At 39.2% G+C, this 260163-nt stretch overlaps 5 protein-coding genes and 4 long non-coding RNA genes across 21 annotated transcripts; 3 read left to right on the forward strand and 6 right to left on the reverse strand.

Moving 5' to 3' along the window:
- The first annotated feature begins 16828 nt into the window (after window positions 1–16828).
- On the forward strand, window positions 16829–37982 carry N6AMT1 (N-6 adenine-specific DNA methyltransferase 1). 4 transcript variants are annotated; one of them, XR_009262284.1, is made up of 9 exons: window positions 16829–17005; window positions 18881–18967; window positions 20698–20788; window positions 21144–21242; window positions 24771–24854; window positions 27510–27651; window positions 28699–28819; window positions 36210–36293; window positions 37965–37982. XR_009262284.1 is itself a non-coding variant. In XM_058731813.1 (8 exons), exons 1-7 carry the CDS (start codon window positions 16872–16874, stop codon window positions 28815–28817), a joined length of 756 nt encoding a protein of 251 aa, XP_058587796.1. In that variant the 5' UTR covers window positions 16829–16871; the 3' UTR covers window positions 28818–28819; window positions 36210–36654. The 4 variants fall into 4 exon arrangements, 3 of the variants coding, with proteins under 3 accessions (XP_058587796.1, XP_058587795.1, XP_058587798.1); XM_058731813.1 differs by lacking the exon at window positions 37965–37982 and having other exon boundaries at window positions 36210–36654; XM_058731812.1 differs by lacking the exons at window positions 36210–36293; window positions 37965–37982 and having other exon boundaries at window positions 28699–28907.
- On the reverse strand, window positions 25067–31953 carry LOC131512748 (uncharacterized). The gene is made up of 6 exons (XR_009262285.1): window positions 31849–31953; window positions 30394–30511; window positions 28333–28503; window positions 26425–26503; window positions 25780–26019; window positions 25067–25501 (listed from the first exon to the last, which is right to left on the reverse strand). It is a non-coding gene; the product is annotated as an uncharacterized LOC131512748 (long non-coding RNA).
- An 18669-nt stretch (window positions 37983–56651) lies between the features above and the next one.
- On the reverse strand, window positions 56652–65637 carry LOC131512753 (uncharacterized). The gene is made up of 3 exons (XR_009262287.1): window positions 63635–65637; window positions 57113–63429; window positions 56652–56860 (listed from the first exon to the last, which is right to left on the reverse strand). It is a non-coding gene; the product is annotated as an uncharacterized LOC131512753 (long non-coding RNA).
- Window positions 65638–68228: 2591 nt separating this feature from the next.
- Window positions 68229–130562, reverse strand: LTN1 (listerin E3 ubiquitin protein ligase 1). Of its 2 annotated transcripts, XM_058731816.1 has the most exons (30): window positions 130404–130562; window positions 125143–125346; window positions 124543–124641; window positions 123571–123801; window positions 121149–121201; window positions 120259–120439; window positions 112508–112681; window positions 111752–111942; window positions 110871–111006; window positions 109003–109812; window positions 106954–106995; window positions 104253–104442; window positions 103524–103763; window positions 102561–102714; window positions 101637–101781; window positions 100957–101143; window positions 99310–99469; window positions 98339–98443; window positions 95092–95234; window positions 82791–82926; window positions 82443–82587; window positions 81310–81523; window positions 80214–80451; window positions 79804–79878; window positions 77295–77481; window positions 74021–74192; window positions 72726–72946; window positions 70911–71105; window positions 70054–70221; window positions 68229–69564 (listed from the first exon to the last, which is right to left on the reverse strand). In XM_058731816.1, the coding sequence occupies exons 1-30, from the start codon at window positions 130443–130445 to the stop codon at window positions 69502–69504; spliced, it is 5301 nt and encodes a 1766-aa protein (XP_058587799.1). In that variant the 5' UTR covers window positions 130446–130562; the 3' UTR covers window positions 68229–69501. The 2 variants fall into 2 exon arrangements, with proteins under 2 accessions (XP_058587799.1, XP_058587800.1); XM_058731817.1 differs by lacking the exons at window positions 68229–69564; window positions 70054–70221; window positions 72726–72946 and having other exon boundaries at window positions 70995–71105.
- An 11912-nt stretch (window positions 130563–142474) lies between these two features.
- RWDD2B (RWD domain containing 2B) lies at window positions 142475–144608 on the reverse strand. The gene is made up of 4 exons (XM_058731829.1): window positions 144040–144608; window positions 143890–143957; window positions 143403–143765; window positions 142475–142796 (listed from the first exon to the last, which is right to left on the reverse strand). The coding sequence occupies exons 1-4, from the start codon at window positions 144244–144246 to the stop codon at window positions 142562–142564; spliced, it is 873 nt and encodes a 290-aa protein (XP_058587812.1). The 5' UTR covers window positions 144247–144608; the 3' UTR covers window positions 142475–142561.
- Window positions 144609–146235: 1627 nt separating this feature from the next.
- Window positions 146236–157872, reverse strand: LOC131512754 (uncharacterized). The gene is made up of 2 exons (XR_009262288.1): window positions 157757–157872; window positions 146236–150361 (listed from the first exon to the last, which is right to left on the reverse strand). It is a non-coding gene; the product is annotated as an uncharacterized LOC131512754 (long non-coding RNA).
- LOC131512755 (uncharacterized) lies at window positions 148896–154421 on the forward strand. Its single transcript, XR_009262289.1, has 2 exons — window positions 148896–149008; window positions 154169–154421. It is a non-coding gene; the product is annotated as an uncharacterized LOC131512755 (long non-coding RNA).
- USP16 (ubiquitin specific peptidase 16) lies at window positions 157756–185436 on the forward strand. 8 transcript variants are annotated; one of them, XM_058731819.1, is made up of 19 exons: window positions 157777–157889; window positions 158796–158860; window positions 161107–161208; window positions 163621–163799; window positions 166775–166878; window positions 167710–167813; window positions 168734–168918; window positions 169708–169803; window positions 171044–171174; window positions 171509–171596; window positions 172670–172748; window positions 174524–174615; window positions 174962–175018; window positions 175927–176103; window positions 177717–178380; window positions 179488–179582; window positions 180713–180799; window positions 184750–184906; window positions 184994–185436. In XM_058731819.1, exons 3-19 carry the CDS (start codon window positions 161148–161150, stop codon window positions 185116–185118), a joined length of 2481 nt encoding a protein of 826 aa, XP_058587802.1. In that variant the 5' UTR covers window positions 157777–157889; window positions 158796–158860; window positions 161107–161147; the 3' UTR covers window positions 185119–185436. The 8 variants fall into 8 exon arrangements, with proteins under 8 accessions (XP_058587801.1, XP_058587805.1, XP_058587808.1 ...); XM_058731820.1 differs by lacking the exon at window positions 157777–157889 and adding an exon at window positions 158163–158281; XM_058731818.1 differs by lacking the exon at window positions 158796–158860 and having other exon boundaries at window positions 157756–157889.
- A 1301-nt stretch (window positions 185437–186737) lies between these two features.
- Window positions 186738–202030, reverse strand: CCT8 (chaperonin containing TCP1 subunit 8). Of its 2 annotated transcripts, XM_058731827.1 has the most exons (16): window positions 201877–202030; window positions 198920–199010; window positions 197760–197839; window positions 195537–195686; window positions 194900–195080; window positions 194725–194786; window positions 193706–193843; window positions 192168–192346; window positions 191400–191466; window positions 191234–191321; window positions 191037–191152; window positions 190597–190668; window positions 190354–190518; window positions 189933–190052; window positions 187280–187384; window positions 186738–186959 (listed from the first exon to the last, which is right to left on the reverse strand). In XM_058731827.1, exons 1-15 carry the CDS (start codon window positions 201934–201936, stop codon window positions 187292–187294), a joined length of 1662 nt encoding a protein of 553 aa, XP_058587810.1. In that variant the 5' UTR covers window positions 201937–202030; the 3' UTR covers window positions 186738–186959; window positions 187280–187291. The 2 variants fall into 2 exon arrangements, with proteins under 2 accessions (XP_058587810.1, XP_058587811.1); XM_058731828.1 differs by lacking the exon at window positions 187280–187384.
- Between the last annotated feature and the right edge of the window lie 58133 nt (window positions 202031–260163).

Consider the following 260163-nt stretch of genomic DNA (forward strand, 5'->3'; position numbering starts at 1 on the left):
CATAACAACTGGCAAGAGGTCCTGCCTAAGGGCATTTATATCTAGTCGGTATCTTATCTAAGAAATCAGAAAAATTATTTCTTTCAAGTCTGCAAACTAAGTTATTTTAATGAATGGGCTGTTTTAATATCCTTGGCAAGCCAGGAAATTTACACTCCACTCCCAACGAGGGAAAAAACAAGGACATTTGCCGATGGAAGTCCCCTTGGATATAAGCCTCTGATAGCTGACTTCCATCCAATGCCAGTAGTCTTTGGAAAAGCTTTTCCTATTCCCTGATAACTTTCCTGTACATGTATCACAATGACGTATATACACAGGGATATTATCAGGAAGTAGGGAAAGGTTTTCCAAGGCTACCGCTTCATAATAGGCCACTTGAGATGGTCGATACCTACACCACATGGGAGATACTGGGTGAGGCAGCCCTTACACAATAAGGCAGTGAAATGGGGATGAGGGAGGTTGATCCAAGAAATTACAGAGAAATCCTCCCACTGAGAATGACTTATAACATTTACTCACTTACTGAAATTTTAAAGTTGGAATAATTTCCTTAATATATCGATTTGCTCATGCTGAAGGTCAAAGCATGATCCTCATATCCTACATGATATTTGGCATTCTGAATATGGCACGAAGGACCCAGGAGGCAAAATCTGTCTTTGTCTTTTACCAAATGTTCATCATTTTGCTTTTGCACTTATATAACTGTATATATGTATGTGTTAGGAACATATATATTATATATATATACATATACATAAGTAAGTGCACATATATATACGCATACCCATATATTGTACATATACATGATATATATGCATTGATATATATGTATATTTAATTCTAAAACATACACATATTCTATATATACAAGCATATATATTCCATATATATATGTATATATATATATATTCCATATATATGTATATATATATATTCCATATATATATGTATACATATATATATATATTCCATATATATGTATATATACATATATATTTATTTATTTATTTATTTATTTATTCCTAATACACATATATAGTTTTTTCCTCTCTGAACTCTAAGGTAATCATCACCCCAAATATAACTGCTTACAGATTCTGTCTAGTTTCCTAAGATTTCTTGATCTTACAAACATTAATCTGTTCCAGGAAATTACACTGGCTAGATGCCTTCATGAAACATTAACTGGATTTCAAAAGAAATTGTATTTCTTCAGGAAGAGAAAGATGTGATGTCCATGAAGACAGAAATACTCATACTATCTGCAGGTAAAAATGCATATGTATCCCAAATGTTGAAGCTGTTATACTGGCTTTCTCCATATTCCTAAACTATATAGAAATCAACTAATGGTCTAGGCATCTCTAACCTAATCACTCATTTGACAGCCTGTTCTGTTTTCATCCAGGCACGTCTGTGTTCCTGAGCCCAGAGCATTTAGCTTTTTCTGAATGGCTTCAATTGGATTATTTTATCCAGGCAACCTGCCTCTTCTTTTTAATTCTAAACCTTCGCTGTGAGTATTCCTATATCAGAGGAAAAACATGTTTCAGCTGTTACAAGAAACATCACCTAAAATTGAGGCTTTCCTAGTAACAATGTCTTCAATTTAACACACACCTTTCCTTTCTTGGAAAAACAACAACAAAAAAACATGTGCAAAGATCACTTTCATCCACCACAGAAAATAATGTCTTTCCTCATGCAAAAATGCTACCTTTGAACTGCTAATAGTATTTCCCACATCCCTCAGGTTCTCCGTCTAGATTTTCTTTAAAGTCTGACTTAACTCACCACAATTTAACTTGAGATTGTGGAGATCAGATTCTAGGAGGATGGGACTATTAAAAATGTAGATAATTAGTTTTAAAATGTGTAAAATGTATGAAAATAAATCCATTAACTCAGCTGCATTGTTATACTCATTACTCAATAATATACATTTTTTTTAATTTTTTAATGTTTATTTATTTTTTAGAGAGAGGGAGGGAGAGGCAGACAGAGAGACAGAGCATGAGCAGGGGGAGGGGCAGAGAGAGAGGGAGACACAGAATCCAAAGCAGGCTCCAGGCTCTGAGCTGTCAGCCAAGAGCCTGACTCGAGGTTCTAACCCATGAACCTCAAGATCATGACCTGAGCTGAAGTCAGATGCTTAACCAACTGAGCCACCCAGGTGCCCCATTATTCAATAATATATTAATCAACATGGTAAATAATCTATATTATGTTAATTACATCACTACATAGAATTATCTGCTTAATTTTTTTTTTTTAGACAGAGACAGCATGATGAAGGGAAAGGGAGAGAGAGAGACAGAGAGAGAGACAGAGACAGAGAGAGAGAGAGAGAGAGGGAGGGAGAATCTTTTTTTTTTTTTTAATTTTTTTTTTTAATGTTTTTTATTTATTTTTGGGACAGACAGAGACAGAGCATGAACGGGGGAGGGGCAGAGAGAGAGGGAGACACAGAATCGGAAACAGGCTCCAGGCTCCGAGCCATCAGCCCAGAGCCTGACGCGGGGCTCGAACTCACGGACCGCGGGGAGGGAGAATCTTAAGCAGACTCTATGCTCAGCGTGGAACCCAATGCAGGGCTCCATCCCATGACCCTGGGATCATGACCTAAGCCAAAATCAAGAGTCAGACACTCAATGAACTGAGCCACCCAGGCGCCCCTAGAATTACCTGTTTAGAGCAGCACTGTCCAATAGAAACATAATGTAACCCACAGGTGTAATTTAAATGTTTTCATTTCACATTCAAAAAGTAAAAAGAAATTGAAATTTAATTTAGTATTGTATTTTATTTAACCCAATTTATCCAAAATAGTATCATTTCAATGATAATGTGGTCAATATTAAAAAATTATTAGTGAGCTATTTTACATTCCTCTTCATAAAATCCATGGTGTATTTTAGGCGTGCAGCACAAATCTCCTTTCACACTGGCCACATTTCCAGCACTCAGTAGCCCCAGGTGGGTGAACAGTGTGAATCTGAAGCGTGTTGAGCAGTAATGGACAGGTACTGTGTGCTCACTACCAGCTCTCCCAGCTTTCGATGTTCGAGTACATGTCAGAAGGGTAAATTAGCCAGTCTCATGTCCACCATGCCTGTTTCTTTAGAGACTTTAAAACTAGTGTCTAACGTTTAAATTGCTTTTAATTGGTGTTAGCTGTACCATGTGAAGAAAATGAAATCAGTGGTGATTGATGCACTATTTCCCTATCGCTGCTGTCACAAATTACAAACTTAGTGGCTTGAAACAAAACAGGAGTGCCTGACTGGCTTAGTCCACACAGCATGTGACTCTTGATCTCAGGGCTGTGAGTTCAAGCCCAATGTTGGGTGTTGAGATTACTTGCAAACAAAAACCCCACACATTTATTTTCTTCTAATTCAGGAAGTCAGAAGTCTAAAATGAGTTGGCAGGGCTGTGTTCCTTCTGGAGGCCCCAGGGAAGAATCCATTTCTTTGCCTTTTCCAGCTTCTAAAGGCACCTACAGGGGCGCCTGGGTGGCGCAGTCGGTTAAGCGTCCGGCTTCAGCCAGGTCACGATCTCGCGGTCCCTGAGTTCGAGCCCTGCGTCAGGCTCTGGGCTGATGGCTCGGAGCCTGGAGCCTGTTTCCGATTCTGTGTCTCCCTCTCTCTCTGCCCCTCCCCCGTTCATGCTCTGTCTCTCTCTGTCCCAAAAATAAATAAAAAACGTTGAAAAAAAAAATTTAAAGGCACCTACATTCTTTAACTTGTCCTCTTCCTCCAGCTTCAAAACCAGCAGCCTAGCATTTTCAAATCTCAACATCTTTGGGAGCCTGGGTGGCTCTGTTAAGCATCTGACTTTGGCTCAGGTCATGATCTCACAGTTTGTGACTTTTGAGCCCCGCATCATATCGACTCACTACCGTCAGCAGGGTCAGTTCCCAGCTCACACGTGTGTGCCTCTGTCTCTCAAAAATGGACATTTTTGGGGGCGCCTGCGTGGCTCAGACGGTTGAGCGACCGACTTCGGCTCAGGTCACTATCTCGCGGTCTGTGGGTTCAAGCCCCGCCTCAGGCTCTGTGCTGACAGCTGGGAGCCCGGAGCCTGCTTCCGATTCTGTGTCTCCCTCTCTCTCTGCCCCTCCCCCACTCATGCTCTGTCTCTGTCTCAGAAATAAACATTAAAAAGATATTTAAAAAATAAAATAAAATAAAAAAATAAACATTTTTTGTCTCAGTATCTTTGTTTCTCTCCCCCCTTCTCTCTTTTTCTCTCTCTCCCTCTCAGTCTGACTTCTGTTTTCACCACATCTTCTACTCTGACTCTGCTTCTTCTCTCTTAGGAGACTTATGATGATATTGAACCCACCTGGAGAATCCAGCATAATCTTCCCCTATCAAAATTATTAATTTAATCACATATGCAAAGTCCCTTTTGCCAGATAAGGGAACATAGTCACCCATTCTGGGGATTAGGATGTGGATATCTTTGGGGACCTTTATTCTATCTATCACAATGGAATATGTCCTACTCAGGTCTATAGGCAGAATTCTGTCACATTTAGTAACATTTAGTTATAACACAGATCTGCATGTGACCAAAAAAAAAAAAAAAAAGAGCTATGTCCTAGATGAATCCCTGCTTATTTGAAGCAATATTCCATAAAAATAAAAATGCAGTATGACAAATATTAAACATATGCATTTGTTTTTATTCAGTAGGATTTGGCATTTTTTAGAAGCAATTTAAGCTGGAAGTTTGTACCTTTGGCCAGCCTCACCCAATTCAAAAGGTGCAAAAATGTCGAAGGATACAAACTTTTATTTGTAAGATAAATATGTGCTGGGAATGTAACATACAACATAATGATTATAGTTAATAATACTGACGTGCATATTTAGAAGTTGCTACAAGGGTAGATTTTAAAAGTTCTTATCACAAGAAAAAAAAATTGTGACTATGTGAGGTGATGGACATTCACTAACAACGTTGTGATGATCACTGAAGGGTTATATGGCAATTAAATCTCAAAAAGGGGAGGGGGGAGAAGCAAAGTAAATATATGCTCTGATGACTTAGGGAAAGTCAAGATAATAGGTACCTGAGTCAAGGCTGGAGAGAAAGGGTCTCCAGGTGTGTATTACCTACTTTTAAGCTGTGTTTCCAAATTTGCCAGGGCAAATCTTCACTCTCACTCCCAAGTAATCAGTGTCACATCTAGTATGAGTGAGCCATAAAGGTATACTTTCCCACAAAAATGTAATAAAGATTTTGATAGGACTCCTATTCTTTGCTAAATTTATGCCATAAAGTAGATCAACAAATATTTATGTCAAATCAACAAATATTTAATCAGAATATTATCAGGAAGGCATGGTATCCAGTTCAGAATATTCCATAACTTAACCTATAAATTCAACTTTCTTCAAATTTTTTTAAGGTTTATTTATTTTTGAGAGGGAGAGAGAGAGTGTGAGTGGAGGAGGGGCAGAGAGAGGAGACACAATCTGAGGCAGGCTCCAGGCTCTGAGATATCAAGACATAGCCTGAAGCAGGCTGTGCTGACAGTGGTGAGCCTAATGCAGGGCTCAAACTCATGAACCGGGAGACTGTGGCTGAAGTCGGTCACTTCACCAACTGAGAGAGAGCATGAGCCGCCGGGTTGGGGGAGCAGAGGGAGAAAGGGAGAGAGAATCCCAAGCAGGCTCCGTGCTGTCAGGGGCTGAATGTCATGAACTGTGAGATCATGACCTGAGCTGAAATCAAGAGTCGGAAACTCAACCGACTGAGCCCCCAGGCACCCCATAAATAACGTCTACTTTTTAAATTTCCTTTCATTATCAAAAATCAGTACAGGCAGAAAGGTAATTGACTTACAAACTCTTTATTGATCCCACCAGAATGCTGTCCTTCTAATGCCATCTCTTCAACTGAATCTTCTTCTGTGGTTCTATTGATACACTAGAAGAGAATACTGAACCAATAGCTAAACTTTTAAAATATTGTGTTCCTGAACTGCGTAGACCACCATCTGAATTCCCCACTGCACCTTTCCCGTGTACTCAGGCTTCAAATTTCCTGTCTTTGGAGGATGGATTAGTCAGCCGCTTCCATAACAAAACATAGTAGACTGGGTGGCTTAAACAGCAGACATTTGTTTCTCACAGTTCTGGAGTCTGGAAACCCAAGATCAGGGGACCGGCATGGTTGAGTTCTGTTGAGAGCTTCCCTCTTGGCTTGCAGACGGCTGACCTCTCACTGTGTGCTCACATGGCAGAGAGAGAGAGAAGCAGCAGGCTCTCTGAAGTCGCCTCTTACAAGACACTAATCCCATCATGAAGGCATGCCATCTTGAGACATAATATACACCTACTTATCTCCCAAAAGCCACACCTCCAAACGCCATCACATTGGGGTTTAGGTTTTCAACAAATGAAGGGGGAAGCAGGGAAGTTGCACAGTTCAGTCCACAGGAGAAGAGACGCAAGATCCAGGCAAAGAAGACCTGAAGAATGATGGCAGGTGCTCCGGCAGACCTGATTCAAGTCCGCCCTTTAGTTATTCTCCAGCTCTCCTGGGGATTCCCCCAGACTGGGAACCAAGAGTGAACATGATTACTGCTGAAAGCTCATTACTCGGGATGACTAAACGAGCCTCAATGTGTAACTCCAAAGGACGTTTCCACCCAAAAGTGTAGCTCTGCACTTGAACAGTTACATCCTGGGGGTGCCTGGGTGGCTCAGTCGGTTAAGCATCCGACTTCCGGTCACGATCTCATAGTTCGCGAGTTCAAGCCCCACCTCAGGCAGTCAGTGCAGAGCCCTCTTTGGATCCTCTGTCCCCTTTTCTTTCTGCCCCTCCTCCACTTGTGCTCACTCTCCCTCTCAAAAATAAACATTTAAAAAAAAAAAAACTGTTACATCCTGAAATGATGTCTATATGGAGGTTGAGTTTTCTTGAAATGACATCTCTAAGGAGAAACCAAATGCCTAGGTAGCACTATGACTTTCCTACCTAATCTTACTCTTTAAAATATTTTCTCTTTCCTTAACATAGAAATGGATAGGGTACGGTTTCCCAAACCAGGAGAAAGATTTAATTTATGATTCCTAAACTAAAACACCACTGTGCTGTAAAGAGAAGTGAAGGATGAGTGTCCATGAAAATCATTTCCGTGAAAACTCAGTTTCAAAAGGACACTGAATTTCATTCATGATTTATCTTTAAGAGAAAGGAAAATATAATTATTAACCATAGAGATTAACTGGAATGGTTGTCTATTCTGTGCTTTATTCTGTATAAACACAATGTAATTATGACTTCTGTTGTAAATTTCAGTAAAGCATGATTTAATACTATAGCAAGGGTGCCATTAAAATGTGAATATTAACTTTCCAATAATTTCTAGAAATTGAAATGGAATCTGTTTGGCAATAACATGACATTTTGACACCAATGAAAATATTTTATGTAGTTATGTAAGCAATAAAAATAAATGTTTTATAAAAATTTATCCAGAAGGACTTATAACTAGGAAAAACAATCATAATTAACAAGATTTCATAAAGTACTCAGCAGCCAAAGATAACTTTTAGACCAGCTGAAGGTGATGAGGTCATTGCTGGTCCTAAGTTCATAAGATCTGACCACCTGTAGAGATTTTTTTAAAAGCACTTAAAAGAATTAATTTTCCAACTATGGACAGGCTGAGAGAGTCTCTCTCTTTTATGCGACCTTCTATTGTGCCAAAGTAATGGAATTGAATGCACCCTTCAGCTCTTCGAACAGCTGTTCCTATGGTGTAGGAGTAAATGTGTAAACCCTACCAGGACCAGCTGGAAAAAAGACATGAATCCACTATTTCTGAATGTATTATGGAGCCTAGATTTTGTTTCCAGGACAAGATGTGTCCAAAGCAACCAAAGTTAAGAAGAGGGTTGTGAAATTACCCAGTGGATGAGTAACCCTCTTGACAATTCGACTGGCTGTAAATACAGCTTTACTGTACTGGCCAATGCTGTATTAAAGGGATTCTTTTCCACACTTTTAACTGAGGTCATTATAGCATGAAAATATTAATAGCAACATCAGAAGACAAAAAGCATTGTTGTCAAGTATAGATATGTTTTTTCTCAATGTGAACATCACTGATCTCTAAATTTCTTTTTTTTTTTTTTATTTTTTTTTTATTTTTTTTTTTATTTTTTTTTTTTAAATTTTTTTTTTTAACGTTTATTTATTTTTGAGACAGAGAGAGACAGAGCATGAACGGGGGAGGGGCAGAGAGAGAGGGAGACACAGAATCGGAAGTAGGCTCCAGGCTCTGAGCCATCAGCCCAGAGCCTGACGCGGGGCTTGAACTCACGGACCGCGAGATCGTGACCTGAGCCGAAGTCAGACGCTTAACCAACTGAGCCACCCAGGCGGGACAGAGAGAGACAGAGCATGAACGGGGGAGGGGCAGAGAGAGAGGGAGACACAGAATCAGAAACAGGCTCCAGGCTCCGAGCCATCGGCCCAGAGCCTGACGCGGGGCTCGAACTCACGGACCGCGAGATCGTGACCTGGCTGAAGTCGGCCGCTTAACCGACTGCGCCACCCAGGCGCCCCACTGATCTCTAAATTTCTAAAGCCTACTGAGGATTTTTTTAAGTAAAATAGTAACTATTATGATAATAGTGATAGTAAGAGGCATTTTATCAACTAACATGCTTATCTTTTAACTCTACCTTTAAGTATAATTTTAATAAAAATACTTAAAATTACCCTGTAAGTCTAACCATATAACAAAAACAAACAACAATATGTGTTATATATGCTAAAGATTTTATTTTGGGGGCACCTGGGTGCCTCAGTCGGTTAAGCGTCCACCTCTTGATTTCAGTTCAGGTCATGGTCTCATAGTTTGTGAATTCGAGCCCCACATCGGGCTCTGCACTGACAGCATGGAGCCTTCTTGGGATTCTCTCTCTCCCTCTTTCTCTGCCCCTGCCCTGCTCTCTCTCTCTCTCAAAATAAATAAACTTAAAAAAAATTTTTTTAAGATTTTTTTAAAAAGAAACCTCTACACCCAACAAGGGGCTCAAATTCATAACCCCAAGATCAATAGTTGTGGAAAATCAAAAAGCTATGTCCTGGGTTAGGAGATTATAGGGAACACATTGCAAAGCAGAATACTGCTTTCTGGCCTTGCTGAAAACAGTGGGTCATGTTTCTCTTATCTAGTTAATATATATCTAGGGGTTAGGTACTGCTTGTGCTCATAAATTCCTTAGACCACGTTATCGCATGGAATATTTTATCCTGTCTTAACTTGTTTTTCTGCACGTTTTCAATACTCTTTCTGGCACATAGCCCACTGACCTACTGCACATTGTTTCCCTGATGTATGCTTAATAAATAAGGGAGCTTGAGAGCAGCTGGGGGAGACCTCCCTTAGCCTCCCTCTCACCTCGCTTAACTTGCATGGAGTCTTGAGTAATCTCTTCTGCCGTCTGCTGGACAAAGCCAAAAGCCAAACCCACAAATGGATGCATGCTGTACCGACTGAGCCAGTCAGGTGCCCCTAAAAAATATATTTTTAATTTGTCCTAATGTTTCCTTTAAATATACTTTATATTTTAAAGCAGTTTTAGATTTACAGCAAAATTGACTGTAAAATAAAGAGTTCTCATATACCTCCTACACACACACACACACACACACGAGAAACATTTATTACCATCAGTGAACCTACACTGATACATTGTTATCACCTGAAGTCCATCGGTTACACTAAGGCTCACACTTGGTGTACATTCTAAAGGTTTTATCAAATGTATGTATGTATCACCATTATAGTATCATACAGGATAATTTCACAGCCTTAAAAATCTTCTGTGCCTCACCTTCATCCCTTTCTCCTCATTAACCCGTAGCAACTACTGATCTTTTTACTGTCTCTATAGTTTTGCCTTTTCTGGAATGTCATACAATTAGAATCATACCATATATATAACCTTTTCAGATTGGCTTCTTGTACTTATTAATACACATGTAAGTTTTCTCCATATCTTTTCTTGGCTTGATAGTTCACTTCTTTTTAGGGCTAAAAAATAGTCTATTGTCTGGATGTATCACTGTTTTACGCATCCATTTATCTACTGAAAGACCAAATAATCTTAGTTGCTTCCAAGTTCGGGCATTATGAACAAAGCTGCTATAAACACCGGTGTGCAGGTTGTTGTGTAGACAGAAGTTTTCCACTCAGTTGGGTAAATAAATACCAAGGAGTGTAATTACTGGAATGTATGGTAAGAGTATGTTTAATTTTGTAAGAAACCACCAAACTGTCTTCCAAAGTGACTGCCATTTTGCATTTCCACCAGCAGTCTATGAGAGTTCCTACTGCTCCCATGGTTGTTTTAACTTGAGATTCCCTAATAACATATAATGTTGAACATAGCTTCATGTGCTTATTTGGAATCTGTATAATTTCTTTGGTGAGGTGTCTGTTCAGATCTTTTGCCCTTTTTCTTAATATGATTTTTTTCTTATTGTTGAGTTTTCAGATTCTCTGTATATATTGGGTAAGAATCCTTTATCAGTTGGGTCTTTTGCAAATATTTTCTCCCAATTTGTCTCCTGGTGTGTTTTTGGTTTTTTTGTTTGTTTGCTTTTTTGTTTTTAGAGAGAGAGCACAAGTGGGAGAGAGGTGCAGAGGGAAAGAGAGAGAGTATCTTAAGTAGGTTTCACACTCAGCATGGAGCCCAAAGCGGGGCTTGATCTCACAACCTTGGGATCATGACCTGAACCAAAATCAAGAGTCAGATGCTCAACGAACTGAGCTACCCAGGCACTCCTATGTTAATAGTGTTTTGTAAGTGTAATGATCAACCTTGAAGGATTGATGCTTTATGGAAATTTTTTAAAAAATTTAGAATTCTTTGGTTGTAAAAATTTAGAATAATTTTTAAAGATGTACTTAATATTAGCTATTTTAGGCTTATGAATTATTTCACTAACTACTAGACTATGGTAGAATTAACTAACACCCCCTACAAAGTCCCCTTATATCAAGAGGAGACTTATAATCAAATTAAGATTTGGGCCACTCTTGGATTCATGGAGAGTTCCAGCTGCAACTTGTGGTTTCTACTAAAACACAAGCCATGGGATGCTTGGGTTGCTCAGTCGGTTGAGTATCTGACTCTTGATTTCAACTCAGGTCATGATCCCAGGGTTGTGGGATCAAGCCCCACATTGGGCTCTGCATTGAGCATGGAGCATGCTTAAGATTCTCTCTCTCTCTCTCTCTCTCTCTCTCTCTGCCCCTCTCCCCCATTCACACACTCTCTCTCTCTCTCAAATTTTTAAAAATGCAAGCCAGGCTTAGGTGTGATAAGAACCTGCTAAATAACTGTTGCCAAAAAAAAGGGAGAAGGGGAAGGGGAAGGGGAAGGGGACGGGGAAGAAGAGGAAGAAGAGGAGGAAGAGGAAGAAGAGGAAGAGGAAGAAGAAGAAGAAGGAGGAGGAGGAGGAGGAGGAGGAGGAGGAGGAGGAGGAGGAGGAAGATATTACCTTTTATACTGCAAGAGGCTTGGACCAAAATCTTTTTAAGAGTAAACATCTCTTGTTACAATATGCTATTAAACTCTGTTGTCTCGGAGTAAAGTGAATTCTCACTAGGAAGATGAAATCAAAATGCCTAAACATGTGATCCTAATACCATACCGCCAAAACCACTAGCAATACCCCTAAAATCTAAAACATCTTTGAAATAAGAAAGCTGTACTGTAATATACCAGAAAATGCCATGAATCCTCATGTATCAGTGAGGGTTTTATTGCATACAAAATCCACTCCAGTTTGGTTAAGCTAAAAGGAATTTATTACAGGATATCTAATGGGTATCATAGTCATGGGAGGTCTGAAGAAGATCAGCTCTCGGCTGAGCTTCAGGGAATACCTCTTAAAGCCACGTTATAGAACTGAGCTTGTGGCCCTGCCAGAAGCAACTGGCTGCTGCAGCTGTTGGCTCCAGACCCAGGCCACCTATGACACCATCCACGGCATCAAAATAAAGAAGCTATGCCCTGCCTCTCACCTATGAAGCTAGAGCTTTGAGAGCCCTGCCACAGTCATTGCAGGAAAATCAAGCTCCTCTACAACCTGTCTTGCCAGTTGAAATAACAGAGGCAACAGAAGTCCACCTCTACCTCAGCGTGTTGCCTGTGTGCCTTCTAAAACTCATGCAATGCTTAAAACCCAGTTGGTTAAGTGTCCGGCTCTTGACTTTGGCCCAGGTCATGATCTCACAGTTCATAGGTTCGAGCCCCGTGTTGGACTTTCTGATGTCCAAAGAGCCTGCTTCAGTTCTTCTGTCTCCCTCTCTCTCTGCCCCTCACCCACTAGTGCATGCATGCATTCTCTCTCTCTCTCTCAAAATAAATAAATAAAATCTAAAACTCCTATGTTGTAAATGATTAGTGGGACTTAAATCACATCCAAAACTAGAGCTTCAAGGAAATCTAAAAAATGTAGTTCTGAAGATTCCGGCCTCAGTATTTCAGGAAGGCATACTAAAAGAAAGATGGAAAGGATATTCAGTGAGGTGATACAGTGTCCCATCTATCTTGAAAAGAGAGTACAAGGCATGTGATTGTCAAAGGAAAGCTGGGAGGGATTCCAGAAGAACTCCACGTGTAGAGGCTGTGGACGCAAGTTATTGGAAGGAATGCTGGAGTAACTACCAGGGTGGCTGATTTCATCAACCCACAACCAGAGCAGGGACTGGAGCACTAGGTGTGAATGTTGGGCTGGGCCAAGCTCCGGAGGAGGGGAGAGCTCCAGTTTCCAAAGAGAAGCCACCGTATAGCACTATCTGGCAGCTAAATGCGCCCTCTTCTACAATCCCTGTGGCTGGCTGTGGTGCACATACCACCTTCACGCGTAGGCTAACCCAATCTCAACTACAAAGATGGGCATGCAACCAGAAAGTAAACATCTAAAGTAAGCAAATACCATGAAAGAGTAACATGCAAGCTAAGGAACAAAGGAAAGGTCACCAGATTAGAATTTATACAGCAAACACCTGGAAACTTTGAAAAGAGTATAACTGAAAACCTCAGAGGGAGGAGAACCGATGCTGCATTCATAAAACAAAAGATTAATTGTAAGAAATTAGAGGGGCGCCTGGGTGGCTCAGCCGGTTGAGCATCCGACTCTTGATCTTAGCTCAGGTCTTGATCTCAGGGTCATGAGTTCAAGCCCTGTGTTGGGCTCTGCACAGGATGTGAAGCCTACTTAAAACAAAACAAAACAAAACCCATATTAGAAAAAAAAATGCTTACCAAATAAAAATCTCAATAGATAAGCCAAAAAGCAGAATATATTCAACTGAAGAGAGGATATGCTAGTTGGAAGCCTGAATTTCTCTCAAAATGGCAGAATGGTATAATGGGTACTATGGTGCACTACCCAGATTCCCCCTGGGGGCCAAGGCACCAGTGCTGCCACCTGTTGGCTGCTGGCAGCTCACAGGCAAGTCTCTCTCCAGGAATTGCCCTTGGGAAAGAGAGCTACTTTGCCCAGGGTTATGTCCTTAAGAATTTTGAGTCATTCCCAAAGTCCAGTAAAAAAGTGTTTATTTTTTAATAAAAAAAAAAAAGTGTTTTTCTTTTTAAAAAAGTGTTTATTTATTTTGAGAGAGAGAGAGCACTCACGAACTGGGCAGGGGCAGAAAGAGAGGGAGAGGGAGAATCCCAAGCAGGCTCCAAGCTGTCAGCTCAGAGCCCAATGTGGGGCTCAAATCCATGAACTGTGAGATCATGACCTGAGCTGAAGTCGGACACTCAACAGACTGAGCACCCAGGTGCCCCTCAACATCTTTAAATGTATCAGGATGGGGTAGAGGGCAGACAGGGGGTAAACAATTAGAAAAACCTATGCAAATGACAGCATAGCTACTACTAGGTGTTGTGGGTTAAGTCACATTCCTCAAAAAGATATGCTGAAATCCTAAACTCTCCCCCACCCTGCCCCTATATACATATATGTGTCTTATTTGCAAGTAGCGTCTTTGCAGACGTAATCAAGTTAAAATGAGGCGGGTCCTAAATCCAATGACTGGTGTCTCTTATAAAGAAAGAAGCTTGGAGACAGACAGACATACAATAAAAAAGTCTACTTGAAGACCAGGGCAAAAATGCCTCAAGCCACGAAATGCCAAGGATTACTGCCAACCACCCGAAGATAGAAGAGGCAAGGAAGGATTCTTCCCTAGAGGCTTCATAGGGAGTACGGCCCTCCCACCACCATGATTTCAGACTTCTGTCCTCCAGAAGTGAGAGAATAAATTTCTGTTGTTTTAAGCCATCCAGTTTGTGGTCATTTGTTATGGCAGACCACGGAGATTCATATACCAGATGATTATTAGCCTTAAGGAAAGCAAAAAGTTGCGCAAGGACAAAAGTAACTGGTGTCATACAGATATCAGTTCCAGGGAGCATTTCTGTTCCAGGGAGCATTTCTACAGACAGAATAATGTAAAAATAAACAAACAAATAAATAAATCATGATATACACTTATTGGGCAGATAGGGAGAGGGGACCTGGCTGGCAATTACATTTGTTTACTAGAGGCAGGAGAATCAAATGCTTGCCTTCTATCACGCAAACTTTACCTTCTATCATGGGAACTCAACAGATAATGCAAAAATTGAGAAATGAAGTAATATCATTATAAGCTTGGTATGCAGAGACGTGGATAAATAGCCAAAGAAAGAGCTAAAAGTTGAAAATGGTCACCACTGGAGCAAGACATGTGAGAAACTGGATACTGGTGTACGAGGGTGGACTGGTTTTTGTAAGAAGTCATGTAGAATTATTTGGCCTATTAAATTATGCATGTGTCAACTTTGATGAAAATAAAAACAAAATTAAGAAGGAAAAATAAGCAAAAATGAACAGACAATTCACAAAGAAACTCAAATGAACAGCATATAGAACACATGCCTAAACTTAATTAGCAATTAGACCATTTCCATTTAAAATAAATAAATAAGTCTAATAATATTAAATCAAATACTAAATCTGCCACCAACTAAGCACAATTAGTTTGGAGAGAAATCTGGAAACTTGAAAATGTTTAGTAAAATTGACAATGTGTATACAACACGATTGATCGACTCTGGCTTCAATCCTAGGAAACTATCGTACAGGCCCAGAAAAAAACCATGTTTGACAAAGTTAATTACGGTGTTGTTTATAATAGTGAAAATCTGGGAAGGATTAAATGTTTACCAATAGATATTTATCCATTCCAGATAGGATATTTATATTTTCATGTAATACTCTCTCTGGCAATTAAAAGGAATAAACTAACTTTATATATATGAAAACATAGAGTGAAAATTTTGAGTGAAAAAAAATGTGAAGAACCATATGTCCAACCCATTACCAGTGAAACAAATCTGGTAACACACAAACCATATGCTGCTCATGATTATCTGAATGTAAAAGCATAAGAACATTGACTAGAGACATACTTGCTAAATTCATGAGAGCAGTTAAGTTGGAGGAAGGGTTACAAAATGGAACTGAAGGCGAACATCCACTTCAGCTGTAATATTTTAGTTCTTATATTTAAAAACTCTTTTGGGGCACCTAGGTGGCTCAGTCAGTTAAGCGTCGGACTTCGGCTCAGGTCATGAGCTCACAGTTCCTGAGTTCGAGTGCCACCCAGGCTCCCTAGTCAGCGTGGAGCCCAATTGGGATTCTGTCTTCTTCTCTCTGCCCATCTCCGTATCACACTCTCTCTCTCAAAAATAAATAAACATTAAAAAAACCAAAAACAAAAACAGTAACACTCTTAAAAACTCTTTTAAGGATGGGAAATCGGCTCTGCAGATTTTGATTTGCCAGTCTCCATAACCGTGTGAGCTAATTCCCTATAATAAATATTATATTTAACATACATATTAAATAATAACATATAGTATGATATAATATGTACTTAAAAAGGTAAAATAAAAACTTTTAAGGAAACATGAAAAAGTACTATTAATTGTAAATTCCAGGTGGTAGGTACTTAGGGTTTTAAAAATGTAAACTATATTTTTCTGTATATTTATTACTCAAATTTTAAAAACTAGATGTAAAAATGTTTCATTGGGAAATTTCAAAAATTGACTCAAAAAGAATGTAAATGCCTGAATAGCCTAATAACCTATAGAAGATGATCCAAAACATCAGAGAACCACCCACTAATAAAAACACTAAGCCCAGCCAATTTTATGGATGAGTTCTACCAAATGTTCCAGAAACAATGTCCTAACTCATCCCATGAGGATAGCATAATCAAAACAGAGCTAGATTATAAGCATTCCAAATTCAGCAGGGTATTAAAAGAAAAATTATCTTGCCTCAGTGAGGTTTATAAAAAGAGTGCATGTATGATTTAACATCAGGAAGGTCATTTTTATAATATACAACAGTAAAAAAATTAAATGAGAAAAAAACCTTAAGTGTTCAGTTAATGTAACAAAGGTAAAATTTAGTAACCATTATGTCTTTTTTTAATTCTTTGCAAACAAGGAACAGAAGAAAACTTCTAAATGTAGAAAAAAGAAAAAAAACACCCCCCTTAGTCAAAAACAATCGAGGATGCCCTGCATCAACTGCTAATCCATAAAATGAAACAAATTTAAATACTCGAAATAAGAAAGCAAATATCAGCAGGTGCAGATTATATAACTGTTCACTTACAAATTCCAAAAGCATTTACAGAGACTGCTAGAAAGAAGCCCCGATTTGCCTCTCCGCCTCCAAAGCCCCTCCCCCCACTGCCGAGTTTGCGCACGCGCAATTTTGGCGCATGCGCGTGGGACGGAGAGAGAAGCGAGATGGCGGCGCCGGGTCTCCCGACGCCGCTGCACGGACATGTGGGCCGGGGCGCCTTCATCAATGTGTACGAGCCGGCGGAGGATACGTTCCTGCTGCTGGACGCGCTCGAGGCGGCAGCGGCCGAGCTCGTGGGGTGCGAGGAGGGCGAGGCTCCCAGCGGGAGAGGGTTCGGGCGTCCTAGAGAGGCGGTAGCGAAGGAGGGCCAAGGAAAGGACCGACGCTGTCTGCCGGGAGAGGAGGCAGTGTCAGCCCACTTGGCGAACACTGAGACCAGAACGCCGTTATTAAGGATTTGCCTGTAGATACATGTAATGAGCGTGCCAGGGATCTACTTTTGCCATTTGTTTTGGTCTCAGGAGCTCCATAGCTCCCTACCACGCTAGGATGGATCTTTTCCTTCCAGCTGTTAGTATGCAGAACACAAAGCCCTGGAGCGCAGCGATACTATAACACGTCCAAAAACCAACATTGCTTATTAATATTACATTTTTTAGTAAATGTTAAAAGCCGTGTGGCACTTAATTTACTCAATACACAGAAGCACCCTCGAGCAATGGAAGAGCACAAAAATGAAATGAAGTGAGATACTGGCTTGGGGAAGTATTTTTAAACCCATTGAAGAGCATGCTCTGTAGCAGTTGCCTGTTAGACTTGTGTGGCTACCGAACACCTGAAATGTGGCGAGTGCGACTGCAGAACTTAATTTTTCATTTAATTGTTAGAAATGTAAACAGCTACATAGCTAGCAGCCTATAGAATTTTTCCTAGCACTTTATAAATGTTAAAATTGACTTGTTGAAGTGCCCCCATAAATTTTAAGTAACATTAAAAAATGAATACCTATATTGTAATTTTTTAAATGAAAGGTATTTGAATAATTAGATTTATGTAAAGATCAAGACTTGAAATTGGTTTTCTCAAGATGAAACAGCTGTTAGGCTTTAAAGATTTATATTGTGTTTATTTATCTGTCTTAAATCTGGTCAGATATAAAATGTCCCAACTCTTATTAAACTAGCTTTTCATTGTAAACGATGGAACTTTTGGATTTACTGGAATATAGAACGGAAAAGTACTGTTTTTATAACTTGTCTTTTAGTCTCAAGATATCCCAGAAAGATTTACAAGCACAAATTGCATTGCAAAGTATGCTGTGAAAGAAGTTGATTTTGTTATAAAGTGGGATTACTTCTGGTCTTGGAATTCTAATTGTTTATGAAACCATGATAGTTATTTTCAAATAAAAGCCGCCTGGTAAGATTCAACAGACCTTCCCACAGAATAATAAAGGTTTGTCAGATGATGTGGACGGTTCCAAAAGTTAGAAGCAGCTAGCATTTTTTGTTGGATACTTGAGGAGTTAGATGCTAGAAAGGCTCCCTAAGTCTAATCAAACCCATTTCTGTGATGGAGATAATTGGTGCTTTTGATGCATATATAAGATCATAGGCAGGGAAATAAATTCAATTGAAGGATAAAATATAACAGTTTATTCAAAAGCATTTTAAAGATTATTGTTAGCATTCTAAAACCAGATACTCTGGTATTTTCCCTAGGATATGCTGATCAATTTATGAATGTTAGGTACTTTTAAATGATAGAGAAAACCTCTTTCATAAATAAATATTGTAATAACACTGACCCTGTCATTTTAGGAAATACTAAACCAGAAGCTCCTTGTGGGAAGGGCTGATGTCTTTCATGTTAATATTTTCAATACTCAGTTTTATTCCACAGTTTTTATGTAATGTTTTGTAGAAATTAATTGAAAGCCATCTATGTTATGAACTCAAATTACACACCCCAATTTTGAGTTAAATAGTACTAAATATGCAGAAAGCAGTTGTCAGAAATTAGCATGTTTATAATTTTTTTTTATATTTCCATATATTTGCAGACAACTGATGATGCTGGAGAAATATACATTAAAAGTAGGATGAGAGTAATTTTCTGTAATGTGTATTTTAATCTTACTACACTAATACTTATTTTATTTTGCTTTTTTTAGAGTGGAAATATGCCTTGAAGTAGGGTCAGGGTCTGGAGTGGTATCTGCATTCCTAGCCTCTATGATAGGTCCTCAGGCCTTGTACATGTAAGTGTAAGTATATCAAATTTATCCACATCCTCCGCTAAGAAATTCACTAGGGGTGTGACTACTTGAACGGAATCATTTTTGTAAATAAATAATATATATCTGAAAGGGTCTATTTAAGTGTAGTAAGGACTCATTGTAAATTATTCTTCCCTAAAAACTGTAACTGCATGTTCAAAACTGTTCCATCATGCTACATAATTATAGAAGCAACAAAACAATTTTAGGTCATTTCTAAATTTGAATTTTTTTTTAGGTAAACAATCTGATTACCAGAAAAAAATGAAAGCTACTTAAATTTTTAAAGAAAATTTGAGAGTATGGAAACTATAAAGAAGAAAATAAAAATTACTTCAAAATTTTATCATGGTCCAAATGTGTTTCCTTCTTTTTTTCCTCATTTTCTATGTTTTTCATTTAATATTGTATCATGAATGTTTTTCAAAAATTCCTTTTAAATTTCATTTTGTGGGGGGTACCTGGGTGACTCAGTTAATTGAACATCCATCTCTTGATTTCAGCTCAGGTCCTGATCTCACGGTCATGGGATCGAGCCCCAAGTCAGGTTAAGCATGGAGCCTGCTTGGGATCCCCTCTCTCCCTCTCTCTCTGCCCCTGTGCTGCCTTCTCTCTCTCTCTCTCTCTCTCTCTCTCTCTCTCTCTCACTCTCACTCTCACTCTCACTCTCTCTCAAAATAAATAGATAAACTTTTTTTTTTAATCTTAAGAAATATTTCGTTTTTGGTGGCTGCATAGTATTCATTGGATTCGTAATTTATTTATTTTTACATCATCAATCTCAATGTTTAATTTTATTTTTTTTATTTTTTTTTTAACGTTTATTTATTTTTGAGACAGAGAGAGACAGAGCATGAACGGGGGAGGGGCAGAGAGAGAGAGGGAAACACAGAACCGGAAGCAGGCTCCAGGATCTGAGCCATCAGCCCAGAGCCTGACGCGGGCTCGAACTCAACGGACGGTGAGATCGTGACCCGAGCTGAAGTCGGACGCTTAACCGACTGAGCCACCCAGGCGCCCCTCGATGTTTTATTTATTAAAGTTTATTTACTTATTTTGAGAGAGAGAAAGAGCAGGGGAGGGGCAGAGAGAGAGAGAATCTCAAGTAGGATCCACACTACCAGTGCAGAGCCTGACACAGGGCTTGAACTCACGAACTATGAGATCATGACCTGAACCAGTATCAAGAATCAGACACTTGGGGCGCCTGGGTGGCTCAGTCGGTTGAGCGTCCAACTTCGGCTCAGGTCATGATCTCACGGTTCGTGGGTTCGAGCCCTGCGTCGGGCTCTGTGCTGACAGCTCAGAGCCTGGAGCCTGCTTCAGATTCTGTGTCTCCCTCTCTCTGTGCCCCATCCCCGCTCATGCTCTGTCTCTCTCTCCCTCAAGAATAAATAAAACATTAAAAAAAAAAAAAAAAGAATCAGACACTTAACCAACTGAGCCACACAGACGCTCCTGGATTCATAACTTAATAAATTCCTTCAGATGTGTATGCATGTATATTTTTCTACTCTTGCACATTTATGTCAATATAACAATCTTTTTCATTAATATGACAAGTCTTTGTTCTTTTCATTCACCATTATTAAATCATTTTCCTTTTTTTCTAAATTTGCTTTATGTAAAAGCAGTGGAACATTTTTAAACTTTTCAGTAATAGATGTACCTCCGGGATGTAAGATACAGTTTTCTTTCTTTTCTGTTTATAGGTGCACTGATATCAACCCTGAGGCAGCAGCTTGTACTCTGGAGACAGCACACTGTAACAAAGTCCACATTCAGCCAGTGATTACAGACTTGGTGAGCTGTTAATCCTTGTCTAATAATAGTTCATTTCCTTTTCAGATAATGTTAAGATGATTTAGGTCAAAGAAGCTTGAGTCATAATTAACTTCTAATCCACTAAATAGTATACCCCATCATTTTCAAAGTAAATTCTTGATTGATGCAGTCCATCTTGTCCACAGTTCAAAGGGAATTTCTACTGGTTTGTATGGATCAGTCATCTTTTGGATAGAAGTGACAGAGAATCCAGTACAAACTTAAGTAAAAAGAGTGGGTGGCTTCAGGCACAGCTGGCTCCAGGAACTCAAATGATAAGACAGGCATCTTTTTCTTAGCTCTGACCTTCTCTCTCTATTGGTTCTATTTCTAGGTAGTCTTTAATTTCATGGTAACAGGATACTTGCATGTCTGTATCTTATTCCTCAGCAAACAGCTTCTTCACCACCACCCACCCCCAACCCCCCTCATGGTAAGAAGCTCTTTCTATTCAGTTAGTCTGACAAAAGCCCCAGAATGATTATTGCTTGGATCAACTTGGGTCATATGCCATCTCTCAATCTCTCACTATGGCCAAGGAGGATTGAAATATGTAGACGACTGGTTTAGGCCCAGTGATTTGCATGGGATCACTGAGGTGGTTTTGCCCTTTAAAATTTTAACTTGTTTCTTTAATGTGTCCATAATTAGTATTAAATATGTTTTTGATATAATAATAAAACTTTAGAGATACAAGAAATTCAGAATATCTTTTTTTTTAAACAGAGGTAGAAACTGAGGTGAGATTCATTTTTTAAAGTCACATAACTAATAAAGTGATAAATCCAGAATTTTAAAAAAAGTGTTTTTTTTTTATTTTTTATTTATTTATTTAAAAAAAAATTTTTTTAATGTTTTATTTATTTTTGAGACAGAGACAGAGCATGAATGGGGGAGGGTCAGAGAGAGAGGGAGACACAGAATCTGAAGCAGGCTCCAGGCTCTGAGCTGTCAGCACAGAGCCCGACACGGGGCTTGAACTCACGGACTGTGAGATCATGACCTGAGCCAAAGTCGGACGCTTAACCGACTGAGCCACCCAGGCGCCCCAAAAGTGTTTTTTTTTAAGCTTTATTTATTTTTGAGAGAGAGAGACAGAGCATGAGTCGGGGAAGAGCAGAGAGAGAGGGAGACACAGAATCCGAAGCAGGCTCCAGGCTCTGGGCCGTCAGCACGGAGACTGATGTCGGGCTCAAACTCACAGACCGCGAGATCATGACCTGAGCTGAAGTTGGACGCTCAACCGACCGAGCCACCCAGGCACCCCGCTAAATCCAGAATTTAAATCCAGATCTTGGGAATCTAAATGTAAGTGTCTCACAACTTTCAGGACATGGCTCGTGGTAGCCCATGCCGGAGTCAGCTCTTCATGCTGACGTGTGGCAAAGAAAGAAGAGGTGAGCATGAACATAGGTATTATGATCAATATACAAAACTCTACGTCTGTTTATATTCAGAACACTAGGCATAGATTATCACAATAAAATCATTGTTTTGGGTAACTAAGCTTACCTGTTTACAAAGTAGTACTTTTGCTTTGTTTCTATTTTTAGTTTTAGAAGAAAGACTTTTTCAAATACATCGTATGCCTTTCCTTACATTCCTAAAACAAACTAAACATAACGACCTTTTACTGACTCAGGGCCGTTAATATGCACATCATTTATCATCCCGTGCTGTGATAAAGAGGCTTATTCAGGTGTTTCTGCCTTCACGCTGAGGGGCTATAGCCTGCAGAGATTTGAGTTCTTATTTCCTCTCCTCCTCATCTTCTCCTTTTACCTGCTTTATGCTGTCTTATTTTACTGCTACCTGTTAGTGGCATTTCCTCTCTCTCTTCATGTGCTCTGTGCTAGAATACCAAACAAGTGATTTAGTTAGACTTGTATTTAAACTAAGAGTTCAGGGGCTCTGAACAAGTACCTGTCATGAATAAATAGCACATGTTTTGCTATACGGATTTAAAACTTCTTGTCAGAGGCCTCTTTGCTTACTTCCCAGTTCTTGGATCTGTTCTAATGCTCTGAGACCACACAAAAGCTGAATATGAGTGGGTGAGGGATGCCTGTGATTAGACTTTATATCAGTAATTTTCTCATTTAAATCCATTTTCTTTTAAACTACATTATTTTCCATGTTGTTTCCTTTATTTAAATCCATCAGTTTTTTCCTTCATTTAAAATCCAGTACTGCAATGATTATTAGTATATAGTACCTCAGGGCCATTGTAAACAATTGCAAAGCAAATTCTTTTCTAGTTTCCTTACTGAACATTTCTGGAAAATTACCTTCCGGACTTCTTTTTACAATGTGAGAAGCTTAATTTCTTTATGGAATTGAAAATAAAGCTCTCGGCTGTTTCAGCTGTATTTCCTCACTCTCCAGTGTTGCTCCTAAAGGGAACAGCAGATTAACCTTAGTCGTCTTCTACCTGCAGACAAGGATGCATCTTCATTACTTGCCTCAAAAACGGCACTTTTCTCTTTTGAAAAGAATGGAGAAAAAAAAGTTACCTTACAACATCTCCTCAAAGACACTGTTCCAGTGTTCTCTTTGAACTACATAGTTAACAGGCTTAAAAATGATAAAAGTAGTATTTCTTTTAGAAACAGGGTAAAATGGAAGCTCTAAGGCAGTGTTTCATAATGTATGTAAATAATAGGCCAGTGATGTACCCAACATTAGAAGGTATGGCTGAGTTTTAAATAACTTTGAATCATATAATGTCAAAGCTGTTTCCTCTTCAATTCTCTTTCAGCCATTGTGATTACATCCAGGAGAAGGTCTCAGTTTGTTGTTGTTATTTAACACCTTTTAAACACTTACAGATGTCTCTCTAATAGAGACAGATGGCTTGGGTCACTCTCAGCCTGGCAACAGTAATGATTAACTATAACTTTTTTTTTAACTCTTATCTCATTTATCCTTGTAGTCATTTCTATTTCCAGAAAGTAATAGTGATTTCCCTTTACAGCAAATTTATTTAACAACAAAAAAAAGCCCATTTAAAGAAAAATAGTAAAAAATGGTAAGTGCGTGTGCATAAATGGGGAAATTGCAAGAATGTTAATAAGAGAGCTAACACTTTGGACACTGCCGTGAAGTACCTCAGCTATTCCATCTCAAGAAACAACCTCAGAAGTCATGGGTGAGAGTCTGTACAAAGTGATAATTGAAGTAAATGGCTTTAGAGGTGAGAACCCACCCAGATACCGTGTTTTCACTTTACTGTGCCTGTGAAGGTGCAGGGTGACATGACCAGACACGATTTTTTTAAATACTTACTTAATTCAATCATCAGAGGAGTCAAAGGAAGAAGACTTTAAATCACATCTTACCCTGAAAAATACCCTAAAAAGACATTTTTATTAAAAAAAAAAAAAAGACATTTTTATTGTGGTTTCACAGAAAATTGGAGCCCAGTTTAAAGATTTACAAAATGCCAAACAATTAATGTTTTCAGTGTCTCTTCCACTCTTTTCAGTCCTTTTTTTGGTCTCTAATTGTTCCAGCCAATACATTTATGAGTCATTAAAGAAGTAGAAAGTAAATATACATATATATATATATAAAATACATTACACCTCGATGATAGAAAATGTTTAAGTTACAGCTATAGCCTTAAAGTGTGTGCATATCTATGTAGAACATAGGAGTGCTCGCTTTCTTATTTAATCTTCTAAAAGTGAACCCAGTGTGTAAGCATTAGCTGTTGAAAAACAGAGGCTTTCTTGAACATTTTCTGTTCATTCTGATAGTTTAATTTCATATTTTTAGGTAAATGCATATAATCTTTATATGCATGAATGAAAATGTAAAAATATTTATCTCTATCTCTGTCTACATTTTTGGCCCCCTCACACATTTTTCTCTACATGGGAGGAGAGTATTTTTAAAGATATATTTATTTATCTGTTTTAATTCCGAGTCCAGCTTAAAATTCTGACTATTGAACATTTAGGTCAAAGGCTTGCTACCAAGATTGAAGGAAAAAGTTGATCTTCTGGTGTTTAATCCCCCCTATGTAGTGACTCCACCTGAAGAGGTAAGACATGGAACAAATAATTATTAATGTTTTCAGCTATTTTCTTTATAAAATCAAATGAACTTCATTATGACATTAGTCAACTGCTGATTAACACAGACTGCTCTGATATTACTCACAATTGTCAATAATTGAGTATGTCGGGAGACGTAGGAAAGGAATCTAAAACTAATGAAGTCTCAGTTTTCCTCCTTTCACGGGTGGTGGGGGAGGATTCTTATTTCAGGTAGGGAAAAGAAATCATCTTGGAGCAGATGATTTGGAAAATCTTCAATAATGAAGAGGTAAATCAACCATTTCCCAATTTAAAGAGAGAATGGTCAAGGCAGACAAAGTTTAGTAATGGACCAAGGCTAGCTTAACTAAATCATGGTCTACAAATTTCTGGCAAGACTGTGAATGCAGAGGAGATTCTGGAAACATGGGGATGCAAACAGGCTTCCTTTCTTCCACATTCCCATGACTGAGCTACGTACTTGCTTCTCCTGAGCCTTACAGCTGCTGGGACATACAGATAATTGAGTGTAGACAGCACCTTGGGCTATTTTGCAGTCCCAACAGAGAGAGCTAGCGTCATCATTCCCATGAGCTGAGCTATTAGCTGGGGAGCAGAATCACAGTGCAGCACAATGAAGATCTCCTGGAGCCTAAAAACATATTTTACAAAATAAAACCTTAGGAAAGGAATTAAAAGAGAATATGGTCTCCGTGAAGACCTGAATTAGTGTTCTGGAAACCAGATGAAAGATTTCAGTGCATAGAGCATGAAGATAAAAAGAAGGAAATCATTAAAGTAAAAGATAAGAGACTTAGAGGTTAGATCCAGGAGATGTAAAAATAATAGTTAAGTTTGTGTCTATAAAAAATTTTGGCTGTGCTTAATAGTATACCTAGAGACACGAGGTTAGGAACCTCTGGCTTGTACCTGTGAGCTCTGAAGGAACAGGAGCAGGTCTGGCAAGGCTCAGGTAGCAGGCAAACAGCAGACCACCAAACATGACTCCTCCTTGTAAAGGTGGAAACCCTCCCTTTGTGGCCTTAAGAATGTGCCTGGTGCCAGGAGACCTTCCTGTAGGAGCATTTCTAATGCAAGCAGATACACCTGGCTGAGCATCCCTGGGGAGGCGTATGAACAAGGTCTAGCACAGAGAGATCCTGGTCCATTCTGGAAGAGAATGACAGGAGACAGGCGTGGCACAACCTGTCATTCACCATGCACTCTGTCCACAGACCACTTTACCTGATAAAACGTCCAGGGAATGGGTTCCACCAAAATAAAGGGGTAAACCAAGGAAGAGGAACACATGAGCCCCAGAAAAAGAGGTGATTCTAGGAATGCCAGGAAGGGGACATCTCCAGGAGGAAGGAACTGATAAGTTTCCCAATATGATTAACTTTGTGGAAATTGTATTGAGAAGTGTATGGTAGATATGGGAATAATTTAAATTAGATACCAAAAAAAGTAAGTAAATGAACACTTTGGCTGCCCATCAATAGCTACATTAAGATATGCTAACTTTTCCATTATAAAATCGTAGACAGCCATTAAAAGAGTAAATTAGAACCATACCTGATCACATGAAGAGCTCTCCATAAAGTGTTGATGATTGACAAAAGCAAGATATGGTGCAAGAATGTAGAACATAATCCTGTCTTTGTAAAACATGGACAAAAAGGAAAAACGTGTGTATATAAGATGAGGGAGGAACAGACCAGCAAAACAGTAAAAGGGGAAAGTGCAGTTCTTTCTAAGGCAGGTATATGAACATATTTCCCTTATTTACAAGATAATATATGTATATAGTTAAAGGCATAAAGAAATTTATTTTAATGGAGAAACATGCCATTTTATATGAATAAAAGCAACAGGCATGATTTATAAAATTAATTTAAACTATAGATATGGAAAGAAAATAATTGTTAGGGTTAAAATATTTTTTGAATTCTTTAGTTTTGAAACAATATACAATAAGAATCTAAAGATTTTTAATACTGTATGAACTCTCACGGGTTTTGCTTTTACAATAGAATTAGATTGTTACAGGAAGAAAATGCTTTGGTGAGCCTTTATATATTAAATGGATTCCTTAAAAAAGGTCTATACGATTCATACTTTAATCTAGAAAAGAGCCAGATGCAATGGGGCATTTTGAAACTAACTTCCTGCAAAGTAGATATTTTATAATATAGGATCTCTCTTTTAGTTTCTTCCTGATTGTTCTATATTAAGTATAAGAATTACCTATGTCTATCAACATAAGCATTGCAGAAATAGTAACAGCTATTACTAAGCACTTGATATGTACAGGGCCCTGTTTTCAAACTTTAAATATATTTCTTCAGTTATTCCTAAAAATGGAAAAAAATAATTGTTATAATTTTACTGTTGAAACTATTGTTTTCCTGGTTTTATAGATAAGGGAGGAAACTCATAAAAATTACAAATTTACATAAGATCACATGGCTAGGAAATGGTGGGGCTCAGATTCAACTTTACTGCCTCCTGGACAGCAGTAAAATACAAAGTGTATACAGTACTTGTTTGGTAAATGTTACTTGTCAAAAAGATTCTGTTTGTGATTCTAAATGTAACTGTTTGTGATTCTAAATGATTCTAAATGAATAGATACAAAAGTCTTTTTTAAATGGTCACAGGTGGGAAGTCACGGAGTAGAGGCTGCTTGGGCCGGTGGCAGAAATGGTCGAGAAGTCATGGACAGGTTCTTCCCACTGGCTGCAGATCTTCTGTCACCAAGAGGATTATTCTATTTAGTTACCATTAAAGAAAATAATCCAGGTAATACAGACCAGTTTATCTTTTAACCACTGACTGTGCTGAAATCATAATTTAATCATGCTAAAGAGTATAATTTATAAAGTAACCTGAAATATTGTCAATATAGTCACTGACAACAGCTCATACAAACATAACATTCATCTTGAAAGAAGAGATTTTTAAGACATAGTTTTTCTTGGTTTTAGAAAGTACTGTTGTTGTTGTTGTTTTTTAAGGGGGGGGGGCGCATTTTTCCCTCAATTAATAAATTAATATTCAGACACAAAATCTGTAATTTCTTCTTTTAACACCTCATCCTGAATATTTTGAATTTTGTCTCCCCCTTGTAATCTTCATGCCCTTGACAAGTTGTGCTACGTAATGTTCAGTTCAGGTGAAGTTCCATCATGAAAGCTCATGGTATGGATGTTGAAATCTTGGTTAGATTACTGTGTAACTAAACTGACCTGAGTCCTTCTCTTTCTGTACACAAGTTTGATTTTTATCTTTACCTTATGTTCTCAGCCCCTTAAATCACATCATGATGACTAAGTTTTGTTTCAGGTTGTTTGTAGCTCCATTTTCTTAACTCAGTCTTTAGTATTATTTATTTACAAAAGGGAAGATGTTGCTTTTTTCAATGTGCCCAAAAGAGATAAGCTACTTCCTTCCACTGTGTACTGTCACTATACATTTGCCCACCTTCACTGACTTTTTTCATCCCAGAGGAAGCGTGTGAGGCCAAGATTGGAGCCAAGCAGCTGAACAAATCAGTTGCTGTAATGACAAGTGTAGTTCATGTTTCTGTTGAGTTCGGAGTAGCTTCCATGGCAGGGCAGGGCCTTTCAGTCTGATTGAGACTCTCAGCGACACCTTGAAAATACAGAGTGCTCCCATCTGACTCAAGTCCATTTTAATAGAAATTTACTTGGAATACATTGTTTTCGCAGATGAGGAGAACTTGCAAATCGTCTGTCTCTGTCATCTTATTAAACCGTTTAGTGATCATACTGTCTTCACCAGATGGTTTTAATTGGATTTTACCTTTCGTTTTAATTTTCATTTTAGGAGAAATTTTGAAAACAATGACAACAAAGGGTCTACGAGGGACTGTGGCACTTTCCAGGCAAGCAGGCCGAGAAGCCCTCTCAGTCCTGAAGTTCACCAAGTGCCGTGTATTGTGCTGAATGTGCGTACATTGATAATGTAGGTGATGTTGAATGTATGTATGAATATATGGAGAGAGAGAAGCGGAATATATTCAGCATGTTGTGAAACTGAAGTCATTTCTTGGTTAACAAGTATAGAATTGTCAGGTTATATAGAAGAAGGTAGAAGGATATAGCATTCCCTTTTACCCAGGAATCAAGTATATGGAAATTTTTGCATAAGTGCAAGTAAATCCGTATCCGAGATATATTATGTGTATTTTACATATAAAACCTGAACGTGAGTCACCTATCCAGCCACTAAACATGAGTTAGGTTTGTGTACACTGAACCTGAAGGGGTTCATAATGTACCATCAAGTGAAAAAGAGCAAATTACAAAACAGTATTATCCTGTATGTATAATTTTAAAAAACCAACAGAGAGGGCATGTCTATATGTCTATATAAGTAAGTCTCATGGGGAGCCTGGGTGGCTCAGCTGGTTGAGAGTCTGGTTCTTGATTTTGGCTCAGGTCATGATCCCAGCGTGGTGGGGTTGAGCCCCATGCTGAGTTCTGTGCTGAGCCTGGAGCCTGCTTGAGATTCTTTTGCCTTCCTCTACCCTTCCCCCCTGCTCACATGCTCTTTAAAAAAAAAAAAGTCTCAGAAGGGAAATGGCAGGAAGGAACAGAGGGACTTTCACTCTTTTATGGGTTATTTGCACAACCCCAGTTACTTGTATAATTTTAAGAAGGTTTTCATTATTAAAATTTTTTTTAATTTACTTTCACTTGCTCATTGTCTCCATTCTATTTCTATTATTTAGAATGCCTCCAGCCTCCATGTTTCTCACTGGTCAGATTTTTCCTACCTTTTATGCTTTTGTCATATACTTCTATCTTCTTCTTGCATATATCTTGCAAACTGCTATACATTTTTTCTTAGATCAAGGAGAGTTGTATATAAACAAACTCACAACTCTTAGGTTAATCACACTTTTAAAAGCTGACAAAGGGGTGCCTGGGTGGCTCAGCCGGATAAGCACCCGACTTCGGCTCAGGTCATGATCTCACGGCCCGTGTGTCCGAGCCCCACGTTGGGCTCTGTGCTGACAGCTCAGAGCCTGGAGCCTGCTTCAGATTCTGTGTGTGTCTCTCTCTCTCTCTCTCTCTCTCTCTCTGTCTGCCCCTCCCCTGCTCAGGCTCTGCCTCTCAAAAATAAATAAAAACATGAAAACAAAATTTAAAAACTGACATGCATCTTTTAGGAAATGCCAAATTACCTTTACTAAGTTTAGGAACCTCTTCTTCCATAACTTCTATACCATTTAAAATAATATCAAAGAACAGGACTATAGGATCTGAGTGAACAGAATCTAGAATTAATTTTTAATTCGGCTACGTTTAGTGTCACTTGGAGAAGCTTTTTAAGATTATAAATTCCTGAACCCCACCACAGACCCGTGGAACCCTCTGCTGAGCAGACCCAAAACCTGTACCGTTTAAAATGTGCTTCCCCCTGTTACTTAAGGTAGCCCACCAAATTTTAGAACTACTGTTTTAAATAGCATTCTTATTTAATCCTTAGGACAATCCACAGAAGGAGTGAAATTACCTTTGATGTTCAGAAAGATTAACTTGTTCAAAGGAGCTCAGTAGTGAAGGGTCAGGCCAGTATGGCAGCACTTAGACATAGGTCGGATTCCCAGATGCTTTCTTTCCATTTGCTTGTGCTGAAAGCAGCAAAGATGCCAAAATTAGTATTTACTTAAATCTAATATCTGAAAATCTATTCTCCTTCCCGGAAATAGTGCCATCTGAAATCTTACAGCCAATCTCTTGTATCCCAGGGAAAAAAAAAAAGGTTATGAAAAGCTTAGAACTTTGTTGTGAGCTTGGGGAGTGGGGTCTTGAATATTTTCAGATAATGTTTGAAACACTTTAAAATTAGCATAGAGGACTTCTGTCAGCTTAAATTAGAAACATAGAAATAACTTCAAAAACTCAAAACCTCACTTGTATAGTTGTTATGGGGTAAATTGTGTCTCCCCAAAATTCATATGTTGACATTCTAGGCCCCAGTACTTCAGAATGTGACTGTGTTTGGAGACAGGGCCTTAAAGAGGTGATTATGGTTAAATGAGGCTGTTAAGATGGGCCCTGATCCAGTCTGGCTGGGGTTCCTACAAGAAGAGGAAATCCGGACATGGGGACACCAGGGCGGGGGGTGGGGGCCGGTAGGGACATGGAGACACCGGGGCGGGCAGTGGTTGGTGCTTGGACACAGAACAAAACCCTACAAGATGCAGTGAGAAGGTAGCTGTCTGCAAGCCGAGGAGAAAGACTGCGGAAGAAACCCAACCTGCCGGTGCTTTGCTCTGGGACTTCCAGGCTCCAGAACTGTGAGAAAATACATTTCTCCTAGGGTCATGGTGACTAGGAGACTAATACAATAATTAAAGACAGAGAAATACCTGCATTTCTACAAACAAGAGAAAACAATACTAGTGTGAAAAGTGGATGCTACGTCCTGGTGGTCAGTAAGAACCATGGCCCTGAGCCTTCAGGAGGAGAGTTGCAAATCCAGCTCTTTTTGTGTCAAAAAGAGCTGTTAAATACAGGAAAAAAGAAGACCTGTAAAACTGCATCATTTGGCCCAAGGGAAGCAACAAAAAAAACTTAGTACCTTGAATGAAAAGAAAAACAGTAATAATCTATGAGAAATCAGACCCTGGGTCTGTGCTACCCTCTGCTGTAGGATTTAATTCGTATCTATATGAGGCAGCAACATTAACGTGAAAAAACTAACATTAAAATGATCTAAACTGTTGATCATGGAGAAGCTACAATCAATGAGAACAGAAGGAAAAATTAACAGAATTGGACACCTAAGGAATATAAACAGTGGAATTGTTACGTTCAGATTGTGGAATGTTTGACGTGTTTAAAGAGTTAACATAATCAAAGAAAAGCTCACAAGAAGATACTGTTTGGAAAGAACAAATTGAAGTCAACTTTTAAAAATGAGAAATAGAGACATGGAAGTGCATTAGTGTTAATTTATACTCACCAAAAATACACAGTGTATTTTAAAACTGTTAATATTCCATTCCAAAATTTAGTTGTAGTTCTTTTTTTTTTTTCTTTTTCCCTCATACTTTCCCTCATTGCTTTTTCTGGGGAGAAAAAGGAATACAAATTGAGACAGGACTGAAAAAAGAGAAAAATTAGGACAGGACTGAAATGACTCAGGAACAGATGAAGAGAAACATAGCCATGTTAGGAACCCTTATGAATAAATGTAAATCATCCTATGTGTAGTTGATTCATACATGCACTAAAATTACTTTACATATAAAATAACACAATACATACCAATGTCTATATCCATCTGTTTTCATTTTTCTTTTTATGTAAACTTTGTATTGAGGTGGAACATACCTTATAGACTGTATAGTCTAGTTTGATGGATTTTTATAAAGTCAACATCCATTTATACTACACCCAAATCAAGAAACAGAACATTACCAGCATTCCAGAAGCTACACCAGATTTCATTCCCAGTCATGAATGGGAGATTTCCCCAAGGGAAACCATTATCTGGCTTTTTGTGTTAGTTTATTTCTGCATAGCTGATGACTGTAACTTTACTGGTGTTGGTGTTAAACAACACAAATGTATTGTCTCCCAGTATCTTTGGGTCAGGGCCATGGGTATAGTGAGCTGGATTCACTGCTTAGAATCTCTCCAGGCTGTAGTAAAGGTGTTGGTCCTGGCTATGATCTCATCCAGGGCTCAAGGTCCTCTTTCAGGTGGTTATAGGACTAAAGCTGCTGTTTTCTGGCTGTCAGCTAGGGACAATTCTCACCTACAGGCTTCTCTCAGATCTTTGTACCATAATCACCTCCACAGTTCACAAAATGGCTACTTGCTTCTTTATGGCCAGCAGCAGAATTTCTCTACCTTCAAAACTACATGAGGGCCTAGAGGCCCTTTTAAAGGGCTCACCTGGATAGGACAAGTTCACCCAATATAATCTTCCTTTTATTTTTTAAAAAAATTTTTATGTTTATTTAATTTTGAGAAAGAGCATGGGGGGCAGTGGGTGGGTGCAGAGAGGGAGGCACAGAATCCAAAACAGGCTCCAGGCTCTGAGCTATCAGCACAGAGCCCGATGCGGAGCTCAAACTCATGAACTGTGAGATCACGATCTGAGCCGGAGTCGGACATTCAACTGACTGAGCCACCCAGGCACCCCCCTTTTATTTTTTTTATTTTTATTTTTAAGAGAGCAAGAGACAGAGCATGAGTGGAGGAAGGGCAGGGAGATAGGGAGACAGAGAATCTGAAGCAGGCTCCAGGCTCTGAGCTGTCAGCACAGAGCCGCACGCGGGGCTTAAACCCACGAACTGCAAGATCATGACCTGAGCTGAAGTCATATGCTTAACCGACTGAGCCACCCAGGCACTCCAATGTTCCTTTTAATTAATTAATTCAGACTCCACTGTTGAGGGACCTTAATTACAACTGCAAAAATTTTTTGCCATTGCCATTTAATGTAACGTAATGACGGGGGAGAAATCAAGTCGTATCCACAAGTCCTACCCACAGTCAGAGCGTGGGGATAACACAGTGCGTGTACAGCAGTCGGAGTGAACCTTGCAGGCCATCTTAGAATTCTGTTACGTTCCTTATACTATAGATTAGGTCTTCCTCCTTTGAACCTATGTCCATGAGTCATGAATTCTTTCACTCAATAGTGTTTTTATGAGATTCTTCTGTGCAGTTGTCTATGGCAACGATTTGTTCATTTTCATTTTTTGTATATTCATCCTTATTATTTCTATCATATGACTATATCAAAATTTATCTATTCTACTGTTGAACATTTGGATTCCTTCTACTTTTTTTCTGTTGTGACCACATTTGTATCTTCCAGTGCACATGCGTTTGCATTTTCTGATAAATATATACCAACAAGTTTATCTTATCTTAAATAAGAACAGTTTTTCCAGAAGCTATTTTCTAAAAATGAGAAGCAGAATTCCTAAAATCAAAACCCACCATGGACAGGATAAATAGCTAAAAATAGAATTAGTGAACTGGAGAAAAATTCATATAGTGCCACCCACAGACACCAAAGGAAAACATGAAGGAGCAATAATGATTATGAAGGATAGAATGAAAAGGTCTGGCAAAACAAGAGTCCCGAAAAGTATGTAAGAAAGGCAATATTTGGAAAGATCATGGGTAATATTTTTCCAGAATTGACTTTTAAAAAAGAAGATAGATTCTAGAAGCACAAACAAAAAGAAAATATGCTTGACATATAGCAGTGACATTTCAAAACATCAAAGGCAAAGAGCTCTTAAAAGGTAATCAAGGAGGGATGGATGCCTGGATAGCTCAGTTGGTAAAGTGTCCGATTTCGGCTTAGGTCATAATCTCGTGGTTCATGAGTTCAAGCCCTGTGTTGGGCTCTGTGCTGACAGCTCAGAGCCTGGAGACTGCTTCAGATTCTGTGTCTCCGTCTCTCCCTGCCCCTCCCCTGCTTGCATGCTGTTTCTCTCTCCCTGTTTCTCTCTCTCTCTCTCTCTCTCAAAAATAAAAAATTAACATTAAAAAAAAAAAAGGCTTTAATCAAAGGGAAGGTATAACTCACTCTCCAGCAGGGGCTGGCAAACGTTTTCATCACTAAGATATTAGAACACAGCCATGCCAGTTCACTTATGTGTTGGGTGGGGCTGCTTTGGCCTCTAGTGACAGAATTGAGTAGTTAACAGCTTAGACCCCAGAAACCATATGGCCCACAAACCACAAAGTATTACTATTTGTCCCTTTAATATGTTTGCCAACATTGCTACAAAGAAACTATAAAGTAACAACAGATCTCTTGAACAGCCTCACAACAAATGAAAGCCGGAGGCTAGTGGGATAACATCCTCAAAGTGTTGGGACTAACAGTCTATTTTATTCCAACAAAACTTGCATAAATGAAGGCTTAGTTTTGTTGTTGCTGTTTTTTTGTTTTGTTTTTTGAGAGAGTACACACAAGCGGGGGAGAGAGACTGAAGGAGAGAGAGAATCTCAAGCAGGCTGGTGCTGTCATCACAAAACCCAATGGGGGGTTGTGGGGGGGGGGGGGAGGGCTGGATCCCACGACTCTGGGGTCATGACCTGAACCAGAACTAAGAGTCAGACATTTAACTGACTGAGCCACCCAAGTGCCCCACAAATGAATGGTTTTTAAAAGTAATATTTAAAGATAAAAATGAGAGTTTACCAACAAGAGATCTATAATAAAGAAACTTTTAAAAGACGTATTTCAGGAGAAAGGAAAAACATCCCAAAAGTCTCAAATGGAAGAATTACTGATGACAAATAAAATGGAAAATATGTATATAAATGCAAACAAACATTATATAAAATACTATTAAGAATTATAGTGTGGTTTCTGTGGTTTGAGAATAATAACTAAAATACTGAAAACAGTTGCATATAAATTAACTAGGGCATTTGTTAAGGGTGAAAGTATTCTAAGTCCTCTTTGTATTATTGTTCAGGAGGTAAAGATATGACTTAATTTTGATATGCATGTGTGGTAGGCTCAATAATAGCCCCCAAGATATCCATGTTCTAATCCCTAGAGCCCTGTGAATGTTACCTTATATGGCAAAAGGAACTTCACAGATATGATTAAGGATTTTGAGATGGGGAGATTACCCTAGATTATCCAGATGGGCCCTGAGTAGAATCACAAGTGTCTTATAAAAGACAAGAAGAGGGAGATTTTAAATCAAAAGAGGAGAGGGTATTATGATCATGCTGCTGACTTTGAAGAAGGAGCAAGGGACCACAAGCCAAGGAATGCAAGGAATGAGCTCTAGAAGCTAAAAAAGGCAAGGAAATGATTCTCCCCTAGAGCCTCCCAAGGGAGTCAGGCCCTGCTGACACTTTGGTCTTGGACCGGAGAAACCCATTTCAGACTTCTGGCCTCCAGAACTGTGAGAGAGTAAATATCTGTTGTTCTAAATCACTGAAGTTGTGGTAATTTGTTCCAGTAACCCTAGGAAACCAATACTGTATGGTCAGAGTTCAAGGGCAACTATGAAAATAGTAGAAACAGGAGAGGTAAGCAGCAAATTAGAAAGCAAAAAGCCTAATAAAAAAAAAATAAGAAAAGGGGGCAAATCCAAAGGTAAAGTGATAGGGGGTGCCTGGCTGGCTCAGGCAGTACAGCATGCAACTCTTGATCTCAGGGTTGTGAGTTCGAGCCCCATCTTGGGTGCAGAGATTACTTGAAAATAAAATCTTTAAAGAAAAAAAAAAAAGATAAAGTGATATAATTTAGAATACCTCCATTACCCAAATAATGGAAGTAAGCTATGTAAATAGATATTATGATTGATTTTTTTTTAATTTCAATTATAGTGATAATAAAAGACTTGAAGTGTAAGTACATTTTAAGACTGGAAATAGAGGGATGGAGGAAGATACATCAGACAAACCCACAAGGTGAGATAGCTACATTAATAGTTGACTGTACTGGGTTGAATAGTTCTCACCACCCCCCACCCCCGCCCCGCTCCCAATTCATGTCCAACCAGAACCTATCAGTGCGGTCTTATTTGGAAAGAGGGTCTCTGCAGATGTAATCCAGTTAAGAGGACATTAAGGTAAGGAGGGGGCAACGTGGTAGAGAAGTAGGAATCCATGCTTCCTATGTTCTCAAACAAAGAAGTGTAGAAGCCAAAGGACTCTGAACACCAGAGTCTGGGAGGAAAAGAGACTGAATCTACTAGGAAGAAAATGGGAAAGCTGGAAAAAAGATAGGTGGGTAACTGCAAACTGGGGGAGATAAAAAAGGCTGCATGGGCACGGAGTGGAGGGACCCCCTTTGCAGAGAGACAAAGGGAAGAAGAGAAACAGTGGCTGGGAAAGTGCAGGACCCTATCTGGCCAGGAGAGAGGCCTCGGACTGAGGCTGAGAGGGATCCCATCTCTAACTGGGGGGCTTTCTTCGGACTGGGGCCGGCTCCCTGTTCGCGCCCCTGGGGAGGAGGGGAGCTGGGCCTGGGTGCGGTGGTAGGTCAGGGGCTCAGTCCGCAGCTGGAGAAAGCGGCTCCCTCCCTGGAGGGCTGCGCCATAGCACAGAACTGCCTGCGTCTGCCACCCTGGGGGCTCGCGGGGGTAGCGGCTCTCAGTCCGCAGTAGGAGAAGTCAGTTGGTCCTCCCAGAAGTGTGGCGGCACAGACAAAGCCAGCCGGGGCCACACATCGCCGCACTGAGAGGCGCTTTCCCAGCGCCAGAGCGCACGGAGCGGGACTTTGAATCCTAGCCAAGTGCGCGGTCAGGGGAGTTGGCCAAGCGAGAAGGACCTCCCCTTCTGCGCCTGCCGCACAGTGCGGGTGACTCAAACAGAGTCCACTGGGTGGGCTCCACGGAGAAGAGACTGGGGACCACCATTCCATTCCCCACCCCCACCCCCACCCCCCACCACGACCAAGGCGGGGCCTCAGGGATCACTCCCGGGTCCACAGTAGAGGTGGGTTCAGAATACGCCAAACCACGCCCCCTTGCACTGGGTAACTGCTTACCCACCTGAGGGGCACCGACCCTGCGGACAGCTCCTCCCGACCAGCCACGCAGCATTGCCTGGATTAACTCTAAGTCAATTCTGGATATACAGATATATTCTCCCCCCCACACCCGCCCATTTCGCCTCCTTATCTCTTCCCTCCCCTAGGCTGGTTACTCAGGTTATTGGTCTGTCTAAACAGACAAATTTAATCCGTTGTCTTGACACATGTTCTACACCTCCTTCTTTACCGCCTTTCTCTCTGGAATAATCAAGCCGTAGAGTTTCTCTGTCTGGGTAACCGTATCTTCGTTTCGTTTTCCCCGCCTCCTTCTTTATTTTCCTTTCTCTCTCTCTGGATTAAGCCTTTTAGTCTCTCTGCCTAGTCAATGTTTATTTTTTCTTTTCTCCCCCGCTCCTGTCATTTCTCTCTTTGTATGTTCTCTTCCATCAGCACCGCCTCCACCCTCTTCTTTACTTGTAGTCGGTGTTTGGGGTTTTTTTGGTTTTTAGTCTTTAGGTTTTTGTTTTTGTTTATTTGTTTGTGTTATTTGTTTGTGTGTTTGCATGTTTTTGGTCTCCTGTTTGTCTATCTGTTTTCCTTTACAGGGATACTCCAAGGAACAAATCAAAGCACACCTGGTGGAGGGTCCAAAATATCACTACGAGTAGGGTAATAAGATAACCAAAGTCACAACAACAGAGAGCAAGTAACAATCCCCGAGAAAACACCTCCTGAAGGGCCAGGCCCAGGACAGTGTATGACCTTCCTTTAATATAGCAGTGCTCACAGGTGTAGAGCACACAACAAGCTTTTAAAACGTGTAAGGGACAGAAAACTAGCCAAAATGACAAAATGGAAGAATTCTCCTCAAAGGAAATTCCAGGAAGTAGCGACAGCTAATAAATTGATCAAAACCGATTTAAGCAATATAACAGAACAAGAATTTAGAGTAATAGTCATAAAATTAATTGCTGGGCTTGAAAAAAGCATAGAGGGCTGCCGAGAATTTATTGCTACAGAGATCAAGGGACTAAAAAATAGTCATGATGAATTAAAAATGCTATCAATGAGGTACAAAATAAAATGGAGGCAGCCACAGGATGGATTGAAGAGGCAGAGGGGAGAATAGGTGAATTAGAAGATAAAATTTTGGAAAAAGAGGAAGCTGAGAAAAAGATTAAAAAAAATCCAGGAGTATGAGGGGAGAATTAGAGAACTAAGTGATGCAATCAAATGGAACAATATCCATATCATAGGAATTCCAGAAGAAGAAGAAGAGAGAGAGAAAGGGGTTGAACGTGTACTTGAACAAATCATAGCTGAGAACTTCCCCGATCTGGGGAAGGAAACAGGCATTGAAATCCAAGAGGCACAGAGAACTCCCTTCAGATGTAACTTGAATCGATCTTCTGCACAACATATCATAGTGAAACTGGCAAAATACAAGGATAAAGATAGAATTCTGAAAGCAGCTAGGAATAAATGGGCCTTAACATACAAAGGTAGACACATGAGGGTAGTAGCAGACCTATCTGCTGAAACTTGGCAGGCCAGAAAGGAATGGCAGGAAGTCTTCAATGTGATGAACAGAAAAAATATGCAGCCAAGAATCCTTTATCCAGCAAGTCTGTCATTCAAAATAGAAGGAGAGATAAAGGTCTTCCCAAACAAACAAAAACTGAAGGAATTCACCACCACTAAACCAGCCCTACAAGAGATCCTAAGGGGGATTCTGTGAGTGAAATGTTGCAAGGACCACAAAGTACCAGAGACATCACTAAAAGCATGAAACCTACAGACATCACAATGACTCTAAACCCATATCTTTCAATAATAACGTTGAATGTAAATGGCCTAAACGCTCCAACCAAAAGACATAGGGTATCCAAATGGATAAAAATAATAATAATAATAATAATAATAATAATAATAAAACCCATCTATTTGCTGTCTACAAAAGACTCATTTTAGACCTGAGGACACCTTCAGATTGAAAGTGAGGGGATCGGGGCGCCTGGGTGGCGCAGTCGGTTAAGCGTCCGACTTCAGCCAGGTCACGATCTCGCGGTCCGTGAGTTCGAGCCCCGCGTCAGGCTCTGGGCTGATGGCTCGGAGCCTGGAGCCTGTTTCTGATTCTGTGTCTCCCTCTCTCTCTGCCCCTCCCCCGTTCATGCTCTGTCTCTCTCTGTCCCAAAAATAAATAAAAAATGTTGAAAAAAAAAAAAAAAAAGAAAGTGAGGGGATGGAGAACTATCCATCATGCTACTGGAAGTCAAAAGAAAGCTGGAAAAACCATACTTATATCAGACAAATTAGACTTTAAATTAAAGGTTGTAACAAGAGATGAAGAAGGGCATTATATAATAATTACAGGGTCTATCCATCAGGAAGAGCTAACAATTATAAATGTCTATGCACTGAATTCAGAAGCCCCCAAATATATAAAACAATCACAAACATAAGCAACCTTATTGATAAGAATGTGGTAATTGCAGGAGACTTTAATACTCCACTTATAACAATGGATAGAACATCTAGACAGAGAATCAATAAAGAAACAAAGGCCCTGAGTGATATATTGGATCAGATGGACTTGACAGATATATTTAGAACTCTGCATCCCAAAGCGACAGACTATACTTTCTTCTCAAGTGCATATGGAACATTGTCCAAGACAGATCACATACTGGGTCACAAAACAGCCCTTCATAAGTATAAAAGAATTGAGATCATACCATGCACACTTTCAGACCACAATGCTATGAAACTTGAAATCAACCACAGGAAAAAGTCTGGAAAACCTCCAAAAGCATGCAGGTTAAAGAACATCCTACTAAAGAATGAATGGGTCAACCAGGCAATTAGAGAAGAAATTTAAAAATATATGCAAACAAATGAAAATGAAAACACAACAATCCAAACGCTTTGGGATGCAGCGAAGGCATTCCTGAAGGGAAAATACATTGCAATCCCGGCCTATCTCAAAAAACATGAAAAATCCCAAATACAAAATCTAATAGCACACCTAAAGGAAATAGAAGCAGAACAGCAAAGACACCCCAAACCCGGCAGAAGAAGAGAAATAATAAAGATCAGAGCAGGAATAAACAATATAGAATCTGGAAAAACTGTAGAGCAGATCAATGAAACCAAGAGTTGGTTTGTTGAAAAAATAAAATTGATAAACCTCTAGACAGGCTTCTCAAAAAGAAAAGGGAGAGGACCCAAATAGATAAAATCATGAATGAAAATGGAATTAATACAACCAATCCCTCAGAAATACAAGAAATTATCAGGAAATACTATGAAAAATTATATGTCACAAACTGGACTACCTGGAAGAAATGGACAAATTCCTAAGCACCCACTCACTTCTAAAACTCAAACAGGAAGAAATAGAAAATTTGAACAGACCCATAACCAGTGAAGAAATTGAATCAGTTATCAAAAATCTCCCAACAAATAAGAGTCCAAGACCAGATGGCTTCCCTGGGGAATTCTACCAGACATTTAAAGCAGAGATAATACCTATCCTTCTAAAGATGTTCCAAAAAAATAGAAAGGGAAGGAAAACTTCCAGACTCATTCTATGAAGCCAGCATTACTTTGATTCCCAAACCAGACAGAGACCCAAAAAGAACTACAGGCCAATATCCCTGATGAATATGGATGCAAAAATTCTCAACAAGATACTACCAAATTGAATTCAACAGCATATAAAAAGAATTATTCACCATGATCAAGTGTGATTTATTCCTAGGCTGCAGGACTGGTTCAGTGTTCGCAAATCAATCAGTGTGATACATCACATTAATAAAATAAAAGATAAGAACCATATGATCCTGTCAATCGATGCAGAAAAAGCATTTGACAAAATAAAGCATCCTTTCTTAATAAAATCCCTCAAGAAAGTCGGGATAGAAGGAACATACTTAAACATCATAAAAGCCATTTATGAAAAGCCCACAGCTAATATCATCCTTAATGGGGAAAGCCTGAGAGCTTTATCCCTGCAATCAGGAACACAACAGGGATGTCCACTCTCACTGCTGTTGTTTAACATAGTGTTGGAAGTTCTAGCACGAGCAATCAGACAACAAAAGGAAATCAAAGGCATCAAAATTGGCAAAGATGAAGTCAAGCTTTCACTTTTTGCAGATGACATGGAAAACCCGATAGACTCCACCAAAAGTCTGCTAGAACTGATGCATGAATTCAGCAAAGTCTCAGGATACAAAATTAATGTACAGAAATCAGTTGCATTCTTATACACTAATAATGAAGCAACAGAAAGACAAAGAAACTGATCCCATTCACAATTGCACCAAGAATCATAAAATACCTAGGAATAAACCTAACCAAAGATTTAAAAGATCTGTATGCTGAAAACTATAGAAAGCTTATGAAGGAAATTGAAGAAGATACAAAGAAATGGAAAAACATTCCATGCTCATGGATTGGAAGAATAAATATTGTTAAAATGTCAATACTACCCAAAGCAATATACACATTCAATGCAATCCCAATCAAAATTGCACCAGCATTCTTCTCAAAGCTAGAACAAGCAATCCTAAGATTTGTATGGAACCACAAAAGATCCCGAATAGCCAAAGTAATATTGAAGAAGAAAACCCAAGCGGGAGGCATCACAATCCCAGAGTTTAGCCTCTACCACAAAGCTGTAATCATCACAACAGTCTGGTACTGGCACAAAAACAGACACATAGACCATTGGAATAGAATATAGAGTCCAGAATTTGACCCACAAATTTATAGCCAACTAATCTTTGACAAAGCAGGAAAGAATATCCAATGGAAAAAAGACAGTCTCTTTAACAAATGGTGCTGGAAGAACTGGACAGCAACATGCAGAAGAATGAAACTAGACTACTTTCTGATACCATTCCCAAAGATAAACTCAAAATGGATGAAGACCTGAATGTGAGACAGGAAACCATCAAAATCCTAGAGGAAAAACAGGCAAAAACCTCTTTGACCTCTGACACAGCAACTTCTTACTTGACATGTCTCCAGAGGCAAAGGAAACAACAGCAAAAATGAACTATTGGGACCTCATGAAGATAAAAAGCTTCTGCACTGCAAAGGAAACAATCAACAAAACTAAAAGGCAACCAACAGAATGGGAAAAGATATTTGCAAATGACATATCGGACAAAGGGCTAGTATCCAAAATCTATAAAGAGCTCACCAAACTCCACACCTGAAAAAACAAATAATCCAGTGAAGAAATGGGCAGAAAACATGAATAGACACTTCTCTAAAGAAGACATCCAGATGGCCAACAGGCACATGAAAAGATGCTCAACATTGCTCCTCATCAGGGAAATACAAATCAAAACCACACTCAGATATCACCTCACACCAGTCAGAGTGGCCAAAATGAACAAATCAGGAGACTATAGATGCTGAAGAGGATGTGGAGAAATGGGAACCCTCTTGCACTGTTGGTGGGAATGCAAACTGGTGCAGCCGCTCTGGAAAACAGTGTGGAGGTTCCTCAAAAAATTAAAAATAGTTCTACGCTATGACCCAGCAATAGCACTGCTAGGAATTTACCCAAGGGATACAGGAGTTCTGATGCATAGGGACACTTGTACCCCAATGTTTATAGCAGCACTTTCAACAATACCCAAATTATGGAAAGAGCCTAAATGTCCATCAACTAATGAATGGATAAAGAAGATGTGGTTTATATATACAATGGAATACTACTTGGCAATGAGAAAGAATGAAATCTGGCCATTTGTAGCAACTTGGATGGAAGTGGAGAGTGTTATGCTAAGTGAAATAAATCAGGCAGAGAAAGACAGATACCATATGTTTTCACTCATATTTGGATCCTGAGACACTCAACAGAAGACCAAGGGGGAGGAGAAGGGGGAAAAAAAAGTTACAGAGAGGGAAGGAGGCAAACCGTAAGAGACTCTCAAATACTGAGAATAAACTGAGGGTTGATGGGGGGTGGAGGGGACGGGAAAGTGGGTGATGGGCACTGAGGAGGGCACCTGTTGGGATGAGCACTGGGTGTTGTTATGGAAACCAATTTGACAATAAATTTCATTAATTAATTAATTAATTAATTAAGAGTTAAGAGGACATCATACTGGGTTAGATTGGGCCCTAAGTCCAATATGACTGGTGTGCTTGTAAGAAGAGGGAAATTTGGATGTAGAGACACAGCTATGGAAAATGCCATGTGAAGATGAGGCGGAAATTAGTAGTGATGTGTCCTCAAACCCAGCAGTGCTAAGGATTGCCAGCAACCACCAGAAGCTACAAGCAAGAAAGGATTCTTCCTGGGGCACCTGGATGGCTGAGTTGGTTGAGTGGCCAATTCTTGTTTTGGCTCAGGTCATGATCTCATGGTTCGTGAGATTGAGCCCTGAGTTGGGCTCTGCGCTGACAGCGTGGAACCTGCTTGGGATTCTCTCTCTCTCCCTCTGTGTCCCTGCCCCTCCCCCACTCATGTTCTCTCTCTTTCTCTCTCTCTCTCTCTCTCTCAATAAATAAACATTAAAAAAAAATAAAAATGAATGGATTCTTCCCTAGAGGCTTCACAGAGAGCATGGCCCTGCTGACACCTTCACTTGGATCTCTAGCCCAACAGGAGTCTGAGAGGATACGTTCCTGTTCCTCCAGGGCACCTGCTTTGTGGTGCTTTGTTACAGCTGCTCTGGAGCCTGCTTCCGATTCTGTGTCTCCCTCTGTCTCTGCCCCTCCCCCTCTTGCACTCTGTCCCTCTCTCAAAAATGAATAGACATTTTAAAATGTTTAAGTAAATGATATAAAACTTCATACATTTGCAAAATTTAAAATCTTCTGAATAATAGATAGGTCAAACAATAATGGCACTTTTTAAATTACTGAATAAGAAAATTTCAGTATCAGAATTTAGGGAATGCAGTGGAAGTAAAATTGAGAAGGAAATTTACAGCCTTAAGTGCTTAAGAAAATTTATTTTAATGTTCATTTATTTTTGCGAGAAAGTGCAAGGGGGAGAGTGACAGACACAGAATCCAAGGCAGGCTCCAGTCTCCCCGCTGTCAGCACAGAGCCTGACGCAGGCTTGAACCTACAAACTGTGAGATCATGACCTGAGCTGAGGTCAGATGCTCAACCAACTGAGCCACCAAGGCTCCCCATTACGTGCTTATTTAAAAGAAAAGAAAGAGGAGGGAGGGGAGGGAAGGGAAGAAAAGAGGAGGGGAGGGGAGGAAAGGGAAGAAAAGGAAAGGGGAGGGAAGGGAAGGGAAGGAAAGGAAAGGAAAAGAAAAAAGAGACCGAGAGAGAAAGAAAGAAAGAGAAAGAAACACTCGGAATTAATATACTAAGTATCCAGTTTGATAAGTTAGAATAAGTTCAGGTAGAAAATGGGAACTATAATAAAGATAAGTACAAAAATCAATTTTAATAGACAATAAATGTCAAAAGGTGAAATTTGAACAGATGAAAATCTGTTTATATTGATACAAAGAAAAGGCACAAATGAGAAGATGATATTATGAACACTTTGATGCCAGTAAGTTTTTCTTTTATTATTTGTTTTTTGAGAGACATAGTGTGAGGCAGGGGAGGGGCAGAGAGAGAGGGAGACACAGAATCTGAAGCAGGCTCCAGGCTCTGAGCGGTCAGCACAGGGCCTGACGCCAGGCTCAAACTTGTGAACTGTGAGATCATGACCTGAGCCGAAGTCGGATGCTCAACCTGAGCCACCCAGGTGCCCTGATGCCAATAATTTTTAAATGGAGATGAAATGGACAACATCCTAGAGCAATGGTTCTCAAACTTCAGCGCTCACCTGGAATCACCTGGAAGCCTTGTTAAACCACAAGATTCCTGTTAAAACACCGTTGGACTTTCTTATTCACCACGATTTGAGATTTGTCTCCTAACAAGTTCCCAGGTGTGGTAGATTTAAATAATTGTCCCCAAAGATATCAGGCTATAATCCCTGGAACCTGTAAATTAGTACCTAGATGGAAGGGTGAATGTTACTTTATAAGGCTAAAGATGTATTTAAAGGATCTTGAGATGGGGAGACTCCTGGATTATCCGTGTGGGCCCTAAATGCAGTCCCAAGTATCCATACAAGAGGAAAAGGAAGATACAACCAGAGAGGAGAAGGTTCTGTGACCATGGAGGCAGAGATCAGAGTGCCTGGAATGCCAGCAGCAACCTTGTCTGGAAGAGGTGAGAACAGATCCTCCCCTAAGGCCTCTGGAGGAAGCATGGCCATGTTGTCACCTTGATTTTGGCTCAGAATCGAAACTGATTTCAGACTCCGAGACTCCAGAACTATGAGGGAATATAAATTGTGGGAAGCCACCACATTTATCATAATTTGTTACAGCAGCCACAAGAAACTGACATACCAAATGACATTGATGCTACTGGTCTTGGAGGAAAACTAATGAGAACTAAGAAGCCTGAATAATTACATGCTTATTATGAACACCCCCTGAAAAAAGTTTAAAAGTTCAGGCACAGATGGTTTTACAGGTGAGTTTTTCAAAATTTCCAAAGAAAAGATTATTTCCGTTTTATACAATTTCTTCTAGAGAATCGAGAAAGAGCGCCTGTAGTAGCAAGGGTAAGCTAACGCTGTAGCAATCTCCAAATCTGTATGGCTTAATGAAATAAAAGTGATTGCTTGCTCAGATCACGGTCCAGAAAGGTTGGGGGGAGGGGGACAGCAGAGCTCTGTTGCAGGCAATTATGCAGGAGCCCAGAATTGCTACTCCTGTGACACCGCCGTCTCCAACGTGAACTTCCAAGGATAGGGGATGACCTGTGGGAGGTTTTTATGGGCTGGTTTTCTAAGTGACTTCCCTCACTTCATCCTTAATGACATGGCCAGAACGCTAACATGACCCCAGCCTAATTGCCAAGGTCCGCAAAATTAATTTAGCCATCTCAAGAAGGAGAGGAGATGGAGGGCTGTGGTAGAGCAGTAGCTAGCAGCTGTGGCTCTGGGGAGAAGTCTCCTGCTTTGTTCTCTGTGACTCAGTCCTGCCATGTCTGTGCTTCCCCTTGGCCACATTTGACATAGGTGTTACCTGGTGCCACTGTCACATACAGCACATAACCTCTAAGTCACCATGAAGAAGGAAAAGAGAATGGAGGATGACCCATGGGAGATTTTTATGGGCATAGCGTACATCCTTTCTGTTCACACTCCGATAGTTAGAACATCTTAGGGGCCAAGAAATTTTTGCCATCGGCTCCCTACCCACCCAGGGCTGTTCTAAGGCACATTCAAGAGTTCAAGAGTCACAGGGGTTTTGTTTTGTTTTTGCGGAGGTGGAGGGAGGGAGAGGAAGGGGGAGGTGACACTGGGTTTCTTTGACAATAGATTTCCTCAAACAATAGGTTTCTGATCCATTTGCTGACAGTCCCTTGATGCCAAACACCACATCCAACTTATTTGTTCCTAGGCATAGTTCTCAAGCCTGCTTTGTAACTTAACTTTACACCTGTGCCTTTCTCTCAATTAAGTGGTGGAAACTGGATGGGAAGATAGCACTCTTGATCCAGTCTTAATAAGACTGTGTTATTACTTACTATTTGAGATCTAGAGGCTTTTCAATCATTCAGTACCTTGCATTTTTAGACTCCCTGTGACTTTCCATTATTTCCTGTAAACCAGTATGTTTTTTCCTATAACACTGCCAAATGTAGTCAACGATCAACATACACTACGGTCACAGTTTACCAACCTCTTCTCCTAAAGCTCAGCTGATACTTAAATGTTGTCAATCACAGTTTTATCCATTATTTTGCCAAAGTACAACATAGGTTACCATCTATTCGGTTTCTGTTATTGTTTCTTCACCTTTCCCTAACCCCTAAATGACTAACCCAATATGACATCTCTTAGGATTTTATCAAAATGGCAGTCTACTTCAATGTACCAAGTTCTTTATTAGTGACACACAATACAAGTTTTTTATTGCTTGTTCATTTTATAGTGTAACATGTTTGTCTAGGGGGTGGAGAGTGCTCTGTTCCACTCAGAGACTCAGGGTTCTATTTTGTACCACTATCACATTCAGCTTTTAAGTAAACATGGTTAGGGAAAGAAAAGAATGGTAGATTATGCATGGGAGATTCTTATGAACCAGAACTGGAAACAGCTTAACTCACTTCACATTCCATTGGCCAGTTTTCAGTCAGATTGTTACCAATAGCGTATGCCCAAGAAGAAGAGATGATTCTTTCCCAACTAATTGTATGAGGCAAGTATAACCTTAATAACAAAACCAGATAAGGATCGTATAAAAAAAAAATAAAACTTCAACAAAGTCTAGCAGTATATATAAAACAGATGATACACCATGACCAAGTTGAGTTTATCCCAGGAGTGTAAGCATGGTTTAATTAAAAAATCTATAAATTCCATTTATCATTCTAATAGATTAAAGGCCCCAAATCCCCCACCACATTATCACCTCAACAGATGTGGAAAAAAATTTTCTTTTAATTTAATACTCTTAGAAAACTAGGATGAGTAAGAACTTCCTTAACCTGATTTGACCTTTATACCAAAAATTACGACAAATATTCTTGAGGAGAAACTCTGGAAATATCCCCTTTAAAAATCAAGAACAAGACAAAGATGCCACCTATCACCACTCCTATTCAACACTGCCGCTGGAAGTTCCAGCCAGCAAAATAAGAAAAATAAATGAAAAAGGATAGGAAACGAACAAAATTGAGATTATTTGCAGGTGATATGATCAGTTACCAAGCAAACCCCAAAAAAGCTACAGAGAAAATTTTAGCAATAATAAAGAGCTTAGTGGGGTGGCTCAGTTGGTTGAGCACCCAACTTTGGCTCAGGTCTTGATCTCACAGTTTGTGAGTTTGAGCCTCGCATCGAGCTCTGCGCTGACAGCTCAGAGCCTGGAGCCTGCTTCAGATTCCGTGTCTCTCTCTCTCTTTGTCCCTCTCCCACTAATGCTCTGTTTCTCTCTCTCTCTCTCTCAAAAATAAACATTAAAAAAAATAAAGAGCTTAGGAAAGTGGTTGCCTATAAGATCAATACTCAAAACTTATTTGTATTTCTATGCACTAGTTCACCAAAAGAAGAAAACTTGTTTTAATAAAACCATTTACAATGAAAAAATAGTCACTGTGAAGTGAATCTAACGTACACACAAGACTAGCATGCATACATTTTAAAAATTTGATTAAAAGACATTTTAAGGACTTAGAGGGGTTACTCAAGAATGTTCAAGAATAGGAAGACTCGAGGGATGACTGGGTGGCTCAGGTGGTTAAGTATCCAACGCTTGGATTTCAGGTCAGGTTAGGATCTTGTGGTTCATGTGTTCAAGCCCCACATTGGACTCTGCACTGACAGTGCAGACCCTGCTTGGGATTCTCTCCCTCCCTCTCTCTGCCCCTCCATTGCTCATGCTCTCTATCTCTAAAAATAAATAAAACTTAAAAAATTTTTAATAAAAAAATGCTTAAATGACAATAGAGAAAAATTACCATAATATTACCATATTATTAGGAAAATGCAAATCACGACTCAAATGGGATCTCATTTTAGAAAACTAAGAAGTCTGACAATCCCAAGTATCAGTGAAGATATGTGACAAGGGAACACTTACTGCTGTTAGAATGTAAACTGGCTCAACTTTTCTGCAAAGCAATTTGGCATTATCAAGTAGGGTGAAAGATAATAATACTGTATTATCTAGAAACTCCACTTCTAGATATTGATACTAGAACACCAACGGGCATATACAAAAATATTTTACAGCAACAACAAAATACAAAAACATTATCCATAATAGGAAAAGCCGGAAGCAACCTTGACCAAATTAACTGGTCCAAAAAATGGATAAATTAATAGTGGAATATATCAGTGAAAATGAGTGAATTATTCATCAACATAAATAAATTGCACAAAATATTAAACAGAAAACTCAGGTTGCAACATATATCAAAAGATATTTAATAGTAAAAAAATTCATTTATGTATTGCTTAGAGATATATACATACATATGGTAGGCAGAATGGTGTCCATGCCTCCTACTCCCTGGAACCCATGGATATTCCATTACATGGGGACTTTACAGATGTAAAGATATGGACCTTAACATAGGGAGGCTATCTTAGGTCACCTGGGTGGACAGACTCTAATCACATGAGCCTTTGAAAGCAGAGAACTTGCTCCAGCCTCAGCCTGAGAGATGCAGATTGAATTAGATGCGCACATGAGGTATGAGGCTTCAAACGTTGTTAATTTTTTCTTTAAGCTGACTGGTGACTACATTAATGTTTATGTTTTCATTATAGTTATTTATTCCTGCATAACAAAGTGCCACCACCACCACCAAATAGCAGCATAAAACAACGAATATTTATTTTGTAGGGTCAGAAATTTGAGAGCAATTTAGCTGGGTGGTTGAGGCTCAGGGTCTCTGAGGTTATAATAAAGTGTTCAGCTAAGGCTGCAGTTATGTGAAGACTCAAATGGGCATCAATGATCCACTTCCTAAATCATTCATATGGTTGTTAGCACAATTCAGTTCCTTGGCTTTGGACCTCTCCAAAGGCTGCTCACAGCATGGATTCTCCCAGAGCAAAGAATCTGAGAGTGAGAGACCAAGATGGAAGCTGAGATCTTCCATAACTTTATCTCAGAAGTAACATAACATCACCTCTCCTGCATTCTGTTGATCATGTGAAGCCCTCCAAAGACCCCATTACAATATCAGCTCAGCATCTGGAACCTCATTATCTTGTTTCTAACCTATAGCACCTAATGGCCCTATTCTATTTTTTTTTTTTTAAGTTTATTTATTTTGAGAGAGACAGTGTGACTGGGGGAGGGGCAGAGAAGAGGGAGAGAGAGAGAATCCCAAGCAGGCTCCATGCTGCCAGTGCAGAGCCCCATGCAGGGTTCAAACCCGTGAAGCCATGAGATCATGACTTGAGCCGAAACCAAGAGTCAGACGCTTAACCAACCTAGCCACCCAGGTGCCCTGGCCCTATTCTATTTAAGGTATGTGTAAGTCATCATAAGTATGCTCAAGCAGAGGACCCAAGACGAGGTGACTGGCACATTTAATACAGCGCCAGTGTAGAGTGGGGCTAAAAACTCAGGACTAGGAGTGGAGGAGACCCCTCAGGTGTGGTTCCTCAACTATACCAAGGGCAACAACTCTTCCTCTGTAGATCAGTACAACTAAAGAGACCAATTGTCTGCCTCCCCCACACCCAGCGTTCGATGCTGGACCGAGCATGTAAGTGCTGTGAGTATTACTGGTCAAAAGGAGAGAAAATGGGAGACACAATGGTGTCACTGGTCCAGAGCAGTTCTGAAATTCAGCTGGGCAAATGTTTGAACATCCTCAATTTGGATTCAGTGCTACTGTGGCCCAGATATGACTCTCCATGGCTCCTGGTCCACCCGTCTAAGCACTTGGTTTGTCCTCTGATTTCTTTTCTTTGTCATTAACGGTAGCATGTGACTGCATCTGAGTAGTTTTCTCAGGCTGGTTCCTGCTTTAGGGATGTTTAGAGGTCCAAAACCTCTTTTCATTGTTGGTATGTTCTTCCGTCCTTTTCAAGCCAAACTATTTCCACTGATATAGTCCTCCTTAAAATTTTAAGGTCTTCCAACAATCTTTTGGGGGTTAGCTCCATTAGTATATAACACACACAGAAATCTTTTCAAGATAACTCCACTAAGAACCTTGGCTTCTGCTGCGATGTCTTAAAGTTAATGCCCTCAAGCTTCCTAGAGGCCCTATTATCTGCATCTATGAGGCACATCTGTAAAATCTTTAGAGGGCCTTCATTCTGACTGAACATGCTCTGAGGCAGCATCTTTGATCTTTCTGAGGTCTTAGGAAAGAATATTATAGTCATACCTTTAGCTTCAGGCCATGGTTTCCCGAGCATGACCTGAATTTGATTTTTCCTTGAGATGGCGAAGTAGAAACAACTTGAGTTTTACCACTGTCCTCAGACATCTTTACACTCCAACCAGATTGGCCTAGCTCACTGGTGTAGGCAGTGGAATTGGCCAGAAAGCCTCACACTTCAAGTAAAGAGTGGGAAAGGAGTGAGATATAGATGACCCCTCTCCGTGGTCACTGGGGAGGCTTGCTTGTTTCTAAACCTACAGCACTCAGCTGCTGTGGGTAACCACAGGGGTGCTTTCACAAACAAGCTCTAATAAGGCTCTGGGAGTGAACGCCCACATGAAGGCCCATCGACTCCAGTAAGCCAGTACTAGTGAAGGTTCTGAAGGACACTGTACCGTCGAGAAATGTAAAAGATCTAAACTTTTGCCATACTTGCAAGGTGACTAGCCTGACTCAGTTTCCCTGCTGGCAGAAGAAAGTATCTGGGTCAGAGACAAAGAACTTCATTGCTCAGCACAGCAATTAGTGTGCGCATCAGCGTATCTTCATCAGTTTCTCCTTGCCCCTGAATCCTATGGGAGCAACATGGATGGACCCAGACAAAAACCTGCACACACAGTGGGGTGCATTCTAGGAGAGAAACCCTGAGTTTGGGAAATCCTAGTTTTTCATTATGGGCATTAAGCATGCCTTCCCTTTGCTGTGGAGAGGCACCATGTTTCTTTAGAGCTCTTTGCTCCAGAAGTGTCTTCTCTTTGCTTTGGAGAGACTATTCCAATCTGCCAAGGATGTTCACTACACACATATTCTCGAAAATATAATCTAGAGCAAAGGTAGTTTGTGCCTTGCGTGCAAGACATGAAGAAATCCAAGAGTCCAATGAAAAATTCTCTTCCAGGGGCACCTGGGTGGCTCAGTTAAGCATCCGACTTCAGCTCAGGTCATCATCTTGTAGTTCATGAGTTCAAGCCCCGTGTTGGGCTTTGTGCTGATAGCTCAGAGCCTGAAGCCTGCTTCGGATTGTGTCTCCCTCTCTCTCTCTGCCTCTCCCCTGCTCACGGTCTCTGTCTCTCAAAAATAAACATTAAAAAAAAAAATTAAAAAAAAAAAAAAGAATTATCTTCCAACATGCCTCTTCAGCCAAGAGGGGGTTAAGAGACCAGGGACTAGAGCAGTAGCTGTATGTGACTCATGAGACATAGCAGTATCACAGTTTTGTGGCAAGAGACCTGGACACAGGGTCTTCTGGCACAGAAGCTATTTCCCATGCATGACCCTGCCACAATAGGGTAATGGTAGGCGTTCTGTTAGAAGGATGGGTTCAGTCCTATTTTTCCAGATGAAGGACACCACAACTAGGTCTACACCAAAGCAGGTAGTTCAAATGGGTGAAGAACAGGGAAATCAAACTGTTTACCATTGCCAGAATTCAGGACACACTAGTGAGACTCCCGCAGCTTGGTGGCCCTACTGGAGCCTTCATTTGTAGCTTCAGGGTGCGATTCATGTTTCCTTGATCTAGTTTAAGGGTTGGCACATCACAGCTCACAAGCCACATCTGGCCCACCACGTGTTTTTGTAAATAAAGTTTTATTGGCCCACATGTTCATTCACTTACCTTTGTGATACACTTGCAGAGTTGAATAGTTTCTTGTAAAGCCTAAAATATTTACTATCTGGCCTTTTACAGGAAGTTTGCCAACCCCTGTACTTGGTACTCAAGAAGGAAATAGAGCAATGCTTCTCACCCCTTGCTGCACACTATGATCTCCTGAATATATTTCAAAATGTACTGATGCCAGGAGTGCCATCACAGACCACTGAATCGGTATCCTGGGGAACTGACAATTAGTATCTTTCCAAAACTCTCCATATGACTCTAATAGGCAGCCAGGATTGATAACCACAGGATTAAAGGCTCTGGGAAGGGATGCCCATATCCTTCACAGGTGCAGCGATGGCTGTAGAAGTCTGGGCAACTCCACTGTCTCAGAGTAAAATAAAAGGGGACACTTTACACTGTCGAGGACTAGGCTAGCCCTAAACTGGCCCCAAGGATACATATATTGGGTCCAAGAAGAGAGCCTGAACCAACGGCCATGAAATCCCTTGCTCTGTAACTGAGCATCTCACCACAGTAACTGCCATAGGAATCAGAGAATTGATAGTTGGTGGCAGTCTATACTCTCAGGAGGGAGGCATAGCCTGTGTTGATGGGCTAAGTCAGTCCTTGAGTGCCTGGTGGACCTATTCTATTTAAGGTGCAAGTAGTCATTAGTGAAGTATGCCACAGCTAGGAGTGCTGGTAATAAAGAATCCGAAAGTGAGGACGTAGACTTTTGACAGCTGATCATAAAAGGCATTACAGCTTCTGCCTTACTGTCTTGGATCACTTTCTCTAGAGTAATCCAGAGCGTGAGGACGCTCAAATGGCCCATGGAGATGTCCATGTGGTGAGGGAGCAGCGTCCTGCCCACAGCCATGTCAGTGAATCATTTGGAAGAGGACCCTCCACCCCCAATCATGCCTTCATATGATGACTGCAGGTACAGCCACAAGCTGACCTCAGTTTCATGAGTCCAATTCAGAACTATCCAGATAAGCCATCCTCAAATTCCTGACCTACATAAACTGTTAGACAATACATAGGTGTCACATGTGTGTTGTTTTTAACTGCTTCTGTTTGGGGGCGCCTGGGTGGCTCAGTCGGTTAAGCGTCTGACTTCAGCTCAGGTCATGATCTTGTGGTTCATGAGTTTGAGCCCCTCGTCAGGCTCTGTGCTGACAGCTCAGAGCCTGGAGCCTGATTCCGATTCTGTTTCCCTCTCTGCCCCTCCACCCCCACCTCAGAAATAAATAGGGGCGCCTGGGTGGCTCAGTCGGTTGAGCGTCTGACTTTAGCTCAGGTCATTAACTCACAGTTCGTGAGTTTGATCCCCACATCAGGCTCGGTGCTGAAAGTGTGGAACCTGTACCCTGCTTTGCATTCTGTCTCCCTCTCTCTCTGCCCCTACCCCCTCATGCTAGCTCGCTCTCTCTCAAAAATAAACATTAAAAACATATTTTTAGAGAAATAAATAAAACATTTTTAAAAACCGCTATGTTTTGGGGTATAGTAATAGATAATAAAACCATCAAAACAAACAGGTATCTATTCAGTGTTGAGCTTTTTAACTTAATTTGTAACTTGCACAATATTGTCAGATGTTGAATCTTCAACAGAATGAATTTCCAGAAAGTTTTAGTTCCTTGAACTGAATTTTTAAAATTTTGAACCAATTTTGGCATTGATTTAACTGATCTCTTTTGACGTATCTGATGACATTAATAGAAAACTGGCACCCTTTAACTCCAAAGATCTGCTAACGAAACACATCCACAATTATAGCTTTGCTTTTCATATGTGAAATCAGAAAAACTAGAACAGAAAATGAAATTATTTTAGAATAATCACTTGAATTGCTCAAATGAAAAGTCATGCTTCCCAAAGTTATGTATAAATGTATTTTCTGCAGTACCATGCGATAAAACCATGGTCTTTGAGCAGTCATCTTAAAATAATCATAGTTTTGAAGTAGATGGTGCTATTTAGTGGATTCGCTAAGTGCTGCTGTCTCCCTGGCTCCTATGGTGTATGGTAAATGCCATTTTCTTTCATCAGTTTTCTGACCGAGTGTAAGTAAAATGCAACCAAAATGTAGAGGACTTGTTAGAAAAGGTTTGATGCTTTTCGGGGACATTCACAGTGAATTACAACAGAAGCTCAAAGTCTCAAAAGTATCTAAAGCCTAATTTATGACAGCAGCAAAGAGAAAAGGAACGCACTGCTCTGCTGAAGTACATTGTTTAATATCAGCTGGAGCGTTTATATCATTTAGTTAGTATAAAGAGTGTGTGTGTGTGTGTGTGTGTGTGTGTATAAATTAACTACAGGCTATTTGACCGCACAGCACAGTCTGGATGTAATCCTAAATTCTATAGTCACCTCAACCAATCTTAAATTCACTTCTGCTTCATAGCTTTCTTCAAAAGAACACCGTTTTTGGCATAACCCTGCTCCATCAAAATCTGTATGTGCGTTCTCTTCACCGTGGGGCTTTTCGTTATGTCCACAAATTCTGTGCCACTCCTCCCTTCAAAAGGTGGAGGCTACTTCTGCCCCCCTTGAGCGTGAGCTGGACTTAGTGATTCATGCCTTAGGAGGACAGTATGCCAGAGGAAAACAGTACCACAGTGAAGTAGAAATCATAACCACAATGAAATCCATGTAGAAATTTATTTCAAAAAGTGAAAATAAAATAGCCAAAATGCTTCCTATATTTTTGAAACAAAGAATTAAAAATCCTCACTTTTAGATAACTGGGCCAAATTAACAATCATATTGAAAATTGTAAGGTGAAAAAGCACCACATATCACCACTTGTGGAATATAGTTCAAGAAGTATATAGAAACACATCCCCCAGATGCATCTATTAGAAAAAAAAAATTAGAAAAAAAAAATAAAGTAATAAGTAAACATTCAACTCAACAGGTTACAAAGAGTATAAGGATAAACTATCAGAAAGTATAAAGAAATAACAGAATTAATAAAACATAAGAGAATCTGAGCAGTTAAAACAAAAACGTGTTCTCTGGGAAGATTAACTAGATAGAACTCTAATAAAGTAGACCAAGAGAAAGGAAATGAGGCACAAATAAATATTAGGGATGAAAAAATCATATTTGCAAATAGAGTATAAATATTAAAAACCTTAAGAAAATACCATGAATAACTTTATAGCAACAAATTTGAAAACAGATGGATAACTTCCTAAAAAAATAAAACTTGTGAAAAACTACAACAAACACTTTAAAGAGTCTCTGACATTTAAAGCCATTGAATTAGTTGAGTACCTGCCCATTCTCCTTTCACTCCATAAAAGCACCAGATATTTTATAGGTGAGTTTTACCAAACATTCAAGAACCCTAATGTTTTAGGGTTTTTTTTTTTTAAATTTTTTTTTTTTTTTTATAATGTTTTTTATTTATTTTTGGGACAGACAGAGACAGAGCATGAACGGGGGAGGGGCAGAGAGAGAGGGAGACAGAATCGGAAACAGGCTCCAGGCTCCGAGCCATCAGCCCAGAGCCTGACGCGGGGCTCGAACTCACAGACCGCGAGATCGTGACCTGGCTGAAGTCGGCCGCTTAACCGACTGCGCCACCCAGGCGCCCCTTTTTTTTTTATTAAATTTTTTTTTTTTAATGTTTTTTATTTATTTTTGGGACAGACAGAGACAAGGGTTTTTATGATTCTAGTATATCATTGATAGCAAAAACAAACAGAAACAATGTAAGAAAATTATAGGTTAATCTCACTTATGAATATAAATACAGTACAAGAAAGATCATAGGTTGATTTTATTTGTGAACCAAGATGCAAAATTTGAAAAAATATTTTTAAAGCTCACAAATATATTATTAGTAATAATAGCATTGATCAAGACCAAGTAGGCTTTATCCCAAGAACACAAGAATTGTTCAACATTAGAAAATCTATTTATGTAATCCACCTCAAGGACAGAGGAAGGCAAAAACAAAAAACAAAAAACCTTGCATTTATTTATTTTTTATTTTTTAAAAATTTTTTTTTCAACGTTTATTTATTTATTTTTGGGACAGAGAGAGACAGAGCATGAACGGGGGAGGGGCAGAGAGAGAGGGAGACACAGAATCGGAAACAGGCTCCAGGCTCCGAGCCATCAGCCCAGAGCCTGACGCGGGGCCCGAACTCACGGACCATGAGATCGTGACCTGGCTGAAGTCGGACGCTTAACCGACTGCGCCACCCAGGCGCCCCAAACCTTGCATTTAAACAGATGTAGAAAAAGCATTTGATAAAACTCATCATCCATTCAGGACTTCAAAATATAAGCAAAGAACAGAAAGAAACCTCCCAACACACAGTACGTACCCCAAATCTATACATGTATATCGTGGTTAGTACTTGAAATATTCCGTCACAAAGCTAATCAAGAAACAAGGAAGACTGCTCACTGAGAGGTCCTGCCAGCACAGTGAGACAAGATGTGAAATTCTAGAGGCACTGTCCTCAGAACTACTGGCAAGTTGGCTATGACAAAGCTCCACATGAGGCGTGAGGAGGTGTTAAATTAAGGAAAGCGCTTTCCAAAAATTTAATTAATTATAATCTTGTGACAATTAACCACAAAACCATGGCTAGTAAGACATGTCAAGATGTATATTCTTCTGTTGATAGAAAATATAACCTTTTCAGTTCTGTCATTAGGGAAGAATTTAGCTCTGACAACAAAGAGTTCTGTTTGATTTCTCTCTTTTCCAGCATTGGTTAGAATCCTAGCGACAGAGCCTCTGGAAGATCTGGCCCAAGTAGTAAAGCGATTTATTCAACATTTCCTAGCACCCTAACTTGACTGGCTCACCTAGAAGACAGACAGTGTGACATGCTATTCGTGACAGATCCTCTAGCACCAAATCTCAAGTTAAAAATATTTTTCAATCTCTATAAAACTATCGACACAGATCTGTCGAGTCTGGTATGGGAACCTGCCAGCCCACCTTACACTTGTCATCTGCCAGAACAGTGTCATCAAATTTTATTGCTTGCAGACCTCTAAACAAATTTTGGGAAAGTATGTACCGCTTCACATAGTCTTAAATTGGTAACTAACATGTACCATCATGAGTTTAAATAAGATAGCTGCCCTAACAATTTGATCAGCACAATAGCAATCTGATTCCACACCCCAGCCTCCCACTATCATCTCTAAAATAATACGAGAACAAACTCTTGAACAGTCAGACGTTTAATTAACATCGTTCATTGGGTCAGAATTTTTATTCCACTTTCCTCACAGAATTATGGCATACTTCAGTGCTTAAAATATTTTTATTTATCCCTCTATAATACTATACTGTAACAACATATGAATGTAAATTGAAATTCAAAAAATTCACTGTGACCGGACTAAAGGTATTAAAAATAACTTTTTTGTAAGTTATTAACTAACTACTAGAGCACAGATGATAAAAACATGAAGAGAACAAAGACTAAAACGACAAAACAGGGAAAGATCTAAGACACAAATGTTACACATGTTTCACGGTGAAAAGTCCTCACTCGGTAGGGCAGGAGAGAGAGAACGGAGCAAAAGTGCCACTTGGAGACTTCATGCATATTCATCTCTTATCCTTCGCGCTGACTGTAAAGTGCTCAAAACTAGCCACAGCGTCACTGGCCAACCCGGACCGTGGAGTGGAACCACAATTTGAGAACGGTGAAGCAACAACTAAGAAACCTAGGCCCAACATGATTATAGAGCTTTTTATAACAGCCCTGACCTGCTAACTTCTGGACTTCATTTACAAGGAGAGAAATTTCTTGTTTAAAGCACATTTACTTCGGATTTTTTGTCATTCAGAGACAAACCTCATTGAGTTCTCAAGTACTTCTCCCCAAATGAAACAGCATCAACATCCCTCTAAAAAGCAGATCTTGGGGCGCCTGGGTGGCTCAGTCGGTTAAGCGTCTGACTTCAGCTCAGGTCTTGATCTCGCGGTTCGTGAGTTCGAGCCCCGCGTCGGGCTCTGTGCTGACAGCTCAGAGCCTGGAGCCTGCTTCAGATTCTGTGTCTCCCTCTCTCTCTCTCTGCCTCTCCCCTGCTCATGCTCTGTCTCTCTCTGTCTCTCTCTGTCTCTCTCTCTCTCTCTCTCAAAAATAAACATTAAAAAAAAATTTTTTTTTTAAATAAAAAGGAGATCTTGCTCTAGTATCCAGTCCTGTGTGTGGATGTAAGGTCTTATGACTCAACAACAACAACAAAACATTTTTAAAACGAGCAAACGATTTGTATAGATATTTCTCCAAAGAACATACACAATGGTCAATGAACATACAAAAAGATGCTCAACACCAACGGTCATCAGAGAAATTCAAATCAAAACCACAATGAGACACCACTTCACATCCACTAGGATGGCTATGACTGGGGAAAAAAGCAAACCAGCATGTGTTGGTGAGGATGGAAGATTTTGGAACCTTCATACACTGCTGAGAATATAAAATGTGGCAGCTGGTGTGGAGAACAGTTTGGTGTTTCCTCAAAAAGTGAAACACAGAACTACCAGCGATTCTACTCCTAGGTACATACCCCAAAGAATTGAAAACATGTTCTCATAAAAATACTTGTACATGAATGTTCATAGATGCACTATTCACATCAGCAAAAAGGTAGAAACCTACTCTCATTGCCCATTAAGAGAAGAATGGAGGGGTCCCTGGGTGGCTCAGTCGGTTGGGTGTCCAACTTCAGCTCAGGTCGTGATCTCGCGGTTTGTGAGTTCGAGCCCCGCGTCGGGCTCTGTGCTGACAGCTCAGAGCCTGGAGCCTGCTTCGCATTCTGTGTCTCCCTCTCTCTCTGCCCCTCCCCTGCTCATGCTCTGTCTCTGTCTGTCTGTCAATAATAAATAAAGGTTAAAAAAATATTTTGTTTAAAAGAGAAGAATGGATAAACAAATTGTGGCATACATATGCTATGGAATCCTATTCAGCCATAAAAAAGGAATGAAGTACCGATTTGTGCGACAATGTGGAAGAGCTTTGAAAACATGCCAAGTGAAAGAAAGTAGACACAAGGTCACATGTTGTACAATTCCATTTATATGAAATATCTGGAATAGGTAAATCCGTAGAGACAGAACGTACATTGGTGGTTAGGGTAGGGTGGGGAGTAACTGCTAATGTATTAAATGTTACTAAACCGGCCATTTAAAAATGGTTAATTACATGCATCTGAATTTCACTTCATTTTTTAAAAAGTAAGGCTAGCAAAAACGTCTATAGAACTGACAAATCTATTAGGAATAAAAGAGCCTACTAAAAGTGAATAAAAGACTGTTCTACAGCCAGTAACAAGTAAATCGGAGCCAGTTTTAAACCTGTTTGAATCATGTATAACTTGCCTCAGTTTAATCTTAATTGATCACTGACAACTTGTATCAGAAGCCATTCAGTGACAGTCTCATACTTTGAAGGTCAACCAATCAACAATAAACTTACCAGTAATCTGCTGAAAGCCACCTGACCGGCATGTCTTGCCAGAATAACTATGTTTGTGAGGCTGACATCAATTTTCTCCACCTCTGTAACCAACACAACAATCCCTGACTCAAAAGCCTCATATGAAATTAGCAGTTGGTTACTCAAAATGAAAGGTCTAACCAGCATCACTCTCCCTTTCCCAGTTCTTGCTTTAGTTATCAGGTGGTAATCTTGATCTCTTCTTTGGACAATTCTCGCAAAATTACTTATAATACCTCACTTGACAGTATTCCAATGGATTCTTGGACCAACAGGAAAGATCAGTGGCTTCTTGAGCCCCACACTCCCAATAGTTCTCAATTCTGTTGCCAGATGAGTTTCTCAAAAACAATCTGAACTTTGGGCAGTTTCATTGAGTTCTTATTGCTGAATTTATTTCATCTAAGACTTCTACTAAACAAATAGATCTTCATATGATAAGGTACTTATTATACTTTGTTTTGTCCACATGATAATCAGACCTTCTGATTTAGAAGTGAACCATTTGGTAAAGATTTTTCCCATTAACCTACCTATGCTCCCACCGCTTGTTTTCATCATTTTTGTTCACCTATTCATACAAATTTACACAAAATTTTGTATTATGTGTTGTTTTGCCCCTTATTGTCTTGTGTGTGTTGAATGTATAAGGAAGTGCTTCATAGGGAACAGATGGAGGCATAGGCTAAGACTCCAAATCAATATAAATTGGCCCTAAAGACTAATGGTCCATTAGACTGATGACAATTGGCTGCTAAAATGATTGGTCAAATTTTGCCTTGGGTCATCTGTGAAATCTTCATGAGTATTCCTCAAGGCCGGGCAATTTGTAAAACAAGTTCACTTTGTTTAGTCTGTATCTCAGGATCATCAGTGTTTGGGGTCACTGATCACCAGCTCCTCCCTATTCTCCACTTAGCTGGGCAACCCCATCTACCATTAACAAACACCCTTTGATAAATGCACTGTCTTTTTCTTGTCATTGATTTGTCTACGGCAAAGGCACAACCTCCTCCTGACAGTCTTCACACTACAATTCTAACTCTTGTGCTTAACTTGGCAAAAGTTTGCTACAAAATGACTCGCATTACTTATAGCCATTATAAGGAACTTCTCATCAAAATTAATATATTCAAAGGAGCTCTAGAAAAATCGGAAGGGGGGGGAAGACTAAAATATGCAACAGTCAACTTTTGATTGATATGTGGAGGCCTCAAAAGGAAACAGTGACTCACTGCCATTCAAACGTTCTGAGACCGCCCTCCTGGCACCTTTTTTCTACCCAGTTTTATCTTTACCATCCATTCAAACTTTCTATCCCTCTGCACCTTCTTTTACCTCCAAAAGAAGTGCTCTTTTGCTCAAGGTTCTTTTTAGGGAAGATCAATTACATCATATCATAGCCCTTCAAAACTACTGGGACAGAATGCAGATCTAAAGAAACTAATATTTGATCCTTAGCCTGGAATCAAGTAGAGAGCTATAAGAAATAAAGGATTTTCTTAACCTTAAGAAGACAAATCTGCTGTAGAGTTCAAAATTTTATAGATATTGATTGTCCTGGAGTCTGTACCAACCAGTTCACTTAATTATTGGATACTCGGATGGGAACAAAATAGCTAAAAGCAGCAAAACCAGGGTGCCTGGGTGGCTCAATCAGTTAAGTATCTGACTTTGGCTCAGGTCATGACTCACGGTTTGTGCATCTGAGCCCTGCACTCGGTTCTCTGCTGTCGGCATAGAGCCTGCTTCAATCCTCTGTCCTCAACCCCCTCCTCCTCCACTTGTATGCGTGCACGCTCTCAAAAATAAACATTAAAAAGAAGGCAGCAAAACCAACAACAAAAATACCAAAACTAGGAGATGGTTTAAATAACCCAGTTCTTCATAATTCAAGGTCTGACCTTGAAAGGGAAAGCAAATAGGAAATGTAGTACATAAGGCCATTCCAAGAGCCTTTCCTTTATGGATGGATTGGACAAAATTCAAAATTATAAACAAACGATGAATTAAATAGCAGATTCCGGAAACTGACCCAGGAAAAATTTCAACCAATATTCTGGGGTATCCTCAAGAACTAATTTGTAAAGGCAGATGGGCTTGTCCTTTTTTTTAATTTCAAAAATGGATTTAAAAATGCCAATTTCAAAGATGTCACTTAACATTTCAAAAAGCTAGAATCAAAACAAATTTCTGGCCCTCAAGATGTTCTGTGTTCTATAAGAATTAGAAAGCTATGATTAAGGATACCATAAGCAGAAGGGCCATGGGAAAAATTAATGTCCTATGGCAGCTAAAAACAGGGCAACTATCCAAAATCTCTCTGGTAATGCCACTCCAGTAGACATTAGCACTTGAAACTTTCCCAACCTTCTTCTAAACTAGGAAGACAGGTCTACAAATAAAGGTGGGCGACAAAATGCAGATATGGGTCACTTTATCCACTAATAATTCCACAGAACACCAGATCCCTCAAGAGTACTACAACCACCCAAAGTGTGGAAATGTCTAAATCTATAATGGTTAATCTGGGACCAATATCAGGATACAGTACTTTCCTCATGACACCACCATGTAATAGGTAAGGTTCTATTTAATGAATGGAACTGCCAGGTAAAATTTGCAGCAGGATTATTTTTTCTATATGATCAAATTATGGCTGATTTGGACATATAACCATACCGTGTACGTGTGATTCAAAAAATAACCAAATGATAAGCTATGATCCCAGAATTCTTACAGGCTAAAGACTTTCAAGACATAGGTGAAGGCGAGCCTGGGTGCTCAGTTGGTTAAGTGTCTGACTTTGGCTCAGGGCATGATCTCACGGTTCATGGGTCCGAGCTCCACGTTGGACTCTGTGCTGACAGCTCAGAGACTGGAGCCTGCTTCGAATTCTGTGTCTCCCCCTCTCTCTGCCCCTTCCCCACTCACACTCTGTCTCTCTCAAAAATAAACACACAAAAAAAAGACATAGGTGAAGTATTTGGAGAAGTCCAGATTGATTCATCTTAGATTATCATAAACCTTTCTTTTTTGTATGTACATGTAAAGCCAGGCCTGCACTACAAATGTCCTATGCAACAGCCACTAGCCACACATGGTTACTAGACTTGAAATACATCAAGTGTGACTGAGGAACTAATTTAAAATTTATTTAAATTTAATTTTAAATTTCAATAAATTTAAACTCCAAAATGGAAAGTGATCCAGTTACTGGAAAACTTTTAAGTAGATTTGGAAAAACTAAGGTATGTGAATTTACTTTAACTGTAAATTTTCTGAAATCTAAATACAGATCAATTATTTCTGATGAAAATTTCACATCTGAATTGAAATGTACTGTAAATTTAAAATACACACCGGATCTCAAAAATTTAATAACTAATTCTTATATGGATCACATGTTGAAATAGTATTGTGGATGCTGAGTTAAAATGTGCTATTAAAAATTAATTTCACCTATTTCTTCTTACATTTTTTTAATGTAGCTACTAGCTAACTTTATTTTAATTTTTAAGATTATTTTTATTTATTTTTGAGAGACAGAGAGACAGAGCGCAAGTGGGGAAGGGGGAGAGAGGAAGGGAGACGCAGAATCCGAAGCAGGCTCCAGGCAATGAGCTGTCAAGTTCACAGCCAGACGTGGGCTTGAACTTGTGAACCGCGAGATCATGACCCGAGCCAAAGTTGGATGCTCAACCGACTGAGCCACCCAGGTACGCTGCTACTAGCAAAATTCAAAATAACATATATAAAGGGGAGCCCGGGTGACTCAGTCAGTTAAGCATCCGACTTCAGCTCAGGTCATGATCTCACAGTTCAAGAGTTCAAGTCCCACACTGGTCTCTCTGCTGTCCCAACGAGCCCGCTTTGGATCCTCTGTCCCCACCCCCCCCACCGCTGCCCTTCCCACACTTGCACACATGCCTTTCTCGCTCTCAAAAATAAACATTTAAATAACAAATATATAAAATAACAAATATGGCTCCCATTATATTTCTATTCGATAGTGCTTGATCAGTCCATGCTCTAAGACAATCAACTAGGGGTCATTTTGCCAGCCAGGGCACATCTGGCAATGTCTGGACATTTCTGGTTGCTATAGCTGAGATGCTGAAGTGGCATCTAGTAGACAGAGGCCAAGAATGCTGCTTAACATCCTACAATGCACAGGGAAGTCCCCCAAAGAATTATGCACCTCAAAATGCCCAAAGTACTGAGGTTGAGAAACTAATTGTTTGTTCTTCAGCAGCATGGCATACATAAAAACAAACAAATACCATTGTCTCTTAGTAGCTTATCCTTGGATCCAATAGCTTATTTTCTTACATCAGAGAAACTGCAGCCTAGACTAAGTTGTTGAAGACATCTTCACATTTGTACTAAGTTCACCTTTAAGTCTGATTATCAACCATAGCTCATATCACAATTTGCTGAAAGCCTACCCCTTAAGATCAAGAATCAGACAAGGGTATCTGCTCTCAACACTTCAACACTGGAAGGTTCTAGCCAAGGCAATTAGGCAAGAAAAAGAAAGAAAAGGCATCCAGATTGGAAAAGAAGTAAAACTATCTCTATTTGCCAGTGACATGATCTTACATATAAAATTCACACATACACATACACACAAACCTATTAGAGAAAATAAGTTTAGCAAGGATGGATGGTAGAAGATCAATATTGAAATTAAATCTGATGGTACCACATAAAGTATATTATCACTTTCTCTTTCTCATTTTACCATCTACTGGTTCGGCTTTCTCAAATCCAGAAATGAAAAGAGAACCCATGATCCTGGTTCTGCAGTTCCAGAAGGGTCAATGCCCAGAAAAGACATTCTGAATACTGCACTAGTAAATTCTTACAAATACTGCTTGTTAATGGGTTTTGTTTTAAAGAATGAAAAGGAAGACTACCACCTGGATATACGATACACCACGGTCTTTTAGAATACTGTAACTTACCAGAAGCCAAAGAGGCTCAAGTGAACAAACCTGTGGTCTTTTATAAGGTCTCTTTTTGTAAGTCTTTTATAGGACACATCACACTGTTAAAAATAAAAGAGGAAATCAATAGCCAGTATATATTTGAAATAACATATCAATTTAGAATGCCACAGATACAGAGGTTTCTTAATTTCCCCGGATACCCCTAATAAAATCTGGATACGAATTATACACATTATTTGATGCTTCGGTGCCCCTCACAGAAGTTGCTATCCTTAAAAAAGAAATCCACAGTAAACAACAACAACAACAACAACAACAACAACAACAACAACAAACATTATCAAAGCTATTGAATTAGCAGCCCTCCATGCTAAACACCCAAACTCTTTTTGAGCCCAAAGTCTTTTTGCAAGGAACTTTTATAAAACAAAAAGACAAATTCATGGAGAGGTTCAAGCATTCTGTCACAAACACACAAAATTTTTGCTTCAAATTTTGAAACAAACAAACTGAGAATAATTGAGTTGGAAGACCTTAAGGATAAGATCTGGCAAAGCCAGAAGGGCCACCTGGTTACACAGATAAAACTTAAGATGGGCACTTGTCAAATTCTTCCATAAATCAACTTATTACAGTGAGGACAAACTAGCCACAATAATAAGCAAGAGAAAGGGAGTACTTGGACTGCAGAGAATACGGCTTTCCAAGGAAAGTCTTGAAAGAACAAGAATAGAGGACTTCTTACCTACTCTTCAAGATTAATTATAAAGCTATTTTTTCAAGAATAAAGAATCTGTGTAGAATTAACACAGATAAGTAGGCCAATGGAACAGAATACAGAACCCAGAAACCAATTCACACATGAAAGAGGATTTGGTAATATAAGAGAGGAGGCACTACAAAGTTAATGGGGAACAGGCATGCTATTTGATAAAGGATGCCACGAGAACTGGTTATCAATATGGGATAGGATTTGTGCCTTATAACAATCGCAAAATTTAATTTCAGGTGAATCAGGCATATTTTGAAATTTATATCTTTTGAAACAAAATAGAATTTTCTTTTAACTCAGGAGAGGAATAAATTTTTAAAACGTAACACAAAAAAGGCTCAATCATAAAGGAAAAGGATGATAAATCTGACTAAATTTAACTGCAAAATTCTATATAATTAACGACAGACCACATTAAAATGAAGCCACATACTAAAAGCAGCCATGTAATAGAGAAAAACAGGTATACAGACAATAAATTCACAAAATAATGACCAGTAAATATATGAAATGAAGCTAAGGTTCCTGGTAGCCAGGGAAACAGAAATTAAAACAAAAAGCTACTATCTCACAGCTCTGACTAGAAAATTTTAAAAATCTGGTAAGACTAAGTAGTGGTGCTAAGACAAGAAAACCAGAATTCTCTTAAACTGTCACTGGGAGTGCAAACTTGCGTACCACTTTGGAGAACAATCTGAGAATATCTAAAGTCAAAGAGTATACATATCTACTACCTAAAAATACATTTGAGGGACGTATGTCTGGAATACCTAGCACATCCACATGAGCAAATGTTATCAAGAATGTACACATGCAGCACGGTTCTAAAAAGCAAAAAGTTGTAATTAAAATGACCATCATTGGGGGAACTGGCAGGTAAACTAATATACTAGACAACAGTTGAGTGAAAAAGCTTACAAAAGATTACATACAACAGGCTCTCGCAAAAAAAAAAAAAAAATTAATAAAACTGCTATATAATTACTTATGGATGCAAACACATGGTAAAGTATAAAATCTTAAAACAGGAAAGGTCACGCCAACTTCAGAACAGATTAGCTCTGGGGAGGGAAAGAGGAGATGGCATCGGGGAGGAGTACAAAAGAGGAATATTTTATTTCTTTAAAAATCAGAAGCAAATATGGCAAAATAGTTTGTGAAGAGTACAAGGGCATTTATATTATTACTCTGTATATTTGAAATATTTTATCATTAAAAAGAATCTTAATGGGCACATATGGTATAACAATAAAATAATAACATTAATCATTCACACCACAAAAACTTATCAAGTAATAACATTAATTCTTTAAGCCACAGAAACTTATGTACATACATTAGAGCATGTGATAAGAGTTAAAAATAAATTCTAAAATTTGCAATTTACATTAGGGTTTTAAATTAATAATTTTGCTAATGGGCTTTGAATCTCATGCAATTTTTTAACGTCCTTATACTAGAATGTTAAGGGATGCTCTGCAGAGTTGTTAAAGCTATATAAACAAAACTTTAATCAATCATATTTTGTATTTCAGTCTTATTTTTGAAAGCCTTTTCTGTAGTATATAAACAGTAACAAGCTTTACATATATTTACAAGTCTCAAAGACTAAGATTCCTAAGTATGAAGAGTAGGTATTCCACTTTATTATAGTGTTTCACCAAGAGCCTGATGCCCTAAATACAAATGTGGAAAAACAATGCTCCATTATTCCCTTTTGTGTTCTTCTTGAGGTTTGGATCAGAAGCCAAGAAGTACCAATACTGGAAAAGTTATAAACAAGGTCTTATTATAAAACCATTTTTAAAGGAAAAGTGTGTAACTTTCACAGAGGAGTAACACAATCCTTTGGGATTACTATGTCAGAGAGAGACGTAAAAGAATATTTTAAGAAAGGGGTTAAGTAGAGGTAGTAGAATTTTGCTATCTGTTCTTCACTTACTGACTCCTTGAGTCTCAAGGCTGTAAGATAATAAACACTACAGAGAAAAATCCAAGAGACAGATAAAACTGGGTAGGATACTGCATCTACAAATTCAACTCAAGAGGGTCCATAACTCACCCATAATACTTCACTCTCGACTATAATACTCTGACCACATTCATTCTAGTTCAATAATAACCATTTTACCCAGTTGATGGTAAGCAGTGATTTTATTTAACATGACTTGCTTTTTGCCAATTAAACATTTGCAACAGAGATGATCAGCTGATCTTTCAAGTAAACTTGCTACTAGATATGCTAATATTTCCTGTGTAATGGAAGACTGCAAAAAATGATTCCAAGTTCCAAACTTCCACATGTTTATATCTTGGGCACAATTTTTTAAGGGTTAACAGTGCTGTGGCAAAAGGCAGGTTTCCACCTACTTCATTTCAGCCCATTAAACTGAATTTTACTTAGTACTAAAATTATTAACTTGTACTTCTAAAGGCTGGAAAAAATAAGCTCCCCCAAATCTCTAATTTAGTGTCATCTTGGCCAGTAAGAATAGCAAAGTTTGCTTACAAAATTGAAAGCCTCCTGCAACATTTTATAATTTTTTGTTTTTTCCACCAATGTTAAATTTCAGAAATACTTATTTCTTCCCTCTCAATAGAGGGATAACTACCACTCTGCTTCCTGAATGAAATAATCTAATTTTGCTTCTCTCAAATTCATATCCTCTGGAGACTCACTCAAACTGAGTAATAATAAAGTCACTGACAGATCTGCAATTCAAATTTCATTAATACATGGAAATTCTTCCACAGCAAAAGGTCAGTGCCATGAATTTAATTTTCTGAATTTCATAACCCTTGATAAATGGAGACACCTTACTTAAAGTTCGGTTTACACTCTTTGCTATAGGATTTCAAAGCATGCTTCAAATAGCTTATAATAAGCTATATTAATAGCTTAGCCTCATTTTATCATTAAAATAATCTACAAATATCCGAATACTAATTAATTTTGTCATAACTAATAAATAAGTCTTAAAATATCTGTAGATAGAAATCAACCTTCTCCATTCATTTGTGCCAGTTGGACTTTAGAATATAGATGAACAAACTGTGTTTTTTAGTATAATATAGTTGTACAGTGCTTTCACAAATTCCAATTCTGTAATTTAGGGTTTTTCCGTATTTATTTTTAAATATACAAAAAGATTAAACTATTAATATAAATATTTTCTCTCAAATATGTAATATTCTTATGTAAAAGAAAAGGTTTCCAAACATTTACAAAGCAATCTAAAGGTAAGTAAACCTGATTTAGGATCATTACATTAACCAAAATAATTTTCCAGAGAAGATCTCATTTAAAAGGAACGCTCACTGGCCTCCTCACATCAATACTTCAAGGTGGATCCAAAGCCACACTCTGCTTGATTTACTTCAGGGATCACTTCCAATGGAAAAAAATTTTCAGAAAAAGGTCTCACGACAGAGTGGACAAGTGGATTTGTTGCTAGACGTAAACCATTTATACTGAAAAAGAAAAGGTTTTGAATGTCAAAAGAACTTTTTAAAGCTGTTGTATTACATATACATCTAAAGTAAGCTTAACAATGATAAAGTGGAAAAGGGAGAATACCAAAATTTTAGCTTCGTCCATTCATCTCCAAGATCAACACAACTCAGTATTACTTCCAAAGGCTATAGTATGATGCTTTCTACCTACACACAGCCACGGAGACATGTGAGGAAGACAAGACCTCCTTATGAAGCAACTGTACACGGCTGATGATTAAAGAGAGCAAAGAGCTCTGATGCCAGCTGGCCCCTGCTTCCAATTTTTTCAGTCTCATTTATGCTACTGGTCTCAGTGAACTACTAATTATCTTTTGCAGATTTTGAAAAATCATTTTAATATTAACTACATTTAAGAGTTTAACATTGTTTTCTTTTCCAAAATTAGATACCACACATACAAAATATACAAAAAATATAAATAAGCTAATTTCTCTTTGGACTTACCAAGCAGGCGGAATGGAACTTCTTCTTGCATGTTCTACAGGCTTTTTTGGGAAGAGAATAGTTGAAACCATGAATGACTGAGAAACAGATCATGCAATCTTCAACACCCTCAAAACGTTTGTCTACATTATTTTTCCATAATGCTAGGCCTTCCATAATGCTTCCATTCTGTTAACAACAAGAAAAGAAAAATAGAGTAAACATGCCCTGAAGTGCACCAAAGTTATTTTTATTCAATTTCATAAATTTTAAAATTAAATTTTAATTTGGAGAGGAGAGAATCTGCTTGGCTATCTTCACACCTCCTGTTTTCTGAATGTTGGTTTTTAAAATGACCTCCCAAGTTTCAGGAACCAGATATAATTTCTCTTCACTAAAGACAGACTTGAAAGAAAGGCTTCTGCACCAACACATCAAGCTTTATAGTATCAATGTGTAAACAACTATAATTTGTTTTAAAAGTCAAAGATCTTTGAGTAGTGGGATTTCCCTAATCACAGAAGGACAGGTGAAATCTTAGACTAAAAGTAGCTCCAAAGACATTCATCAGTCTGGTATCTTACAAGAAGAGTCCCTCTCAAACAACTTCCGTAACACTACATATTGTTCCAGGTCATCCACAATGCCAATGGAGTAGAGTCAATCCCTCTCAAACACCAGGAAAGAGATTGTAGAACCTTAAAAATTAAAACAGCTTGGCAGGTTCAAGTCATTTAGGCATATATGTGTGCTGATCCAAGGAAATACAGTGTATCGGTTTCAGCCTCAAGCAGAAGGGATGTATTTCAAGTTTGCCCTTTCAAAGAGCAGGTCAGCAGTGCTCTATCTGGGAGGTCAATGTGGACACAGACACTTACTTGATGGGTGAGGTAAGTGCTCAACTGCAGCATCCAGTTCCGCCACTGCTGAACAGCCACTCCCACTCTCTTCCCACTCTCCACGGTTATTGAGCCCAGTGGATAATTTGAAGGCAGCTGTATAATAAGCTCAATAACTATGTCCTCAATAGCGTAAGTAGCCATCACTTCTCGAGTAGTAGCCCGAGCTTTAACCTGCAACATGGGAAAGGTAATACTTTCTTGCAAATTTCTTTCTTTTGTTCAAAAAACATCTTGATAGGATAGTCAGTCTTCATTCAAAGACAACACAGGTAAGCACGTTGGTTTATTAGACAAGAGGTATTTAGTAAATAGGTTTATATTTTAAAGTGATTTTCATGAAATTCAAAGTCAGTTTCAAAAGAAATTCTGCTCATAAAAATGTATGTTTTAGAATATTTGGCTTATCACATAAGTTTGTGAACAGACCAATGACAGAATGAGTTTTTAATTATTCCTTTTCTTCCACACAGGGTATCAAATATCACTTCTATTTCGAAGTCTCCCAAGTCTTTCTCTGCCATCGCATTCTCTTGAGCTTTAAAGCCAACCATCAACTGTTGGACTATTTCCACCTACTAACCAGCTACAAGTTCAAAAAATCACCACAAATTTTCTAACATTCCTCTCCTTTTATGGAACAGTCCCATTGATACTACCTCACTCAAGTCCTCCTTGTTACTCGTGATGTCTACACAAGTGGTATCTCCTGGCTATGCATTTGAAGCCAAGCTCCATGCCAACAGCCAGTACTATACGTTGCAGTCGGAGCAATTTCACAGATTAGAACTCTGACAGCGTCACTTGCCTCAAAGGAAAGTTTTCAGGGGCGCCTGGGTGGCGCAGTCGGTTAAGCGTCCGACTTCAGCCAGGTCACGATCTCGCGTTCCGTGAGTTCGAGCCCCGCGTCAGGCTCTGGGCTCATGGCTCGGAGCCTGGAGCCTGTTTCCGATTCTATGTCTCCCTCTCTCTCTGCCCCTCCCCCGTTCATGCTCTGTCTCTCTCTGTCCCAAAAATAAATAAAAAACGTTGAAAAAAAAAATTAAAAAAAAAAAAAAGTAAAGTTTTCAGTGGCTAAATAGGACCAAATTATTTTAGACTATTATTTGAGGCCTTTCCCAATATGGCCTAATTCATCATGGAAGCAGCTGGTTCTCTATTTACTTTCAGGAATCCTACTGCATATGAATACCGGCTTACTCGGTATTTCTTACGCAGTCACAGAAATTACATTCTCATCTCCAAACTTTTTGCTTTTGCAATGCTGCTTCTTCTATATTCAATCCCTTTCCCCTCATTGTCTTGCCCACTTCAAAGTAATCTTTCTCCATAAAGTTGCATCCAATCTCTTCAGCCAGATGAACCTCTCCCACTCTGATCGCAGAGTACTCTTCCTCTTAATGAGCCACATTTTAGTTTCCAGTGCAAAAAAGATTATCAGGATCACGCTTTCCCCTTTATCAGATTATATGTGATTACACAATAAGGATCTGGCCCTACTAAACCATTCATTTCCCAAGTGATTGACACACAGTGCCTGGAATGGTTTTCCAATATATATTTTGAATGAACCAACGAATGTTCAAAAACTTTGATGGGGGTATATGAAATCATAACACTGTTTTTGACAATGACAATGACAATGAGATTTGGCACCTAAGAATCAGAAAACAAAGTAGACAATTTGTATAATTCTGAACCACTGGTTAATATTGTGATGATATACACTACAAATGGCAGACATAATCAATATTCAGACAGCTTTCCTGGAAAAAAATTCAAGATAATACTAACCGTCATGCCATTAAATAGTTGTGTACTTGTTTGTACAGAAGAAATTTCTTGAAAAGAAAGAACACTGCTGACATACTTGCTTGTAAATCTATCTACAATATTGAAAACACGCTTCTCACTACTATTCCACCACAGCCTAACCATGGCAGGTAAGTCTTTTAATGTCATATGATAGACTGAACAAGCCAAGTGTGGGATATGGTATGGAAGAGTTGCTGTTTCTGAGGAAAAAACAAAGTCTTAGTTAGTAACAGGTATTTCTTACATAGAATAACAGACTAGAACATCATTTTTAATTCCTTAACGCTAGAGCCAGAGCTCATAAAATAAACATACCAAAGAAACCAGAACTCTGGAGCATTAGCTTTCTCTCATACGTTCAAAGTGAACCATTAGAATGGCAAAAAATAAGCAAAGAGAAGGAAGATTCCAACTGACAACGAAAACTCTGCCTAGAAATAGCATTCTGTATTCCACATGACAGATCACAAAAGAAGAGGAACATTCATATTTAAAAAAAGAGGACCCCCACCCCCTGCCCCCGGGGGTGGAAAAAAATTAAATAAAAAGGAGGAAAAGTTTAAAGACTGTCTTTCTTATAAATTATGAAAAGGAGTTTGGCCCCTACACTTTCCGCAGAGCTCACTGATGTGTTATACAAAAATCCTAGAATATCCACTTCAATACTCGTAAGACATAGTACCCTCCTCAGATCTCCAAGGCATTTAAAAAATTCCGATTGCAAGGAAACCACTTAAAACACTATAGTACAACTAGATGCATGTATATCTATCCCCTCAGCTAAAATCTGAGCTCATGGAGTGAAAGAAATACATTTCATTCATCTTTGTTTTCCCAACTGAAGGCTACTTATATATAAGTATATATTATGCTTATAAATATAGACTACTTGCTCATAAAGACTTTTAAGACCACAGACTTATTTAAGACTATAAGACTTATCTAAGACTATAAGTCTATAAGACTACTCATTTATAAGTATATATTATTATTTTATAAAACATTATCATATAGTTGCTTACAGAATATTGGCCTACAGAATAAAAGATAACTGTCTCAACAAACTAGGCTTCAAAAATGTAAATTCTTACCCTCACCCACAAGATCTAAGTGTATGTCCTATTTAAATGAATATGGAAAATCGTGTCTTTCAACATTCTTGTGGCCACAACTCACATTTGGGGTTATTCTCCAAATTTGCAAGAATAAAGCATAATAAATACAACTCAATATGGACGTAGTCTCCACGAAAAAAACACAAACACACTTCTTACCTCTAATACTCAACTGGAGCTCTTCCGTAAAGAATGTTTTAGGCTCCTTATTAGAGAGCTCAATAGCTGTCTCTGCATAAGTCGGATTTTCTGGCATCAGCCTGAACAGGTGATAGAGCAATTTATTCAAACTTTTTGTTTTTCGAAGGTACATTGAATACAGTGCCCGAAGCTGGTGGGGAGTAAAGAATTTTTGTCAGTAAACCCAATTAAACCAAGAGAAGCAGTAGAGAAGAACAAACCAAAATAGAATAGATTGTACAACACAATGAAAAAGGCATTAATTTGAACACTTAGAATTACATGGAGGAGTCCTACAAAGTATGTGCCACATTCGTACTTTCCAAACATGTCATTTGATGGCACTGCTCCCTTTCTTTCTTCACAAACAAGCAGAAGTTTTCACTATCCCCTCATTATTAGACATATGCTTCCAACATCTTTCTCAAACTATCTCCCTGTTAGCAAGTTCACCTCTACTTGGAGTCTCTCAAAATCTACTCCCCACTCCCCAGGGGATTTTCTCCCTCTCCCTCCCAAGTCTTCCACATACCCCTTCTGCACCATAGGCCTTTATCTTTCAAAATCCTGCTTAAAACTAATCCCATTTTTATGACTGACCTCACACCATATCAAACACTCCACCAGCTTTATTCACCATAACCAAAAAGTGTAAACAATCTAAATGTCCATCAGTGGATAAATGAATAAACAAAATGTGGTATACTGATACAATGGAATACTATTCGGTCATAAAAGGGAATGTGATACTGGGGCACCTGGGTGGCTCAGTCAGTTAAGCGTCTTGGTCTCAGGTCATGATCTCACTGTCTGTGAGTTTGAGCCCCCTATCAGGCTCTCTGCTGGCAGTACAGAGCCTGCTTTGGATCCTCTATCTCCCTCTCTCTGCCCCTCCCCCACTGGGGCGCGCGCGCGCTCTCTCTCTCTCTCTCTCTCTCTCATAAACACTGAAAAAAGGAACGTAATGCTGATACATGCCATACATAGCATGCATGAATTTGCAAACATCATGCTAAGTGAAATAAGTCAGACACAATGAAAGACCACATAATGTGAAATGTTCACAATAGGCAAATCCACAGAGATACAACATAGATTGGTGGCAGCCAGGGGCTGGCTGGAGGGTTTGAGAGGAAATGGCATAGTTTGCAAATGGGTAAAGGTTCCTTAATTCAGGTACTGACAAGTTCTAAGATTAGATGGTGGTGATATTTACGCAATTCTGTGAATATAGCAGAAATACTAAACTGTATACTTTAAGTAAGTAAATTTGATAGTATGTGAAACACATCTCAGTAAAGCCATGAAACACACATATGTGCATAGCTTTGTTCCAGTTCAATCTGGTTCACTGGGAGTTTTGTTGGTAAGAAAAAATTTTTTAAAAAACCAGACTTAGGACTGATAAGTTTTTAAAAAAAAAATCCTCAGCTTGTTTTAGAACTTATCTAGTTAGTGCTATTAACATCAGTTATTCTGGTTTAATATCTACAGCTCAATTCAAGTTCCAGGCTCAGTACGTGCTGCTCTACAATTCTTTGTAGAGCTTTCCCTAAACATGTAGGTCAATGGTTTAATGAAAAAAGTGATGCCTAGTTCTTTTCTTTTTTTTTTTTTTTTTTAAGTTTACTATTTATTTTGAGAGAGAGTGCGCGCGCTCAAGTAGAGGAGGGGCAGACAGAGAGGGAGAAAGAGAGAACCCCAATGAATCCCATGGGTTCGATCCCATGAACTGTGAGATCATCACCTGAGCTGAGATCAAGAGTTAGATGCTTAACCAACTGAGTCACCCAGGCACCTGTGCATGGCCATTTTCTGAATTTATGAATATAAGACAATAAGAACAAAATTCCTACACGTGGAAGCCTCACTTTCCTCCAACTTTTTAGAGATCAACAGTATTTTAAGAAACAAATGTGAAAGCCCAACAAGGAGTTCTTGAACTGTATCACCAGCAAATAAAACGATCTCAAGTCACAAACATTAAGTGGCAGGCTTGAAGAAAAATAAAACTACTTTTTTAAAGTTTATTTATTTATTTTGAGAGAGAGAGAGAACATGCAGGAAGGGCAGAGAGAAGGGGAGAGAGAGAATCCCAAGCAGGCTCCACACTGTCAGTGCAGAGCCAGACATGGGGCTCGATCCCATGAACCACGAGATCATGACCTGAGCTGAAACCTAGAGTCAGACACTTAACCTACTGAGCCACCAGGCACCCCAGAAAAATAAAACAATTTAAATATCTAGATCACTGTTGCTTCTCTGATTTGACTTTCCCCTTAGATATAAAAATAAAAAGATGCATTTGTTCATGTATTTGTATCAGGATCTGAGCTATCAGCAACAACATAAATTATAACTTAAGAAATCTGAAAAAAATCACATTTGAAAAGAATGCCATATTTAGTCACATCTTAAATATGAGGTAATAAACTGTCGGTTATTCGTACTGTCAAAAAGCCACTGTTTATATTTAAAAAGTCCTAAGTTTATTAAACTGACTCAATAGTATTTGATTAAAACTTTTAAAATGGGGAACTGCCTAAAGAGTGAAAAGGAAACACACACACACACAAAACTGTAGTAGATTTTTCCAGCTTCCCTCCTAGACAATGAGGTCTTACTTCCTCAACATGAGACAAGAGAGACATCTAGTGGCTGCTAGAATTTGGGCAAAAGAGTTCTCAGATATTTTCACCAATGAGAAATAATAGTTTGAATTACACAGGTAACATTTCACAGATCTTTCTCTAAACACTGATTTTCAAATAAGGTATATTCCCAATGATGTTTTGACTAGAACCTCCACAAGAGTCAGAAGCTAACCAAAAAAAAAAAAAAAAAAAAAACAACAAAAAAAAAACAGCAAGATAGAATTCTTTTGAAATTATTACCATGGCAATACAAAATTAAATTATATAACTCTTGTTCCCTGCAATAAAAGGACTTGGTGGCTACATTCAGTTAGAAAAAAACTGATTCAAGCACATTCCAGAGATTAATTACTTTTGCAAAAACTGTGTGTGTTGGCGGGGGGGGGGGGGGGGGGGGCGAGTTGGAGGGGAGATCAGGAAGTAAGGGACAGAAAGAAATTTAGCAGAATATCTGAAGTTAGCCAGATAAGATTCGATTAAAATGTGAGGCATTTCCCCCTGTTTTTCAAAAGGAGGGGAAACAAAGTAAACGGTTTAGGACAGTAACAAAGAAACACATAGAAGACAGAACTGTCAAAAGTTATTGTATCTTTATTTACCTGAGATGAAGCAGCTTTGAAGAAAGTAAGTATTAATTTCCAAGTGAGGAGATATCCCAGAACATAGCAGAAGTCTTCACTCAGTGGCTTAATAGTAACTATCTGTCCAACAGGAATACACCCCAAAACATTTTCTAGTAAGTCCTCTTGAGTGCTAAGAAGAGACATCAGCGCTGCTGGTGGTGACCTAAGAATCAATGGTCAAACACCACAATTTCCTCCATAACTTGTCTTTTAAAAAACTGATGATTTCCCACAAACCATTTTTGGGTTCCTGGGTGACTCAGTTAAGCTTCCAACTCTTGATTTCAGCTTAGGTCATGATCTCACAGTTCATGAGTTCAAGCCCCACATCCAGCTCTGCACTGACAGCATGGAGCCTGCTTGGGATTCTCTCTCCCTCTCTCTTTCTGCCCCTCCCTTGCTCATGCTTACTCACACTCTCTCTCTCAAAATAAATAAACTTAAAAAAAATTTTTTTTAAGTCCCCCTTATAATTCAGTTTTAACTTCTAATTTTGCATAATGGCAATTACAGAATCTGGGAGACATAAAATGTATGAATGTATATAAAATACATAAATATATACTTTTTCATATCTATTTAACAAATACATAGGATGTATATATATATTTTAAAGTTTCTTTATTATTTTTGAGAGAGAGAGACCACGAACAAGGGAGGGGCAGAGAGAGAGGGAGAGAGAGAATCCCAAGCAGGTTCTGCGCTGTCAGCAAAAAGCCCAAAGCAGGACTCCAGAGATTATGACTTGAGCCAAAATCAAAAGTCAGACGCTTAACCAACTGAGCCATCCAGACACCCCTCAAATACATAAAATGTAAGCATAAAACATAAGTTTTGTATTTATAAACATGTAAAATATTTTTCATATTTGTATTATTTTAAAAATATATGAAATATACTATAAAATATAGGCTCTAGAAGTTAGCACTTAAAAGAAAGACCCTTTTAGAAAAGATATATTTCAACCTTCTGTTTTATGGATGGGGAAAAAAAATTCACACAGCCACAAAGGCTAAATGATTGGTCTCAAGTCCGTCAGCTATAGGAAGGGGAATGATGAGGGATACCAACTCCTACCAGGTCCCTAGAAAGGCATAAAAGCATAAGACGGTGTATGTCTTTTCAGGAAAGTAAATTCAATATTCAAATTAACTCATGACAATGTAAGTTAATTTTCTTCTTTCCTAAACTGGTGCACTCTTTAACACTTTCGGATAAACTTAGGAGATTCTCAAAAAGTGAAAGAGTTATGTATATCCTCTCAAATTCTGACACTGTAGTTCAGTTCTCTCTCACCTCTGTAATGTTTCTTTCCTTGTGGCCTCCTTTTCCCAGCCCATAAACACAGGTCTTCTTCAAGCTTCTGCCCTTAGGTTTTTACCTTCAATACCACCATCCCATGTACCAACCCTTCTCTATTCCACACTGACAGTGACTAGATTTGACAAATACCAACTCAGATACCTCTCCACTTTCCACACTGCCCTCCATGTACTGTTACTGTTTCTAGGATGGTCTCCATGTCTGCTTGCTTCTTTGTATAATTTGATTCATACTATAGCCAGAATCAGCTGGTACTGTTCCCATCTTCTACCAAATATGCCCCCAATCCCAGAAAATGTAATTTGTAAGTCCCTTTTATTATCTTAAGTACCCTTCCAGCTTTATTTTCCACTATACCTTCCCTGACTACTCCACATATTCACTCACTTATCCTTTTATTCAGCAAATGATCGGTATTTATGGGTCTGCTTTAGGCCAGGAACCATTCTGGGTGCTATGAATACAGTCGGGAACAAGAGACAAAATTCCTGACTTCACAGAGCTTCTACTCCAGTGGAGGACAATAAAAAATGTGTTGAGTGGCAACTACTCAACACCCCCAAACATATCCTGAATATTCATGCCTTTATGCCTTTGCACGTGGTATTCCCTTAACTTACATGGCCTTCCCCGCCCTGCTGAAGTGCTACCTAACTTTAAAGATCCAGCATCAATGTCTCCTCCTCCAGAAAAAGTCTTCCCTGCTGGTGCACAGCAGCTGTCTCTCTGACAGCCTGCTGCCTATCCTCTTCCATACCACCTGCCACACACTGGCTACTACCATAGAGGAATACTGTCTATAACAGATTATAAGCTTCTTAAGGACAAGAAGGATTACTCAGCACCATAGTCTCCCGTTAGCATTTAATTACTACTCTGCATAAAGTGGGTGCTCAATAGATATTGGAATTGATACAGTTTCCACACCTATCATGTGGTCAAAGAAAGTTTTGCTAAAATGTAGCAAATTGAAAATTTAACTTAGGAACAATTAAGGAGAGAAACTATCTTTCTGGCTGAATTCTAGATTTCATTTATATCTTACAGAGAACTTTAAAAGATATATTGAATATATACTCTAAATTTCGAGTTTTGCATTTATCAATCTTCTAAAGTTACGAGGTAGATTATAAGAATTAAAAAAATTATTTAAAAAACTTACAAGGCTGGTTCTTCTTCTTCATCTCCGTATGACTTCAGATTATCCTGATCATATTGTGGTAATTCAGGCATCAATCTGCGGGTCAGAATATATTTCATATTATATTAAATTGTTCATTGTTAAATCATGCTCAAGAGCAGAAAGACCAATACTTACTTTGTAATGAGGATATTTTTAAATGGTTGTTTTCTGAAATAACCAACAATGGCCAGGACTATCTAAATGGAAAACTGTGTATGGAGAATAGTGACCTACATGATCAAAACTTTGGCATCCCTGTTATTAAAATGCATGATCAAGTTTTGTGTTTTGTTTTTGGTTTTTTACTTTGACTTTTTAATGACTAAGAGAACTAATATATTCTATTTTTTATACCACCACCACAATAATTCAATTGGAAGAATTCTTACTTGTATAGCATATGGTAAACAGCAATTTGCACAGGCCGAGCTCTGTAGAGGAGTAATGGGGCCAAAGTATTTAGCAAAGTCTGAAGATATTCTGGTAAGTTTGTTTTTTGGCCAGCAACCAATTTTGAAGGGAGTTTTTGACTCAATAGCTGGTCCTTTGGGATATATGTTAATGTTTCACACATGGGCTTCAGCACTGCATTCTGGAAGGATGTTTCAGATGTATCTTTGCTTTCTCCTGATGACAAAAAGGAAAGAAATATGCACATCCCAACACAAAGTAAGTAATACAGCTTGACTGATTCACAGAATGTCAGACGTCATTATTTAAAAAATGTTTATTTTTGGGAGAGTGTAAGTGGGAAAGGGGCAGAGAGATACGGGGACGGAGGATCCAAAGTGGACTCTGTGCTGACAGCACAAAGCCCAGTGCAGGGCTTGAACCCATGAACCACGAGTTCATAACCTGAGCTGAAGTCAGACTCTCAACTGACTAAGCCACCCAGGCTCCCCCAAATGTCACTTAAGAAAATGAAGTTAAAAATTGACAAACATTAGTACTGTCCTAGCTAGAAACTGTCATTTTAACAGGTGATCATAAGTGTTTAATAACTTCTATTAAAAAAGAGAAGTTTGGGGCTCCCGAGTGGCTCAGTCGGTTAAATGTCCCAACTCTTGATTTCGGGTCAGGTTATGATCTCATGGTTAGTGAGTTCAAGCCCGACATGGGGTTCTGCACTGACAATGCAGAGCCTGCTTGGGATTCTCTCTCTCCCTCTCTTTCTGCCCCTAGCCCACTTATGCTAAATAAGTAAACTTAAAACAATTAAAAAAAAGAGAAGTTTGAGTTATAAATAATCTATTCATGTTATCCGAATTACTATTATTTTAATGCAATAGACTTTGGATAATTTGTTATTTTTCAATTCTTGACTGTAAAGCAGAAGCATATGTGATGCTTCTAGATGCCAAGCTTTTTCTCAGGCTCTTTTCTTAACTATTCTGTACTGTTTGAGTTAAACATCCAAAGTATTTGTTTTGAAATTTTCAACCAGTCATTTGCAATGAATCTCACTATGATTCCCCTTCCACTTGCCTGTAACAGTCACCAAAAGAGGTAAAAGCAAATTGTGGATGCCTTGGGAAAAAAATTCTTTCCATTCACTGATTAGATTCACGGGGAGATTGCCAATGGTGTCCAGAGTTGTGGAATCAAAAAAAGCACTGAGCTCACAGGCCAAATCACAGCTGACACAGGCAAACAGTTGTACAAGTGGAACAGAATACAGTGTGTGATTCTCCCTTGTTGTCTGAAGAAACAAAAATATAATAGGTAAGCAGGCGTCTGCCAGAACACCACATATCAAGGCAACAAGAAAAGGCTCTTTCATTTCTCTAAACTTTAAAATAAAAAGCAAAAAAAAAAATAAAAATAAAAAAAAAAATAAATAAATAAATAAAATAAAAAGCAGCTGAAGTGTAGAGTCTCTGGAGACACACATTTTACATCAAAATAGTTTTTTTTAATTAAATACTAAGATTTAGAATCAATCAATTTATTCTGAAATACTCTTTTTTTATTTCTAAAACTATGAAAGAAAATATCAATTACCATTTACCAAGTAAAATATATTAAAAACATTTATAATCTCAGGAGCCTAACTAATTGGGCATTATTAAGTCTACTTTAAAACAAGTAAACTGAGGCTCAAGCAGGTCAGATTTGAACACCCTAAGCCACACACACAGTAGCAAATGCAGGGGAGATTCGGAACAGTCTAACCCTGATGAATTGCTTTGTGTGTCCGTAAACATCACACTTGCTTTGTGTCATAAAAACAACACTAATTTCCCTGAATTTGCTTTATCTTTAACTTATTACTGACACAGTACATTTTATGAATAATTTAAGAGTCAAAAAGATCAAGAGAATAGTCACGAAAGATAAAACCTGCAAGGGCTGCACTACAAATACTACGTTAAAATGAGCTGATGGAGAGAACACTTTAATAGCGGGGGATTCGGTCACTCGATACTGGCAGACATTAAAACTCTATCACTTTACTGTTCTATCAAACGGTACCTGGTGACAAATATATCTTTAGTGTTTAAATGTTTGCAAAAGAGCTAATTACTATCATTACTTGAAGAGTAAGATTAGTAATTGGTTCTAGTATACAGATATGCATGAAGACCCAACAGAGGTGATGACACATCGAGTTAATTTACCTCCAACCAAGCCAACATGGAGCACATGATGAAGTCCCATTCACTCTCTGCCAAAGGAGATGAACAGTATTTCAGGAACAAGGAAAGGAACCGGATTATTTCTATATTCACACCTAGTATCTCTGGACTTACTTCTGATAGATTACTGTGATAAAGACAAAAGCAAAACAAAACAAAAGAATTATATGCACATTCAATTAGAAACTATTTTATCTTAAACCTTACTTATAAAAGTCTGGTTTAAATGTTTCCCATCTTGTTACTGTGCAAAACTGTGATTATAAGATACGCAATTCTAGATACACATTGTAATGGGGGGTGGGGAACATAGTATAAAATATCACCTACCAACTGAAAAGAAAAACATCTTCATGATCTTTCTTCCAGGATATTAGAATTTTTAATATACCATGTAATAGCTCCCCATCATCTATGCTTCTGGTTTGCAGACAAGAGTTGAAAATGGCAAGATGTCCAAAACCTCCTAAAGTAAAATTCAAAATGAAAATTAACCCACATCTATCTATACATATTGCCTTAAACAAAAGTCTTGTCTTACAGATGTAGAAATTATTGCTTTCTCTGATAAAACTGGTGTTTGAAAAAAACTAGGGATGATCAGTCTCTTCTCAAAGGATAAACAAGTAGGACACTCCTGTTAAGGCACAAAGTTGTAAAAAAGTATAGAACAGGAGAGACATCACCCAGGATGGTGACATAGGTTGTTCCTGACTTTGCTCCCCCTCAACAAGAAAAACAGCCAACAGCTATTCAAGAACAAGACATCACCGAGAGACTGCTATGGGTTTGAGGCTGAAGCGCCCCTACACCTCTGAGACCAACACAATATGCATTAGGAAGGGAAGAGAAGCAGCTCTACCCTGACTGTGTTGCCCCTTCCCAGGAGAGTGCAGCACCGTGTGGCACGCTCTGCCCTGAGACTCTGGCTCCTTCGGTAGGAAAGGAGAACCCAGTGGGGAAAACCAGCACCCCTCATTTATTGTGAGTTGCTTTGTGGGAGCCCCTACTCCGATCTTGCCCCACTGGGACTGTGGGGAGTCTGTGACAAAGAATGGGGAGGTGACTGTAACAACCAGCACATAGATCCTGGCAGACCAAGTTCACAGCTGCATTGCCCAGTTGTAATCCTCACCAGTGGCTTTTCTTATCTGTAGAACCAGGACAAGGGTGCACTCCGACCAGTGAACACAGCGGGGTACAGATCTGCCTGATTCTGATCCTGGAAGTTTTGCCAACCGCAGAGCCCAGTTTACCCACGCCCAAATAAGCAGCTGAGTCACAGCCCCACCCACCATGGAGCATCTTCCAGCCCCATCAGACCAGAAGGGCCGGAGACAACACCTGAAAGCTGTGTGGCCCGATGGCACTCGAGCCAAGAGGGGGCTGAGCAGGGCTAATCGTCCCAGAGCAAAGGCAGTACTGTGCCCTGAGGCTTCCCCTGCTACACACAAGCACAGTGATTAATTCCCAGACAGGCTGAGGGTAGCCCCTGGCCCCTGCCAATCACAGAATGTGTTTGGGAAACTGAAGAGTAGCCTAAAGCGGCCTCTCTCTGTCCCAGCCAGGCAAGGGAGTGGAGACATATGGAGAGGCAAGGGGGTGGAGACGTAGCCCCACACGTGGAGACTCTTTAGGCCCCATCTGACTGGAGGGCTAGCAAAAATTCCTGAAAGCTGTATAGCACAGCAGCACTACAAGTGAGAGGCGGGCGAGCAGAGCTGATAGTTTACAGAGCAAAGCCAGTGGCCCCGTTCAGTCAGGGAACTTGAGATGTACTTCTGTTTGGGTTAGGCAATCAGAGCCTTACTGGCTTCAGAGCTACTTCTGCCACTGTGCCCAGGCAGAAAATCTTCATATGTAGCTCCACGCTTTGCCAAATACAGCCTTCGGCCGGTATGACCAGAGAACCTACGCAGAGCACACGGGAAGCTCCATAACCCGTCCACTGGGCTACAAAAGGTGACACCTGGACAGAAAGCAGAAGCCGCGGCCTCCCCCATCTGCAGGCCGTCACCTCCTAAGGGGATTCTGTGCACATTCTTGCCAATTCAGGTCCCCCAGCAGTGAGCTGCATAGACTCTGGACTTTGTCCTGCTGCCCTGCCAGGGCAGGAAAGCAAATTCACAGCCCAATCTGCTACGAATACAGTACCCAGTCCTAACTATCTAGTGAGTCTGACCAGAGAATCCAGGCAACTACAGCACCCTCCTACAGCCTCAGGTACGGAACCAGGCTACAGTTCTGTCCAACTGTTCTCCCCAAGCCTGTCCAGAGCTCAAACAGCCTTGTTTAAAAGCAGACTAACAGCAGGCTCTACTTATAAAAGGACGGTGCCAGCAGACACACCTGAAAACCCAAACTGAGCTGACTATGATAAAGAACGTTCTCTGCCACAACCAACCTACAAATCATAACGTTTGCAAGAGGAGCACAACTGAATGTGCAGATACCACCGTAAGGAAAAAAAGGATCACAAATAATCAGATAAATCTGACACCATCAAAGGAAACTAGTAACGCTCTAGCAAATGACCCTAAAGAAATGGAAATCAGTTAAACCGGCAGACCAAGAATTCAGAATAATTCTCTTAAGAAGGTTTTCAGCAAATTACAAGAAAAGACAACTAAACAAAGTTAGAAAAACAATGCATGAACAAAATGTGAAGTTTGATAAGGAAACGGCAGCCATCAAAGCAAACAGAGGGGCGCCTGGGTGGCTCAGTTGGTTAGGCGACTGACTTCGGCTCAGGTCATGATCTCACAGTTCGTGAGTTCGAGCCCCAAGATGGGCTCTGTGCTGACAGCTCAGAGCCTGGAGCCTACTTCAGATTCTGTGTCTCCTCCTCTCTCTACCCCTCCCCTGCTCATGCTCTGTGTCTCTGTCTCTCAATAATAAATAAACGTTAAAAAAAAAAAATTAAAAAACAAAACAAACAAAAACACCCCCAGAAATCCTGGAGTTGAAAAATACAATAAAATGAAATGAATTCAATAGTTTCAAAAGTTGACTGAACTATGCAAAAGGATCAGACACCTTGAGAATAGGACACTGGAAATTATGTAGTCAGAAAAGCAAGATGAAGAAAGAAAATGCCTATAGGAATTATGGGACACAATGAAAAAAGAAAACAACTACAATATTCACATTATGGTAATTCCAGAAGGAGAAGAGAAAGGGACAATAAGTGTATTTAAAGCAATAATGGCTGAAACTTCCTGAACCTGCAGAGAGAAATGCACATCCAGATCCATGAGGATAATTACTTGGTAATAAATTGAATGTGAATAGGGTTACCCTCAGTCATATCATAATTAAATTGTCAAAAGTCAAAAGAATTTTAAGAGTAGCACAAATGATAAATTTTATATAAGAGAACTCCCATTAGAATATCAATGGTTTGCTCAAAAGAAACTTTTCAGGCCAGGAGAGAACGGGATGACATTCAAAATACTGAAAGAAAATGAATGCCAACCAAGAATTCTATGCCCAGCAAAGCTGTCCTTCAGAAATAAAGAAGAGACAGAAAGTTTCCTGGATAAAACAAAAGCAAAAGGAGTTCAATACCATCAGATCTGTCTTACAAAAAAGGCTAAAAGGAGTTCTTTGAAGTAAAAGTACACTGGTTAGCAACATAAAAACATAAAAAGGTAGCATAAATCTCACTGGTAACGGTAAATAAATAGAGTTGAATTCTACAATATGACAACAGTGGTACATAATTCACTTACAACTCTAGTTAAAAGGTTTCTTCTTTTTTAATATAGTAAGAATGTGGCAGCTGGGTGGCTCAGGTGGTTAAAGGCCCTACTTCTGCTCAGATAATGATCTCGCAGTTTGTGAGTTCAAGCCCTACATCGGATTCTCTGTCTCCCTCTCTCTCTGCTCCTCCCCTGTGCAGTCTCTCTCAAAAATAAACATTAAAAATAAATAAAATAAAATAAAATATATTAAAAATAACCATAACTACAATAATCTAGCAATTATATAATATAAAAAAACCTACAAACTGTAACAATGGTAAATTAGCAATGATTCTAATTTAAAGTCACCAGCTACATTAGCCCCTAAGAGCGTCAGCCTGTTCTTTGAAGCCAGCCATTGACTTCTCCTCTCTAGCCATCAAAGTCCTAAATGGCATCTTCCAAAAGAAGGCTGTTTTGTCTACATTGAAAATCTATTATTAGTATAGTCACTGTCATTAATTACCTTAGCTAGATCTCCTGGATAACTTGCTATAGTTTCTATATCAACATTTACTGCTTCACCTTGCACAATTATATTATAAAGATGGCTTCTTTCTTAAATCTCATGAACCAACCTCTCCTAGCATCAAACTTTTCTTCTGCGGCTTCCTGACCTCATTTAGAATTCCTTCTTAGAATTGCAGAAAGTTAGGACCTAAAGGGAATGTTGTAGCTGGTTTGATCTTCTATCCAACCACTAAAACTTCTCCACATCAGCAGTAAGGCTGTTTGCTTTCTTATCATTTACGTGTTCAATGGAGAAGCACTTTTCATTTCCTTCAAAAATTTTTCCTTTGCACTCACGACTTAGCTGCTTGGTGCAAGAGGCCTAGCTTTCAAGCCTATCTTGGCTTTCAACATGATTTCTTCACTAAGCTTAATCATTTTTAGCTTTTTTTGTTTTCCTTTTTAATCATTTCTAGCTTTTGATTCAAAATGAGACACGTGACTCTCCTTTCACTTGAACAGGCAGAGGTCCTTGTAGGGTTATTAACTGGCCTGGAATAGGCAAACCGAAGGAGGAGAAGGGAGACAGGGGAACGGCCAGTTGGTGGAACAGTCAGAACACACCACAACACTCATCAATTAAGTCAGATGTCTTACATGGGCATAGCACATGGCACCTCCAAATAATTACAATAGTAACATCAAAGATCACTGATCACCAGAAAAAAACATAATGAAAAAGCTTGAAATACTGCAAGAATTACCAAAATATAACATATAAACATGAAGTGAGCAAATACTGTTGGAAAAATGACACTGATAGACTTGCTTGATGAGGGTTGCTATAAGCTTTCAATTTACAAAAACAAACAAACACACAAACAAACAAAAAAAAAAACCCAGTATCTGCCAAGTGCAATAAAGCAAAGTGCAACAAAATAAGGTGTGCCTTTACTCTATATCAGGCAAAACAGACTGGAAATGATAAAAAGAGATGAAGACATTATAATGATAAAAGGGTCAATTTTTCAAGAAGATAGTATAATTCTAAATATTTATTCACCCAACATTGGAATACCTACATATATAAAGCAAAAACTAACAGAGCTAAAGGAAAAATACAGTAATACAGTAACAGTTGGGGACTTTTAATACTACACTCTCAACAATGAAGATAGGTTATCCAAAGAATCAGTAAGTAAACAGTGGACTTAAACAACACCAAATGGACCTAACACACATAAAAAGAAGAAAACAGACTCCTATATCCTAACATATATGTATTTATTTAGAACACTTATGCTTCTGTTCTATCCAACAACAGCAAAATACACATTCTTCTAGGACAGACCATAGGCTGGGCCACAAAACAAGTCTCAGCAAATTAAAAAAAACCCCTGAAATCATACCAAGCACTTTCTCTGACCACAATGGCATCAAACTAGAAATCAGTAACAAGAACAAAATTTGAAAATTCATAAAGAAATTAAACAACACTTTCCTAAACAACCAATAGATCAAAGAAGAAATTAAAGCAGAACTGAAACTTTGAGATAAACAAAAATGGAAACACAACATACCAGAACTTGTGGGATGCAGCAAATGCAGTCCTAACAAGGAAGTTCACAGTAATAAATGCTTACATTAAGAAGCAAAAAAGATCTCCAAATCAACTACCTAACTCTATGACTTAAGGAACTAAAAAAAGAACAAACTGAGCCCAAAGTTAGCAGAAGAAAAAAAAAAAAAAAAAGATTAGAGAAGAAATAAAAGAAGAGAAAAATAATAGGAAAGATAAACAAACCAAGGGTTAGTTTTTGAAAAGAAAAAAAAAACTGACAAACCCCTCAATAGACTACCCAAGGGAATAAAAAAGAGAAAGGACTCACATCAACAAAATTGCAAATGAAAAAGGAGACCTTACAACTGATATCACAGTAATTCAAGGGATCATAACAGGCTACTATGCACTACACATGCCAACAAATTGGACAACCTAGAAGAAATGGAAAAATTCTTAGAAACATACAACTTAACAAGACTGAATCAGGAAGAAACAGAACATCTGAATAACACTAATCAAAAATGAAGAGAAGGCCAGGACCAGACGGCTTGATTGATTGAGAAGGCCAACTATTTAAAGAAAAATCAACACTCATTCTTCTCAAACTCTTCCAAAAAATGGAAGAGGAGGGAATACTCCCAAATTCCTTTTATAAGGCCAGCATTATCCTGATACCAAAATCAGGAAAGGATACTACTAGAAAAGAAAACTACAGGCAAATGCTCCTAATGAATACAGATGAAAAATTTCCAGTAAAATACTAGCAAACTGAATTCAGCAGCACATTAAAAGGATCATTCACCATGACCAAGTGGGATTTATCCCTGGAATGCAAAAATGTTTCAACATATGCAAATCAATATATATATCACAGTAATAAAATGAAAGAATCATATGATCATTGCGATACACAAAGAAAAAAGCATCTGACAAAATTCAACATCCATTCATAATAAAAACTTTTAACAAATTAGGCACAGAGATAACATATATCACAATAGTAAAGGATATATATGACAAGGCTTCAGCTAACATCATATTCAATGGTGAAAGGCTGAAAGCTCTTCCTCTAAGATAAGGAACAAGACAACAGTGCCTGCTCTCACCACTCCTTTTCAACATAGTACTAGAGGTCCTCGCTAAAGCAACCAGGCAAGAAAGAGAAATAAAAGGTCAGAATTGGAAAGGAAGAAGTAAAATTGTCTCTTTACAGATGACATGATTTAATATATAGAAAATCCTAAAGACTCAACCAAAAACCTGTTAGATCAATGAATTCAGTAAAGTTGCAGGATACAAAATTAACATACAAAAACCAGTAACATTTCTATATAATAACAACAAATTTTCTGCAAAAGAAATAAGTAAATCAATCCCATATACAACAGCATCAAAAACCAAATATTTAGGAATAAATTTAACTAAGAAAATGAAAGTCCTACTTTGAAAACTATGGGATATTAATGAAAGAAATCAAAGACACAAATAAATGGAAAGGTATCCCATGTTCATGGATTAGAAGAATTAATATTATTAAACTATCAATACTACCAAAAACCATCTATAGATTCAATGCAATCCCTATTCAAGATTCCAATGACATTTTTTTACATAAGTAGTAAAAAAACACTCCTAAAATATATACAAAGCCACAAAAGACCCAGAATAGCCAAAGAAATTCTGTGAAAGAACAATGCAGGAAGCATCACATTTCCTGAAACACAGTATAATAGGGCATAAAAACAAACATACCAATGAAACAGAACTGAGAGGCGAAAATTAACCCAAGTACATATGACTAACTAATAAATGACAAGAGATCCAAGAATACTCAATGGAGAAAAGATCGTCTCTTCAATAAATGGTGCTGGGATGATAGGCTATTCACATGTAAAATAATAAAACTGGTCCCATATCTTACATTACTTGCAAAACTAACTCAAAATCAATTAAAGGTTTAAATATAAGACCTGAAACTATGAAATTCCTAGAAGAAAACAGGGGAATAAAGCCCCTTGACATGGGTCTTGGTAATTAATTTTTGGATAGGACTCCTAAAGCACAAGTAACAAAATAAAAAAACAGACAAATAAGACTACATCAAACTAAAAAGTTTCTGCACAGCAAAAGAAATCATCAACAAAGTGAAAAGACAATCTACCAAATGGGAAAAAATATTTGCAAGCCATATATCCAATAAGGGATTAATATCCAAAATATATAAAGAACTCCTACAACTTGAGAGCAAAAAAACAGCCCATTTTAAAAAGGACAAAGGACCTGAACAGACATTTCTGCAAAGAAATATATTTCAGGCCAGCAGATATATGAAAAGATGCTCAACATCACTAGTCACTAGGGAGATGCATTAAAGCTACAATGAGATATTACTTCACACTTACTAGAAGGGCCATCATCAAAAAGATCGGTAACAAATGCTAGCATGGCTGTGAAGAAAATGGACTCTGTGTGCACTGTTGGTGGGACTGTAAAATGATACAGCCACTATGGAAAACAATATGCAGCATCCTCAAAACATTAAAAATAGAACTATCATATGATCTAGTAATTCCATTTCTGGGAATATAGTTAAACCTCAAATAAGGTGGGAATTAGGGGCACTGATCTCCCCACCCCATGCTCTTGAAAATCTGCATATAACTGCTGACTCCCCAAAAACTTAACTACTACTGTTGACTGGAAGCCTTACCAATAACATTGACAATTAACACATATCTTACATGCTATTTGCATTAACTATATTCTTATGGTAAGGCTAGAGAAAAGAAAATGTCAAGAAAAGCATAAGGGAAATACATTTCTAGTATTGTATTTATTGAAAAAAACGTGTATATAAATGGACCCACACAATTCAAACCCACATTATTCAAAGGTCATCATATATCCAAAGGAAACAAAAATGCTAACTCCAAAAGATATCTGCACCCCCATGTTCACAGCAGTATTATTTACAATATCCAAGACATGGAAACAACCCAAGTGTCCACCAATGGATGAAGTGGAAAAGAAGTTGTGGTAGATATATATAGAATGGAAAACTATTCGGTCACAAAAAAAAGAGGACATCCTGCCATTTGTGACAACATGAATGAACCCTGAAGACATTATGCTAAAGTGAAATAAGTCAAAGACAAATACTATATAATCTCACTCATAAGTGGAATCAAACCAAACCCAAACTCATAGAAAAAGAGATCAGACTGTGGTTACCAGAGGTGGAAGATCAGAGGAGAGGGGGCTTGGAGGAAAGATGTTGTAAAGATACAAATTTCCAGTTATGCGATAAAGAAGTACTAGGGATGTAATGTACAACATGTTATATGATATATAGGAAAGTTGGTAAAAGTTAATCCTAAGAGTTCTCATCACAAGAAGGAAATTCTTTTCCTTTCTTTTCATTATATCTGAGAAAATGGATGTGACCTGAACCTACCAAGGTAATCATTTCACAATATATGTAAATCAAACCATCATGTTGTGCTTCTTAAATTTACACAATTATGTACATCAATAATTTTTCAATAAAACTGAAAAAAAAAAAGTATAAAATGTTAAAAAAAAAAAATCACAAGTTTTGGGGCACCTGGGTGGCTCAGTCAGTTGAGCGTCTGACTTCAGCTCAGGTCATGATCTCGCAGTTTGTGAGTTCGAGCCCCGCGGTGGGCTCTGTGCTGACAGCTCAGAGCCTGGAGCCTGTTTCAGATTCTGTGTCTCCCTCTCTCTGCCCCTTCCCCGCTCATGCTCTGTCTCTCTCCGTCTCTCAAAAATGAATAAACGTTAAAAAAAATTTTTTTTAAAGAAACCACAAGTTTTCAGCATGGCGAGGGTCCAGGATGAAAGCAAAAAGAGGTAACACTGGAGAGATCAGTTGCCCTAAGACTGTGAAGTGTTCAACAGGCCAAACTAAGGACTTAGGTTTTTATCCTGTAGGTAAAAGGGAACCAAGGAAGAAAAGGGGGAAAAATGTATAATGTATTTAATCCTCCTTTAAAGGCAGAGGAAGAATTTTTTTTTTTTTTAATCTTCCTGGCAAAATAGAATAGGCAGCTCAAGTATAATCAGAAACAATGGATTTTCTAATAACTAAATAGTGAAAAGTACATTAGCTAATTCTGTTTCATTACTTTGGCTGAAAGAGCAAACCCAGTTGTCAAATCTCAAAAACATTCCTCCTCCTCAAGGGCTTCCACACAGCTAGGCACCTCGTGGTCTGTGTGACACTCAGCCCTGTCTCCTGCCCCTGCTTCCCCTGTGCCATCATTCGGTTAGTTATAACCTGTGCAGGAGAAACCACCCGCACTCCCATTAGGTAATTCTTCTCCTCTCCACACAGCCTGTCCAACTGCATCCCCTGTTCCACCACTGCAAATCCCAGCCTTAAGCAAACGCAACTATAAAGCTTACTGCCCTAAAAATTTGTTTTTGACATCAGCTGGCCCTAGGTGCCATAAAGTAATTCTGTTTGACAAATGTTTGTCGATAGGCATATTCTTCATCCACTACTTCAAACTTTCATTACCTTCTTAAAATCTGCAATCCAGCTTCCACTCATCAAATGACTGAGCCCAAAGAGACATAAAGCTAAGTAAGGAACACATGAAGTTCCCTATGTTTTCTTTATTCACATCTGCCCCCCGCCCCCACATTTCTCCTTAACTTCTCTCAGAAGAAAGTCACTCCACCTACACAAGGTCAGCATCTTCTAACTAGATCCCATCCCTCTCATCTCCTCAGTGGGAACTATCATCAATGACTCTGTCTCTATTTTCTATTCCTCCTACTCTACACCTGTTTTCCCTCTGACCTTGAATTCGCCTCCAGTTCTCACCTTCTTTCTACATCCCTTTTCACCGAACACTTAGAACTATCTGGCTCTATTTTCTCACCATTCTTCATTCCCATAATGCCAAAGCTAATGGACACTTTTCAGTCCTGAATTTTATTTGAACCTCTGTGGCATTTAACAAGGGTGATGAATACTACCTAAAACTTCTCTGCTTCTCTTTATCTGTGGCCCTTATTCTCAAGTCTCCATCCACCCATACACCCCTTATATTTACGTACTGGTGTTCCCTTGATATTCTTCTCACTCTTCACTCTCCCCAGACAAGCTCATTCTTATTTATAAATTAGACTACCACCTATATGACGTGGCCTTTGAAAGGAGTATTTCCATCAAGTCAACAGACAATCTCCATTGGAGTATTATTCCATAGTCACCGTAATCTAATGTTTTCAAATTTTAACACTGGCTCCCTGTATACCCCTGCCCTATCTTCCTCCCAACCTTCAAGTCTCCTTTAAAGGTTCTCTCATGCACGGTTTAAAAAACAACAACAACAAAGGTTTTCTGTGAGGCCTAATGGTATTTCCTTCTATCCAATTAAAATATAGAATCACAGAGCCATGCCAATTCTATTTCCTTAATCTCTTTCATTTCCAAATCCTCTCTTCCATCTATACCTTGATTTAAACTGTTTATTTCTCATTAAGTCTATTCCAACAGTTTCTGTCTTATAAACCCAAATCTCACTTCCCTCATATCCACCTTTCACAGTTATCAAAATAATTTTTTTTGAACGAGAGAGAGAGAGAGAGAGAGAGAGAGAGAGAGAGAGAGAGAGAGAGAGAGAGAGAATCCCAAGCAGGCTCCATGCTCAGTACCGAGTCCAACGTGGGGCTCAATCTCATGACCCTGAGATCATCACCTGAGTCGATATCAAGAGTTGAATGCTTAACCAACTGAGCCACCCAGGTACCCCTCAAAATAATTTTCTTTTTTTTTAATGTTTATTTTTGAGAGAGAGAGAGAGAGAGAGAGACAGAGTGCAAGCGGGGGAGGGGCAGAGAGAGAGAGGGAATCACAGAATCTGGAGCAGGCTCCAGGCTCTGAGCCATCAGCACAGAGCCCAACGCAGGGCTCGAACCCATGAACCACAGGATCATGACCTGAGCTGAAGTCAGATGCTTAACCAACTGAGCCACCCAGGCACCCCTTACAATAATCTTTCTAATGAGATAGTCTTACTACTCTCCTACCTAACTTGAGCCAACAGCTCCTTAGTGCCTACCTCTTAAAGTCCAAACTCCTTAACCTACAATGTTAGGCCTTTTCCCTATTTTCTCAAAATTCAGCTTCTTGTACATCCTAACACCGTTTGTCCCCAGCCTTCTTCCTGAAATGCCAGCCAAACTGAACTCTCAACACTTTTTTGTTTCTGTGTACCTGAAATGCCCATCCCCAATTATATCCACATGGAAAACTATCCTTCATCACTTATATTTTTCTCTTTGTGAAATCGCCACTGATGCTGCAAAGCAGAGCGGAGAAACTTGTTTTCTGCTGCTTTGACACACAGGCCATTTTTCTGATACATTGGTTATCACGATATAACTTTATGTCTGTCCTTTCCACAAAAGGAACTGCCGCAGAGCCATGTTCGGTAAATGTTTATTAAATTAATAAACAAACTAATAGAGTACAGAGTGTCCAAAAAGGTTTAAAATACAACGAAAGCTATTCTGTCTGTTATCTTTATATGTTCAATCAGTGGTTGACTAGGGAGAAATTGAAATTAAGCATAGCTAAAAATGCTATACATGGAAATAATTAGAGGACACTGGTGGGTTTTTGTTGATACCCGTGGTTTTAGTCTTCCCTAAGGCTGTAGCATTTCTGTACTGCAAAGTGGTAACAGCCACTCCCCAAAGACACCCATACTACTGACTGTCAACGTGTTATGCAGCAAAGTATAAAGTAGGAATAAATCAGCTATAATTCAATTTACCTCTGCTAGATCTGGATTTAGATATTAAGCAATAGTTAAAGAAATATTTATTATCAGGCACTAACCATTAGTACTGCAAAGATCTTCCTTAGTCCAGGCCAAAAGGGGAGGTATACATTGAGCAATGAATTCTTTCTTGTCTTCTTTTGACAAAAATGGACAGAGACTTTGAATGGTATGCATATTGCCTTCCGTTAGTGGGAAAAACCTGTTTAAAGGAAAGGAAAAGTATGAATTATATTTATCCTAAATATGCAGTTATTTCAGAAAATTCCTGCTCTTCAAAATATTCAAGAAGACTAATAACTCCACTATATAAAATAACTGTATAGGAAAAAAAAAAAAGAAACTATGAAAAGAGATTGACAGCTGCTGATTCTTAACGATGAGATTGTGGATATTTTTTACTGCTTCTCTTTTTTACAAGTTTCTAATTTTTATTTATTAAAAAAATTTTTTTTTACTGTTCATTTATTTTAAGAGAGAGAGAGAGAGAGAGAAAATAAGCAGGAGAGGGGCAGAGAGGAGGGAGAGAGAGAATCCCAAGCAGGCTTTGTGCTGTCAGCACAAAGGCCAACGCAGAGCTCAATTCACAAACTGTGAGATCATGACCTGAGCTAAAACTAAGAGTCAGACGTTTAACTGACTAAACCATCCAGGGCAACCCCCCAAATGAACTATTTCTAAGTGTACAGTTCAGTAGTGGTAAGTACATTCCACCTGCTGTGCAACCAATCTCCAGAAGTCTTTTCCTTTCACCAAATTGAAACTCTACCCATGAGGGGCACTTGGCTGGCTCAGTCTATACAGCATGCAACTCTTGATCTTGGGGGTTGTGAGTTCAAGCCCCACACCAGGTTCTGAGATTGCTTAAAAATAAAATCTTAAAACAACAACAACAACAGAAAACAAAAAAACTACCTATGAAACAAGAACTCCTCATTTCCTCTCACCTCAGGCCCTGGCAACCACCATTCTACTTTCTGTCTCTCTGAATTTGACTACCTTAGGTATCTCCCAGAAGTGGACAATATAATATCTGTCATTTATGATTGGCTTATTCTATTTAGCATAATGTCCTCATGGTTTATCCCTGTTGTATCATGTGCCAGAATTTCCTTCCTTTTCAAGGCTAAATAATATTCCATTGTATGTATATACCATATTTTTGTTTATCCATTCATCTGTTGATGGGCTCGTGGGTTGCCAGAAGTTTTCACTTTTACAAAATCACTTCTTTTATAGATTCTGGGTTTTTGTGCTTTGCTTAAGATCTTCCCCATATCAAGATTATACAGAGCTTCTTAATTTCCTTTGATACTTTTATAGGTCTGCTCTTTACATTTAGCTTTCATTTGGATTTCAGTCTTGTGTATAATGTAAGAGAGAGGCACCTCACTATTTTTTTCAAACACATATCCAATTTTCCTAACATCATCTAATATTCACTCACCTCACCGATTTGTGGGTTTTATTTATTTATTTATTTATTTGAGACAGAGAGAGACAGAGACAGAGCACGAGTGGGGGACAGGCAGAGAGAGAAGAAGACACAGAATCCGAAGCAGGCTCCAGGCTCTGGGCTATCAGCACAGAGTCCGACGTGGGGCTTGAAGCCACGAACAGCAAGATCATGACTTGAGCCAAAGTTGGATGCTTAACCAACTGAGCCACCCAGGCACCCCACTCACCTCACTGATTTGAAAGGCCACCTACATCAAAAACTAAATTCCCAAATATGTATGGCTCAGTTTCTGGATTCTGTGTCTTGATCCACTGATTTGTCTATTCACCAATTTAATACTGCTTAATTATTGTATTGGTAAGACAATTCCTTTTCACTTTTATCTTTCAGAAATTTCCTACCTATTCTTGAGCATTTTTTCCTTCAAATGAATACTGTGTTTAGAGCAGTTTGTCAAGTTTTTCAAAATATATTGCTGGAATTTTTATTGAGATTGCATTGCAATTACAGATTGATACAACCATTTTTACAATTTAGCTTCCTACCTTTTTTGTAATCTTTACTAAAATTTCATAATTGCATTTTTGTTGTTCAATTTATTTCTAGGTATAGTTTTGTTGTCATTGTGAATAGAATCTTTTTTCCCATGACATTTTTAATTATTACTACTGAATAAGAAAGTTTCTGATTTTTCTGCCAAGTATATATATCCACATTAGTAATTAGTTCTAATATGTCTCCAGTTAATTCCCTGTTACTTTCATAATCAGAAAAATTAAATTATGCTGAATAAAAAAGCTAATATCGAAAGATCATATGCTGCATGATTCCATTTATATAACTTAACTAAATGATAAAAAGAACAGATTACTGGTTGTAAGAGATGAGAATGGGAAAAAGAAAGGTGGCCTGGCTGTGAAAGGGTAACACAAGAGGTCCCTGTGGTGACACTGTTCTGTCTATTGGTCTGTGGTGGCGTCACACATGGGATCTACACAGAACACACACACAAATAAGTACATGTAGACTTGGTCAGTGGATTGTATTGATGCCATTTTCTTATTGTAAAACTGTATTAAAGTTATGCAAAACAGTACCACTGAGGGAAACTCAATGAAGGGTATATGGAATCTCTTTATATTATTTCTTACAATTGCTTGTAAATCTATAACTACCTTAAAATAACAAGTTTAAAAAATTTTTAAATAAGAAAAAATTGAAATTTATTTCATGATTTTAGTGTACAAGATCATATACATATCATTTCAGAATTCTTCTTGGTAAACCAGTAAATTCAAAATGCCTCTTGGTAAATTTCAACTAAATGTTTAATTTGAGGTTCAGCCTCTCTAATATGACCAACTCTAGAACTCTAGTATGCCCAACCCCACAATCTATTTCTTTGTCTTAAGAACACATTTATTGCATTTCTAGAATATATTTCAATAGGATGATCCTTACTAAAGCAAAGGATAAGTAACTTTCCCTATCACTTCCAAACAGCAAATAAAGTAACAGAAGAAGGATATTAGGGAGAGGTAAAAGAAAGATTTCTACCAAAAAGATTTCTGGGGAAAAGAGAGCAAGTTAACAAAATGCTAACTTTTTAAACCAAGTACAAAATTCCACAACAAAATATTATAAAGTTTAAAATGCTTATATGAGAAGGTGTGTCCCAAACCTAAAATAATTTAAATTGTTTTAAAGTCTTTAATCTCATTTCCTTGAATTTCCGCATTTCTTAAACCTTGTTTCCTTGACTGATATAGAGATTATTCATTAGTTAGGCTTGCCAAAGTGACCAAATACAGCAAACTACAAAGTATAAACATTTTAAATCAGAATACCCTTCTTTTCTCCTATAATGCCGTTTTACTTCATCAGATGAAACACTTCGGGAAAGGATCAACTTAGCAATAATAAGAGACCAAAGGGTGCCATTTTCCATGGATCTAAAAAAAGAAAAAAAAACCCATTTTCAAAGTGTTTATAATTTTTACCATTTATCTGGATTCCTTTTACGGAATTAAATCAATCACCTTGTGAGGGTATCAATTCACCCAGGGCTTTTGCCCCCAAACAGCTGCCATTACTGAAAAGACTGGGAGCCTAGCTTTCCAACACTCCTTTACAACTGGTACTGAGCTCTCATCCCAAAGCCCTTCAAATCCTAATAGAGGAGAGCAGGTTTGAGGATCAGAGATGGTAGCCGGGAAAAGGACATATCCCAGAGGACACCGAGCCTGGTTAATGTTGAAGAACCAAGGAGGTATTCATATCTACTGGGGGAAAGTTCTGAGTGTCCTAGAGTATGTAGATGGAGACTGCAGAGAAAGGCTCAGCCTGGGACCTCTGATAAGGCAAAGCATATTCAAAACATCACAGCCAAGTGAAAAACAAAGAGAGGCAGTTCAACACGGTAACTTCAATAAACTCCCGTCAATTAAGGGGAAGGTTTTGTGTTTATAATCTTAAGACATATCTGTAACAACATGCAAAGTATAAGGTTTGAGAGTAGCGGGAAGGATGGATCACAGATGACAAAACAACTTCTACAAGGCTTCTATTTCTTTCATTGTCATCTGCCCCATTCCTCAATGTAATTTATGGATTTAAGAACACAGGCAAAGTTCAAATATCTCCCTAGATGAATAAATCAAGTACTCAGAATCCACAAAGTACTTATTATTAAGAACTGGGTTTAATTTAAACCAACCCTCTGAAAGATTAGCATGAAGTGAGCTTAACATTTTACAGAAACAAAGCCAAAAGCCAGTAAAACAATCATATAAAAACGGAAGCTGAAAGGGATTCTTACCTGTTAAATAGCAGCTGTAAAAGGCCAGAGGTATTACCAAGTCCACATAAGTTATCATATGTAATATTCATCTTTTGAAGCATTTCACAAAATCCAGTTAGAAAAATAGGGGGATTGTCTAATTCTTCATACCACTGCAGTGAATAGAGCAGTTCTGCAACTACAGAACAGACAACACATTATCAAGTGGACTCTGTGAAGGAACCTTTTGATCATTTTCATTTCACCGTCCCATTTTCAAATACTGCTACGCCTGCCAGTCTCAAAATATTTGTGAACTGATTTCCAAATCTGCTTTGAGATGTTCAGTGATAACGAAAACTGAGAACATTTGTCTGATACAAAATGCCACTCTTCTCCCAAATCTTATTTGGTCCCTTTTCTAATCAGTGAGCAGTGTGACAGGCCTAAGTTACCAGAGATAATGGAAGAATTTCCTACTCTTTTGCCACAGGTGGTAAAAAGTTACACACAGGACAAACAACTAAGGGCCCCAAGACCTGAGATGAGAAGTTCAAGCCAATGTGTTAAGAAATGGGAAACACCATGATATAGTAAACAGGGCGTGGATCTCGGTGAAAGACTGGTCTGGGCTCAAATTGAGCTGTGTGCATAGTTAGCAATTAGAGTACTAAAATCTAGCTCAGAGACTGCTGTGAGAATTAAATGACCAAGAATCTCTCAGAAAACCTAGCACATCATAGGTTTTAACACACAATTATCACAACTCTGTTTTATAAAGCCATTTATGGACTTTGGAGTCAGAAGACTTGAGACCTGGTTCAAAAATCTAATCCTATCCCTTATAAGCTAAGTACCTCTAATCAAGTCAAGCTAAGAAAACCAGGTAACAAAAACCATAGTAATAATATCTGACAGGGTTGATAAGAAGCTTAAATACATAATGTTGTCAGTTTGTAATTAGTAACACACGCCACAAAAACACACTATTGCAACTGCAGGCTAATCTCCTTGCCCTTTACTGCATGTGGAGTTGGCAAATCAAGAAGTATTCCAGCTTTCTTCCACAGGGCATATATTTTCCTCTAGTAACTATGCTACAGCTGAAGTTTTACAAACAAGACTGACGGAGAAATTATGCAAAACTTCTACCCTTAACACCATTTTGTTTAGGTCACACTGCTACTTACAATTCTACACCATTTCCTGGAATGGGGGAATTTTAAGTCCTACATCCCCACGGGATTCAACATTTGAACCTCCACTTGCCAGGAAAAAAATATATATCTACATACATACCTATGTATCCCTATCAACACGAAGGTATCGTGGTTTAAATCACAATCCATGATGAAACACTAAACTCAACCATTTTCTTTAGGATTATGTGCCATAGGACCTAGTACTGATGTCTCGCCAGCTTAAGTAAGTGATCTTATAACAAATTCTGCTCTACAGCTAACAAGATTATAGAAAATTTCAGTATGTTTTCATCCGATTTGCAATTTACCATTCGTCATTTAAGTAACCTCAAGTTTCTCATCACTACAATAGTTAATAGGAATGGAAGATTCTTGATTTTTTAAAGATTTAAATTGCAGAGGAATCAAAATTATTTCAAAATTATACTTAATACAAATTATTTCAAAACAATGCTATTATATCTGAATGCTCATATATACTTACTTATTTTCTCAAGCTCATTATTTTCTAGGACTATTTCCTTTTTCAGTGCAACTAATATCATTTTGCTCAATAATGCTGAAGTACACAAATGGCTGGGAAGTTTCTTTGCATCTTGTTCTTTAAAATCTGTTTTGAAACACTCATAATTCAAACTCAATCTTCCTTCTAAAAGAGGTCTATGCAACCACTGTAAAAAGAATACATTCAATTATATACAAAATCATTAGATATTCTAAATTATTTACTATCTCTGCAAGTAAGACAGGGAAAAAAATGAAGTTATCAATCTTCACAATGTTATTAGAATAACTTCAAAAATGAAGTTATTACTAGTTTATCAATAAAATCACAGAAGCCTAGAAGTTTGGGTTTTGCTTCAGGAAATTATCAACATGTGTATTTCTTTAAGAGTCCTTCAGGACAGAACTAGATCTAATTCACCTTGTACCGTGGCAACTGCCAGTGTCTCACAAACAACAAACATCCAATATGTGAGCATTCAGAGACGTAAAGGCAAAGCAAGATACTCGTTTCATTTACCTTTTTTTCTCCCAAGGATAAAACAAAAGATATTCATTTTGTTCAATTTTTTCCCTTCTCCAGAATAAAATTAAAATGTTTAAGCTTGCATGAAGTCCAAACTTCAGAACGAGATAAGCACTGTCCAATCTCAAACATACCTGCATTGGAAGAGACTGTCTCATCTTTTCCCATTCACTGTTGCTTGGCATTACACTTTCAATGTAAACTCCCAGAAGATTAGTATCTTCACTTTCTAGAAGCATATTTAGCAAGTCATCAACAGCACACAAGAGGACTTGAAGACTGAAAATAATGCAAACAATGTGACAATCATGGTTATGCTATGACTAACTTGAGCACTCTGGTACACAGGGAACTGTGTACTATGGCAGGGAACACTTTACCTGAACAAAAAGACCACTAAAAATGAAACTAAGCAAGTCCTTTACCCTGTATCTGACATACACACCATCAAATTGGGGATTTAATACAACATTTATAGTTTGAAATTGAGTGCTGCTTCTGTACCAGAATGAAGGGAACTTGACCTATTTTGGAAAAGGTATTTCAGAAACACAACTACCTCATTATATGGGGGGAGAAGCCATGATGATCAGAAAAAGATATGACCCAACCCTAAAAGTCTCTGGATGCATTCTCTTCGTTTTCACTTTTATAAATGGATTTAGGTATGTGGTGTGAAATATATTTGCAATTCAACATCTTAAAACAGAGGCTACCAGAGCCCCAAAATTAAACAATGAAGAATAACCACGATGTGTGGTAGTCATGGGAGGTTATGGTTATAATCCATACCAGCTCACAAGACACAGTATAGCACTACGATCACGTCACCAGCATAAATTAGGAGTCCAGCAGATATAACAAATCATTCTTGAATTGAGTTTAAATTGATGATCATTAAAACAAATTCCTTTTGGAAAAATATTTTTGTCTGGGTCTTCTCTTAGAGTCCCGTAGATTTCTTACATAACAAATCATTTTTCATAGACAGGCTGTAATTTAAAGACAGTGATCAGGTATTGAAGAGATACTGTGCAAATGAGTACAAAAAAAGTTACCTTTTGATATCCAAAGATGAAGACTGAACTTGGTTCTTCAGCCACAGAGCAGACAAACATAGGAAGGTACTCTGTCTACATGTACTGCCAGTTTGGTGGGTCAATAAATTCACACCAGAGAGCCAAGTATTTTTCAGTTTACAGACAAGAAAGTCTAAAATCAAGATGTCAACAGTAATTTGTAATCCCTGCGAAGCAACTATAACCAGTACAAAATGTATGAAATAGCTCAATGCAGACCTGAGATTTTTAAAGTACCGTTAAAAATGGAAAATATAAAATTACCATTTAATTGCCAAAACAAAATAACTATGTCATAAATATGCAATAATACAAACTAGCTCATGCTATACAAATGTAAACATGTTAAGATTTTTAAAGTTAGCTCTTTTCTACTCTTATTTACAAGAGCATTGTCCTTTTAGAGATGTGAAAAATATTACACCTTTTCCGAACAGAGTAGTATGAAAGAAAGGGTTGGGGAGGAGGGCTCTCTATCAATACTAGTGTTTTTTAAAATGCCTTTCATAATTAAGTCTCAACATATAAGGCAATATAGTCCTTACAAAGGCAATTTCAGTTTTATTTTGGTATATACCAAGAGTGAATAAGAGAAGGACATATTAATATACCCTCCTTTATGAATGTGGAAACTGGAGCATCAAGAAATTAAACAACTTGCCAAACAACAGTTCCTAAGTGAAAGGGCTAAGATTCTAACTCATCTACCATAGCCCCTTCCAAAACTATTTCTTTGATATCAAGAAAGAATTTAGACATAAGGTCTACATATACCTTTGACTTGGTTTCTAAAGCTGAAAGTGTTTAAGATTTGTAGCCCTCTACTCAAAATGCTTTCAACTTTCAAGTACATTATGATTCAATTAATAAAGCCTGGGCACTTACACTATGAAGGTCAGAGCCGGAGATTCCCAACAAAACATTTGAGCAGTAGGCTATTACCTGGCAAATGTGTTTTTTCTTTGTTCTGAGCACATAACTGAAAGAGAGTTAATAATAAGTCTTCAGAGGATGGCATTAGCAAGCATCCTTTTGCTGAGCTGAAATAGTTATAGGCCACATCACAGATAAAAGACACTGATGAATCATTATTTTCAGCTTCTGACAATTCCTTTACTTTGGATAAAGTTTCATGAAGTTTAACAATAATTCTTTCAACATATACTTCTCCAATCAAGTAATCTAGAGAAAAAAAGTTCACACAAACAAAAAATTAAAAAATATTAACAGCGTATTTTTTAAAAGCTTACTTTGGGTTAACAACCACTTAAGTCTTTCCATGTGTTTAAAAAAAAAATTATGTATTAGACAAAAGAAAATTGTATCAACAAATCAATCTGATCTCTCACATATAAAAGCTCTCATGTAAAAGAGCAGTTTTACATTAAGTTAAAAAAATAATTAAAAAAAGCACAATGGTCTATACAATTAGTGAATAACTTTGCGAAACTCAAAACCCTTTAAAATGTAAAACTTTTTAAAAATATTAAAATGTCTTCCAAGTCATGCTACAAGGCTTAAATATTTAGGGTGCTTACAAAATTAAAATAGCTGCATGAATTAAGTCTTGTTATTCTCAACCAATAACATACAGACTTTGTAACATGGAATCCCTTCCAAAAGTGAAAACTTTATTGCCTACTAAAAAACAAAAGCCCTATTTTTGCTTACCATTTTTAACATGTTGGGATAATACCAAGCTTAGAAGAGCCCATCTCTCCGAGAAGTAAGAATCAGAAGATACTGTGGATTCCAAGTCTTTATGGCAAAGATGATCTGCCAGGGTTACCAATTTCTCTCCAAGGATATCTCCTTTTAGCCAAGGAGTTACTAAAGCATGTTTATCTGAACTAGAACATGCCTAAAACCATAAAATTAAAGCAAAAATTTTCAAGATCAAAAAGCATATCTGCCTATACTACTTGTACCATATTACCTCCCTTCATCATCATGACCCCAACAGTAGCCCCCACTCCTCCTCAAGTTCTAAGGCGGCTGATATTGTCTCTGTTCCCCACTAAGCCTTGCTTACATACATTTTCAGGCGTTTTTTCAGGCTATTTTCCCAGCCATAAATATTCTCTCTCTTCTTTATCAAAATCCCATCCATTCTCTGAGAATCATTACAAAGCCAACCTGCTTTATGAAGGCTCCCCCATCCACCCAAGCCCAAACTCATAACTGCTTTTCTCTGAATTTCTAAAGCACTTACTGGATTTTATTATTATTTATAATGTTTCATCTGTGTATGTCTTGTTTCCAATGAGATTGTAAGTTCCTTGAGAGCAGAGACTGTCTTACTTCTTTGATACCTGCTATCAACACTGCAGATATGTTCAATGAATAACGAACGGATGAACTTTGAAGACAGATTTTAAAATGTTCTATGTATTAAATTTTTGTTCATTAATTTTACTAAAATTAAAGAACAATTAATATTTAATAGTGGTAAATACTTCAATATGAACAATGGGACATATTTCCCCAAATTCTCTGCAATAGTAACTGGGGCCAGATAGCTAACAGCAACTGGTTTATTTTCATGGGGTGGGGAAGCAAGAAAAAAAAACAAAACACGAAAAACTGTAAATCCACCCCCAAAAGCATGCTGATCCATGTTCCCAGAGCTTCTTTTGCTTTAAGGGCTGATAAGAAAGGAATTTGCAACTTGGTTCATTTCAAAGCAATCTGGAAAAAAAAAACAAAAAACCAAGTGCGGATTGGGTAGTGCCTAAAAACTGTTTGTTCTTTATTAAAAAACTGTAGGTAACCTGGGCTTTTATTTTAGCCCAAGCTTTGCCAATCTTCTGGCTTTGTGATCCTGGACAAATCTCTTAACCAATTTGGGCCTATTTCCTATTTTAAAAATGAAAATTAACCTAGAGAATCACTAACGTCCTTTTCTGATTACAAAATGCAGGTTGTTTTTAAAGAAGCTGAGTTTATGACTCTGATCATAAAGTATAAAGTTGCATAAAAACAAAGAAATCTGGAGTTTAGATGGCTATAATATGGTTTTCCTAACACAGTTTACTAAATAAAACCCATTTATTTTATTGAATCTAGGAAATAAACTTTTGAGTAAAATGTCTCTCAAATTAGAAAGATATGATGTACAATACTCATTTTAACATATCCATAGAAAGAACCTCACCAGCTTTAAGGGGATGGAGACATCAGTTAGTCATGGAAGTACAGGAGGCAAACACTGGCCATGAACTTCTAAATACTGCCCAGGAAGAAAATAGTCTTCCCAAAGGTTAGGAGTATTTGAGCTAACCAGCAGGCACATTCCTAAGTTGCAAATGGGTATCAGTCTTCTCTTATCAAATTACTAACTCCCTTTGCTCTAATTCTAGACTTACCAAGTAGATTTCTGATAATTTGGCTTTTCATGTAACCTGCCTATAGAGAGAGAAGGTACTGGGTAAACTAATACAAATGCTGTACTTCATATGTTCTATTTCTCATTGAAAAACAGTAAATTAATATTCTGTATTTATTTTGTAAAAATAAACTATTGAGGGAAATAGGGAGTCACTGTTCAGCGGGCACAGAGTTTCAGTTTTGCAAGATAAATTCTGGAGACTAGTTCACAATGAGAATATACTTAACACTACTGAACTGTAAACTCAGAAAGAGTTAAGATGGTAAATTTTGCTATGGGCTTTTACCATAATTTAAAAAGAAACTTGTAAATTAAGGAGTTATCTGTGTATGTGAATTTTAAAAATAATAAAAAATGCTAAAAAAGAATTTTAGGTAACTTAACAGTGCAAAAAAATCCCCCCATTTCTATGGTTGAAAAGTGTTACATCACTTACATCTTCATTGGGGAAAAAATACTTTAAAACTTCTAAATTGCTTATGTTCCTTGATCTCTTTTCATTATTTTCATCACTAATTTTCTTATTTAGTCAAGTGGCAATCAAAGTCTGAAAGATTTTAATTTGCCTGTATAGTATTCCAAAGCAGCACAAATTTAATTTCTGAGGTGTTCGAGCCAAAGCTAAAACCTCTCAATCTACTTCTATAGAAGAAAAAATAACTAGGATAAGAGTAGAAACCTGTAGTCTTAATTTAAAGATAACCAAATATTTAGTTCTCCCGTTGTTATCTTCCCAGGAATACTGGATTTACCAGAGCCTTTTCAGTCTTTGCTGATATTCCTAACCAGAAAAATAATACAACAGAAAGGTAAACACCTAAGCCTAAAGCCTTCCCAGGTTATGGGAAGAAAATTACAATAATAAAGAAGTTCTCTAACACAGACACTTGACCACATACCAGCATGTGAATATGACTAGTTTTAACTTCTCTGTACTCATAAATGCAAAAAAAGGAGGAAAAGGAAAAAAAATCCCTAAGATACCTTTTCAATGACCTGAAGAATAGAATTCCATTTCAGATTCCCCTGAAAGAGAAAAAAGAGTTAGAAATAAATTTTTAGAAGGAATGAAGTCATTATGTAATCACAAAAAAGGCTAAAACATTTCTAGCTACTCCAGCTTTTAAAAGTATAGACTAGGGCGCCTGGGTGGCTCAGTCAGTTAAGCGTCCGACTTCAGCTCAGGTCACGATCTCACGGTCCGTGAGTTCGAAACCCACGTCGGGCTCTGGGCTGATGGCTCAGAGCCTGGAGCCTGCTTCCGATTCTGTGTCTCCCTCTCTGTCTGCCCCTCCCCCATTCATGATCTGTCTCTCTCTGTCTCAAAAATAAATAAACGTTAAAAAAAAATTTTTTTTTAAAGTATAGACTAAGATGAACTATTGGGACCTTATCAAAATAAAAAGCTTCTGCACAGCAAAGGAAACAATCAGCAAAACTAAAAGGCAACTGACAGAATGGGAGAAGATATTTGCAAATGACATATCTGATAAAGGGTTACTATCCAAAATGTATAAAGAACTTATCAAACTCAACACCCAAAAAACAATCCAGTGAAGAAATGGGCAAAAGACATGAATAGATACTTCTCCAAAGACGACATCCAAACGACTAACAGACACATGAAAAGATACTCAATATTACTCATCATCAAGGAAATATAAATTAAAACCACAATGAGATACTACCTCATACCAGTCAGAATGGCTAAAATTAACAAGTTGGGCAATAACAGATGTTGGCAAGGATGTGGAGAAAGAGGATCTCTTTTGCACTGCTGGTGGGAATGCAAACTGGTGCAGCCAGTCTGGAAAACAGTATGGAGGTTCCTCAAAAAAAATCAAAAATAGAACTACCCTATGACCCAGCAATTGCACTACTAGGTATTTATCCACGGGATACAGGTGTGCTGTTTCGAAGGGACACATGCACCCCAATGTTTATAGCAACACTATCGACAATAGCCAAAGTATGGAAAGAGCCCAAATGTCCATCAATGGATGAATACATAAAGAAGATGCAGTGTGTGTGTGTGTGTGTGTGTGTGTGTGTGTATACATTACAATACAATGGAGTATTACTCGGCAATCAAGAAGAATGAAATGTTGCCATTTGCAACTATGTGGATGGAACTAGAAGGTATTATGCTAAATGAAATGAGTCAGTCGGAGAAAAACAAATATGTGACCTCACTCATATGAGGAATTCAAGATACAAAACAGATAAACATAAGGGAAGGGAAGCAAAAATAACATAAAAATGAGGGAGAGAAGGGGCACCTGGGTGGCTCAGTTGGTTAAGCGACCAACTTCAGTTCAGGTCATGATTTGTGGGTTTGTGGGTTCGAGCAGTTTGTGGGTTCGAGCCCTGCGTCGGGCTCTGTGCTGACAGCTCAGAGCCTGGAGCCTACTTCAGATTCTGTGTCTCCCCCTCTCTCCACCCCTCCCCTGTTCATGCTCTGTGTCTCTCTGTCTCTCAATAATAAATAAATGCTAAAAAAAAAATTTTTTTTTTTTTTAATGAGGGAGACAAAACACAAGAGACTTAAATACAGAGAACAAACTGAAGGTTGCTGGAGGGGTGGTAGGTGGGGAGATGGGCTAAATGGGTAAGGGGCATTAAGGAGGACACTTGTTGGGATGAGCAATGGATATTATACATAGGGGATGAATCACTGGAATCTACTCCCGAATCATTGCACCATATGCTAATTAACTTGGATGTAAATTGAAAAAAAAAAAAGTATGGACTAAAATGCTTAGCCTTTCATTGCCGAGCATTTGTCACCTCACCATACTTACTCAACACCTACCCATAAGCCTCACACACTTCCCCATCACAATCAAGAATATACTGCTTGCCTGTGCCTACTTTGTCAGCACACAGACTAAAATTGGAAAGAATATACTGCTCTTCTTTAAATAGTCAAGAAACGACTCAAGAATAACCTCCATGCAGGTCTCATTCTACTTACTTATAATTAGTGTAGCGATGTAAGCCACTATAGTTTAAAGAGATATACAACAATAATACCTCAATGAGATCATCCAAGACATACTTTCTTTCCATATTATTGTCACAGCAACAGAGGGCACTGTACAAAATGTCCACCAAGAAACCAGCATCCTTCCGTTGATCTTCATTTAGCCAACCTATCAGTTTCTGGTATAAAAACTGTACAGCAGGATTTTTTTCTACAAGTCTGGCTATTTCAAGAGGTTTGGCTTTGACAATACTCTGTTTTTCATCACCTAGTAGCATTTTAAATACTTGGGTTGAAGAGAAAGAGCTGAGCAGAGTGGAAAGAAACTTTAGATGTTGCTCTGACTTTTGCTCATTGACATAATTAATACTCATCGCTGCTAGTTTACAGACCAAGTCTTCCAAAGGTTTCTTCCTTAGTGGTGATACAAGGTCTGAACGATTATGAGAGAGAGAAAGTTCAGTCATTAATTCAGAGCCTTCACTGTTTTCGCCTTCGGAGGAGACACATTTTTCGTTCTCTTTATTACTTTCAGGCAGCTCGTCAGCAAATCTAACCTTACCAACTTTTTTTTTATTTGGCTTCAGTGAGCTCTTCGGCTTCTGAAGGACCTGTAACAGGTTAGAAACACCTGACACGGATTTCACATCAGCTTCTGGCTCATTGATTTTCTCCACACAGATCTCTGACAGTCTTTCCCAAAAATTCAGTAGTACTTTGTCCAAACTGTGAGCTATTTTATCATCTTTTTCCACATCTGCTTTGGCTTCCCAGGAACTTAAGGTTTCTGCTAAATGGTTAAAGAGCTGCCCATCTTGCAATCTTGGGTCTTTGAGAACTGCATCAATAAAAGGAATCAACTAAAAGAGAAGGCAGAAATATAAAAGTTCAGTTTTCAGGGGAAATAAAATTTAAACAAAGTATTTGTAAAACATTATAAAGTTCCACATTTAATAACTGAAAAACATGGATGTTCCCTCCCAAAACTCTGAAGAGTTAACCTGAAGATCATTTTCGTATCATACAAAGAAGTTAATGATTTCACTGCATTCCCCTAAATTACTTTTTATGATATAGTTAACCAAGATTATTGATCATTAACAAATAATACAGTTTTCGTTGCATTTTCTGAACTTAATCCAATTTTTTACTTTTTTCTAAACCAATGTGAAAGAACCCACAGAATTCGGAATTCTTTTCCTTAAATTACAAAGATAAGTTAACTGAGACATAAACTAGGATCTAGGCTTATATGATTTCATTAATTTCCTAACATAAGGAACCATATTCCAGAACTTGCTCTCATCACTGGTTCTAAAAACCAAGCACAATTGTTCACACACAAAAAATAAATGTAGTTGAATATTTTAGAAGTAGCAAGATGATTATTGCATAATTTATACTTAATATAAAAGATCACAAATGGGGTGCCTGGGTGGTTCAGTTGGTTAAGCATCCGACTTCGGCTCAGGTCATGACCTCATGGTTTGTGGGTGCAAGCCCCAGGTCAGGCTCTGTGCTGACAGCTCAGAGCCTGGAGCCTGCTTTGGATTCTGTGTCTCCCTCTCTCTCTGCCCCTCCCCCACTCGCGCTCTCTCTCAAAAATAAAATAAAAACGACAACAACAACAAAAAAAGATCACAAATAGCATCTTCAAAATTATGTTTTGTGTTGCGACTCTATAAAAGTTAAGGCTTACACATCCAGAGACTAATTAGTACTCAGGCATTATGGTATTATTCTAGCAACAATAGTACAGAATTTTTATTTGTATGGTTGGAAGTACACATTACTCAATTTGTAAATTATAAAAATGAAATTTTTATAAAGCCTAATTTAAAAACGGCAACAAGATACAATGAGCTTGATACTTTGCAGTCAGTGTGCAAGGGCATGATGATTTCTACATTATAAATACCTGATCACTGATGAGCATCTCTTCAATCTCTTCCTCACCTAAGTTTTGCTGCATTATAAAACGTAAGCATTCAAAAAAAGCTGATATTACTGCTGAGCACTCTGAAAAGCTGGTTTTGATTCTCTCTGTTGACAGCCTAAGAAATAATAAACAACTACAGCTTACTCTTTCACAAAACAATAAGCAACTCAGAAACACCAAAATAAACACATGGAAAAGGCATCACACCAAAAGAAGAGGATTTTTTAAAACAAAATTCTTAAACTAAAAACTAAGAACAAAAGGAACTTGGAAAGGTGTGGAAAAAAGCACATTTTCAAATAGGTGTCAAAAAAAGATAATACATATTTATTTTCTAGTCAGGAACAAGTCCATCTGCAAATTTCAAAGAGACGACTTAACCAAATAAAGCTAATAGTGTAGGAAAAAACAGTTCTGTAAGCATTAATAAAAGCGAGTGTCTTTTATTAAGTTCAACAAATACACTGAAGTAATTTTTTTTAATTGTGACTTTAAATAGCTATCAGATTTAAGCTTATGGAAGTTTTAAACTCTTCACTGGTTCATTTTTACCATTTGGACATTTGTATTTATCAACATACCAAAAAATGCTCATATAAAAAAAAGTCTATTTCAATCTAAGGCCCTTACGATAGTCATTGCACTTTCTGTTGTGTATGACCACTGAAGCCTTGAAAGTACCCAAGAAAAAAACTTCAATTGAAATTCTATGAAAAGTTTAATTGAAAGTGTTTAATGAACAACAAAACAATTTGGAGAAATTTAAATAAGAAAGACCATAATGAGTATGTCATTTTACCCATTTGTGAAACCAAGAAAAATCTCTTCTGCTCTAAAGATCAAGAATTGAAACTCCTTACCCTACAACTACAGAGGTGAGGAAATTTTTGAAGAAATCCAACTTTGGATCTGTAATGGACTGAGGGAGTTTGCTGATAAATGGCAAAAGATAAGGATATATGATGGTAGCCAGACCCCGACCGCCTTCACGAACCACAGCTGACAGCTTTGGAAACACACTTTTTTTTGCATTTACATGAAGCCAACAGTCCTAACCAAAGAAAAGATGGTAAGAATAATTAGAGATCATAAAATACTTCTCCCAATTTAGACACACACAGGCTGTCAAAAGTAAATATCAAGTATTCTACCTAAAGAGGATAAAATCTCTCACCACCACTGAAAACTAAACTCGGAAATTTTAAGAAACTTATTACATATGGTAATCATGTACCCCACATAGTGAGGACAACATTGATCAGAAATAATTATTTAACTTAAAAGATTTATATAAAAGCTGCTTTCCAAAAGGGACACTAATATCTAATCTTAAATATAAGAATCAGATAAACTGACTTCACTGGACTACATAAAGTTTAAAGAATAATTGATGCTGGCTAAACTGAAAGTAAAACAAAAACTCTATGCTAATTTTATGGTCAGTTTAAGATTTATACCAAGTTTTGGATTAAGTATTTTAATTCCAAGAAAGCATTTTCCAGTAAGTTTTAGGTATTATCATCTGATAGGCTCTGTCTCACATCATATCTAAGGCTTCTAAAATACAAACTAAGACAAGTATCTCAAATGTACTAAATGTTACCTTTCTTACGCACCTCAATAGTTGTAAGTGTATAAAGTACAGCTTCCCAGAGAGCCGGGCATACAATGGGGTCACTGTCATCAATGCTAAGTAGAACAGATGGGCTCACTTTGGATGCTTCATCTTTCATCAACTGTGGAATACGCTGGCACAAAGCAGAAACTAACTCAAAATAAGCTGAGCGGATCTAAAACAAAAAATGAAAAGCTGGATTAAATTAAAGCCTAGTAGAGCTATGATAAGATTTTTAATTTAATAGCTGTTAGGTTATGCATACTAACCCTCCCATTAGTAAAACTAAAAGGGCTAGAAAAAATATCTTTAAATCTTCCGTAGGGTATCAAATGGCTGAAAGGACATTAGGAATTACCACATAAAAGTGAAGGCAGAAAGAATTCAACTTTTGATTTCTCTGGCTGAAGCAAATACAAATCCTCTCTAATGGCCAAGGCGTTCACCTGGGCCTCATATTATTCCTATTAATATACTAGGCCACACCAAGTTAAATACAGCCAAAGAAAAACTAAGAAACCATGAGTCACTATCAGCAGAAACAAAAGATGACACAGAGATCTGAGACTTTAAATCTTAGGTTTATCAGTTACAAATTCCTTACCAACAGTTCTTATTATATTTAAAGAAATACAAGTTGGGGCGCCTGGGTGGCTCAGTCGGTTAAGCGGCCGACTTCAGCTCAGGTCATGATCTCACGGTCCGCGAGTTCGAGCCCCGTGTCGGGCTCTGTGCTGACAGCTCAGAGCCTGGAGCCCGTTTCAGATTCTGTGTCTCCCTCTCTCTCTGCCCCTCCCCTGTTCATGCTCTGTCTCTCTCTGTCTCAAAAATAAATAAATATTAAAAAAATAAAATAAAATAAAGAAATATAAGTTTATAGAAATCTGAAAGGAAAAGGATCTTAGAAAAAGCACAGATGTGAAAAAGTACGAAGCACAATTCCTATTCCTAAAAATAGGCAGAAAGACAGATGATAGATTAAAATTCAATTTTCAGTTTAAGAGCAGAGAAAGTGAACTGAAAGTACAAAAGAAATTATCCACCAAGAAGCACAGAAAGACAAAAAAAGATAAAAAACACCAAGGATAATGTAAGAGACAAGGTAAAGAAGGTTTAACATATATTTAAACAGAATCCCAAAGGGAGAGAAGAGAGAACGAAGCAAAGGAAATATCTGAAAAGGTTAATAGCTGAGCATTTTGTAGAGCCAGTGAAATACACCATTCTACAAATTCAGGAACTCCAACAAATCCCAAGCAAGATACATAAAAAGAAATCCACACTAAGACACAGAATGGTGCAACTGCAAAAAACAAAACAAAACAAAACAACACAACAACAACAAAACTCCCACAAGAATAAAGAGTAAACCATAAAAGTAGCAGAAGAAAAAGACAAACTACCTTCAAAGGAAGGACAGTAAGACTGAAAGATGACTTCAGCGACAACAATGTAAATCAAAATACAGTGGAATAGCTTCAAAAATAAATTAACTGCCAATATTCAATCCTGTACCCAGTAAAAGTCTATTTCAAGAATGAGAGTGAAGGAATGCCTGGCTGCCTAAGTCAGCAGAGCATGAGACCCTTGATCTCGGGGTTGTAGTTTGAGCCCCACGATGCATGTAGAGATTACTTAAAAAAAATAATAAAATCTTAAAAAAAAAAAAAAAGAGAGTGAAATAAAAACATCTTCTGATAGAGAAAAAAAGACCATCATCAGCAGACCAACACAAAAAGAAATTCAAAGACGACTTCTGTATTGAAAGTAGATGATTCCAGAGGGAAGGTAAGAGATGGAAAAAAGAATAATGAGCAAATAAAGCAACAAATATGAAGACAAATCTAAATGAAGATTGAGAATACAATAATAATGTTTTCTGGGATTAAAAAAAATACACATACACATATATTTAACCCCACAAAGTACTTTATTTCTGCATATTTTATATAAAATATTACCAAATGATGTTAGCAGTGTATTTAAAAAGATAAACATATAGCATGACTAGGCTGGAAAATAATATGATCATTTAAACATATGAGAAAGGCAATCAAGAAAACTTCATCATTATTTTATGACAAAAATACTCAGCAAACTAAAAATAGAAAAGCAATCTTAAACTTTATGATATCTACAGCAAGCATCATAATCAAAACATAAGAGTTTACAACTATTTCCATTAAAGTCAGGAACAAGAAAAGGATGCCAGCTATCACCACCTCCCTCAACATGGTAGTGGAGGACCTAATTCACACACAGATAAGGAAAAAATAAAAAGAATTGGAAAGTAACTCAAACATGTAGCTATAATCAGAGCAAAATAACAGGCTATAAAAAATATTCAAAAAGATGTAAACACTATCAGAACAAGAGTTTGGGAGAGTTGCTGAATATGCAATTTACATACGAAAGCATAGTATACATCTACCAGTAGAAACAAAAAAATGTAATTAAAAAACATGTGACTGTCACAATAGCAACAAAACCATAAACACGTTCAGGATGGAACATATTATAAAAATATTACTCTGAGATGAAAAGGGCCTAACACAGCCTAAAAATTTTGGAAGAAGAACAAAGTTGGATGGTTTCTAGACTTATTATAAAAAAATAATAACTAAGAGAATATGGTATTGGTGTAAGGATAAACATATAAATAAATGGAACAGAATAGAGAGTCTAAAATTTAAATCCAAGATATAAGGTCAACTGAATTTTGACAAAGGCGCCAGAGTAAGGAAAAGACAATCTTTCAACAAATGGGATACTTCTATGAAAAAAAAATTAGTTTGACTCTTACCACTACATCATTCACAAAAATTAATTCTAAATGAACCTAAACTATAAAACTTCTAGAGTAGAGAAAATCTTTGCAAACTTGAGGTAAGCAAAGATTAAAGGTAAGAAATCAAAAGCAAGAACCATAAAAAATTGACAAACCGGACTTCATAAAGATTAAAAACCTACTCTCTAAAAACCATTAACAAAATGAAAAGTTAAGCCACAGACTAAAAGAAAACATTCATGATTCTTTATCTGACAAAATACTTATATCCACAATAAGTAAAGCACATTCATAACTCAAAAATAAAAACCAAAAACTCAATTTTAAAATGGGCAAAAGAAATAAATAAATAGGTAAGTGAGCAAAAGAATATTGAGTAAAAAGACTGATACACTGATCTTCTTACCAAGAACAACCATAGGTTCTGGGAATAAAACGCAAGAAACAACTGAAGACAAATCAGAATATGGGAAATCAAAATATGGAGTAAGCAATCCACACAAACAGAGCTTGCATTCTGTGCAGCTGTGCCTGGAAGGTGGTTTCGGTCACCACCGCAGAGGCACAGGGACAGCTACAACTCCAATAAAAAGCCTCGTTGGAGGAACTGGAAGAACCAGAAAGAAGAGCCCAGGGTAACCAACGCGGCAAGAGAGTGGCAGGAACTCTAGGAGGGAGCGAAGGGAACCCCCACATTTCTGTGTTTATGGTCTAAAACAACTATAGTTGACTCTTGAACCATGCACAGGGTAAAGTGAAAGCAGTTCGAAGCTAAGGCGGAAAGAACTAAGCTGAGATCTGAGATGCTGTCCGCAGCAGGCATGACAGTTTGCAGTTAGAGTCTATCCAAGTTAACGGTCTACCAACACAAAAATATCAACACCCTTGGGAGCAATATAAAACAATCCAGTCTCTAAAACATAACTTTCAGAGTACAGGCCAAGTGTCTATGAACAGGATATAATCTAAAATTACTGAAATATGAAGTCAGGAAAACGTGATCCCATTTCCTAAGACAGTAACTGAGATCAATCCCAAGAAGAACAGATGTTATTATCAGACATGAACTCTAACACAGCTATTAAAACTACACTCCGTGAGGTAAAGGAAAAGAGAACAATGAATAAAAATAAATAAATAAGAAATAGAATGTACAACACCAAGAATCAACCTTAATGTAAATAAACTATGGACTCTGGACTTCATCATTTATCAATGTAGGTTCAGGGGTGCCTGGTTGGCTTCAGTCTGTAGAGCATGTGACTTTTGTCCGGGTTGTGAGTTCCAGCGCCACACTGGGCATACAGCTTGCTTAAAAAAATGTAGGTTTATCAATTGTTACAAATGTAGCATTCTGGTAGGGGATGCTTATAATGGGGGAGGCTAGGCATCTGGGAGGGGAAGGGATGGGAGGGCATATATGGGAAATCTGCATCTTCAATTGTGCTATGAACCTAAAACTGCTCTTAAAAAAGTCTTTAAAAAAAAAACAACAGGAAAATTCATCGAAGAAATAGAAAATACAAAAAACCAAGTAGAACCTTTAGAAATAAAAACATATTAAATTCAAAAGTGAGCAAAAGACTTGGACACCTCAAAAAGATATACAAATGGCCAAGAAGCACGTTAAAATATGTCCAACATCATCAGCCATCAGGGAAATGCAAATTAAAATCACAATGAAAAATCTCTACCCCACAGGTCAGTAAACATTTTCTTTAAAGAGCCAAACAGTAAAATAGTTTAGGCTTTGTAAGCCATATGGTCTCTCTTCCAACTATTTAGCTTGCTTTATTAGCATGAAAGTAGCCACAGACAATACAAAAAACTATTTACAAAAACAGGTGTGCCACATTTTGACCCATAAGCTATATATATCGTTTGCTGATCCCTGAATCCCACACCCATGAAGATGACCTAAATGAAAACAATTGATACAAAATCAATCTCATACACTGCTAACAAAAGTACACAACCACTTTGGTAAATAATTTGACACCTTCTTACAAATTTAACATATATGTACTCTATGAACCATCAATTTCCTCCCCTTGCCCAAGAAAAATGAAAATCCATGTCCATAACAGAGACTAAACAATAAAAAGGAATGGACTGCTGATACATGCAACAATGAATAAATCTTAAAAACATTATAGTGAGCAAAAGAAGCCAGAGACAGAATATGTTTGGCTCCATTTATATGAACACCTGTATGTCGGTAGCAACAGAAAGCAGGTCACTGGTTGCCTACAGTAAGGGGAAGGATGACTCAAAGAACCCATTTTTGGGTGATAAAAATGTTTAGTATCTTGATTGTAGTGGTTACATGAGTATGTACATGTACATGGGTAAATACATTGGTCAAAACTTGTTAAACTCTATGCCTAAAATGGTTACATTTTGTTGTGAGTAAATTATACCTCAATAAAGTTGGTTTAAAAATTATTCTAGGATATTTTTTATATACCTGAATACACTGGGATACGACAGGTTCATCGTAACATCAGGCTCAATAACTTTATAAAGAGAGCAAGCTTCCCCAAATCATTCATTTTTTTGAGGAATTCAATAAATTTACTGTAATTTATAGGGAAGAATAAAGTCACATATTCTACGAATTGAGGCAGCCAGATGCCCAGAAGAATGAAGTTCTAAAACAATTTGGTCAATCTTGAAGATGAAGACAAAAAAAGTGATTCACCTGAGCAGTTATCAGGATACATCATGTCACGTTAACATGTGATATTAAAATGGAATGGATACAAACTTCTGGTACTGGCATAAGAAGAAACAAAGACCAATGGACCAGAAGGCAGAGTTTAGAGACAAACTTATGAACATATGGAAATTTAATGTACCATACTGGCAGGACCACAAATCAATAGGGAAAGAATGAATAGCTCACTAGGTGATTTTTAGGAATACTGACTCACTACACATGAAGAGAAAGGTGACTAGGTATCTACTTAATGCTGTATAAAAAAAGGCAGATTTATTGATGGATTAAAGACTTCAGGGGTGCCTGGGCGGCTCGGTCAGTTGAGCGTCCAACTTCGGCTCAGGTCATGATCTCGTGTTTTGTGGGTTTGAGCCCCGCGTTGGGCTCTGTGCTGACAGTTCAGAGACTGAAGCCTGCTTCAGATCCTGTGACTCCCTCTCTCTCTGCCCCTTCCCTGCTTGCATTCTCTCTCTCTCTCTCTCAAAATCAATAAACCTTAAAAAAAATGTATTAAGAAAACAAAGACTTCACATGAAAAGTAAAGGTATTAAAAAAAGATGTAACTATTAAAAATACAAGAATGTTTTTCTGGCTTAAAAGTAGGAAAGGCCTTCATATGGCAAAAGCAGTGATTTTGATTACATGAAAATTACAATGTCTTTCTAAAGAGGACACAGGAAAGGTAACAAAGTGGGAGATTATTTGCAATTCCTAAAAACAACAAAAGGACAAATATTTAGGATACACAAAGAACTCTAGTAAAACAAAAAAAGAAAACTTCAAAAGAAAGGGGAGAAAGACATAAACAAGTAGTTTATAGAAAAAACACCAAAATTCAAAAAGCTTACAGAAAGATCCTAAAAGTCACTAGTTAGCAGAGTAATGGAAAAAAAAAAAAAATTTGAAACCCTATTAGACTGATAAAAATTAGGGAACTAAGGATTCTAGTCCTGGCTAGGATATAAGGATACACAGGGCTCATCAGGCAATGATGGTTGAGTGTAGAGTAAGGCAGCCATTCAAGAGAGCAATCTGGCACCACTCAGAAAATTAAGTATGCATATCCTCTTTGACTCAGCAATTCAAAAGCTAAGAGAATTTCAGAAAAAGAAATCCTTGCAGATTTGAAGGCGCATGAATGAAGATGTTCACTGCTGCACTGTCTGACAGCAGGGAGTTGAAGGCAATCAGTGCATCTATCACTGAGGGAATGCAGAGGTAAAACAGAAGATTGCGAATTTCTTAATCCTACATAGTATTTAGAAGGCCTGATCAAATACTCATATAAGGACATGATAGATTTAAAGTATTTTTGTACTTTTAAAAAAGTACTGAGAACTTGGGGCACCTGGGTGGCTCAGACAGTTAAGTATCCAACTCTTGATTTTGGCTTAGGTCATAATCTCACAGTTCAGCAGATGAAGTCCTGCATCAGGCTCGGTGCTGACAGCATGGAGCCTACTAGGGATTCTCAGTCTCTCTCTCTCTCTCTCTCTCTCTCTCTTTCCTCACCCCACCCAAATAAATAAACTTAAAAAAAATAAAGTTAAAAAGTACTTAGTTCTTAAAAAGCACAGGTAAAAAATACATTCCAAAAGGCGGTGATGTACCCAATAGGGAAAGTGTTACAGAAGCTTCATTCAGGCATGACTTCTAGTGCTGTTGTCTTTGTCAATGTTAATGAATCAACAATATCTATTAATAAGATGTCTTTACAGAGACACACATAAAACAAGGTTTCTTATTGACCAACTGACAAAAATGTTGTGACCAGAGACTCACAGGCACCCAATCCTATATTTCCCCTAAGAGTAATGCTGCAGTATTCACTTAATCAATATTCATGGGTTCTTCATATAAGCTAATTACCATGAATAAGAAGAATCAACTATACATACAAAAGGACATACACTAAGCAGATTTAGAATGGTTAGCTAGCGGAGGATGGAGAAGGAGACAGAGACATAAGAGAAAAAAAAATGCATGAAATTAGAAGACCTTCATGCACACCAACAATTTTAAAGTACCATGAACAGAACAGTGTGATAATACAACTCTGAAGTCTAAATAACTAAATAAAAAAGTAAAAATACAATAACATTGCAGTAAAAGAGGCAATTCCAACCACAAAGATGGGTTTGCAGAGTTTTAAACATAAACAATAAGCATAAAACACAAACATAAACTAACAAGATAAGGGTGGAAAAAAGGAGTCACAGATGTTTACAATAAAAGATTAAGATACCTGAGGTATACTGTGTTTTCCATATTTCCAAAACTTATTCTGTGATAAAAGAGACTTAAATTTTTCCTCCAGAGAATCAAGCTCATTATCAGGTAAGAGGCAAAGCAATTTTTTTAATGCCAATAAGGAACAAGTTACAACCCGATGGAATTTAGCTTCTCTTTCTTCCTCTGGAACCGTTCTTGATGTGAAAAGAAAATAAACATATATAAGAATTGAGCATAAGCCAAACTACATACTTGGCACTTCTATTTTAAATGTTTTATCATTAAATATCTACCAAAGTTGCTTTATTTTTATTTCTGCATTCTATTCGTCCTGTGCCAACCCTCCTCCCTTAAAATACAAACACAAAATTTGAATCACATATTTTTCAACTAATACAAGGGGAAAGTAGATGAAAAGCTGTGGCTTGAAAAAAGTGGGCAATATACTGTTCTCAGTAGCAAGTAATAGGATGAGTCTAGGGAATGGATATCAGTGCATCTAGGATTACTTGCCATTAGGGACTCCTAATAGTTTGACTAGTACGCAAAAGTAAATGGGTGATTTTACCACTCTCAACAGAACTATTCAGAGTTCTTCCACTAGTTCAACCGGACCTTAAAATGATTCCTGCTAGGACAATCAAAAGGTAAATGTGGGAAAAATATAAAAACATCTCTTTTTAAAGAACCAAATGTGTAATGCCCAGATAATTCAAGTTAAATAGCAAGATAACTGCAAGTAAAAACACTTAAAATAGCACCTGGCATATAGCATTATAGTAAGTATTTTCATCTCTACTTTAAGAATCCCTTTTTTAAAAATGTCACATTGAAATTACCATCTTGTTACGGATGAGCGAAGCCCATCCTTAACGTGAGTTACATAGATATAACACAACTTACTGTGGATCACTGAGTGTATCAGGTGTTTCTTTTATAAGATGATCCTGTAGCACCTACACAGGAGGAAAAATCCCATGAGCCTTGAGATTTTATTGAACTGTCAATGGTGAACAGTTAGAGCATAAACCTTGTCTTACTTAAAAGCTCTTACCCCTTCCCTGCAAAATTAGCAAAATTAAGCAGCAAAACTAAAAGGTTTGAATTTTACCTATTTTTCTTTCCCTATGAATCCCTAAGGTTGACTGGGGTAAGAAAGAGAGGGTACTTCTGAACATTTCCAGTACCCATCAAGAATCTTCCCCTAAATACTCCTGGTCTCTTGTCTCTCCATTCCTCCTATACACAGCAATGAGGTAGAATTCCCGATTAGTAAGTTTGAAAGAGAAATTCAGGCTGTTTTCCTCTCCTCTCTTTTTGAGCATCTCCCTGCGCATAAGGGAGAACACACATTGTGCTCTGTTCCTCATGGAGGAAAGTCTAAGGTTCCACTCAAAGTGGGTAAGTCTGCCTACATCCAGCATGCAGTACTAGAGAACTCACTATTCTAGTATCGCTTTTATCAGCAACTATAATAGCTAACATTTACTGAACTTTTCCATATGCCAGGTATTGCTTTGAGCACATTTCATCCATTAACTAAATTAATCCTCACAACTGCTCAATGAAGTACAAGTTAATTTCTACTTTAATAAAGAAATAGAGGCACAGAAACTTACCCAAGGTCATGCACAACTAATGACAGAATGTGACAGAGACCCAGAGCCCATGTTCTTATAGACAGTATGACATAATGCCTGTAAATCTGACATTTTGGTCTCAATGGCCTAACCCCTCTCTAAAAAACTGATTTTGAACTTAGGAAAGTTCAAGCCCAATATCTGTAAGGAACTGTGACATAACCAACTAACGGAAAAATAATGCAGGAACTAATCCACATATTCAATGATCAGTTATCCATCCATAACAAAGCCAAGAAACAAAAAACCAACCAAACAAAAAACTATGAATAGCCGAATTGGTTGTCTCAAAATCCATTTTCTTAAACTCTTAGTGTCCAAACTCATGACACTTCACTCTCACAACACTTATCACTTGATATTTCAAATATACCAATGATTCTTGGGTTGAGAACTCCCTTTGAGAATATGATTAAAGCTATAAACCCTCTCCCTAGAAAAACAAACTTGGTAAACTTGAAAGATGAAAAATGGAAGAACCAAGAACTTAAATGGGGAACTAGAATGCACATGTGTGTGTGTGCAGGGGAAAAGTTAGGTGAAAAGATCAGATAGGTAAGCCGGGACCAGACCATGCAGAGCCCTATAGGCCAGGGTAAGAAATCTGGACATGTAAGCATAATGGGAAGCCACAGAGAGGCTGACTAACTGAAATGAGGGATGGTGTTTAAAAAAGACACAGGGTGCTATGGAAACACAGAAGTACTAAATAAAGGAATGAATGCCAGCATGAATTTTTTAAAATCCTCAATTTCCCCATCATTCATAGTACGTCTACTTTTATTTCTTGAGAGAATACTAATGAACTCAGTTGTCTGGTTTTTCCGACCCATATATTAGGAATAGCAGATAAAGGGAGAAGAAATGAAGGACAGTATAAGATACAAACCGAAAGCCACAAAAGTTATGGCTGATATCAGTCTTGCAAAAGTGTTGCAAGAACCCTGGCCAAGTGTTGGAGAAACTTTCATATCTGTTAATGACAATATAAATGTATATGGCCTTTTGAAGGACAATTTATCAATATAAAAATATTTTTAAATGTTCTCATCCTTTGACCCAACATATATGGTTACTAGAAATTCTACTATCACTCCGACAGGGTATGAAAATATCTATTCAAAAATGTTCTCTGACGCAGTATTTGTTATAATAAAAAACAGGGAAAACCCAAATGTTTAATATAAAAGGAGTTAAATAAACTGTTGTACATCCATACAAAGGAATTTCAGAAAACCAACAGAAAGAATGAAGTATATCTGTATACTTGTATTGATATGGAAATATGGGGAAAAATAAATTTAGATTTATTTTTTAGGGTATAGATCTATTTTCATTTACATTTATTTTTAGGATTTAAATTTAGATTTTTTTTTAGATGTACTCTTTTTTCAGATTATGTATCATAAAGTATGTACCTAAATTTTTAGGTAGTATGACTAGGATTTATAAATTAAAGATGAAAAATGTAAATAACTTAGAAAGATCCCATCCAAAATGCTAATTATGTTAAAAATCAAAAATGGTCAATTTTGTTAAACACCATTTTTGAAAGGCAAACTTCCATTAAAAATACTTCACTTACTCGTTCCTTTATAATGCCAGGCGAAAGAGCCGTTGTTATAATATGCCTATATCCCTTAAATACTTGAGGACAAAAATACAGAATCACTCCAAGAACTTACACTTGTAATTTCATCCTTACAAAATGCTATGGCTTCAGGTTGCTTGCTTGGAGGGAAAGCTGCTTCAAAGGCATCTTTTGCTGCAGATGCAGCTGGCGTGTAAGTATCACACTGAGCCATTAACCAATAGCCCATTAAACTTTTTAAATAAGGAGCCAAGTGCTTCTTTACTTTAAGGATAAGCTTTTCAAAAGCCTGCTGCGTGGCTTCTCGAACCCGGCGATCGTGATCCTATTGAAAATATAATATGGCTTAAAATAGCTCTAACCCATAAAAACATATACAGACATTTCCAGATATGCTATGATGACCCATTAGTAAGAATTCACCTATGTGCAGAGCTAAACTAAAATTAATTATTGGGGCGCCTGGGTGGCGCAGTCGGTTGAGCGTCCGACTTCAGCCAGGTCACGATCTCGCGGTCCGTGAGTTCGAGCCCCGCGTCAGGCTCTGGGCTGATGGCTCGGAGCCTGGAGCCTGTTTCCGATTCTGTGTCTCCCTCTCTCTCTGCCCCTCCCCCGTTCATGCTCTGTCTCTCTCTGTCCCAAAAATAAATTAAAAACGTTGAAAAAAAAAATTTATAAAATTAATTATTATGTGAAAAAAATTGATTAATCTTTCCTTTTCCCCTTCTCGCAATGATAAAAACTATTCAAGATAGACTATTCAAGGTTAGGCCTTCAATATTAAGCAATTCACTCTCATTCTCTTCCAGCAAATATACAATGAAGTTAAACTGTCAGAATTTACTATAACTAGAAAGTATCTAGGTAATCCTCTAGTAATCACATAAGTTTTGAAAACCCAGACTTCAAATACACTTTATACAACTTAACATGATCCAAATTGCATAGTACTGACATAACATTTTATACTCCTCACCAAAAATGAATCATGTACATGTAACAGTTCTCAAGACTTCAATCAAAAACTGTACAATGAAATAAACTAGTGTAAGTTTTTAATACTTACAAGTGAAATTTTGCAGAAAATTCTTGGCCAGTATGGAAGAACTCCTTTTACGACTTCTGTGTCTCTCTCTGTACACATGGTTCCAAATTCCTGCATGGCCTGAAAGTAAATTAGCAACATTACTAAGAATCAACTGCCATAATATTGGCTATTCATTAGATATTTTCTGTGCTAGAAACTTAGTATGTAACGGGAGAATGCACTGCTTCTGTTTGTGCCATATGGGACTAATTTGAAGGGTTCCTTCACAGCATACTATGATAGAAGCTTCTCAATTTTTTTAAAAAATAAGATATACACAAACAAAAAACTCAATTTAATATTATAAGGTCAAATTTCCCATTCTCTAATGGGAAGAACTGCACAGCCAGAATTCCAAAATGGTTCAAATAAGTGCAGAACAACAAACAAATTTGTAATCCAGAAGATAAATGGTAAACTAAGCTTAAGTCTATGTGTCAGAAAAAAGGACAATTGTAAAAGAACTTATTAGTGATAAATGATTGCTCATTTTGCTTTACATAAAATATACCAATTGACATGTTGTTCTAACAAAAGAATTTTCTTGATCATTTTTATAAAAAACAACATAAAACTTACTTTTAACTTTGTTGTGACATCTTTCTTAGAAAGTTTCCGCAGCACCATTCGGAAATCAGAATCTACAAGACTGTCAATTTCTTCAGCTCCCTGAATAGCAGGAACATAGCCGAGGTCATTCTGTGACGTTCCAAAACCAATAAATCCAGGCACTGTTCCCTGTTCTTTGGCAAGGAGTTCTGCAGCTCGGCCACTGTTTGAAGGCTGATAAGAAAGTGGGGGGCGGGGGGAGATTTAGAGTCTAGGAAGAGTTCAAAATTTAACTTTGAGTTCTTATCCTTCACAATTCCCAGAGAGGAACAAGCTTTTATTTGAGAAGTTTTGTTTGCTAGTTTTTTTTAAATAAAGCCTCTCTTTTTAAATGTTTTTTAAAATTTATTTATTTTGAGAGAGAGCATGAGTGTACACGTGTACACACACACACACACACGACTAGGGGAGGGGCACAGAAAAAGAGAGAATCCCAGGCAGGCTCTATGCTGACAGTGCAGAGCCCAATATGGGGCTTGATCTCGTGAATCAAGAGATCACGACCTGAGCTGAAATCAAGAGGCGAAAGCTTAACTGAGTGACCCAGGAGCCCCAAGAACTTTTTATTTCCTAGCCTAAGATTTCATCTACTGCAATGTTCCCATCACTAAGAATCTATTAATAATTATCCTAGGAACCATTTTCTGGTTTGCTAAACATCAGAAAAATGTTTATTAAACTGGATACAATCCATTAGTGGCTCATGATATTAACTTAATGGGTCAAGACAGCATTTCAAAAAAATAGAATAAAATGTTAAAACTCAGAATGCATCACATACAGTAAGAATAAATACTAATTTATAAAATTAATTTCCAAATTTGTATAAAGAGTATATACACACACAAATGTGTACTATGTAATGATATAAAATTGATTCATAAATGAATTATATCTTTTCATCCATTCAACAAACATTTATTAAACAATCACCATGGGACCAATCTAATGATAGCTATTTCTAAGACTAGGAGTTCCTTGAGGGCAGACACACTCATTTCTACATACCCAAAGTTACTCTAACTTCTTTGAGCTATAATGGTCACAAATTATATTACTATGGACATAAAATCAATACAATGGTCAGGATATATGATACATTCCTTTGAACCAAAGCCTGTGGTTTGTTAAATCGATACACAATATAGTAGCTTCCTAGTACAAAAAGTTAATAGATTGATTGCGATAAAGAAAACATTTAAGCTGCTAAAGAAACTAACATATCTATTGTTAGCTAATAGAAAAATGCCTCAGTTCAATGTCTAGCATGACGTTACAACCCACGTATTCATCTGTTCCTGACCTCTCTAAAAGAATGGCTGAAAGGTGATTCAATTTGCTCATACCTAGCAAAAGTGTGTTTGGGAAACTCATTTTTCAAGGAATAATCTCGGCTACTTTCTAAACTGAATGACCAGAAATGAAAATGATAACATGAATTACATTTTTTTTCAAAATAGTAGCATTTAAGACTAATTTCAAAAAAAGTTCTCTATTTTGGAACTTTATTAAAATGAACTAACATTATTCAGTTCACCTTTCTCAATATTGGTACATGAATAAAGAGCTACAAAGGAAGTTAGTGAATTATAATACAATGTTGAAAACTAAGTATGATGACACTGGGACATCAGAATTTTATCTATAATACCATTTGTAAAGTTTTATTATAAAACAGAATAATGAACTAGTATAAAAAACTAGTTAATGCTAAAAGCTGAAGGAGTCAAGGCTAAATTCTGAACTGACCTGAAATACCAGAGCTGCTAGAGGTAACTGGGTGAAGAAAGGTATGAGATTTCCAATTTCCGATGGTAAAGTAACAAATTATTTTTAAAATAGGCTAATTGTGTCTTTTTATTCAATGTTTACTTTGAGCTTAAAATAGTTACTGTTTCTTATTACTTCCTCTACTGTATATTAAATGCTTATACCCACAGTTCAAAAATTAAGAACCTTGATTTTATTCCTTATACTACATGCGCTTCATTTTTTTTTTTTTTATTTACTGAGAGAGAGAGAGAGAGAGAGAGAGAGAGAGAGAGAGAGAGAGAGAGAGAGAGAGAAGCGCACATGAGCAGGGGAGGGGCAGAGAGGAAGAGAGAGAAAATTCCAAGTAGGCTCCACGCTGTCAGCAGAGAGCCAGACGCAGGGCTCCATCTCACCATCTCACAACCGTCAGTGAGATCGTGACCTGAGCCAGAACCAAGAGTTGGGCTGGACGCTTAACTGACTAAGCCACCCAGGCACGCCCCTACTTCACTCCTTTGTGCCTGTCTTCTAGAGGTATCTGAGGTGGCAATCCTGACTCTACAGTTTCAAGGCCAAACTCTGGAAGATTTACAAGATCTTTCAGCATCTGGCCTCCACGGCGTATCTCCCAACACTCTTTTCTTCCCTTGTCACAGGTCCTCCCCTCCTCTCCCAATTTTGCTGCCACCACTGATGTTCCAGTCCCAAAGTGAATTCACAGTTCTCTGAATAGGTTATGCCCTTCACAATCTGATATCTGTGCAATCTCTTCTCTTTGCCTGAAAGCCTTTTCTTTCTTTCCATTGCCTGACAAACTCTCATTCATCTTTCAAAACACACTCTTGTTTTCAACCTTTGTCTCCCGCAGGTCAAGTACCATTCTTTTTCTGTTCCACTGTTTTCTTTCTACTCACACCTGTATCATAGTTCTTTAATATATTATAATCATTTGCTTACTTATAGGTCTCTCATCAGACTTACAGTTCAAGAATAAGAAACATCTGTCTATCATCTTTGAACACATGGCATTCAGTACTCAAAGTCTTCTGTTGAATGAAAGACTGCCACTCTGAGGTTCAAACCTCAACTATGCAACTTCCTGGCTAATGAACATAGGTAAATTAATTTCTCTAAGCCTCCGAACCATTATCTTTAAAATGAAGAAAAAAAAATAGCAACTAAGCTGTTACTTGGGTTACTGTCAAAATTAAACATAGTTTTTAAACCATTAAAATTGATTGCAGCAAGAAATCAACAAAGGATGCTAAAACAATTAAGTGAAAGTTTATGAGAGAACAGGTTATTCTCAGTCTCAAAATACCACTCCCAGTGTTATTTGCTAATAGCCAGTAGAAAAAGATACTTTTATAATGGACATCACATTAACCAAGTGATTAAATAACATCACTAATAAGACACGCAAGCATCACGTGCACCCGATCCACTGATGATGCTACATCACCTATGAAGCATTCCTATCAAAAACTGTTTAACCTGAATCTAATCAAAGGAACAATTAGACAATTCTAAATTAAGTAAAACAAGTGGCCTAGACTTTTCCAGACTGTCCGTGTTATAGAAGAACTACCCTCAAAACAGAAGCAGCAGAAGGAAAAAAAAAAACATGGGAAAACTACCTAGAACTAAACAATAACTGAATGGAATCACTCCATCCTTGATTGGACCTTCAGTGTTTTTTAAAATGCTATATCTGGGGGCGCCTGGGTGGCGCAGTCGGTTAAGCGTCCGACTTCAGCCAGGTCACGATCTCGCGGTCCGTGAGTTCGAGCCCCGCGTCGGGCTCTGGGCTGATGGCTCAGAGCCTGGAGCCTGCTTCCGATTCTGTGTCTCCCTCTCTCTCTGCCCCTCCCCCGTTCATGCTCTGTCTCTCTCTGTCCCAAAAATAAAAAAAATAAAAAAAAAAAAAAAGTTGAAAAAAAAAATGCTATATCTGATAACAAGTTATAGAGAACATTATTGAGATGACTACAGAAATCTAAATAGTGTTCTATGTTATTAGATAATAGTATTTTACTGAAGTTAAATTTTCCGCATGTTGTAATTGCTCAAGGTTATGTAGAAGAATGGCATTTGTTTAGAATATACCTGCTGAAGTACTTAGGAGCTAAGTGTCATGATGTATGCAACTAGTTCTCATATGGTTCAGCAAAACACATATATTTAGAGAGAGAAAACAAGTGTCACCAAATATTAACAACTGGTGATTCTAGGTAAAGAACATATAGCTTGTCACTCTAATATTTTTGCAACCTTCCCTCATATTTGGAATACTTAAAAAATAAAACAAGAAAATTATTTAAATAAAAAAATTAAAATCCAATGAGAATGCAAGTGTTTAACGCAGTACCCGCACAAGGCAAGTCACTATTATTGTTGGTACTATCTGCCAAAAAGACTAAATGACAGATCTAAGACAATGTTGTACTGATATCACTAGAATTTGATCAGAAACAGGGAAAAGGACTCCCATAAAATTGGACTGTGCCATAACAAACCTAGTATCATAAAAATACATTATGACATCCCTAATCATGTAGGTTTAATCCACTTGTGGGTATTCTTCAAACAGTATTTAGCTAGCGTCTACTCTATGCCAATCCTCGTCCTAGGCTCCTAGAATAACAACAGCTTTCATGAAAACACCTGACTTCATAATACTTACATCCCAGGGAAGCAAGACAGTAAATAAAGGGAGACAGTAAATTACACGGTATGTGAGAAGTCCTAAGTGCAAAGGACTAAGATAAAGCAGGAAAGGAGCACAGGGAGTGGGAGGAGGGCTACAATTTAAAACCAGGCGATCATGAGAGAGCTCAATGGGGTGTCTCCGGCAATATTTGCAGCCACCTAACAAAAGAGCGTTGGGGAGCCTGCCAGGCAAGGTCAAGGCTCGGTGACGAGGTCAGTGTGGCTGGATGGAGGGAGCGAGGAGGAGGACGTTGAAGATGGTGCCAGAGACAGGAAGGGGCCAAAGGCAGGCCACATACCATCGTAGGGGATTTGGCCTTTACCCCGAGGAATGTGGGGAGCCCCAGGTTTTTGAGCAAATGGGCGACATGAATCGAGATGCCCCGCACACCAGGCTCACTTTAAATGCTTCCTACCCAACTCCCTTGTTCCTAACGCCACTCCCCCCACCCGAACCCCTGCTACCCCGGCCAGGTAACCTTCCAGTTGAGACAGACACTGAACAATTTCTTAATGGAAACTGTTGGGGTCTGTGCTCAGGCGGAGACAGCTCTGGCATGGACCATCTTTTCTCTCGCAAATCCCCAATCTCCTCGAGGGCAACCCATCCCGCTCGTGGGGACGCACACACAACCGGGAGGTCACACTCGACACGCAAACACACGCCTCCCCACAACCGCGCTCCACAAGCCCTCCGGCCGCGCGCGTGGTGGAGCCAGCCGCTTCGAGAGAAGAACTCCTCCCGGTCGGCCGGGCCACTTCGCACTCACCCTCAGGTTCCCCTTGGTCCGCTGCTTGTTCTTCCCGCCCATGGTCGCGGTCTCAGCCACACTCCCAGCCTGCAGCTCCCAGGTTGACACCGCCGGGCCACAACTTCCGGCCCCCAGCGCCGGAAAAGGACCCACTGGAGCGACTTCCCCGGCCCTCCCCTTCCGCCACCCACCCCGCCCCCCCGCCTCCTCACTTCCGCTCCCGCCTTCCGCCGCGTCCTTGACCATCCGCCTTGGGAAACGACACAACTAGAGCCACGCCTGGCCGAGTGACGTCATCCATGCCCAATAAGAGGCCAAGCCGAGCACCGGTGCTCCAAATCCTTCCTTTCGCGCTGTCCTGGGTTTAGGTTTGTCCCCTATTTAGTGGGTAGGAAACTGGTGTGAGTCACGAACGGGGCATTTTTCTCCTATGGTAGCAGAAGAATGACATGGTCGTGGCTGTGGAAAGATAGCAAAATGTTAAACCTTCTAAAATGCAGTCATTAGCATCACCTGGGCATTTATTAGAAATGCAAACTGTCAGATCCACCTCAGGACTACTGAATCAGATTTTGCATTTTTTAATGTTTATTTATTTTTGAGAGAGAGATACAGACAGAACACAAGTGGGGGGAGGGGAGACAGAAAGAGAGAGAGAGAGGGAGACACAGAATGGAAGCAGGCTCTAGGCTTGGAGCTAGTTCAGTCAGCACTGAGCCCCAAGCGAGGCTTGAACCCGCAAACCGTGAGATCATGAGCTGAACCGACTCAGCCACCCAGGCACCCCCAGATTTTGCATTTTTAACATGATTCCCAGGTCTTGTTAAATTTTGAGAAGTTAAAAAAAAACAAAACTTGAGAAGTTATGCTCCAGGTAATATTCTCTAAATCCCCCCCTTTCATATCAAAAGTTAAGTGCAGTTTTTGGAAGTCTATAAAAATTTGAAATGTACAGATCTTGTACTAAGTGATTTTGCTTTTTCAATGTTGCTAGTTATTGTATCTCATGTCCACACATTCACCCCTTTATACAAACTATTTCTCCTTTATTCAACTGGCTTCCTGTTAGACTCCATCAACAGTGGGGACTAGAACGATACTGACATGAGAAGCGACTTGCTCCGTTCTGTTAGCATCAAACCAGCAGCACTGCTTTGCTCCAGCAGCATCAATTCATTTAGGGGCAGTTGGTTTCACTCTGCATCTTTTTCTTTTTTCCAAGAATCTGTCACCCTTATTGTGCACCTCAGGAGTACCAGCAGTGGCAGCCAGGCAGGAACCTTCCTCTGAGACGTCTGATTCCTAGTTCCGTGGGACACTTCCTCTGAGCTCCAGACTTCTCTAAATATAGCTTATTCTGTAGACTGGAATTCAGAATCAAATACTTCACAGGATTTTAGCACAAAAGTAAAAAAATTTAGAAACTGTCCCTAAAAAAAGCAAAGTGAAACAAATACACCTGTATATCAACAAAGTTGATGGCTTTGTAACACAAAGAGGAATTATTTCAGTGGACTCTAGAGCACATTTATTTGACTATATATCTATATGGAATATACCTGACAAAAACACTTAAAAAATTCTTAAACTATTTTCAGTAATTATAATAGCATAATAGTGTCAGTACTATTATCGTGAAATCAAATCAAATAATTATTACAAAGATACATGGAATTCTGGAAAGTGATGAAAATATTCTGTATCTTGATTGAGGTAATGGTTACAACTATGTGCATTTGTCAAAACTCATAGAATTCTACTTGAAAAGGATGAGTTTTCATCCAAATTCCTATTTGATTTAAAAAAGCAAATATGTAATTATGTTAATGCCATTGGGAACTAAGAAAAAAAATACAAATATAAAATGAAAAGGTTTAAGATAGGGGTGCCTGGCTTGCTCAGTCAGTAGAGCATGCAACTCTTTTTTCTTTTTCTTTTTCTTAGAGAGACAGAGTGTGAGAGGAGGAGGAGAGGGGCAGAGGGAAAGAGAGAATCTTAAGCTGGCTCCAGGTCTAGCCCTCAGCCTCACGTGGGGCTCAATCCCACATGACCTGAGCCAAAATCAAGAGACAGGAAGCTCAACCAACTGAGCCACCCAGGCGCCCCAAAGCATGCAACTCTTGATCTTGGAATTGTGAGCTCAAGCCCCGTGTTGGGTGTAAAGGTTACCTAAAAAATAAATTTAAAAAATGGAAAAACAAGGCTTGAGATAAAATTTATACCATATACAAAAGACCCACTGCCAACATCATCCTCCATGGAGAAAAACTGAGAGCTTTTCTCCCTAAGGTGAGGAAAACAAGGATGTTCCGTTCTCACCACTGTTATTCAACCTAGTGTTGGAAGTTCTAGCCTAAGCAATCAGCACAAAGAAATAAAAGGCATCCAAATTGGAAAAGAGGAAGTCAAACTTTCACTCTTTGTAGATGACATGATACTCTATGTGGAAAACCCAAAGACGCCGCCAAAAAACTTCTAGAACTGATCCATGAATTCAACAAAGTCACAGGATATAAAATCAATGTACAGAAATAGGTTGCATTTCTATACATCAATAACGAAGTAGAAGGAAGAGAAATGAAGGAATCGATCCCATTTACAATTGCATCAAAAGCCATAAAATACCTAGGAATAAAACTAACCAAAGAGATGAAGAATTTATACATTGAAAGCTATAGAAGGCTTATGAAAGAAATTGAAGAAGTCATGAAAAAATGGGAAAACATTCCATGCTCATGGATTGTAAGAACAAATATTGCTAAAATGTCAATACTACCCAAAGCAATCTACATATTCAAAGCAATCCCAACAAAATAACATCAGCATTCTTCACAGAGCAGGAAAAAACACTCCTAACATTTATATGGAGCCAGAAAAGACCACAAATAGCCAAAGCAATCCCGAAAAAGAAAACGGAAGCTGGAGGCCTCACAATTCCAGACTTCAAGCTCTATTACAGAGCTGTAATCATCGAGACAGTATGGTACTGGCACAAGAACAGACACATAGGTTAATGGTACAGAACAGAGAACCCAGAAATGGACTCATAAACATATGGCCAATTAATCTTTGACAAAGCAGGAAAGAATATCCAATGGAATAAAGACAGTCTTCAGCAAGTGGTGCTGGGAAAACCAGACAGTGACATGCAGAAGAATGAACCTGGACCACTTTCTTACCGCATACACAAAAATAAACTCAAAATGGATGAAAGACCTAAACGTAAGACAGGAAGCCATCAAAATCTTAGAGGAGAAAATAGGCAACAATGTCTTTGACCTCAGCCGCAGCAACTTCTTACCAGGTATTTCCCTCCAGAGGCAAGGGAAATAAAAGCAAAAATGAACTATTGAGACATCATCAAAATAAAACTTCTGCACAGCGAAGTAAACAATCAGCAAAGCTAAAAGACAACTGACAGAATGGGAGAAGGTATTTGCAAATGACATATCAGATAAAGTTAGTACCCAAAATCTATAAAGAACTTATCAAACTCAACCCTCAAAAAAACATAATAATCTGGTGAAGAAATGGGCTGAGGACACGAATAGACACTTTCCCAAAGAAGACATCCAGATAAAAAGATGCTCAACATCACTCATCGTCAGGGAAATACAAATCAAAACCACAATGAGGTACCACCTCACACTGGCCAGATTGGCTAAAATTAACAACTCAGGCAACAATAGATGTTGGCCAGGATGTGGAGAAAGGGGAACCCTTTTGCACTGTTCATGGGAATATAAACTGGTGTAGCCCTCTGGAAAACAGTATGCAGGTTCCTCAAAAACTTAAAAATAGAGGGGTGTCTTTGTGTCTCAGTAGGTTAAGCATCCGACTTTGGTTTAGGTCATGATCTCACGGTTCATGAGTTTGAACCCCCAGTTGGACTCTGAGATGACAGCTGAGAGCCTGGAGCCTGTTTCGGATTCTGTGTTTCCCTCTCTCTCTGGCCCCTAACCCCCGGTCATGCTCTCGCTCTCAAAAATAAACATTTTAAATATATCTTTATAGAGACACGCATCGGAACGTACAGATAAAAAGATATGATGTCTGGGATTTGCTTCAACAAGTCCAGTGGAGTAAGGGGTAGGAGCAGAAATTTGATCTATATCAAATACTTCTATATCAGATATCAAATACTTCTGACAGTATCTATAAAATACTCTCTAGGTTACTGATACCATACTTTCAGACTTTTTCTCGTAATCTTCCTTTCCTTGGTTTCCTTTGATGACTCATTTGCCTCTACGGAGCTTTCAAATATTGAATATTGGAGTCCCTCAGGATTCCATTCAGGCCATTTGCTCTCTTCATCCATAGTCTCTGCTTAAGAAATTTCATCCATATTCACAACTTTTCCCCCAAATTTATATCCAGTCCAGACCTACAGACGCAATTTCTATTGGAAGGCTTAGGCACCTGGGTGGCTCAGTCGGTTGAGCAACCAACTTCGGTTCAGGTCATGGGTGCTCTCTCTCAAAAATAAACAGTAGAAAACATTTTAAGGGGTGCCTGGGTGGCTCTTGATTTTAGCTCAGATCATAATCTCATGGTTCATGGGTTCAAGCCTTAAACTGGGCTCTGTGCTCACAAGGTGGAGCCTGCTTTGGATCCTCTGTCTCCCTGTTTCTGCCCCTCCTGCCCCAAAAGTAAATGTTTAAATTTTTTTTTAAAGAATTAAAATAAAAAAGGGCTTAATTTGAAGTCTTTTGGACACTCAAATTCAAGCTCCCCAAAGTGGAATAATTTTACCCCCAAACTTGGGTGTCTTGTATTCTTTATCTTGGTAACATGCACCACAGTAAATCCACGTTCACAAACTACACTTTTGGAATAAACCTTCCTTTTCCTCTCTCCCTTTCCCTCTGTTCAATAACCCCTCAGAATCCTAACAACTTAACCTCCTAAGTACCTCCCAAATGTTTCTGCATTTCAAACTCCATCACCATCTCTACTGTCTAAGCCAAAAATCATTCCTTGGCAATAGTCTCCTAACTGGTTTATAAACGTGCATTTTCCCTCTTCAATCTAGGATGCATGCTGCAGCTAGAAGGATTTTTTTTTTTAAATAAAAATGGCCTATAAGATCATGAATTACATGGCCCCAGCCCACCCCTCCAACTTGTCACGCCACTCTGTTCATTACTTGTCAATCACAAGCCCCACTAGCCTACTTCATCTCTTAGGCATGTCACAGACTTTCCATCTTCAGGGTCTTCACTAAGGCTACTCTTTTGGGGTGAAAGTTTCTTTGCCACTCCCTCTGTCCAAAATCCCCCACTCTTCCCAAGTTCAACCGGGTCAGGTTCTGTTGTATGCATTCTCATGGATCGCTCTACTTATCAAATGGAAAGAAATAGTAGTCTCAATAGTTGTCAAATGCCTTACTCTCAAACCAGGATACAAACTTGATGAGGACTGGGTCCACTTTTATCCATTCCAGAGTGGGTAAATAGTTATCGAATAAATAATAAGTATTAACATAAACTTAGGGGAAACAAACAGCACTCAATTACTTGATTGCTGATTCTGTAGTTCCAACTACCACAAAAATATATTAAAAACAAATAAGTAGTATAAATATTGGAAAATACGCCATTGGAGTATTGTTGGCAAATTATGTCTGTCTATTTGAAAAACACAAGAATATTAATAAAAGAAGTACTCAAAAACACTTTACAAATGCAGTCAGATCTCAAATAAATATCCAGTATTAGTACAGGTATTGGTTTGACTAATAATAATGGGAAATATAATGGAAAAAAACAAGAATAAAATAATAAAATGTGTATTTCCTATGTGGGGGGAAAAACATGAAAATTTACTGAGGAGCATAAAATATAAACGGAAAGATATCTGTTTCTGGCCTGAAAAATGAAATAATGGGAAAAGACAAGTTCTGGGTTCATGCTGACTTTCTAGCCCAGCTCTTCTACTTACTAACGGTGCAAATTTGTACATCTTACTTAACCTCACTGATCCTCAGTTTTATCACCTGTGAAGTGAGATAATACTACATCCACATACTATATCTATCAAAAGGATTGCTGTAAAGAGACAGTCCTTGGAAAGGCACAAAGCCAGATAAGCATTTTTAAAAAAATAGGTTTATTTATATATTTTGAGAGAGAGAGAGACAGAGACAGAGACAGAGAGAGAGAGAATCCCAAGCCTGACCGGAGACTCAATCTCATGACTGTGAGACAAATGCCCTATGATTCTCCCATAAAACAAACAAACCGAACAAAAACCAGGTACCACCTACTACCCTAGAGTGGCCTGTCTCTTCCTTCCCTTGCTGCCCCCCCCAGTGGGAGTTTACATCTGGAAAGTTCCCAAGGTTTTGAAGCAACAGAAAGCCTTCTCAGTTGATACCCCAAAGAAAGAAAACCATAAAGAAAACTACTGATGGATTTAAATACATTAAATTAAAAAGTGTTTTTTTTCCTATGTCAGAAAAAACAAGTAGACAAATGAGGAAATCTGCAACATTAACTGGGGGCTAATATGCTTACTGTTAAACAAATTCTTACAAATAAGTATTTTAAGGCTGCCCAGTTAAGTAAAAATAAGTAACACATAAACAGGCATTTACTGCAAAAGATATATAATTGACCCACCCTAAGAGTTAAATGAAAATAACATAAAATGCAGATTTTTCATCTATAAAATTGATAAAATAATAATAATGAGTGTTGACAAAAATCTAGAGAAAAGGAAAATTCAGAACAATTGCAATTTTCATTTGTTAATCTTTCACAAGTACAATTTAACAAGACAAATCCAAGGCTTAAGAGTGAATTTCCACTTTTGGAAATCTAAGGTGAAGAGAAAATAGATGCCCATAACTTTGTTGATTGGAAAACAAAAATAAAACAAAAACCAAAAAAGGCTAAGACCTCATAACATAACAGTGAATTGCTGAATTGCAGTACACTCAGCAATACAATTCTCTTTGACAATGCTGTTGAAAAATCTATGTCATTGAGACATCTAAAATCTACTTTTTAATTATTATTTTTTTAAGTTTCATTTATTTTTGAGAGAGAGAGAGAGAGAGCGCGTGAGCGAGTATAAGCTGGGGAGGCACAGAGAGAGAGAGAGGGAGACACAGAATCTGAAGCAAGTTCCAGGCTCCAAGCTGCCAGCACAGAGCCAGACGCTGGACTCGAACCCACGAACCAGGAGATCATGACCTGATCTGAAGCTGGATGCTTAACCACTGAGCCACCCAGATGCCCCAAAGTCTATTGTTTAATGAAAGAAGGCAATACAAAACAGTATGTGCAGTATAATTTAACTGCTTAAAAAAGAAAGTAACACATGGGCGCCTGGGTGGCTCAGTCAGTTAAGAGTCCTACTTGATTTCAGTTGGGGTCATTATCTCAGCATTGGTGCCATTGGGCCCTGCATCAGGTTCAGTGCTAACAGTGCAGAGCCAGCTTGGGATTCTTTCTCTCTCCCTCCCTGCCCCTGCCCTGCTCGCGCGCTCTCTCTCAAAAACTAAATAAACTTAAAAAAAAAAAAATATATACTACATATACACATAAGTAAAAAATATATATATAATAGAAAATGTTGTCTTCTTGGGGGCAGACTTAGGGTGGGTTTTATTTATTTTGAGAGAGAGAGAGAGAGAGAGAGAGAGAGAGAGAGAGAGAGAGAGAGAGATGGAATGCAGGCATGTGCCAGTGGGGGAGAGGGGCAGAGTGTGAGGGTGAGAGACAATCCCAAGCAGGCTCCACTCTCAGTTCAGAGCCCAAGGAAGGGCTTGATCCCACGACCCTGGGATCACGACCTGAGCAGAAATAATGGTTTGAGGTTCAACTGACTGAGCCGCTCAAGCACCCCTTAGGGTGAGTTTTATATCCAGTTATGTCTACATTTCCTATAATGATCATCTTTTCTAATAAAAATGTATTACATACGCATTTATATATGGGGGTGGGGACCAAGACAGAAGAGATTTACAAAATCCAAACAGCCAAATGTGGGGGGTAGGGTGAGGGGCTGGAGGTGGATTAAACCTCCATTTAGGTAATTCCCTGGTTAAAATCTGGAGACATGGTGGACCTCGACTGCACACCGCCCGGATCCCAGAGAGCATCGTTCCACCAATTCTCCCGGCTGCGGCAACCTGGAGACACCCAGAAGAAGAATGCAGACCGATACCTCATTTCCCAAAGATAGTTAAGTGTTAAAAACAAAACAAAACAACAACAACAACAATAACAACAGCACCCCATCTGGCAGCACGGCCGCCCCCGTCTGGCTGCGAGATCCCCAGCAGAAGGGTGAGCCCGCAGTTTAGGACTACAGCCCTGGGTCCAAAGCCTCCGCCCACAGCCGCAAGGCAGCGCTGGTAGCTGAGGTTCCGCGACCGGCCCCACGGGCTCCCACACTCACTAAGGTCCCCGACACCCGGCTAGCAGTTTCCAGGCAAGTGGGTAAAAGGGTGGGGCGCCTGCGCGAAGCGTCGTTAGGTCCGTCCCAGCCGCGCTCCAGGTGAGCCGCGCGCTCCAGGTGCAGGGTCAGTGGAAGGCCACGGTGTCGGTCAAAGCCCCGGAGCATTTGAAGGCCTCTGGGGATCTGGGTGTCGGCAGGTAGCCAGTCGCTCGCCTTCCGTGCTCCTCGAAGGGTTCCGACTTTGATGTTTGATGTTTGGTGGGGATGGCAAAAGACGTGCCTCCCTCCCTCCCCCATCCTGCCGGGAGCAGGTTGCCAAATTGTGCTTACGCGCGCGGAAGGCTTATTGTGTCCCTTTGCAGAATTTTTATGGGCTCAGCTGGTTCTAAATAGCTGTAATCGCTGTTGCAGGGGGTGGGTGCCTAGGAAGCAACACGCATCAGTCCTGAAATGCCATAAACTCTTAGCTGCCTTGCAGTCTTTATGGAGTTTCACGAATGACATATTTTTGGGTTTCTCTCATATCCTACTCTACAGCTTTCATAAAAAAAGGTCTGGAAGTTTTTATATTAGTGCTAAAAGTGGTCATCAGTTCTGCATAGCAGCAGATACAGTTTTGTGTTAAAATGCAGCTTATCAAATTAATGTGCAGATGACAACAGTGACTTTGACTTTGTTAGTGCAAATTCAACTAAGATTGACGGGATTAATTTTACAATTCACAATTAAAAAAAAAATTACTTAAGAATTGTTTGTACAGGAATTACTTTTACAAGTAAAAGTGGACATGTGGACAATGTTTCCTGCCCACACTTTCATTTTCTAATAATCCTTTGAACTTTTAACCTTAGTTTGATTTGGTACTAATAGTTTATTTTCAGAATTTGACATTATTTCTTTGTAGATTATGTCCAGTTCAAGATATAGATCAAATTAATACAGTGATAGATTGTCATTGTGGAATAAATGTACAAGTAGTTTTTCCTATTAAGGATGTTTATATATCAAGTATGTAATCATTGGTAATAGTCTAAGGAAGCCATGTTTCCTATGCCTCTAACATTTTTTACCGAAAAAAATTCTGTAACATTTTTGAGAGAGAGAGAGCACGTGTGCAAGCGGGGGACGGGAAGAGAGAGAGGGAGACAGAATCTGAAGCAGGCTCCCGGCTCTGAGCTGTCAGCACAGAGCCCTATGTGGGGCTTGAACTCACAAACCGCAAGATCATGACCTGAGCTGAAGTGGGCTGCTTAACTGACTGAGCCACCCAGGCATCCCTCTTGCTATATCTTAATAATCTAATGTCTAAATTTGACAGAAGGTCTCAAGGAAGAGAACTTATAAAGCTACTTAATTTCATTGTTTGTATGTTACACTTGAGATTATCTGTACATAGAAATGTGGTATGTAAATTAAAATAATGTTCAAAGACTGAAAAAGTTTCAGCATTTTGGTCCTGCTAAAAGTAACTGCATCATCTGGCCCCTTTGAAGGCTTCTAGGGATGTCAGATCCTTTGCTCTATAGGCTTTTTCATTCACATCTGGAAGTGACTGGAGGACTCACTCTACATGAACAGCTGGTCCATCTGACTGTTGTGACAGCAAAGGAAAGATTGGTATTTACAGGGCAACTGACACGACAATGGGCAGTAGGGGTGGAATCTGGAGAGGTGCATAAGTGTTCATCCGATATAGGCCCTGTGCTATAAATACCTTTCTGATTCTTATTTGTGTTTGTGTGAAGCAGACTAAAACATCTTGGACAAATCTGCCATGATGACCACTCTGTGACTTGAAGCCTTTTTGAGCGCAGGCCATCTTTCCCCATTCTTTCTCTTGGCCTAACTACACCCTTAGGTAGATCCTTGGGGCATAGCATCTTTGATGTCCTCTGGAGATACAACTGTTCTCAGGTATTTCCTCCTGAGTGGTCCTGCAGCATATACTCCCAGCCTCCAGGGCTCTAAAAAAGTAGGTCCTAGGAAAGCTGGACTTGTGGAGATGTACTCATGTTGTGGCCATCCAAGACACGCTTCTGTCCCTTCTGTCCTTAAGTCCCCCTAATAAACCATTTCTTGTCAAGCTGGACTCATTGTCCTTCAGTCTTAGGGCCTTGGTTTTTGGAGGTCATTTTGCATACACCTCCCTTCCTTTTACAGAATGGTGTTTAACCACCTTTACATTTAAGATCTACTCACATTGCCTTGTTAGTTCTACTTTATTCCTTCTGAATTCTACATAGTATTGCATCATATGTATCATATTGCACTTACTGATTCACGTAGTGATGGGCACATAGGTTGCCTCCAACTTTTTACTAAGATAAATAATGTATTGTGTCTGCCCCCGCCCGCCCCCACCCATTCCTCTAACCAAGTTTGAATCTTCAAGGAATACTCATTGCATGGTACTGACTGGAGTGCTGGCAGCTAGTAAGTATTATTTGATAAGTATTTTGGGAACTGACTTATGGAGGGCCACAAAAACCAGGTAGTGTGTTTATTTGACTCTAGGTCAATTGCTGAAACTAAATTTATAGAAAGCCATTTCCAGTATGAAAAATGTGTTGATCCAGTTTGCCAAGACCAAATTTTGTAAATTACCAATCTGATGAGTTGTTGAAATCTGTTGAAAAGTTTGAGCTCTGGTGCCTCAGCCTTCTGTGAGGTGAGCCCAGGGACAGGGACAAGGGAAGTATACCAAAATAGAGAGGAACTGCCAACTCTGTTCAAGAAAAACTTCCACCTGTTTGTGTATCAAATGGCTGGGTAGATGCAAAACTAAGACTTTGGGAAAAGTCTACTTGGCAATCTGGCTTTCAGCTGCTAGTAACAGGCACAGAAAACGAAATGAAACTGGTTTTATTTCATAACAAGCTGTCTAGAGATAGGCAGGGGCTGGTGTTGGATCGGCAGCTCAACAACGTAGGGACGGGCATCTCTGTGGTTTTCTTGGCCCTTCCTGCCCTACTGCAGCTTCAGCCTTTTCTGTAGTGTCTGTGGCAGGAAGGGGAAGAAGAGGTGCCCTCGCTGCATCTGCGCTTTTGACCAGGAAAGCAGAAGTTTCCCCAGTAGTCCCCCACCCAAAGCCTTGTGTTGAGACCACCCCTAGCGGAAGAGAGGCTGGGAGAGTGAACATCTAGCTTTTCCAGGTTCTTAGTGGAAGCAGGGCTGGGGGGACAGGTGGGAGCAGATGGCAAGCTGGACCTGCCTCTCCCTCTGGTGTAATTAATTTCTCTTTCAAAATGGGTAATTTCTATGTCAAGAACTTTCTATCAACGATTTTAAGATTACTTAAACAGTTAAACAGTTCTTAAAACAGTTCTCCTTTCAGTTATGACATCTTTTTAACAGATACATTTGAGCTATACTACCTTTTTTCCCTCTTTTTTCCCCCCTAACATTCTGGAAGGGGGCTAAAAAAGAATTACTTCGGGGCGCCTGGGTGGCGCAGTCGGTTAAGCGTCCGACTTCAGCCAGGTCACGATCTCGCGGTCCGTGAGTTCGAGCCCCGCGTCAGGCTCTGGGCTGATGGCTCGGAGCCTGGAGCCTGTTTCCGATTCTGTGTCTTCCTCTCTCTCTGCCCCTGCCCCGTTCATGCTTTGTCTCTCTCTGTCCCAAAAATAAATAAAAAACGTTGAAAAAAAAAAATTTAAAAAAAAAAAAAAATAAAATAAAAAAGAATTACTTCATCTTTCAAGAGACAGAGGGGGGAAAGGTCGAAAGGCCAACAGTGACAAAATACTTTCAACTACTCCTCTGCTCAGTCATTGTCCTTCCACACCAAAGAACATCTGGAAAACATCTGCACAACCTTTGGAATTTAAAAACTGATACAGCTGACCGAAATCCATATGGTTTCCTCGGGCTCCATTCACGCTGAATACTTTTTCTTCAAAACATGAAAATTTTCTTTCTCTTTCAATTTTGTCATTTGCACCATCAAAAGGAATGTCTTCTCGATGGCGAATTAAAATTCTCTTCCAGTTTAATTTTCTGAGTCTGAAAAGAAAGTTTCAAAGTAGAAATACTGAGAATTTGTTTTGCCTTCTAGAGCACTGAAAATACAAGTTATATAACAGACTTAGCAATGCCTCTTCCTGGAAGTAAAGAAACCTACTTTTATCTCACAGGGATTTGTTTTAATCAAATATGATGCTGGTCACCATCCTATCCCCAAACTCATTTATTGCTACCGCCTCATTTCAACATTTTAGAAATGTGGAAACTGCTCTCAGATTCTCAAGAGGACGTGTTAGAAATTCATTTAGGAAGTCAGTACAGAAATGAGAAGATTAGAAATCCCTTTGTTTCATAGGTATGCACCGTTTGTCACATCAGTAAGAAGAATCAGATCAATGGAACTGGAGGGGATCATAGCATATTGGGCAGCGGCTCAATTCAACAGTTATTTATAGAACATCTCCTATGCGCACTGTGTCAGGGAAGGGGGGTGATGCCAACCATGTGTAAATTCTGTCTTATCCACTGACTTGAGACTGAATCCCCATAAGGTACAATCCCAGGGATATACTAATTCCCTCATCTCTAGTATCCTGTTTACTACTAAAATTATTGACCCAGCATACAAAATTTGTGAAAGCAAACCTTGACCAGAATTCTTCACAGGCACTTTGTGGGCCTTCCACACAGACAACACCAGGTTTCCCAGGCATGCTAAATCCAGAGAGGGAAAGCTCCTTTGCCCACTCTAGAATATTCTTTCTTTTGCATTTGTTGTAGATGTGATGGCTATAGATCCACAGTCTTGTGAGAATGAGATCAACTTGCTGGACTGTACTTCCTGGAGCAGGGCAAGGTGTGGTGTCTCTGCTGATATAGCCAGAAGCATGGTCTCTAACCCACTCTGTGGCATTCAATATACAGACATCTCCAAGACAGTTCTTTTGCAGGTATGCAGTTAGATCTGTGTTCAGCTGAGTCTGCTGAGATCTACTTAGTGATACTGATCTGATGGAAAAGATATGGAATACAAAAACTAAATCAATTTTCTTGCAACATAAAACAAACTTAAGAATTGCTTTCATTTTCAGATAAATTTGAAGTCTAATGTTGGCCAATTTCTGTAACATACCTGACAGTAATTTCAGGCAGAACTTCAGGGTATTTAAAGGGAAGAATACAGGCCAGAGAAAACATCACCTGATAAAAAAGGAAGAACATGTCCTAAGTGCTGTTTTAAGTCTTGATATATTTTAGTTCTTCCAAAAGCAAACTGAATTACCATTTCTTCCTCAGATATGTCCAGGTTCATATTGATAGTAAAGTAAACTTTTGAAGATCGTCCATCCATTGTCCTCTTTTCAATACAATCTTTCACTTCTGCTAAAGCCAGCTGGTCATTCACTATGAGCTCGTTTTCACCAGGGAACATACTGGCGAGCAGGTCTAGCTCAGAGAGCTGGGCCTCTGCCTGTTCAATCTCAATCATTTTTGGATATCTGTAAAATTCCAAGGAGGTGAGGATAAGAGAGATAATTTATAAATACAATCTTGGGAGAACTTAATAGATCAACAGGGTACTTATTGAAAGCGTATTTGATTTCTTCATAAAACATGAAATTTAAACAGATGTAATATACTAAGGATCCAAACCATAGGCCAGTCCAGTGAAAGCCATAAAACTCTAATAATAACCAGGCACCAAATTCCTCTGTATCTAGATAGTTGATCTGGCATCTTGAGCTACCACAATGAGCAATTTCCTTGAAGTAAACTAATTATGTAGTCAAAAGTCATATCAATGATATAGCCAGGAGAGAGGCTATGACTGGTTACTTTGGAAACCTAGAATGAATAGAGTAGAGTTAGTTATGTAGATGGTAAATATTTTTCTCTTTTTTTTTAAAAAAATTTTTTTTTTCAACGTTTTTTATTTATTTTTGGGACAGAGAGAGACACAGCATGAACGGGGGAGGGGCAGAGAGAGAGGGAGACACAGAATCGGAAACAGGCTCCAGGCTCCGAGCCATCAGCCCAGAGCCTGACGCGGGGCTCGAACTCACGGACCGCGAGATCGTGACCTGGCTGAAGTCGGACGCTTAACCGACTGCGCCACCCAGGCGCCCCAATATTTTTCTCTTAATATTAGTGTTTACTGGTTTTTAAAAAGCAGAAGACTGTGAAGAGAAAATAAATGCTAATAATCCACAGTGCAAGTAACCCCTACTAACATTAAACAAACAAACAAACAAACAAAAAACAAAAAAAAGGACAAGGCAAAAAAGTCCAATGGTAGAAGGTTGAAAAATGAAGATACAGTTTCTGCTGGTGATCTCTTCCTCTATCTGCCTAAGTCTCCCGTCCAAGACAAAGAGTTTTGGTATTTCAGAAACAAAACATTTTAGGCATGACATATATACCTCTACAGAAAATAGATGGTGGTATAAAGTTTAAATGTATGTAAAAAGTGAGATATATAATCAAAGTATACCCACAGGGATCACATATACATATCTTCCCCCTCCCCCCACTTCTTCCCCTCCAAATATATGTTGCAGATCTATTCACAGTCAGTACATAGGGGTTTGTCTCATTCTTTCTAGCGGTTGACTGTCAGACTGAATCATGCAGACATGTCATGATTTATTGCATTCTTTACCTATTGATGGGCACTTGGGTTGTTTCCACACTTTTGCTGTTATGAACACTTCTACAATAGAAGTCCTTTTTAAAAAAAATTTTTTTTTCAACATTTTTTATTTATTTTTGGGACAGAGAGAGACAGAGCATGAACGGGGGAGGGGCAGAGAGAGAGGGAGACACAGAATCGGAAACAGGCTCCAGGCTCCGAGCCATCAGCCCAGAGCCTGACGCGGGGCTCGAACTCACGGACCGCGAGATCGTGACCTGGCTGAAGTCGGACGCTTAACCGACTGCGCCACCCAGGCGCCCCTAGAAGTTCTTTTTAGATCTACAGTTTGGCAAACTGTTAATACTGTGTACTCAAGGGTAAGTTTGTAGAGGTGGCTTGCTGGAGCAATAGGTACAACATTTAAAATTTTGGCAGATATTGCCAAGTTGTCTTCCAAAAGTTGCCATACTGAAGCTTAAGTTTTTACATAGTAACCCCTCTCCTGTTTAAAAACAAAGAATTCTTTTTTTGATTTATTTAAGTAATCTCTATCCCCAACATGGGGCTTGAACTCACGACCCTGAGATCAAGAGTGGCACACTCTTCTGAGCAAGCCAGGCAACCCTAAGAAAATTCTAATAGTCTTTTTTTGTGGTATTTTGTTTGTGTCTGTGTGTACCACTCATGAGTTTTTAGGTAGGCATATTCATCAACTTTTGCTTTCATAGCTTCTGGATGTTGAATCTTTGTTAGAGAAGTCTTCCTCATTCCAGGCTTATAAAGGTTACTGAGATGCTAATCAAGTAGGATTTTTAAAAAATGTTTAGTTATTTATTTTGAGAAAGAGAGAGAGAGAGAGAGAAAGTGCAAGTGGGGTAGGGGCAGAGAGAGGGAGAGAGAGAGAATCCCAAGCAGGCTCCACACTGTCAGCGCAGAGCCTAACCTGGGGCTCGAACCCACAAACCGTGAGATCATGACCTGAGCCAAAGTCGGACATTAAACTGACTGAGCCACCCAGGCACCCCCAAGTTGGATTTTTTAAAAGATAATTTTAATTGCATTTTCCCAAAAAAGTGTGGGGACTTCTGATAAAACACGGAGGATGAGCCTTGTATAAATATTTCCCTTTCTCTGTGACCCCATTAAAATGAGAGTAAAAGGATAAATTCTCAAAGACAAAGGGAAAGGGAATAACAAAAGCTATTAACAAAATTTTGAAAGGTGGAAAGTGGCAAGTGAGTTGTAACTTAGATTTCAGCTTTCTTTCCTCTATTAGCTGCTTGGTCAGGTGGGTAGGGAAGTTGCAGAACTTTAGGAAGGCTCAGGAACCAGCACTAGGTACCTTAGAAAGCAGCTAGAAAACATGAATTTGTTGAAAGTCTAGAGTCTAGACTTAACTAGATTCTAGTTTAGGATTTCTCAATCTTGGAACTATTGATATTTCAGACCAGATAATTCTTTGTAAGTATGGGTTTGTGTGGGGGTGAGGGGGGCAAATCTCTGCCTTTTAATTACTGTATTTAGACAATTTACATTTAATACAATTACTGATATGTTAAGGCTTAAGTCAACTATTTTATTTTCTGTTTGCTTTCTATATTTTTCATTTCTTTGTTTTCTTTTCCCTGCCTTTTGTAGCTTGAAGATATTTTGGAATTCCATTTTGGTTAATGTATAATGTTTTTGCATTTCTTTTTATAACTCTTTTAGTGGTTATTCTACACACACCTATATAAAACATCACACACACACACACACACACCCGTAAAACATCACCAGTGTCTTATTTTAACAGTTTGATGTGCAGACACTTTATGTTACTTTATGTTCCTTTACCTTCCCCCATTTGTAATATAACGACCTTAAAATTTTCTTCTGTATACATTTAGAACCACAAGAGTGTTATACTTTTTGCTCCAGCCACCAAGTATAATTTAGAAAACTCAACAGAAGGAAAACCCATTTTATTTGACCATACTGTTGCCTTTTTCATGACATTTCCTCCATAATAATTCTTTTTTTGTTTCTTTTCCATATAGAGAACTTACTTGAGCCATTTTTTTAGGGTAGGTCTGCTGGTGACAAATTCTCTTAGTTTTCCTTTATGTTAGAATTGTCTTGATTTACCCTTCATTCCTGAGGATATTTTCACTGGATGTGGTATTCTAGGTTGACAATTCTTTACTTTCAGCACTTGAAAAATATTATGCCTCTTTATTTTGGCCCCCAGTTTCTGGCAAGAAATATTCTCTTATTTGAACCTTATAGCTAAGGTTCATGTCTTGCTTGCTTTCAAGACCTTTTCTTTGTCTTTAGTTTTCAGAAGTTTGACTATGATGTCTTGATTTGAATTTCTTTGAGTTCTTTGTGCTTGACATTCATTCAATTTCTTGAATCTGTTTATGCTTTTTGACAAATTTTGGAAATTTTCAGCCATCATTTCTTCAAGTACTTTTTCAGCTCTGTCCTCTCCTTTTGGAATGACATGTTAGATCTTTTGTTATAGTCCCACATGTTCTTAAAATTGTTCATTTATTTTTGGCCTATTTCACTCCATTGTTTAGATTGTATAATTTCTATTATTGTGTTTTCCAGTTAAATGATCCTTTCCTCTGTCTCCTTCCTTCTGTTGTTGAGTCTATCTACTGTGTCTTTAATTTTGGTTATTGCATTTGTGAGCTCTAACATTTTCATTTGGTTCTTCTTTATAGCTTCTATTTCTTTACTGAGACTCTTGTTTATTTATTTTGAGAGACAGAAGGGGGGGAGGAGCAGAGAGAGAGGGAGGAAGAGAATCTTGAGCAGGCTCTGTGCACTGACAGTACAGAGCCTGATTCAGGGCTCGATCTCATTAACTGTGAGATCATGACCTGGGCTGAAATCAAGAGTCAGACGCTCAAATAACTGAGCCATCCAGCTGCACCACCCCCTGCTTTTTTTGCTTGAAGTGTGTAATTGTCACTGAAAAATTTTAATGATAGGTGTTTCGTTTATTTTTTAAGATTTATGTATGTAGGTATGTATGTATGTATGTATGTATGTAAGTAATCTCTATACCCACTATTGGGCTTGAACTCATGACCCCGAGATCAAGAGTCCCATGCTCCTCCAACTAAGCCAGCTAGGCAGACTTATGATGGGTGTTTTAAAATCTTTGTCAGGTAATTCTACCATCTCTGTTATCCTGGCATTGACATCTATTTTTTGTCTTTTTCACCTAGTTTGAGATTTTCCTTGTTTTTGGTATGTGAGTGATTTTTTTATTGAAATCTGGACATTTTTAGGTATTGTGAGACTGAACACTACTCAAATCTTCCATTTTAGCATACTTTTTCTGATACTGCTCCAGAAAGGAGGGTAAAAAAATGGGGGACTTATGGCTAGGAGGGGTGGGAGTGCCTCCTTATTGCTACCCATGTGGCCTCTGCTAACACCATGTTGAGGGGATCCTTTGTTACTGACAGGCGGTGGTGAAAGTCTGGACTACCCACTAGGCCTTTTGGACATCACTGCAGCTGGGTGAAGGAGAGATGCCTTGTTATCGCTGCATGAGAGTGGAAGTACAGGCTCCCCATGTGGTCTGACATGGATGTGACACAGGTCTAACAACAAAACTGTGGTAAGGTCCTTCTTATCACCAGGCAGGGAGGAAAGTCCTGGGTCCCTAATCAGATTGTTTTTGGTACCATCCTGACAAGGAGTGGGCACTGAGTGCTTATTATAGCTCAGTGACGATGGAATCAAGTCTCCTTTTGCTGGTGTGGGTCAGGTAGAGGCTACAGTATTTTCTGTGCTATTTGCTTGGTGTAGAGCATTTAACTATCTAAATGTTTTCCATCTTGCTTGGCTGCACCTTTCTTGGTACTTTAGAGAGAGCAGGCTTTTTGGGGGCTTTAAAATTCTTTTTTGGTCTGTACCCTTGGTATTTCTGGTTTGCTGCTTCTTTAATCAAGTCTGGGATATTTGAGGCAAAAAAGAATACCGAAGGAAGTTACCACTGTGTCTTTCCTTGGGTCCCAAGGTCCCTAGTTGATCTGCCTTCTTCTCCACTTCTTTTGTGTTTCCTTTAGAAATAATGTTCAAGATTCCTAGTTGTATTTAGCAGGACAACTTAGGAAAAGTATACCTATTATGTTGTACCAAAAGTGGAAGTCACCCCAACATGATAATTTTAACTTATCAAATTGGCATGTGTTCACACACACACACACACACACACACACAAAGGTGGTTAATGTGGGGTAAGTGTCACAGAAGAAAAAGTTGCTATAGGAAAAATTGGTCTAAATATTCCAATTCTGTGAAGCTGACCTATGGAAAAAAATCAGACATTATATAAAAAAAAGTTTTTTGTAAGGATGTTTACTGCTTATTATTTACAATAAATCAGAAATGACCTAAGTGTTCAACAATAGATCAGTTAAATAAATATGTATCTAAATAGTAGAAAATCATGAGATCATTAAAAAAATGTATATTAACACTGATGTTCATGATACAGGGTTACCTAAAAAAAGTAGATTGTAGAAGGATATAAACAATTATGGTCTTACTATTCTTGTTATATCATTACACATACATGAACAAAGTCAGAAAGAGAATTTACCAAACTATGAACAGTTGGATAAATGTGGGTGGAGGGAAGAAGGGAAGGACTGATTTGTATGTTTCTGTATTGTTTGAAGTTTTAGGATTACTATTTAGTGCTTCTGAATTCAGAAAAAAAGAAAGATTACATATCTGAAAAGAAAAACAGAGCTCAGTCCCACTGCTGCAAAGGAAACATGGCTTACCTTCTCCAAGAGAATTTACTCTGTGAAATCAAACACCATTATCTTGGTTAATCCTGTCTGTCTTCATGGAATTCTTCTCACCTCTGATAAACGTTTATTGAGTAACTACTATATGTAGAGCTTCATCCTTCATTCCTTCCTGGGGTTTTCTTTTTAGTTTGAGGATCAGGACGTATTATCTAAGAAGATATATAACAATGAAGATAAAAAGGCTAAGCGTTAAATGACCAGTATAGGCATTATCGTGGGGATTAAGAGGAGTGCACGATCAATGAAATGGGCTATCAGGAAAGATTTAAGGAAGGAGACAGGATCTGAGTCGAACCCTGAAGTGAGGCTGAGACCAGTGGAGAAGGAGACATAGTGGGGAGAGAAGAAAGGTCTGTGAGGCAGGAAAGCACAATTAAATTGGTATGGGCCTGAACCTGTCCCTTCCTCACAACCCTGACCACCAAGGCCTGGTTAGGGGCTCATCATTTGGACAATTTTCTCTTGTGCTAGTTACTTTTTGTTTGTCCCCTAAACACATGCTTGGTCCTTCTTTTCCCTGCTCTGGACTCTGAAAAACTGACTTCTGCAGCCTATACCATTCAACTTTTCTGCTTTTCTTATGGTTAGGTTCAGCTAATGCCCTGTTAGAAAGGAGGAGGATGGCAGGAGAAAGAGGCTAGGGCACTTCTTCACTACCCCTTTCCTGTTTGGGTGGGATTCTAACAATGGCTATGACCCCTTAAGACCATAGCTTTTGTGGGCAGTCCTTCTTCCTCAGTGCCAGCAGACCTTTCAGGCCTCGGGATAGTAAGCGTTTCTTTAAACCTGGCCACACCTCTGTAAACAGCCCCTTCATTAAGCGGTCTCTTCAAAATTTCAAAGTTGAGTGTATATCTATTTCCCTCTAGAACCTTGACTTCTCTTACCTGGACTCTGCCTCCATCAACTCATGCTCTGAACTGTCATTATACGTATTGTATGCAGTGTCTAACAGAGGTCTATGAAGACACTCAAGAGAGTACCGACTATCTAACAGAGAAATGTTCACATAATTTGTGATTGAGTGAGAGAGTTGCAGTCTGAGAGGAGGGGTCCGGGTGTGTTAGGTTTCCCTCGGTTGATGGCAAACTAGCCCAAGACCCTGACAGCTACTTAGTGGAGTGAATTCATCCCAGTTCGTGATCTGGCTGTTAGTTTCACAGACTGGTAGCACAAAACACCAGCACATGTAGAGGGGATCCAGGTCACGAAGGTGCCTTGGATGATCCATTATCAAGCCCTCTAGCAACATGTCTCTTCCGTTATTCAAATCTTCTTTATTCCATCCAATATAACTGATCATTTCTTTAATATTAGAAAATGGTATTTGGTTGACAATTGAGCTAGTTCACTGTATGGTGCTTTTAAAGAATAAAAAAGTTCTACTTAAAGAGAAATGTCAATTACTCACAGGTGGCAGATCAGTAACAGTAATGGGTTCTGTCACAAACACTTCAAGGATTATGAGAATGACTAAATGTGGTGGGGTGTTAAGTTCATTAGGATTAACTGGATAGGAATCAGGAAAATTTGAGGCACTCTTGCACACAATGGGCTGTCTCCACAGATCAGAGTATAAATCAGTGCCAACACATCATTCCTAATCCCAATGCTTTTTCAACTTAAAGTCATTAAAACATGGTTTATCAGGGTGTCACTGCCATGCTGGGGGAAAAAAAAAATTACACAAAGAATTTTGGGCTTAAATAAGTTCTGGAAATGCTGAATGACACAAAGTTTAACAAGCTTCTTTAGGGTGACCATGAGTCATGCCGTTGTACCAACTTAGTTTAGCATTTATCTTAGACAAAAATAACCCCGTTTGGAAAGTAAATTATATGGGCACACTTTTTGTGTGTGGCATCTCGGTCTTTATTGTTACATTCCAATATGCATTGTGAATTTCTAAGAAGTTTAGGATACTGAGTGTCCCAAACCTATTTGACCCCAGAACATTTTTTTTCCCTAGACCTTCTACACAGATCAGGAATCCCTGGTTTGTCCTCAAACCACCCCAATTTAAGTAGTTTAAATATTACCAGCCCTACTCACCATCTTTAGGCCTTTTCAAAACTGTTACAGCAGCAAACACTTCTCCCTCCCTTAAACACAATGTTTCCCTTACTAGTGACTTCGTATAATTTTATACCCTATTTCCATTTGACATGCTACCTTAAGGATTTGCTCTGTTATTAAAAAAAATATTCATGTAAGTATTTAAAATCCCTGACCTCACTGGAATTCAATGAATATCTTTTCTAGTCTGTTTTATTTTTTAAATGTTTATTTTTGAGAGAGACAGAGAGAGAGGAAAGAGAGTGCACGGAGGGGAGAGGCTGAGAGAGAGGGAGACAGATAATCCTAAGCAGGCTCTGTGCTGTCAGTGCAGAGCCCAACATGGGGCTCGAACTCAGGAACTCAACTGTGAGATCATGCCCTGTGCGTCAGAACCAGACGTTTAACTGACTGAGCCACCCAGGCACCCCAATCTATTGTTTTTTTATTTTTTAATTTTTTTCTACATTTATTTATTTTTGAGAAACAGAGAGAGACAGCATGAGCAGGAGAGGGGCAGAGAGAGATGGAGACACAGAATCAGAATCAGAAGCAGGCTCCAGGCTCTGAGCTGTCAGCACAGAACCCCATGCGTGGCTCGAACTCACAGACCGCGAGATCATGACCTGAGCCAAAGTCAGACACTTAACCGACTGAGCCACCCAGGCGCCCCCCGACTGAGCCACCCAGGCGCCCCCCGACCGAGCCACCCAGGCGCCCCACCCCTAATCTGTTTTAAAAGGAATCCAAGAAACAACTGGGTAGATGGCTATTAGAGGAAATGAATTTATTTTGGCTTTTTATCATAGTGGCTTAAGGATGTACTCTGTGACTTAGACTGCCAACGTGCCCGTACCAACTGTGTGACCTTAGGCAGGTGGCTTAATTTCTCTGTGCCTCAATCTCCCCATCTCCAAAATGGGAATGATAGGGTCACTTGAGGATTAAATGATGATGTGTGGAAAGTGCTGAAAACAATGCGTGGCAATACAGCAAGTACTAGAAAAGTGGTTTTGCTATGATTGTTATTTGTTCTTCATCCACAGATGTTTCTTGAGTCCCTATTGTGTGTCAAGCATTGTCCTTGGCATTAAGACTATAACAGTGAACAAGAATCACACAAAAATCTCTGCTATCATTGAGACTTAATTCGGTGGGAGAAGACCATGACAACAAAAACCAAATATGTATGTCTAGTGGATAAAGACTGAAGAAGATGAAGGGGATAAGGAACAAGTGGGTAGGAGGGAGGAGAGGGTTTTTCAACTGTACACAGGGTAGTCAGGGACCACTCCTCTGCTAAAGGTGACCACAAGGAAGAGACTGGGAGGGACTGAAGAATGAATCTAAAGCATTAAGAGATTGGAAGAATGGATTTGGCATTTATTTAGGTAGGGAAAATGGTGGAAACTTGAAGCCTGGTTTTAGAAATACTATGGAAAGGGGGTGCCTTGATGGCTCAGTCAGTTAAGCCTGTGATTTGTGATTTCTGCTCAGGTCATGATCTCACAGTCCTGAGTTTGATGGGTGGCTCAGTTGGTTAAGCAGCTGACTCTTGATTTCTGCTCATGATCTCATGGTCTGTGAGTTCCAGTCCCGTGTGGGGCTCTGTGTGGACCGCATGGAGTTTGGTTGGGATTGTCTTTCTCCCTCTGTCTGCCATTCCCCCCTCGCACACACACCCTCTCTCAAAAATAAATAAACATTAAAAAAATAAAAAATTCTCTAACAATACATTAAAAAAAGAAAATATGGAATGAAGTGCCTATTAAGACACCTATTCAGTAGAGATGTTCAGCAGACAGTTGGATGTAATTATGCACTTTATGAGGTATCCAGGTGGAGATGTAATTTTGGGAGTAACCAACATACAATAAAGGCATGTTTGTTTGGTCACTCAGGGAGTGAGTGAAGTTGGGAGAAAGTCCCACAGAGTCTGGAGGTCTGGAAGATGAAATGGAACCAGCAAAGAAGTTTGAGACTCATGTGCGGACAACTCTGGGAGTGATGTCACAAATATATAATTTACTTGTCAAACTTATTTCCGTAGATGAGATTTCAATGCAAACAAACAAAAAAATCTTGAAGAGAATTTTCTGACTCAAGATTTCAATGAATGCTGTACAAACGTAGAATGCAACTTGAGTTTCCTAAGTGGAGTCATTCTTTTTTCCTCGCAGATTTTTATTTTACAGAGGGGATGGGGGCCAGGCTGCACAGGACCGGACACTGGGCAAGCGGCGGGAGCCCGTAACCGAAGCCCTGTGCGCAGGCGCCGTCGCCCCTAACACCTGACCGGCACGGGGGGGCGTGGCAAGGATGGAAAGGGGGGGGGGATATGGTCCCGGCTGTGGGCGGCGTCAGGAATTGCTTTAACCAATGAGCAGCGTGTAGCCCGCTGGAAGGCGGTGCCACTACGTTGCCATGTTGCCTTAGGGTAAGACAGGCCCGCAACATGGGAAACCCCCGGTGCGGCTGGGTGGCAGTAGACGGAAACCTCACCTGGAGCGCTGGATCCCCTCCGTGCTGGAACCCCGGATTTTCTGGCTGCACGAACAGCTCAGGTCTCATCCAGAAGGAGCCTCAGAACTCCAGAGCTAGGCAATCCGAAGCCCGCAAACTCCAGCGGGGCGGCCTACGGGAAGTGAGAAGACGCCCGCCCGGCTTGGCGCATGCGCGCGCTCGGGGCCGCGCGCCCCGGAAGCCCAGTGATGCTGGCCGGTTTGTCCTGGCACCTGCTGGGTGGCTGGGATTCTTGGCTCCGCTCTGTTCTCAGTCACAGAGTTCTTCTTATTCTACCCTATGGGGATTTGCCAGCTGCTGCCACTGTCACGGAGAAGTATTAACACTGTTTCCTGGGTCAAGGAATGGTCTATTAAAGTAACTAACGCTCCTCAAATTCAAGCCTGTGTAGGAATCATTCGGTTTAATGTAGCTTGGGTTTCGGTACGTAGATATAGGGTCCCCTGTTCTGCGTTCCTAACATCTTCCCACACAATAGGGATGCTGTTGGCCCCTGAATGGCAAGGCATTAGGGAGAGGTGAGCCTGGATGGTGGTTGTGGCTGACGACCTTAGGAAATGCCATGTGCATGCATAGAACTTTATCTCGGCTAATAAAAGGGTAGTTTGAAGGCGACTCCACCCTGAGAGTAATTTTTAGATTTTTCTTCACAGTCTAAATATCGGTAATGCACTTTTTTCTTTGTTAGGTTATTTATTTTTAGAAATCTCAAGATTTTTTGGTAAACGCTGATATTCACTGGTAATAATAACTCGCACTCTTCCCCCCCCCCCCCCCAAAAAAATAAGATTAGTACATGTGTTTTCATGGCGTCATCTTTTACTTGGTGGTTTGTGGGCATTTTCCAATGTCATTAAATGTATTTTTTTTCCAACTTTTATGAAAAATTTCAAGCATAAAGTTGAGAGAATTTTACAGTGAAACAGAAGCAATTTTTAAGGGTGTGGAAAAAAAGGGTGGGCGATTTTGCTCCCGGGGGGGCAAAAATGTCTCAGAAGACATTTGGTAATGTCTGAATATATTTTGAGTTGTTACAACTGGAGGAGTGCTTCTGGCATCTAATGGGTAGGGCCTAGCCATGCTGCTCAACTTCCGCAGTGCACAAGACATCTCTCTACAACAAAGAATTTGGTGGTTTAAACTGTCTATAGTGCTAAGGTTAAGACACTGACACTATCATGAATCTAGACACACTATCATAACATTTTATTCTACCAGCTTTGTTATGTATCTAATCCATTCATCCAATCCATCTGTTTTGATCCATTTCAAAGCAATTTGCAGACATTAGCACACTTCTCCCTAAATACTTCAGCATGTATAACAGACTTAAATATTTGATTTTTTTATTTTGGGGTAAAAGTGAAATGCACATCTTAAATGTATATTGGTTGAGTTTTGACAAACGCATACGACTTTGTAGTTCAAACCCTATTAAGATATAGACCATTATTAGCACCCTAGAAATGCTCCTTCCTAGTCAGTCCCCCTCCAAACCCCCAACAGGGAATCACTGTTCTGAGTTTTTCCTGCCATAATTAGTTTTGCCTGTTCGCATGCATGGAATTAGTAGGTATTTTTGTATAAGGCTTCTTTCAGTATATTTTGAAGATTCGTCCATATTCTTGTGTCTATCAATTTTATTGCTTAGAATTCCATTATAAGACTATACCACAGTTTTCCTATTCTTTTGTTCAAAACACGAGCTGTTTCTAGTTTTCTGGCTATTATGAGTAAGGCTACTATGAACACTCTTGTAAAATTTTTCATTTCTAATGACCTTCAATAAGCATTAAGCATTTACTATGTTGCTAACACTTCTGGTACAAGGGAGAGCCGTGAACAAGACAAAGATGTTTCATCTCTCAAAGCTTACATCTGCACATTTCTGTGTATGTATGGGAATTGGGGCGGGGGGGGGGAGGAGAAATATATAAGTAAACATGAGAAAAAAATACTAGATAGTGACAACTGCTGGGTAGTGGCATAAAATAAAGTGATGTGAGTGATCAGGTGGCTATATAACCTAGATTGCCCAGCCAATTTCTCTGTGAGAAAGTGACTTTTAAGGTGTGAACAGAATTACAATTACCAACCACAGAATATCATGGGGAGCAGCATTCCTAGGCAGAGAGAGCAGGTGGTACTATGTCCCCAAGGCTGTGTTTTAGAATGGAAAAAATAAAAATGCTTGTGTGCTAAGATACCTTAATGAAGAAAGCTTAAAAAATTATATCAGCAGTAAAGAGCAGGAAAGCCAGATCCCCCCCCACCCCGCCAAGAGCCAAATGTAACCATTGTTACTCTGGACAATTCGACAGATTAGGACGCCACTATCTTAACCTACTTTTATCTGCTCACTAATATGGATGAACATTTCTTCATATCTTTTAAGATCAAGTGTCCTTTTATCGTGAATTACCTGTTTATATCCCTTGCCTATTTTTCTACTGGCGCTTGCATCTTTTTTTTTTTTTTTTCCAGGCGATTACTGTGTCTTCTATAGAAGACTAAATAAACCCCAGGGCAGCGAGCCTGTTTGTTTAATTCACTTCACCAGGGGCTCGGCACGTACATATCTTGAAAACGAACACAGTAAATGTTTGAAAAATTTACCCTCCCTTGGCAAGATTAGTTCAAGACACTATACGTACTTAACTTTAGAAGTCGATCGGACAGAATTAGGGGAACTGCGTGAAATGTAAATGTCACCCTCTTGGCCAGACTTCAGATGTAATATGAATAAGGTAACCCATCAAGGAGATTCCAATACTCTGACCACCATCAGGTACTTATGCTTCCGAAGCATTTAAACAACCCCATAGTTAACCAGAGTGGGTAAAACTGCTAGACTCCTCCGAGCAGCTGAATCTGAACTTCCGGAGGGAGCCGCGCGCAGGCGCCAATAAAATAGCGTGGGCTCCGCCGGCCCCTGGGGATAAATTACTTCCCATAATGCCGCGTACCGGAAGTTGTTGCTTTCTAGCGGTCACTCTGGCTTCGGCTCTGTCGCTGTCTCTGTCACCAGGAGGAAGACGGAGCTGGCTGTCCAGCCCAAAGGCCCATTAGGGGATGCAGCTATGGGCGCTGTCGCCGTGGGTGAGTTCTGTTCCCACTGACTCTCAGTCACCGCTCGCAGGACGTCCTGCGTTCCGAGAGCCCGAATTTCCTGCCTTGACCTCGTTCTCCTCTCGAAGGCTCCTCTTCCTTAAGCACGTTACCTGGCCTCGGCCCGGTACCGCGTTCTCATTGGTTTCATGTCCTGTCAGTTCCAGGAGCTGGCCAATGAGTTGTCGGTGCTGGCGCCCTGTTCGACCCCGGACCCCAAGGTTTCTCCGTGGGTGCGGAGCAGTTGGAAGGGAAGGGGAGGTGTGATGGGCGCCGCGCGGCCGGGAGCACCCTACTGGTTGGGGTTGGGTTTGCTGCCGTGTCCATATGGTGGTTAGTAGGAAAAGCAGGATCTGTCATCTCTCTGAGTCAGTGAACCTAGGGTAGGTCAGACCTGTGCCAAACTTGAAAGCCATATTTAAGACTTGCTGACAAAGTTTTCCAAATACTTCCATTTTTTTTTTTTTTAATGGAATCGAGCAGGCATGGGAAGACTGGGAAGGGAAGGGAACTGGATTAATATGCGAGCTGGCAAGACCAGCTTTGATTTACATTTTGTGTGGAGTCCTGCAAAGAGTAATTTGGCTAAGAGGCTGACTCTCCTCTGAAGACTCGCCCAAAAAACTTAATAGGTTTATTGATGTTTTATAGCTGATGGTACTCACCACTCTCTTCTCTCGACTCATTTGATGCCCTTTAATAGCTGCTAAAGATTTACTGCAGCGTTTTCCACAGCTTTGCAGTGACCCCCTACTGTCCTCTCCCTGTACTAGTTACAATTAGTCTTTGAAGTTTTTCTTTGGAATCTAGGCTGCTGCACTCCTCAAACCAGATTTGCTAGTTCTGTTGTCTTCACTACTGGAGACTTCTTCATTCTTTACCTTTTTGATTTCCCAGGAACCTGTTTGCTTCATTCTAATGTGTGCCTACCTTTGCGCCTTGTAATCACCTTTATGTCTCAGGTACTATGCTCTTTTCTATTTCGATGCAAGAAGTATTTCTGACGACCTACTATGTACTAACAATCATTAGATGCTTTAGGCAATTCGGAAGTAATGCCTAAAACCTTTCTTTTTCTCCTAGAACTTTAGATTACAGACAGAAATAACACATGTCCAGAACAAAGATTTAAGAAGCCGCCCATTATTGTATCAGGTTAGGGGACAAAATGAGTAGTGCACATTATAAAGATTGGGGAAATTCAGTTGAGAGATTTATTTAGAGTAGAATGGTTGTCTACAGTTTCATTGAGAGGGACAGCTTGGAGGATTGATGAGATTTGGATGGATGGAGAGAACTCCCAGCTAGAGATCAAAGGCCTTGAGGTGGGGCCATAGTGTTTTGGAGGGGACACTAGGGGAGACAGTGGCTTGACTGGAATGTAAATAGTGGTGGTCTTGGAATCGAAAGATCTGTGTTTTCAATCCGTCTCTGCCACCCTGTGATCTTTCATCATTTTCTTTCCGAGTTCCTTCTTATAACAAAATACCCCACTTAAAGGGTTGTTGTGAAAATCAAATAAGATAACGTTTATGAAATGGCTTGGAAGATGGAAAGCACCATGTAATTACACTTCAGTGGTTTTTTGGGGGAAGTAATGAGAGTCAGGATTACTAGACCATTGGGACAGTTTATAAAGGACTGTGAATGTACAGCTCAGGAGCATGGATGTGATTAAAATGGTATTATTAGATCTATCTGGTACTGGGATGCAGCACAGATTAGAGCAGTTGGATTGGAGGCAAGAACTTGAGTACTATTTTTTCTCCCCTAAAATCTACAATTCTGAATAAGATAAATTATGTAACATGTTATTTTAGGATGACAAAATGTACACAAAGTATACCCTAGTTTTATATATATCCATATACTTTGTGTTCTTTTGTTAGTTGTTAGTTAATTCACGTGTATTGTGGACATGGAGACTTGTTACATTTTAGACGATCCTTGGAAAGTTTAATAATTACTTGATGTGGCACTCATTTTCCACTAACTATTTTGAATTAACTATATTTACACTAACCAATTAAGAGCTAGAAGAGGAATATTTCTAAGATGCTAAGCCAGGACAGGATGACAGCTAAGTATCAGAATTAATTGGGAAGTGTTTTCAAAATATATCTTCCAGGTCCTACTTTTCACTTACGTAATCAGAATTTTAATAAGCACTCCAGGTAAAATAACAATAATAGTCATTTAATTGACTTTGGCACTAAGTTATCCTATGTGAAGAACAAGTTTTTAAAATCATTATTATTTAGTTAGGTAGACCTGGATGTACTTTCAGCGCTTTCGATGTTTTCTAATTTTGAATTGTTGACTAAGGAGGTGAAGATTTGATGTGCAGCTAGATTTGTCATAGTCGTCCAAACTGATTTTGGCAACAACATAATAATGTAAACAGTTGAGAATGTGGTTTTAATAAATTCTCAGCTATTATCCATAGGAAGTCCTGGTGTGGGAAATGTGGAACAGTGGATCACTTTTTAATTTTTTTTTAACATTCATTTATTTTTGAGAGAGAGAGACAGAACATGAGTGGGAGAGAGGCAGAGAAGAGAAGGAGTCACAGAATCTGAGGCAGGCTCCAGGCTCCAGGCTCCGAGCTGTCAGCACAAAGCCAGATGCGGGGCTCAAACTCACGAAACATGAGATCGTGACCTGAGCCTAAGTTGGACACTTAACCAACTGAGCCACCCAGGTGTCCTGGCTTCGGCTTTTTATATTTGGCTTTGAAATTTGTAAATTTTCTGACTCCCTTTAGAAGATTATCTTCAGACTTGTTTTAAACTTTTCTTGGAGAAATGATCAGTTTAGACTGCAGACCTAAGAAGCATAGTTTAGAAGGAAGGGGCATTATCCTGTTTCAAAGTGCCTACCACCATTACACATTTATGTAGTGAGAAATTGAATTCCCAGTAGTGTGAACGTGCTGAGATTTCTCAAGAAAGACAGGTTCTTTCCTGACCTTTACATTCATTGCCAAACTCTAAACCTTATTAAGAATCAGTTTTCTAAGCTATGAAAAACAGGGGTAATACTATCCTGTCTCCTTCAGAGTTCTTACTGATAATATGTGAATGGTCTTTGTATGTTACAAAGTGTGATGGACATGCAAAGTATGTGGCTTAGTTATATTACTGTCTCCTAGAGAAATATAAAACCTACTTTTTTTTTTTTGTCAAGCTAACTTTATCTTGTTTTCTAGATTGTTATTTTGTGTCAGTAAGTAATCCATAAGGTGCCAACATGGGAAAGAAACGGACAAAGGGAAAAACTGTTCCAATTGATGATTCTTCTGAATCTTTAGGTATATTTCACCAATTGAATCTTTAAAGTTATGTTTATATCCCTAAATGGACATATATTTTAATATGTACAAATGGGATCAAAGTGTACATTATCATTCTGTAATTGCATTTTAACTTAATGTTTATATCTATATGTTATTTAATAGTTTTGACAGCATTAACATTTTTTTTTAATGGTTATTATTTATTTTTGAGAGAGAGAGAGACAGAACATGAGTGGGGGAGGAATAGAGAGAGAGGGAGACACAGAATCTGAAGCAGGCTTCAGGCTCCGAGCTGTCAGCACAGAGTCCAATGCAGAGCTTGAACTCACGAACCATGAGATCATGACCTGAGCTGAAGTTGGACACTTAATTGACTGAGCCACCCGGACACCCCTTGACAACATTTTTATTTAAAAAAATTTTTTTTTCAACATTTTTTATTTATTTTTGGGACAGAGAGAGACAGAGCATGAACGGGGGAGGGGCAGAGAGAGAGGGAGACACAGAATCAGAAACAGGCTCCAGGCTCCGAGCCATCAGCCCAGAGCCTGACGCGGGGCTCGAACTCACAGACCGCGAGATCGTGACCTGGCTGAAGTCGGACGCTTAACCGACTGCGCCACCCAGGCGCCCCAAACATTTTTAATGGCATGATATTCCATTGATGTAAGGACCATGGGTGCTTATTTCATAATTTAGGTAATTCCCCACTGTTATACATTTAGGTAATCTTTACCTTTTCAGTGATACGAATGGGTTGATCTTAAACATTTTTGTAGCTAAATCTCTGTGCACATCCAGTTCTCTTTTTAGTACATATTCTGGAAGTAGAATTGCTGAAATAAATGGCATACGTATTTTCAAGGCTCTTTTGGTTCTGTTGCCAAAATGCCCTCCAAAAATATTGTAGTAATTTACAGGCCCGCTAGTAGTGAAATAAAGTGCCAGTTTCCCCAACCTTTATCAATACTGGCTGGTATCATTTGTAAAAACCTGCTGATTTGCTAGTTGAAAAAGAGTATTTTCTTTTTTTAGTTTGTGTTCCTTTGGCCACTTGCTGGGATTTAGTAGTTTTTTAATATGATCTCATTTATATTTATTTTCTTTTGGTGCAAGTTCATTGTGCGTAAGCTAAATGTGCCACTTGACTGGTTTCTGAACCTCTGGGGTCCTTGAAACAACTGAAGCGCTTTAGAGTGGCTTGCAGAGCTCTTTATTGATCTGGTCCCAACAGGGTTTTTGGTCTCAGGTCCAGCTGCTCATTTTTATACACATGTGACTGCCAGTCTGAGGAGACAGTATGACATTTTATACCTCCATACTCTGTTCATGGGATGTGGCCTTTTCAGTTGTTTTTCACTCCCCGAGTTCATAGCTTCAAGTGTGAGCTTTGAGGTCAGAAAGATGTGAGCTCAAATTCTGTCATAGCCACTTAGTAGTTATGTGATCTTGGGCACTAAATCTTAGTTTTCTCATCTGTCTTTGGGGATAGTAGTGTCTTTCTTTTTTTTTTTTTTAAATTTTTTTTTTTTCAAAGTTTTTTTTTTTTAATTTATTTTTGGGACAGAGAGAGACAGAGCATGAACGGGGGAGGGGCAGAGAGAGAGGGAGACATAGAATCGGAAACAGGCTCCAGGCTCCGAGCCATCAGCCCAGAGCCTGACGCGGGGCTCGAACTCACGGACCGCGAGATCGTGACCTGGCTGAAGTCGGACGCTTAACCGACTGCGCCACCCAGGCGCCCAGTAGTGTCTTTCTTTTAGGGGGGGGAATCTGATAATTAAATGAGATAGTGTATGCAAAACATTTAGTACAGTATTAGGCTCATAGTAAGTACTTAATATCAGAACATTTTATTACTGTTATTAAGGCTGTACAGATGTTACCTCCTGTATGTAAACTTTATTAATTTTTAGCCCTTCTTGTACTGCGCTAGCACATTTTGGAGATCCTTATGTGTTTATTTATTTATCTGCTTCTGCCAGAATATAAGCTGTTCAAAGAGAAGGGCTGCGACTTGGTCTTTTTTAGGTTCCCTGGCCTTTACCACAGTGCTGGCCCTGTGATAGTTTTATTGTTGACTGAATGAAGGACCTTCTCCGTGAACCTTTTAAGATAAAGGGGATAATTAATATGATAAAAGCCTTAATTTTAAAGGAAATAGTTAAATAAATTGAAGTGATTGGAATTGGAATGGTGATGATTGTACCTAGGAGTTCAAAAAACAAAATTTCAGATTTGTGTAAACTCTCTTTCTCACATAATCATAATATTCAAACATCAAACAGGAATTTAAGTTTTTAGATTATCTAACAGTCTGTTAATGGAGTAGATTCATTTTTAATGTTCACATGAATGGTAAGTTTTGAGATTAACCGCAGAAAGCCATATTTTACCTCACCTACTCCTTTTTATTTGTCTTAATAGAACCTACGTGCAGACACATTAGAAAAGGATTGGAACAAGGTAATTTGAAAAGGGCCTTGTTGAACGTGGAATGGAATATTTGTCAAGATTGTAAGACGGACAATAAAATAAAAGATAAATCTGAAGAAGAAACGGAAGAAAACCCTTCAGTTTGGCTGTGTCTTAAATGTGGCCATCAGGTATGCTTAGGTTTTGATCAACATGGGTTTTGTAAAACTCTTTGAATTTATTTTAGAAGGTATTACCTAAAATCGCAGTTTGGGTGAGTAGGCTGCCAGCTGGCATAGGCCCTGTTCCCTGGAGAACAAATCTGGGGACTGAGGTTTGTGTATAGGTGGTTTACTGCAGAGTGTTTCCTGGTACCACAACCTGGAGGAGAGTTAGGGAAGCAGGATTAAGCACAGGGAGAAGTTGAACTAAAGTGGAAGTGCGATGGGGCCTCACCTGATCCCATGATGAACTCTGGCCTTCAGAGAGGTTCTGAATTGAGGCAAGGGGCCAGGCGTTTGTACTTGTGCGTAGGCTAAGCATTGGATGCGGGATGCCCCTGAGAAGGGGGACTAACTTTAGGCAAGGCAACTCCATTCCACTGAGGATAATTCCTGGGGATGGACAGACTGAGCTGTGAGCTGTGAGCAGGCCACATTTATGGCAGCTGGGGGATGGGTAACTTCATCGTGGGGGATGGAGGGTATCTAGGTAACAGAACAATTGACAGATATTGCCAGGGTGCTGAAGGTCAGGGACTCTTAGTTTCTGTTAGTGGTGGCAAGTCAGGTTCATATTTTGGGCAACTGGGCTGCTAGGCATTCCTGTCATGAAGCTTTAAGATGAGGCAGAGAACTTTTGTTTTCCCTCTTCAATTGAAATTTCTATTGAGATAATTACAGATTCACATGCAGTATAAGAAATAATAGAGATATTTCTATGTGGTTTGCCCCATTTCTCCAAGTGGCAACATTTTACAAACGTCATAGATGTCTGTAGAGTTTTGTCACCTAAGTAGATTCATGGATCCACCACCACAGTCGAGATACCAAGTAGTTTGAAATCACACGGATCTCTTTGTTGCCCTTTTTAAATCATACCCACTTCTCCACTGCCATCTCTCGCCCAGGCCCATGACAGCCACTAATGTGTTCCCTATTTCTAAAATATTGTCATTTCAAAAATTTTACGTGAATGGAATCACACAGTATACAGCAATTTTGGATTGGCTTTTTTCACTCAGCCTAATCACCTGAAGAGTCGTCTAAATTGTGTGCATCAGTAGTTCTTTTTTTTATTGCTGAGTAGTGTTTCCTGGTATGGATATACCTGGTATATCACAGTTTGTTTAACTGCTCTGTTGAAGGACATTTGGGCTGATCCCATTCCAGATTTGGTGATTACAAATAAAGCTGCTGTGAACATTTGTGTACAAGTTTTTGTGTAAACTTAAGATTTCCTTTTTCTGGAAAAATGTCCTCAGAGTGCAATTACTAGGTCATGTATTAATTGAATTTTTAGTTTTTAAGAAACTGCCAAATTTTCCAGAGTATTGTTTTTTTATTCCTACCAGCAGTGTATGAGTGATCAACTTTCTCTTCATTCATGCTAGCATTTAGTATTGTCATGACTTTATTTTAACCATTCCAATAGGGGAATAGTGATAGCTCATGGGTCAGACAATTTGACGATATCTGAATGTTAGCAAAGAACATATTTGTTGTATTTGAAAGGTTTTCACTGAAGGTCTTAAGAATATAGGTGAGTATATAGGTGAGAATTGTTACTTCAAATTTTCCAGAATACATTTCTTATTATATATTTTATTTTGCTATCTTTTTAATTCCTAAGGGTAAGACAGTATCACTATCAAGTGTTAACTTTTGTCCTACTCTAGTTACCTTTTGCCCTGTTAGCAGGTGATTCTCTCAAGACAGGGCATCTCATTCTTAGGTTTCAGGTGATCTCAAATGGTGTTATATTTTTCAAAATTAATGTCAAATTTCAACTCATTTATTTTAGAATCGAATGTTGAGTGGGATAAATTAAATCATTAGTGTTGATATCATAGTTAAAAGATTAGAAACCATTGACGAACATTTCCCCTTCAAAGTATATTTTTCGTTATTATAGAAACAGGACCACTTCTGTAGTGCAATCCAGTGGAGTTAGTTGGTGGCCTGGTTCAGATAGATACCCAGGGAAGATATATCTTAGCAGTGATTTGACCAGCAAAAAGCAGAAAATCCAGTCAAGTTCTTTTATGAATAGGCCTCTACATCTTGTAGGTGGAAATCTCCCATTTACTTGTTCAGTTAATGCTTATTAACCTCCTTCCATTTGCTACATTTTTTGGGTAACAGAAAGATTGATTCTGTTTTCTGGACTTTCAATATTTATGGTCCAGGGGAGGAAAGGATACAAACATTGGTAACTTTATTTTTTTATTTATTTATTTTTTTTCAATATATGAAATTTATTGTCAAATTGGTTTCCATACAACACCCAGTGCTCACTTTAATGTAAAGTGGAAGATAAAGAATGCCACAAGGAATTTACACCATGTTTTGTAGGAGTTTGTTTACAGTAAGACTACAGTGTTTTCTCATCCGGGAGAATAAGCATAGGCTTCTGAGAGGAGGTGGCCTTTGAGCTAGATCCTGAAGACTGGGTGGGATTTGATACAGGAGAATATGGGAGTTAACCCTGGAAACATAGGTTGAGGTCAGATGGTATCAGGTTTGTTAATTAGGGGTTTCAAAGCAATTTGTAATTTTTGAATGGAGTGTATGAACAGAACTTTGTTTTAGATACCAATAAACTGAAAAATATGATTGTGAGGAAAATGCTTAGGAAGCCGTTAAGTTGCTCACACCATACCTAGTGAAAGACTTGATTAGCATGGTGTAGTTGGGACTAGAAAGGACAAGTTGGAGACGAAGAGTGCTTTGAGTGGACAGTTCCTAAATACCTTCTTCCTGAGTTGTCCTCAGTTGCCTGTTCCTATTTAAGTTTTCACAAAATTTGGACTCTGTCTACAATCTAACACCTTATTTCCAAAATTGTAAGAATGACAGTTTCTCAGGCCACTTCCTTGTGCATTAGAGATTATGAATTCTCTTGGTGAACGACTGTGGCTTTGAGGTTTATGATTATGATTCTCTAGGGCTGTGGCAGAGATTCTCAGGAGCAGCATGCATTGAAGCACTATATGACACCAAGGTCCGAACCTCATTGTCTGGTTCTCAGTTTGGACAACTGGAGTGTATGGTAAGTTTCAACTCTTGTGCCTGTCGGTTGACTGGAAACTGTTTGAAGTATGGGAGAATGGGAAACTGTTTGAAGAATGGGAGTGTTTGAAATGTATCGGGAGGAAGAAGGTTTAAATTTTTGTAGAATTTGTTTAAATACCATCACTTTTGGAAGGCTAGAGAATGTCATATTTGCGTGCCTTTTGGTTAGTATTGTACACACATAGAAATGGTTGCGTGTGGAAGACATAAATCTTTCATCCTTTTGTTTTTCTTGCTTGTGATACTATAAATGGCATGTGGTCGGTTATTATTTAAAAATTGGGACACTGAAAACAAATTTCAGATGAAGTGAGAATATAGTAAAATTTTGACAGTTAATTTGCGTGAAAATCAATGTGGGGCTGGTGTGTGTATTTCCTGTATTGTAACATCATCAAAACAAATTTTCAGATCTTTAAAAACCATTTACACAGTGGTGTACATTGAACATCATCTGTCAGTTGTAAGATTTGTTAATTTTGATGATGTAGATCTATATTTTGAAATCTGTGTAGAAAAAAACTTTTGACTTTAATATTGTAAATAGCCATTTCAGTAAAATATTTGGAGTTTTTTTCACCCTGTCTGTCTGTAGCCATGGTTCTGGCTAACCTTACTAATGGTCTCCTATTAGTAAATCTTGGACACTATGGATAGTCTTCTTCAAGAAAACACAGAATTTTTATTTTCACTTTCTTTAATAGGATAAATTGGTTGTTACACACCTTGGGTTCCAGGAATTATAATTTGTCCCCTTTTTTGGTTGACACTTTGTCACTTTTCTTCTCTGTGATCTTTTGGGACACAGGTGTTACCTATGTGATGATGAGGTCCAGTATTGTAGTTCAAACAGATTGGGTCAGGTGGTTGATTATGTTAGAAAACAAGCTGGAATTACAACTCCAAAATCAGGTAAAATTATTTATTTCTCAATATACTCTGTAATGTTGACTTGTATATCTTACCTGTCTTATGAATGTATTTAGATTAATTTACCGTACTACTTGGCATTACATAAACCTCAATAACATTAATTGTGGTTGATTTCAAACTATGAAACTATTTTTGGTTAAGAATGTAAAACAGTGGGAATAGAGATAAGTATGTGTCAGAAGGAAATCTGAGGAACAACCTAGTCAGATGTGATGAAGAGTCTGTGATGAGTCTGGAGTAAGTAACGAACAGTGATGCCCTTTCTGTCGGGGCCTCGAGGTACACCTGCCTCATACTGAATGTATTTTGTTATATTTGGATGATATACAAGTGAAGTGCTTGTAACTCCTTCAAAAGGCCAGATATTTCACAGATTTTCTTCATACATAGTTAAATTGGGTTGGCATACATCATCTGCTGCTTTAAGCTTGTTTTGATTTTCACAGTCACAGAAGTATCTTTGGCACAGCCAGAATTGTTTGTTCCTAACTTCAGTATTTGTTTTTGACCCATGGAATTTCATTTAAAAATTTATTTCATGTCTGCATTCTTCACTTGATTGTTTCATACTCTAATTTCATAAAGTAGGATGTGCTTGCTCATTTGCAAAAAGCTTCTGTGTAGTAAAAAAGGAAAGATTTGTGCCAGACATAAACTGTTTGGTTTTATTTGTCAAACTGTTGCTTACATCACTTCTGAATTTTTTTTTATTGATTTTTCTCTTTTGATGGTAATTTGCTTACATTTGTTAGAAAACATTTAAAATGAAACAGCTGGTGAATAATGATGTTGGGTAAAATTCACGAATTCTAGTGCTCTGTCCCAAGTATTACTTTGCATTTGGTATAGTTGTACTGCACATTTTGCCAAATCTTTTTTCTTCCTTTTTTTTTTTAAAGCAGCAAAAGATGGTAACATTGAACTTGAAAATAAAAAATTAGAAAAGGAGAGTAAAAATGAACAAGAGCGAGAAAAAAAGGAAAACTTGGCTAAAGAAAATCCTTCCACGAATTCTGCTTCCCAGATAACTGTGAAAGGACTCAGTAATTTGGGAAATACATGTTTCTTCAATGCAGTTATGCAGGTGCCAATGTTAATTTTTCCCCTATTAAGAAATTTTTTCCCCTCATAATATAGGATGTTTTTGCATGCTTGTTACTTAACAGTATTTTTTCCCCCAAGTAATTTATTTCTGGGTTTTTAAAGAATACTTAAGGAAAGGTTGACTTTGCGTGACAATAAAACACTGTGCTAAGTATTGGGGTGCGTTAGAGGCCATGCTGGTCTTGAATTCTGCCTTCATAGAACTTGCACTTGGGTGGGGGAAACACAGGATAACCTAGTACAAAAACAAATACTTGGTAGGGTAACTACTTCATGTTGGGTAGTAGGTAGTGCCCTTTTGAAGTGATGAGTAAACTCTAAACTGAAGTACTTATGAGCCAAATAAAGTAGGGAGAATAGCATGCCATTACTTTTTGTTTCCTAAGATAGATATAAGAAAGGCTGCAGTGTTGATAGTGATTTTCTGTTTCGATAGAATGGACACTTAAGAAATACTTGAATTATTTAGGGGCGCCTGGGTGGCTCAGTCACTTGAGCGTCTGACTTCGGCTCAGGTCATGATCTCACAGCTCTTTGAGTTAGAGCCCCACATCAGGCTCTGTGCTGACGGGCTCGGAGCCTGGAGCCTGCTTCGGATTCTGTGTCTCCCTGTCTCTCTGCCCCTAACCCACTTGCATTCTGTCTCTGTCTCTCTCAGAAATAAACAAACATTAAGAAATACTTGAATTATTTAAATACTTGAATGATGAAATAAATATTTGATTTGCCTTTAAATAATTTTCCTTTTCTTTTCCATTCTACGTTTCAGAATTTGTCACAAACACCAGTGCTGAGAGAACTACTAAAAGAAGTAAAAATGTCTGGAACAATTGTAAAAATTGAACCACCTGATTTGGCACTAACTGTACGTACTTTAAGTTTTTTTTTTTTTTTTTTTAAGTTTATTGTTATTTTTGAGAGAGCTTGCAGGCGCGTGCAGGGGAGGAGCAGACAGAGAGAGAGAGAGAGAAAATCCCAAGCAGCCGAGCTCAATGTTGGGCTGGATCTCATGAGCTGGGAGATCTTGACCTGAGCTGAAATCAGGTGTCAGACGCTTAACCAACTGAGCCACCCAGGCGCCCCAGGATTTTCTTTTACAGTCAGTAATTTTCCTCTCTGAATATACACATTCTAAATTACTATCATTATTACTTCTTAATGTTTATGTATTTTTGAGAGAGAGCATGAGCAGGGCAGGGGCAGAGTGAGAGGGAGACAGAGAGTCCGAAGCAGGGTCCGTGCTGTCGGTGCAAAGCCCAATGTGGGGCTCGAACTCATGAACTGTGAGATCACGACCTGAGCTGAAGTTGGACACTAAACCAACTGAGCCACCCAGGCATCCTGCCATTCTAAGCTATTTTAAAGAATTGATGCTCATTTTCACCTTTTTTGTTTGTTTTGTTTGCTTTTGTTTTAGGCTACTGAGTTAAACATTTTCAGGCTAATAGATTTAGCTTTTAGATTTATTTGCTATGTGTATGTCATATTCTGCTGTGCTCTAGCGTTCAGTGTCCTTGAGAAAGTTGTTGATATGCGTGAAGCCCTAGGTATACGTTATTTTTTTTTTAACAGCTTTTAAGGTGACTTAAATGCTGTGTAGCCAAATGAATTTTACCCTATCAATTTTTTTAAAAGTTTATTTATTTTGAGACAGAGATAACGCGAGTGGGGGAGGGACAGAGAGAGAGAGAGAGGGAGAGAGAGAGAATCCCAAGTAGGCTCCACATTGTCAGCATGGAGCCCGATGCTGGGCTCAAGCTCATGAACCGTGAGATCATGACCTGCGCCGAAACTAAGAATCTGACAATTAACCGACTGAGGTGCCTAGGTGTCTCCTACCCTTTTTTAATTATTCATATTTTGCTCTGGCTCTTTCAGTTCTTAGGTGGTAAGCTCCTGATACTCTAAAACTAAAATAGTAGAACTGAATTCTTCATCAATAGTCAGTGACCAGGAACTTTCTCTGTTGTTCCTGATGTGCATTTTGAATTTTGAAATGGGACAGTTTTGTCAGGAACACTGGCAATGCAGGCAATACTAGCTACATTTTGGTAAAATAAATGTTTCCAAAATTTGAAGAAAGCAATTTTTATTCCCGTATTCAGGAACCCTTAGAAATAAACCTTGAGCCTCCAGGCCCTCTTACTTTAGCCATGAGCCAGTTTCTGAATGAGATGCAAGAGACCAAAAAAGGAATCGTGACACCTAAAGAACTCTTTTCTCAGGTCTGTAAAAAGTGAGTATCTGCCTTGATTCTGTTTTCAGTGCCTCAGTAAGATGCTGAGAATTAATATGAAAAACTCAGTAGCGTTAGAAGTCAACCCAGTAAATGTATTATAGTGTGGTTTATTTCTTTTGGATTAAAAAATATGAACTTTATGTGAGAATTAAATCTGCCAAGGATGTTGGTGAACCAAAGGGAAATTTTGAGAAACTGGAACACTCTGAGATCTTGGATACGATCTTAAGATTTTTGTAAAAATAGTTTCATATTTTAATAGACTCATCATTGCTTTTTTTTCTTTCTTTTTTCTGTTTTGTTTTCTTTCTTTATCTTTTATTTTCTGTAGAGCAGTACGGTTTAAAGGCTATCAGCAGCAAGACAGCCAGGAGCTGCTTCGCTATTTATTGGATGGAATGAGAGCAGAAGAACAACAAGTTAGCATATTTCGACCCGTATATTTTATGATCCCATCTTCATTAACTTGTCTGTCATTTGAGGTCTTAAGGATTGTTAAAGCAATGAAAACTAGTTACTGAGGCCATCGTATTTAACATTTTTTTTCTATACCAGTGTTTTCAACCAGTATGTTTTATCACTAGAATGAATGAAGAGAATTAGAAACGATTCTCCTTTTCATGATGCTCTGTTTTCCTTGCTGGTTAGAGCATTATTGTTCCTTGGGAGTTCTATCGTACTAGCCTACACCAGAGAGCTCCAAAGCGTTGGAAAATGTTTCTCCCAAAACAGTTCCCAGTTGCAGCGCATTCCTACTCTTACTCTGAGTGTGATTTCACACAGCTTTTTGAATCTAAGAAGTGCGTTCACTTTTAAGAGTCAGGGAGCATAGTTACATTTAGAAATTTCTGCAAATTGCCAGGATATAAAGTATTTGGGGATGTTGAGTATAATTAATAAATGTAATAATAAGACTAGTGGTAACAAGTGATAACTAATGATAATATTTAGTTTGCTCTTATATTATGTCGAGCACTGTTCTCAGCATCTTATGTGCATTTCCATACTTGGTCCTCACAACCTTTCTGTGAGGTAGATGCTGTTAATCATTTTCTCACTCCATAGATTGTGAAACTGGGATGTGGAAAAAGTGCATTACCTGGTTGAGGGTCACCCAGTAATGATGGTGCTTGGCTTTGAGGACCAGAGTCCCCTGTAGCTCTCATTTAAACAGTCTGCTTCTAGGACATGATATTTCAGTGGTCTTTCCAAAGGAGGTGGGCATGTGCTGAAAAGCTTTGGTTTGAATAGATTAAAATCTTGAAGTAAGACAGTGCCTTTGTTCAGGGGTTAGTGCTTGTTTTATAATTCTTTTTAGCTCCTTGAATTAATTTTGAAAATGTGATTTTAGAAATACTATTTTTTATTCATTAAAGTTTGGGGAGCTAATTCTTGATCACTTTCTTGACTTGATTACATATTTTCTAAGGAAAACAAACTATAAACCTTTAAAAATTTAATAGTATATATATATCCATTTTATTACTTTTAGAGAGTGAGTAAAGGAATTCTTAAAGCATTTGGTAATTCTACTGAAAAATTGGATGAAGAACTAAAAAATAAAGTTAAAGGTAATGTCTGACTTTTTGAACTAAAACACTGTAGTTGAATTCTTCTGTATCTTAGGACAAGATATTGGCACATGTATTTCAAATTCACAGTTATTAACATAAATTTTTCTTTATCACCATTGATTTAAAAAAAATATTCAGAATTCCAGGGGTGAATATTTTGGAAAAATTTAACTTTTGGTGTATTTTTCTGCACTATTGTAGTGAAATTTTTAAAGGTAGAGCTAAGATGACGTCACAGTTTTATATTTCAAAAGCTGAAACAGTTGACCCTTGAACAATGCAGAGGTTAGGGGTACCAGTCCTTTCCCTAGCCATTCCCACACAGTCAAAAATCTACTTATATAACTTTTGACTCTAAAAACTTAACTACTAATAGCTTACTGTTGACTGGAAGCCTTACTGATAAACAGTTAAGTAACACATGTTTTATGGCTAATATATATTATGTACTGTGTTCTTATAATAAAGGAAAGAATGTTATTAAAATCATAAGGAAGTTAAAATACATTTTCAGTACTGTACTATATTTCTTGAAAAGAATTGCACGTGGACCCGCACAGTTCAAACCCGTGTTGTTCGAAGGTCAACTGTATTTCTAATGAGCAGTGATATGTGAATTAGACTTGTCTGTGAGTTGTCAGTAGCTGGCTTATTAATTGTGCAACCAACTTCATTATTACTGTTTTGTGTGGCATTTAAAGGTTTAGGACAGATGAGTCCAATAGAACTTTTGTGATAATGGAACGCTTCCATATTTATGCTGTCTGATACAGTAGCCACTGGCCACATGTGGCCATTTAACCCTTGAAATGTGACTGGGGTGACTGAGGAGCTAAATTTTTATTTTTATTTAATATTAATTTAAATTTAATATTCACAAGGTCTAGTGGCTACCATATTGTAAAGCACAGTTGTTTGTTTTTTTAAGTAGACTCCGTGCCCAATGTGGGCCTTGAACTCTCACGACCCTGAGATCAAGAGTTGGATGCTCAACCCACTAATCCAGCCAGGCACCCTTGTAAATCACAGTTTAGAATCAACACATAGCACCCGTTTGCCTCCTTGGTGTCCTTTAGGGCCAGGCCAGTGACAGAATCCTGCCCTGTTGGCACTATCTGTCATCAAGTGTGTTTCTGTACAAATGGGTACACCTGTCATTTGAATAAGGGTGATACATCTCTTGTGTTTAGAAAATTGGGTGACCAGGTAGTAAAATTGTCACCTTATACTAACTTACCAAGAAAACTTACCAAGACTAGTTCTGGGAACATAGAAAAATCAAAAGAAAGATTTTGTCTGAAACATTTTCTGATGGTTTTTTGGGTGTTTTGTTTTGATTTTAAATGGAGTTCAGTCTTAGAGTTCATAAAACAAGTTACATGCGTTTTCTCCTATGTTTGCTGCTATTAGAATGGTAGAGCTAGAAGTGGTCTTGAATACCGTGTAGCTTAGCCCCATCTGTTCATGTCACTACTGGGCATATTGATAGATAGAAAGTCTCACTGACTTGCACGGTTTATTTTGCACTGACTACATCTAGGGTGAGAACTTTTTCTTTTTACAAGACACGATTGTGTTACATTGTGTTTATACTCAAAATTGGAATATGTCCTGCTGGTGATAGCATAAAAATAAAAATTATAGTAATTATGAACGGAAAAAGCCTACGGGATCAGAACTAAAAATAAAATTTTAAAGTTAGGTAAGTAAATAGTTTTAACTTATTCAGTTAATTATGTAAGGGTAATTGATAAACGTTTTTCCCTTTATAGATTATGAAAAGAAAAAATCCGTACCAAGTTTTGTGGACCGCATCTTTGGTGGTGAACTAACTAGTACAATCATGTGTGATGAGTGCAGAACTGTAAGTTGCTGTGGTGTGGACTGGATCCACGCATTAAGATTAATGCAGTGTAGTTTGTGAGTTGTGTCCTTCAGAAACAGAAGTATCTAGTTTTATAAGCTGTTCTTGGTTCAACTGCCCAAATCGGCATAGTTCTGTCCTGGGACTATGAACCCGCCCCTTAGATCTGAAAGGAGTTAGTTTAACATTTTAATTTATTTCCCCTAACCCTAAGTTTTCAATGCTGTATAATTTTTCATTTTCTTAAGTCTTTATTTTAAAATGTCCCCCTCCCCCCATGATCTTACTATATAATGTCTAAAGTGAATCTTTTTCTTCTTTTTACTTTTTTTTTGGGTTGGTTAAGGTCTCTTTGGTTCATGAATCTTTCCTTGATTTGTCTCTACCAGTTTTAGATGATCAGGTAAGACTTACTCAACTTACTTTATTTAAGTAGATTTTTTCCCCCTGTGTTAGCTTTTATAACGGAAGCCTCGTCAATTTTTTTCCAAGTTTGTACATTAGCCCTTGTAGGAATTTTTAAACATATATTTAAGATAGAAGAATTTTAAAGATTTGAATAAAAATTAGGGTAAATATCTTTTTTTTAAAGAGGATAGTTGGTGTGTCTAGAATTCTTTATAGATAATTAACTTGATTGGTATACATATAGGGAAGTGTTTTCTTCATATTAAAAGTTACTATTTCTTTTCATTATTTAAGAATAAACACAAATCCTTTAAAGTCTTCAGTTCATACATGTTAATAAGAGAGTGTCAATTTTCAGCCGTATCAATTTGGTTCCTATCAAGTAGTAGTTGGAGAAAAGAAAACACGCTATGAATATTGGATAAATCATTATTCAAATTAATATGAATGAGGGGTCCCTTTAATCACTGTTACTCAGTGATTAAAGTCTTACCAAACTTACTTTATTTTCTCTTTTTCTAAAACTCTTTAACGTGGAAAGGAGAAAGATAAAAAGGGCTGCCTTAGTGGGACAAGTACATCACTGATAAACACGAAGTGCATTTAGAAACAGACACAGTTACAGTGTGATAGAGCATGTACCTAATAACATTCATTATATTCCTTTCTAGTTAACTTGCATGTAAAATTGTCTTTTGTACTGTTTTGTTTGTTTGCTTGTTTTCTCAGTATGTGAGGATTGCTTTCTAGTAATTGAGATGAATGAATTTTGTCTTGGATGTATTTTCAAACATTGTGGAAAGTAAACGTAGTGTAAAATAGGAGTAGAAAAATATTTAGGTAACATGAAATCTTTTCACCAAGTAGTAGTTGTAAAATTTTATTTTTGGCCCATATTTTAAGAGTGGTAAGAAAAGTATAAATGATAAAAATCTGAAAAAGACGATGGAGGATGAAGATAAAGACAGCGAGGAAGAGAAAGATAATGACAGTTACATGAAAGAGAGGAATGACATTCCCTCAGGAACAAGTAAGCACTTACAGAAAAAAGCAAAGAAGCAAGCCAAAAAGCAAGCCAAGGTGGGTAACTGGGAAGAAAACTATGCTTTTCTAATTTTGTATCTGCGACTGTTACGTTTGAAGTCTGAGTGACTGAAAGAAAAGGTTGTGCTTTTTTGTTTTTTATCTTGCATTACTTGTGAGAACTTTTAAGAATTTTAGTTCATCTTAAACAGTTTTTTGAGTTCTTAAAATTTAAAAATTTAAAAATCTATAAAGATGTACAGTGAGAGGCCCCCACCAAGCCTGTCCTCTTACGATGTTGATGACCACTTAGTTTCATACGTGTCCTTCCACAGTTTTTTGGGAAATAGGATTAAATACAAATATGTAGTCTTGGTTTTTCCTCCTTTAAAAAATTATACACACTGTTCTGGACCTTGTGTTTTGTTTGTTTCTACTTAATTAGACTCGTGGAGATTTTTCTGCGTCAGGACACAGAGAGTCAGTTGTTTTAAACAGCTGTATGCTATTCTGTTTTATAGATGTAACCATAGTTCATTTAACTGTTCTCTGTTGATTTAGTTTGTAGTCTTTTGTTAGGTAATAACCTGTGCTCTGCAGGGAATAATCCTATACACCTGTCATCTGTAGAGCACATTTTGAGAAGAGGGATTGCATTTGTAATCCTCCACAAAGGTTGTACCAATTTATATTCCCACCAGCAGCATACGAGACTTGCTGTTTCTCTTCATCCTCAACAGCAGTTATGTTCTATGACTTCTCCCAGTCTGATGGAAAATACTATCTCAGTGCAGTTTTATTTTCCATTTCGTTTAACATAAGTGAAGTATGTTTTTATGTTTGAGTCATTTGTGTTCCCTTTCCTTTGCAGTATTGTCTTCTGTCCGTTCTCCATTTTTCTTTCATGGTTTAACTGTTTTTAGCCAAAACACATTGGACAATGTGTCCTGCGTATTGTCCTTCAGCCGTCTGGAATTACAGATTAGCCTCACAGGGACTGTCATTTTACCTAGAGTCTTCAGGCATTCCAGTGACAAGAGTGTGCTGAAATGCCTTCCCCTTCTATGTGGAAATAGGCTGCAAATGGGAAATAAAATGCTTCTAGGAAGGAAGTCCTTTGTCGTCCTCTGTACATGAGGCTTCCTTGCTTCCTCCCTAATTTTGGGGTATTTGTTTCCTGGAATGTTCTCCTCCATCTTGCCCAAAGCAGTCCTGTACTTGTGCATCCTTGAGTTTTCAGTGTGCTTTTTCTTCCCTCAGTGAACCTTTGACCCAATAATCATAACTCGCACGGGTATACCCCTTCCTGTTGTGTGTATAGTCAGACTCCCTGCTTGGTTCCATACTAGTCTGCTTGGGTGTACCAGTTACCGTCTCATCCACTGATCTGTCTAGATCACTTCTCTTAGAGCACAGACCATGCCTTGCACAGTTTTATTTGCCCTGTGTAATAGTATTTTGATGATTGGTGATGGTTTATTCCTGCTTTAAAGAACTTTCTTCATAATTTCTTTGATCCCTGATAGTAAAGGAACTTTTAGGATCAGAATTCTGGGAATGAACCCTTCCTTATAAACTTATTTTGGATTGATAAGCAAGAAAACCTGATGTGGTACATGCATACTCTTTCTCTTCCTATTTTTAAAAAACGTTTTATGCTTTTTGCACAGAACCAACGAAGGCAACAAAAAATTCAAGGAAAAGTTCTTCATTTAAATGATATCTGTACCATTGACCATCCTGAAGATAATGAATGTGAGGTTGAAATGTCACTTCAGGGAGAAGTGGATGTTAAATCCAACCATATCTCAGAAGAGGAAATCACACATAAAGAATATTGCGTTAATCAGAAAGATTTGAATGGCCCAGAAAAAATGATAGAAAACAAAACTGACAGTCAAAAGTCCACAGAGGAAGTAGATATGAGAAATGTCAACATGGATAATGATTTGGAGGGTCTGGCCTCTTCTCCCACTGAATGTCCTAGGAATTTAAATGGTGCCTATCTGACAGAAGGGAACAGTGGAGAAGTGGACATTTCCAGTGGTTTCAAAAACCTTAACTTGAATGCTGCTCTTCGACCTGATGAAATAAATATAGAGATTCTGAATGAGAGTCATTCTCCTGGGACCAAGGTATATGAAGTTGTAAACGAAGATCCAGAAACTGCTTTCTGTACTCTTGCAAACAGGGAAGCTTTCCATACTGATGAATGTTCAATCCAACATTGTTTATATCAGTTCACCCGAAATGAGAAACTTCGAGATGCAAATAAACTGCTTTGTGAAGTATGCACCCGGAGACAGTATAGTGGACCAAAGGCAAACGTAAAAGGTATTTGGAGTCTCTCACTGAAAGTGAAATTCATGTTTAGGGGCCCGTTTTGCACCGCATAGGTAGAGTACTGCTATTGTAGTTGTATCAGGATTTGGACGGCATCTGGAAGTTCCTTCTCCTGTGTCAATATTTTGGTAGAAGGATAGACAAACAGATTGAAGTGGCTGGTGCTGTGTGGCAGCCTGACAGCAGATAGAGCGGGACAGTTCGCTCTCCAACACCTCTTTCCGTGGCCAAATTATCCCCCTGGGATTTATCACAACAGGGTCCTTACCCTTACAGATAGTGGCTACTTCTTTGCATCCTCAGTTTCCTGTCAGCATTTGTGATGGCCTTCATCTCCTTTGTATCCAGGAAGCTTCACTTCATCAGTGTACTCATGAGATATGCCCAGTGCCAGGTACTGGGAGGACAGCGCTTTCTTCTAACCTCCCTCAAATATACAACAGAAAAATACTGACAATTCCGTTTCTCCCCAACAGCCCCCCCCCCCCCCCCCCCCGCTTTTTTTGAGCTTGAGTAAGTGGGGTAAGGCGGGATTGTGGATTCCTAAGGATTCTTCCTAGAGTTGTTGAAACATTTTAAAGGTCTAGTTTTTTATTTATTTGAATGTCAATACAAATAGTAAATTGTGTTGATTTTATAGCAGTTCTGTTCGCCTTAGAGCAGACATCGGCAAACTGTTGTCCACAGGCCGAGTTTGGTCTGCCATCTGTTTTTGTATGGGGTCTAGACATGTTTTTATTGATGAGCATTTGAAAGTGATCTGATGGTAGTACTAAGTATGAGCCCCAATTAAATGGTATCTGCCCAAAAATGATTTCATTTTTTCCCTCAGTAGACTGTAGTCGTACTCATTTGTTACTGTATTAAGAATTACATCAGTGAAAAGTTGTGGGAATTTGTGGAAATTTTTACTGATACCTACAGCATATACTTAATTTTGCCTCTTGGTCCACAAAGCCCAAAATATTTATTATTTGGCCCTTTCCAGAAAGTTTAAAGATGATTGCTTGAGATGTTTGAAATGATTTTACAGTAAATGTGAATGCTTTAGAAATCTAAAACCATTTCCACACTGCTAAAATTTCTTTTTTTCTTTAGGTGAAAGGAAACATGTTTATACCAATGCCAAAAAGCAGATGCTAATCTCTCTTGCTCCTCCTGTTCTCACTCTCCATTTAAAGAGATTTCAGCAGGTACCCTTTTGTTACCTCAAATTTGTTTTAAATATTTAATGCTTTATTTGTTACTGTCTCACTATATTCCTGTGTTTCTTTGGTTTTCTGTTATTTCTTAATTCTAACTTTCAAAAAGTAGGGAAGTAAGAAATATATACGGGTGTGACAAAAGCTTAGATGAAGATACCCGTCAAGGTGGAGGAGAAACTTAGGCATAATCCTTCCTCGATTTTACTAGAATTCATGTTGCTCTTTTTAGTAAAATTAGTATCTCACTCTATCCTTAATTTCAGGTTAAAAAAAAAAAAGTCCAGTTTACTAGCTGTATTTCACAGTTAAGAAATTAGTGCTATTTTTCTGTTGTGTGTGTGGTACGTTATTTGTACTGATCCTTGATAAAAAGACATTGATACCTTGGATTTTCATCATTTTGGTGACCCTGTTTTTTTCTGGAAGACTTTTACTGTGAGCAGTACAAGTTTTAAACTCAGTTCCAAATTTCCAAAGAACCTTAAGAATGTATTCCCTCCTGTGGTTGTTATATGGGTTTGATTAATTGGGTGGGTGTCTCTGAAATAAGCACTAAGCTTGGGTAGGGAGGGAGGCTCAAGAGGATGTGTTGTACAGGAAAGTATTTTCCAGTTGTTGAGTTTTAAGCACTTAAAACCTCTGGTCTAATGTGGCTTTTCTGGATGGCTAAAGCAGAAACACTGAGAATTTTCTCATGGGAGTAGATTTTTTTTTTTCTTAAGTTTATCTATTTACTTAGCATGCATGCATGCTTGGGAGGAGCAGAGAGAGAGGGAATCCCAAGCAAGTTCTGCACTGACAGTGCAGAGCCTGAGGCGGGGCTCGAACCCACAAACCACGAGATCATGACCTGAATTGAAATCAAGAGTTGGATGCTTAACCGACTGAGCCCGTGTGCCCTGGGAGCAGCTTTCTTAATCTGTTGGGGTGTGGGGTGTGTGTTTGGTGTGCACTTCGCAAAAATCATTTAGTGGTCAGAAAGAAAAGAGTCTCCTGAGAAGACTGAGTTAGGGTTTGATGTTGGTGTTCTTTTGTGCATTGGGTGGGACTACAGTTTACTTAATGTGTACAACTTTTCTAGGAAAATAACTCAATCTGTTGTCTCTCTTTTTTTTTAGGCTGGTTTTAACCTACGCAAAGTTAACAAACACATAAAATTTCCAGAAATCTTAGATTTGGCTCCTTTTTGTACCCTTAAATGTAAGGTAGGTGAAAGTGGTCTTTTTGGGAAAATCCTTTAAAGGGAAATCATAGCTTATTTACCAGATACTCCCAACAGTAACCCACTGAAGTATGAGGTTGATAAGAATGAATAGAGTGGGTCTTTGATCTTTGTACCATTACAATTTCAAGATCTGTGATGAATCATTTGGAATATTAGGTTGTTAATTTCACTTAATTTTTTGAATCTCTATTAATTGTGGCAGACATTGTCTTGGGAGCTGAGGGCACAAAACTAAAGATCAGCAGATATATTAAGTAATTTCAGTTAAAAGAAAATTTTTTTTAATGTTTATTTGTTTTTTGATAGCGAGCAGGGGAGAGGGAGAGAGAGGGAGACACAGGATCCAAAGCAGGCTCCAGTCTCTGAGCTGTCAGCACAGAGCCCAATGTGGGCCTCGAACCACAAACTGCAAGATCATGACCTAAGCCGAAGTCAGAGGCTTAACTGACTGAGCCACCCAGGCGCCCCAAGTAATTTCAGTTTAATATGGTTGAGTGTTATAGACACAGAGCGGGGGTGGTATGCACTTAACCCAGTATGTTGGTGGTTCAGGAAATGCTCTGTGAAGTAGACCACACCTTAACCACTCTTTACAGGAGTAAGAGTTAGTGTGATGGGTCAAGAGGAAATTCAGTTTTCCAGGCACAGGGACCAGCCAGAGCAAAGACAAGTAAAATGACATGGTGGGGGCTAGGGACTAGCAGTAGAAGCAGTTGTAGAGCTTCTGGTACAAAGCTAGAGAATGTTGGGAGGTGAAGCCAGAGCAGTGAGATGCAATGAGGTTTGGGAGATTATCATGGTGAGCAACTTGGGCTTTATTAGGTATGCAGTGGGGTGCCACTGAAGAGTTTAAAGCAGTGGGGTGACAGCCGGATCTGTGTTATTATACGAGTTACTTGCTGAAGCATGGACGTTGGATTTTAGGCAGGAGCTCTCTAGTTTGGAGGCTGTTGAATTAATTTAGTCAATAGATGGTGAGAGCTTAATTTAGGATAGGAGAGGGCAAGCTTGAAAGAATATTTCATGGGGTAAAATTATCCAGACTCATGACTTACACAGGCTCTGGAAGCTGAGGAAGAGGCCTTGAAATGGATGGTAAGGGTAGCGCAAAAAAGAGTTGAGCATGATTCCTGAGGCCTGGCTTGAGTGACGAGGCATCTGGTAGATGGGAGTACCATTCATTGAGGTAGGAAATACAGGAAGAACAGGTTGGGAGGTAGAGAAAGGATAATGAATTTGGTTTTAGATACACTGAGTTTCAGGTATTTTTGAAATACTCAGGGGGACACATTTAGATGTGCATGTCTGAGGCTCAGGGCAGAGAGGTCAGGTCTGGAGATAAAGATTTGGAAATCAGTACATAGGTGATGGTTAAAACTTTGAGGCTAGGATCCCCTGTGTAGAGCGTGGAGAAAGAGAAGAGATGGTTAATGACAACTCTGGTGAGCATAGGGGTGTAAGAGGCATATGTACAAGAGGAGGACACCACCAACGATCTTGACAGATCTCCGTGTTGAAGAATTTGGACAATTGGAGAAGCTGTAGGATTATATTCGGATTTCAAATGCTTCAGTATAAACAATAATTTGTGTGCAGAATTTGAAATGATAGAAATTCTCCTATCCTCCCTCCCAACTTAAAATTTTAAAATTCTCCAAGAAAGGTATTTCAGAGCTGGTGGGCAGAGTGAATTGTAATTGTTTTTATATTATCACCATGGTGCAGGGCCACTTTTGCCAGTAAGCAGAAATACCTTTGGTTGGATTAGTTTGAACACAAGGGTATTAGGAATCCATTGTTTGCCTACATTGCCCTGCGCTCAAGCTTAAGGGAGAAGACTGGGTGGCCTCAAGTGTCAGCATGTCAGAGAAAAAGACCTAGAAAGTATTTGTGGATTAGAAGGTATAGAGGTCATGGTAAAATTTTTAAGAAGTATTGGTGACTTCAGTGGATTGAGCAATGAATGACAATATTGGAAATAAAGCATATAGGTATGTTTGAGGCATTGTTGAAAAAGAAAAGTGGTAGATCAATTTTTTTTAAGTCTGGGAAACTTAGGTGGGTTTGCAGAGCAAGAGGAAAATCTAGAAGTTAAAGATACAGAAAAGAGAGGGATTTGACTGAGCAAGACCCTGGAGGAAGCCAGAAGGCCGGGGATGAGGACATTAAGGTGGACTGTTGTTTCCGAACAAAAGGGACAGGATAGTTCATCTTCCTGAGAATGGGCAACTTACGGTTGGGTAGGTTTTATCTGTTTTCCTGAAGTGGGAGGTGAGGTCAGCTACAGAGAATAATAAAGGTGATAAGGAGAGGCTATAGGAGTGGTTAAAGTCTGGGCCTGTTGCTGTGAAGGATAGCTGTGGAACTAAGGAGCTAACTAAGGAACAGGTTCCAAGATTAGACAGTCACATGGGGGACCCTCATGAGTCCTCAGTGAGTTTATCAGTCTGCAGGGATATGTAATTTTGCTTTCTGGCAACACCAAACAGCAGCTGTTTGGGTGTGTGGTTGGGAAGGCTCATCGTAGGATTCAGAAAGGAGTTTTAATTAAAAAAAAATTTTTTTTTAATGTTTACTTATTACTGAGAGACAGAGACAGAGCAGAAACACAGGAGGGGCAGAGAGAGAGGGAGACACAGGATCAGAAGCAGGCTCCAGGCTCTGAGCTGTCAGCAGAGCCTGATGTGGGGCTCGAAGTCACGGACCATGAGATCACGACCTGAGCCAACGTAGAGGCTCGACCAACTGAGCCACACAGCCGCCCCTGGAGTTTTATGATCAGTGTGTTGGCAAGGCTGGTGGTGGGTGTTAAGAGAGATTATTTGTAAGACTGATACACATGGTTCAAGTTCTCCAGCTTTAATATGCATGTCCTTTGGGCATCAGTAGGTCTTGGGTGGGGGTCTAAGATTCTGCATTTCTAATAAGCCCTCAGGTAAATGCTGACACTGCCGTTCTGTTGCCATCTTGAGCAGTGAAGACACAGACTTGATAGGGGAATGAGGCCAAGAGAGGCTTCCTCGGCCAGGAGAAAGTGAGGACTCCAGGATCCAGTTAGGTTAGAGAGAGGGGAGATCGGTGAGAGGAGAACTGGAAGAGTGGAAGCCTTGTGAACGGAGACTAGAAAAGTGGGAAGACTTGAACAGTTCTGGGTGAGGATCAGTTGCAGAATATAGGCCTGGCACTTAAAGTGGGATGGCAGGAGAAATCCTGAGCAGCTCACTGAAGGACACTGAAGTCCCTAAGGAAGCAGACAGGACTTGGAGTGAAGGATGAAGTTCTTCTGTGAAGAGGGGGCCACAGATTAAAGAGACGACAGTATTATTGACGGATAATGATGCCCATTCAGGGGGACTTTTTACAAGAGAACCTAAGTGGAATAGTTGTCTGAAAGCAGCCCCAGCTCAGAGAATGCCTGTCCTTGTCGCCAACCATGTAGCACATGGGGTCTTAAAATAAGCAGCCTCCACCATCTAGCTAGCGGAAGTGAACCCTTGAGGAGCCAAATCTCTGAGGAACATTTGTAAACATAAGGGGTGGTTTGGGCACGACTTAAACGCGATCCTCTTGCTGTTAAAGGCTTACAGTCTCGGCAGGAACTGGAACGATAGAGCTGTTAAGGTATTTCGCAATTATCAGAGCCCAGGACTCCTATGGAAACTGGCAAGTTCAGTTACTGAAGTATCTGGGCCGGGAAGCTGCAATTGAGGCAAGTGGCCTCTGGTTTGTGATTCTGGCAGACCGCAATGGTGACTTTCTAATAAAAACCTAAGCGTGACACTACTCTGTAGGGGGAAAATAGTAGTCAAGGTCAGACTCATGAATGATTTTACATTCTCAAAGGTTAGAAAGCCTTCGCTTAAATTACCTTCCCCATGGCATCTATAAACGGGACTAGAACTAACTTCTGAATTCTCTTCATTTTGAAAGAATGTCGCGGAAGAAAACACAAGGGTACTTTATTCCTTATACGGAGTCGTTGAACACAGTGGCACCATGAGGTCAGGGCATTATACTGCCTATGCAAAGGCAAGAGCTGCCAACAGTCACCTCTCTAATCTTGTTCTCCACGGTGATATTCCACAAGGTAGGAGGGCGTGGGAAATTCTGGCATTCAGAGGATTATGGCCAAACCAAAAAATAACGGAACTTCCCATTTGTTTTCTCCTGACAGATTTTGAAATGCAGTCAACCAAAGGGCAGTGGTTTCACATCAGTGACACGCACGTGCAAGCTGTGCCGACAACTAAAGTCCTGAACTCACAGGCGTACCTCCTATTTTATGAGAGAGTACTGTAATCGTTTCGAAAAGTGCTTTCTCCACAAACAAGTTTATAGCTTTTAAAGTGGCTCTAATTAATAAGCGCTGACTGTAAAATCATGTTTAATAAAGAAGCGAAGACTCTAAGATCATGTTCACTTAAATACATGCCAGAAGAAATGTTTATTAAAATATTGAAGGGAAAATACCTAAAAATTTACAATGGTTTTGTATTGTCATAGTGGTTTTTATTCTTGCTTCCAGTTTCTGGAAAGGATTTTGAACTCCAGTCCTCTGTGCTTAAATATGTCTGGTTGATGGGTTGTAACACATCAATAAATTGACTTACCCCCAAACCTTGTTTTGTTACTTGGAAGATGTAAAGTTGTGTTCTTACTCTACCACGTAACATTTTAAAATACGTTTGGCTAATGAAACTTCAAATGTATTTTTAAAAAGTGTTGACTTTATAAGCAGACATTAGATAATGGCAGTAGTACATACTTGGAAGAAGTCTCTTACCTACAATTCTGCTGACACCATACAGTGTACATAAGCTGGGGTGTAGGCCTGACTCTGCTCTTTTTCTGTGAACAGACCCAAAGTAGACACTCCTGCGACTCTTAAGTAATTCAGTACCAGGTCCCCTTAATGCCAGCATGCCAGAGAAAGTCTGCGAACTGTCCTTTTACCCAAGGGAGCGCCAGCATCTGGAAGTTGCGTGCAATCCTAAACCTTTAAGGCTCAGCCTCCGTTCTCTAAACTTCCATTACTCTCAACACTTACTACCTAAGACCCAGTGAGTCTTACTGCTTCCAAAATTTCCTTTCAAATACCAAAAACATAATTTTTAAAAAAAATGTAACTTTTTATTTTTTAACGTTTATTCATTTTGAGAGTGTGCATGTGGGGGAGGGGGACACACTCCCAAGTAGGCCCTGTGCTGTCAGCCCCAAGCCCAACCCGGGGCTGCATCTCACAAACAGACCAGGACTTGAGCAGAAATCCAGAGTCAGATGCTTAACCGACTGAACCACCCAGGCGCCTTCAAAATGTTATTCAAAGACCAAAGATTATTACGTGACCAAGACATAGGAGTTAGCACATGTCCCATAAAATCAGTTGACCTTTCATGTTAAGTTTTTTCAAAACTCCTTACTGATCTTAAGAAAAAATAAGATCTACTTTACAAAAACCGAATTTCTATTAGCAGATACGTTTTCAGTGGTATTACAGCCGTCTTTATACTACACTACTAGACTATTTTAACTAAGCCATTCAACAAATGGGTATTAAAAACCTGTTCTCTCAAGTCTTAGAATTCCCAGAGCAGAGATGTGAAAAAAACCCTGAAATCCAGTCTGGGGGTTGACAGGCTTCCTGCAAAGTAAGGGATATCAAATATTTTTGGCCCTGTAGGTCACTTGGTCTCTATCATGACTACTTCATTGCCATTTCCTTGCAGGAAACAGCCATAGACTATATGTAAATACAGAAGCACGGCTGTGTTCCAAACAGGCAGCAGGCCAGATACACACAGGAACAGGCCCCTAATTACTTAAGTGGCTTGCCTTCAGTCCCACAGCTAATTTCATTACCAAGGCTGAGACAAACAGGTCATTTACATCCAAGAACGGTGCTCATCAGACTATGAGGCTTTGATAGCAACATGTTTATTTATCATCCAGCTGAGGATATAAACACAAAACACTTCTTAATTTAAGGAAAATACGAAAACATCAGGCAATTCCTAGACTATTACTACAAACGTAGTCTTCACCTACAGTAAAAACTAAGGCAGTCAATCATTTTGGTCATCATCCCAGTCTTTCTTCCCACTTGGAGGTTTGGGCCCACCGGCTGGTTTTGCCATGATGATCTGAGAAAACAAAACCATAAGCACATACTTATAAACTCAACCTTTAAAATGAAGAGAATATTTTTCTGAGGCTGATTCAAGATGAAGCAATCATCTCAACATAAGCAATCTGTTATAAACTGCATATGAGGCTCTATCAACATCAAGTTGTTAGCTTCCAGCAAAGCGTTTCCTGCTTTTATGGACATGAACGGCCACACGATCCACGCATGTTAGTAAAGGGCATTTTGAGACACGCACTTCAAGAACTCAATGGCCTTGTGAGCCGAATGTGAAAAATATCTGCATGCATTACTAGTATAAATCCGTCAGCTCGGCACCTGATTTGCTACTTATATATGAAGTTCGTCTTGCCAACCATCTTTATCCCAATTTCCTTGTGGTTTAGGAGCTTTAGGTCCACCTGCCAGTTTTGCCATTATAATCTAAAGTGGTTGGTACATAAACAAATATGTATAAAAATTTAATACTGAAATTTCCTAGTACCTGTAAAATGAAATGGTAGGAAGTGTGTATTCAAAAAACGTTACCCAAGTAGGGAGACTTCCCTGGTAACTTAAAAGAACACAGCAGGAAACCTCTAATTTATCCAGAATGCATTAACCAAGTACTTTGCAAATATAACCATCTAGCATTTTTAAAGGATTCGTTTGGAGAAAAAAGCGGGGTGGTGGCAACTCTGGGTTCAAATAAATTTGGGAGAAGCTAAATTAGCTTCCTCAAAGTGGAACTCTCAAACTCTAATCTACATTCTGAATCTCAAAACTGTAAGCAGTATTCTTTGCTTCCCAAATTGACAGGACTGAGATCTTTCTGTACAACATCAAGGGGTTGGGGATGTGTCTCAAGCAACACTAAACTGTAACACATCTTCACTACCACTTCCAACAGATTCAGCACCCCTTTTCAGAAGCTTCTAGAGGAAATCTAACCTTGAAATCCTTAAGAGTAACATTTTACTAATTGAGATTAAGTTCAGACTGAATTAAAGGCACTAAGGACAATTTTAGAACCTAAGTGTAGCTTGATTAAAAAAGACAGCCAGAACAATAGTTCTCAAGCTGGTAGGCACCTATCATTGCAGAGCTTATTTGAAACATACTCCTGGGGTGCCTGGGTGGCTCAGTCAGTTAAGCATCTGACTTCAGCTCAGGTCATGATCTCATGGTCCGTGAGTTTGAGCCCCGCGTTGTGCTCTGTGCTGACAGCTCAGAGCCTGGAGCCTGCTTCAGATTCTGTGTCTACCTCTTCCTCTCCCCCTCCCCTGCTCATGCTCTCAGAAATCAACATTAAAAAAAAAGATAATAAAAAAATATAAAACTCCTGGCCTTCGTCCAGAGTTTCTAACTCAGTGAGACTGCTTAGGGGCCTGACGATTTATATATAATTTTTCACGTTCTTAGGTTATCTTGATGCTGTTGATTTGGAGACTATTATCTTGACAACTAGTGAAATAAACACTCGAACAAAGATGAACCCAGCTACACATTACCCAACACTTAAAACTTGATTTACATGTCCCTTTCCAGACTATATACTATACAAAATTAGTTAGAACTATTAAAGAGTACATGTTCACTATAGTTATTAACAAACTGGTTATTGATAGTCATGGGTTCTTCAGATCATGTATTTTAGCAAAGACCAGGGACACATAACAACGAACATCCTCTACTGTAAAACAGAGACTTCCCAGTTTAAAACCAAAACTGACAAGTGTCTTTGTGATGAAGGAACTTGTATTATTACAATTATTATGTCATTTGGGTAATGGACATTCAAAAAAGTTCCTCTATTAGAATTCCACATTACCTCATGCTTCAATATACTCAGCTTCCCCTGTCCCTTTCTATTTTAAGCTTCCCCTATTAGCCACATGCTAATTTTTAAAACAACCATTTCCTTAGGCGTCTATTATCATTTCAGAACTCCAAAACCGCATTCTTCCACTGAAAATTACCTAAATTTACTGATATAAAACACCTATTAGTAAATCCAGTACATGAACATCCAATTTATTTCCAATGGGTTGAAATTGGACATCCAGCTCCATTTTCTGGTCATCTCAAGCTAGGAAAAAATTGTTCTTCCTCTTACTGAGATGGAATGTTTGCTGTAATTACCACGAACTAGTCCTTGTTATGCCTAGAGTAAGTCTAATTTCCTTCTCGTTTAGTTTTTACCTACAACTTGCTTCTCCCAAAATTAATTTGGCATAATTTCCACCTAATGGATCTGCCCTAGGCCCCTTGCAATTCCAATTTTCCATTAAGTATTTACAAATAGTTTATTGCTTAATAATCAGTTCGAGAAATCTGCAAGAAAATGGATTTCACTGTTTTACTAGAAAGCATTTTTTTGAAAAACTTTGAATTCAAGCTTATATCTGAACCTACCATTTTCCTCTGTGCCACAATCTCCCTCCCACTACCCTCTTGGAAAAAAAAGGTCAAAAATACTATGATTTTTAACACTTTTCTTTCAGTTGCTTCAAGATATAATTTGTCACACCCAGAAGAACTTTAAACACATAGATTCTACCTCCATGCACAAGTAGAGGTTTCGTTTTCCTTAAAGTTGGTGGCACACATGTGTTTCAGGGCTTTATGGGCCTTCCACATTCCACATTATTACACAGTAAACTCCCTCTCCAGACTGTATAAAGAGATCCTTAGGCTAAAAAAAGTCTGAAAACTATAAACCTTAAGTTTGTTTTAACGATTCCAGTTTAAAAATGGCAGAAGTTTCTTTCACTGGAAAGATCCTTTCAAATTAGTTGAAATATACTAAATACAATTTAAAACTGTAACAGAAAAAAATAAATGGGCGGCGGGCGGGGGGGGGGGGGGGAACTTTAGAAACACACTTTTGAGTAGAATGAGAACTGTGCTATATTCTGGTTCCATAAAAATACACTACTGACCCACATGAAAATTAGTACTTTTAAAGATCAAAATTCCACTTGTAACTCACCTGATCCACCCTAAGTACAGTGACAGCAGCATTTGTAGCCAGTTTGATAGCCCAGTATTTTCCCAAGTAAGTGTCTAGAATACCAGCTTCCAACATGTCCTTTACAGCGGGAACTTCAGCCTGTTGGTACAAAACAATTTTCACTCCTTCACTCTAAATTCTTATGTGAAAATTAACTCAGTAACAAAACCCCAGGGCTCTTTGCCTGGATGTTGCCAGGCAAAAGCCCTCTCCTACACACAATATAAAATAAAGACTATTTTAAGGAAAACCATAGACAAACTCTGTCAGAGCTCTGTTATGAAAATCATTTGCTTAAAAAATCAGAACATTTTTGATTTTCTTTCAAACTTACTTCCATTTTTATATTACACATTCACGAAATAAAAGTTTAAATTCATAGTTTTTTTTTCCCAAATACCTCAATATCTAATCCAACATTTTTATTTCCTTCTTGATGTACTGCATAAAGTTTAGAGATTACTTCATTGGCTTTCACTCCAGAATTTTCTGCCAGTGCCCGGGGAATAGCTTCAAATGCCTCTGCAAACTTCTTAATGGCATACTGTTCCAGTCCAGGACAGGTCTACAAGAAAAACGTGTTTAGTATTGTATTTTATTCAAGGAACACGAAGGAAGGCAATTTATACAGAGAAAGCTATACCTCTCCATATGATGTGATCTGTTTGGCTAATTCGATTTCCGTTGCTCCACCTCCGGGAACAAGACGTTTATCCTACAATATGTAGTTAAAAAAAAAATTTTTTTTTTTTTTTTTTTTTTTTTTTACTAAGAAGCAATTTACAGTTTCCTAATCTTCTCAGACTCCAGTACTCCAACCAGACTAGAGGTACTGTTACTCAAATTCTAATTACAAATTTTGTAAAAATGGAATAATCTGGGCAAATTACCGTACTGTACGTAGGGTCTGGTATATGAAAGAGGAGAACCAAAGTGAGGAATGGGAGCAGCACACAATACCTCATCTGCATGTCCACAGATGTAGCGCCAAGAACATGCTTGAGCAACTGAAGGTATATTTAACTCGAGAACAACCATAAACTACCTTTAACAGTTAAAATTCAGATCACTGCTAATACTAACCCTTGTGAGAACTTTGAAAGTATTAACACCGTCATCTACTGCCCTTTCTATATCATCCATCAGATTGTCTGTAGAGCCTCGAAGCACAATGGTAGAAATGGCACCATCTTCCTTTTCTGTCAATAAATTTAAAACTATTACTACAAGCAAATGAACAGCCCCCACTTAAATCAACATACTTTGCCATCTCCACATACCATGCTTAAAAACCACCACCTGTGTGTCTCCAACTTCTGAGAGATAAACACTGTCACAATGTCCCATTTCTTCAAGGACAGGAGGAGTCTGTAAGAAAGGGACTATTGTAAAACAAAGTAATTCCAATACATTCTACTATCTTTTAATGTTGTCCAAAATACATACCAATCTAGGAAGAGCTGTAGCACCAACTGTTTTACACAGTCTTCTGAGATCCCATTTGGAATTCAACCTTTAAAAAAACCCGAAGACCTTAATGAAAATTTTAACACCATTAGGCGCCACAATAAAATAGAGATGAAACGGGAAACCGTACACTGGTCCCCAAAAGTCACATTCTTTTGATCCTGAATTTAAGCTCAGAACAGGTCTGGACAGCACAGTGTAATCCACACACAGGTGTATATGGCAGTGTTCTAGAATTGGGAAAATTCAAGTTTCAGTAGAATGTCACAAGTTCTAGTTCTAAAACACTAAGGCAGGCCTGGGATACAGAAAACTTGCTATACTCTGGGCAAGCGCATGAGCTGTGAGGAAGAGGAGTGATTTATGCTACAGATTTGGTTTGGAGGTGGGAACGGGTAGGTCAGGTGTCTGGTGTGCCCCACAAATGGGTTCAAAGGTTAAAAATGACATTCCTGATCCCACACTCTGACAGTGTGTACCAGGCTTGCATCTGGTCTCTAATGTTTGGAATGCTTTTCCCTCTTCCTCTTCAAATAACATGTTGATTGCTCCACCTCTCAGTGCAAATGTAAGCTTCTCACAGGTGTTTCCTGTCTCTCTAGATCAAGTTAAGTCCTGCTTTTGGAGCCAAGATGTTATATTTGCCCTTCTGTAACAGGCATGAATTCACCATGTATTGAATGTGTTTTGTGTTTCACCAGCAAAGGGCCATTTACTATACAGGTTAATGGAATACAGCAGTCTTACCTCACCAACATGATATTGTACTTGTTGGCATAATGAAGAGCCATGTCTGCCACTTTGCCACCTGTTACGATGACATTTGCACCGGTATCAGCTATAGCTTTGACTTGTGCATCCATGAGATTCTCTTCTCCCCTACTAAAATTCATCAATTCTTCAGCAGTCTTTATCAGCACTGTTCCCTAGTAAGACAAACATGCTCTTTAGAACCATTTTAGTACCTTGGTGTCTGAAGTCACGGGGTAACATTTTACTGAAGAAATATTTGGGGAAAATAATGAGATTATACATGCATTATGAAATACAAAGTATGTATGAAACTCAGCTTATTCCTAGACCCCCCCACTCCCAAAACCGATGCATTTTCCTCTTTGACAGGCACTTTGATGGAGTAGTTGGGAGAAATACTTACACCTATTTTAGATATATTGGGCAGGTGTCTTGGCATTTGTCTTTTGACAAACGTCAACTAGCGTACCAAAACAACCACACCGTGGTTCTGAATTTTTTTTCTAGAATATGGACTCAATGACTCTTCCTGGCCTATCTCCAACCTGTGGAACTTTTACAACTATGAACTCAGATTTTAAGAATTCTAGGGACCAAGACAGAAGTGACCTATAAACAAGAACTTCAAACTTCGTAACATGTATTTAAAAAAAAAAAAAAAAACCTATCAATTTCAAATTACATTGGCATATTTTGTTTCAGGATGCTATAGGACCTCAATATTAAAATACATTAAGGAAGAGCACACAAGTATTTGTATTCAGTGAGCATTTTACTTGCCGAGCATGTAAGAACATGCTGTATACTAGAACATAAACAACACTGCCACTATTTCACGTTTCAAATTTAGTATCTGAATTAGGTATTCAGAAAAGAAAGGGAATCTGACTTTAAAAAGCAGATACAGGGGCGCCTGGGTGGCTCAGTCGGTTAAGCATCGGACTTCTACTCAGGTCATGATCTCACGGTTTGTGACTTCAAGCCCTGCTTTGTGCTGACAGCTCAGAGCCTGGAGACTGCTTCTAATTCTGTGTCTCCCCCTCTCTCTGCCCCTCCCCCTTCACGCTGTGTCTCACTCTCTTTCAAAAATAAATAAACGTCAGAAAAAAATTTTTTTTAAGCAGATATATAATCCTGGGGCATCCGGGTGCCTCAGATGGTTGAGTGTCTGACTCTGGATTTTGGCTCAGGTCATGATCTCACGGTTTCAGGGGATCGAGCCCTGCGTCGGGCTCTGTGCTGATAGTGCAGAGCCTGCTTGGGACTGTCTCTCCCTCTGATTCTCCCTTGTTCTCTCTCAAAATAAGTAAATAAATACTCCTGTAACATATATATACACACACATATATATATACACATACATATGAGGGTATATATGTGTATGCGTATGTGTGTGTGATGCTACAATCTTCCATAATTATGTAGTATTCACTGAAGAGCACAATCTCCACCTAAAAACTTAAAAATCATAAAATGTTAATCCGAACAGGCAACCCCAAATTTTTACTTTTAAGGTTTTAAAGTCTACATACCTTAGTTTCAGTTATCATGCCATCAAAAGGACAAGAATACACTGCTATTTTTGCACTTTTGACAGATGTTACATCACCTTCAGTTTCCTTCTTAAAAACCATGCCATGCAATACTGAAGAGGAATAGATACCAGAGCCCTAAGGAGTTGAATACCAAAATCATCAGTGATCTCATGAAAATAACATCAGAGCTCAGTTGTTAATTCTTCATGTACCAAAAATAACGTTTTCCACATAACATAATATGCCAAGGGGTGACTCCTGGGAATAAGGAGTGGGGTGGTGGATGTAAAACACACCAGTCTACTTAAGGTAGAAACCACTCTGAGAATGAGCTATTAATGAAAGGGGGGCCTTCAGGGTACCGGGAACAACCAAAGACTGAGAATAACTCTTCTAAGTCATTCATTCACTCACTCACTCACCAAATACCTGGTGCCAATGTACTAGGCACAGCTGTTAGTACTGGGGACAGGAGACGGAACAAAGCAGTACAAGTGTCAGAAAACGCACAGCATCTATGCATGCATGAGCGTGCACACAGATACACACACACCCTTGTATTTACGTAAGCTAAACTCAACTGCAATCACAGGTTTTACTACAGGAAGCACTAAATTTTTTAAATACAAAATACTCTTATTTCAATACTAACAACAGTAACATGTGAGTTCTATTACTGTAGATCAACAGAACATCTCATTCAAAACTGGTTCTGAAGGTTATGGTTTTAATTCAGCACACATGAAGAATTCAAAACACGTAATATTTGATGCATTATTCTCAACCTTCAAAGTTGTGATGGAAAAATGATGATTTCATAAGGAGATAATACATCAAACACCCTTTAAAATTGAATAGTATTACAACCTTCGAATATCAAAATGCTACAAATGTAACAAAGCCCTAAATGTTCAAAATCTGAGGTAAAATTTGGGTTTTGATAAACACATACATTTTTTCTGTTTGCAAAATATAATGGACCTATTAGACAACACTTACGCATTTTCTAAACTTACCAGAATCTTACACACTCTGATGTTATCAACATTGAAATGGCCGGAATCAGGAAAAATAGATACTGTTTAAAAAAACGAGACACGTCAAAAGATGCATGGAGACAACAAAGAAAATATCTTAGTCTCATTAAAATATTTTTAGTTTGGATCTTTTCATTTACTGAGATTTACTCACCACATGCCTGAGCAATGAGCTTGGCCAGAAACACTTCATTGCCGTACTGTTTACTCATTATGGAGGTATGGAGCACAGAGGACACTTCATCAACATCCCGAAGATTTTTTGCAGAACAACACACTAAATCAGGAAGAATCTCATGGGCTTTTCTGCAGGCTATTTCATAACCTTCTATGACCTTAAATGGAAAAAGCCAAAGTGTTTCTTCAGAAGACACAATTTTGACATAACTTTAAAATATAGCTTATTTTGGTACCCCAACGAATATGGGTATTTGTTTTCCATATAAAATGACAAAGCACTTTCAGAACAGCATTCGTGGCAGGACGTGCTCATCACGAGTGTAGGCTTTTGTGATGGCCCAAAATTGAATGCTGTCACTTATTAGCTGTTAAGATCTTGAGTAAGACTTTTCTAAGTGTCACTTTCCTCATCTAAAATAAAAGAGAATTAATTTTTATTAATTTTTAATTACTCACACGATTCTTGTAAGGATGGAGTAAGATACTGCATAGACAGCACATGTACTACAATGCCTGGCACAGAGGAAACTGCTCAATGTTAACTATTACTACAACGATGACTCTATACAGGCACAAATTAAATAAAAGTACATTACAAAATGAACACTCGCCTCCGAAACCGAGAGCCCAATTCTCAGAAGCTCTTCAGCTAGTTCCAGAAGGGCTCCAGCAAACACCAGCACAAAGTTTGTGCCATCTCCAACCTCTTGCTCTTGCATGTGAGAAGCCATTACGATCATTTTTGCAGCAGGATGCTGTACCTGGTAGAAGGGGTTTGAATTTTAAAGTGCAAAACATCTGATCCTGAAAGCAACGTGAAGTTGTTCATTTTCATTTCTTTAAAAATTTTTTTTTAAATCTTTACATATTTATATATTTTTGCCAGAGAGAGACAGAGAATGAGTGAGTCAGAGCACGAGCAGGGCAGGGGCAGAGAGGGAGGCACAGAATCCAAAGCAGGTTCCAGGCTCTGAGCTGTCAGCACAGCCTGATGCAGGGCTCGAACTCCCCAACTGCGAGATCGTGACCTGAGCTGAAACCAAGAGTTGGATACTTATACAATTTAGCCACCCAGGTGCCCCTCATTTTCCATTTTTTCTTAAGCTAATACACTTCGATCTCCCTGTGGGCCAGGTAACTCCAAAATCACACTGCTACATACTATTCAGTGCGGTGGCCAGAAGACAGTCCCAATCCCTCAGAGACTATCAGCACAAAGGCATCACTACAAATGCAAACAACCTGAAACCGTATCTTCTTTTGATGGCCAGTCACCCAGTACATACATCTCTGCACATAAGGTGCGTTAAAAAAGTAATTCCAAAAACCAAACCTAGGCATTAAAAACCAAAATAACCACCTCATTTAATCATGAGTCTCAATGCCTATGTACATTTCTATTGTAAGGAGTACCAATTGTGGCTTTTTAGAAGACAGAGGTTTCTTAAAAAAAAAAAAAAAAAAAAAAAAAGGTATCAAGATTTTAAGTAGTCTATCCTTTCGATTTAGGGTTTAAAAACCAAGCAAGGAGGGGCGCCTGGGTGGCGCAGTCGGTTAAGCGTCCGACTTCAGCCAGGTCACGATCTCGCGGTCCGTGAGTTCGAGCCCCGCGTCAGGCTCTGGGCTGAGGCTCGGAGCCTGGAGCCTGTTTCCGATTCTGTGCCTCCCTCTCTCTCTGCCCCTCCCCCGTTCATGCTCTGTCTCTCTCTGTCCCAAAAATAAATAAAAAACGTTGAAAAAAAAAAAAAAAAAAAAAAATTTAAAAAAAAAAAAAAAAAAAAAACCAAGCAAGGAGTAACAACTGATAGCGGTGAGAATACTACAAAGTTGACACTATGGTTTTTATTGAGGCAATATTTCCATCATGGCTGAATAACTCCTGAGACCACCATAGCGTCCAACATTAACACTCACAAAGACTAATTCCTCCTTGTGGAATTAAATTTGTTTTGTTCACTACATTAACAATATTATTTAGTTATTTAAGCAGTTAGAGAAATGTTAACACACCTATAGTTTCATCTGAAAAGATTAAGCTACAATTCTCTAAGAGCTAAGTTCAGGACAATTTCTTGAAGTTGAAAACATCTTTCACCTACAGAGTAGCTAGACGAGGAACAGTTCTCTGATGTTCAGGTGCCAGACTTTACTTATAATTCTGCCTGCAGAATCTATTCTACACACTCTGCAATATCAAAACTGCAGATAAGCAAAGCAAAATGCCACCATTTTTGTGTTTCATTTTCACAAAGCCAAAGACCTGGTTTTTTTTTTTTTAAACCACTGTTTTAAGTATCAGCTGTTTCTGCATTTTTGAATAACTCACTTTGGTGTTATACTCTACAGAACGAGACAGCATACTCAATTTGATATGATTATTAGCAAATGTATTTTTATCACAAGCAAGCCTCCGTAAATTAATAACTTGGGAGATTTTTAAATTTAAGTGGCTAAAAAGTTAAAACTACATAATAAATTTTCAAGTTGGGAAAAAAATAGTCCCTTATTATCCTAAGAGGTTTCTTCTATGTTAAAATAGGTTTAATTTTGGGGGCACCTGGCTGGCACAGTTGGTTAAGCATCTCTCTGACTCTTGATCTCGGCTCAGGTCATGATCTCACAGTTTCTGAGTTTGAGCCCCACATTGGGCTCTGCGTTGATGGCATGGAGCCTGCTGGGGATTCTGTCTCTCCTTCTCTCTGCCCTTCAACCTGCTTGTGTGCTCTCTCTCTCCCTCCAAATAAATAAATAAACTTAAAAAATATATACATATACATATACACTCAATTTTTGACATCACCAAAACATTTCTTGGCTTCAAAGTAATGACCTACTTCTAGCTCTCTTAAAATAGTGGCTGCGTCATTTGTCACAAACAACTTCTCCAGGTGGTTGATAACCATTTTGTTCATTCCTAAAAAAACAAAAAACAAAACACAGAAAAAAAAAGTTAGGGGGGGGAAAATCGCTCAAATCCATCTCCAAGTACCCCCAAAAATTTAGTCAAGAAATATAAACTTGTATCTATTTCTTAAGGTAACTTTGTAAAAACTCAACACATATTATCTACTCTGGCACCCTAATGGCACCCCCGTCATTATTCCTGTCCTTTCTAATCTCCTATAATGTTTACCTGGGAAGATGTCAATCTTCTCATAGTTTTGTTCAATAAATGTAAATTACATTAACATGTAGAAAAGACCAAAAAAAATCTAGTTTTGGGGCGCCTGGGTGGCTCAGTTAACTGTCTGACTTGATTTCAGCTCAGATTATGACCTCAGTTTGTAGGTTCGAGCCCTGCATCAAGCTTTGTGCTGACAGTGTGGAGCCTGCTTGGGATTCTCTCTCTCCCTCTCTTGCTGCCCCTCCCCCCACAAAATAAATAAACATTAGAAAAAAAAAGTATAGTTTTACTGCTTTCCATACATTTGTGTCAATTAAATTCAGTTGATGATAGGAGGCAAGAGAGATTTTCTCCCTTACATTAGGTACCATATCTCAATGGTGAAAGCTCCGTAATTTTTCTATCCTCTCAATATGATATAAATTAACATTTTGATTCCTATTTTTCTAAGGAGATATGAGTTGTTGATTAAAAACTGAAAACATGGGGCGCGTGGGTGGCGCAGTCGGTTAAGCGTCCGACTTCAGCCAGGTCACGATCTCACGGTCCGTGAGTTCGAGCCCCGCGTCAGGCTCTGGGCTGATGGCTCAGAGCCTGGAGCCTGTTTCCGATTCTGTGTCTCCCTCTCTCTCTGCCCCTCCCCCGTTCATGCTCTGTCTCTCTCTGTCCCAAAAATAAATAAAAAATGTTAATAAAAAAAAAAAAAAAAAAAAACTGAAAACATTACACTGGTGGCAATAAACTATACAATTACTTTTGTATTATGGCTAAAACTCAGTTTATGTATCATAGTCTCACAGAATAAGTTTGAAGAAGCTAGCACACAAAATTCTAGTACTGTATCTTTTAAAACATGAATTTAGAAATTACCGTTTGGTCCATATGCTGTACGAGTTGTTTGGGCAAGCTCCTTGCAAGCCTGTATGTTCCTGTATACAGCCTCTTCTAATCCTGAAAAATGCTGTAAAATAAACCAAAACCAAAAACCCTTCTGATTAGACAAAACAGTGAAACACAATAATCTTCTTCATCTGTAAAATGGGGATAGTAATAGTACCTACCTCACAGGACTGTTGAAAAAAAATCAACCAAGGTTTATGTATGTAAAGCATGGTGCTTCAAATGATTTGTAAATTTGCTCACTGGTTGAATACAATGAAATTTTCAGAGACCACATGTATCTACTTACACGTCAAAACATAAAGCATATACAAAAATGTATATATATATATGTACATATATATAAAATATAAAGCATGTACATATTTTTAAATGCTGTGAAAAGCGCGAGAAAGAATGCTACGATCGATCAGCAAAAGATATTTTAGGTAAAAATACCTCTTCAGAGTTTATCATTACTTTTTGAAAAGTTGAAATATGGTATATTTCTTTTATTGTTAGGAGCCTGAGCATCATAAAGCCATCAGTTTTCCGATCACTGGGAAATCCCACTTAACACACCTGCTGCCCAAATGTTTAGTATCCTGACTGCTGAACGCTCTTGTGAATTGCAACACAATTCCAATCCATACACATTGAAAAATTGCTTAACTGCTCACAATACGAAAATTCTCAAATTTTACACTGGACTTCTTTTAGAATTGAGATTTACATGTAGCTTCAGATGGGTTTCATGAGCTTCCAGTTTGTTAATGTGAACATTTTTATACAGTTGCTACGCCCAATAAAGGAGCCACTGGTCACATGTGGTTAAATTGCAAGTAATTAAAATTAAAAATTCGGTTTCTCCACTGCAGTAGCCACAGTTCAAGTGTCCAGTAGCCACATGCGGCTCATGGATACTGTACCAGAATGAATATAGAATACTTCTATCATTGAAGAGCTTCTAGGAGACAGTTCTATCCTAGGCCATAAGACGTGGCTTTTATACTACTCATAAAAGGAACTGTCATCCAAACGAGGTGAATAATCATTACTTTAGAAGTAGTGTCTTCAGAGTCAAGGGTTGACGGACTCTTATGAAAGCATTTAGTCTGACCTGGCTTACACTCTAGTTTTTTCCCTTTACCCGTTCTCTGAGGAACAGCCATGTGATCATAAATCAGATCCCATCAATGGTGTGCCGTCACTCTTAGGATAAAATGCAAATCCCTCCTGAAGGCTACAAGGTCCTATATGTTCTGGTCCTAACAACCTACAGCTCCTCTAAAGTCATCTCTCACCATTTTTGCTTTCCCTTGATGAGCTTCAACCTCATTACCTCTCTTGCTGTTTTCTTTTTTAACAGGTCAAACTCATTTCATCCTCAAGGCCTTTATACTTACTGGTTTTTCAGCCTGGAATACTGCCCTCTTCAACCTTGGCTGATTCGTTCTGTCACTTAGGACTAAGCTAAAAGTTCTTCCTTGAACATCTTATTTACTGGTTCTATCTATTCCTGACTCTTCCCTTTTTTGGGGGAGGCAGACTTGTTTACTTCATTCTCTACTACAGTACTTTCTATCTAATCTTTTTATTTATTTTTACTACAGTATTCTTTATTTCCTTTATCATTATTTGAAATTATCCTGATTTGATCGTTTATTTCAGCCTCAAAATAAAAATTATGAAAAAATTGCAATCTTTTAAAAGTAAGCAGTCCATGGGGCATCTGGGTAGCTCAGTAGGTTGAGTGTCTGACTTCGGATCAGGTCATGATCTCACAGCTCGTGAGTTCGAGCCCCGCGTCGGGCTCTGTGTTCACAGTTCAGGGCTTGGTGGCTGCTTCGGACTTTGTGTCTCCCTCTCTCTGTCCCTCCCCTGCTTGCACTGTGCATGTCTCTCTCAAAAATAAATAAACGTTAAAAAAAATTAAAGTGAGCAGTCCATGTCATTACCTGCAAAGCTGTTTTACCAATATTTACATTAAACCCTGATATGTGATATGCTGTTATCCCAAAAGTGTATTCTGCAAACAATGACCTAGTTCCCTAAAACTGTTACTGTAAACTGCACGACAATAAATTAGATCTCTTTAACGACGCATAGGGAATTTGGGGGACAAATAAAGCCAAGATTTGATTTGAACACAAGAGACAAATTTTTCAGCAGTATATATTAAGATGTTTTACACAAATTATGCTCTTGAAATACATTCATAACCTGGGCATAAAACGAAGTCGTTTTAATTAGCCCAGGGTGTCTCTTACACTTACAAAGTCAGATAGTTACAAGTCAAGGGTACCATCTTTTGGTCAATTTAAAGACGAGGCAAGGAAGATCTGGGGGTTGGTTTTACAACAAGCCAGCTAACCTAGTTGGGAAAGAATCCATTTGGATTGAGTAACGTTTGTCCTACCACAACGCACTGCTGCGAACGAAACGGGGAGCCCTCTAATTCTCATCTGAAGGAAAACTGTCGAGAACTGGCCCCTGTCCCTCTTCTCTCCGGATTACCCCCTCCTTGAACAGTGTCAACTGGCTTCGCGGTTCCCAAGCCTACATTATTCGACTTCACCCTCAAAACACCCTTTAAGGGTAGAGTGGCAAGTCAGCCCGGTTTTAGGGATGGAGGGAAAATGCACGAACGGCTTTCCTTTTGCCCAGCGAGGAAACACAGAATACGAATCCTGCGGCCTTGCCTCTCTCTTGCTCCTTCTGCCCGTCGACCCTTCCCTGCATCGGGGAAGAAAGAAAATGCCCGCTCGCCTTAGTGGCCGAATCCCCTCCTTCGCCCCCCTTCACCGAACACCTCCCTTTCTGGAATCTTCTCTGCCTCCGACCGCTGTACCCAGGGAGCACACCCGGCCCGTTACCAGGCCCTTCTTCCCTCTAGCCGCCGCAGCCCTACGTCGACTCTCCTCCCTCTCCCTTCTTCCATTCCTTACCTTCGCCCCCTCCTTAAGCATCTGGGCAAAGCCCGGGGCCTTGGGGACGTGAAGCGCCATGGCCTCTGCAAATCGCCGTTCACGCGCTCGCTCAGAAGATCCCGGAGGAAGCGAGGGGCACGCAAAGCCTCCTGGGAACGCAGCGTGCGGCGACCTTACGCTCCTCCTTTCTTTCCAGCTGAGCCTGCCCCTTCCTTAGCCTCCTGGTCAGAAGCCTCGCGAGAAAAAGCAGTTCCCGCAGCCAGAACTGAGTTGATGATCCTCGATCTTGTCGATCGGTTACGGCACTCGCAGGGCGGGCCTTTGGTCTTCTGGCTGGCGCACGCGCAAGCGGTCGGGCCGTTATGACTCGTTCCGATTTAACCCCTTTGCCAAGACTCCAAGGTCGGGATATGTGATATTTGCCATCTGTGACCTGAAACCCACTCCTCCTAAGATTTAACTTTCACGAAATCTTCCAGACCCACCCACAACGTCAGGGCTGGTGTGCCCTTCCCCCCTCACCTCCAGGCAGAGCACCTGCCCCCCCCCCCCCCCCCCCCCCCCCCCCCCCGCCTTCAAAATCTTTCTCTGGGCATATGCTCTGTCTGTGAGAAGCGCGGGCGACTTAAAGGCGATAAATAAAATCTGTAAGAATAGCTACACACCGAATGCTCATATGTGCCGGGCTCTGTTATTTAGGTGAGACATTTTAGCTAAGGGTCGATCTTACAAGTTAACTATTGCTGTCTCCATTTGATACATAGAAAAGTTTATAAATGGTAATTTGTTCAAGATCAGAGCGCTACTAATGTTAAACGTAGGATTCCTTTATGGATTGACTGACTACAAAATGCAAGTTCTTTTTTTTCTTTTTCTTTTTTAAATTTAGATTCAAGATAGTTATAGTGTAGTATTGGTTTCAGGAGTAGAATTTAGTGATTCATCACATAACACCTAGTGCGCATCCTAAGAAGTACCCTCTTTAATGCCTATCACCCATATAGCCCATGCCCCCCACCCCCACCTCCTAGCCATCAACCCTGTTTGTTATCTATGTTTCAGAGTAGGTAAGAGTACCTAAGAGTATGATTTGCCCCCCTTTCTGTTTTTATCTTATTTTATCCCCTATGTTCATCTGTTTTGTTTCTTGAATTGCACTAGTGAAATCATATATTTGTCTTTCTCTGACTGACTTATTTCATTTAGTATAACTTATTTTGTTTATTTCCATCCACGTTGTTGTAGATGGCAAGACTTCATTCTTTTTGATTGCTGAGTAATATTCCATTGTATATATGTACCACATCTTCTGTATTCATTCATCAGTTGATGGCTATTTAGGCTCTTCTCATAATTTGGCTATTGTTGATAGCATGGCTGTAAGTATTGGGGTGCCTGTACCCCTTCAAATCAGCATTTTTTGTATCCTTTGGATAAATGCCTGCTAGTGCAATTGCTGGCTTGTAAGGTAGCTCTATTTTTAATTTTTTGAGGAACCTGCATATTGTTTTCCGAGTGGCTAACCAGTTTGCATTCCCACCAACAGTGCAAAAGAGTTCCTCTTTCTCCACATCCTCCCCAACATCTGTCCTTGCCTGAGTTGTTAATTTTAGCCAATCTGACAGGTGTGAGGTAGTACCTCTTTGTAGTTTTGATTTATATTTCCCTGATGATGAGTGATGTTGAGCATCTTCATGTGTCTGTTAGCCATCTGGATGTCTTCTTTGGGAAAGTGTCTATTCGTGTCCTCTGCCCATTTCTTCACTCATTATTTGTTTTTTGGGTATTGAGTTTGGTAAGTTCTTTATAGAGTTTGGGTACTAACTTTATCAGATATGTCATTTGCAAATATCCTCTCCTATCCCATGGGTTGCCTTTTAGTTTTATTGATTGTTTCCTTTGCTGTGCAGAATCTTTTCATCTTGATGAGGCCCCAATATTCATTTTTGCTTTTATTTCCCTTGCCTCCAGAGACATATCTAGTAAGAAGGTGCTGTGGCCAAGGTCAAAGAGGTTGTTGTTTGTTTTCTCCTCTAGGACTTTGATGGCTTCCTGTCTTATGTTTAGGTCTTTCATCCATTTTGAGTTTATTTTTGTATGCAGTGCAAAAAAGTGGTCCAGGTTCATTCTTCTGCATGTTGCTGTCCAGTTTTCCTAATACCATTTACTGAAGAGACTCTCTTTTTTCCATTGGATATTCTTTCCTGCTTTGTCAAAGATTAGTTGGCCATACGCTTGGGGGTCCATTTCTGGATTCTCTATTCTGTTCCATTGATCTGAGTGTCTGTTTTTGTGCCAGTACCATACTATCTTGATGATTACAACTTTGTAATATGGCTTGAAGTCTAGAATTGTGATGCCTTCAGCTTTGGTTTTCTTTTTCAGGATTGTTTTGGCTATTCGAGGTCTTTTCTGGTTCCATACCAAATTTAGGATTATTTGTTCCAGCTCTGTGAAGAATGCTGGTGTTATTTTGATAGGGATTGCTTTGAATATGTAGATTGCTTAGGGTAGTATTGACATTTTAACAATATTTGTTCTTCCAATCCATGAGCTTGGAATATTTTTCCTTTTTTTTTTTTTTTTTTGGTGTTTTCTTCCATTTCTTTCATAAACCTTCTATAGATTTAGGTCTTTCATCCACAAAATGCAAGTTTTTAACAATTACCTATATTCCTCTCTTCTGCTTCTTCCTGGAAATAGAAGTCTCTTTTAGGAATAATTTCACACTGTGAAAGTAATCCATTCTTCTTGTAGAAAATACAGAAAATGTGAAGCAGAATGTTTTGGTTCAATATTTGTTCTTTGACGTGGACACTTGCAAATTGCTTTTTTTTTTTTTTTAAATTGGGACAGATTTGGTGTGCCTTATGTAATAATCAGATGTGTCCAGTGTATCACCAGTTATAACTTCTAATAAACACTTAAAATACATAATTATTGAAATAAAAACTTTCTCCCACCTTAAATCAAATGGTTTGTGAACCATCTGTTGGGAAACATTACAAGACACCAGGGCTTCTCAAAGTGTGGTTCAGGGACCTCTGAAATGCACCAAGACCTTTTTAGGGTCTATCAGGACAAAACTATTTTCATAAGACTATGACATCTCCTTTCCCATTCTTTTATTGGGAGTTTTCCAGAGATACACAGTGTGTGTGATTAAAGCAATTTGAAGCATTTTTTAAAGTTTATTATTTTTTGAGAGGGAGAGAGAGAGAGAGGATCCCAAGCAAGGTCCCTGCTGTCATCATGGAGCCTGATGTGGGACTTGAACTCCAGACCATGAGATCATGACCTGAGCTGAAATCAAGAGTCAGATGCCTAACTGACTGAACCACCTAGGCACCCCAAAAACAGTTTGAATGTAAAGTGCATGGGAAGACAGTTTTCTATTAAGCCAGATATAAAAGAGATTTGCAAAAACATAAAACAATGCCACTCCTAATTATTTGGTTTTGAAAAATAGAATATGTAGATTGAATATGTAGATTGTTTTGGGTAGTATCAACATTTTAACAGTATTTATTCTCCCAATCCATAAACATGGATTAACCTAAAAACCGTAGGTTAACATGTGATGGGGTATCACTGTTATTTTAAGATACTTAAAAAGTTATCTGTTTTAATTTATAATACAACCAACATTGATAACTATAATCCACACAAACAAAAGCTCATTGAGAACTTCAATAATTTTTAAGAGTAAAGGGGTCCTGAGACTGAAAAGTTAGAGGCCCATTGCAATACATCAGTCCCAAGCCATAGAACCATTTGAGATTTTCTCATGGATTAGATAAAATAGACAAACAATTTTATTCATCTGCACCTGAGGATTACATATAAACATAACCAACACAAAATAAAACTGAAAGGGATTAAAAATGACACTGATGAATGTTATTAAAAATGACTAAGGAATCAAATTTGATGAGGACCATGGAAAATTAAACTTGAGGACAACTATTGATGAACCAAGTTTCCATGGAAAGTTTGTAATAAAAAATCAATCTCACATTAATTTTAGTAAATTGAAAAGGAAATGGAAATAACTGAAATCAATTAAAATTGTATGGTAATGTACCAAAAAATTAAATTGATTTAATTGCTAAGAAAAATGCTTTTTAGATGAAAATTCATTGCCTTTGTATTATTTGGGTTAAACTGTGTATTCATCAGCATGGAATCAAAATGTCGAGGGCAACATTTCCTCAGGATCCAAATAGCAGGTCAAATATTCTTCACTCGGGGTAGAAAAGAAACAAATTCTTTTTTAAAATTTATTTTGAGAGAGGGAGCATGAGCAGGGGAGAGGCAGAGAGAGAGGGAGACAGAATCCCAAGCAGGCTCCATGCTGTCAGCACAGAGCCAGATGCAGTGTTCGAACTCGCAACTGTGAGATCGTGACCTGAGCCAAAATCAAGAGTCACATGCTTAACCAACTGAGCCACTCAGGTACCCCTAACATAGGTTCTTAATGTGGCTTCAAGGCCTAGGTTCTGGTCCCTGCTTATCTCACATGGTCCCTGCTTATCTCACATGTATCTTCTCCCTCTTGGCCTTCTTCTCTGTCTTTTGGCCACAACTGCCTGAATAGTTCCTCCTGTCTGCTTTACTTCTGCCTCAGGTGTTAGCCTCTGCTGTTCTCTCTACCTAGAATGTGCGTCTGTTCTCTTTTGGCTGAGTTCATTCTACTTCAGTAAACAGACACAAGTTAGAAAGCCTTTGATGACGCTCAAGACATCTTCCATTGGTTATTTTAATAGCTTCTGTGTTTCCCCTTCATAGCACATATCGGAATTAAAAAAAATTGTTTAATGTTTATTTATATTTGAGAGAAAGATAGTGAATAAGGGAGGGACAGGGAGAGAAGGAGACACAGAATCTGAAGCAGGCTGTAGGCTCTGAGCTGTCAGCACAGAGCCCGACGCGGGGTTAGAACCCATGAGCTGAGAGATCATGACCTGAGCCAAAGTCTGAGGCTCAACCAACGGAGCCACCCAGGCGGCCCACCCTTATCATAACTGTAATGATAAAATTAGTTATAATCTTTCCTAACCAGTAGGTGGTGCTGTGTCACCAGCACCTTACTGGACATGGCGTAGAGACCTAACGGATGACCAAAAGCAAGTCAAGAATAGGAGATCAAAGAACGTGGAGGTGAAGTCTCTATTTGTCCCCTCTGGACAAATGTGCTGTAAAACCAGGCAACAGCAAAAAGCAATCAGAAGGGTTTGCCCAGGAGTTTGCAAACGGTCAAGGAGATTGTAGGTTTCTTCTGCTTTGATTTTTAAGAGTCCAGGTTCCTCTTGTTAGGTAGCAATGGAAACACATTGCTTCCACCATCCAGATGCCTTGAGGATAAGGGGTGCCTCCCCCTTAGCTCCCCATTCAGGAGGAACTCCACTGTTGGCCTGGGGATGTCTAAGCCATCTAAGAACTTTGATACAGACTCAGGTCATTAATTGTTTCCTGTGGCTACTTCTATTTTTTCCTCTTTCTTTTGTTTGCCTAAAGTTTTAACCTTTTTGCTTCAGACTTGTTTTAACATTTTTGCTTTGTCTGTGTGTTTTGATTTTTCTTTTTTCTTTTTTGGTATTCTTATTTAATTTTACCGATTCCCATTAGGTCTCTAATCTTCTGGCTTTATTTCTATACCCTCCCACCTATTTGTATTATCTATTTTGTGTTACTATACCTTACTTTTCACTATTTTCTATTAAAATTTAATTCTTTTTATTTGATTTTGGGATTTTATGACTGATTTTGTATTGGCTTATTATTTTCCTTCATTTTTTTTCTTTGTTAAAATCTCTTAATTTTCCTTTGTAAATTAAAACTTTTTTTTTTTCTGTTTTAATCAAATTTCTATGGTCTTAGGGAATCTGTGTTCCCTCTCCAAGTTTGGAAATAATCCCATGGGAGTCAGGCAGCTGGGATTGGGAGCATCACTGGACTTTGGAGGATATGATTTGGTGTGAAAGCCCAGACATGCTTGTTCATGGTTGCTGCATTGCACTGAATTGCAGTGCAGAAGCAGAAAAGAGGATGACAAAAGACAAGCTCTTAATGGATTAATTCCATGTAATCAAGAGAGGTGGTTCCATGTCAGTTACCTATCAAACCAGATCACTCCCTCTAATCAGGGGAAGTAAGGAGCGAAACAGCAGGCCAGGGGGATTGGGGAAACCCAGAGGAATGCAAAGAAACACCCTCCTCCCACTGTGTTACTTTTAGGTCTTCACCTCCCTCCAAACCTCCAACTCCTAACCTTCTATCTATGGGTTGGGGGCATGGTTGCACGAGATTGGGCCTCAGACTACCATGTCAATCTCACGACTTTTCCGGTTTCTGTCAAGCACACTTGAGGCAAGGGAAGGTCAAGGCCAAATCCTGACTGATTTGGATGATAAAGATACAAGGAACCACAGAGGGGCTGGGAGATTTCAATGGCTGGGAGGTTGTGGGATACTCACTTGCTGAGGTGCTAACTCTAGACTAATTGGATTTATATTCTGCCCCTCTGTTCTGCAGAGAGTAGAATAGGAAGATCCATACCTCATCAGAATGCTGGAGATGATGAGAAACTGCCTCATGACAACTTCCCAGAGGGGAGGGGAGGTGGTGAACTTTCTAGACCCAAGATGGAGCCACTCCTGTGCAGGTTGGCATATCAGCAACCTGAAACTTAGACTGCTCTTGTGTCCCTGGAAATGCTCTGCTTGACCAGAAATTCAGTATATCCAGTTTCAGCCAGTCCCCAAATGTCAAGCCAACCCTGGGTTTTCTCACCCCCAACAAGGTTGAATCTGTGACCCCAGACAATACAATCAGAAATTTTCTATTTGTCTCTTTCTTATTTTTTTTTAATGTTTATTTATTTTTGAGACAGAGAGAGACAGAGCATAACAGGGGAGGGGCAGAGAGAGAGGGAGACACAGAATCCGAAGCAGGCTCCAGGCTCCGAACTGTCAGCACAGAGCCCGACGTGGGGCTCGAACCCATGGACCGTAAGATCACACCCTGAGCTGAAGTCAGGTGCTCAACTGACTGAGCCACCTAGGAGCCCCTTTATTCTTTATCCTATAAGAGCTTCTTGTCTTGCACTGTATTTTGCAGTTCTTCATAAAGGTGACTGCTTCATGAAGTGTTAAATAAAGTTTGTTTTTATCATCTAAATAGTCTTCTTTAATAATTTTTTTTAAACAGAGGTGAGAGGGAAATGGCCTTGGAGAAGCTCTTTGCAGGCCTCCCCTCCTCTTGTGTTCCAAAAGGATTACAAGGCATACTGCCAAGACTCAGATTAGTTTGGGATGAGCCTTAGCCTGTGTGGTCTATGTGGATACATGCAAAATTGCCATGGTGCCATGGCAGAGCCATTCCCCTAGAGTTCCTTGGCACTGCTTTTCCTTGTGGCTATCCTTAGAGGGCTCACTCCAGCTGGGATTCCTGGTCCTCAATGAGGCCCATCTTACCATTCCATCCTTTGAATGCTTATTCTTCCTCCCTGCTCGTCTGAAATAACACTTCCCTAGCTCCATGTTGTGAGAGATCTTATAGCCTTTGGCTACCCCTGATTATTTTCTTATGCCTGTAGTTTACTGGCGTCCTACAATATCACCAAGACCACATGTTTATGAGACAAAGCTCAGTTTATTGTCCTGCAGTCAGGGAGAGTACTACTTTGACAGTCTTAGTAAGACCTCAGTTGGGGGAGTTGCAAAGTTAGGATGTTGATAAGTTTTTGAAATCTGGGTCATGAAGGTCTTTCAGCGCAGGGGTTTGGGTCGGTCTGAATAAAGATCATGATACAGGATTGATGAGCACAGCAAGGTAAGGATTTGAGGCAAGGTGTTCAAAGAATCTCGAAGTATAAACTGTCATTTGATGCTTTCTTTTGAAGAGTTGGTGGGTATTTCAGGAACTTCCCGGAATAAACAATAAAGCTATTTGCAGTTTTTATCTTCCTGGGTCAGTGTTTCCTGGAATAGTTATGTTGATGAAGACATCGGGACTAGTAAAGTCATGCTAATGTGGATGTCACACTGTGTGGGTTGAGATGGTTTCAGCTGTCACTGCTGACACTTTATCTAGTGACAGTCAAAGGAGATCCTCTCCAGATGATTAAATCTCCCATGAGCTCAGCAGCAGGAATGGTTTATTGGTTCAGAGAGCCTGTGCATTTCCTTTGATCCAATTGCTGTGGGGGAGGCCATGTTTGGAATCAGAAGGGGGGCTGGATCGATGCTGCACTTTCACAGGCAGAGGCAGCTGTGGCTGACACCAATCCCCACACCATGACCAATATGTCTCTTCTCTATTAGCTGGATGTTGTTTCCCTTCCAATGAATAAAATTCCTCTGTTAGCAGGTGACATAATTGGGACCTTAAGACCTTATTTTAAAAACATCTAAGCAAACTTACTATATGTGTTCTCGCACTATTAGTCATTTGAAGGAAGGAAGCCTTAAATCCAAGGTTTTAGGTCCCTCTTTTCCTAGTTGAGGGGGGAAAAAACTTTCACAGAGACAAGGAGGTGCTACTTATGTTCACGTCTTTCAAACTAAGAGAGAGCATGGGAGCAATATCCCTGTGCCTCCTGTCTCTCTTAGTCAGCTCAGGCTGCTATAACAATATAATCACAGACTGGGCAGCTTAAGCCAAAGAAATTTATTTTCTCACAGTTCTTGAGGCAGGGAAGTCTAAGATCAAGGTGCAGGTGATATGCCCAAATTCGAAAGACCCCCAAGAACAAACCACCAGAGTCCAGAGTCAAAGCCAAGCGGCAAGGGTCGTTTATTGCAGGTTCGAACCCGGACCTCCACGCACTCGTTACCGGTGACGCTAAGAGGTCCCGAGCGAGGATCTTACAGCTTCTTTTATAGACAGGCACAAACAAGTTAGGGATTTTTCGAGGTTACAGAGCTGTTATTGGTTGACATTTAAATTTGAACACTCAGCAGAACTTGATTGGTTCCCATCTTTAGGTCAGACCACAACCAGGCACGCCCTGGCTGGTTCTGGGAATGGGGGGCGGGGGGAGGTCTTTTCTTTGCAGTTGTGAGTACACCTGGTAATTTTTCTCTTAGTCTCTCACAGGCAAGGCAGGTTTTATCCTGAGGACTCTTTCTTGGCTTGTAGGTGGCTGTCATCCTGCTGTATGCTAGATCCTTGATGTCCCTTCTTATGAGGACATCGATCCTATTGTATCAGGGCACCACCCTGTTGACCTCATTTAACCTTAATTACCTCCTCGTAGGCTTATCTCCGAATATAGTTACATTGGGAGCTAGAGCTTCAACCTACGAATTATGAGGGAGGTACAATTCAGTCCGTAGTATTCTCCATTCTTATAGAAACTTTTTGTCTTGATTAATTTCTCTGATAAATCGGATGAGATTCCCCTCAATGCACATATTGCCCTTAGCAGACTTCCCACCGTCTTCTGGGTGTTGGGCCACATTTCTGTCATCTTTGGATGTTCATTTACTCTATGAACCCCCTAGCAGGAAGAACCATTTAAACACCTGGTCTGTGAAAGAACAGATGGAGACATTCCTCAAACCTCAAAACATCAAAAGACAGATTTAATTTCCCATGAGCCATTTCTCTGGGGCCCCCAAGGGGATGTTGAATGGCAAATTTCCCACCAACTTCATTTTCAAACAGAGGCTACTCGTTCTAAACAGGAACACAAGGCATAAACCTGGAGAAGTCATTTCCCTCTATTCTGGGAAGGGTTATTGTAGGAGTTAGGCTTCTGAGGTTGCGGGAAAGAAAATCTACATGCCAAGATCACTTTGGAGGGTGATGTTTTTGTGTTTTTTTCAATGTTTGTTTATTTATTTATCTATCTGTTTATTTATTTAGAGAGCAAGTGGGGGAGGGGCAGGAAGAGAGGGAGAGGGAGAATCCCAAGTAGGCTCCAGGCTGTCAGCACAGAGCCCGACACGGGACTGGATCTCATGACGGCGAGATCATGACCCGAGTAGAAATCAAGATGCTTAACCAACTGAGACCCCCCAACCCCCCGAGGGTGGTGTTTATTAAGGATTATGAAAAAGTAAGAAATTGTACATCTGTCCCAGAGTTGGATGACTTTTCATGTATACTGCTGCATGTTGGGTGTCTCTGAGTTACTATTTTTATACCTTAGTTTATCTCCGTTCTTATGGCTTCTACCAAGGTGGCATCTGCTTTCTTCACCTCCTTTAACTTTTTGTTCTCTCTACGTCTTAGCTTCAGCTTGTTTCCTTTCCTCTATGTGTCCCTTAGCTTCCCTGCCCTCCTCAGGTGGGTATCTGTGTGTCTCATATTTAAACATCCCAAAAGAGAACATCTGGTTGGTTCAGTTAATTGCTATCTAAAGAAAAGCCTTCTGGCTCTTTTGAATTCTCAAGTCAAAGATACTATAAGCCTCTATGGCTGCCTTGGCCTCAGCAACAACTGCTGGCATACTTAACGGTGACCAGGGGCTGGGATCATCTGTTCACTTTAGTGTAAAGGATGCTTTATGGCTGTTTTGTTCCAAAATGGGGTGTGCATGTGATCCAAATTTAGAGTTTCATAAGCAGGCCAGTCAATCTGTCCAAGGCAGTGCTGTAGTTAATAGCTCCCCTAAAGTCTTTCTGGATCCAAAGCAGAGAATAAAGAAATGAAATGCGCGATAGTTAATCACTCCCTGATTATTACCCTTCTGAGAATGGAGATCTTGGATGCTATGAACCTGATCATTTCCCCTTACTTTAAATGATGGCTTAGTTGTCCCCGGGCCGATTTGTACCGAGCCAGGATTACACTGGTTAGGTTATGGGGATGAGAAAGTGGAAATGGAGCAAGACATGTTTAAATTCTATCGGTGATGCTTTGGATCTCGGGAGATTGATGAAACCTCTGTCTCGGGGGACTGGGAGAGAAGTTTGCCTTTGGCTTTCACGAAGAGATTGTTGAGAAAATAAAACTGTGCTCATCAGTCCCTCTTCTACAAAAACTAGGAGTTATTGCCATAGCTTCCCAATAGACATGCTAGACTGGCCTGTGTTGCAGAGGCCAGGAAGCCAACTGCATTTCCCAGATTCCCTCTCAGTTACGATTCTGGATGTAAATGAGTCCCCGGCAGTTAGACACATTCATATGAGGCTGGAAGGTGGGAAGGAAACCCGGTTTATTTTCACAAGTCCTTGGTGTGTCCTTTAGCAGACAGAGTCATGATGGGTGGCATTTTTGGCATCCCGATTCCATAGTTACTCTTCATGCAAAATGTGTGGTGGGGTGACAGCTTCCTCATCCTGGCCTCTTGCTCTTTGCATTAGAGCTGTAGTGGGGATGCTCTTGGTCTCAGTCCATCCATCCAGTGGTGTTTCCTGATTCCCAACTTTCCCATCATTTAGAAAATATAGCTCCTAAGGCTGAGTCAGTTCTGTGACATCTGGAATTGGTTCCCAGAGGCCAATCCCCTCACGGTTGTTTGAAGCATCTGATTCCTTGTATTAAAGCCTTTCTGCTTAGAATACCTGGAATGGTTTCTGTTTCTCACATGGGATGTTGATTGAGAAATTCCTGTGTATGTGATTTTTAGCTAAAAGCTGTCATGGCCAGCCTTGTGATCTAAGATAGCAAATGAAATTCAGAAGTCACTCAGGATCTTGCCAAATCCAATTTTTACCCTTGATTTAAAAAAATTTTTGTTTTGTTAAACTTAATTTCTTATGGCTGGCTCAGACGTGGCAGTTGGAGCTGAGTCAGGAGAGATTTTGAGATGAACCTGGTGTGGATAATTGAAGAAGATCCAATAACAAATGATGCAAGAGACCAAGTCCTCCTTTTCTCAAATTTATAGTTTGAGATAAATTGCTCTCTCCGGTATATTCAGAAAACATTCCTTTTCACAGTCTTGCTGATTTAAAAGATCAAATTAATGAGTTCTCTGGTGAAGATTTTCTCTTCTTAAAATAGTTTACAGTCTGCTGATGATTGGCCTTTCTAACGTTGTTATTTAAAAAAAAATGTTTATTTATTTAAGAGAGAGAGAGGGAAAGCATACAAGTAGGGAAGGGGCAGAGAGAGAGAGAGAGAGAGGGAGAGAGAGAATCCCAAACAGGCTCCAAGCTGTCATCTCAGAGCCAGACACAGGGTTCGGTCTCATGAAACATGAGATCATGACCTCAGTCGAAACCAAGAGTTGGACACTTAAGTTACTGAGCCACCCGGATGCCCCTGTAACTTTGCTCAGATGGACCAAGAATATAGTCTGTCCCGCCCTTCCACCCCAACTTTAAAAAAAAGATAAATCCTCTACTCCTTCCTAATTATGGATTTATCAGATTACTGTTTCTTTCTTTCTTTTTTTTAGATTAGTGTTTCTTTAAAAAATTTTTTAGCTAGTTTCTCATGACAAATTGCAAATCTGGATTTCTCAGACCAATATTCTATGGAAAGAACAGGCTTATGGCAAGGCCATTCCACAGTAAATTATTTTTCCTTTCTGTATATTTTATGCAGAAATCTTTCAAGAACAAGATAAGATCATTCACATCTCTTATTGATCCTTACTCAGTATTTGGCTTTGAGGATAGGAACCAGTTGTAGTCTAAACTGTACAACCTTGGACCCAGTCCTGAATCTTCCATAGAATTTGCATCTTAATTACCAATGTAGAGATCTGGGTTTGGAAGAACAGTTTCCTGATCAATTAAACAATTATTTAAAGATGAGTGAAGCAGCGATGTATGAGAACCTCTTTTCTTTTTACTCATTTCTTTTTCTTTTCTTTAAAAAAATTTTTTTTACGTTTATTTATTTTTGAGACAGAGAGAGACAGAGCATGAACAGGGGAGGGTCAGAGAGAGGGAGACACAGAATCCGAAACAGGCCCCAGGCTCTGAGCTGTCAGCACAGAGCCTGACGCGGGGCTCGAACTCACGAGCCATGAGATCATGACCTGAGCCGAAGTTGGACGCTTAACTGACAGAGCCACCCAGGTGCCCCTTCTCTTATTTTTAAGTTAATTTTTATTTATTTTGAGAGAGATAGAGATAGTGTGAGTGGGGGGGACAGAGAGAGAGGGAGAGAGAGAATCCCAAGCAGGTTCTAAGCTGCCGAGGCCGAGGTAGGGCTCAAACTCAGGAAACCGAGAGATCATGACCTGAGCTGAAACCAAGAGTTGGATGCCTAATCAGCTGAGCTACCCAGGTGCCCCTCATTTTACTCATTTCTTAATATTCAATATTGCTTTTGGATGAGCTAATTGAGTCCCTCCCTACTCCCATTGAGAATAAAAGTAGGAAATATTACCTACTGATATTACCAAGCTCAAGAAATGACTTTACCAACTCTTGGTCCTATTTTCTAATACGACATAAAAGAATAGCTCGAATTCAGGCACTATAGCAGTTAATGATTGCTTCATCAGTTATCAATAACAAACCACTCCAAAGCTTAGTGGCTTAAGACAATGGCCGCTTATCATTCCTCTCACATACAGGACTGGTTAGGCACCTTGGCTGAACTGGGCCAGGCTTTGTTGTATTAGGGCAAGGACTGCATATGTATCTAGAGAGTCAGCTGTTGGGTAGGCTGGGAGTCAGCAGGTTAAGAGGTTAACTAGAACAATTCAGCTGTGCTTTACGTGGCTTCATCCTCCAGCAGGCTACCTGGGCTTGTGCTCGTTGAAATGGAGGGTTCCAAGAGAGCAAGCAGAAATGTGCAAGCACTTTGTCCAATTTGCTACTATCTCACTGGCTGAAGTAGGACACATGGCCCAGTCTAGAATCAGTATGGAAGGACAGTGTCAGAGAGTGTAGATGCAAAGAAGTCTGACAACTGAGGATAATGGTGCAGTCTACCATAGCCACTCAAACTCTAATAATCTTTTTTGGTAAGAGTTTTCCAACATTCATTGGCTTTTTATTCAATAATTCTACTCAGCAAAGTCATCTTAGGAATATATCAGAATGAATTTGTTTTGTAGGATTCACTAGAAAGCATTATTACTTGAACTAAAGTTTTCTTCAGTGTTTTACAGATTTTTCTCTCTTTTTCTTGAGCCACAGTGAATGATTGTAATATCTGTATTGAAAAGATTCAAGCTAAAAATTAGTGTGGTTGGGGTGCCTGGGTGGCTCAGCCAGTTAAGTGTCTGACTTCGGCTCAGGTCATAGTCTCTCAGTCTGTGAGTTCGTGCCCCGCGTTGGGCTCTGTGCTGACAGGTCAGAGCCTCGAGCCTGGTTCAGATTCTGTGCCTCCCTCTCTCTCTGCCCCTCCCCCACTCACACTCTGTTCATCTCTCTCTCAAAATTAAATAAACATTAAAAAATTAAAAAAAATTAGTGTGGTCATTCTTTGTGTTGTTGAGCCTTGGTATCATTGCTATTTATTTATATTTTGAAGTGAATTCTGAGATTTTTTGCAGGCACGACATTAGTCCATTCTAAAGGTACTTGGGTGTTGGTTAGTTCTTCAGTTTTCTCTGCTTTATTTTGCTACACAGAATATCTGCACCTTGGAATTCTAGTTTGAGAATATAACTTTTAATCATCCTTTATCCTTATCAGAAGCCTAATTGCAAAAATTTATGTTTGAGAGAAATCCCCTGAATACCAGGCAGCTCATTCTCCTTTAGATAATAAATTTGCCATTGGATCAAGCCAGACCATCAAAATTCTAGTTCTTTGGAGAACTGAGTTTGACAAATTGCATTTTGGTATCATGCCATTGTCTTCTAATAAGGAATAGCAAAAGGCACAGCCAAATCTGTTGTCTCTAGGACTGTTTTTGTGGATGTCAAACATTTCATTACATTTCCTTTATTTTTATTTTTATTTTTTCTTAACATTTATTTTAGAGACAGAGAGAGACAGAGCATGAACGGGGGAGGGTCAGAGAGAGAGGGAGACACAGAATCTGAAGCAGGCTCCAGGCTCTGAGCTGTCAGCACAGAGCCCGATGCGGGGCTTGAGCTCAAGGAGTGCAAGATCGTGACCTGAGCCGAAGTCGGATGCTTAACTGACTGAGCCACCCAGGCATCCCATTACATTTCCTTTTTATGTGACTTGTCAGGAAAACTTATCTCATTATTCAACCATTGTTTTTATTTTCTGTCCTCTATGAGTCTTACAACTGTTGTGTTAAACTGCTGGAATTTTTGAGCCAACTGTATAACCTGGCTTTGCCAACCATAGGGGCCAATGGTGCACCATTTTGTATACTACTCTTACTACTTGATGATTGTTTATTCAATGTTTCAATTTTTTAAAAAATGTTTGTTTATTTTTGAGAGATAGAGAGAGAGTGCAGGGAGGGGCAGAGAGAGGAGGACAGAGGATGCTGATAGCAGAGAGCCTGATGTGGAGCTTGAACTCACAAGCTGTGAGATCATGACCTGAGTCAAAGTCAGCTGCTTACCCAACTGAGCCACCCAGGTGCTCCACTACTTAGTTTTATTATTTTCTTGCTTGTTCTTTCTATTTTTGCCCAGACTGTCTCAACTTCAAAAAAAAAAATATATTGATTTTATTTGCTCTTATAAGCCATGACAAATCCTTTACGGAATGAAATGGGATAAAAAAATATATTTAACGTGCTAATTTATGGACTTACACATGGTTTGAGAATGATTAAAGGGGTTAGAAGTCTCACTTCAGAATTTTTTTTTCACCACTGGTTTAGGGGGAAGAATTTACAATTTTTGCTAGAAACAACCAACAAAGAGTATGACAATACCAAGGTATAAAACAAGCTTGAGAACCTCTCACATTACTATATATAGATTCTGTTAAAAATAATAAGGGGAGCTAAAGGAACATTGTAGAATTATTTTCCTCAAGGTATGCACACTGATTGATTCATATTAGATGGTCCCTGGTTTCTTTTGGGTACTTAGCCCATGAGGCAGTACTTATTTTTTGTGGTTGGATTAGTAAGGACGCTTGATGGTTCAAATGCTTATCAGCCATCGTCATGCTTGCTTGTCCTATTCTTAATGTTTTGGCTATTTTTATTGCAGTGATTTCCACTAGGATTTTCATTAGGGTCAGTTTCAGGGAGAAAAAAGTAAGAACGGATCCATGTGTCTATTTATGTAGTGGTTGGCTAGAGAAATGACATGTTCTCATTGCTATTTGATTTAACTGTTTTCTATTCCTTCACAGATATTCACTCTTCAGACTGTGCCAAATTGTACTACTGAGGCCAGAGTTAAATCACATCAGAGATCCTGATGAAGAAGAAGGGTAATGGCTACCAAAAATCCCTTCTAAAAGATCTATCCCCTTACATCACCATGCAGGAATCTTTTTGACAACTTAGGAAAATGCAGCCTAACAACACTTAGAAATTAACTTTCTATTTATTAAAAATTTTATTATTATTATTATTTTTTTCAACGTTTTTTATTTATTTTTGGGACAGAGGGAGACAGAGCATGAACGGGGGAGGGGCAGAGAGAGAGGGAGACACAGAATCGGAAACAGGCTCCAGGCTCCGAGCCATCAGCCCAGAGCCTGACGCGGGGCTCGAACTCACGGACTGCGAGATCGTGACCTGGCTGAAGTCGGACGCTTAACCGACTGCGCCACCCAGGCGCCCCTAAAAAGTTTATTATTTATTTTGAGAGAGAGCTAGAGGGAGAGGGAGAAAGTGAGAATCGTAAGCTGACAGCACAGAGCCCCATGTGGGGCTCGAACCCACAAACTGTGAGATCATGACCTGAGCCAAAATCAAGAGTCAGATGCTTAACTTGTTGAGCCACCCAGGCGCCCCAAAATTAAGTTTCTGAGATGAATAAGATAATTTATGCATAAATGAAAGATACGGGAAATATGTTTGGAAAATGCAATACTACACGGTCACTTATCTCCAGATGACTCTCCAATGGTGCCAAAACATTGCAAAGGACAGAGGAAAACACGTTAGCAAGGAAAATGCAACCTCAAGCCCACCACTTTCTTCTCATTTAAGATATGAAATGACTCTTAGGCCCTTAGCTGGGGCCTTTTGGACTGAAAATTATTGTCCCAAAATGCCACTCACTCCCATAAACTTTGTGCTATAGCCCAGGTTCTCACACACGGCAAATGGGAACAGGTGTGAGAATGCACAAGTTAATAGTCCTACTGATAATAGTGAGGAGTGACAGATAATAGCCAGACGGACAAGGACCTGACATACTTAAATGTTTATTTATATTTGAGATAGGGAGAGGGGAGAGCATGAGTGGGGGAAGGGCAGAGAGAGAGGGAGGCAGAGGATCTGAAGCTGGATCTTCACTGACAGCCATGAGCCCAATATGGGGCTTGAACTCACAAACCCAGAGATCATAACCTGAGTCAAAGTTGGACACCTAACCGACTGAGCCACCCAGGTGTCCTAGGAGCTGATATGCTGAAAGGAGACGTGAAGGAACAGAGGAGGTCAAGTGGGGCTATCTGGTGAAGCCATCCCTTTGCAGCAGTGTGTTATGCTTCCAGCGATCACTGGCTGTTAAAAGATAAAACAGGGGCACCTGGGTGGCTCAGTCGGTTAAGTGACTGGCTCTTGGCTTTGGCTCAGGTCATGATCTCATGGTTTATGAGTTCGAGCCCCACTTCAGGCTGCACACTGCTAGCTTGAGATTCTCTCTGTCTCTTTCTCTGCCATGCCCTCACTCTCTTTCTTCCAATAAATAAATAAATAAATAAATAAATAATAAATAAATAAGACAAAACAAATAATGGTTCTTACATCTTGTTTAAGTGGTTGTTGAATATGTAAAATACATTTAAATTCTATCAAAAATGATGTAAAAACATCTTTTGATCCTTGATGGGGGGAAGCTTCACTTGTCTGGAAAATTCATGTCTGTAGAAAACCTCATTCCCCCCCATATTATATATGAGTGAAATGTGACTATGGTTAACAGTATCGAATGTTAATGACTGGTTCGTATGTTGTTTGAAGCAGTGCTGTGATGGCTTTGATGTAGAACCCTAACTCTTTACCACTCTTTGTGAAAGACAACTGGGGTAGTTAGCATCACTTGCATGTGAAGAGACCAAGTCGTTCAATCACTGCACCTTTAGTAGTCAGATGGGATGTGACAACAGACCTTACCGTATGGCGGCCCTCTCCCCACCCCTTCCTCGTAAGACCCTCGGCCACAGTCTTGTTTTCATTAAAAATAGGGTATGAAAAATGTAGAAAAGCAGCAGAGAGAAGTGAATCCAGAAGTCTCATAGCCAACTATCGCTGTTGGTCAACTGTGGGCAATCTGCGTGAGGTTAGTCGTCTGTTTGTTGAAGTGCCGATTGAAACTCTAAGGTTCTTTCCTTTAATACAAAACCAGTTTCCAGCCAAGTCATTTAAGACCTTTTGAAAACCTTCTCTAAAATAGCATGTGATATCCTGAGGAAAAAATAAACCATGATTTAGTAAACTAAATGGTCCACATAGTAAGGATGACTTTATATGGTGGTGTCACAGAAAGAGAAGGCACAGATGGTCAAGTGTGGCCAGGAAAAAAAAAATAATTCTTTGGCACACCCATGTGTGCAACTTGAAATGGACTTCTTGATATTCCCAGCCCAGTTAAGTGTTTGCTCCCTACCAGCTCTGGGAAATGGGTAGAAGGATTGTCACCAAACCTGGGAAATAGAAAGTCCACTTACCCAACGATGCTCTGGAAGAAATTAACGAATGTTTATGTCATTTCATAGCATTAAGTATTGCTCCTTCAGATTGATTTTGCCATAGACACATTATCATTTCACTCCGGATGGCAAAAGTCAAGGATGGTGAAAAGTGCTGGCCTAAGATTGGACCTCAGTTTAATTGACGATAGTCATGATGAGAAAGACAGTACAATAAAAGAGGCCGCACAAAAATGAGAAGCCTCATTATAATGAGAATTTGACTTTATGGTGCTTGGCAATTGACTTCTACCCTCTGATCAGGTCCTTTTCTCAATTAATCTTACAATAAACTGACCCTGACTTTGCTCTTTTCTTTTTACGTAGGCTTCATGCCCAGTGCAGAGTCCAATGCTCATGGCTCTGAGATCAAGACCTGAGCTGAGATCAAGAGTTGATTAACTGACTGAGCCACCAAGTATACAAGTTTGCAGCCTTGACCCTGACTTTTATAGGAATAAACATTTTGGGCCTCACTTACGGTATCATGTGTCAGAATTATTCATGTGACAATGATGATGACAACATCACTTCCAGGTGAGTCCTCACTACGTGCCTTGGGTTTGCTGCGTGGAGCCCTTCATGGAGGTTATCTCATTTAATCTTTGCAACCACCCTGATGCAAATCCTCTGGTGACTTCCCATTGGACTTCAAACAAAAGCCAGACCCTAAACCAGGAGCTCTAAGGCTCGGCATGATCTTCCCTGTCTCTATCTCACATCCTGCTTCTTTTTCACTCATTCTGCCTCATTTTGCTCTTGGAACATGCCAACCTCATTCCCTCCCTAGAGCCTTTCTACCAGCTGTTTTCTCTGGACATCTCTTCTCCTAGACCTCAGCACAGATGGCCTCACCTTGTCATTCAGGCCCCAGATGAAATCTCACCTCCCAGAGAGGGCTAGCTCAACAACTCCATCCAAAGGACCTCTGGATACATCCTTCAAGTCACTATGCTTTATTTTCATCCTAACACCGAATACTCTCTGAAAATGTTCATGATAATTTCAAAACTCTCTATCCCCACCCATTCTAATGTAAACTTCCTGAGAACTTCGACTACACATGCTCTTTATTATTATGTTCCCAGCTCTTACAACAGTGCTTGGCACATGGTAAGTATTGGATGAATGAATGAACTACAGTTTCCAGAGCAAGAAAACTGAACCATCAAGAGGTTAAGATATCTGTCTTAGGCCACACAAATCCTAAAGACGCGTGCAGGATTTATCCAGGCTTAATTCCAAAACCCATTTTCTTAACCACTGTGCTATGACATGGATTAATAGATCTCTTTACATCAAACCTGGACTCATACAAAGGTTATAGTGAAAACAAAACTTAGATGCCCATGAGGGGGATTCTGGTTGTGTTTTAATCTACTAGGTTAATTGAGTGGGTTCAGAGCTTCTTTTTTGAACCGCTATGCACTTTTTTTCTGAACCACTATTAAATAGTGCCTATATTGCTCAAAAGTGCTGGATTTCAAGACTGTGCACTCGAGAGAGAGCAAAACTGTGAAAATATTTCACTTATGTTCTAATAACTCTGATCAAGATAGATGCTTTCATTTTTTTCAGTAGTTGATGGGAAGCAAAGCTGAAATGTTTAGACACACAATTTAGGCTGTTCTAAATATTCTTGCTTAAGAAGTTTAAATATAGGCACAGGAAACACCAACTAACAAATGCTAACATCTTTGTTGCATTGTTCTGCATTTGTTTATTTTAAGATATGTAATCCGTATTTGACAAAAAGTGTACAAGTTTGCAGCCTTGCATTACATTTTCATCATGTCTTGAATTATGTGTAAGAAATAAATATAATTTCTGGGCTCTCCCAATCTCCTTCTCTGAAGCTCTCCTTAAGTTATTTCACACCCTGCAAAGTTTAATTTAACCATGCTAGTTTTATTTGATAGGTTAAAAGGAATTAAATTGGTTTTAAAATAAATTACACTGCAAATAATAAAAATGCTAATAGGAAATATATTCCATAACACTAATGCTATATTTCTTGAGGTTACTGAAGCCCAGTTATTATTATCATTACAGACAGTCTTAGCCTACAATTGACCAATTTATGGATGAATTTTGGTGACACAAGGAAAAGTGTGTGTGTGTGTGTGTGTGTGTGTGTGTGTGTGTTGGAGAAGGCAGGGCAATCTACCTTTTGTAGTTTCTTTCTTTCTTTCTTTCTTTCTTTCTTTCTTTCTTTCTCGTTCTGCTTTCTTTGATGTCACTAAGATGAGAAATTCCCTTTGTTTCCTTTTTTCTCTAGTTTAGAAATCTTGGGGTGTAGTTGTGCCAATGAGTGAGCTCCCTTTTTTGGCAACATAGAAAGCTAACAAGACACTGGTGCTCAAGATATCTGCTATAGGTATCCCAGAGGTATGTACCTCTCATCTCTAAATCCAAGAGCTGTGAGAGCTGCTCATACTGTTCAGGGAAAGGAGGATGGGCTCCTGAGATACGAAGTTGAGACTTATATTTGTCTCCCCCCACCAAAAAAAAAATACTGATATACTACTATATGACAGAGTAGAAATAATGGTGTTATTAGTGTATTGTGTATTTGTATATTTTCAAGCTTGCCCTTGAGCAAATGAGAAAAAGATTTCCAATTGTAAACGGCCAGTGTATAAGCTGCCTTTGGAACAGGATAACCCCTTCCTAAGTTGAGGGCTGCTTACCATGATGCACTAGACCCTATTAAGTTTGTAGCTGGCGAATGTTTGTGGTCTCGCTGTGTCTTGACCTTGTCTGTGTGGCTGGGCTTGGAAACATGAACGAGGTATTAACCTCAGGAAGACATTGTACGGAAATAAGCAGCATGCATCTCTAAGTTGAATTTGACCTTATGGCTTCTGTCTTTACACAGGATTTATATGAAAGGTGTGTCTGAAGGGCTCAGAGTGAAAGAGAGAAAAAAAAATGAAAGGAAAGAAGGAAGGAGGGATAAAGGCAGGAGGGAAGAAAAGAAGAAAGCGTTGGCATGACCTAATAACTAGTTTCTACATTATCAAACCTCTTTTCTTGCCTTTCTTTTCTTTTTTTTTAAAGTTTATTTTATTTATTTTGAGAGAGAGAGAGAGAGAGAGGGAGGGACCAAGACAAAGGAGAGAGAGAGCCCCAAGCAGGCTCCATGCTGTGAGCACAGAACCTGATGCGGGGCTCAATCCCACCAACTGTGAATCATAACTTGAGCTGAAATCAAGAGTTGGATGCTTAACCAACTGAGCCATCCAGACGCCCCTTGCCTTTATTTTCATCATTATTGAATCCATGGTGGAAACTGTAAAAGCAATAATGTGACACGTAATTCATTCATTCATTTATTCATTCTACAAGATTTTTACAGATTCCTTCCCTGGGCTTATTTTTTTCTTTTAAAATTCTACTAAACAGCCTGAAGAGGGCGCACTTTCCTCAATTTACGTCCTTTCAAAGACTTCCTGACCCATCGAGAACAAATTGTTCTACAAGATGAAAAACTGTTACCTTGTCATTCATGACAACATGGATGGACCTGGAGGGTATTATGCTAAGTGGAATATGTCAGACAGAGAAGAACAAATATATGATTTCACTTACATGTGAAATCTAAAAACAAGACAAATGTACAAACAAAAACCAGAAAAGGACTCATAAATACGGAGAACAAACTGGTGGTTGACAGAGGGGAGGGGTGTGCGTGTGGGAAAATGGGTGAAATAGGTGATGGGGATTAAGAGGTACAAATATCCAATTTATAAAATGAATAAGTCACAGAGATGAAAAGCACAGCATAGGGAATATCGTCAATAATATAATAATGCTATATGGTGACAGATGGCTGCTACACTTACTGTGCTGAGCATTGTGTAACGTACAGAATTTTCAAAACTCTAGGCTGTACACCTGAAACTAATGTAATATTGCATGTGAACTCAACTTCAATAATAAAAATTAAGAAAACTTATCCAATAAAAAGGGGTGAGAGAGGTACAATTTCTCTTTTCTTTCCTCTACCAAATATTACAAAATGGAATATGTAAAAGGCATACCTCTATTACCTTTTTGCTAATAGAAAAATCAATCTTGATGTCTTCCTTTCCTTATGTGGAGCTAGGATCATCAAGCCTGTATCCTCCCTCATGAACTTAGTCTTTTAAAAAAAAATTTTTGCTACATCCTTGGGGCTTCCTTTTTTCCTCACTTGTGTGTGTGGGGGGGGAGGGGTAGGGGGGTATCCATAACTAAAAGTATATTACAGAATGGTGCTATGTATGCAGAGAACCTTTATGTTTAATAATCTACTAATTAGGAAGCAGGAAACATGAGAAATGGACTGTGCTCCTTTGAGACACTTTCATCTACCAGTTCTGAGAGACTTTTAATAGAATGTAAATAATATTTCTTAGTCACTTTTTAAGTGGCTCTAATTTCTTCTGTCACAACATGAGGTATAGTTTAAAAATTTTTTTATGTTTTTACTTTATTTTTGAAAGAGAGACAGAGTGCAAGCAGGGGAGGGGCAGAGAGAGAGGGAGAAAGAATCTGAAGCAGGCTCCAGGCTCTGAACTGTTAGTGCAGAGCCCGACACGGGGCTTGAACTCACAGAGTGCGAGATCATGACCTGAGCTGAAGTCACATGCCCAACCGACTGAGCCCCTCAGGCGCCTCAACAATATGAGGTATAGATTTTAATCAAAGCCTTTGATTTTATTTTTCTGGGTGTCCACTTTCAAACAACTACCATTTATTTTATACTCCCTATGTGCCAAGGATTGTGTGCTAATTGTTTATCTGTAGGCTTCCATTTATTTTTTATTTTTATTAAAAAAATTTTTTTTTAACGTTTATTTATTTTTGAGACAGAGAGAGACAGAGGATGAACAGGGGAGGGTCAGAGAGAGGGAGACACAGAATCTGGAACAGGCTCCAGGCTCTGAACTGTCAGCACAGAGCCCGACGCAGGGCTCGAACTCACGGACCGCGAGATCATGACCTGAGCCGAAGTTGGCCGCCCAACCGACTGAGCCACCCAGGCGCCCCTGTAGGCTTCCATTTAAAAGGTATAGTAGACCTGGGGGTAGCTGGGTGGCTTAGCCTGTCGAGTGTCCGACTTTGGCTCAGGTCATGATCTTGCAGTTCTCAATTTTGAACCCCGCATCGGGCTTGCTGCTGTCAGCACAGAGCCCACTTTGGGTCCTCTGTCCCTCCCTCCCCTCCCCTGCCCCACTTGAGTGCTCTCTCTCTCTCTCAAAAATATAAATAAACATTAAAAGTTACAATCGCCCTTTGGGTTGGGTACTATTACCATCACCTCTATTTTAAAGATGGGGTATCTGAGGATGGGAAGGTTAGGGAGTTGTCCTGTGTGGCCCAGCTAACATGGCAGAATTGGGACTTCATGTTAGGTCTCAGTGACTCTAATGCCTGGCTTTTTAAACTTTACCCATGGTGTTTCCCAAGTTGTGGGCATATTAACTGCAAGTTTATGATGTTGGTAAAGAAGAGAATCATACTAATGGAAGGAATCCTAGGCTTTCTGTAATCACATCTCTCTGCTTTATGGAAAAAAATAAAACCCAAACCTGAGGCTAAAGGAGGCTGATTGGCTTCTCCATTGAACATCCAGGATCAGAACCCAGGCCTTCTGACTCCAGGCCCAGTGCTCTTTCCTCTGATTAGAAATATTTCCAGATTTAAACTCCAGTTTATAGGACCATTAATAATCCTCTCTAAAGAAGAGGCAAGAGGTTTCAAATTCTCAGAGCAAAAAAGAACTGACATCAAAAGGTTTCTTTGGGGTCATTTGTCTCATTGTGACTTTGATTTGGCCTTGATCTTTATTTAGAATTTCAGTTTTATGCTCTGTAACAAGTTTGGCCTTGTTGGAGGACCGTCCAAAGGTCAGCGAGTTGGCTGTTGGTGATTGGATGCTCACTGAGAAGCCAAAGTCTATTACTGTGCCCATGGAAATCCCCAGCTGGCTGAGGGATGAGTATCACATCCACTCTCTGGAAGCTGTGAGCTTTGCAGGCTTTTTGCACACTGCTCCCTAGGAACCTAATGCTGGTTGAACAACACTTCCTTCTGCAAGGACCTGGGTCACAGGGGGACAATGGCTCTTTGGTGTTCTGGGCTTTCTCTTTCCTTTTCTCCTTCGGCCAATGATTCTGATTCTGTTTCACTTTCTCCTAGAAGATGTGGTTTAGGGGAGGAAGAATATTCCTGACTTTGTTTAGCTGTGCTATTTTTTACTTCTCTGATTTGAGTGTAAATCTCCCTAGTATCTCTAAGGCTCATGCAAACTGTCACAAGGATTTTATTTCTAAGTAACAGCCCATGCTGTTTATGGATGGGCTTACCCTACTCGTTCATACACAGCACATTTTTCATATTGAACATTCTGCTTAAGTATTTCTACACCTATTATGTCTCAGCTAATATTGAATTTATTCCAAAAGCAATATTTTTCAAGGATAGAAATATTCCCTCTATAACCCTTCTAATAAGATATTTCTCTTTGTCTATGAAAAGGAAAGATCTGGGTTTGAGTTCCAGCTCTGCTACTTAGTAGACAGTGAATTTGGGCACATCAAATGACATTTTTGAATCTCAGTTTTCTTACCAGTAATACAAGAATGATAATTATCTTCTGTGTAGGATTAATGTGAGGAACAAATGCCATACATATGAAAGCGCTTTGTAAACTATAAAGTCTTCAAACCTTAGTTTATGTCACATTGTCACATACCTGTGAACGCTCGAATACATATATGTTATTGACATGATTGTTTATATATCATGATTTAGGTTTGGACCAGTCTAGGCCATACTTGTTACTATAGGGCAGTGGTTCTCAACTGGGGGCAATTGTGCCCCCTTAGGGGATATTTAGCAGTGGAGATTTATTCTGGAGATATTTTGGAGTGTCATGTTAGGGGGCTGGTACTAGAATCTAGCAGGTAGAGGCCAGAGACTCATCTAAACATCTTACAACACACACCTCCCTACAGCAAAGAATTCTCTGTCCTAAAATGTCAATAGTGCTGAGTTGGAGAAACTCTCCTCTAGAGCAGTGCCTCTCAACCTTTAGCATGCATCAGAATCACCTGGGAGGCTTATTCAAACACAAATGGCTGGGCCCCATCCCCACAGTTTCTGATTCAGAAGGTCCAAGGTGATGGCCAAGAATCTGAATTACTAAGAACGTTCCAGGTGATGCTGATATTGCTGGTCCAGGGACCATACTTTCAGAACCATTTCTGGAAACAATTCCATCAATAAGCACTGGTTGATTTGATAGGCTTCTTTGCTTAGTCAATAGAGCAATACAGTGTCTTTACTTGTTGAATGGTGCAAAGTTCATATTAGCTAGTCGAGGAGTCTGGCTCCAGGTCTAAATCCTTTGTGTGATCTATGTGGGGCCTGGCAGGCCTCCCTACCTCAGAGATGGGGCACAGACAGTACATTACAGTTTCCTGGAGGGAGATGCATTCAAGGACTCAGGTGCCCCTGTTCCCCCATGCTCATATGTACAGCCGCCTTCCTAGTTCAGATGTCTCTATTTATTGTCTTGATTAAGACACTTCTCTTGACTCACCTTCCCATTTCTAGCCCTTCCTATCTTCCTCCCTCCAGCTTATGGGGTTGGGAAGTCCATCAGTGAAGTTGGCCTCAAGGGGAATGAAACCATCAGGCCTGTCTCTTTGCTTTCTTATTGTCCTCTACCTCCCATTATGTGTTGGCCTTAGCTTCTTCCCTTTCAGAGGATCTTCCTCCAGATGGTTGGGGAATGACAAGGAATGAGTAGAGGCGTGATTAGCTCAAGGTTTACAGCATCTCATTTAGCTACTATGAAGAAAAGCGAGGTCTCCCTTTTTTTTTAGGATGCGTATAAAATCTCAGATAAGAACTCTGATCACATCATGTACCATTCTAGGCCACTGATTATAGCTGGGGAATAGGAGGAGTACTGTGATCGGCTGCACCATCAAAATCACAGGTGGGGGACAGGGATATCATCTGAGAGAGAAAGGAGATGCAATTAGCAGAAAAAAAGGGCAAAGTGATATGGGGCAGGCAGAACCAGAATAAATATTCACAAGCATCTAGTAGGAACATGGAGGGAGTGTGCCTGTCATGATAAGACTTTGGACTTTTAACGCAGCTTAGATGATAAGTTTGATTTTGAACACATTGTTTGCGTGTATATGGACTAAATGGTAGCCAACAGATATTTGGAACTCACCTAAGGAAAATGAGAAAAGAAAAGAAAGGAAGAAAGGAGAAAAGGAAATTGGAAATATTACTATTATGAATAAAATATGAGGTAAACAAAATTAACATTTCTCAATGTTAACAATCACCACTGTAATTCCCTGTAAGTCAACCTTGAGATGTCTGGTAAGTACCTGTGATATGATGACACCTTCAGTTCTTAGGCTAGAAGACAGTGAGATTTATTACCAGTTTGTTTAGGTCACAGCCATCCTTCTGAATCCCCTGGAATTAATCATTTTTCCTAGAGGCACCATGGCCAAGCAACATGATATATAGTTTCCACTGTATTTGATTTCACATAATTTAGGCATAAGAGTAATATTCCAGCTTAATTAAAACATGCAAAGATAGAATTTTTATGATGATGCTTACAGTTGATCAAAATGGGTTACCTATTAATGTTATAATATTGAGATTAGCAGAAGTAGTGGAGTCTTGATAATTTTTTCTAGGTTTTACCTCAGTCAGTAGAAACTGGTCAAGTAGTTAAGACTGGATAAGATCATAAGAGTGTATGTGAGAGCAAATTGTAGGTTCTGTAAATTGTGTCAGTATAATTTGAAGGGATTATGGGGGAAACCATCTGGGGAGTATATTACTTAGACTTGCACTGTGCAATATGGTAAATACATAAACTTGGCCATAGTGCCTTTAAGAAAAATGCTTAATTTCAAGGGGGTTCAGAAGCTGATGGGGGGATGGGTGAAATAGGTGAATGGGATTAAGGGTATACTTATCATGATGAGTGCTGAGTAATGATGTATAGAATTGTTGAATCACTGTATTGTACACTGGAAGCTAATATAGCACTGTTATGTTAACTATGCTGGAATTAAAATAAAAAAATTAATAACAAATATTAAATGAAATTAAAAAAAAATCAGTTCCTTAGTCATGCTAACCACACCACAAGTGCTCAATAAGCTTATGGGCTAATGTCTACCATATTGGACAGCGCCTACAAAGAACATCTCCATCATCCCTGAAAGTTCTATTGGACAACACTAATCTAGACAGAATTGGGTCAAGTTCCCTTTCTTTGGGATGAAGTAAGCTAAATATAAATTTTAACAGCGGTTTTTCTCTTTCTTTGTGCCCTACAGTAAGTGCTATCAACTCTTAAAACACATCCTAGATCCACCCACTTCTCCTCTTTTCCACTGATACCCTGAGTCCAAGCCATTATTATAACCCCTTTTGTACAACTGTAGTAGCCTTCTGACTCATCTCCTTGTTTCCATTCTTTGCATGTATATATGGTTTCCTAGAGCAGTCATGGTGATTTTAAAAATTTACATTCCCTGAGAGAAAAAAAGCATGCAAAAGAAGAAAATCTAACATTTACTGAATCCCCACTATTTGCACCACTGTGCACTGCTCTGTCTTCTTTAACCTTCACAGTGATACATGAGGGAAGTCTCGTAATGCCCTCATTTTTGCAAAGGTGGAAATTAAGGCTCAGAGAAGGCAAATAACTTGTCTGTGTTCACCTAGCTAAGTGGCAGAGCCGTTGAAGAAGCTAATGAATGATCAGACAGCAAAGTCCATAGGCTTCCAACTAGACTGTCTTGCCAAATACTATTAAACCCTGAGAGAGATTTGTTATTGGGCTTCCTTCCATCGAGGAAGAGAGGAACTATATACATCTTTATCTACCTTTATCTACCTGTTTGTTTATCTGGACTTTGCACCCTCAGCTATGAGGACCATAGTCTCCTCATCGGGTTAAAGTAGAAGTTTTCTATTCCTTTAACTTCCAAAGATGCCAAAGCAGTGAATGGAGTTTTGAAGTGGCTTTTACTGGAAGGATCCCCATTCTGACCAAGTTGGGCCATTGTCCTAGGGCTTAGGGCAGTGGCTTCCACAGTTTGGGGTTTGAGCCTTAGCTGAAAATATTGGTTTTTGAAGGCACACTGGGACAGATTGGAAGAGTCAAAATGGAACACAGAAAAAGCCAGTAAAAATGATAGCAAAGTATGATGAGGTAAAGCGGAATCTCGGAACATGTAAATAAATCTACCGTTATCACACTGTTCATCATGGCGTCCCTCTCTGAGACCACACTGCTTCTTTCCCTGCTTTGTTTCACACATTCTGTCACATCGCTCTAGTAAGAATGTGTACACTGAGTTACAGCAAATGTATAAGTTTTATTACTTTCATTACATTTATTGCAGCTGGGGGATCTCTGTTAGAGCAGAAGCCTCTTTCTTTCCTCCTAAGAAATAGACCTCATCCCCCTTCTATCCTCTGAATGACAGCCCTGGGACATCAGAGAAGCCGCTGGCATCAGCTACATAAACAATGGAGATGTAAGCCTCAGTGGGTTTTGACTTCTATGTATTTCTTCAGCTAAATCAAGTGATCTTCAAACCGTTGCCTCTCACCCTCAACATTATCTACTATAAAAATCATTTAAATGTTTTTATTTATTTATTTATTTTTGAGAAAGAGAGGGAGAGAGAGAGAGAGAGGGAGGGAGAGAGAGAATGAGTGGGGTAAGGGCAGAGAGAGAGAGAGAGAGAGAGAGAGAGAGAGAGAGAGACAGAGGATCCGAAGCAGGCTCTGTGCTGATAGCAGAGAGCCTGATGTGGGGCTCAAACTCATGAATCGTGAGCTCATGACCTGAGCCTGTCAGACGCCTAACCGACTGAGCCACCCAGGCGTTCCTTAGTATAGAAATTATTTTAGTTTGCTTCTTGGGCTGTGCATGAAGCAGAGGAGGGGGATGAAATTGTATAATATTAGAAATGAAGAATTTGTTTCAGTTCCTAATTTTGCTGATGAGGAAAATAAGAGATTGATGTAACTTGCCCAAGGTCATAGAGCTAGATAAGGGAATCATTTCTTGTTAGTGGAGAGAGTGTGGATTTTAGAGCCAAACTGGATTTAACATTTGAATCCTGTCATTTGCTAGCTGTTTTAAACTTGGGAAAGTCACTTAAATACTCTGAGCCTCTGTTTCCTCATCTGTGAAACCAGGATGATAATATCTGGATTGTGGGGCTGCTGGATGTCGCAAGTTTAGAGATACCTATTACAAACCTTTAGAAAAGTGTATTAGTTATCTATTGCATGTTACAAATAACCCCTGGACTTAGCAACTTAAAACAGCAAACATTTTTGATCTCACAGTTTCTGTGGGTCAGGAATCTGGGGGTGGCTTAGCTGGACACGTCTGGCTCAGGATTTTTACAAAGCTGCATGATATGTCGTGCAGAATGTCATTTATGTGGGTGTGAAAAGCAGGAGGTTGGATCACTGGGGATCATCTTAGAGGCTGCCCAGCAAGGAGTACATACATAATGGTTACATAATGGTTGATTTGGGTTAGATGCTGGTCAAATTGTAATGGTACCCAGACAGCCTTTAGGATCAATGTTCATCTCTAGGTTCTGTTCTCAGCCTGACCTCATTTAAAATTTTATCAGTGACTTAGATGATGATACAAAGCAATTCTTGATCATGCATCTATAAAAACTTCACAGCATCTACCTCAATATACACGTTTATTTATAAATTTTAAACATCTACCAATATTAATTTATAAACATCTGCCAACATTAATCAACTAATAGTAAAGTTTAATTTTTTTCTTTCTCTACATAAAAACAAAACAAAGCAAAACAACTCTTAGAAATAGAAGTTTGTTTTTGTCTAAACCTGAACCTGAAAGGACTGTCTCGTGTATTCTCTGGGTATGTATAACCCACTGACATAGAAAGTGATGGACAGGGCACCTGGGTGGCTCAGTTGGTTGAGTGTCTGACTTTGTCTCAGGTCATGATCTCGTGGTCCATGTGTTCGAGCTCTGTGTTGGGCTCTGTGCTGACAGCTCGGAGCCTGGAGCCTGCTCAGGATTCTGTGTCTCCCTCTCTCTCTGCCCCTCCCCTGGTCATTCTCTGTCTGTCTCTCTCTCAAAAATAATAACTAAACATTAAAAAAAATAAAAAAAGAAAGTGATGGAGAGATAGGGAAGGTGGTGAATGTCAGAGCCAGGATCCTAATAAATCTCAACAGGCTGGAGTAACAGACAAATATACCAAGATTGGGGACAAATCATGTACAAAATCAATATCCCAGGCACATAAGTCACCTTATGTAGATCCTTGCAGAGGTGGCCCCTCCAAGCAAAAGAATGACAAAAGTTGTTTCCTTCAGGGAACAAGGCTTGATGAGTTGAGTGCAGGCTGGATTTCAGCCCCAATTTTTTATCTCATCTGGGCCCCTTACACAGCGTTCAAACTGTACAACCAGGCATGGCAGAGCTGTGGCTTGCTTCCCAGGAGCACATGTAAATGAACTGAGGCCCAGGGAACAGAGAAATCGAGTAAGTACATCGTAGAAACAATCCTCAGGAATAAGACTAATTCTCAATTATTAGAAATGGAGCAGACTTGGCCTGAGACATTAAGACTGAATCGATGCCATCATCTTGTTTTTATCTTTTGACCCCTCGAAAGGGAGACACTAATCCTCTGCCTGTTGGGTGCGGGCTGGACAAATGACTCAATTTCAAAGACTAGGATATGGCAAAATATGTATGACAAGGTCATAAAAAGACATCATGGCTTTTTCCTTACTCTCTCTTGGATCTCACATTCTGGAGGAAGCCAGCCGCCATGTTGTGAGGACACTTAAGCAGCCCTACGGAGAGGTACCTTTAATGAGGCCTCTTGCTAAAACCATATGAAATAGCCATCTTGGAAGCAGATCCTTCAGCTTTCGTTAGGTCTTCAGATGACCACTGTCCCAGCCAATGGTTGACTGCAACCTCATGAGAGACTCTGAGCCAGAAACACCGAACGAAGCTGCAACTAGATTCCTCACCTACAGAAACAGTGTGAGGCAACAGATATTTGTTGTTTTAAGCCAGGAATTGGCAAACTATAAATTGAAGGCTAAATCCATCCTGCTATCTGCTTTTGTAAATAAAGTTTTATTGGAACACAGCATGTGTATTGATTTACATATTGTCTATGGCTGCTTGCCCTCTACAATGGCAGGGTTGAATAATTGTGATAGAGGTTATGTGACCCACAAAGCCAAAGATATTTATTATTTAGTTCTTTACAGAAAGAAAATTTGCCAATCTCTGCCATAAGTGTTAATTTTTGGAGTAATGTTTTTTGTTTTTAGTTTTTTTTTTTAAACACAAGTGTAGATATGTAATACAGAGGAATATAGAAGAGATTCCTAAGAGAGATAGACAAAAATAGACATTATCTTCTTTGTATTGATTTTGGCATATCTAGCTATGATCTCTGGAACAGTTACTGCCATCTTGTGATCATGACAGGAGTCAGTTGAAGGATAAAGCCAACACAATGAGAATAGCGGAGCTTAAAGAAGCAAAAACCTGGGTGTGATGTTAATTCTATGTGTCCACTTGACTGGGGTAGGGTGGCTAGATAGCTGGTAAACATTATTTCTGAATGTGTCTGGGAAGGTGTTTCCAGAAGAGATTAGCACTTGAATCTGTAGATTAAGTAAAGATCACCCTCACCAATGAGGGTGGGCATAATCCAATCTTCTGAGATCCTGAATAGAACAAAAAGTTAGAGGAAGGGCAAATTTGCTGTCTTGCTTGAGCTGGGATATGGATCTTCTCCTGCTCTTGGCCACTGGTGCTGTTGGTTCTTGGGCCTTGAGTCTGAGTTCGGAACTTACATCTCTGGCTGTCCTGGATCCCAAACCTTTGGGTTTAGAGTAGAACTACATCACCAGCTCCCATGGGCGTCCAGCTTGTGGATGGGAGATTGTGAGACTTCTTAGCTTCCATAATTACATGAACCAATCTCTTATAATAATTCCTTTCTATATATCTCTGTGAATCTTAGTGGTTCTTTTCCTCTGGAGCATCCTGATTAGTACACTGGGTCTGTGATGAAGTCATCAAGCCGCTGAATTAACGCATACTGGAACTAGCTTACCTCAACTCTGTCTTGTACCCAACAGATTTTCTTACTGTTTTAGTTCTCTGAGTTGGGGTTTTGGTTACTTGCAGCTAAAATCATCTTAATTATGTGACCGCATATTTGTACAAAGTGGCTCTGCAAGCGAAAGGCACCTAAACCCTCTCAAAAGCATATTAATTTGTCAAGGCAACTGGGGAATGTGTCAGGGCAGCTTGGCTCCTTGTAACAAAACTCCAACTGCTCCCACCTCAAATCACTTCCCACTTTCCATCATTTCCTCCTCCCCTCTAAATCTGCACCAGTCTCAGGGAAGGGAGCCAGAACACATCGGACTGCCCTGGATTCTTGGTGCCTTGAAGGCCACTCATAATAAGTTAAAGATCTGACCCAAAGAAGAATGGGCCCAAAGAACACACTGATTGCCTGTGGCAAGTCCATTGCTTTCATCATGGCCTCATCGCCTGCCCCCAGTCTGACCCAGTGAGTGGTCCAGGGAGTGCAGAGTGGGCCTAGTCTGGTGGGATCAAAACTGTGCTGTGGGGACTCACTCCCACCGTTAGCCTGGCAGTGACCAAGTCGGGGTGGGCTTTGTATTATGTACTTCCTCTTCTCATTTCTGGGTTTGTTTTTGACACAAAGCAGCTCCTTGATTTCTTCTTTTGCATAGGGCATCTCTTGCTTGCTTTCTTGGTAACTGACTCTGAGTTCTGTGGGTCAGATGACAAAATCAAGGTAATGAGGCTATTTCTGTATGTTCTTCTTAAGAACTTTTGCCAAATTCCTTTGTATTAAGAACTTATTACTGTGGGGCAAGTTACTTCAAAAGGGCCATTCTATCCTCATCCTTCATGGCTTTCCAGCCCAACGGGCCTACTGTGCTGAGCTCCCTTCAGCACAAACTCCAGCCATGATGCTGTGTATTTACATGTTTTTCTTTCTGACACATGTTTTTTTTTTTGCAAATCAGTCTTGTGCAAGGGCTTATGTCCCCCAAGGACCTGCTACTCAAAGGGTGGTCCTTGGATCAGCAGCATCAGCACTGTGCCAGATGATCCTTTAAAAACAGTACACTATTTTCCCTTGAGGTTCTTTCTGTTCTCCTTCCAGAAACATTCTCCAGGTCTCCTCTTAGCAAAGAGCGATGGTTTATGTTTAAACTCTCATTGTCCCAGCAGAACATACCCCTTTCCACAGTTAAATGTGTTCCCTTCTTCCCTTCCCATTGTGTGTGGTCTGCGTTGGGACTCCCACGGCGGTCATTTTATTTCCAACTGCATAGCGGTCTGAACAATAATCAACTCCTCCACGTGGAGGCGAGCTTTGCTGTTTTCCACTCTGTGCTGACCTGCCTTACCCACATACCGTGAATTTGAGAAGCTTCTTTGCTCAAAGGGAAAGCTTGTCTGGATTAGAAAAGTCCTGCGTAGAAACTTGACACTGTCCTGAGCCGGGAGTATTTGGAATCACACACAGGAAAGGGCTGCGTATTTGTTGACCTGCCTAAATGACAGAATGTGTGTGTGGCCATCTCTAATTACAGCACTCCAGGAAGCATCACCCCGAAAGTACGACTGCTATGAACCACACCATGTCCTCCAGCTGATCCTCATTAACCGAGGTGGAGATTCTCTTTCTGCATGCGGCTTCTCAACCGGGGCTTCCTACAGTCTTCTCATGCCTTGGCGACTCATTGATCAATCCCGTGGTGGCACACTGGCCTGTCTCTGCCTCTGACTCAATACACTTAATAGTTATTTGTGAATAACCAGCTCTCCCCAGCCAAACTCTGGGTCCCATGAAGGACCACCCACAGGGGTCTAGAGATTGGACTTCTCACGCTGAGAAGTGCGTGATTCTTGAAGAGAAGGGAAGGAGCTCTCATTGGCTTCCTCTTATTGTCCCAGGGCCGTTTGATTTTTACACAGGTATCTGGTCCTGGCCTCGTGGTGGGACCAAGTTACGGATTAGCCTCGGGGCCAGTCCAGATCTTTTGCTTTCTGTCTCTAGGACTCCAACACGGAAAGTAGAGTTTGTCCTGGGGAATTCTGTGCTTCAAGAAGGCCTTTCTCGCTGATGGTTCTCGGTCTTCCTGGAGGTGTTCATGCCTTCTCTTTTACACACCTGCTGGCCATCGTACGCCTTTGGAAACACGTCTACCTCTTCAGACTGTGCTTCACAAAGTGACAATTAATTGTATCAAATAATGCTCTTCTTTTGTTGAAAATAAAACAATATTTTTCCATATAACTTAAAAAAACCTTCATATACTTATGTATAAATGAATAAATATGATCAAAACTTGCCTCTGTATTTAAGTAAATTTCTTTTTTGGCTTGGCTTTTTCTCTCCCCATCCTTAGATTCCCCACATTCCCCACTGCTCCTGCTACCAACGCATGTTAATAAAAGTGTTCTTTCAAATTTTTCTCCATGCCCACATAATCATATTCAAACACAGCTATGTATAAGCCTACTTAGGAGTATGTATATGTTTTACACAAAGAAATTGTATTATATATGCTTTTCTGCATCTTGTTTTTCTAACTCAACAACCTCTGGAATAATCCCTCCAAGCCAGCTTCAGTGGCTCTAATTCATCCTTTTTTTTTTTTTTTTTTTTTTAAATTTATTTCTGAGAGAGAGAGTATGGGAGCAGGGGAGGGGTGGACAGAGAACCCCAAATAGGCTCCCTGCTGTCAGCACAGAGCCCTACTCGGGGCTTGACATCACAACCTCCAGATCATGACCTGAGCCAATATCAACAGTAGGCCTCTTAACCAACTAAGCCACGTAGGCATTGCTCTAGCTCATTCTTTTGAATGGTTGTATAACAATCCCTTGTATGACAGTACTGTGATTGAATTAGCTTTCTCTTGCTCATGGGCCCTCACTTTGTTTCCATTTTTGCCATTATGTACCACGCTCCAACAAATAATCTTTTTTTTTTTTTTTTTAATGTTTATTTATTTCTGAGACAGAGAGACAGAGCTTGAGTGGGGGAGGGGCAGAGAGCGAGGGAGACACAGAATCTGAATGAAACAGGCTCCAGGCTCTGAGCTGTCAGCACAGAGCCCAACACAGGGCTCGAACACACAAACTGTGAGATCATGACCTGAGCCGAAGTCGGCCGCTTAACCGACAGAGCCACCCAGGCGCCCCTCCAACAAATAATCTTGTACATATACTCTCTGTACTGTTGCTTTCATTTTTTGTAAGGTAGACTTCCAGGGGCGGGACTTCCGGGTGAAAGGGCATACAGAATTTTTAATTTCAGTTGATGTTGTCAGGTTGCTCTCCAAGAAGACATTAATCCAGCAATGCACAGCTGTGTGTTTTTCCTGCACTCCTGCCAATAAGCCATGCTATCTGTTTTTAAGAGGTTTTCAGGACAATGACATATAAAGTGACACGATGTTGTGTATTTGATTTAAATTTCCTTGATTCAATAAATTTGAGCACACTTTTACTTTTCTTCAAAACTTCTACAACTTGTACTCATTCAGCTTTTTTCCCTTTACTATCTTAAATTATATCCTGGGCCCAGACATTTTACTTTAAACGCAAAATTAATCTATCTTTTTCCTTCATAAAAAACCTCACATCCATTATATGAACATACATTCCTATTTCTCTGCCATTATGTACTTTAATCACCCATGATTAATTAGTTCCAGATCTTAACTAAAGCCATTAACTTTGAAGTACGTTTTCTACTTTTTCCCTTTCTGAAAGTGGGTCTAGTCCTCTAATTTCCTTATCTCCCCCCCTCCCGTGTTCCATTTTTTTCTCTGTGCCTTTTTTTCTACTTGCCGGTGGGCCCTTAATTTTCTTTTCCGCCCTTTCTATCGAGTTTTTCATTTCGACTTTCATGTGCTTAATTTTTTGGTAGGTGAACTATAGATCCCCCATGGGGCTTGAACTCACAACCCCAGACCAAGAGTCACATGCTCTATGCACTGAGCCAGCCAAGCACCTCTCATGTTCTTACTTTCAAAGAACTTCTTTTCCTTCTCTTAATGCTTCTTTGAAAAATTTTTTTAACATTTATTTATTTTTGAGAGAGAAAGAGACAGAACATGAGCCGAGGTAGGGGCAGAGAGACAGTATCCGAAGCAGGATCCAGGCTCCGAGCTGTCAGCATGGAGCCCGATGCAGGGCTCAAACTCAAGAACCGTGAGATCGTGACCTGAGCTGAAGTCGGACGCTTAACTGACTCAGCCACCCAGGCGCCCCTCTTAATGCTTCTTTTAAAAATGCCATCCAGGGCACCTGGGTGGCTCAGTCGGTTAAGCGTCCGACCTCAGCTCAGGCCGTGATCTCACAGTCTGTGAGTTCAAGCCCCATGTCGGGCTCTGTGCTGACAGCTCAGCGCCTGGAGTCTGCTTTGGATTCTGTGCCTGCCCCTCCCCTGCTCATGCTCTGTCTCTCTCTGTCTCAAAAATAAATAAAAAAATTTAAAAAATGCTATTCTACTTTTGTTTCATGCATGTTTCCTCTTTTAAATCTGAATATAAATAAATATATATATATATTCTGAATATGTATATCAAATTTGAACATATATTTATTGATGTATAGTTAACATACGGTGTTATATTAGTTATATTAGGTGTACAATATAATGATTCAACAGTTCTATACATTACTCAGTGCTCATCATAATAAGCGTATTCTTAATTCCCTTTATCTATTCCACCCATCCCCCTGCCCTAGCTACATATATTTTAAGAAGTATGTTTTTCCTTTCTCAGCAGTCTCTGTACCTTCCAAATTGCTTTTTTTTCTCCTCTTTATTTTCCATGTTAGAGATGTTCTTGAGGTGTCTGCTGGTCTCTGGTGTCTGAAACCAATATTGCACTGTATGCCAACTAACTAAAATTTAAGGAGCACCTGGATGGCTCAGTTGGTTGAGCGACTGACTTTGGCTGGGCTCATGATCTTGCGGTTCGGGGGCTCGAGCCCCGCCTCCAGCTCTGTGCCCACAGCTCAGAGCCTGGAGCTCGCTTTGGATTCTGTGTCTCCCTCTCTCCCTGCCCCTCCCCTGCTTGTGCTCTGTCTGTCTCTCTTTCCCAAAAATAAATAAACATTGCAAAAAATGTAAACAAGCAAAACATGAAAGAGAAAACAAAACAAAACGAAATATAAATAAGGAGCTAAACGCTGGCCGGAAGCTGCCGGGGGGGGGGGAAACCTGTGTACCCTAGGGTGATCTGGCTTTTGCGTTTGTTGGCAACTCTTCCTCCTCCTGGTATTAGTATCTTTTAGACCTGTCTTCTTGGGTCTGTCACATCTTCCTGAGAAGAATCTTCCAGTCTCCTGCCTGCCTGCACTGTGGAGGGGAGGACAGGAAGACCCATACCTTCACTTAACTCACACCCCCCAAACCCTGCCCTGCCCCCTTTGCTGGTGACCCTGCTCATCCTCTCCTCTCCCTTCTCCGGAGAATAAAACAACTGCCCTCTACTGGCAGCATGGGGTAGAACAGGAAATGTCAGGGTCTGACTGCCTCAGATTTCAACCCATCCACCTTATTTTATTCATTTATTTATTTTAAATATTTTCAATGTTTATTTATTTTTTCTTTTTTTATTTTTTTTTTCTTTTTTTTTTTCAACATTTTTTATTTATTTTTGGGACAGAGAGAGACAGAGCATGAACGGGGGAGGGGCAGAGAGAGAGGGAGACACAGAATCGGAAACAGGCTCCAGGCTCCGAGCCATCGGCCCAGAGCCTGACGCGGGGCTCGAACTCACGGACCGCGAGATCGTGACCTGGCTGAAGTCGGACGCTTAACCGACTGCGCCACCCAGGCGCCCCAATGTTTATTTATTTTTAAGGGGCGGGGAAACAGCAGAGAGAGGGAGACACAGAATCTGTCACTCTGACGTCTGGATATTTCCAGACCCAAACTTCGGGTTGCCTCCTCTCCTTCTCTGTCTCCTTAAGGCTCCGCATTTTTTCATTACAAAATCTTTTGCTGTAGTTTCGGAAAGATGGAAATTAAATGCAGTCCGCTGTCCTTATGAAGGCAAATCTTTCTTTATCACTTGTTTTACGTGTCTTCCTTGTAATTATTTCCATACAGTTAGGATTTCTTTGTTAACCCAGTTGGACATTCTCTGCTTTGTAGGTTAAGGATTGATAGGTATTAGATTTTATTCCTTACCTCTGATTTTATATTTGTTACATTTGTTAGGTGCTTATTTTCTTCTTTTCCTTTCTTTGGTAGGTCTGATCAAATCGTAATTCATTCTTTTTACTCTAAAAATTACTATGTTTTTCCATTCTATTTTCCATTTTTGTTCCTTATAATTGTTACTTATTTTTCTACCATTGTTAAAAACAAGACACCAATAATTTCCCTTATCAAGACGCTCTTTATACTTCACTGTAGGTCCCTCCCATCTTGATTAGCTGACTCCAGAATATTAAAAAAAATTTTTTTAACGTTTATTTATTTTTGAAAGAGAGAGAGAGAGAGAGAGACAGAGCACGAGCAGGGGAGGGGCAGAGAGAGAGGGAGACACAGAATCCAAAGCAGGCTCCAGGCTCTGAGTTGTCAGCACAGAGCCTGACGTGGGGCTCGAACTCATGAGCTGTGAGATCATGGCCTGAGCAGAAATCAGACGCTCAACTGACTGAGCTACCCAGGGGCCCCTAGAATATTTTTTATTCTTCCTTCTGCCTTTTCTTCTGACAAAGGAGACCTTTGGAACTTTAACATTTTCCTACTCCCCCCACCCCCCAGATATAACTCTCAATGCCAATATTTCTTTAATGAAACACTTAACTTTTGATTCTATGGTTTTGTTAGAATTTCTCCTTGCAGTAAGTTTCTTTTTCAAAAGTCCCTATTTGAGAACAATTCAGGGTTATTATGTTTAAAAACTTAGAATCTGGGAGCCAGACTGCTGTTTTGTTTTGTTTTGTTTTTTAATGTTTATTTATTTTTGAGAGAGACATAGAGAGTGAGCAGGGGGTGGGGCAGAGAGAAAGAGAGAGAGAGGAAGACACAGAATCTGAAACAGGCTCCAGACTCTGAGCCGTCAGCCCAGAGCCCGATGCGGGGCTCAAACTCACAAACAGGGAGATCATGACCTGAGCTGAGGTTGGACACTTAACCGCCTGAGCCACCCAGGGGCCCCCAGACTGTCTGGGTTTAATCCTGGTTTTGCCCCTTCCTTGTTTTATGTCTATAGGGTCAGTTACTTAATCACTTTGTGCCTCCTTGGTGAAATGGGGTTAATACCAGTACCATTCTTATGAGGACTCTGTGAGGGTTATGCTAGTTACTGCATGACAAGTGCTTGAAACACTGCCTCTTTCATACTTTAATAAACGTTAACTTCTTAATACATTCATGCACATTCTTAAATATTATATCATTATTAATTTACATGTATATCATCAAGCCATACATGAATGTATCTATATACACGTGTGTATGTTTGAGTGTATCTATCTGTTTGAATGCGTGTCTACATTCAAGGTTTATTTCTTATTCCCTCCTCTCTTTTCCCTCTGTGCCTTGAAACCTCATTATAATTTGTACTCACAGGGGTTTGGACATAGGATTCTTGGATTCTAACCATTTTCTTTCAAAATTCTGTATTTTCCTTTCGTGATTCTATTTATAGTTTTGCCTTGTGCCTTAAGATATTCATTTCCTTAGATATTTTACACCCCTCTTTTGAATATCAACATGGCCTTCCTTTCCTCCAGCTCATCTCATGAAATGTTAGTTAGAAAATTATAATTTTTAGCTTCAACCTGTTTTTGTTTTTTCTTTTCTTTTAGAGAGGGAGAGAGAGCTCAAGAGGGACAGAGGGGCAGAGGCAGAGAGAGACAGAGAGAGAGAGAGAATCTTAAGCAGGCTCCCTGCTCAGCACAGAGCCCAATGCTGGGCTCAGTCCCACGACCCTGGGATCATGACTTGAGCTGAAATCAAGAGTTGGACGCTCAACTGATTGAGCCACCCAGGCACCCCACCAACCTGTTTTTGGACCTGAATTGGGATTTCTTTTTTTTCTCTTGGTATTCTCCTCCACCTCTATTTCTCTTGGCATGTGCTAAATTGGAACAATCTGATTGCTCTCTCCCTCTGAACCTCTTGATATGTGTGTCTGTATTTCTTTGCCCACTCACTGTGGGGTAGTTCTGCCCACTGGGGCCTCCAAATGGTGGCAGCCAAATGTCCTGGGAAGGTAGAATAGACACAGGCAGGTTGCTAACTCATTGCTGAGACACCTGGAGGGAAAGTCTCTCTTCCTTTTCTCTTAGGCGTTCCCACCTTCCAGGTTGGGGAGGGCTTACCTCACTGTTTCGAGGGATAAGGAGACCATTCCTTGTGGTTCCATAGATCCCTGCAGTGCTGATTCCCAGGTCCTCTCCCAACCCATGGGAGAGAAAGCCTGTATCAGTTTCTCTCCTCTGCAACTTGCACGGAGCCCAAAGACTTCCTTGTATCCAGTTGTTGATTATGTGGCATTTGTGCCATGATGGGAGACAAATGGGTTGGAGTTGGTCGTGGAGGAGAAGGGAGTATTGGTTACAGACTCCCTGAAAAGAGCCTTCAAATATAAAAATGTTGATAAACAAAGTAGAGTCTGTAGCCTCTTGGCAGTGAGAGGGTAGAGGTGGAATATTTATAGCTTCTGGTTTAAAGTGAGTCTTTCAACATGGCGGGGATTGATGGGATTGGGCAAAGTTTGTTATAGAATAGTTCAGAACTGGTGGACAAACTGAAAATGAAAGTTGTAATAAAGCATAAAGAATCATTTGATGAGTCTGGATGAGGGCTATACTGTTCCCAGAGGTAGTTATTTACTCTAATGAGGACCAATGAATCGTCTAGGTGTTTGGATAAGTGAATTTTAGGGAAGTTCCTGAGACACTCAACTTCTTTACACTTCATCTCTCAAGTTTCCTAGAATAGTAATGTGACATTGATGTAGACAATGACCTGTGTGGATGCGGATGGTTTTTGTGTTCAGGGGTCTGGGTCAGGCACCATCTTTCCAAGCTCCCCTGCTGCCAACTATGGCCTTCACAGGTGCATCCTCAACTTTGCTCTTTTAGGGTCAGTGCTTCTGGCTTTTGGTTGCACATGGAACAATGATGTCACTGAAAGGAATTCCAGGAGGGAGGGACAGGTTATCTGATAACAGCCAAATGCAGATTGTATTTGGGGACAGGGAAGCCTCTTTGGGAATCTTGATCTGGCCCTTGGTAGTCCTGAGAAGGGAGACAGAGGTTGGGCGACCTCCTAAGAAGACTGTTGTAGGCCAATTGACTAAATAGTACAAGGTGTAGAGACCCTGTTGACCAATCAGAAAATCACAATAGTCAAAGAACTATGGGACCCTGTTGCCCTTACATAATCCAATCATCAAACATGCAGTTTTATCAGAGAACTTGAACATGCTTTAAAACCATTCATATCATGGTTCTGGTCGGCACTGGGCAAGGGCATTTAGCAATAAGAAGTGTGCAGAGTTTCAAACAGCAGTTTCCAGGGTTCTCACCATTTCTGTTCAAATCTGGGTGGCCTTTTTTGTTGACCTATATTTCAAAGTTAGTTTTTCAAATAATAAAACAAGAGTTTTATTCTGATTACAAAAAATCAAACATAGAATGCGGACAGAAAACTAAATAATAGCAAATAATCATCATAATAAAAACAATAAGAACTCTCAGGGTTTAGGTGGTATGGACCAGGCCCTAGATTAATGGGGAATGTCTGCAGTCCATACCCTTGAGCTCATAGATTTTAGTCAAAGTGAAACACCCACAGTTACCTTAGATAGAAGACGGGGATAGGAGGGGGTTGGCAGGAAACTCAGCCAAAGGAGGCCAGATGCTTCTCCCCACAGGACACTCGACCTTTGACTCAGAGTCCTCAGGAAATCATGACCCTTTTCTTGAGTATTTGATCCTCAGCTGATGCAAACCTTTTATTTATGTTTGCCCATTGGACAACGGGGCAGTTGGTCTGTCTTCACGTCTATAAAAGGCAGCACAGAGTGCTTCCTTTGATGTGTTCCGCCTCTGTTGTGGCATCGCCATTGCTGGCTAACTTGGTCTTTCCCATGTAGGGCTCTGGATCCCACTCCTGAAAGCTCTAATTTGGGGATCAGAGCCCGAAATAGCCCCAAAGGTATCCTGTTTAGCTTGTCATTTAAATAGCTAAGCCCCTGCCACGACCATTTCAAACCCTCTCGCCTTTCATTTAGCTAAGCAGTTCTTTTTTCAAATTCAGCTTGTTTGTGAATGCAACATCTCTTTTTCTTTTTCCATTGCAATTCTGCATCTATAAAAAGCCTTGACTGAGGGAGGGAAGAGTGAAATCAACATTCCTCTTAGTAAAGGACCTAAGTTAGAATTGTAGAGCTAGCTAGGAACTGAGCACAATGGCTTCCAGTGTCTCCCCGGTGAGTTCAGAGGTGTGCGGCGTGTGAATCCCAGCTCCAGTGAGGACTAGCTGTTTCACCTTGGGCAAGTTGCTTAACACCTCTTTGCCTCAGTTCCCGCATCTGTAAAATGGGAGTGGTAACCTCATCGGCATGGCCGGTTACATAATTTGCAGAGTCCCTTGTTCAGATTTCAGTGAAATGAAAATGCTGGGCCTCTAGTTCCAATTTCAAGATAGCGACGGCAGAGCATTAAACCAAGCATGGGGTCCTTCTGAGCACGGAACCCTGTGTCACTGCAGGAAGCTGGCCCTGATCTAAGATTAGTGTGAAGATAAAATGAATTATTGTTCTCAAAACGCTTAAAGTGGCATTTGGCACATATACCATCTATGTAAGTATTAGATGTGAAAAATGACAGCTGGGTGATCTGGGAACTGAAGGGGTTGTCACTACTTCAGGGAAAGAGTGGGTTGGTGGTAAATCGAGGTTCAGGTTCTGTCTGCCCAGTTGCTTCCTTCATAGTTTGTTTACATAATATGCCCGATGCTTTTTTTCAGCGAAAGTCATTCATTCAACCAGCATTTTCGAATGCTTTAATGTTCCATGCACAGTGGGAGATTGTAGCAGTGCATCACTCATGAGTTTTGTGTTTTACTTACAGTGCATAGCACTCTAGACTAGACCTCAATTATACTAACTGTCATTGGTTGGGCCTTGGGATTCTTACCTTATTAAGCTTTATCAGCTTAGAAGAGTCAAGTAAACTACACTGGGATCTTGTCCTCAAAATATAAACAGAACTTAGAAGTGTAAATTATTTAAAAAATATAAATGTAAATATAAATGGTGGCTCAGTCTCTTCATGGGTTCAACCAGGGCATGATTTAGATGATTTAAAAGAAATCTAGTTCCAGCATTAGTGATGTAATCACATGTGCTCCAGATTTGTTAATGCTCATGTAGACACAACTGCAAAGACCTAGCTAAAATTACTCTGTTTTGCTCTTCATGTGTCCTTAAAGGAAATTATTAAAAACATCTCAGATCAATGGCAGATAAAATTTTCTTAAAATCTTGTCTAAAAACCCTAAGCGGAATACAAAATACTGTTCATTCTATATTCCCAGGAATCTTCATTTACTCCTTTTCTTGCTAAAGGGAATATAATTCAGATTCATGTGAGTTTCAGAATCTAAATTTGGAAATGGAATCCTAAAAGCGTGTTAATAAGGCTTTGCAAAGAGTTCTTTAAAAATTGACTACACCCATCTAGGGAGCACTGAATAACGTACAGAATTGTCGAATCCCTACGTTGTATGCTTGAAACTAACAATTGATATTGTATGTCAACTAGACATCAATAATAAATTAAAAAGTTTGAATGCATATATATATATATATATATATATATATATATATATATGTAATTTTAACATGCAAAGTATGAAGTAGCTACAGTTAGTTCAGAGGACTTTTTAAAGCAATAAACTTTTTTGGGAGGTGTCTGTGTGGCTCAGAAGGTTAAGCATCCGACTCTTGATTTTGGCTCAGGTCATGTTATCATTATTCATGAGTTCAAGCCCCATGCCGGGCTCTGCACAGGCAGCAGGGAGCCTGCTTGGGATTCTTTCTCTCTCTTTCTCTGCCCCTCCCCTGCTTGCATGCTCTCTCTGTCTCTGTCTCTCTCTCTCAAAATAAATAAATAAACATTAAAAAAATAAAAAAAAGAGCAAGAAGCTTTTTTAATGTTCAGGAATGTTTTCCTGATAAATAACTTCCATTTTCATGGAACTCAGGCCATAAAAGGCTCTGTACTACCGACTTGTCTAATTTGAATTATTTGGACTAATTTGGCAACCTGTGAAATATCACTTTGGTTCTTGTCTTGGTCATGCTCACTTTGAATAAGGCTTTTTGTTCATGATGCAAACTCTTATCACCAACACAAATGCATTTGTGAACTCTGTCGTAACTACTGGTAGGTTTCTTATATTTAATATATAATCAAATCTCAAAAGGAGATCATCTCCTGTTTTTCATTAGGATTTTTCAGTTCCAGGAACATGTCGGTTTCTATTTGTAGACTCTTCTAGGAAATTTTCTTCATTCTCATGTAGCTGGAACAATGATGAGAAGCTGTCGCTTCTCTGATGGACTTAACAATGCTATTTCTGCATCTCATTGGAGAGGCTAGGCCGCCATTCGCTTGTGGCTAATACTGTAATTCTTAAGACGTATTTTTAAGAAGTGGATGGAGATATCTGAAACTCCATTTTCGTTTGAATGCTATCACTGCTTAAGCACACACAGAAGTGTCAGCAAAGTGCTGTTTGTGTTGGGCGACTTCTATGAATTGAAAGTAGTTAAGCTAAAAAAAGGGAAATTGACAGGTGTCTCATTAGGCTGTAGCTATTAGTCATTTTTGTATCTGCACAAGTAGGTGACACTCCACTTCTAAACAAGGATTGTGCATTTGCATGTTTTCAGGAAGAAGTCCTGCTGGGTGATTCTAATCCACTATTTTGGGATGTGATGGCTTAATTTGAAAAATGTTTTGATGAACAAAACATGATCTCTTCCTTGTCACTTTCCTCCGGTTTCACAGTATAATCAGGGACTGAATGGATTTTGCTGGGGTATGAAATATCTGATGACTAAATGGGTTTGGCAGTAAAATTGGGGGTGGTGTTGGTAACTGGCTTCAACAGGAAAAAGAAGAGGGATTATCTTCATTCTGTTCTTTTCTTGACAGTTGCTGTAAAATGTATTTTTGGTTTATTACAAACCACTTGACCCTTTACTACTCAAAACTGGGGAAGGAATCCTGAGGATAATTATTTGTTTCATTTTTGGGGGCTGCTCTCTCTCCTAAAATGAACAGTTTGGAGTTATAAGAACTTTAGAGAGCCTAAAATTTAAATCTCTCCGTTCCGGATGAGGAAAACTGTAGCCCAGGGATGTGCAGTAACCATCTCAATGTGGCTAAGTGAGTGGGAGGCGGAACCAAGATGAAAAGGTTACTGAAACACTCTGTGGACTCCTTTTTCCTTTATTCTTGCCTTGGTGACTTTTTCCACAAAAAGGCAAATTGCTGAGCCGTATCCCACTCTCATCCTTACCTTACTTCCAAGTCATTTTACTTTCCTCCCACCTCTGAAAACATGAATCTACATGAGCCGATAATCAAATGGAAAAGTTTGAGTTGGCGATTTGATTAATTAAATACCACCACCACCATTAACAACATTTTTCCATACCAGCAGCTTCCCCTTTAGATGAATCCTACAGCTTTCCGTGTCATTGGCCTTTGTGATACCACTCAGGAATAGTGTCATACTCCAAAGCGACCATACCCATCGGGTAATCTCTGTTGTCTCCTCACAAGCACCTTTCAGTTCAGACTCACTACTTTTTTATTTTATTTATTTTATTTATTTATTTATTTATTTATTTATTTATTTATTTATTCTTTAAATGTTTATTTTTGAGAGAGAGAGAGAGAGAGAGAGAGAGAGAGAGAATCTGAAGCAGGCTCCGTGTTGACAGCAGAGAGCCCGAAGTGGGAACTCATGAAACTGTGAGATCATGACCTGAGCCAAAGTTGGACGCCTAACTGACTGAGTCGACCAAGTGCCCCCTCACTACTTTTTGACATCCTCAAAATACACACATCCAGAAATACTGGTTGACAGTAGTGGTGGTATTTAATTAATCAAGAAGTGGATTTTCCTGAATGTTTCCTAGGGAAATAAAGAGAATGATTTCATCACATACTGCCCCCCAAAACATACACTGTCCCTTGGGAATCTCATGTTTCTCTTCTTGGCATCCTGTTTTCGGTCCCTTTCTTCACTTCCTCTTTCTCACACAGCTTTTTCAATTCCCTTTGTTTTCTGGAGCCCCTCAGCTCTGGCCTAAAGAGTGAATGGTAATCCACCTAATCCTTGGAGGGTGCGTTCCAAGACCCTCGGTGGAGGCCTGAAGCCACGGACGGTACCGAATCCTATGTATGCTATGCTTTTTTCCTATACCTATGATAAAGCTAAATTTATAATTTGGCACAGTAAGAGATGAACGACAATAACTAGTAATAAAATAGAACAATTATAATAACATGCTGTAATAAAAGTTATGTGAATGTTGTCTCTCTCTCTCACGAAATCTCATCGTACTGCACTTACCCATCTTGTGATGATGACAAAATGCCCATGTGATGAGACGAGGTGAAGTGAATGACACAGGCATTGGGGCGTAGCGTTAGGCTACCATCGACCCGCTGATGATATATGTCAAAAGGAAGATCATCTGCTTCTGGACCATGGTTGCCTGGGGGGTTAACAGAAACCAAAGAAAGCAAAAGTGGTGATAAGTTGGGGAACTACTCTATGCTGCTCAGCAAAACAAAGGCCCCTGGTAAACAATGATCTGGTATGTTCTTTATGCACGACTTTAAGGGCAGGGGTGCCTCAATTCATTTGGTCATAGCTGTGGGTTTTTGGTTACTGATTCTTTACAGCAACAGATCTAAAGTTAAGAGGTTATCTTGGATTCAGGTCTGGCAGTAGACAAAACTGGAGATGCTGGCAGAGTCAACTGATATCTCTTAATTTTTCTCCTAATACCCCTGGCTTCTCTGGGTGCTGTCCCCACTAGACACTTGTAGCCTGGATTCGATTTAGTTCCAGAAATATTTATTGAGCTCCTGCTATGAACCAGGCACCGTGCATGTGCCTTTGCACTAGTGGTTTAATGCGGGAAGGGAACAAAGGTGTAAAGAGAACAAAACCACAAGGTGCTGCTGAGTGCTTTAGCTTAGTCCCTTTAGCTTTAGCAAAGGGACAAATGGCTCTGGGAATAGTGAGCTTGAATGGCTGCACAGAGGAGGTGACAGCAGAAATGGCCTTGATCTGCAAAGGCACAACGTTGGTACCAAGGCTATGCTTTTTTTCCCTTGTTCTCTTAATGTTTATTTATTTTTAACAGAGAGAGAGAGATAGAGAGAGAGAGAAAGAGAGAGAGAGAGAGAGAGAGAGCGTGAGCAGGGGGAGGGGCAGAGAAAGAGGAAGACACAGAATCCGAAGCAGGTTCCAGGCTCCGAGCTGTCAGCACAGAGCCTGACGCAGGGCTGGAACTCATGAGCTGTGAGATCATGACCTGAGCCGAAGTCAACCGCCCAAGGGACTGAGCCACCCAGGCGCCCCTGTGTCTATGTTTCAGGACACTAATGTCTCAGTGTGGCCCCCTTGTGGTGGTGGGGAGAGGTACATGAGATGAACACAGGCAAAGAGGCCAAATTGGGAAGGTCTTTGAATGCTGAATGTTATCTTCTAGGCAAGGCTCAGTCCACAAATCTAAACTTAGACATTTTTATCAAAGTTTGACATGCTTGTACATTGAAAAGTCAAGTAGTTCTCCAAGGCTTGTTGCAAACCCCTCCAGCAGCCCTCCTTCCCTTCCTCTCCATTCAGAGGTATCCACTGTCTAGAATGATGTTGGTCTTTACCTTCCCATTCCTATTGTGTTTGCATTACAGTTTCTTGCATTTTTTGGTTTCTGCCATAATCTGCTGGCTTCCCACCATGGAGGATGAGGATTTGGCTCTTTTCTCTCTGCACCCTGATGCCATCATGCGCACAAGCACCCTTCCTATACCGCCTCTTTCCAACAGCAGGATTTTAGTTAAATAAATATTCATTATTTACATTATTAAGGTCATGTAAATGCTAGTCACAGAAGAGGCAAATAGTCAACTACAGTTACTTTTGCTTTGCTACAGACTGCCTCTTGAGTTCATTTTCTTGTTAGTTGGCTTTTTCTTTTCATGTATTGTCACTAACTCAACCCTAAATGTCTTTGCCCTTCCGCCAATGGTATAAATCTCTTCTCACATAGTCCCAATAAAGTCTAACCATTTCCTATTCCTAAGGAGCCATTCCTGTGGGCTTTGGACCTGCCACTGTGGGGACTGGAGACAGCCCTCTGCTTCTTGCATGTAGAAGATCATTTAAATCTTTACTGTCATCCTGAAAGTATTTTACTCTCTCTTGTGTCTCCGGTATCCAAGGCTTCCTCTTTTCTGGTTTACCCCAGTAGCTTTCTGGGAAAAGCGCACGGGATATAAATTATTTTTTTATGATCTCGATCCTCAGTCTTGATTGATGGTTTGGTCAGATATGAAATTCTAGGTTAGAAAGAATTCTTTCTTTAGAATATTTAAGACTAGCTCCATTTCCTTGTGGTTTTCAGTGTTGTTACTGAGAGCTCCAAAAACACTTCTGACCACTGATTCTTCTATTTTTTTTTCCCTCCTCTTACAAGGATTATAATCTATTTCGATTCTCAACTTTCCCTGCTAAAGTTTGATTCAGGCCTCCCCAGGCCTCTTCCACCTACTTTCCAGCCTTGCATAATTTTGTTCCTCTTGTGTCTTTTCCTATTTTCCCCATCCTTGTGGATTTATACCTAAAAGCAAAAACAAAACCAATAAAAAGAAAAACCAATGACAACAACAAAACTTTATATCATTTTCGTAGGGCTTTAGAAATAGAAAATGTTTAAGCTGCCATCTTTACCTAAAGTCCCTTTCGAGGTAGGGGTGTGGATCTTGGTTAGTAGGGCTTGAAGTTCATGGGTGTTGTTGGAGAGATAGTCTAGAAAATCACGCGTGCCCTCGGGGGCACACTAATACCATGAGATGACCAGTAGCTCTGTACGATGATGCTGTCACACTGTGAGTTGGTGGTGGAGTAATAATGGAAGACATTCCTACACTGGCTCAGCCAGAAACATCCTCTGTACTGAGACAGGGAATCACATACGTATATGGGTAATAAATGTATCTCTAACTCAACTTCCCTTTAGCCACATTCCCACCGTAGCTCATTTCCACTCAACCCTAGAGGAAGTGTGACAGAGGGGAAGTCGGATTGGTAAGACGTGGAAATCTCAACCAGCGCAGTTAAACCATCTCACTTTTGCAGATTCTACAAAGACGTTATGACTATGTGAACCCATTGTAAGGGCCCCTTCCAGGTTCTTGGAAGGAGTTTATGGGAGTGAGGGTTCCCAAAAGCTGCCTCTGTTCAATGGATGTTTTTCACCAGAGTATGATAGTGATTCACACTTTTCTTTTTCTTTTTTTTTAAATTACTTTTTTAATGTTTATTTACTTTTCAGAGAGAGAGAGACAGAGTGTGAGCGGGGGAGGGGCAGAGAGAGAGGGAGACACAGAATCTGAGGCAGACTCCAGCTAAAGCTGACAGCACAGAGCCTGACACGGTACTCGAACTCATGAACTACGAGATTATGACCTGAGATGAAGCCAGACGCTTAATGGACTGAGCCACCCAGGAGCCCGCCCCCCTCCTCTTTAAAAAAAATTTTTTAAAAATATTTCTTTATTGTTGACAGACAGAGGGACAGAGCATGAGCGGGGGAGGGGCAGAGAGAGAGGGAGACACAGAATCCACAGCAGGCTCCAGGCTCTGAGCTGTCAGCACAGAGCCCGACTCAGGGCTGGAACTCACAGACCGTGAGATCGTGACCTGAGCCTAAGTTGGATGCTCAACCAACTGAGCCACCCAGGAGCCTCAGGCCCCCCTCCTCTTTTTAAAGGAAGGTGAAAAAAGGTGACTGTGTGCAGATGAGCTAGAGGAGAGTCAAGGTAGGAGTTTCAGTGACTGAGTCACCACCTGGATGTTGTGGAACATACCTGGGAAGAAATCACCCAATTTGGTGATCAGTTCTGCATGCAGAAGTGAGGGAAAGGAAGTCCTGTGTGAGAAGGGTCAGTGAGATTAGAAATTTCTCCTGCCTTACTTCTTTCTTTCAAAATTTAAATGTTCTAAATCCCTACCTTATAAGAGTCCTATTCTGCTTTCAAAAGTACTATTTGGTTGGTATATCTGTACTCCCATATGAATTAGAGCTCATAAAGAGGATGATGCTCCTGGAACAGGTGTGAACTTTTAGTGCTTATCTCCTTACTTTTTGTTCTCCCGTTCAAAGGCATACCCTTCTTTTCCTGGGCCTCAGTTTCCTCGGGAAGGAGATAAAGATCCTAGTCTAGTCTAATATTCTGTGTTTCTCTGAATGCTAATGATGGAGGTTTCTTATTGATTCCTTGCAGAAGAAATAACTCATTTAATTCATTGGATGAGGTGAACAGATCTGTATCTATTGGTATTGTTAATGAGCTAATACTTTGTATATTCCAAGACTTTGCATTTCTCCTTCATAAAGGATTGGCTTTTTGAGACTTCCAGTCTGGTAATGGGAAAAGGCATCTCTTACAAAGGCAACTTTAGCCATATACCTTGAACAGGATTTTGGTTTGTAGATGAAGCGATTTATTTTGGCAAAAAAAAAAAAAAAAAAAAAAAATTAGTGTAGTACTTTATTAGCTCCAGAACTTTGAGAAAATTACTAAAACTTTTTGAGTCCCAGTTTGTTCCTCTGTAGAACAGAAATGACAGTAGGTATCTTAAAGAAGTGTTTTGAGCATTAAATGATGTCATGTGTATGAAAAGAACCTAGCTGAGTATCTGGAATATAGTTATTGCCCCATCAAGGTCATTTTCACCAACATCTTGAAATCCGAGTGCCTTTTGGGACACTAACATATCCTACTTCCAAAAGTATTAGCATAGGATTTTTAAGCAGCCTTTGCTTTGCTTTCCTTTTTTCCCTCCCTCCCTCTTTCTTTCCTTCCTTTATTTTGCGGTATATCCAACATCAATTTATCAGTTTGGGTAATAATTTCTTCTCTACCCAACTTTCTGGGTGGGCCTGTGATGCAGGCCTCACCTGTCCAAATACTCTACTCCTTGTCGGTCTACAGTGATAGATATGTGAATTGGTGAGTGGGGTAATAATGGAAGACATTCCTACACTGGCTCAGCCAGAAACATCCTCTGTACTGAGACAGGTAATCACATACATATTCCCTACAGTGATGGATATAGCCAATGACTTGGCCAATGACTATTGTGCCCAAGTATTCTGAGGAAAAGATACTCTCTTTTGATTGAGTTTTTAAAGCTGATAGGATGTGAGTTTAGAAAGCTGATGCCCCCTCAGGGGCAGACTCCATCTGAAAATGGAATTAACACAAGAGAAAGATGGCCCAGGAGGTGAAGAGAGACAGATTCTTGATGTCTCTGTGCCTTTGGATAAATCCACTTCTTAAATGAGAAGGTCCCTGGTTTTCCTAGTTAGATGAGCCAATAAATACCTTTTGTTATTTGAGCCAATATTAAATTGGATTTTGACTCTTATATCTGAAAGAATCCTGCCTAATTTAAAGTTAAAACTTCTTTTTTCTTTCCCCTTAATAACACGGGAGGTTGGACTGGCATTTGGTCCACTCTCCCAGTTGGAGGCTTTCAAAGTAAAGACATACACCAAGAAGACAGACAACCACAATCATTAATGGACCATACAGCTCAGTGTCAGGGATTTTTAGTAATAGTTCAATGAGTCTGTTTAATTAGTAATTGTTAATAAATTCAGTAAAGACCTTAAAACAAGCTCGTTTGAGAAATGTCAGAAAGGCATTCAGGATATATCGGTTTAGCCCTTCTAATTTTAACAGGCTGTGTTCATGGGCTAATATGGTACAAAAGAAACAGTAAGTTGTGGTTAGAAACAAAAGGAGACCAATGTTTGCAGACACCAGATGCTCAGCACATTCTTCATCATGTGTACTTATTGCGTGAAGGCCAAGGATGTCATGGGCAACAATCAGGCATGAGTGGTCACAGAGGACCAAAGTCATGGGCAACAATCAGGCAGGTCACACAGGAAGAGTCCATAAGCAACCAGTCATTTGGAGCATTGTGGATGGGAGGAACCCTGATGAATCATACCCCACAGAATGAGTACTATATTCAAGCTCTGTGTACTCTCTTATTTCCAGGAAAGCATTCTGTCACATTAAATTGATGTGGTTAAACTCTATTCTAACTTTGCTTTATTTGTATTTAATTTGTAAACTTGCTTTTATAAGTGCTTCATCAATTTGGTTTTAATAAAAGTTTCATAAGAAGCTTACCCATAGTTTTATGCTTGTACTTACTTAAGTAACATTTTATCAAAATGATCTAAGTCACTATTGGAGAATATTTTTTTCTTTTAAAATAATGGTATTCACATTGAGTTCTGTGCTGACTCTGCAGAGCCTGCTTGGGATTCTCTCTCTCTCTCTCTCTCTCTCTCTCTCTCCCTGCACCTCCTCTGTTTGCACTCTCTCTGTCTCTCTAAAAATAAATAAATAAATACTAAAAAAATTAATAAAAAAAGAATAGTATTGACTACCTATGAAGTCCTTCCTCCCCTCTCCCCCACCAAAAAAAAAAGTAATAATCAATCAATCAATCAATCAAACCTGAATCTGATCAAGTTCCTGGATCCAACTGTCAATTTACAGGGAGTCTAGAGCAAAGGGAATCATGTTTAACAATTGTGGGAGCTCAATGGTTTTCCAAAATAAATAAATTACCAAAAAATGAATTGGAGGTGATATCTATAGATTTAAAAAATGTAAAAAAAAATAGCATCCACTCATATATTTGGACATTGTTTAGGTCTTGATTAAAAATAAAAAAAATGAGGGGCGCCTGGGTGGTTTAGTTGGTTGAGCCTCTGACTCTTAAAATTGGCTAAGGTTATGATCCCAGGATTGTGGGGTCAAGCCCTGCATCGGGGTTCTCTCTCTCTCTCCTTCTGCCTCTCTCTACTGCTCACGCTTTCTCTCTCTCTCAAAAAATTAAAAAAATATATATTAAAAAATGGACTGAAAAAATAGTTTAAGACACTTGTGAGGAAATTGGGGATTTGAATGCTATCTGGATGTTTAATGATGTCAGGCAATTGTGGGGGCTGTTGTTTGGTATGATAGCACTATTCTATGTGTTAGAGAAGGGAGTATTCTTGTCCTTTGGGGTAGATACTGGGATGTTTATAGCTGACAAGAAGTTCATGTTTTCCTTAGACTACTATTAAAATGTTGAAATACATCTAACTGTACTGTAGTAACAAGTTTTAAAACTTGGTTTTTTTAGTTCTAGATTATTCTTGGGAAAGATGGAAATATTGAAATAGAAGATAAATATAATTTCCCATAGTCAAGAATATTAAAGAAAAGTTCATTCTTCTCCCAGAGACTGATGTCTAAGTTATTACAGAAATGGGGACACATATGTCAAATCTAGTCAACTATAAACATATAGTACAAAACCATTAAAATTCTATATAAGTGAAGTTATAAAGGATACACACATGCACGCGCACACACACATACACACACACACACACACACATTTTTCCAGTTTGGGAAACTCTGAGTTATCCCATGCTTGACATTGGTTAATTCCATACACGAAGGGTCTTAAAACTATAAACATCAGGAAAAACTGGCCCCTTATCTGTTTTGGTGTAGCTTATAAGCTAAGAATGGATTTTATATTTTTAAATAGTTGACAAATATCAAAAGGGGACAAACTTCCAGTTTTAAAATAAATAAGTCCTGGGAATGTAATTTACAATACGGTGACTATAGTTAATAATACTGCATTGTATATTTGAAAGTTGCTGGCGCCTGGGTGGCGCAGTCGGTTAAGCGTCCGACTTCAGCCAGGTCACGATCTCGCGGTCCGTGAGTTCGAGCCCCGCGTCAGGCTCTGGGCTGATGGCTCGGAGCCTGGAGCCTGTTTCCGATTCTGTGTCTCCCTCTGTCTCTGCCCCTCCCCCGTTCATGCTCTGTCTCTCTCTGTCCCAAAAATAAATAAAAAATGTTGAAAAAAAAAAAAAAAAAAAAAAAAAAGAAAGTTGCTAAGAGAGTAGATCTTAAAAGCTTTCATCATGAGAGAAAGAATCGGTAACTATGTATGGTGAAGATGTTAACCAGATTTATTATAGTGATCACTTCACAATATGTACAAATAGCAAATCATTTTGATGCACACCTGAAACTAATATGGTGTTAGAGGTCAATTGTATCTCAAAGAACCTTAAGAAATACCAAAAGGAAAATATTATTTGGTGATACATATTGTCACCAAATTGTATGATACACTAATGTCAGCACCTATAAATACAGTTTTACTGGGATACAGCTGTGCTTATTTATTTACAGTTTTGTAAATAAAGTTTTATTGGAGTCCATCCATCAGTTTGCATATTGTCTATTGTCACTTTCGACAACAGAGATGGCAGAGGTGAGTCATTGTTACAGACATGAATGTCCTGCCATGCCTAAAATATTTACTCTTTGGCTCTTTACAGAAAAAGTTTGTCAACCCCTGCTCTGATGACAAAACTGAGGCTGGGGATGTGAAGTGTCTAGTGTAAACTTGCATGGAATCACAATTCAAATCTAGGTCTTCTAACTCTAGATACCCTTTGGGTATGGTTTCCCCTATGTTTTTGCCCCCTCGAAATAATAATTTCTACTTACACCGTGCTTATTATCTTCCTGGCATTGTTGTAAGTACTTATATTAAGTCTTTAAATAATCAGAACATTCTATGACATATGTACCATATTTGGGGAAACTGAGGCACGGATTAGTTAAGTAACTTTACTGGAGTCCCATATCAGAATGGGACAGAGCCAGGCTAGGGATCCAGGAAGCCTGGCTCTTAAATTCTGTGCACTATTCTGTCTCTCCCAGTGGGGGAACCAAAAGGCCCAGGAAGGACCCATTGAATGGTTTTGTGATTCTAATCTACTCATCCCTCTCTTGAGCTTAGTGATATAAAGTTGATCATTCTGCTATCTTAAGCCTGAATTCTCCTCCCACCCACAATACAGTTGACCTTGAACAACACAAGTTTGAACTGTGCAAATCCACTTCTGTGCAGATTTTTTTCAATACGGTACTGTAAATGTATTTCTTCTTCCTTATGATTTTGAGATTTTCTTTTCACTAGCTTACTTTATTGAAAGGATAGAGTATATAATACATACAGCATATGAAGTGTGTGTTACTCAACTGTTTATGTTAACAGTAAGGCTTCACTCAAGAGTAGGCTATTAGTAGTTAAGAATTTTTGGAAATCAAGTTACATGTGTATGGTTGACTGTCAGTGAGGGTGTTGGTGCCCTTAACCCCCACATTGTTCAAGAGTCAACTATTTCATGACAGTGAAATAATCAGTCTTCCCTTACAACAATTCTCTAAACACTGCGCATAGGCATTAGTATTTCTTATTTAAATCTACAAAACCCTGGGCCCATCTCAGCCCTACTGAGTCACTGCCATGACAGAGCCTGGGAGTAGATATTTTTAAAAGGCATGAACCCAGTAATGAGGAAAATTTGGGAAATGCTAGCCTAGAACATATTAAATCTTCCTCAAATGAGGGATGCCTGGCTGGCTCAATTGGAAGACCATGGAATTCAATTTTGGGGTCATGAGTTTTGAGCCCCACATTGGGTGTAACGATTACTATCAATCAATCAATCAATCAATCAATCAATCTTCCTCAAATGCTTATTGAATTTTATCAAGAAATTCAGACCACAGTAATTGTGACAAGGTCTACACCATGAGCCTCTGTGCATATTATACACCATAATTCAGAAATAAGTCTAGGTTTCATTATTTGAAAAGCTCCTTGAATGCTGTTAAAAATAACTTCTCATGGGGCACCTGGGTGGCTCAGTCAGTTAATCATGGGACTCTTGATTTTTGTTCAGGTCACGATCTCAGGGTTCAGTTAGTGAAATTAAGCCCCCCGTCAGGCTTATGCTGACAGCGCGGAGCCTGCTTGGCTTTCTCTGCCCCTTCCTCTGTTGTTGCGTGTACACTGTCTCAAAAGAAATACACTTAAAGAAATAAATTTTCACATAACAACAAAATACATTTATTGCTGAGAAGAAGAAAATAAAGATTATACATATTGCTTCTATCCAGAGACATAATATTAATCTGCTAATATTTTGATGTGTACTCACAATCCTTTTTTGATTGAATTAGTACAATTTTATTGAACTCTTAAAATACCATGTAGTTATTTTGGGTTACAGTTGTGGGAAGGGATTTCACTTGGGTTTCAGATTTGTTCTCTCTTGGAAGTGTTTACATAAAGAGCCAAGAAATACACTGTCGCTCCTATGGGAACAGAAGAGCTAGTGAATATTAATTGCTGTTTAAAACCTTGAATTTATATGATGAAACTTGGACAGAGCACATTTAGATTATTTGGATTTATTCTTTTTGTTGCTTTCTTGTTGCTGTGAAATTATCCTTTAATAAAATCCTTTTCTTTACAGCTCTTTGCCAACTGGGCGTCCACCAGACCACTGCTGATACCATCTACGATGTTATGAGGACGGAGCCATCGACACTGAAGCCCACACACTGGGAAGTCCCCAGGATTGCTTTAACTGATGCTGGAGAATTCTCTGCACAAAGGCCTATGCTGTATCCGTCAGGTGCTTCTGAAAATATCATCAAAGATGATAGTTCCAGGACTAAAAAAAAAGATGATGGTTTCATTGTATTTAATGTGTAACTGTCCCTTTCTGTCTCTGGGTGGTTCCAGAGTTTTGATGGCCGAGGCAGAGGAGGCAGGTGCCACCTCCTTTGGGGTCTTCCCATTCTGAAGGATCAATTTCACTGGGACCCAGATGATTCCTGTTGCTGATTCCCTTGGAAATGTTGATGTCACCACCAGGTTTTCTCTAGGGGCACCTAGCGGTTGATTTGGGATCCAGTGATGATGTGGTACCCCCTTCCCTATCATCACAGATAGAATGAACAACTTGGATTTCCTTGGGGTGTGGTGATAAATATGGCTGGTGTCAGATGAATCTGGATGCCAGACCATTGAAGAAAGTTTCACTTCTGTCTTCTCCAAGCCAGAAGTTGAGAGTCAGACATTATTAATGAACTAATTCAGTTTGGATATTTCATACGGAGTGCATCTGGTGTAGTGGAAATAGCATGAACCTCCAATTAGAAAACCCAGATCGTATCTGGGTTCTTTATTCCATACGTATCATTTACCCCTTATGCCTGTTACTTAGATTGTCTGAGTCT

Source organism: Neofelis nebulosa, chromosome 5 (genome assembly GCF_028018385.1).
Source record: "Neofelis nebulosa isolate mNeoNeb1 chromosome 5, mNeoNeb1.pri, whole genome shotgun sequence".
NCBI lineage: Eukaryota > Metazoa > Chordata > Mammalia > Carnivora > Felidae > Neofelis > Neofelis nebulosa.

Bases quoted from the DNA above. Each gene is read 5' to 3' on its own strand.
- RWDD2B (XM_058731829.1), bottom strand. From the start codon at position 144,246: ATGATTGAGATTGAACAGGCAGAGGCCCAGCTCTCTGAGCTAGACCTG. The intron at 143,958-144,039 runs GTAATTCAGTTT...CTTTTTTATCAG, and splicing joins ACATATCTGAGGAAGAAATG to GTGATGTTTTCTCTGGCCTG. The intron at 143,766-143,889 runs GTATGTTACAGA...CTTTTCCATCAG, and splicing joins CTGCCTGAAATTACTGTCAG to ATCAGTATCACTAAGTAGAT.
- USP16 (XM_058731818.1), top strand. From the start codon at position 161,148: ATGGGAAAGAAACGGACAAAGGGAAAAACTGTTCCAATTGATGATTCT. The intron at 163,800-166,774 runs GTATGCTTAGGT...ATGATTCTCTAG, and splicing joins GTCTTAAATGTGGCCATCAG to GGCTGTGGCAGAGATTCTCA. The intron at 174,616-174,961 runs GTAAGTTGCTGT...GGGTTGGTTAAG, and splicing joins TGTGTGATGAGTGCAGAACT to GTCTCTTTGGTTCATGAATC.
- CCT8 (XM_058731827.1), bottom strand. From the start codon at position 201,936: ATGGCGCTTCACGTCCCCAAGGCCCCGGGCTTTGCCCAGATGCTTAAG. The intron at 195,687-197,759 runs GTAGGTCATTAC...CCCTTCTACCAG, and splicing joins CTATTTTAAGAGAGCTAGAA to GTACAGCATCCTGCTGCAAA. The intron at 191,153-191,233 runs GTATGTGGAGAT...ATTTATTGACAG, and splicing joins GGTGGTGGTTTTTAAGCATG to AAAAGGAAGATGGTGCCATT.
- N6AMT1 (XM_058731813.1), top strand. From the start codon at position 16,872: ATGGCGGCGCCGGGTCTCCCGACGCCGCTGCACGGACATGTGGGCCGG. The intron at 17,006-18,880 runs GTGCGAGGAGGG...TGCTTTTTTTAG, and splicing joins GCAGCGGCCGAGCTCGTGGG to AGTGGAAATATGCCTTGAAG. The intron at 20,789-21,143 runs GTGAGCTGTTAA...TTCTATTTCTAG, and splicing joins AGCCAGTGATTACAGACTTG to GTAGTCTTTAATTTCATGGT.
- LTN1 (XM_058731816.1), bottom strand. From the start codon at position 130,445: ATGGGCGGGAAGAACAAGCAGCGGACCAAGGGGAACCTGAGG. The intron at 125,347-130,403 runs GTGAGTGCGAAG...CTTTCTTATCAG, and splicing joins GGACCAAGGGGAACCTGAGG to CCTTCAAACAGTGGCCGAGC. The intron at 81,524-82,442 runs GTAAATTAACTC...TTGTTTCTTCAG, and splicing joins CCATGTTGGCTTGGTTGGAG to ACAACAAGGGAGAATCACAC.